This window comes from Pleurodeles waltl, chromosome 12 (assembly GCF_031143425.1).
Source record: "Pleurodeles waltl isolate 20211129_DDA chromosome 12, aPleWal1.hap1.20221129, whole genome shotgun sequence".
Lineage (NCBI taxonomy): Eukaryota > Metazoa > Chordata > Amphibia > Caudata > Salamandridae > Pleurodeles > Pleurodeles waltl.
This window is the reverse complement of record NC_090451.1, coordinates 39810635-40098992: the sequence shown is the minus strand read 5'-3', so window position 1 is coordinate 40098992 and position 288358 is coordinate 39810635. Positions and strand designations below refer to the sequence as shown.

The window sequence follows — 288358 nt, the reverse complement described above, 5'->3', positions numbered from 1 at the left end:
TAACAATCCATACCCTAACCATTTTGAAGTGAGGCAGTAGTAGCACTCGAGAAAAGGCTGATCTGAATGACGCACTGTTGGGAATGGTATGCAGTTAAAATGGAGTTCTGCTCCTGGTTAAAACAAAGTGATTGGGTACTGTGATTATGCAGGTGAGTAAAATTAGGTGGTATCTTAATAGGATAAGTAACTAGTTCTTTGACTGTACTTCAAGTTTGTATTGCTGACTTACATATGCTGTTTTTATCTGTACAATACACCACACCTGCTCCGGCACATTTTGTTGCCAGTATGTCTCTTCTAGAATGTGTTGCAAACTTCTGACCTACTGGTTCTAGTGGGTTGCTAGTGGCTTTGTACTGATCATTATGTGATAAGGGCTTACTTTCCTACAGAGGTATTGCTAATGATGTCTACTATACTGTTGAAGTAATAAAACTATCTAGCTAAATATGTTTTTGGACACCAGTTTTATTTGCAAATTCATTGCAATCACAGCGATTAACTGGGGATTATAGATAAAAAGCCTACCATACGGGGTGCTTTAGAAAAGTATATGAAAGGGTTAGTAGATGCTAACCATTCAGTTATGCGCTTATAAAAGTAAAATATGAAAGGTATGTTTTTAATTATTTACATCTCCAGTATCACACAGTGCAAAGTTGAAAAGGTTACCATTTATGGCTGCTAAGTGTAAGAGTACTGACCCACTCTTATGCTTAGTGCTCACAATTCCTGTGACTATTGACTCTATCTGATAAGAGCAAAAACATTTCACCCACATACTAAATTTTCAGGTATGTGAATTTCATTTAATAATGAGGTAAAAAATAAATCTTTTTTGTATGTCAGTTTGGTAAATAACGTATGAAATATAGTATTAGACTGAAAGAAGGTGAGTGTGAATAGTTTGTTATATTTATTAAGTAAGTAACATGGGCTTTCTGTAAGGTACAAAGGGCCAGATGTAGCAAAGTGTTTGCGCCTCGCAAATGGCGAAAATCGCCGTTTGCGAGGCGCAAAAGCCACTTTGCCATTCAGAAATGCATTTTGCGAGTCGGCTCCGACTCGCAAAATGCATTTCCGACTCGCAAATAGGAAGGGGTGTTCCCTTCCTATTTGCGACTCGCAGTGGGATGCAATTCCATTTGCGACCGCGTATGCGGTCGCAAATGGACTCGCAGTTACCATCCACTTCAAGTGGATGGTAACCCACTCGCAAATTGGAAGGGGTCCCCATGGGACCCCTTCCAGTTTGTGACTAGACCCCAAATTATTTTTTTCAGGGCAGGGAGTGGTCCAAGGGACCACTCCCTGCCCTGAAAAAAAAAACCGAAACTAAAGGTTTCGTTTTTTTTTTTTAAGTGCAGCTCGTTTTCCTGTTAGGAAAACGGGCTACACTTCAAAAAAAAAAAACTGCTTTATTGAAAAGCAGGTCGCGAACATGGAGGTCTGCTGACGACAGCAGGCCTCCATGTTAGCGAGTGCCTATACTCGCAATGGGGCCGCAATTTGCGACCCACCTCATGAATATTCATGAGGTGGGTCATTGCGACCCCATTGCGAGTCGCAGTCGGTGTCTGAGACACCGTACTGCATAGCAATTTGCGACTTGCAAATTGCGAGTCACAGGGACTCGCAATTTGCAAGTCGCAAATTGCCGACTTGCTACATCTGGCCCAAAGTACCTGTCTGAAAATATTAATCTACTATACATTGCCAAGGAATTATGTATACCAAATATTGTATTTTATTGCATGCTCTAACTGTTAGAAAGAAAGTCTGCACTAAGTGTTAAAGTGTGACTTCACAATGTATTACAAGATATGAAAGTTGTATAAGTCAGTATATGATGTGCTGCTTATAAAGAATGTATTGCTTAGAATCCTGGGATGTATTCTGTTTTAAAAGATTTTAGACCGTGATACAAGTACTAAAACAGACAGTCATGTGTGCCATATGTTGTAAAACATGTTCTGGTACCAGTAGAGGTGGACACCTACATTCAGTCAGATATAGGCTAGGATTGATGCCATGTTTTCTTCTAGGCAGAAAATTACTACTTTAATCATGGGTGAGGACCACTACTGCACAGCTTCTGTATCGTCTGTCATTTGTCAGTGGTGTTGACCTGAAAAGTCATTTGTTAAGTCTCAAACTCATGGTTTAGTGCAAATATGTTACTTCTCTCATATGCTGTACATATACCATCAAGCATGCTGCAATGTGTTTAACTTATTAAGAAACATAGTTTTCGATTTTAAAAGCTTATTTGAGCACTTTGAGACCTGTAACCAATCACTAGATAGACTATGCCACTCACAAAGAACTGACATTCATGTTGCCAAAGCATGTATGCGGTGCCTGAGCCAGTCAAATAGAAACATAGACACTTCTACATTCACTGACATACTCAGAAAACATTTAGATATGCACTCACATAGCTCTGTATTCTCTAACAAAGATACTGATGTATACCATAAGCCACTTACGTAGAGATTTACAGAGTCATACAGTTACTGAAACAGGCAGTCAGATACTGGCAGATGCACAAAAATATTTCATACTACTGCGACAGGTGGACACTCACATTCACTCAGAAATATAGGCAAGTACTCACATGACCTGTATGCGAGAAATGCTGCTTAAATCACAGATGAGGCCTTTTAGTCCAAACTTGGTCTGTCACTTGTCACTGGTGACTAACATTTGCCTTGTAAAACATCCTTCTGAACTCTCAAACTCATATTAAAGTGGACATATGTCATCTCTGTGAAATGTTGTAAGTATGCCATTAAGCATGGTACATTGTGCTTCAGTGGTTTGGAAACATACTTTTCAGTTTTACGGGGTTTGTTGAGCACTTTCACACCACTAAGCCAAGCACTACATACACTAGCCCAATTACCAAGGACCTGACATTCATGTTTCCAAAGAATGCATGCTGTGACTGAGGCAGTAAAACACAAAGACAGTTGTGCATTTAGTGACACTGAAAAAACAATTTAGATATGCAGCAATATCAAATGCAATCGGAGACAGAATTGCATAGTTCTGTATTCTCTACCAGAGGTACTCATGTTTATGATCAGCAGTTATGTAGAGATGTACAGAGTCCTACAAGTCATAAAAGAGGCAGTCACGTACTGGCAAATGCACTAAAATACCTGATAGCATTACTAGCAGTTTACACCTGTATTCACTCAGAAATATAGGCAAGTACTCACCTGATCTACTCCGGTATGCAGAGAAATGCTGCTGCTTCAATCCTAGATGGGGCCTATTAGTCCACACTTTCTCTGTCATTTGTCACTTGTGACTGAAATTGACTTGTAAAACCTCTTTCTGAACTCTCAAACTCACATTTAATTGGAAATACATCATCTCTTTGATATGTTGTAGGTATGCCATTAAGCATGGTGCATTGCACGTCCGTGATTTAGAAACATACTTTTCAGTTTTGCAAGGTTAGTTGAGCATGTTCTGACGCCTAAGCGAAGCACTACATACCCTATGGCAATCACCAAGGAACTGACATTGATGTTTCAAAGAATGCATGCTGTGACTCACACAGTAAAACAGAGACAGTTGTGCATTTAGTGACATCATCATCATCATCATCAAACAAACTTTATTCGACTTTCAACAAATCATAAAAGTATCACGTAAAACACATCAGTATATACAGACACAATAAATAAGTAAGAATAATAAAAATAAATAGTAAATGTAATAGTACACATCCTAAATTTATCCGTTTACAAATATTTAAAACCTTAATAAGTTTGGGCCTTGCAGTTAATCTTGAAGGTAAAAGGTCAGTGCGCCCATAGACTTCCTTGCGGCCAATACTGAACATAAAAAATTTGCCAAAATACCACACATTTCAATAGAAGATACAACCTGTGGGCTAAAATACGCATCACGACACTGGCGCAAGTGCAGCATTCTTAAAAAAGGCAATAAGAAACGTTTTCTGTGTTTGTCATACAATTTACAAAAAAGAACCACGTGCATCGTGGATTGGGGTGCCTTCGCATCACAGGGGCATACCCTTAAGGGTGTGCTCCAATCATTCATGTCGGGAAGGTTACTAAACAATGGAAAGTATCTAACCGTAATCTTGTAAGGACGAAGCGGTGTTGAGGATTTATCACGCTTGTTAGATAAGGCTGCATGACTTCCGTGGACAAGATTAGTTGGTTAGACATAACCCTAGTTTTTTTTTATTCAACTTCCCATTGCTGTTCTTCCAGGTACTGCAGTGTTTTAGCCCTCAGATCTTTCCTGGTTATTTTTTGCAATGATTCGGGGTTAGTATAGTAGTCTTTGCAGCCCATATTTCCAAAAAAGGTCATAATGTATCTCAACCAGGGAACTCTTAGCGAGAGTGTTAGCCTCACGCAATCGATTAGAATGGACTTATTTAATCCGGTACGCTCAGAGGTCCACACTTTGTGCTATAGTAATAATGGCTGTAGCTTTATCAAATCGAGTACAAAAGCAACCCCTAATTCCATGTGGCTAATATATGATGATGTGTCGTTTGGGACCATTAGTAGATATCTGAGGAAATCATTCTCCACTGTCTGAATCGAATTACAATTTGTATACCCCCAAATGCCTGCTCCATACATAGCAGCCTGGATGCATTTAGCTTTGTAGATTTTTACCATATTCGGGGGGGTAATCCCCCCTAGCCTTTTTGAAAAAATCTTCAGGGCCGCCGTTGTTTTGATGATCTGGGCTTTTTTTTGTTTTCACGCAGTGTGCCCAAGAGCCCTGTTTGTCGAACATTATGCCCAAATATGAAAAAGTATGAGCTGTCTCGTCTTTATCCTCATGGATAATAGTGTTGTAAGTCTTACTCAGTTTCCTGCCGCAGTTCATTATAAAAGTTTTGAAACGATTGACTGTAAGTCCCAAATCTGTCATAAAAATTATACAAGTGGTTACAAGTTTTTGGAGGGCTAACGGTGTGCTAGCCATGAGTACTGCATCGTCTGCGTAAAGCAGTGCAGGGACAGCACGGTTACCTATTTGGGGGAGGTCTTTACATTTGCTTATCAGATCACATTCTAAGTTGTTTATGTATAGTGAGAACAAGAGTGGGGCAAGCACACAACCTTGGCGCACCCCTCTATATATGCCAAATGGCCTAGTGCATTCCCCTCTCATCCCATACCTTACTCTTGCTCTACACCCTGTATACAAGTCCCCTATAAAGTGAACTATTGTTAATTCGACCCCCATGCTTATTAGAATGTCCCATAACTTATCATGTAATACGCAGTCAAATGCTGAGGATAGATCTATGAAGGGCAGGTACAAGTTACCCTCTCTAATCTTTGTATACTTCACCACTAGAATACTTAAATTCAGGCCCTGTTCCACTGTACCTATTCCTGTACGGAAGCCGTACTGCACTGGGGATAAGATGCAATTTCCTTCCGCCCATATTTAAGGTCTGTTTAGGATTATTCTCCCCGCTAGTTTGGCTGATGTATCAAGGAGGGAGATTGGCCTATAACAGGCTGGATTAAGGCGTCACCTTTTTTTATATATAGGTATAATAATAGAATCTCGCCACGTCGATGGGGGGCCTTGTGTACAGAAAGCCCTCAGTACCTGCGTCATTAGAGGGCCCCATAAGTGCGTGTTTGTTTTGTATAAATCTATTGGGATGCTGTTGGGGCCTGGCGCTTTCCCCGCTTTGCTTGTGTTTATGGCTTCTACTACCTCCTCTAGGCTAAACTGAGGTATTACAGCTAATCGTGGGCCTTCCTGGGATTCTTGGGCCTTTGGGGAGGCCGGGGGATCTGTACCACTAAGTTGACAGTATATTTAGGAAAAATACACAATCCAGTCCTCTTCCGAAATTGCAATTTCCATTCTTGGGATATCTCTATTCCCTAGAACTGGAGTATTTTTTATTTTCCAGAAGAGGATGTTATCCTTCGCAAAACTGGCTTTGTGTAAGTATTCCCACAACTTTCCTCTCAAGACAGATTTCCTCTTTTTTACAGCTGTCTTATATGCCTGTCTACAGATACGTATTCCAGTTAGACATCTTATTGGGGCGCTTAAAGCTTTTTTTAATCTTGTGTGTGATTTTGTGCAATTGTGATCAAACAGCTGCTTTCCCTTTTTTTTTTCCTGCCTTTCCCAACCTAGTAGTAAGGGCTTCTTTCACGCCTTGCGCTATCTGCAGGAAGGCACTTATGCATCTTCCTGGCGCCGGACCCTCACTAAGACAGTCTGCGAATGCTTGATTGTATTTGCATAGTAGGTGTTTCAGTAGAGCCTGAGGATCTATCTGTGACCACCTCCGTGTATATCCATTACCCGGGGCTAATGCAACATCATTGACCATCAGGACCCTATCATCTTTGGCCATTGTGACAGGAGTTGGTAAGAGTCCCAAGCTCTGAGGGAAATGATCGCTTATTGCAATGTCATAAGTAGTATGGTTAGAAAAGATATGTGCAAAGTGGATTGACATTAGAACATAATCAATCAACGTGTCAGCACCCCTTCCATTAAAAGTTGGTTTGAACAGTGGTTCTTTAGAATCTAATTCGTTTGCAAAAGACCGGTTGTATTTTTGGGCCACTGAATTCATCGCGTCTCCTTGGATGGTATGTGAAAAATGAGGCCTGGGACCAGTCTCTTCAGTGTCCCAACCACACACCTTTCCCGAGTGTTCTTTACGGAGGTGAACGTTAAAATCACCACCCATATAATAAATGTCTTGCGCCTATTGTTTGCACATATTTTCTCTAGGTCCTCTCCCAGCTCTGTTAGAATTTTAAGAGCTTCTCTTGGTGATGCATTATTATAAAAATTGATGACTACTAAATAGATATTCTGGTCCAAGTTACTCTATCATTTGGTAGTGTGGTCTAGTGATTTGCATTTTTAACTTCTGTAGCCGTAGTTTGTTAGAGATATATGTGCATAAGCCTCCTTTTGGCCTACCATGATTGGACTGTACAGCTGGTGTATGAAATGTCTTGTAACCGTTTATATGGACCGGATTTAATAACCAGGTCTCCTGGAGGCATATACAAGAAAAGTCTTAAACAAAGTTCACCCAAAGCTCGTTATTAATCTTATTGGTTAAACCAGCCACATTCCAGTAGAGTATAACTATTTCCCTATTCTGATGAGGTTGGAAGCACGCCTTCTCTGTGTTTGGTGCAAATATTCCACCATCTGTTGTATACATTTTTGTCAAGGGGGGGTCTCTCTGATTTAAGTGGGTCTCCACGAGGTTCCTATCGGGTACCACTGCATGCAATGTGTCTCCCCTGTTCATACTAGACCCTTCTATGTTTGCTTCTGGGGAGGGTTCATGGAAGGAATCTTTCTTATCCATGCTAAGTCAGTCCAGATCTTCTAGCGTTGTGAGAAGTTGAAATCTATTGGCAGAAAGAATGGGGTCCGGACTGATAGGAGCTTGTTTATTTACAAATTGTAAGTTCCTAAGGTTGTACCCCGAGGGTCTTTGATAGAAAAAACCCAAGGGTAGTAAGGAAATTCCTTGGTAGGTGGGTTGTCTAGCTCCTAGCTCGCGGATAATACTATCCACTAAGTCTGGGGTTTTGAATGAAAGGACCACACAGTCTCCTTCCAATGCTTTCTCCCCGCTTCCTATCCACTTAACTCTTCTGCCAATTTTTATATCGTCGAAGAGGAACCCCACCCTTCCAGCTCCCAAACGTGTTCCTATCCAATTTAAAGCCTTATTCCTCAATGCCGACCACGTTTCCCGCTGTTGGGCACCTATGGAAGGAACATTTGCCAAAACCACCACATATGGAATTGCCTCCGTGGGAAGGTGTAAGAGGTCGCTTGGAGTATATGTGGGCTTCAAGGATCTTATTCCAATATGTTGGCTCCCTCCTATATTTGGCTGGGACGGATTTGTCCAGGCTAATGATGAAATATTAGGTGCTATTGTGGCTGATTTGTAGCTAGTATTTGATGCTGGTGAGGATGGTTGTAATCTGGACGGAGGCTTTAAGGTCAAATGTGAATGACTGGTATTTGATGGTATTGGTGGTAGCTGTAATTTGGTCAAAATCAGTGGAGTCAGACGTGGATCATCAAACCTGCCTTGCAAGGTGAATTGAGTGTTACACTCAAGATTTGAAGACTGCAATGGTATGGTGAGGTCTTGTTTGATGTAGGCCCTCTAAGTGTAAGGACTTTATGATTCCTACACCTGCCTCGACCTTACCCTCCACCGCTTTTAAGCGCTCCATCAAAGAGTCCAGTGTGGCCCGATTGATAATTTCAAAGTGTTTATTAGGCTGTGAAGATTTGCAAGGAGGGTTCGTGTGGTATCTGCTGAGTTACTTGAGAATTTCTTTCATGGTGGTTTCTTTAGGGGCTGTCTAGCAAGTGTAGGTGCTGGATCTTTCTTAGAATTCTTTTTAAAGATTTTATCTGCCTTTTCTACCTCTGGCTTCCTTGGGCGTTTAGCTACAGGTGAGGGATCATCCGATATATGAATTAAATCTGAAATATTTTGAATGCATCCATTTGTGTGTCTTGCCTCTTTATTCTCTACCCCATTATCACACTGATTGGAATCATCAAGTGTCACCGTATTCGTTGGTGATTGAATAGTGTGTTCTTTGGGTATCAACATTTTTCCCTCTACGTTGGCAATTTGTTTGTCTATCATCCCTATTGCCCCTGAAATGTATTTTAATATGGATGTGCTATCTTTTAAATTTGGGGGGTGATTCAAAGTTGAATGCTTTCTTTTTCCCATGTTTTGTGTGACGTCACTCTAGATCCGATTTGAAGGGAAGAGGATGAATGAGATATACTGGTTGGTTGGGTTAGCAACACCAGGACGGCACCACCCCAATTAGATAAGTTAAATAGTTTGGCCAAAAAGTTAAATACGCAGTCAAGATCAATTATCACTATTTAACTATCTGCTCAGGATGTGCGATCAAATGACATATAAAAGAACGTTCTCACTTATTTATCCAGCGTACAGGTACTCCTGAGATGTTCCTGAGGTTAATGTTCCGCCGAAGCAAAGCGAGGGGTTCCTAAAAGTTTCAAAAAGCTGCCTTCTGGCCCAAAATGGCTATGTCTTCTCCACCCTCAAAGAGAAGATGAAAGGGGGGTCCCAGCCCAGCCTCCTCCTGGCGATGATGGGCAAAGGACGGGCTTTGTCCGGACGCCGCCCGCGCGCGTCCCACGGTGCGGGTGTGCTCCTTGCTGTTTATAGGAGCCTCCCGATACCAGCGGCAGACTCGTCCAACCAGCGCGACCCACGGTGCGGGCGCGTGTTACAGGTTCCGGTAGGGGCTCCTCCTAGCCCCCGGCAGCACAATAAAACAGGTCCCGCGATGCGGGAGTGCTCCTTGCTGTTTATAGGAGCCTCCCGATACCAGCAGCAGACTCGTCCACGCATTACTGGTTCTGGTATGGGCTCCTCCCAGCCCCCGGCAACACAAAAAAAAACAGGTCCGCGGTGTGGGAGTGCTCCTTGCTGTTTATAGGAGCCTCCCGATACCAGCAGCAGACTCGTCCAACCAGCACGACCCGCAGTGCGGGCGCACGATACAGGTTCCGGTAGGGGCTCCTCCCAGCCCCCGGCAGCCCAAAAAAACAGGTCCCCATTTAGTGACCTACTCAGAAACCCTTTACACATGCAGAAATTTCAAATGTATTTGGACACACACTCACATAGCCCTGTATTCTCTAACAGAGTGTAAGGAAATGCCTCCTTGGCATGGTTACCCCCTGACTTTTTGCCTTTGCTGATGCTAAGTTTTGATTTGAAAGTGTGCTGAGGCCTGCTAACCCCAACCTGTACTTTTGTTTCCACAATTGGCACACCCTGGCATCCAGGTAAGTCCCTTGTAACTGGTACCCCTGGTACCAAGGGCCCTGATGCTAGGGAAGGACTCTAAGGGCTGCAGAATGTCTTATGCCACCCTGGGGACCCCTCACTCAGCAGAGACACACTGCTTGCCAGCTTGTGTGTGCTAGTGGGGAGAAAACGACTAAGTCGACATGGCACTCCCCTCAGGGTGCCATGCCAACCTCACACTGCCTATGAAGTATAGATAAGTCACCCCTCTATCAGGCCTTACAGCCCTAAGGCAGGGTGCACTATACCATAGGTGAGGGCATAAGTGCATGAGCACTATGCCCCTACAGTGTCTTAGCAAAACCTTAGACATTGTAAGTGCAGGGTAGCCATAAGAGTATATGGTCTGGGAGTCTGTCAAACACGAACTCCACAGCACCATAATGGCTACACTGAAAACTGGGAAGTTTGGTATCAAACTTCTCAGCACAATAAATGCACACTGATGCCAGTGTACATTGTATTGTAACATACACCCCCAGAGGGCACCTTAGAGGTGCCCCCTGAAACCTTAACCGCCTACCCGTGTAGGCTGACTGGTTTTAGCAGCCTGCCACATACCAGACATGTTGCTGGCCACATGGGGAGAGTGCCTTTGTAACTCTGTGGCTAGTAACAAAGCCTGTACTGGATGGAGATGCTTATCACCTCCCCCTGCAGGAACTGTAACACCTGGCGGTGAGCCTCAAAGGCTCACCCCCTTTGTTACAGCACCCCAGGGCACTCCAGCTAGTGGAGTTGCCCGCCCCCCTCCGGCCACGGCACCACTTTTGGTGTCAAGGCCAGAGGAGATAATGAGAAAAACAAGGAGGAGTCACTGGCCAGTCAGGACAGCCCCTAAGGTGTCCTGAGCTGAGGTGACTCTAACTTTTAGAAATCCTCCATCTTGCAGATGAAGGATTCCCCCAATAGGATTAGGGATGTGCCCCCCTCCCCTCGGAGGAGGCACAAAGAGGGTGTAGCCGCCCTCAGGGCTAGTAGCCATTGGCTACTAACCCCCCAGACCTAAACACACCCCATAATTCAGTATTTAGGGGCTCCCCAGAACCTAGGAACTCAGATTCCTGCAACCTAAGAAGAAGAGGACTGCTGAGCTGAAAAACCCTGCAGAGAAAACGGAGACACCAACTGCTTTGGCCCCAGTTCTACCGGCCTGTCACCCCACTTCTAAAGACACTGCTCCAGCGACGCTTTCCACAGGGACCAGCGACCTCTGAAGCCTCAGAGGACTGCCCTGCATCTAGAAGGACCAAGAACTCCCAAGGACAGCGGCTCTGTTTACCAAAGACTGCAACTTTGCAACAAAGAAGCAACTTTGAAACAACACGCGTTTCCCGCCGGAAGTGTGAGACTTGGCACTCTGCACCCGACGCCCCCGGCTCGACTTGTGGAGAACAGTCACTTCAGGGAGGACTCCACAGCGACTGCGAGACCGTGAGTAGCCAGAGTTGACCCCCCTGAGCCCCCACAGCGACGCCTGCAGAGGGAATCCCGAGGCTCCCCCTGACCGCGACTGCCTGCTTCAAAGACCCGACACCTGGTAAAGGCACTGCATCCGCAGCCCCCAGGACCTGAAGGATCCGATCTCCAGTGCAGGAGTGACCCCCAGGTGGCCCTCTTTCTTGCCCAGGTGGTGGCTACCCCGAGGAGCCCCCCCTTGCCTGCCTGCATCGCTGAAGAGACCCCTTGGTCTCCCATTGATTTCTATTGAGAACCCGACGCTTGTTTGCACACTGCACTCGGCCGCCCCCGTGCCGCTGAGGGTGTACTTTCTGTGCTGACTTGTGTCCCCCCCCCCCCCCCCGGTGCCCTACAAAACCCCCCTGGTCTGCCCTCCGAAGACGCAGATACTTACCTGCTGGCAGACTGGAACCGGGGCACCCCCTTCTCCATTGAAGCCTATGTGTTTTGGGCACCACTTTGACCTCTGCACCTGACCGGCCCTGAGCTGCTGGTGTGGTAACTTTAGGGTTGCTCTGAACCCCCAACGGTGGGCTACCTTGGACACAAACTTGAACCCCGTAGGTGGTTTACTTACCTGCAAAAACTAACAAACACTTACCTCCCCCAGGAACTGTTGAAAATTGGACTGTGTCTAGTTTTAATATAGCTATATGTCATTTATGTGAAAACTGTATATGCTATTTTGCTAATTCAAAGTTCCTAAAGTACCTACTTGAAATACATTTCATTTGAAGTATTACTTGTAAATCTTGAACCTGTGGTTCTTAAAATAAACTAAGAAAATATATTTTTCTATACAAAAACCTATTGGCCTGGAATTGTCTCGGAGTGTGTTGCTCATTTATTGCCTGTGTGTGTACAACAAATGCTTAACACTACTCCTTTGATAAGCCTACTGCTCGACCACACTTCCACAAAATAGAGCATTAGAATTATCTCTTTCTGCCACTATCTTACCTCTAAGGGGAACCCTTGGATTCTGTGCATACTATTCCTTACTTTGAAATAGTGCATACAGAGCCAACTTCCTACACAGAGGTACTGACGTATATGATCAGATACTTGCACAGATGTTAACAGTCACGCAGGAACTAAAACAGTCACTTACATACCGGGAGATTCACTGAAATATCTTGTAGTGCTACTATAGCGGGACAGGTGTATTCACTCAAAATATAGACAAGTATTCACACAATCTACTCACGTATGCAGAGAAATACTTCTTTAATCACAGATGCGGCCTACTTGTGCACGGTTTTGCTGTGCTCTCTCACTAGTGAATGAAATTGGCCTGCAAAACCCCTTTCTAAACTGTTAATGTGTAGTTTAAATGCAAATATGTGTCCTCTGTGATATGTTGAAGGTATCCTAGTAAGCATGGTCCATTGAGGACCTCTGTGATATATTTCTGCATTACTGAAGCTGCTCTCTGAAAGTTTGTTTTGAGGAGAAACAGACAAATATAAAGTTCATAATTAATAGAATAATATCACTCTAGATATATAACTGAAATACAAATGTTTCTCTTTGTTTTCAGACATTAATGTGTTCTTAATGGTAGGCAGTTACAATGCCATTAAAAAAGTCAGAGAAGAAAGAAACAGAGATGACAATACTACCTAGTCACAACTGAGAAACAAAAGGGGCAAAATGAAAAAAAAGTACAGAAAGAAAGACGAGCTGCTTGTACGAGACCAAAGACATTTCTTAAAATAGTATGTGATCAACTTGAGAGCCACCAAAATGAAGTAGAAATGAAATGAAGTTTGACATCAGGTAAGAAAGGAGTAAAAGTACAAAATATTAGAAGTAAAAAAACCTACACCCTACCACAGAGTTTACCTAGAAGGCAACACAAGTTTAAGGAACGAAGCCTCAGAATGTTCCATAGTAGAGTAATCAACAATCTAATCAGAAGTATGAAGAAGTATAAAAAAAAAGGAGAGAAGATGTGAGACAAAAGGAACGTGTTGAGAGTATACTTGATAAGGCATTTACTCTGAAGAGGAAGCTAATTATTTTGATTTTGAATAGAATGAAAACACTCGAGAAAATATTATTGAATACGAGAAAAAAAGCCTGAAGAAAAGACTTATTTACAGAAAAACCTTTTGCAAAGTTTTTAGTGGGGAATGGAAACATACTTCTAGTACTGAAGCTTTCTTTAATGAAGAAAGCTACTTTCAAGAGAACAGACTAGTGCATGCAGTTCATGAATCTGGACGGTGTTGTGAGATAAAGGATGGTTCTCCTATTGAGAAAGAGGAATGGTACCTAGAAATGTAGAGCAAGTCATAGCTGAAGCAGTTCAGGGAAGGCGTACACAAGCCCCAGTGTATACGTGGAATCGTAGCAGTATTTGTAGTGTTTGACAGGAATCAATGGATATACTCAGACATTTTTTTATGAAGGTTCCCATGCAGAAGTCTTAAAAAGAAAGTTGTACTTTTGTAAAGATTAGATCCATGCAAAATAAGAAAAGATACAAATCTACAGGGACATTCACTGGCATGTTTATTGAAGAAAGTGTGCCAACGCATCTTTCATTATTTTAGAATGTTAGCTGTACACCAGTCACATATGTATACTCTAGTACAAGGAAATGCCTCTTTGGCATGGTTACCCCCTAACTTTTTGCCTTTGCTGATGCTAAGTTTTGATTGAAAGTGTGCTGGGACCCTGCTAACCAGGCCCCAGCACCAGTGTTCTTTCCCTAAACTGTACCTTTGCTTCCACAATTGGCACAGCCCTGGCACGCAGATAAGTCCCTTGTAACTGGTACCCCTGGTACCAAGGGCCCTGATGCCAGGGAAGGACTCTAAGGGCTGCAGCATGTCTTATGCCACCCTGGGGGACCCCTCACTCAGGACATGCACACTGCCTCACAGCTTGTGTGTGCTGGTGGGGAGAAAATGACTGTGTCGACATGGCACTCCCCTCAAAGTGCCATGTCAACCTCACACTGCCTGTGGCATAGGTAAGTCACCCCTCTAGCAGGCCTTACAGCCCTAAGTCAGGGTGCACTATACCACAGGTGAGGGCATAAGTGCATGAGCACTATGCCCCTATAGTGTCTAAGCAAAACCTTAGACATTGTAAGTGCAGGGTAGCCATAAGGGTATATGGTCTGGGAGTTTATCAGGCACAAACTCCACAGTTCCATAATGGCTACACTGAAAACTGGGAAGTTTGGTATCAAACTTCCTAGCACAATAAATGCACACTGATGCCAGTGTACATTTCATTGTGAAATACACCCCAGAGGGCATCTTAGAGATGCCCCCTGAATACCAATCTGACTTCTAGTGTGGGGATGACCAGTTTCTGCCAGCCTGCCACAACCAGACGAGTTGCTGGCCACATGGGGAGAGTGCCTTTGTCACTCTGTGGCCAGGAACAAAGCCTGCACTGAGTGGAGGTGCTTCACACCTCCCCCTGCAGGAATTGTAACACCTGGCGGTGACCCTCAAAGGCTCACCCCTTTTATTTCTGCGCCCCAGTGCATCCCAGCTAGTGGAGATGCCCGCCCCTCCAGTCACTGCCCCCATTTTTGGCAGCAAGGCTGGAGGAGATAATTAGGAAAACAAGGAATAGTCACCCACCAGACAGGACAACCCCTAAGGTGCCCTGAGCTGAGGTGACCCCTGCCTTGAGAAATCCTCCATCTTGAGTTTGGAGGATTCCCCCAATATGATTAAGGATGTGCCCCCCTCCCCACAGGAAGGAGGCACAAAGAGGGTGTAGCCACCCTCCAGGACAGTAGCCATTGGCTACTGCCCTCCGAGACTTAAACACACCCCTAAATTTAGTATTTAGGGGCACCCCGGAACCCACAAAATCAGATTCCTGCAACCAGAACTAAAGAAGGACTGCTGACCTACATGCCTGCAGAGACGATGGACGACGACAACTGCTTTGGCCCAGCCCTACCGGCCTGTCTCCTGAGTCGAAAACCTGCACCCAGCGACGCATCCAGTAGGGAGCAGCAACCTCTGAAGCCTCAGAGGACTGCCCTGACCCCAAGGACCAAGAAACTCCTGTGAGCAGCGGCTTTAAAGATCTCACTCTTCCCACCGGAAGCGTGAGACTTCACACTCTGCACCCAATGCCCCTAGCTCGAGATCCAGAGAACAAACACCACAGGAAGGACTCCCCGGCGACTGCAACCCCGTGAGTAGCCTGAGATGACCCCCTGGACCCCACAGGGATGCTTGCAGAGAGAATCCAGAGGCTCCCCCTGACCGTGACTGCCTGTAACAAGGGACCAGACGCCTGGACCGAGCACTGCAGCCACAGCCCCCAGGACCTGAAGGAACCAAACCTCAGTGTAGGAGTGACCCCCAGTCGACCCTCTGCCTAGCCCAGGTGGTGGCTGGCCCGAGAAGCCCCCGTGCCTGCCTGCACCGCTAGAGTGACCCCCGGTTCCCTTCCTTGTTTCCTATCTAAAACCCGATGCCTGCTTTGCACACTGCACCCTGCCGCCCCTGTGCTGCTGAGGGTGTGTTTTGTGTGCCTACTTGTGTTCCCCCCCCACCCCCCAGTGCTCTACAAAACCCCCCTGGTCTACCCCCCAGGACGTGGGTACTTACCTGCTGGCAGACTGGATCCGGAGAACCCCTGTTCTCCATAGGCGCCTATGTGTTTTGGGCACCTCTTTGACCTCTGCACCTGACCAGCCCTGAGCAGCTGGTGTTGTAACTTTGGGGTTGCCTTGAACCCCCAACGATGGGCTGCCTATGCCCCAGAACTGAGACTTTTAAGTGTCTTACTTACCTCACAATCTAACTTTTACTTACCTCCCCCAGGAACTGTTGATTTTTGCATTGTGTCCACTTTAAAAATAGCTTATTGCCATTTTAACAAAGACCGTATATGATATTGCTTTTATTCAAAGTTCCTAACTTATCTGTGTGGAGTACCTTGTGTTTTATGTATTTACTTCAAATCTTGAACTTGTGGTTCTAAAAATAAACTAAGAAAATATATTTTTCTATATAAAAACCTATTGGCCTGGAATAAGTCTTTGAGTGTATGTTCCTCATTTATTGCCTGTGTGTGTACAACAAATGCTTAACACTACCCTCTGATAAGCTTACTGCTCGACCACACTACCACAAAATAGAGCATTAGAATTATCTAATTTTGCCACTATCTTGCCTCTAAGGGGAACCCTTGGACTCAGTGCACACTATTTCTTACTTTGAAATAATATATACAGAGCCAGCTTCCTACATCTAGTTAGGAGGCTTCACCATGTGAAGAGTCATTCAGTATGTTTAGGGGAAATTAATAGAGTTCTCTTGTATGGAACAGTGGCAGAGTTAGAAAAGATTTGTGATTATGTGCAGTTCTGTTTCTGGACCTCAAGAGGAGTGCACAGAAAATGAAAAGTTGGAATGTGCAGCTGTGGCAGAACAGGAGATATCTATTACTGTTAATAACCTTCATGAACAAATTGAAAACTTTAAAACAGTCTGTTCAGGGACACCAGACTGTATTTGCATATGCTGTAGATACATTCACTAAAAAACTCAAACTTGGTATGTTACTGTGTCTTCAAAAACTGAAGAAGACAGCAGTGATAAATGGTGAGATTTTGCAGCTTATTTATTAGTAAAATAACGCTTTGATTATTGCAAACAACAAGTTATATGTAAGTACTGTTATAATAAATTAGAGGAGAATAAAATGCCAGCTAGAGCAGTGTATAACAAGTTAGTACTAGTTTCTATTCCACAAGAACTGCAAGACTTGTATGTTTTTTGAGTCTATACTTCTACAATGTGTACATCCATTCCAAGCAGTAGTCCGCAGGAGCCAAAGACAGGAAAGGTAAGCCCAACTGAGTTCCAGAAGGGGCTAAGTGGTAGAGTTGTTTATTTGCCATTAGATTTTAAGGAGAATGTTGAATCTGTAGGTGTGGAAAGAGATTTTGAAGATGGACTAGTCAATGGTGTACCTATTAAGAGTAAAAAGATATGGCAAGAGTTAGTAGATGTTAGTTAAGTGAAGAAAGCTACATTATATCTGGTACAAAGTAAATCTTACTATAAAAATGTAAATTCTCTTCAAGATATTTCACATGTAGATGATTCTACAGTATATTTCAGAAGCCAAATTGAGAAGATTGATCAAACAAGAACAGAAGAAATTTATGAACACTACAGTATTCATCCTTTACATTCTAAAGAGATTACTGGAGATGCTATCGAACTATTTCAAATGAAAAAAAAGCAAAAGGTGCTCCATTAAGTGTGTGGGAGAAAAGCTAAGGCGTTTTTTGTTTTCAAAATTGCTTTCCTACTGGAGTTGGTGATAGGTATGATGCCTGGGCTGTACAAATACCAGCAGCTAAGTACAGATCTACCAGACTTTATTCAGAGGACCCTAGATTTCATCAGAGTATTCCTTATATATTTCACCTAGTGTTTGAGAGCGACTTGTCTGGGTTATCCTACGCAGTAAATCACATTCTAAAAACAGGAGTCAACCCCCAGAATCTGACAGCAAGGGAATTTGTTGATAAAGTTCAAAGAAAAGATTAACACCTTGAATACATCATAATCAACTTGATGGCATGTCAACGTGATACAAATGAATATTGGTATTGAAGTCATTTTGAATTAAAATGCATGTTAAGGAATCTAGGACCACCTACATGTTTTGTGACACTCAGTTGTGCTGAATCCGCATGTGATGACATTCTTGATTTTTTTTTTTTTTTTTTTTTTTATGTGAAGCAAACTCGAACTAATAAGATATTCATTTGAAAACAGCAGGAGAACTCTGTTCATTGGATCTTTCAAATGTTTGCTGATAGTTTAACCACCAATTTCAAGCAATGATGGCTTTCAAATGTAGCAAAACTAATGCACGTTTTGGTGAAGTTACTGATTTCTTCTGGCACAAAGAGTACCAAGCTAGAGGTGCTCTGCACATTCATATGCTGTTATGGGTAAAAGATGCCCCAAAAGTTGGAACACACAGTGATGAGTCTATCTGGTCTTTCATAGAGCAGTATGTGACATGCACCATCCCAAATGAAAACTCTGAGAAGGGATTGAGACAACAAGTTCTACAATTTCAAAATCACAGGTGTGGCAAATATTGTTGTAAATACAAATCAAAAACAACATTTTATACACAATGTCGCTTTGGATTTCCACATCCTGTTATCTCAGAAGGAAGAGTGAATAGTTTTTTGTTTGCAGTGATAAACACCTTGACAAGAAAATCACCAAGAATACCTACAACATCAGAAGAACAGAAGCTTCAAAATATATAAATGACTATAACCCTGTTATTCTAAAGATAAGGAAAGCAAATATGGGCATAGAATTTGTTGCTGATAGTTCTATTGTTGTAGCTCCCTGTGTCACTTCTATATAACATAGGGAGAAAGACTGAAATGTGGGAAGAAATTTCAGCAGAAAAGAGTCTCACCCAAAAAAAATGTACAGTTTTAGCTTGAAAATGCTTTCACATAGGGACATTGGATCTTATGAATGCACGGATAGGTTGAGCTCGGCAAGTTTGTTCTCCAATTCTAGAGGAATTGTGTGGGTAATGCTAGGCCGTGCAAGCATAGAGTATTAAAGTCTTTCCCAGAAGCAGAGTATCTTGCAGAAGAGAGAGTAGAGACAGTCTGAAGACTAACAGGCTTTATACATACTACTCAAGAAGAATTGCCCATCTTTACACATATAGAACTAATGTCACAGAAAACACTGAAGAATGAAGATTTGCAGTTACTGGATGTGGTGGATGTCTGGTAAGACACAGCAAAGGAAATCTAATTAATCACAGGAAGCTGAGTTGGCAAACTCCAGTTAGAAAATAGTTTTTCTACTTGGTACTATTGCAACTGTTCAAACCATGGTGAGCTGAATTGGGTCTAATTGCACACTATGGCTGTTATGAAGGTTCATTCAAAGCTGCATAAGAAACCATTCAGTGCTCTATCTTTCCAACATACTTAGAGGTGTTGAAAGATGAGGTTGAACAAGAAGAAATTGTTGCGGTTGAAATAGCCAGGCGCAGTTCACAGAGCAGCCAGAGTTCTGCAACTGCAAGTCAAGATAACAGTTGTTCAAAATGACACAGCTATAGCAATGAACAAAGTGGAGATTGCAATGCAGCAAGCGAGAGAGCAAAATGTGGGTTTAGAACAGTTAGTGGAACAACTGGACAATGAACAGAGACGAAAATTCCAACAAAGTTTAAACAAAGTAGAACATGGATTTCTTCACAACAAAAAAGTATGTGGCTGTTCTGCATATCAACCAATATTACTGTATTTCAGTGGGCAAGCTGGTACTGGGAAACGTTTCCTATTGGAAGTTCTGGCCAGTTAGCCACAAAATAATACTGATAAAAATTTGTCATGTGTTGTAACAGCACCAACAGGATTAACTCTTAATAATATTAAAGGAATTACTCTTCATCAACTTTTATTGCTACCTGTTGAACATAACAATAAACTTGAGTATTAGACGTTATCTGGTGACACTTGCCATGAAGTATCCAGAGTATTGAAAAAGATTACTCTTCTTGTTGATGAAGTAAGCATGGTATCAAACATAATGCTTGCTTTCATACATTTAAGGATGCAGCAGATTTTAAGAACAAACTATGATGTACTTTTTGGAGGAAAACATCTAATGGTCATTGGTGACCTACTCAAACTTACCCCTTTAAAAGGACATCTAATTTTCACAACTCTTCTGCGTAATGAAAGAAGAAATTCTCTAGGAAGTATTGGGAACGTAAACATTTGGTTAAACTGAGTACAAAGAATTAGTAAAAACAAATATGTTGAGCATCTAATAGAGAATATGGAGACATGCTGAAAGACAGAGTAGGGGTAGAAAACACCGGAAACGTGCTTTAGAAAGTCACGTAATCAAGACTCTCTTCTCATTCACCATAAATGCAGCAGAACTAATGTTCAATTTCATCAAAGAACAGAAATCTGTAGTTTGTTTATTAGCAACACTTCAAGGGTGCTCAAACCTTAACGAAAAGTTACTTCAACTGGAGAAAGAAGACATTTTGGAAATTACAGCTATTGATAAAATGGAACATCAAGGAGTTACAATATTACTGTCCGATAAACTACACACCAAATTGGATTCTTTGGAAAATCAGTATCAAAAACAGCAGGACTAGAAAAGCCTTTCTATGTCTGTAAAAACTGTTATTTTACAACACAATTTAAATGGTGAGGAAGGCTTAGGGCAATGGGTAAAGTTGTTGGATTTCATTCATTTTCCAAATAGAGATGAGGTGGAAAACTTGGCTATAAAATTTGACCAGTTACACGATGTTAAGAGGATTGGCCGGTGTGTTGTACACTTCTTGCTTTTAAAAGTCTTGCACATTTGAAGCAACAGTTTCCTCTCTCTTTAGCTTATGCAGTAACAATCCATAAATTGCAAGGTTTAAGTCTAGATGCAGCTTTGGTTAACTTTGGAAGCCGTGTGTTCAAAGAAGGAACGGCACAGGTAGCATTGTCACGGATTAGAAGTTTTGCTTGTTTTTAATTGACTTTGATGAAAGCATGGTAAGTGCTAGCGTAAACTGTACGAGAGTATAATTGGTTAAGAAGTCTTTACGCTCCTCATCTAGGGCAGTATCCTATTTATGAGAAACGTATACTGTGTCCAAAGCGGAAGATTACAAAACAGTCCACAGACACTCAAGAAAGGACAAGGCATACCCTGCTAAGAAGAGACAACTGGAAAATGATAGTGAAATTGTTGCATACCAGTTAGAAAACAGTTCAGGTGTCAACTTCTATGCCAATGTCATTGTCAATGAACTATTCAATGTAATCCATGTAGTAAACCAAATTGAACAAAGGTCAGGTAAAAGAATGTGTTCAGATCTATATAATTTGGTGCAACATTTGATCAATGACAACTGTAACAGAGTCTACTTCTGGGATCCAAGATCTTTTAGATATATTACTGGTTCTATAATGTTTATTCTGAACACTCCTCAAGATTCACAGGAATTTATTATGGTGATGCTTGGAGTCTTGAAACAAGAAGAAGAAAATAATGTTGATCTTTTTGGACTCAGTTACAAATGGACCCATGAGTGTGAAGACTGCTCTTATACATCTGCCACTGACATCAACTGTGAACTGTTTCTTTACGTAATCTTACCGGATTGTAAAAGTGTGCCTTTAGACAAATATTTATAGAAATGCTTACCAAAACATGACCTGTCCAAACTGCAGATCAGACTATGCCTCTACAGTATTTCTGCAAAGAACAGGAAAACACCTTATTGCATGCTGCAGCGATGCAGAGCAGATGGTGCCAAATTGGAAACTGAAAATACAAACTTCAAAGCTGGGCAAATATCGTTTTCAGGAAGAACTTTTACAACTTTGGCAATCATCTTTCATGAAGGTGCTAATATAACCTCTGGACCCTTCACTGTGTATTTGAAAAGCAAAAGCGGAAGGACAGAATGCGATGACATCAACCTAAAATACAAACAAAAACTTCCCTTTAAGCTACCAAATTCATATCTTCCATTTCTCCAACCAAAGTTCTAATTAAAAATAATGATTAAAGAAGTGGGCACAGTGTTTCCTACATGTGCTTTATCTTTTATAGATATTTGGCCTATCAAGTGTAATGTCTTTAAAAAAAATATTCAAATCTCAAGAGACCTTTTAATATTCCAGAAAAAGTCAATTTAAGAAGTCAATACAACACAGACAAATTAAAGTCTGAAGCTGGAACGATATACCAATTACAGCAGCCTCAAGTTCAACCAATTACAATTCATTCTAAAGTAAAGTAAAAGTTTCCTTTTAGGTCTCCAACCAAACTTCTACCTTCTGAATAATGAAAATAGTACTTTGTATGTTTCTATGAACATGGATTATGGGCACTATAGACATAATTTGGCCTAACAGGGATGATGTTTTCAATTGGATCTGTAAAATGTACTGTAAAATACAGTACTCTATATTATTTTCAGATATTGTACCAGATATAGTGATGGAAGAAAAATGTTACCAGCCTGTTTAGATTACTGTATTAAGTAGATTCAAGGGAAGTAATTCATGAAATGTAGTGAGTGCAATGCACAGTATCACCTACTTGTAGTGCTCTACTGTGCAGCTTTGGGATTTTTCACAATCCATTGATTGTTTTTTTTCCCCCACTTTGCGAAGATGATGCTTTATGCAAACCATTGTTTAAGATGAAGGAGTAGAAAAGCTGAGTACAGTAAAACTATCAAAATGATATATGTACTACAGTAGAATGTATTCTTACAGTATAAGTCACGACTATTGTGATATTTTTCTATCTTTGAACATTAAATACTAGTACATCTTCATTTTCTTTTTCTTTTCTAGTACCAGATGCAGTTAAGCAATGTTTTGTGAACAGAGTTCTTCCAACATAGAGAGATTAATAAAACATCTGTATGGAGAGTGTTTATAAATATATAGTGCTCTTGCTATACTTTCCCATTAGTTTCCTCTCTCTGCATCGTAATACAGTATTGTGTGTAATATTAATAACTTTCTAATGCTCATACACTCACTAATGTATCAATTTAAATAAATATCTAATCCACCTCTCATGCACTCACTCATCCATACATGAAGTCATACACACAGTTAGTCGCCCATGTAGCATTTGTACACTCATTTACCTTTAAATGCAGTTATGAACTCAGTCATGCAAGTATAATTCATACATTTATTCACTCACCCATACACCACCCGTACACTCACTCAACCCTGAATGCACTCGTCCTCTCACCTATCCATACACTCAAGCAGTCACTCACTCATATGTGCACTCATGCACTAACTCACCGACACAGGCAGTCACTCATTCAATAAAGCCATTGATGCACCCACTTACTCATCCATAGATGAACTATACATTCAGTTAGTCCCCCATACATGCAGTCAAACACTCATTCAGTTACCCATACAAAACTCTTGCTTTCACTCAGCCATACATACACTTGAGTACTCTGCCAACTACCCATTACACACTCATGCAGTCACTCACCCATTCATCCAGTCATGCACTCAGTCGCTCACAAATACGTGCACTGATGCATTCACTCATTCATACATGCAATGATGCACTCACTCTTAAATGCACTAACTCGCCCATATAGCCAGTGATGAATCCACTTTCAGTGCAGCCATGGAGCCATTCATAGACCCACTCAGTCATCCATATATCCACTCATATCTTCACTTACCCATACATCCAAGTATACCCTAACTTACTTACCGATACATGTACTCTGTCACCTACACATACACTTATGCACTCAATCACTCATACGTGTACTCATGCACTCACCCATACATACTCATGTACAAACTCACTCATCCTCATGTGCACTAATGCACTCACTGACTCACCCGCACATGCACTCACAAAATCAGTAAATCGCTCATATGCCACTCATGCACTCTTCTATACACTACTCACACTCACTTCCCACACAGCACTCACACATTCACACACAAATACACGCAGTCACACTCACTCACCTATGCATGCACTCTCATTCAGCCATACATGCACTCATACACAGGGAGTCACTCATGCACCATTTGTACCGTCACTCACTCACCCATACACCATCCATACATTCACTCATGCATACAGCACTCGTGCACACTCACCTATACAGCACTCATGCACTTACTCACCCATATATGCACTCATTCTCTCACCCAGTCTCCCAAAACCCACTCACTCACCCATAGAAGCACTTACACTCAGAGACTCGATCATACACCACTCATGCACTCGCTCATCCGTATATGCACTCATACATACAGTTAGTCACCCATGCACCATTCGTACCATCACTCACCTACACAACATCCATCCATTCATTCTCTCATCCATACAGCACTTATTCATATATGCAGTCGTCCACTCAGTCTCCCAAAAACCACTCACACTCACTCACCCATACAAGCACTCATGCACCCAATCGACCATGCACCACGCATGCACTCGCTTACTCATCTATGCATACACATACACACAGTGAGTCACCCAAGCTCCAGCCATACCGCCACTCACAATCCATACATTCATTCACTTACACATACAGCACTCATGCACTGACTCAATCACCCATATACCTCTAATGCATTCACTCATCTGTACAAACACCCATGCACTCAGTAAATCACTAATGCGCCAGTTATGCACTCTCATTCACCCACAGACGCACACATGCATTCAGTTACCCATGCACCACGCATGCACTCACTATCCTTACATGCACTCATACACACAGTGAGTCACCCATGCACCATTTGTACCATCATTCACTCACCCATACACAATCCATACATTTATTCACTCATGAATACAGCACTCATGCAATGACTCACTCACCAGACACTCACTCTCTCACCCATGCAGCACTTATGCACTCACTCACCTGTATAGGCACTCATGCACTCACATATACACACATGCATGCATCTATGCACTTAGGGCCAGGTGTATCAAAGGGTTTTACCCATTCTGTGTCTATGGGAAAATGCTTTAGTACATATGGCCCCTAGTCTCTCACCCATAGACTCATATGTATACACACTCATAAATTGTATCTGTTTTTTTTAACAATTAAAGGCAGTTCTTAAAAGAACCCTTTTTCTTCTTTTTTTGTCGAACTGTTTGTTTCTTTTTTTAACAGTTTTTTCTTTCTTAAACTAAATGGCAATAGAAGGAACAAAAAACTAAAACAACACTCTTTATAGAAGGTGAGAAAAACAGCAGAGACTTTGAAAAATAAATCATATGATCAATACACCCACTGACCCACCCAGTTATACAGAAATAGTGACACTTGCACACCCATTCATACATCCATACAGCCACTCATACATTGAATTAGTGAGGCATACAGCTGCTGACACCTACTGACTTACTCATATAGGCACTCATTCAGCCACTTACCAATAGAGTTACTGAGTCACCCTCTCAGTTACTCAAATCTATACTAACACAAGTATTCAAGCTTATTCACATTCAATAAGACAAGCACATACTCTTGCATAAACCTCTCCTACACTGACTTGCTTGCTCATAGCGCCACTCACACACACATTCACGCACCCATACAGGCGCTCATCTACCCTATCACTCACCCACACAGACACTTCTGTAGGTGCTCACTCATTTAGCCACTCATGCACTCATTCACCATTTCCAGCCTCTGACACACCCACACACTCACTCGTACAGCCACTCATTCATCCTCTCATTTACAATTATAGCCACCCACTCACCAATACAGATACTCCCACAGCCACTCATTTACCATTACACCCACTAACACTCAGTCACTCACCCATAGAAAAATTCACCCAGTCACTCACTTATGTATACAGTCTCTCACATACTCAGTCATTCTTCTGTACACCACCCACACACCCACTGACTCACCAATACAGGCACTCCACAGCTTTTTACCTTAGAATATACATTTATCACTCAGTAATTTAAAAAACAAACCTCATATTCATCTGATGATGTCACCAGTGATGTAATTTGAGATGTCATCAATGATGTGATCAGTGATGTCGCTGAGCTTGTAATGCGTGAGGTAATACGCAGTGCATTATGGGGGTGTAAGTCCTAGTTAGCTTACGTAACTGTAACTGCTGTATTTCTATGGGTTTGTATGGGTAGATTAGGAACCTAGCTGTAACGTCCCTGTAACCTTTGTTTTTTCAGTGCATATATATATGCATATAAGAGTTTTAGATAGAGTGTATCTGAATACTTTTGTTGTTGCCAAATTTAAATTGATAGTTTACAGAGCTTGGATATTTGCTCATGCGGGGCGTGGGACACAAACAGTTCTCCGCAACTTATGCATAACTGATTCGGCTACATTATCAGCATAATATTTGGCTCTGTCCTCAGCTGGTCTTGTGAGCTGAAAGAAAAAGTAGGAGCTTGAATCAGTCATGAGATGCATCTTAATCAGGAACTGTTGACTGTTGTGTAATCCTGTGATCCTTTCCCGGCATTTCAGACCTCTCCTGATCTGCATCAGAAATAGTATATTCATTTTGCTGTGGAGGTTTGACAGCGTTGACCTACTTAAATCTCGTTAAATTCAAACTTTGTCAGACCTTTAAGTGATCTGCACAGAGCTTCCGTTCCAGATGTTTGCAGCGAAGTTCTCACTCTTATAACTAACTCCGCCATTGACAGACTGCTGCACATGGGTCTGTGTGTTTTTGTTGGTGATATCTTCTGTTCAGTTCTATAATCTTAAAACCAAAAAATATCCTGGCAATAATATCTGGAAAACAAAAACCCAAGACATAAAAACTAGGGAAGAACCGGTTTAATAGTAAATGTTATGGATGGTGGTTAAATTGAGGCTACGGTGTGACTGGGTAACGGATACGAAGGGCAGCAGAAAGCGCTATAGTTAAGGGGGGACAGCGGGGTAACCAAAACCCATAATTGAAAAGTAAAGTCAAGATTTTTAAGGAAAAGTTAAAGTAGCATTGAAATATAAACAATTTTTAGAAGATGGTTTACGGATCAGGAAACAGGTTGCGGTTTATATTCTATAAATTAAATAAATGCTCAGTTTACCTTGACCTCCCCTAAGTAAATGAAAAAATGTAATCACAAGACCATCTCTGAGATGAATCTCCAGGTGATAAATGCTATATAGAATATCATATTGACAATATTTCTGGGTTTTGGATGACTCACTGATCTGCAAACTGGGAGAAATTCCAAGTCTTTAAAAGCAAAGATTGACCGTATAGTTGTTGGCTCGCCTGCTCTGGGGCTAGAATTAGACTTCAAAGTCCTAAACCTCGACCCTGTATTATTCCAGCAGCCTTGCTGTGGGTGCTATCGACTTGATTGTTTGTTATTAGTTGTGTGCCACATTTCTAAATATATTAAGCTGTGTTGGTGCCGGGCTTGCACTGATTGTCAGTCTCACCCCATAAGATTGGAGTATTTTTCAGTTGTAATCATGCGGTGTCCTCAAATGCACTGATCCTCACTGGCAGACTTGGGGTACAGGAAGGATGAGTGAAGGTTAATGCATAGATTATGTATGTTCCCCATCTTTTGGTACTCATCTATTTACTTACTCAATGTTTTTTGTAATACAGCCTGTAACAGCTCTTTAGACCGCAAACCTGCATACATTATTATTATATCGGAGAGTGTCGGAGTTAAGAGTTGGAGACCTGAAACACAGAAATCACTGACTGTACTTTCATGATTTGTTCTGATTCTAGGTAAACTTTGGGTATGATCTCTAATGGAGCAGGGTCTCATGATCCTACTTAAATGTAAAAACAAAAATGCCTTGAAAATTAACATTCCCTTTTCCAGGTTTTGGTGCTTCCTAGATGTTAAATTATTCTCTGTCACTAAACTGGAAATTATTGCAAACATCAAATTACCAGTGTCTGGTCCTGTGGTCAGGTCAAGTGTATGTCAGCCCTCCGTGTGTCTTTCATGGAGGCCTGGGGTTCCCGGAGGAAGCAATAGGTGCAGTGAGCTAGCAGTATCACAGAGTACCGATGGGACTGGGTGGGGGGCAATGGGGAAAAGCCATCTTGCAAATAAAGACATTTAAGATGACCACGGCCTTAAAAACCTAAGGGACTGCCACAGTCTACAATGTTCTTAAATTCTGCGACTTTATTGGGATAAACCAGAATTTGTTCATCAGAAAGTGTCTTGCACTGAGACTTGAAGGTGCGCTTGATGACTGCTCAGGGCCAGTTACTGTTTTTTTTACGCCAAGGGGAAGGAGCTGATTTATTTGTTATGAGATTTTTGTATTGAGCAATCCACTCTTGAACACAGTTCTGTGTCTGTTCCATTATGCAGGCCTCTAACCCCACTTCCCACACCTCCATACTTTCTCATGTGGGTGCAGAGCAAAGATTTACAAGTCATAAACCCAACCTAGTACCAGTAGACCAGGGGCCAGATGTATCATGCATTTTTGCATTGGACTGTTTGTGATCGCAAAAATGCATTTTGGTATGTCTGAATTCCAATTTGTGATTTGGTAATTTGTTACCGAATCGCCAATTGTAATTGCGACTACATACCGATTCAGTGTTAGGAAGGGGCGTCTCTTCCTAATACCGAATCACAGCGGTATGTAGGAATCTTTTGTGACCGAAAAGCGGTTGCAAAACATTTGCATTTTACCGCCTACTTCAAGTAGGTGTTAACCCATTCGCAAACGGGAAGGGGTCCCTAATGGACCTCTTCCCCTGTGTGAATGCATGCAAAAACATTTCTTAAGAGCAGGCAGTTGTCCCATGGACTAATGCCTACTCTTAAAAAAATGAAAAGAAAACTTTTCATTTTTCTTTTTTAACTCATCCCCTTGTCCTTAAAGTAAAATGGGCTGCCTTTAAAAAAAAAAAGCAATGACAGACATGATCGTCTGCTGAGCCTAGCAGGCCACCATCCCTGTGATTGTAGCCATTCACAATGGATTGCAAATTACGACCTGCCTCATGAATATTAATAAGCTAGGTCGATTTGCGAGCTATTGGGAATCGCTAAATGAAACTCCTGAAGTTTCATACATTCAAATAGTGATTACCTAATTGCGATTTGCAATAATTCGCAATTAGGTAATCGCTAAGGTGCTTCCAATTGATGGCTTGGAGGGGCCAACACCATCCGAGGAATAGGATGCAGCAAATGCCCTACTTGTCTTTCACAGTGGCATGCCACAGCCTGCAGTAAACAACAGGCTCATCACACCTTATAAGGGCACTTTGGACCAAACTCGGATGCTTTCTCAGTAGGAATTTCTTTTTCCTTTGTGGATGGCGCAATAGTTTAACTACTATGCAGTTCAATCGGGACCTTTTCATCTAATAAGGCGTGGATATGAGATTCCCTTATCATGGGGCTTTTGGACATATCATGGGCATGAGAAGCATATCTTTTGTCACTGACGACATTCCATTTTTTAATTTAGCATTTAATACAAGCTGGAAATACATCATTGGAAGGACTCAAGTGACATAGTCAGAAGTCTTTGGTCTAACGGAAATATTTTCAGCCCTGAAGAAGAGACTGTGTCTCAAAACATGTGTTGTCTGTTTTGGCTGGTTTAGTCATTTACCATTCAGTTGATGAACATCATCATGTTTACCCTTTCGATTTGATGCTGATATAAAAATAAATGTAGTTTATTGATGATCGTGGACTGATTATTTTGAGGATCGAACTTACATCTTAGACCTTTAAGTCTAGCGCTCCCCCCCAGGGGCCTGGCACCCCCCTCCCTTGGGCAGGTATGGAAGGGGAATCGTTTCCCCTTCCACCCCCCCCCCCCGACTCCCTGTGGCGTCTGATGACATCAGCGCATGATCGCGCGCTGACCTCATCAGAGGCCGCCCCGGAGATCGGAGGAGAAATGCAAAACCATTTCTCCTCCGATCACGTGGAGGGGGCGAGAGAGGCATGAAAGGAGAGGAAAGGCCTTTCCTCTCCTTTCATGTTTCTCTGCATTTCTGCTGCGCATCGTGATGGGGGCAGATCGGCCTATTTTTAGTATTTTATTTATCTGCCCTCAAGGGAGGCAGAAACCACTAGACACCAGGGAATTTGTTTTGTTTTTTTGTGTGTGTCATAAGGAGAGCAACCCCTTGGGCAAGGGCCGCTCCCCAGGGGGGCAATTTATTTTTAGGCCATTTCTGCCCCCCCTGGGGGCAGATCAGCCTATTTTTGTAAGACCCATCTGCCCCCAAGTGGGGCAGAAAGCCCCCCAGAGACCAGGGAATATTTGTTTTCTAAAATAAGAGGGTGGGGGTATGGCCATACCCCCACCCCAAATAAATGGGGCCAAAGTTGTTCTGCCCACCAGTGGGCAGATGGTGCAATTACCCTGGATTCACTCTCCGGGAGGGGGGGGGCAGGAAGCACACTAGATGCCAGGGAATTTAAAAAAATGATATAAAATAGCGGGGTGGTGGCTACCAACCAGTATGGGCCTGGTTATGCCCCAACTGAAGTGTCTAACAGTATTTCAGCTCTCCCCCCACACACTAAAACATCTTATCCCATGGCAAGCAAGAGGACGTTAGATTATTTTGGGTTTTGGTTTTACATTTGGGCCATGAGAGCTTGGCTAACTCTCACAATAGTCCCACTTGGAATGGTGAGGGCTGCACTTTTTGGACTTTGGAACGCTGCCGTGTAGAAAAATCCACAAGACCTAGACACATCTGAAAACTAAACTTCTGGGTGATTCCAGGGTGGTGTGCTTCACATGCACCTGCACCATTTTCTTACCTACAATGCCCTGCAAACCTCCAACTTTTCTGGAAATCACACATTTTCCCCACATTTTTGTGATGGAACCTTCCGAAATCTGCAGGAATCCACAAAATTCCTACCACCCAGCATTGTCTCATCTATACCGATAAAAATTCTGTCCCACTTGTCAGCCTAGAATTTTTTTTTTTCAAACTGCCCTTTTTGGCCCACTTTGGTTACCCCTCATTGTCTGCATGTTTTTGGTTGTTCCCCGTCACAGGCACTTGGCCCACCTACACAAGTGAGGTATCGTTTTTACTGGGAGACTGAGAGGGAACGTTGGGTGGTAGGAAATGTGTCTCGGTGCGGTGATCCCACACAGAAATGTGGGAAAAATGTGATTTGTTTTTAGCTAAATTTGAGGTTTGCTGAGGATTCTGGGTAAGAAAACATTGAGGGATCCATGCAAGTCAGACCTCCCTGGACTCCCTCGGGTGTCTAGTTTTCAGAAATGTCTGGGTTTGGTAGGTTTCCCTACATGGCTGCTGAGCCCAGGACAAAAAACGCAGGTTAGCCCTGCCCCGCTCCCCCCGCAAAATACAGGTAGTTTTGTATTTGATCATTTTGATAGTGTTTTGGGGCATTTCCTTTTGTCTGCACTAGGCCTACCCACACAAGTGAGGTACCATTTTTATCAGGAGACTCAGGGGAACGCTGTTGCTCCTCTCAGATTTCAGAACTTTGTGTCACTGAACTGTGAGGAACAAGTGTTTTTTTTAGCCAAATTTTGAGGTTTGCAACAGATTCTGGGTAACAGAGCCTGGTGAGAGCCCCACAAGTAACCCCAACTTGGATTCCCCAAGGTGTCTAGTTTTCAAAAATGTGCAGGTTTGGTAGGTTTCCTTAGGTGCCGGCTGAGCTAGAGGCCAAAATCTACAGCTAGGCACTGCAAAAAACACATCCGATTTCAGTGTAAAAATGTGATGTGTCCATGTTGTGTTTCCTGTCGCGGGCATTAAGCCTACCCACACAAGTGAGGTACCATTTGTATTGGGAGACTTGGGGGAACACAGAATATCAAAACAAATGTTATTGCCCCTTGTCTTTCTCTACATTTTTTCCTTTCAAATGTAAGACATTATGTAAAAAAGAAGCCCATTTGAGAAATGCCCTGCAATTCACATGCTAGTATGGGCACCTTGGAATTCAGAGATGTGCAAATAACAACAGGAGTCCAGCAGACTTAACGGTATATTGCTTTAAAAAATCTGACATCACAGGAAAAAGTTACAGAGTAAAATGTTGAGAAAAATGGGTGTTTTTTTCACCTCAATTTCAATATTTTTTTATTTCAGCTGTTTTTTTCTGGAGGAAATCCTTGTAGGATCTACACAAATTACCCCTTGCTGAATTCAGAATTTTGTCTACGTTTCAGAAATGTTTAGCATTCAGGGATCCAGCATTGGTTTCACACTCATTTCTGTCACTAACTGGAAGGAGGCTGAAAGCACAAAAAATAGTAAAAATGGGGTATGTCCCGGTAAAATGCCAAAATTGTGTTGAAAAACGGGGTTTTCTGATTTAGGTTTGCCTGTTCCTGAAAGCTGGGAAGCTGGTGATTTTGGCACCGCAAACCCTTTGTTGATGCCATTTTCAGGGAAAAAACACAAGTCTTCTTCTGCAGTCCTTTTATTTTAAAAAAAAAGACATTTTCTCTGTATTTTGGATAATTTCTTGGTCTCTTTGGGGGAGCCCATAAAGTCTGGGTACCTCTGGAATCCCTAGGATGTTGGAGAAAAAAAGGACGCAAATTTGGTGTGGGTAGGTTATGTGGACAAAAGGTTATGAGGGCCTGAGCGCGAACTGCCCCAAATAGCCAAAAAAAGGCCTGGCACCTGAGGGGGAAAAAGGCCTGGCAGCGAAGGGGTTAACGTAATTGGGTGCATCAGGCTACAGGTGACAGCAGTAAGCAGAGGGTCTTGCTTGTCATCTAGGCATGTTAGCTGTTACTTCGAGAAATGGTATTAATAAATGCTATTATTTTGTGGAGTAGGACGTTACTCTAACTTCTTGTCATCTTATTTTAACCACAACGATTAAACATTACATTTGATTGGTCTTTATTTCGTTTGATAGGATAGCTAAAAAAAATTCTGTATATCCCTATGCTCTGCAAAATGTTAGTTTTTTTGTCAGAATGTCTTTTTACATTTCCTTTGTAAATGATTTAAACTTTTACTTTGTGTTTTTGTTTGTTGGTCTCACATCCAAGAATCTCCTTTCACTTGTTATGTTTGTTAAGCCATAAAAGATGCAGAGCAGTGATCTCCTTGTTTCTTTTGGTCGTCTAAAGGATCCTATTGTTGTGGGTATATTTGGGAATGTACATATGAATGCTCTGGGCTACCAATGGAACTTGGCATACTGCACCCGGAGCGCGGAACTCCCAAAAGGGAGCTATAGAGAGCAAAAGTAGGGAAATTTACCTTCCTCACTAACGTCTGTTCGAATGGAGCAAGTTTTAAATTTCAAACACTAAAATACAATATTTTGAGTCTCCTTCCTAAATCTGAAGTCTAGGCGTTCACGGTAACCAATAGTGGTTTCTCTGGTGATATAAGTGGCATGCCTGCCCTGTACTGTTTATCCAGTTGCACCTCTCCTGGCTGCCCTGCTTACATGGCTGTGATTGAAACGGCATCAGTAATATTACTGCAGTTGTTGGATTGGCACAGGGGTCTGTGAACGTGAGTGCCCCACTGCACCCTAATTATTGCTGTCTTTTACTGCCAGCCGAACATGAATAGGAGTCCCATTTTCCTCGCTTGCACTATGTCTTATGATTCCTATAATATTTCTCATACAGTTGCTTGCCAAAATGGGGGTTGTTGCAATTTATGTGCAAAAGTAATCCCCCATTCCTGCCGGCTTGCATCTCCTCCTGCCATTGTAGCGCTGTCAGCACAGTGAATGTCCAGGAGTAGTTCCACTCCTTTCTCGTGAAAGACATAGGAGGACCTAAAAGCCTTAATAATGGTACAAAATGTAATCACCAGAAATAAAACAAATTCTAGCATTCACGACAAAGGATTTTCAATTCTATTAAGGACACGGAGGCGAGAATTATGCTTCTCTTTCCATGATGGTAAACCATAAAGATGGCCCATATAAATACTCCTGCCACATATAACTCCTCCACTTTCTTTGCAATCCAAGGCAGTAACATTACAAAAAAAAACAACTTCTCAACAGAGTCTCAAACTCGACATGGGAACATAACCACTTCCCAACTTGAAGTCAGCAGAAAAACTGGTCTCCAACTGTTCCTGCTTACGCAAATAAGCAGTGCGCCAAGCACTCCAATGGCTCCCAGACATCAAGGGCATAACATCGATCATTCGAGACCCTCACAGGTGAGTGGTGCGCTTTAGAAATTCCTGATTGACTGATAGATTTGATCCTGTCCTAAAAGGAAAACAGGAAACAAAAAGCCGTAATCTGCACATTCTACCCTCTGTGTGTAGAATCAGAGAGGAAAAAAAAAAAAAACATACTTCTAAATATCAGGGAGGGTATGGTATGTAGCATATGAATGCATAACCATCATACATTAAAATTAAAACAAAACAGATTCACTCTTTTTTGTAACTGACTGGGTGGGATAATCCTCGCCTCCATGTCCTTAACAGAATTGAAAATTATTTGTTGCAAATGCTAGAAATGTTTTTATTCTATGTCAGGACCGGAGGCTCCGATTGTGCTAGTTGAAAGCTAATCGATCACAATTGAAGTCACATCTAGTTTTGGTTTATAATAAAAACTCTTAAAAGTAGACTCAGAGGACCAATCCGCAGCGTTTAAAATGTCCTCCAAATGAGAGCCTAAAGAAAATGATTTGGAAGCACAGCACCCCTTGCAGAAGGCACGAGAAATTTTGAAGTATCAATACCTGCCTCATTAAGCAGCCATTTCAGCCATCTAGGTAGCATAGCTGATGTTACTGGACGAAAAGGTTTTTCTAACGCAGTCAATAATTGACCCTGCATGTCAGTTTTAAACTCTGCTGTACTGATCTCATATGCCTTCAGACATTGGACTACACATAGTGTAGAATTACCTGGAAAGGCTGGATATGATACCACTCTGGAATTGCATTTGGTCCTTCTAGATATTAGAAAAGAAACTCCTTCTGGAAAAAATTGCCTAACTGCTATGTTTAAAGCCCTCGCATGCGAAACTCTCTTGCAAGAGATAAGACAGAGCAACATGGTCAACTTGGCTGAAAACTGTTTCAGAGACAGATATTTATTGCTTGGCCAAGAACCCAAAAATCTGAGAACTATGTTAACATACCATAAAACTGAATATTTTGGTTGAGGGGGATTGAACATCCAAATACCTCTAAGCAACTTGCAAACAATTGGTAACTGCCCCACCGGGTTCCCATCTATAAAGGAGTGGCCGGCTGCAAAGGCTGATCGGAAGTTCCTCACAGACCTTTAAGCCATTCCTGCCACAGCTAGTGAAAAAAGAAAATTCACTATCATATGGTAATCTGCTCTAATGGGATCCACACCCCATGAAGTGCACCAATCACACCAACGTCTCCATGCAGAAGGGTATCTCTTGTGGGTACCTGCTGACCATGCGACACTAATGAACTGTTGAGCTTCTCGCGAAAGGCCTGGGATATTCCAACTTTCCCCAAAACCAGCCAGGCTACCAAGGACAGCTGACCTGTCTTGATCAGTGGATGTGGAAAGCCCCCCAGATCTAACAAAAGGTTCCAATGCCATGGCAGAAGAACCAGGGGGGTACATGCTAGTTCTAACACATTCAGAAACCAAGGTTGTACTCGCCACAGCGGAGTCACTTGAATAATCTACGCTCCCTGCTACCTCATTTGAGCTATCACTCTGGGAATCATAAATGGAGGAAATCCATAATTTCAAAATGGGCTCCAATTTTGGAGAAACGCGTCCGTGGCCTGAGTTTCCGGATCTGGGTGCCAACTGAAGAAAACCAGAAGTTGACAGTTCAGGCGAGACGCAGAAAGGTCTATCTCACATGGTCCCTGTAGGAAAGTACCATCTTGCCTGGCATGTTACCCCCATTTTTCACTGTATATATGTTGTTTTAGTTGTATGTGTCACTGGGACCCTGGTAACCCAGGGCCCCAGTGCTCATAAGTGTGCCTGAATGTGTTACCTGTGTAGTGACTAACTGTCTCACTGAGGCTCTGCTAATCAGAACCTCAGTGGTTATGCTCTCTCATTTCTTTCCAAATTGTCACTAACAGGCTAGTGACCATTTTTACCAATTTACATTGGCTTACTGGAACACCCTTATAATTCCCTAGTATATGGTACTGAGGTACCCAGGGTATTGGGGTTCCAGGAGATCCCTATGGGCTGCAGCATTTCTTTTGCCACCCATAGGGAGCTCTGACAATTCTTACACAGGCCTGCCACTGCAGCCTGAGTGAAATAACGTCCACGTTATTTCACAGCCATTTTACACTGCACTTAAGTAACTTATAAGTCACCTATATGTCTAACCTTTACCTGGTAAAGGTTAGGTACAAAGTTACTTAGTGTGAGGGCACCCTGGCACTAGCCAAGGTGCCCCCACATTGTTCAGAGCCAATTCCCTGAACTTTGTGAGTGCGGGGACACCATTACACGCGTGCACTACATATAGGTCACTACCTATATGTAGCTTCACAATGGTAACTCCGAATATGGCCATGTAACATATCTATGATCATGGAATTACCCCCTCTATGCCATCCTGGCATAGTTGGCACAATCCCATGATCCCAGTGGTCTGTAGCACAGACCCTGGTACTGCCAAACTGCCCTTCATGGGGTTTCACTGCAGCTGCTGCCAACCCCTCAGACAGGCATCTGCCCTCCTGGGGTCCAGCCAGGCCTGGCCCAGGATGGCAGAACAAAGGACTTCCTCTGAGAGAGGGTGTTACACCCTCTCCCTTTGGAAAATGGTGTGAAGGCAGGGGAGGAGTAGCCTCCCCCAGCCTCTGGAAATGCTTTGTTGGGCACAGATGTGCCCAATTCTGCATAAGCCAGTCTACACCGGTTCAGGGGACCCCTTAGCCCTGCTCTGGCGCGAAACTGGACAAAGGAAAGGGGAGTGACCACTCCCCTGACCTGCACCTCCCCTGGGAGGTGTCCAGAGCTCCTCCAGTGTGCTCCAGACCTCTGCCATCTTGGAAACAGAGGTGCTGCTGGCACACTGGACTGCTCTAAGTGGCCAGTGCCACCAGGTGACGTCAGAGACTCCTTCTGATAGGCTCCTTCAGGTGTTAGTAGCCTATCCTCTCTCCTAGGTAGCCAAACCCTCTTTTCTGGCTATTTAGGGTCTCTGTCTCTGGGGAAACTTTAGATAACGAATGCAAGAGCTCATCCGAGTTCCTCTGCATCTCTCTCTTCACCTTCTGCCAAGGAATCGACTGCTGACCGCGCTGGAAGCCTGCAACACTGCAACAAAGTAGCAGAGACGACTACTGCAACTCTGTAACGCTGATCCTGCCGCCTTCTCGACTGTTTTCCTGGTGGTGCATGCTGTGGGGGTAGTCTGCCTCCTCTCTGCACTAGAAGCTCCGAAGAAATCTTCCGGTGGGTGGACGGAATCTTCCCCCTGCAACCGCAGGCACCAAAAAGCTGCATTACCGATCCCTTGGGTCTCCTCTCAGCACGACGAGCGAGGTCCCTCGAATCCAGCGACTCTGTCCAAGTGACCCCCACAGTCCAGTGACTCTTCAGTCCAAGTTTGGTGGAGGTAAGTCCTTGCCTCACCTCGCTGGGCTGCATTGCTGGGAACCGCGACTTTTGCAGCTACTCCGGCCCCTGTGCACTTCCGGCGGAAATCCTTTGTGCACAGCCAAGCCTGGGTCCACGGCACTCTAACCTGCATTGCACGACTTTCTAAGTTGGTCTCCTGCGACGTGGGACTCCTTTGTGCGACTTCGGGTGAGCACCGTTTCACGCATCCTCGTAGTGCCTGTTTCTGGCACTTCTCCGGGTGCTACCTGCTGCTGAGAGGGCTCCTTGTCTTGCTCGACGTCCCCTCTCTCTCCTGGTCCAATTTGCGACCTCCTGGTCCCTCCAGGGCCACAGCAGCGTCCAAAAACGCTAACCGCACGATTTGCAGCTAGCAAGGCTTGTTGGCGTTCTTTCGGCGGGAAAACACTTCTGCACGACTCTCCACGGCGAGAGGGATCCGTCCACCAAAGGGGAAGTCTCTAGCCCTTTTCGTTCCTGCAGAAACCTCAGCTTCTTCTGTCCAGTAGAAGCTTCTTTGCACCCGCAGCTGGCATTTCCTGGGCATTTGCCCATCTCCGACTTGCTTGTGACTTTTGGACTTGGTCCCCTTGTTCCACAGGTACCCTAGATTGGAAATCCACAGTTGTTGCATTGTTGGTTTGTGTCTTTCCTGCATTATTCCTCTAACACGACTTCTTTGTCCTTAGGGGAACTTTAGTGCACTTTGCACTCACTTTTCAGGGTCTTGGGGAGGGTTATTTTTCTAACTCTCACTATTTTCTAATAGTCCCAGCGACCCTCTACAAGGTCACATAGGTTTGGGGTCCATTCGTGGTTCGCATTCCACTTTTGGAGTATATGGTTTGTGTTGCCCCTATCCCTATGTTTCCCCATTGCATCCTATTGTAACTATGCATTGTTTGCACTGTTTTCTAAGACTATACTGCATATTTTTGCTATTGTGTATATATATCTTGTGTATATTTGCTATCCTCTCACTGAGGGTACACTCTAAGATACTTTGGCATATTGTCATAAAAATAAAGTACCTTTATTTTTAGTATAACTGTGTATTGTGTTTTCTTATGATATTGTGCATATGACACTAGGTGGTACTGTGGTAGCTTCACACGTCTCCTAGTTCAGCCTAAGCTGCTCTGCTAAGCTACCATTATCTATCAGCCTAAGCTGCTAGACACCCTATACACTAATAAGGGATAACTGGGCCTGGTGCAAGGTGCAAGTACCCCTTGAAGAAGTTGAGGCCATACCTGTTTGGCACTCACTTCATTGTTCAGACAGACCACAAACCTCTACTTTGGCTAAAACAAATGAAAGGTGAAAATCCTAAATTGTTGAGGTGGTCCATATCCCTACAGGGAATGGACTATACAGTGGAACATAGACCTGGGAGTAGCCACTCCAATGCAGATGGACTCTCCAGATATTTCCACTTAGACAATGAAGACTCATCAGGTCATGGCTAGTCTTATTGTCCTTCGTTTGGGGGGGGGGTTGTGTAGGAAAGTACCATCTTGCCTGGCATGTTACCCCCATTTTTCACTGTATATATGTTGTTTTAGTTGTATGTGTCACTGGGACCCTGGTAACCCAGGGCCCCAGTGATCATAAGTGTGCCTGAATGTGTTACCTGTGTAGTGACTAACTGTCTCACTGAGGCTCTGCTAATCAGAACCTCAGTGGTTATGCTCTCTCATTTCTTTCCAAATTGTCACTAACAGGCTAGTGACCATGTTTACCAATTTACATTGGCTTACTGGAACACCCTTATAATTCCCTAGTATATGGTACTGAGGTACCCAGGGTATTGGGGTTCCAGGAGATCCCTATGGGCTGCAGCATTTCTTTTGCCACCCATAGGGAGCTCTGACAATTCTTACACAGGCCTGCCACTGCAGCCTGAGTGAAATAACGTCCACGTTATTTCACAGCCATTTTACACTGCACTTAAGTAACTTATAAGTCACCTATATGTCTAACCTTTACCTGGTAAAGGTTAGGTACAAAGTTACTTAGTGTGAGGGCACCCTGGCACTAGCCAAGGTGCCCCCACATTGTTCAGAGCCAATTCCCTGAACTTTGTGAGTGCGGGGACACCATTACACGCGTGCACTACATATAGGTCACTACCTATATGTAGCTTCACAATGGTAACTCCGAATATGGCCATGTAACTTGTCTATGATCATGGAATTACCCCCTCTATGCCATCCTGGCATCGTTGGCACAATCCCATGATCCCAGTGGTCTGTAGCACAGACCCTGGTACTGCCAAACTGCCCTTCCTGGGGTTTCACTGCAGCTGCTGCTGCTGCCAACCCCTCAGACAGGCATCTGCCCTCCTGGGGCCCAGCCAGGCCTGGCCCAGGATGGCAGAACAAAGGACTTCCTCTGAGAGAGGGTGTTACACCCTCTCCCTTTGGAAAATGGTGTGAAGGCAGGGGAGGAGTAGCCTCCCCCAGCCTCTGGAAATGCTTTGTTGGGCACAGATGTGTCCAATTCTGCATAAGCCAGTCTACACCGGTTCAGGGGACCCCTTAGCCCTGCTCCGGCGCTAAACTGGACAAAGGAAAGGGGAGTGACCACTCCCCTGACCTGCACCTCCCCTGGGAGGTGTCCAGAGCTCCTCCAGTGTGCTCCAGACCTCTGCCATCTTGGAAACAGAGGTGCTGCTGGCACACTGGACTGCTCTGAGTGGCCAGTGCCACCAGGTGACGTCAGAGACTCCTTCTGATAGGCTCCTTCAGGTGTTAGTAGCCTATCCTCTCTCCTATGTAGCCAAACCCTCTTTTCTGGCTATTTAGGGTCTCTGTCTCTGGGGAAACTTTAGATAACGAATGCAAGAGCTCATCCGAGTTCCTCTGCATCTCTCTCTTCACCTTCTGCCAAGGAATCGACTGCTGACCGCGCTGGAAGCCTGCAACACTGCAACAAAGTAGCAGAGACGACTACTGCAACTCTGTAACGCTGATCCTGCCGCCTTCTCGACTGTTTTCCTGGTGGTGCATGCTGTGGGGGTAGTCAGCCTCCTCTCTGCACTAGAAGCTCCGAAGAAATCTCCCGTGGGTCGACGGAATCTTCCTCCTGCAACCGCAGGCACCAAAAAGCTGCATTACCGGTCCCTTGGGTCTCCTCTCAGCACGACGAGCGAGGTCCCTCGAATCCAGCGACTCTGTCCAAGTGACCCCCACAGTCCAGTGACTCTTCAGTCCAAGTTTGGTGGAGGTAAGTCCTTGCCTCACCTCGCTGGGCTGCATTGCTGGGAACTGCGACTTTTGCAGCTACTCCGGCCCCTGTGCACTTCCGGCGGAAATCCTTTGTGCACAGCCAAGCCTGGGTCCACGGCACTCTAACCTGCATTGCACGACTTTCTAAGTTGGTCTCCGGCGACGTGGGACTCCTTTGTGCGACTTCGGGTGAGCACCGTTTCACGCATCCTTGTAGTGCCTGTTTCTGGCACTTCTCCGGGTGCTACCTGCTGCTGAGAGGGCTCCTTGTCTTGCTCGACGTCCCCTCTCTCTCCTGGTCCAATTTGCGACCTCCTGGTCCCTCCAGGGCCACAGCAGCGTCCAAAAACGCTAACCGCACGATTTGCAGCTAGCAAGGCTTGTTGGCGTTCTTTCGGCGGGAAAACACTTCTGCACGACTCTCCACGGCGAGAGGGATCCGTCGACCAAAAGGGAAGTCTCTAGCCCTTTTCGTTCCTGCAGAAACCTCAGCTTCTTCTGTCCAGTAGAAGCTTCTTTGCACCCGCAGCTGGCATTTCCTGGGCATTTGCCCATCTCCGACTTGCTTGTGACTTTTGGACTTGGTCCCCTTGTTCCACAGGTACCCTAGATTGGAAATCCACAGTTGTTGCATTGTTGGTTTGTGTCTTTCCTGCATTATTCCTCTAACACGACTTCTTTGTCCTTAGGGGAACTTTAGTGCACTTTGCACTCACTTTTCAGGGTCTTGGGGAGGGTTATTTTTCTAACTCTCACTATTTTCTAATAGTCCCAGCGACCCTCTACAAGGTCACATAGGTTTGGGGTCCATTCGTGGTTCGCATTCCACTTTTGGAGTATATGGTTTGTGTTGCCCCTATCCCTATGTTTCCCCATTGCATCCTATTGTAACTATACATTGTTTGCACTGTTTTCTAAGACTATACTGCATATTTTTGCTATTGTGTATATATATCTTGTGTATATTTGCTATCCTCTCACTGAGGGTACACTCTAAGATACTTTGGCATATTGTCATAAAAATAAAGTACCTTTATTTTTAGTATAACTGTGTATTGTGTTTTCTTATGATATTGTGCATATGACACTAGGTGGTACTGTGGTAGCTTCACACGTCTCCTAGTTCAGCCTAAGCTGCTCTGCTAAGCTACCATTATCTATCAGCCTAAGCTACTAGACACCCTATACACTAATAAGGGATAACTGGGCCTGGTGCAAGGTGCAAGTACCCCTTGGTACTCACTACAAGCCATTCCAGCCTCCTACAGTCCCCATCTGCGAATCAGTGTGCGAAAGGCTTTTGAGTGCAGTTTCCAGTTCCTGAAATCCTGGAAATGACGAGATTGCCAATCCGCTATCACATTGCATTGACCTGGGTGGTATTCCGATGTCACCGAAATGCGCTTCTGCAGACAAAAATCCTCGGCTGTCTCTCTGAGCAGCTTGGACCTGGTCCCGCTCAGCTTGTTAACGTAGCGTACCACTGAAATATTGTCCATGCGGCGCAAAATGCAACAATTCACTTTCCTGGCTGAGAAACTCTGAATTGCAAACAAACCTGGCAACAGTTCCAGGCAGTTGATGTGGAGGTCAAGCTTCTTCAAGGACCATCGACCTCCTGTAGTGATTTGACCGCAGCGGGCTACCCAGCCCCAATGGCTGGCATCCAATGCTATAATCATCTCCGGAGAGGAGCCAAAAATGGCTCTGCCATTCCAGGCTTCCATGTGATCCAGCCACCAAGAGATCTCCATCTTGGCCTCTTTCGAGAGAAAGATCTTTTAAGAAAAAGAAAGACCCTTGTTCAGATGCTGAATTTTCAGGCATTGTAGGTCCCGATAATGCAGGGGTCCTGGGAAAATCGCCTGTATTGATGATGCCAGGAGACCTACTACTCGGGCTATTGACCTCAATGATGTGGTTGTCTTGGACAAAACCGATCTCAATTCTTTCTTGATGTTCTTCACCTTGCACAGCTGGGCTGAGAGAGTCTATTTGTAAACCCAGAAATTCTAGGTGTTGGGTCAGGGTCAAGACCGATTTCTGGTTGTTGACTATAAGTCCTAATATCTGAAGTAGAACAGTCGTATACAGTAGATGAGTTAAAGACCGCTGAGGGCACTGGGACATAATGATGTCGTCCAGGTAAATGATGAGATGAACCCCTCAGGACCTCAGAGACTCTACCCTTGGTTTCATCACTTTTGTGAAGCACCAAGGAGCGGAAGAAAGACCGAAGGGAAGGACCCTAAACTTGTAACACATGTTGTTATATAAAAACTGAAGGAAACGAGGATGTCGAGGGAATATAGGAATGGTCAGACAAGCATCCTTCAGGTCTAACCGCACCATCCAGTCTCCTTAAAAGGTGGATACCCTCCATCTTGAAATGATGGTAGAGTATCCAGTAATTGAAATCTCAAAGATTGAGGACTAATCGTGATCCTCCTCCTTTTTTTCGACTAGAAAGATTGAACTGATAAAACCTGTGGGTGTATAACAGACCTCTGTATGGCCTCTTTTTCAAGTAGCATCTGAATCTCTGAGTTTATGAAGCTCTGCTCGAGACGAGAAAAATACATTGTGTGAGAGAGTTGGGTTTGCACTGGCGTCGCTTAAAATACCAGTTTTAAACCTTGTACAGTCTCTAGAACCCATGGGTCCTGTGATATCTTGCGCCAGTTGTGAATAAACATTTGCTTTGACCCCTCCTCCACCTACCCCCCAAGAGAAACTTCTGATGAATGAAAAATTCATACCTGTGGCACTAGAATCTTGGAAGGAGCTCTGGTTGCCTCTAAATCGCCCTTTTCTGAAGCAGCCTCTGGTGTTGCGGGTCCTGGAAGGGTAGAAGGTGGTGTACTGATCCTGGTAGCCACCTCTACCTCTTTGATGATAGTCTCTTTAATAATTGTCTCTCTGTGGGCCTTGCTGGTATACGTGGCCAAACGCTTGCCCCCTAAAGCGTCTGGCCCTGATAAAAAAAAATGGACAGAGGACTTTTTTAATGGAACAATTGGCTTTGTCCAGGTTAGAATAAGTTACAACAAACTTCGATAACTCCTTCAAAAAGGAGACCTTGCGCCAAAGGGCCAGCCTCCGAGGAGGGTAAATCGGACTGTTTAGGGTCGAACTTCATTAATATGGATCTGCAGCATTCGCTAGAAATAGCGAAGTTCAAGTTACCCAACTGGCATATGGCACTTTGGGTCCACCTCAATAAAACTTCTGCATCAATAGATACTTGGGATTCTTTGGAGTGGAAAGCCATCTCCAAAATCCTTGTCATTGGGCCCAACATGTCCAATAGCTTGTCCTGACATGATTTCCATGCCCGGTCTAACCCCCTTCTTAGGGTCTTTGGTGAACTTCTTAAGGTGGGTACCAATGATGGGGTCCACCTCTGGGGTGTTTGTCACCCTGTTGGGTAGGTCAGGCCTGGGGCATTGCAACCTCAGTCGTGCCCGCACATCTTTGTCAAACTCCTGGCAGATATGGGAAGAAACGTAATCTGCCACCTCGTGTGGTGGAACCCAGGAAGTGGATCTGGGGTGTACGATATCCTCGCGTTCGAACATAAGAAACTTGGGCTGCTTACATGGTTCCAGATGTTGTGATTTCTTCTTCTGTCTACCGGACTCTGGGATTACCTTCTGATCCGAACTCTGTGAGGCATGTGGAGTCAGAATTATCTGACCCCGTGTCAGAACGGGAGGCAAAAGGTACCCTGTAAGCATGATCTGACATCAGAGATGCTGCCAACTTTTCAAAGGCCACTGCTTGAGGTCCTTTGGAGTGCATTGCCTTTTTGCCTGGTTCTTTTGGTGTATCAACAAGGGGAGGAGGGAGACCATATAGATGGTTTTTCAAGGGGACAAAGGCTTGCACGAGGGTGTCATTCATCGTCTGTCGCACTCCTGCATCCCGGGCATGGACCAGATATTGCTCAAAAGACCTTGAGGGGTCCTCCTCATAGAAATTACTGTCATCTACCTCCTTATATTTATCAGTCATTGTTAAAGGCTTTTCCACTGCTATCTAAGGAATATATGGAATCCCCAACTAGTTCCTTGGTTCAGGAAAAATTGAGGCCTCTGAGGAGTAGTCAGGGGGAGCACAGCAACAGAAATATAAACTTTCAATAAACCCCCAAGAAAAATGAGGCCAGCACAAAGTGCAAAAGCAAATAAAGAGTGGAGGGAAAAACCAAGCCCTGTACTAGCTCTGAGCAGTGCCTCTGCACATTTTTCAACCTTGCTGAACTCAGTCAAGTCAGGCGTCAACAGGAGTCACTGAGAGTCGTCTAGAGGCAAATGTGCACGTCCACGCGCTCTCTAGACGAGTCACTGCGATTGGGAGTTGGAACGCGCATGCTGCTCCTGAGCAAAGTAATGAAAAGAGGACGACACAATCAACGATCACGTCGTCCCAGCTTCGAAATTCCCTCTCCACATATAAAGAAGCGTAGGCAAATATTGCCTCACTTTGAGGGGTCATAGTGCCTCACACCGTTCCTGTTTTGCGCAACAGATACGCTGCACAAGCACAAAAACACAACACTGTAATGAATAAACACCTTATCGTATGTACAATGAAGAAAAACGAGAATGCACTTAACTGACTGTGGAGCAGCTAAGAAAGAGGAGGAGTTATATGTGGCAGGAGTATTTATATGGGCCATCTTGGAAAGAGAATCATAATCGAAACCTCCTTTCCTGACATAGAATTACAGTTAGACTGTTGGGTAGTAATGGAAAAGGAAATGTTGCTTATTGCTAGCTGCCGTAAGCAGCAAAGAAAGTGGGTGACAGATTGAAATGGTGCCATTGTACACAGGTCCGGACAGTGCATTGTTTGGTCTTATATGTTAAGGAAAATACTCATTGGAATAATTCGATTTCTAGCCTATTTCTTGACTGCTGTTGTGAACGCAGACATTTTACTAATAAATTATTCATGTATTATGACTATTGAATCTGCATATAATTTGACTTAACATAGAAAAAATGTGCGACCTGGAAAATGTGCCCAACAGAGTGACCGTCAATGATCACAAAGTGTCTTTACTAAATGCTTAATTAAAGTGATTTGATGTGCTCATGTTTAGGATTAATGTAGTAGTGTGCCATATTGATGATTACTTATTATGTATTTGCTTTATTAATTGCAGGCCTTACGTTAGCGAGGCTTGGGCCCAGTTGCCCAGTCTCATGTTAAACTGTACCGTTCAATATATTGCTGAGGAAATGCACGCTTGAAGAAATTAATACATGCATTGTTTTCACTGTGATGACCAAATGCTAGCAGAGATTTTTCCTTTCCCATGAGAACTGCTTGCTAGAATGTGCTGGACTAGTTATTGACACTTTGTATAGTTGTTTATGTGAAAAAGCCATGTTCCCTGGAGCTAACAATGAATACACTGACTGGAGAATAGAGAGATACAAAATTGTTACCTGACGAGTCTGACGGAGGGAAGAGGAGAAGAGGAGCCAATCATCAACATGTGAAAGATGCTCTAGTTATATCTTAGATTTATTTTCTTATTCTTATTGGACTAAATGTAAATGTACGATTCTTTGACCAATGGAAACATGCAAAGAGTTTTAGATGATTTTAATTTAGCCTGGTCGCACCGAGAGGGATGAGATTATTCCGATTTTCCTTCTCCAACGATGAGGTGTACTCGCTTTGATTCTTATAGTTAGAGAATTCTATCTTTAACTTTACTGCTTAGACTTTGATGCTGAATACTGATCCTTAGGCTGTGCTTTACAAATGGTTCGGATAGTTTAGTGTCCCCGATTCTGAAACATTTCCTTCCATAATCCGATGCTGACCGAACAGATGTCCAACTGATGAAGACGATCGCAGCTTGCTGATGCATATTGAGGAGAGGTATTAATCAAATGTTATTGTGTTTGATGTAATTTGTCTTTTGTTTCTAGGTACCAGCCGCTATTTTAATAGAGCCATAGCTAGATGTTTTCCAAATTTATGTTGACTAAATTGTTTTCGCATGAAGCCCAACATGCTAATGCTAATTAGAGAGTTAAGAAGGGAAGTCCTGAAATGCTAAAAGGTTGCAATTAACAACTAATTGATATTACTCAGTGGCTGAATGTAAATGTATGCTATTTCTATTGTGCAGTTGTTCTTGCTATTGATTTGTACTGTAACTCTAGAATGCGTAGTGTTCCATGCTCTGATTAAATTGAGATTCTTTAGAAGACCTGGTCAACCAGTGCTATTCTTATATGTGTATCAGATTGTGTTGAGATTGATTTACGTGATATTAGCATTGTTAATATAGGGAAATAAACAAATTAACTTTTACATAAAGGTGTGGTTATTCATGGCCAAAGGGGTTACAGTGTATATTAATTACTGATTCCAAAGAGTATCATTACTATTGATTGATATTGTTATTGATTTGTATTCAGATTGGGTCCTTCTGAATTAAGATAAGAAACCAAATAAGATCAGACACGCTCACAGAGATGGTAGCAGAGCATGATGGTTTGTCTCCCTAAGAGCCCATCATAAGGCCAAGTACATTGTTTGTCTCCTTAAGAGCCCATCATAAAGGTCCAGTAAATGGTTTGTCTCCTGAAAGCCCATCACTATAAGGTCAGTCATTTGCATTTGCCCTCTAGAGAAGGGAAGAGAATAGCATGGTTATGTCTCCTTAAGAGGTCACTACAAATGTTTTCCCTTGGAAAATAGCTGGTACCCAGAGATTGTGGTAGGGTAATGGTTAGTCCCCTAAAGAGGGAAAATAATTTGCAGATTGGGTAAGAGAAATTTGTGAAAGTTGAGATTTTAAGATTTTATGATACAAAGTGGAGAGAACATGTGTCCCTAAGAACTTAGAATGACTTTCCCAGAACCTTGGAGCTTGCCAATGATTGTTTGAAGATGTTCTCTGCATTCTAGTGACAGTGTGAATGGAATAGGTTGTGTGTTTGCACAGCTTATGCAAATCGCAGGTGAATTGTGATGTTTATGAGGATTTGGGAAGTTTGCTTACTCCAAATGAAGTTGTTGAAGGAATTTGCGTACTCCAAAGTGTGAGAGTAGGGAAGCCATTGTATTTCACATGTGTGTGGCGCTTTGTACCTAAAAATTGTCCACCTGGTTGTTGGTATACGGACCCTGCGTGGTCTAAGACCCCGGAGTATATTGAAAAGTGTATGAGACACTTGATTTGTGTTGTAATTTGTCTGGTTAGTAGGTCAATCTGGCGGGGACGACAAGTCAGTGTGTGTGTCGAAGTGAGAGAAATAATATTTCGTATGAGATTTGGCGAGTTCTATTTGCACCAGGACAGACCTAATAATCAGTTGAGAGTAAAATTTGCAGGTCGAATTTTGTTTGCAAATCAGGGGAACTGAGAAGGAAAGAGTAACTGCTAGAGCGAAAGGCTGTCAGTGAAAAATCTGTACGTTTTCTGAAGTGATTGTTACCCTACCTGTAGTAAATGGACAAATTGGGTTTTGATTTTGTTTAGTGCTCGCAATAATTTAGCATTTGTTTTGTGTGCGATTGAGTTTGAGGCAGGCTGCAAGACTTTGTTAGCCGCTGTATGTGCTAGTGTGACGTCATTGGAGCCACTCTGTGATAGGTCGGTTAGTGCGAAGGATCGCGCACCGATTGGTGGAGAATCGTGAAGCGCAATTGGTTGAGAAGGTTGGTGAAAAGAATTTTGGGATTAGAAGTAACTTCCTGATTTGATTGAAAGTAGAGTAAAATAACCGAAGATTAAACTTTTTCAAAGCTTTAAAGAGTGCCCTAGGGGGAGATATGTATATTCCAACGAGAGTAGGGGAAGTTACACCGCCAGAAGGTACACCCACATACATTGTATTTGAAGAGAAGGGTGCTGCGCCATGTCTTTGGCTGAAACAGTCGTGCAAAGTGACAGAGAAAGATGGGAGCTTAGCTTTTCCTGCCCATGGAACATTTAATTAAAGGAGCCTAGAGAATTTGAGGAGAATATTGTATGATTTGAAACCTCCAATACCAGCACAGTTCGAGGCATTAGCTGTTTAGGAACTGGTAGCCAGGCAACAACAGCAGATGAAATTTGAGAGAATAATTAGGAAGGCTAAGAAGATACTAGCAGAGGCTAGATGTGACAGTGATCACAAATGTTGGAGAACCAAGTCTTTACAGGGAATTAAGTTGTTTCCTGCAATTACTCAGGAGAATAAGAATAAAGATAGAAATAACACTAGAAAAAGGGATTCTTATCCTTCTGTTGACACGGAGTAGAGATCCACAGCAGCTAGGAAATCTTGTAGACATGATGAAGAGGCAGATGATGATGATTTCATTTTACAGTTATTGAGAAATCGTCCCCGCCATATGCAGCACATGAGAGAAGTTCAAACACCAGTGTAGACCCTACAGCCCTGATATCAGTAGAATCCACTCAGAACCAGATACAGGTTAGCCAAAAGTCTCCAGTTACTTTTACGATTCAATGGCCTATGCCGCAAATGGATATTCCAAGAATTTATCCTGATGTACTCATTGTAGATACTGCAACAATCTTGACAGTGCCAACAGGACAAGTTTATCAGAAAACAACACTGGTCCAGATAGAATCTACCCCAAATTTGATGTCCCAGATACAGTCACAGACAGTTCCGAGACACACCCCCGTAACAGGATCACAGACAGAAATGTTCACCTTGACAAGTCAGAATACAGGAATAGTGCACCCAAGAGACCTGAACGTCAGACCAAGCCGAGATGCAGTGTCAGTTCCAGTTACTATAGGTCCGGTCATACTGCTGTTTGCCCAGGGAAACGAGAACAGTGAGCAGAAGTCTCTGAATCTGAGTACAGAAAGAGAGAGATATAACGCGAATGCAAGAATGACAACTCCCATGAGACCGACATTTCACGGAACAGGCCTGTTAATGATTCAAGTCCTTTCCAGACTCCTCCAAATAATGAGGTGAGGTCATATGTAGGTCCAAATCCAAGCATGGTGACACCAGAAACCCTGAACCTGACATTACAGCAAGTGCCAGGTGTAAGTCACAATAATATTACGTTACAAGGTTTGACAGATCAACAATTAACTGAATGGTTAGAGAGGTTGAGTGCTACTCAGGGAGACCCTAGAGCGGGAAGTGCCATGAACCTGACCAGACTTAGACTAGAGGCAGAAGACTTAATTGATGGAACCATGGGGTTAGACAGGATTGACACATTCAAGGAAGACGAGTTGCGTTACCTATGCAAGCTGATTACTAACAAAGCAGGAATAGTGCATCAGAAATTAGCAGACTTAGCAGAGAAATATGACATAGAAATTGAGAAAACAAAGCACCTGAAGAGGAGCTACAGTTTAGATTTTGATTAAAAACATTTTGAGAACATGAGAATACCAGGAATGAAAATTCACCTTAGGGAATTAATCCAGAGCACTCAAATGTAGGGAGCATTAGACAAGTGGGAAGGCAGATGGGTGAAGAAAAGAGACAAGAAAAGTGATTCTATGAATCTTACTGCAAATGTGCAGCAGGTTGAGGACCCAGTGAAAATTCTACCCATGAGAGAGATTCCAGGAGGGAATTTTGTCCATGTTCCTTGGAGCAGAAGTGACATTCTGTCATTCACAAATGATTATCCCAGGTTGAGAGAGAAGCCATTGGAATGGTACCAACAGACTGATAGGTTTGTGAAACTCCCAAGATGCTTGTGGGAGGACTTGAACACCTTATTAGAGATATTAGTTCCAGCAGACTTATGGGTTGAATGCAAAAGGAGCACAGATTGGCCAACAAGAGAACCCCAGAGGGATCCAATCACAGGTGCACCATCCCCTGATGTAATGAAATATTACTTACTATAAGGTGATTGATTTTCTGAAAATGAGAATTTCGCCAAAGAATATCGACTGGAGGAGAATAAACAGGACAGCCCAAGAAGCAAAAGAGTCAATACATGCCTATTACGAGAGACTGTTGTAGGCGTTCAAATATTACAGTGGTACTGAAACGACTGACCCGAAAGACATGATTCATTTTGTGTTCAGGTTTGTTGAAGGATTGAGACATGAAATTAGCCAGATGATTAAGAGTAATTTGATTTGCTGGCAAACAAAGCCGACTGATGAGGTATTGCAGTATGCAAAGTACTGTAGCGACGAGATTGAGTTGAAGCAGTGAAAGGTGAAAGAAAAGGCAATGGTGTTGCTGATTAAAGCAGCACAGACAGGAATGCAGGGAAAGTTTCTGCAGCAGGGAAATGTGGTGTTTCAGAATTAGGCAAGAGGTAGAGGTCGTGGAGTAATGGGAAATGTGAACCATAGTCCTGATTTGAGTACTGTAGTGGTTCCGGATGATGTGCAAGGAATGAAGAGATTGTTGCCATGTCACGCTTGTGGAGGGCTCAGACATTGGAAGCAGGAGTGTCCGATGTTAGTACAGGAAGGTGTTGTTCAGCAAACAAGTGACCTCAATTCTTTTCAAAACATGAGAGGAACAAGAATGAGAGATAATCCAAATTTTCAAAGCAATGTGAATCAGATGCATGGTTTTCAGCCCATGCGACAGCTGCAAATGCCACGTTTGCAGATGCCCCAGTCACAGTCAATGCAACTGCAAGTTCAAATGGTACCTAGACAGCAAATTCAAATGCCTCAAGCCCCAATGGAGCAGCAGCACGTGATGCTTCCCCAGAAGCTCACAGGTCAAAGGTTTAATCAGGGTAATAACACACTGCACCAATTCCTGTTACACAGTGAGAATGGAATAAACTATGATTCGGTGAGTGAGAGTTTGGATGAAGCAGAATGTGTGATGGCTGCTTCCCTAGAGGTAAATCAGAAAGGTCCATATGTAAAGGGAAAAGTAATGAGTCACAAAGTTTCATTCTTGGTTGACACAGGAGCTACACGCTCTACAGTAGGAACTGCAGAAGTTCCAAATCTGACCCGCTCAAGGAAGACGATCCAGATTGTAGGAGTCGCAAATCAGTATTTGACCAACCCAATTATAGAACCAGTTCAAGTTAAAATTGGCAACTTTAAAGGATTATGCAAATTTGTAGTTTGTGACTCGAGTCCAGTATCCTTAACTGGGAAGAGACTTGTGTAAAACGAGATGCTTGATTACTCGCGCAAATGACGGAACTGAAATTCAGACAAACAGTGATGATGATGATGTACCAACCCTAGAAACAGATTGTGAGACAATAAATGAGGAGTACCCTTTGATTATCTTCTTTTCAGTTTTCACAGTGAGAGATCTTCCTTCCGATTTACAGGAAACAGTTAAAATGGAAGTGTGGGAGTTCATGGGAAAAGACAATGGTCTAATAAAAGGGGTTGAGCCAGTTAAGGTCCCAGTCAAGCCAAACGCGATTTTTCCCCAGATTCCTCAGTATCATATGACGCAGGACATCATTGAAGGGATTGCATCCATAATTGCAGAATTTGTAAACCAAGAAGTTTTGAAAGAAGTGTTGAGCAGCCCATGTAATTCACTGATAATGGGATTGTGAAAGACCTGTGGGAAATTTCAAATTGTTCAGGATTTGAGGAAGTGAATGATATTGTAATCAAATGTTGCCCTGTAGTGCCAAATCCAGCAGGGATCTTGTTTCAGATCCCATGCGATGCTAAATGGTTTACCGTAATAGACCTGTCACAAGCATTCTTTTCAGTTCCTCTTCATGAGGATAGTCAATTTCTCTTGTTTCAAAATGTTAGATCGAGTCTACTGTTGGTGTAGAATTCCTCAAGGGTTTTCAGAGTCACCTTTATTTTCAACCAGATCTTGAAAAAGAACTAGGAGTCTTTGGAAATTCCTTTCCAATTGACATTGGTACAGTACGTTGATGATTTGGTAGTTGCATCAAAGACGAGAGAAGGATGCAAGTGTGATAATATTGCTTTACTGAATCATTTAGGGAAGAATGGTCATAAAGTGTCCCCAGTGAAATTACAGTACTGTCAGAATGAAGTGAAGTATTTGGGTCACATAATTGAGAAAAGAGTTAGAAAAATATCCAGAGAAAGGGTCACAGCCATATTGCAAATGAATCCCCCAGCCACACAGAGGAATGTCAGGATGTTTTTGGGAATGGTGAGCTATTGTTGCCAGTGGATTCCCTACTTTTAAGTCATTTCGAAGCCATTGCAGAAGCTGACTCACAAAGAAGTTACTGATCCCTTAGTGTTAGATCAAGCCTATATCAAAGCATTTTCTGAATTGAGAGAGTCTGTGCAAAGCCTCAGCTTTGGGAATGCCTGATTACACAAAACCCTTCACGTTATGTTGTCATGAGTGTGATGCATGTTCATTGTCTTCACCCAAGTCCATGGTGGTGTAAACCACCCAGTAGCATATTTTTCAGCTACTTTGGATGCAGTTGCAGCAGCTTTACCAGGCTGTTTATGCTCAGTAGCTGTGGTTGGGTTGAGCCTCACTCAGAGTGAGAGCATTGTGATGGGACACCCTCTAAGAGTACTGGTCCCTCACTCCATTGACGTTTTACTCACCAGAACCAAAACACAGTACCTCACAAGTGCTAGATTCACTTGTTATGAGACGCAAATTCTGGGGTCCCCAAATGTGTCATTGAAAAGGTGTACAGTGCTTAACCCAGCAACCTTACTCCTAAAAGAGAATGTTGAAATTGATAAATTGGAAGAAGTTTAATATGATTGTCTCGAAGTAGCTGATTTATGCACAAAACCGAGACCTGACATTAGAGATACCCAATTGGAAGAAAATGACCAAATTATTTTTGCTGATGGTTCCTGTTTAAGAGATAACACAGGAATACTGAGAGAAGGATATGCTGTGTGCATAATTTCTGGGATACTTGAAGCGTCTTGGCTTCAAGGAGTATATTTTGCACAAGTGGCAGAACTGGTAGCCCTTACTAGAGCATGCCATGTTTCTGCACAGCTCAAAGTTACCACGTATACAGACAGCCAGTATGGATTTGGAAAAGTCCATAATTTTGGCCAACTGTGGTCACAGAGAGGTTTCCTGACCTCTTCTGGTTCACCAGTCAGAAATGGTGAGAGAATTCATGAATTGTTACAGGCCATTCAAATGCCCAAAAAGATTGCTGTGGTAAAACACAGTGTACACCTGAAATCACAAGATTTTGTGTCAATGGAAAATGGATATGTGGATCAAGTCGCAAGGTTTTGCGCATTGGACTGTATATCGTTCAAAGATAAATGGGAACTGTAATCTGATGAGGACGAGATGTACCCAGGTTATGCCTTACATGTAGATACCCTAGAAGAATTGAAAGCATTGCAGGATAATGTTGACAGGGAAGAAAAAAAGACGTGGATTAAATTGAAATCTGTCCAACATGAGGATGGACTGTAGGTTACAGAAGAGGGACAGTTGGTGTTGCCAAATAGTTTGTTGGCTCAGATGGTGAGATATTATCATGATCAAGCACATCCTGGGAGGGATGCTATGATCCAAGTGTTCAAACAAAATTGGTTCAATACAGATGCCTGTATGCAGAGGATTGAGATACGTGTTGGTGATTGTCTGCATCTTTAGTCATTGGATTGAAGCTTACCCTACACGAAGAAATGACAGCCTTAAAGTAGCAAAGTTACAGCTTAGGGAACTGATACCACAATTTGGGTTTCCGGTCTCTTTAGAATCCGATAGAAGATTTTTTTCTTAGCCCGACTGCACAGAGGGAAGAGAGCTCATTTTTCCTAATCCTTTGCTGAAAAGCCATTTCGATCATTCTCATCTTCCGTGCTCATTCCTATTTGATTCTGCTAGTTAGAGAATTCCATCTTTAACTCTATTGCTTAAACTTCTGATGCTGAATGCTGATCTTTAGACTTTGCTTTACAAATGGTTCGGATAGCTTAGAGTCCCAGGTTTTTAACCATTTACTTCCATGATCCGAGTCTGATGCTGACCGAACAGATGTCCAATTGACAAAGACAGTCACAGCTTGGTGACCCTTACTCAGGAGAGGTATTAATCAAATGTTATTGTGTTTGATGTAATTTGTCTTTTGTCCCTAGATACCAATCGCTATTTTGTTAGATAGTAAGATGTTTTTCCAAATTTGTGTTGACTAAAAAGATTTTCCCATGAAGCCCAACATGCTAATGCTAATTGGAGGGTTAGAAAGGGAAGTCCTGAAATGCTAACAGATTGCTATTGATAAATAATTGATATTACTCAGTTGCTGAATCTAAATGTATGCTATTTCTATTGTGCAGTTGTTCTTGCTGTTGATTTGTACTGTAACTCTAGAATGCGTAGTGTTCCATGCTTTGATTAAATTGAGATTCTTTAGAAGACCTGGCTATTCTTATATGTGTATCAGATTGTGTTGAGCTTGATTTACGTGACATTAGCATTGTTAATATAGGGAAATAAACAACATAACTTTTACATAAAGGTGTGGTTATTCTTGGCCAAAGGGGTCATGGTGTGTACTAATTAATGACTCCAAAGATTACCGTTACTATTGATTGATATTGTTATTGATTTGTATTGAGATTGGGTCCTATGGTGGGAATACCTCTAAGCGCAGTCAAAAGGTCCATCTAACCTCTATCGCGCCCCCTTATAAATTAATATAAGAAACCAAACAGGGTCAGGCGAGCTCACATTGTTGACGTCATATTGGTTTTGTCTGCCCATGTCTCAGCAAGTGTGGCACCTGTGCAGAAGAATGTTTTATACCTACCCTTTTGAACTCAAACAGGTGACACTTGAGCAGTCTTTGATTGACCTGCAGTCCGTCTTCTTAGCCCATGACTCTGCACTAAGTCCGTCCTCGCTGCCCATGTCTCGTCAGGCGACACCCTCCCTGTGTAGCCGCTGCGGACCTCAGTCCGTCCTCTCTGTCGATGTCTGGTCAGGCTGCGCCTCCCATGCCCGCAGTCCGTCTTCTCTGGCGGCGCCCTGAGACGCGCAGTCCCTCCTCTCTGTCGCTGGTGGCCCTGGGGTAGCGGTTGCAGTTTGCGCGAGCGCCGGAGCAGCGGCGCGAGCGCAGCCAGTGAGGGAGGGAGGCGGGAGCCCAAAGTCCCAGGAGTGCGCCCCGCCCCGTCAGCCCTGCGCAGCGCCGGAGCCCGAGCAGCCGCCGCCGCCGCTGACAGGAGCTCCCGGCTGAGAAGCGCCCGTGAGTGCCGCTGTCACTGGGTCTGCTCGGTGGGGGGTGCGGGGGCCGGGCGGGGCTGTCACCGGGGCGGGAGGGACGAGACCCGGGGCTGACAGACCCTCCGGCGAAGTGAAGGGGAGAAGAGATAGGACCGCCCTTCCCGGAGGAATGAAACCCGTTACAGGAGTGACAGGACCACTGCCCAGGCGTGACAGGACAACTTCACAGGCGTGACAAGGCCCCTTCCGAGGCATGACGGGACTCGTTCACAGGACCTCTCTCAATGCGTGACAGGAGCCATTCTCAGTACTGACAGGACTTCTCAGGAGTGACAGTGCCCCTTCCAAGGCGTGACAGACCCCTCTCCCAAGGCGTGACAGACCCCTCTCCCACGGCGTGACGGACCCCTCTCCCAAGGCGTGACGGACCCCTCTCCCAAGGCGTGACGGACCCCTCTCCCACGGCGTGACGGACCCCTCTCCCACTGCGTGACGGACCCCTCTCCCAAGGCGTGACGGACCCCTCTCCCAAGGCGTGACGGACCCCTCTCCCACGGCGTGACGGACCCCTCTCCCACGGCGTGACGGACCCCTCTCCCACGGTGTGACGGACCCCTCTCCCACGGCGTGACGGACCCCTCTCCCAAGGCGTGACAGACCCCTCTCCCACTGCGTGACAGACCCCTCTCCCACTGCGTGACAGACCCCTTTCCCACTGCGTGACAGACCCCTCTCCCACTGCGTGACAGACCCCTCTCCCACGGCGTGACAGACCCCTCTCCCACGGCGTGACGGACCCCTCTCCCACGGCGTGACGGACCCCTCTCCCAAGGCGTGACGGACCCCTCTCCCAAGGCGTGACGGACCCCTCTCCCACTGCGTGACAGACCCCTCTCCCACTGCGTGACAGACCCCTCTCCCACTGCGTGACAGACCCCTCTCCCACTGCGTGACAGACCCCTCTCCCACGGCGTGACAGACCCCTCTCCCACGGCGTGACAGACCCCTCTCCCACGGCGTGACAGACCCCTCTCCCACGGCGTGACAGACCCCTCTCCCACGGCGTGACAGACCCCTCTCCCACGGCGTGACAGACCCCTCTCCCACGGCGTGACAGACCCCTCTCCCAAGGCGTGACAGACCCCTCTCCCACGGCGTGACAGACCCCTCTCCCACGGCGTGACAGACCCCTCTCCCACGGCGTGACAGACCCCTCTCCCACGGCGTGACAGACCCCTCTCCCACGGCGTGACGGACCCCTCTCCCACGGCGTGACGGACCCCTCTCCCACTGCGTGACGGACCCCTCTCCCACTGCGTGACGGACCCCTCTCCCAAGGCGTGACGGACCCCTCTCCCAAGGCGTGACGGACCCCTCTCCCACTGCGTGACGGACCCCTCTCCCACTGCGTGACGGACCCCTCTCCCACTGCGTGACGGACCCCTCTCCCACTGCGTGACGGACCCCTCTCCCACTGCGTGACGGACCCCTCTCCCACTGCGTGACGGACCCCTCTCCCACTGCGTGACGGACCCCTCTCCCACTGCGTGACGGACCCCTCTCCGTGACAGACCCCTCTCCCAAGGCGTGACAGACCCCTCTCCCAAGGCGTGACAGACCCCTCTCCCAAGGCGTGACGGACCCCTCTCCCACGGCGTGACAGACCCCTCTCCCAAGGCGTGACAGACCCCTCTCCCACTGCGTGACGGACCCCTCTCCCACTGCGTGACGGACCCCTCTCCCACGGCGTGACGGACCCCTCTCCCACTGCGTGACAGACCCCTCTCCCACTGCGTGACAGACCCCTCTCCCAAGGCGTGACAGACCCCTCTCCCACGGCGTGACGGACCCCTCTCCCACGGCGTGACGGACCCCTCTCCCACGGCGTGACAGACCCCTCTCCCAAGGCGTGACAGACCCCTCTCCCACTGCGTGACAGACCCCTCTCCCACTGCGTGACAGACCCCTCTCCCACTGCGTGACAGACCCCTCTCCCACTGCGTGACAGACCCCTCTCCCACTGCGTGACGGACCCCTCTCCCACTGCGTGACGGACCCCTCTCCCACGGCGTGACGGACCCCTCTCCCACGGCGTGACGGACCCCTCTCCCAAGGCGTGACGGACCCCTCTCCCAAGGCGTGACGGACCCCTCTCCCACTGCGTGACGGACCCCTCTCCCACTGCGTGACGGACCCCTCTCCCACGGCGTGACGGACCCCTCTCCCACGGCGTGACGGACCCCTCTCCCACGGCGTGACGGACCCCTCTCCCACGGCGTGACGGACCCCTCTCCCACGGCGTGACGGACCCCTCTCCCACGGCGTGACGGACCCCTCTCCCACGGCGTGACGGACCCCTCTCCCACGGCGTGACGGACCCCTCTCCCACGGCGTGACGGACCCCTCTCCCACGGCGTGACGGACCCCTCTCCCACGGCGTGACGGACCCCTCTCCCACGGCGTGACGGACCCCTCTCCCACGGCGTGACGGACCCCTCTCCCACTGCGTGACGGACCCCTCTCCCACTGCGTGACGGACCCCTCTCCCACTGCGTGACGGACCCCTCTCCCACTGCGTGACGGACCCCTCTCCCACTGCGTGACGGACCCCACTGCGTGACGGACCCCTCTCCGTGACAGACCCCTCTCCGTGACAGACCCCTCTCCGTGACAGACCCCTCTCCCAAGGCGTGACAGACCCCTCTCCCAAGGCGTGACAGACCCCTCTCCCAAGGCGTGACAGACCCCTCTCCCAAGGCGTGACAGACCCCTCTCCCAAGGCGTGACAGACCCCTCTCCCAAGAAGGCGTGACAGACCCCTCTCCCAAGGCGTGACAGACCCCTCTCCCAAGGCGTGACAGACCCCTCTCCCAAGGCGTGACAGGACCACTGCCCAGGCGTGACAGGACCCCTTCACCGAAGTGACTGTGCCACCTTTTCCAGAAATGACAAGGCCCCTTCCAAGGTGTGACAGGGCCCCTTCCAAGGCGTGACAGCCCCTCTCCCAAGGCTTGACAGCACCCCTTCACAGGAGTGACCGGATCCCTTCCCAGTAATGACACTGCCCCCTCCCCGCGGCTCACGGAACATGAGGCAAAGTGACAAGGGAGGGTAAGAAGAATGAGCCCCAGCCCCGACTCCCAAGAAGGAATAAGACCCCTTTCCAGGAGTGTCAGGACCCCCAGGTAGAGAGACCAGATGCATCCCCAGTTCAACCAAGACCCTCTGACCATGTAGACAGAAGTGCGACTATAGAGTGGCAAGATGCCAAAGGAGTGATGCCACCCCCTGCAGACGAGTGACGAGTCCCCTTCAGACTAGCGACAGGATCCCTTCATGAGGAATGACGGGGCCCCTCCAGAAGTAATATTGCTCCTTTGAGGCAATAGGGTGGAGAAGAGTTGAGTGGCAGGACCCCTGCCCAATACTGACAGGACCCTCTGAGGATGTGGACCGAAGTGTTCCCTGAATAACTCGCCTACCCCACCCCCAATAGGAGTGACATGACCCTGCAGTGGTGACATGACCTCTGCTAGTCTGAGGCGGGGGGGGGGGGATGTAGTCAGGGAGCAACTTTGCCCCACGGGAGTAAATGTAATTCTTTTAAGGCTGAGGAGAGGGGGATGCGCCTCCAGCGGGGACATGACTCTTCTCAGGTGAAGAGACACGGCCGCTGCTGAGGCTGCAGTGAGAGGGCCATCAGCAGTGGTGGGACTCCTGTGAGGCTGTTGGGGAGAAGTCCCCCTCGCTTCCCTGGTGTAACAGGGAAGCCTCCACCACCCCATTGCACCGGAGCGGTTTGGAATTATTTGAATTTGTATAGTAATCAGGAGTGATAGCCCGCAGTTCATAGGAGTAGAGGACGAGGTGCATTCCTTCCCTCTGCCTGCCTGCCTGCTCTATGTACACGTTGTACCGCAGCCTTGAGAATAATGTGATCTCGCATGCCCTACGGAAAGAATGTCAACATAACTCGCTTATATGCTCAGCACTCGGTTCCTGGATCGTTGTTCTGCAGCGATCGCTGTGATGGTGAGCGGAGCCTGCGCCCCAAGAAGTGACGGTGCCCACCCCATTGTTATGAGAGCTCCCACTAGGTGCGGCGCCTGCCAGCAGTAGTCACGCCGTGCCACCACGGTGCCAGCCTTTCGGCACCAGGAGAAGCTGCGCATCTGAGTAGTGACCCTGCCGTGGTTCGTGGCAGCTCTCTGCATCCCAACTATGGGATCCCCTCGATCTCACAGTGAGTGCAGCCTCTGATCCCTCAAGAGGCCGACAGCTCGTCCCACAGGCCAACAGCTTCCTTACTGCAGAGTGCCAATCCAAGTACCCACGGGTGACAGGCCACACGAGTGTGGACAGCCCCCCCCTTCCTTTGCGTAGCTGCCATAAGAATTATAGGGCTCTGTTGTGTCTAGCGGAAGTATTCTTTTTGTTTCTGAATCTTGGGTGTTATACTTGGCTACCTTCATACTTTCAGATTTTACTTTCTGCTCCTCCTGTGGTTTATATTGTTCTTTTTAGTTTCCGACTCCACGCGGCGTTCTAAATATTCAATCAACATAATTATTCTAATAGGACATGCCACCACTCTCTTCACCAATTCCCCAACCTAGCCTCTCAGCTTTAAAAGCCCCCCCTGTTGTATTTTCATGGGAAGGTTGATTTAATGAGTAGAATGTACATGAGCTTTCCAAATGGAGCTCGAAGGGAATCAGTTGAAGCTGTCGCACCGTGGAGTTCAGCTGTATGTGACTTTCCTTTTCACAGTAAACTTACTTTTAAAACCATCACACGCCGTGCATAGATTCTTTCACTGACGACGAGGAAGGGACACCCTTGGATAACTGTATTTACTGGAGACATGAGGGACGACGTAAGCATCGTCAAACAGTGGACACCTTATACGTTCTGGGTCTTCATTGAAACCATCTGTGTAGTTTCAGAAAGGAAAAAAAAAGAGGAAGTGAAATACCCCCACCCCCCTCCCTTTTTCTTTGAGGAACTATGAAGATGGTTTCACTGAAGACTCCAAATGTCTAAGGTGGACACTGTTTAAAGGTGCTTACATTGCCCCTCACGTCTCCAGTAAATATAGTTATCCAAGGCTGCCCCTTCCTCTCGTGTTCGCAGTCACAATTCACCTGCTTCAAATAAAATCCCTGTTTGTCTTGCCAAGGTATCTTGAAGGATTATCCCAATCCCTTCATTAATTGGTTTCCAGGACTGACTTCTATAGATGTTTCAGGACTTTGTTCATGATGTGCAAAGGAGGAAACGTCTCATAGAAAGTGACATCAAGAATGATGTGACATATTGTATCCTATCCTTTGAAATATGCGACATTAACAGCTTTTCGTGATCTCCCGATTAATATTTAATCTTTCTTTTGAAATAACTAAATAGCAGGGGTGTTTCAAGGCTGGAGTCGAACAGACGTTTTCAGTAGAACTTGCATAGAGGCATCTCTGAGTGTTAAAAACTGAAACCTTAAGTAACTGTGATACTAGGTTACTGTAGTGCAAAGTTAGCAGGACTAGGCATGAGGGTTGTGTAAACAGTAGCTAGACGGATCTTTAATTCACATGCTACTCTGGGTAATGGGGTCCCTGCACCAGAGAGTGCAAAACAGTTTTGCAGCAGCTTTGTTAGGTTGTGGCAGTATTAATGATGAAAGATTAAACGTCATATGTAACAACATTTTGCTTAACCTTACTAGAACAGCAGTAGGGAATCCACTGCTGTGTGTCATTGATTTCCAAGGAATAGGACAATATAGATTAGACTCCGTTCATCAAAGTTATTTGTTCTTTTTGCTTCCAGGGGCAATTTGGGGTGTGGAGAAAGTTTGACGTGATTATTAATATTACAGTTTTTCTGCTTAAAGTGTTGGACTGTGACATTGTTGCAGCCCCTCTCCTCTCCCCAAACATGAAAGATCTCCTATCTGATTGCAATCTTACAGTATGGATTGTGTACTTTAAAGAGATGGATGTAGCTGGTTTGATCCTATTCTGTCATTGGTTCTGGCTCAGTTAGAGAGAGTTACACAGTTAGCATAGTGCTTTGTCTTATTTGTAAAATCTGGACCTAAAGGAATGAACGAGGTGTGAAAGAGGGATTAGGTAAATGATAAAAACAAAGTATGCATTATGGGGATCTTCGGGGAACCCCCCTGCCCACCCCGCAGGTGTAAATGAACACGGATAGGTCTGTTAGTATCTGAGGAAGAAGCAATTTAAATCCCTTTTGGTAAATAGAATGTCCTAAACATGTTTTTTCACTTTAGATCGTTTTGGTCCCGGTGAGAGTCAGCATATCAGACTGCTGTAAATTAGGTGAACCACCTGTGCTGTGTGGTGGCTCACACTACTCATTTAGAGTATTATGCGGAACTCTAAATGTAAGGTCAATTCTGTTTCTTTTCAATACATTTTGTTTTTTTTGAATATATTTTTATTGTTTTAATATGTAGCAAATAAGCATAAAAAGAAGATATAGATACAGGTGATCAAGTTACATGGCAAGTTATGACACGTTCTGCGCAGCCCTCAGCAATCAGAGCAGGTACCTCCAGATAGAGCTGCCCAGTGGTGCCCGTGTACTCACGATCAGGGGTTGGGGCGCGCTGGTTTGGTAGGGCGGGGCACAGGGAGAACGTTTATCTGATCGACCCTGAGAAATTAAAAATCTATTACTAGGGGAAATATAGGGGAGAGCTCAGGTCGAGGGGTGGGGTGCTCAGCCGGCGAACGCCACGGGCAGAGGGGGGGGCACGCAAGGGGGGGAGGAGGATCAGATCCGCTTTTTATTTTTTATTTTTACTATTATTGTTCATTATTATTGTGTGTTCCTTTGACAGAAGTGTGTTGAGCTTTCCATGGGCCCATGTGGTTCTGTGTGCTTTGAGACGCATCCTTGTTGTGTTTATGTTAATGTGAGGTAGTGTTAACGGGTTTGTAGTGTAGAGTCTCGGGGATTGCCGTTATGTAGGATATTCATGGTGGGCGTTCGTCGTCTTTGTTTTCTATGGTTATTACAAAGGAGTTCCATGTGGTTAAGCCTTTAACTGGAATCCCCCTGGCCAATAGGAGCTGCAGCGTGTCTGCCTCCGCCTTGGCCCAACGCAGCAGTTCAGAACGCCACAGATCTATCCCAGGGGCGGCCGGGGCCTTCCAATGCATGGCTATGAGGCACCTGTACATCACCAGTGCCAGAGCTATACATCTCAGTGAATGTTTCCGGTTTTTAAGACTCAGAGCTATCCCCAGTAAGCACAGTTCGGGTGTGGGGGAGAGCGTGATGGCTGTCCACTCAGACAGCAAGGTTATTATGTCGTTCCATGTTGTGTGAACCCGGGGACAGTCCCAAGTCATGTGATAGAAATTGGCGTCAGGAACAGAGCATCTGGGGGCACACCTGAGTTGACTGAGGGAACATACGCGTAATACGATATGGGGATAGGTATGTTTGGTGTAAATAATTAAACTGGGTATAGCGGAAACGTGGGTTGCGCGATACCTCTTTTATCATGTTCACGGCTTGGTTCCATTTGTGTTGTGAGAGTGGTGCAGTCAGCACGTTGTCCCATCTGTTTTTTGCTTGTTCTTGTCTGTGTTCTTGGTGGGTTGCTAGGATCGTGTATGTTCTGGATACAGTTAGTGGAGTGTCTATGCTGCCCAGCATGTCGTGGAGGGTGGGCGCAATGATGGGTTCTGAATTGCCGCAGTTCCACCAAGAGCGTATTATCTGCCTTACTGCTCCAAATTTTATGAAACCACCCTGTCCCAAGCCATACTTTTCGGCAAGAGCATTGAATGTTGGGAGGTGCCCTTCACTATATATGTCACCGATTGTGCGTATGCCTTTATCAATCCATCCATCTAGCCCCACCCTAGCAGCTATATTGGCGAGTTTTGGATTAGCTAGTAGTGGAATTTTGGGGGAGTACGGTGGTTTTTGGGCGCCGGCTAGGACGTAGCGGCCCCATATCCAGTGCGCGTTTTTCAATAGTATATTGCGTGGGTGTTTGGGGTGCTCGCGATTCATCAGGTATTGTAGTAGTCCCGGGTTACCCATTGTGGAGAGAATCAATTGTGATTCTGCGCTATCAGGGCACCCAAGCCAGGTGGATGTCCACTGTATTTGGGCGGCTGCGTAGTATAGTTCAAGTCTGGGTGCTCCCAGTCCTCCCACGTTCAATGGTTGGTATATTTTAGTTAGTGCTACTCGACGCTGGCCGGTGCCCCAATTTAAGGCTGTTAATAGGCTATTCAGTGGTTTGAAGAAGGATGCTGGTAAAATCAGTGGGAGGGCCATAAAGTAGTATAGTAGCCGGGGGAGGATTATCATTTTTGCTATTGCCACTCTGCCCAGGGGCGAGAGCGGGAGCGAGCACCAAAAGGGCAGGGAGCCTCTGATGGATCTGATTGCTTGACCTAGGTTGCCCTCCCTGAGGTCGCGTGTGTCGTGGTATATATTTATGCCTAAGTATTTGAAAGTATTACTGCACCACTTCAGATCGCCCAAGCTGGGAGGCGTCCTGAGTGCTACAGGGACTGGGCGCATAGGGAATATAGACGACTTTGTCCAATTCACCTTTAAACCGGCTAGTGCGCCGAATTCACTCAATAGTACCAATAGGTCCGGCAGAGTTTCATTGTGATTACGAAGGAAAATAAGGGCATCGTCAGCATATAAAGATACTATGCGGTATGTGTGATCGTCGCGGATGCCCCATAAAGGGGCAACCGCTCGTAATCGAGCTGCTAGTGGTTCGATAGCAAGTGCGAACAGGAGTGGTGACAGTGGACATCCCTGTCTGGTTCCCCTTTCTATGTTGAATGGTTGGGAGATCATGTCGCCAGTTTTGACTCGTGCGATGGGGTTAGCGTAAAGCACCCCCACCCAGTCTGTGTATATCCGTCCGAATCCCATGCGTCGAAGTGTGTACATCAGGAAGGGCCATCCCAACGTGTTGAAAGCTTTTTCTATGTCTAGTGACACGGCAACACAGTGGTAATCGCCCTCTGGAGAGTTTGCCATTAGGCGCAGTAAGTTTCGGATGTTGCTGAAGGTGCTGCGACCTGGTATGAAGCCGGATTGGTCTTGGTGGACCAGATATGTCATATATGGGAGTAATCGATTGGCTAACAGTTTTCCTAATAATTTGCAGTCTGTGTTAAGTAACGAAAGTGGTCTGTATGAGGGTACATCTAGTGGATCACGGCCCGTTTTTGGGAGTACCGCTATTAGGGCCTCCCGGCAAGTGTCAGGCAGTTGGCCGCGCTTCAGATAGCATAGCGAGATATGGAGTTAATGTTTGAGAACGTGCTATAATATTCTAGGGGTAACCCATCGCTGCCGGGAACCTTGCCTTGTGATAGTTGTTGTAAGGCCTGTTGTATTTCCATAATGTCTATTGGCCTGTCTAGGTCAGCTGTTTGCGGGGCGGTCAGGCAGGTCAGTGTGATATCATTAAAAAACTCATTCAGTGATTCTGTGGGAGGTGGTGGGTGAGCTTTGTATAGTGTACTATAATACTCTCTGAAGGCGAAGTTTATATCAACTTGCGTGTTTACTATTAGTCCTGTGTCGAGGCGGATGGCCCCTATAGGAGAACTCCTTGGTTCGGAACGCGTGAGCCATGACAGAAGTTTGCTTGACCTATCTCCCTCCGCAAGCGTACGCGCCATGTGGTGTTTGAAATCGAAGAGCCTTAATCGCTTATCCGTTTCATGCCATTGTGCGCGTGTTCCGGTGAGCTCAGCTTGGGTAATTGTGCCACAGGCAAATTTACATTCCGAGGAGTGGACTTCATCCTCGAGCTTGCGGAGCTCACATACCAATGTTTGGCGTACCCCTACCGTTGTTGATATGCAAGCACCACTTATAACTGCTTTGTGGGCGTCCCATTCATTTGCTCTTGTGTTCGTTGATCCGTCATTGTGAGTGAAATAGGAGGAGATGTGTGTGGCTAGTTCGTTTCTGAATGACGGGTCCTGTATTAACTGTGTTTGTAGGCGCCAAGTTGGAATACAAGCGCGTGGCCTGCCCCACTTGATATGTGCGATAAGTGGGGAATGATCTGAAATTACTCTGGCAGTGTATTCAGAGCTTGTGATTCTGTGTATCAAGTCTTGTGTAGTGAGAATGAGATCTATGCGAGTGTGTAGAAGATGTAGTGGGGAGTAGTAGGAGTATGTCCTGTCTTGAGGGTGTAAATGTCTCCAAGAGTCTATCAAGCGGTGATCCGACATCCATAGTCGCAGAATTTGAGAGTTTTTAGCTACCGGGGTGGCTGCTATGGGGGTGTGTGATCTATCTGTGGGACGCAGTTCATATCCCCACCCCAGATGCATGCTGAGAGTGAGTCGTTTGCTATATGCGATATCGTTCTTTGTAGGAAGTCGCCCTGACCAGCATTCGGGACATATAGTCCGTTAATCCTCAACATCTCTCCGTCGAGATGGCCTACTAGTTGTATGTACCTGCCATCTGTGTCTGTTACACTGCGTTGTACCACATAGGGAACCCCTGGAGCTACCCAGATCAAAACCCCCCTAGCGAAGGATGAATTGCCAGAGCCATAGACTTGTGCTGCCCAAAATTTCGCCAACCGCGGGATCTCATCTGAGGGGATATGTGTTTCTTGAAGAATGGCTATGTGGATGCGATGTCTTTTTAGATGTGCATGAGTTCTGTTGCGCTTGTTTATTCCCGCCATGCCTTTTACATTCCAAGTCATTATATTGTATATTGGTTCCTTATTCATTATGTTAATTTGAGGTTTAACGTGTCAGCGTAGTGATCCCGTGATCCGATCCCCAGTGTTGTCTATGTAACGCTGTCAGAACGGCGCGTGCAGCCCTCCCCCCTCCCCCCCCCCCCCTCGTCCCACACCGGCACGGAGGCCACCCCAGCCCTGAAAAGGGGAGATGAGGTGGAGTGGGAAAAATAGAGAGGGAAAACAAAATACAACACTAAAGGATATTTCGGGTAAGGCCCGATTTGAAACAAAGTGGCACAACCGGTGCCTAAACAGCAGTCCAGGAGGTTAAGTTCCATACGGGTATGAGGTTGATGGGGAGCGTGGGTTAATTGAGGTTGGACCTCCAGTGGCCCACCTCCAGGATAGTTCTTTCCCTGTGTGCGTTAAGTTGTGGTCGCGTCTCGCGGTGGCAGTCCAGCGAGGAGCCGGAGGGGCGGAAGCAGCTCCGGCCACAGTCCAGGGCGGCTGCGCTGCTCCATTCGTGGCTACGTGGGAAGGGGGGTCCAGCCCCCCCCTCGCATGTCATCTGGAGAGAGCGCGGTTCCAGCTCGTGTAGAAACATTAGAGTTCGTCAGCCGAGTGTGGGGTGAAGACGGGGCCGGCCAGGAGAGGGGAGAGGGACGGGCTGGATCCCCCCCGGGAGAGCCATTATCAGTGTTGTCCGCCTCGCTTCTGGTGTCGGTTTGGAAACGGGTGAATGTGCTAGTTTCCTTTAAGCTTTGTGCTTGATCAGCTTCCATCTGTGATTTTGTTGGTCGAGATATTGTTTTGGGTTTCTTTTTCTTTCTAGATTTGGGGGTGACCCATTCTTCAGATGGTTCTTTTCCCTTGGGCGAGTCGACCAGGCCCTTTGCGTGAATCCATGTCCATGCGTCCTCCGGAGTGGGGAACATGAGTGTTTTATCGTTGGTGTCTATACGCAGGCGGGCTGGAAACACAAGTGAGTAGATGATGTTATGTTCCCGCAGCAGTTGTTTTATCTTGACGTATGCCGCTCTTTTACGTTGCACTTCCATTGTGTAGTCTGGGTAAGCGGAGATCGTGCTGTTTTCCAAGATGATTGGATTAGCGTTTCTGAAGTGCTGGAGGACGGAATCTCTTTCCCTGTGGTTAAGGAATCTGGCTATCAGTGGGCGTGGCAGTGCTCCGGGTCGGGGGGGTTTGCCCGGTATTCTATGGGCTCTTTCTATTACGGGGGCTTTGGCGGTGTCCTGTAAGTCCATAATGTTTTTCAGCCAATTCTCAATGAAATCTTCGGCTATAGATAGTTCCAGGCGCTCCGGGATACCAACAAATCTGATGTTATTGCGTCTGGAGCGCCCTTCTGCTTCTTCAGTCCTGCGGTGCAGCTGCGCCAGTTCCCTTTCCATTTGTTGGATTTTGTTTTTCATGTCTGCTATCTCTGGTTGGACCGTTTTTAACGTTGATTCCGTGTTGTGCACTCTGTCTGTCAGTTTGCGGTGATCGTCGCGGAGTAGCAAGACCTCCAGTGCCGCTGCGTCTATTTTCCCTTCCAGTGAGGTCTTGGTCTCCATTATTTCTTGCATGATTTTGTCGAACTGTTGGGAATGTGTTCGTAGAGTTTCGCTCAGTTGGAGCAGTGTTGCAGCTTGCGTGTCAGGGTGTACGGTGTCATGAAGGGATTCCCCTCCAGTGGGGGGTCCCGGTTTGGGGAGCTTTGGCTTGACCATGGTGCCCTCTTTTTGGGCGGGATAAGTAAAGTTAGGTAGGATCCAGAGCGGAGTTCCAGGAGGAATAAGCCAGACAACTCATGCGTGATATGGAGATGCAGCGTTCGGTGCTTCTGTTGTGTGGTACAATGAGTAGTAGCGCGAAGTTTGGTACTGTTGTGGAGCCAGATGTTGTCTGAGATTGTGTTATTAGTGTGGGCTTAGTTATTTGTCTTTTTTTTTTCCCCCCTTTGCCTCACCTGCGCAATCCGCAATGTCCTCACTGGTGCAGCCCCTGCAGCAGCAGCCTCCGCTTGTTGGAGAACAAAGGTATTATCGTGCGCCAATGGTGTTTATTTTAGTCAAGTACTTACTACTTAAGGAATTTAATTTTTCTGGTATCTAATTAGAATTTTTTTTTTCCCCTTTTTCGACTTTGCTCCTTTTTTTTTTTTTTTTTTTTGTCCTTTTTGTGTTTTTCTTTGTTTTGGGTTTCTCCAAAGTGATTTTTATGGCTAGTCCTGGCGCACACACAGGCTCCTTCTCAAGATTATATATGCTCGTTCCTTATTGCTATCCCAGGCCGTGGACAGGCCCTCTTGTTTTTCTCGGTGTGGGGGGAGGGGCAGTCACTTCAGGTAGGCCATATTTTCCGGCCTGGTCGTAGTGGCCCCAAAGAGCAAAGTTCGGGCTGCCCCGGTCCGCTTGGGGCACGCCGCAGAGTCTCTGGGGGCCCGGGCCCCCCACAGACGGCTCTGCCCAGCTCAGGGCCACCCCAGGGGCGAGCGGCCCCGACCGGGTAGAGCCGGGTCCGTGCGCGGCCCCGGCCCGATCTTCCGGGGGCACCAGGGCCCGCGCGCCGCCCCGCGAGAAGACAGTCAGGCCGGCGGGTCGCTGCTTCACGCTCGGGGGTCGGCCCGTCCGCCCCTCGCGCTCCGGGCCGGGATCGCCCCAGTCGACCGCGACCGGGGCAGAGGGCGTCGGAAGCAATCAGCTCAATCAGGAAGGCAGCGCGCAGCCCCCGTGGGCCCCGTCAGGCATCAGGGCGGCAGCGGCGGCAGCAGACGCCCCACGGACCACGGGTGGCGCTCTCCTCACCTCCTCCGGTGCGGCCGCTCTTCGGCGCCGGGAGCCTCGCGCCCATCCCGCTCCGCACCCCGTATCAGGGACGCCGCCGATCCAGGGCATTCACGTGCTGGGCTTCCCCTAGAAAACAGGGGGGAGCCTCCTTGAGGTGTCGCGCATCAGGGGTCAGGATATCTGATTATTCGGTGGGCCGAGAGCGGAGCTCCTGAATTAGGCGTCCGCTCCGGCCGCAATCTTGGCCACGCCCACTCTTTTCAATACATTCACAACAAAATTACGGGAGTCCTATGTCTGAAATAATTGTGTGTGCAGTTGTGGCTTACTTAGTTTGAGTTGCCTGTACCAAAGCCACAACTAATTTTCTGAAATCCATCGCTAAACCCCGATAAAAATAAACACACAAGCCGAAATCCTGAGGAAAGCGTCCCACTCCTACACTGCATGAAGGCAATAGCACATAATACCACCACTCGTGATGTACATGCATAGAATGAAGAAGAAACAAATGCAAGCACATCATCCGGTATTTCAGCAATCTAATTTTGCAATTGTCATTAAATCGTTCTAGGACTAAGATGTACAAAAAACTAGGATTTATGTGTCAAAATGTGCAAAGGGAGCTTTTGCACATTTGTAAGGGTTTAGGCAGGTGATGTGTATTATGTACTTGCATGCTTTGCATATGAGAATCCATCTCGTGGTTGTATAATATACATTCTGATATTTGCTTAGGCTGTTTGGAAAAAGGCATAAATTGTCCTCATAGCCAATTTTCAATATTGAAAGCTGTCGGTTGATCACTGATGTTTGAAATTAAAGTTATGTACAAAATGTCAGACTTATATCTTAGTTGAGAACCAGCTTGCATTTAGTGCCACACCGATCCGTACATATTATAGTAAGTTAATTGATATGTTTACTGAAAGCAATGTTTGTTGCGTTTTTCAACCCGGCATATTCTAGTTATAGGTATCTATGAAAGTACCTAACTTTGGCCCAGAGTGATATTCAGACTGTTAGGCAATAAACAATTTGAAAGGAGGTACTCTTGTGACGGGATTAGTATTTTGTTCGTTTATTGGAGTCCTTAAAAAAGATTATTACTGAAACTAATCTCCAACATCCTGTTTCTACCTAAGAAGAATCACAGAATAAATACTGGATTTGTAGTGATTTAACCATGTACATTAATATTTAGTACATATTTCGAAAATTCTAAGTTGTACATTTTCTCTAGTTCACTGCAGAGTATTTCGCAGTCTCTGTATTGTCAGTGTATAGAAATATGACATTTTGTGGGTACACTATGGGGGTCATTCCAACCCTGGCGGTCAATGACCGCCGGGTTGGAGGACCGCGGGAGCACCGCCGACAGGCCGGCGGTGCTCCCAAGGGCATTCCGACCGCGGCGGTAAAGCCGTGGTTGGACCGGCAACACTGGCGGCCTCCCGCCAGTGTACCGCCGCCCTTTGGAATCCTCCAAGGCGGCGCAGCTAGCTGCGCCGCCGAGGGGATTCCGACCCCCCCCTACCGCCATCCAGTTCCCGGCGGTCCGCCCGCCGGGAACCGGATGGCGGTAGGGGGGGTCGCGGGGCCCCTGGGGGCCCCTGCAGTGCCCATGCCACTGGCATGGGCACTGCAGGGGCCCCCGTAAGAGGGCCCCTACAAGTATTTCACTGTCTGCTTGGCAGACAGTGAAATACGCGAGGGGTGCAACAGCACCCGTCGCACCTTCCCACTCCGCCGGCTCGATTACGAGCCGGCATCCTCGTGGGAAGGGAGTTTTTCCCTGGGCTGGCGGGCGGTCTTTTGGCGACCGCCCGCCAGCCCAGGGAAAAACTTAGAATACCCTCTGCGGTCTTTCGACCGCGGAGCGGTATTTCGGAGGGGGGAAGTCTGGCGGGCGGCCTCTGCCGCCCGCCAGACTTGGAATGACCCCCTATGTGTTTATTAGCCCCGAGCACGCTGAATACTTTTTATGGTAAATATGTGAGAGTAATCTAACACAGTTCAAGAGAATTCAGCCAAAGGGTCAGGTTGATGGTGTTTTAAAACATTTTTATTGATTTTGAGTTGGAATTATAGATCACTTTTATAATAAGGGGATTCAATTACTCTTACACATTTAGCGAAATCAGCCATTACTTCTAACCCAGAAGGTTCCAATATCTGTGAAGCACGAGTTGAGGTTATTACTAAGTTTACGTTCATTCCCTCCCTGCTTTCTTTCCTCCCTAGAGTGTACATAGATGTAACATTCCATGATTGCTTAGACAAGGCCATAGTGCAGAACGCAATACGTAGTAATCACACAGCTGTAGCTGTCCTATATACATGAACTCAGTTGTTTCTGTATGTAGAGTACATTTTGTGGAGAATTTGACCTTAAAGAGTTACAAGTTAACAACAGGTTCAGTGCTCTACGCCTCGGGGGTAAACCCTGTGTTGAGGTCCCTCCATTAAATGATTCAAAAAAGGATTCCAGACTGATTCAGCCTTTATTATGTGACATGCCTTTGGTTAATTTCTCCATCACCATAAGCGTCCAAAGTTGGACATATCATTGGTTAGTGTCGGAGGGGGTCTTTCTTTTTTAAGACCACTGTAATGGTGGTCTTGACTGCCCACAAACAATTCCATATAATCACTTTGTCTGCATAAGTTAGATGTTGTAAGTCTGCTGAACTCATCCTATACAAAATTAAGGATAGTTTTCGCAGGCCAGGGTACCCCAATATACTGTGAATCTCAGACTGTACCTTCCAGCAGAAAGTCTAGATTCATGGGCATGACCAGCAGACATGAAGAATGTTGCCAATCTCACCACACTCCCTCCAGCATAACGAGCTTACCACAGGGTAGCACTTATGAAGTTTGCCAGGTACATGTGCCAGTCGTTCAGCAACTTACATTGCGCTTCTTTCCCTAGCACACTCTGGGATACTTAGTTTAAGCTAAGCCTACTTTTAACTGGTCGCCAGGTTCATTCGACATGGATCAATATTTGATGCTTATGACTGCATTGTCTAAGATGCATTTTGGCTACTAAGTGGAAAAATAACCTTCCTTCAGTGTGTGGCAGTAGGTGTGTGTTTTTAGATCAGTTTCTTTGATTTCTTTGCTTTCAAGTGAAGCATAATTTTAGATTTGTTGTTATAAACCGAAACCTATGGGATGTTACTTAACATAAATATTATTATGGATGAATGTTAGGCAGTTGTGCTGTTGCCTTTCTGATGGATACAACTACCTGTGGATTCCTCACCTAATGAATACTCCCATGGCGCCAGCATTCAATGGAAATCTTCTTACTAGTCTCTGCACGTCGACGAGGACGTCACTCTAGCCCACGCGACGCCGCCTGACGTCATACAGGCAATAAGAGGTCCTCGACGACGTGCGGACGTCAGTTCCCTTTTTTCCGTGCATTCGAAACGGTTATCTTCGAGGGAGCAACTGTTACTTTTGTGGTTACAGTGTATTTTGCTGCGTAGTCTTTCGCTGTGGTAATAATGTCGCAGAGAAAGTCTGGATTCAAGCCTTGTCGTGAGTGTGGAGGCAAGATGTCGGTGACGGATCCTCATTCCGATTGCCTTTGGTGTTTGAGCTCCGACCACGACGTCTCGACTTGTGATTCATGCCAGCACATGAATCCAAAGGCCCTCAAGGAACGTGAGGCGAAGCTGTTTATGGCGAAATCGAAGGAGAAGCATCACAAGAAGTCTTCTTCTCCAAGACATCGGCGTCATCGAGACTCCCGGCGCCGTAGAGAATCTCGGCGTCATTCGAAGGAGACTCGTTCCAGGTCTTCGGATCGGCGCCGAAGGACATGGGAGATCAGTCCCACGGTTACGCTGCATCCTTCGACGCCGTTGCCCTCTCCGGCGTCTCCAACTTCACCTGGACAGGCGTCGGTGATTGAGGTATTGGAGCCTCAGGTGTTTTCTCCGGCGTTGCAGACGTCGAGACCGGCGTCGGGGTCGCCTCCGAGACAGGCACCCCAGTATCCGGCTTTTCCCACCCCTGGAGCCGATAGTTCCGCATTCTTGAATGCGATGTATGCCATCTTCCAACAGATGGCTCCAGGGGGTGCTCCGGCTGGGCCTTTGGCCTTTTCGTTGGGTGATCCTGCGCCTCTTCGGCCGGCACCCTTTATGCCCTTTCTCCCTTTTGGGAACGTGGGCTCGGCGCCAGTGTCTGCGCCGGTGGCCGCTCCGGTGGCTTCAGAGGGATTGGCCCCGGGGATTTCCATCCCGTCGACGTCGGGATTTCGGCCTGTGACTCCGGTGGGTCCATCTGCTTCGACTGCTCTTTCGTCGGCGCCGAAGTTACCTGTGGCGCCGGACGCGGCGTCGGTGGCTTCTGAAGATCGGCGCCGATCTTCGACTTCGGCGGAGGCATTGTCGACTCCGCGTATTGAACAACGGCTTCATTCGAGGAGACGTGCTCTCCGTGTATTAGAGGAGCAGGAGTACCAACGAGCCCTGGAGGAAGGAGAGCTAGAGGACTCGGGTGATGGGCTGCGTGGTCTGGAGTCGGCCAGTGGGCTGGACACTTCCCCTGAGTGGGATCTTTCGTCCCCGGGAGAATACACTGAGGAGGCTGCTTCCTTTCATGCAGTGGTACGGAAGGCAGCTAGTTTTTTGGACCTGCCTTTGCCGGTGGTGGAGGCTAAACAAAACCTTCTAACAGAGGTGCTACATCCGGCCTCGGCTGCGGCGGAGTCTCTTTTGCCATTTAATGACGCTCTGCTGGATCCGGTGTTAGAGGTGTGGAAGAGGCCGGCATCTTCCCCAGCAGTTCACAGAGCCGTGGCCAGGAGGTATCGGGCGGCTCCGACTGACCCTGGTTTTCTGTCTAGGCACCCTGCGCCGGAGAGCTTGGTGGTGCAGGCCTCCTGTTCATCCAAGTCAGCGCCTGGTTCTTTCCCGACGGTGCCTGGGGACAGAGATTCAAAGAAACTAGAGGCGCAGTCCAAGAAGATTTTTTCGTCCTGCAGTCTGGCGTTGAAGGCCACCAACGCAACCTGTATCCTGGGGAGGTATATTCATGCTCTGATGGATGACATTTCCTCATCATTTACAGAGCTTCCCCAGGGTCTTTTGGATGTTGTTTCAAATGCCCAGGCTGCTGCGACCCAGATTATCCAGACGGGACTGGATACGACCGACTCGGTAGCCAGAGCAATGGGCACAACTGTGGTGGCAAGGAGACAGGCCTGGTTCCGTAACTCGGGCTTTTCTGCGGATGTACAGTCCACATTGTTGGATCTCCCGTTTGATGGGGACAAACTGTTTGGAGCCAAGGCTGATTCGGCCCTGGAACGTTTTAAGGAGAGCAGGGCCACGGCTAAGTCGTTAGGGCTCCAAGCTCCTTCTTCCACGGCCTCTTCCAGATTTTTCAGGAGGTTTCGTGGATTTGGGCGTGGCTCTTCCTCCTCTTCCTTTCGGGGAAGATATCAGCAACCTGCCTCTTCCCATCCCTATAGATCTTTTAAGGGGAGAGGTAGGGTCCGCACCAGAGGAGCCTCTCAGCAGCACTCTGCCTCTTCCTCATCCTCTGGCGGGGTGCAGCAGGGGAAGCAGCCTTAGGCTCCCACCATTTCCCACTCACTCCTCTCCTGTAGGGGGAAGATTACAGCATTTTCTCACCAAATGGAAGACTGTTACAACGGACACTTGGGTTCTCAGTATTGTGGGAAAAGGCTACACCCTTCCCTTTCGGGAGTTCCCGCCCCTCATCCCGCCCCGCCCTTCTTATTGTTCAGAAGAACACCTCCTGTTGCTAGAACAGGAGGTACAAGCCCTCCTTTCAAAGGGCGCGGTGGAGTTGGTCCCAGAGCAGGAAAGGGGTCGAGGATGTTACTCAAGGTATTTCCTGATTCCCAAGAAGGATGGTCGTTTGAGACCAATCCTGGACCTGAGGATCTTGAATTGGTTCCTCAAGCAGGAAAAGTTCAAGATGCTGACCCTAGCACAGGTGCTTTTGGCGTTGAACAAGGAAGACTGGATGGTGTCTGTCGACTTGCAGGATGCTTACTTTCATACCCCAATACTCAAGTCACACAGGAAGTATCTCCGGTTTGTGGTGGGATCGCAGCACTATCAGTTTGCGGTCCTTCCGTTTGGTCTTACTTCAGCACCTCGAGTCTTCACGAAGGTGATGTCGGTGGTTGCGGCAGAACTCAGAAGGAAGGGGATAGCAGTATTCCCTTACTTGGACGACTGGTTGATCAAAGCCAAGTCCCCGGAGCTTGTGTCGCATCATCTGCAGTCAACAACCCAGTTGTTGTTCGACCTGGGTTTTTCGGTGAACGAGCCCAAATCTCACCTAGAGCCCTCTCAGCGCCTCCTGTTCATAGGGGCAGTACTGGATACAACATTGGGTCGGGCCTTTCCTCCGCCTCAGCGGATTCAAGATATTCAGGATTTGGTTCCAATGTTTCGAAATGGAGCGGTAGTTCCAGTCCTCAAGGTCCTTCGTCTGCTCGGTCTGTTTGCCTCCTGCATTCTGTTGGTCACGCATGCTCGCTGGCACATGAGGGCTCTTCAGTGGTGCCTCCGAAGGCAGTGGTCTCAACACAAAGGGGATCTAGAGGGTACTGTCAAGATCTCCAGAGATGTTGCTGTGGATTTGAAGTGGTGGATTGCAAGCAACAATCTTTCACAAGGAAAGCCGTTCCAGCAGTCGCCACCAGTGGCCACAGTCATAACGGATGCTTCCACTCTAGGGTGGGGAGCTCATCTGGGGAATCTGGAGATCAAAGGTCTTTGGTCTCCAGAGGAACAGATGTTTCACATCAATCTGTTAGAGTTACGGGCTGTACGTCTGGCTCTCAAGGCCTTCCTCCCTTCCCTTCGTGGTCAGTCGGTACAGGTCCTAACGGACAATACTACCACGATGTGGTACATAAACAAGCAGGGAGGAGTGGGGTCGTACCTTCTCTGCAGAGAAGCTCTTTGACTATGGTCCTGGGCAAAGGACCATCAGATTTGCTTGATAGCAAACCATCTGGCCGGAGTCTTGAACGTGCGTGCGGACAGTCTCAGTCGCCAATTCTCGGCAGACCACGAGTGGCGTCTCCATCCAGATCAAGTCCGTTTAATCTTCCAGAGGTGGGGGTTTCCTCGGGTAGATCTGTTTGCCACTCGAGAGAACGCGCATTGTCCCTTATTCTGCAGCCTCCAGTATCCGATGCAGGGAGCGTTGGGGGACGCGTTTCAAATAACCTGGTGCGGCCAGTTGCTTTACGTGTTTCCTCCCATACCCTTGATTTCTCGAGTATTGAGGAAGATTCGCCAGGACCGGGCTCTAGTCATCCTAATAGCTCCGGATTGGCCAAGGAGGGTATGGTACTCCGACCTTCTCCAACTCTCAATGTGCCCTCCGCTCCGTCTCCCTTTCAGGGCAGACCTCCTCTCGCAGTCGCAGGGGCAGGTTCTACACCCCAACCTCCAGAGTCTGCACCTACATGCCTGGAGATTGAACGGGGCAACCTGAGTTCCTTCTCTCTCCCGCCTGAGGTAGTGGATGTTATATTAGCGGCCAGGCGACACTCCACTAAATCTATCTACGCTAATAGATGGTCTAAATTTGTTGCGTGGTGTGGAGAGAGGCAGATTGATCCTTTGCATGCTCATCTATCGGACGTTTTGTCTTTTGCTCTGTCTCTAGCGCAGAAAGGTTGTGCAGTGGCTACCATTAAGGGTTATTTATCGGCCTTGTCAGCCTTCATATGTCTTCCAGACCAACCATCTTTATTTAAATCCCCTATTGTTATCAGATTCTTGAAAGGTCTTCTAAATAAATATCCTCCAAAGCCATTCGTTATGCCGCAATGGGATTTGTCCTTGGTCCTGACTTTCCTTATGGGGTCCCCTTTTGAACCTATGCATACTTGCCCCTTAAGGTATTTGGTTTTAAAAACAGTCTTCCTGATAGCTATAACATCAGCAAGGAGAGTGAGTGAGTTGCAGGCCTTATCAGTAAAGCCCCCTTATACAACTTTTTATGGGGATAAGGTGGTGTTGAGGACCAAGGCTGCTTTCCTCCCGAAGGTTGTTTCACCTTTCCATTTGGCTCAGGCAATTACTTTGTCCACGTTCTATCCTCCGCCTCATCCTTCCAAAGAGGAAGAAAGACTGCACCGTCTGGACCCAAAGAGGGCGTTGAGCTTCTTTATTGATAGAACAAAGGATTTCAGGCTGGAGGATCAGCTGTTTATTGGATACGTGGGCAAGAGGAGAGGAAAGGCAGTCCACAAGAGAACACTATCCAGGTGGGTTGTTCTTTGCATTAAAATCTGTTACTCTTTGGCAAAGAAGGATCCTCCTGAGGGCATTAGAGCTCATTCCACCAGAGCTAAGTCGGCCACTTCGGCCTTGGCCAGAGGTGTTCCTGTGGTCGACATCTGCAAGGCCGCAACTTGGTCGTCCCTTCACACTTTTGCAAAACATTACTGTTTGGATTCTGAGGTTAGAAGGGACGGCCATTTTGCACGGTCAGTGCTGCAGGATTTCTTGGTTTGACCATTTAGGCACACACCGCCGGGCGTGGTACTGCTTTGGGACTCTATTCATTAGGTGAGGAATCCACAGGTAGTTGTATCCATCAGAAGAACGAGTTACTTACCTTCGGTAACGACTTTTCTGGTGGATACATTAGCTACCTGTGGATTCCTCACGGTCCCACCCGCCTCCCCGTTGCCTTTCTGGTCTTACCAAGTAATCCTTGAGTACGCTCCTCTTGGTCTTTGAGGGTGCAATAGATGTTGTATATATTATATTTATATATATGTATATATGTATATATCTTTGTGTATATACTTGATGTGTATATATATATTTTAAAAAGAGAGAGTTATATATATATATATAAAAGATTTACAGTTATTCATGCAATGTTGTGTATTTTTACAATGTAATGGGATGTTGCCTTGCTCTTTCATTGCATTGCCTGGTTGTTCTCATGCACGTAAAAAATGATTGGTACTGACGTCCGCACGTCGTCGAGGACCTCTTATTGCCTGTATGACGTCAGGCGGCGTCGCGTGGGCTAGAGTGACGTCCTCGTCGACGTGCAGAGACTAGTAAGAAGATTTCCGTCGAATGCTGGCGCCATGGGAGTATTCATTAGGTGAGGAATCCACAGGTAGCTAATGTATCCACCAGAAAAGTCGTTACCGAAGGTAAGTAACTCGTTCTTCAGCACAATTCATTTGACAGTGTCTCATAAACCTGGCCACATAAATTCTAAAAAACAGGTGTATGGATTTTTGAATCCTTCATATTAAAAAACATTCCATTTTACGTTAGATGAACATTTGCAAGATCTGCAACCCAATTTTATCAACTTCGGGTTAAGCATGTTTTACATCCTCCACCCCAGTCTGTACATTTTGTTTCTAACAGCTCAGAGGTGCAGTGGTCAGCCTTTGTGAGTGACCCATGCGGTGATCATGCCAGAAATATTGTTCAGTCTCTACTTGGAACTTCACTAGATTATCTTCAGGAACTCTGGGATACTGTATCACCAATATGTGGGTGCCACCCAGCGTATTTCAAGTTTTCTCTATTACAATGGACATGTTTTTGTTCTCGAACACCTTGGAAAACACCCACAGATGGATATCTATTCATCACTTGAACCTCAAACTCTCAAAAACAGAGTTTCTGGCATCCTCCGGAAAAAAAATCAATCTCTCTGTTCAGTCATGGATTGAATCCTGTTTTTTCCTGAATTGTAAACCATCTGTCATTGATGATAACAAATCCCCTGGCTTAATTCTCAGTAACTATCTTAACTTTTAAGGGCAGCTCTCTGCTTTAAGCAAGAATCTGGGGTACCTGCTTAGGCTGGTCTTACATATCAGACAGGTCATTCCAGGTCAAGAATTAAAAATGTTAATTTCTTTTGCGTGTTCTTTCTAGATTGGAATATGGTATTTTGCTACTCGCTGATCTATCAAAAGCTCCTCTGCCCACCCCCAATTCTTTGGTCCCGGCTTCGATTTCCAGATGCTCATACTCAACTGTTCCTTGCGTTCTACTTCCTTTATTAATATTAAACCCTCCTTTGCATGCCATGGACCTGTGTAGCACTGTGAGAACTGGTCTTGGTCACTGCTCATTCTTTTCCTGCATGTTAGACTGTTGTACTGCTAAATGTGACCTTGTCTTCAGGGTCTGTCACTCCTTGCTTCAGCTAGAATACATCTCTGAAGGAGACTAGTTTCTTTCCCTTTGGTGGGACTGTATAACTGAACTGGCCGGGTGAAGTGGTTGTTGAAGTAGTGTTATGTAGTTGTTGGACATTCTTCTGATCTTGAGTCCTCCGGAAGTCACTATATACTTTAGCAGCCATCTAGCTTCTCCTTGTTCTGTATGTAGGCGTGGCCCCCGTCTTGAGGATTCCCTTCCTGCTGGAGCTACAGTGTTAAGGTGAGTCCCCATATGTGGGGTGTCCTGAAGGGGCGTGGGATAGACATAGCTGTGTGAAAGCTGCACCTCACTGATGAGTCCTGGGTAGGCCCAAACTGGGTGGGAGTGTTTGTGTGTCCCCGCAGAGGGTGCATCTCCTACTGATGTGGGCTGGATTGCCCCTTTTGTGCAATCCATCCCAAGTGGTTGTTGTCTGGTGGTGCTCCGCAGCAGACTTCTCCAGTGAGTAGCTTGTACTGGTACCTCGCCAGATTTCTGTGAGTAGCTCGCCTGTGTGCAGCCCAGATTACTATATTAGAAGCTTTTGCTTGGTTGAATCAGATATATGTACCAAAATTGAAAAGTGAGTAGTCAAGACGAAAATCATTGTCAAAAATTGTTGAATTTACAAAATATATTTAAATCTGATAATCTAGTGATAAATCATTTGGTACTGAGAGGTATTACTCATATTCCCTTGGTGCCAGGGGCATTGCATCTGTGCTGTTATGTATTAACCATGGTACGTTTTAGCCACTTTGAGGCCTTCCAAACGGATAAATCCTTCTTTACATTAACCCTGCCTGAGGTACTGAAGTGATGAATGCTGACAAAACAGCACGGAGTGGCCGCTTATTTAATTTTGTCTGATATGGCCACCAGTACAACATTAGTTGCGTTAGTAGGTCGAGGTTATTCTCATTGAAAATAAGTAGCTCTTGTTACAGCAAAGATTGGAGGCCCCTGCTCGCAGCATCTAAGGCCATCTGACAAGTGAGGAATGGACGTGCTTAGGCGCTCCCCAGTGGTTCGGACTGATAAAGATGCCCATCCTTCGGAGCGCACTCTCTCTCCTACAGTATCGGAGAAGCAGATTTGGGAACGGGTTCCTTCTCTTCACGTCCGGAGCTCTTCGTCTCAGCTCGATAGTTGGAAAGCCTCAAGCCCTGACCCCGGGGTTCACCAGAGACGGGTCAGTGCGCACATAGTGTGCGAGGTGAGGGCTGCTGCAGTCGGGACCTCCGGTCTAACCTGTTAGGAATGTGCTAATGCCCTGCTGGTCCATGTGACGGTTGAGCGCATGGCCTTGATGAGAGGACCTGTGCTCTCTAGTTAATATTCCACCCCCTGCTTTCTGTCCTCCGCCCGGGGCTGTGCACAGGAGCGCACAGCTCGCCTCCCAGTGGCGCCGAGAACCAAGGTGACCACGGGTCTGTGTGCAGACCCGCCTGCCACGGCGCGCTCCCAAGCGGCTGCAAGGCACAAGGGAGAGGCAATGTAGGAAGTGACACTATAGGATCTGCTTCTGTCATAGTCCAAAAATGCTAACTTTCCAGAGCGATGCAAACTGGCTTTCTTGGTGTTTGATCCATGTACTTAGGAGCATCTTCTTCATCCAAGAGCCACGTTCTCTTTTTAGCCTCCTGTAACATTCCCGACCTTGGATCCCTCTTGTTTCAACGCCTGCGTTGTCCTTTTGTCTCAACCTCTGCCTCCTACCTTGTGCCTTCTCTCCTCAGTACTGTAAAGAGTCTTCGCGTGGACTTAACACTAAACTGGCAACCGCCGTGCTGGGAAGAGGGGCTTCTTGTGGAAGTAAAAGCTTTCTATGATTGTTTCAATAAAACGAACTTCAGGGCCCACTCCGAGTTAAAAGCCAGAATGTTCCAAGTTGCACATTGCGCAGTACTTCCATCATCATCGTAGGACGCCTCCTTCTGTACCGCGGTGGCTGGACGCCTGGGTCAAGAGTCCAACTCTCCGCATAGTAATGGCCTTATCCGGGGGAGCAGGCCCCAGGCGCGCCCAGCCAAAAAACGTGCACTCACTGGGGACTGTGTCTCGGAGAGGGGCGGAGGACACGGAAAGATCTCTGTAAAGAGAAGCGTGCTGCATTGAGGCCGAATGACAGAGCATCTGGGGCCTCTAAAAATAAACTTGTAACGAACTGTTTACACTCTGTGCTACAACCAGTAGCGGACAAACCTCAGTTAAAAAGAACAACAAATTAAGGAAATGATCGATCTTTTAGAATATGCGAAAGTTAATGACCTTCATGTTTTAAATCCTTTCTTCTTCTGAGTTAATACTTAAAGTCGTGAACCAGTTTATGGTACACAATCCCGTGTAACTTTCACGTCTGCATTCAGGACGCACCAGAACTGCCGTTGTTTGAAGACGCTGACATTTCAAAAATGTGTGAATGACGATGATTCTCTGACATCCTGTTATCCCCCCCAACACAAAAAACGACCCTTTTTCATCTGTATCTTAAATGAGAGCCAGACCTTGTTGAATTTGCGCACTTGGTTGTTTATAGTGGGCAATAACTTTTCCTTGGTGTGGCTGTTCCACATCTTTCCGCACAACATATTGATCATGGGTATCGTCTAAAGTTTCCAACGTTGGGTTATTGCGTGATCAATACCTCCATAGGTGTAGTCAAAGAGTGTATGTTGTTAATGTTCGATTGCAAAGAGCTTCATCTGGGAGTGGAGTGAAGGTAGATCAGCTGTTGCTCTAATGGTTGGCAAAGTCTCTTTCCAGGACATTTGTATGTGGGAACCGGATCACCTGGCATGCAGTGAGGTGCATCTCTTCCCACATAACTGAACCGCCAGACATATAGCCTACAGTTTAGTGGGAGACAGGTACAATCTAGTGATTAGTTTGTAGCCATTTGTTTTTATTCTTTAAGCAGAGGGAAGTTGTAGCTGCCCTCGTTCATATTTTCCACAGTGTCTAGGTAGCTCGATTCCTAGGTTCCTTGCCAAGTGTTTTGCATATTTGTGCTTATTTGTGGGACACAGACCTTTTAATATGGTGATACAGCCAACTAATACCCTTTCGCTTGTATTTGTTTGTGAACATGGCCTCTATCTGTGTTGTCTCTGTTTTCCATGGTATTTACCTCCCATCTGTTCACCCAGTGTGGTAGTTCATCTGTATATTCCTCTTTTTGCTTCAGGCTCAAGTTGTCTCTAATTTCATCTCTTGTAACAAGTACTTCCCCAGTATATGTCACCTGCTGACGGTTCCACCTACTCAGTCAGTCAATCAGTCAGTCGTGTTTAGAGCGCGCGCTACTCACCTGTAGGGTCTGAAGGCACTGTGGGGTGTGTCCTCAGGGTTCAGTTGAAGAGCCAGGTTTTGAGGTCCTTCCTGAATTGAGATAGCAATGGCGACTGTCTGAGGTGGAGAGGTAAGGTGTCCCAACATTTTGCCACAAGGTAGGTGAACGATCTTCCTCCAGCCGAGGACGTCTTTATGCGGGGTATGGTGGCGAGCAACTGCTGGGAGGAGCGGAGAGGTTTGGCACAGGAGTACCAGGTGATGCTGTGGTTGAGGTAGCTGGGTCTGAGGTTGTGGAGGGCCTTGTGGGTTTGTAGGAGGAGTTTGAAATTGATCCTCTTCTCAACTGGGAGCCAGTGGAGGCCTCTCAGGTGTGCTGTTATGTGTTCTCAGCGGGGGATGTTCAGGTCGAGTCTGTCGGCGGCGTTCTGGATTTGTTGCCGCTTGCTCAGGTTCTTCTTGGTGGTACTGGCATAGAGGACCTACTGAAACCCAGGTGTAGGATTTGTCATGAATTTGTGTAGTATGTTACTGGTGTCATTGGAGAAGGATATGATGTAATAATGCCTTCCTTCCTTTCTACAGACTGCCAATCTCCTGGCAAATCACTGTGGTTTGTAATAACAAGTGGGCATTAGGCTTGGCTCTATAGGGGAGCCATGGCAGGGACTGAAGATGGATTCGGCAGAATCCCTGCTTCACTTGGACAGGTGCTTTGCTTACAGGATTGTGGTTCCAGCGTGGAGCCAGTCTCCTCTGGGTTGCTTGACTGTAGGTTTGGATATTGAGTAGACCCAGTTTCCCCTTCCTTGTGATTCGATCTAGATCAGTTTTCGTGACTCTAGGGGTTCTGGCTCACCCTTGAAAACTCAGTAGCGTTTCTTTTTAATTTTCCATCATACTCTTGCCCTGCTTTTGAGCATTTCAAATTGCTTTCAAGAACTGTAACCTACACCATGTAGATGTAGCAGTCTCTGGGGGAGGGGTCATATCTAGCAAGAGAACATCTTTGGCTGATTCCAAGGAATTTGGCTTCTTGGGTTAGCGTTTTTAGTTATGCAGTCATTTAATTAAGTCTAAAAGGAATCAAAGCTTGCAAACCATCTGTTACTCAGTAGTTAGTGCCTGTGCAGCAATACACGTATTCAAGATGTTCTCCGTACTTTTCGGTAAAGCCGGTGTGCTGTTAACATGTCACTGTCATTCTTGTTCAAAAACATTTTGAACCAGATTAGTTTTGACCTTTTGCCCGTGAATGTGTTCCGCCTCTTGGTTGTGACATGACTCTGGGGTGTGTCCACCTGCATCCTTTATCTCATCATTGAACTTTCTTTCATGAAATACTCACTGCTTGGCAGATTATACGATTTAGTAGGTAAAAGTTCAAGCGAGAATCTGTTCTGGTCTTCTCTCACATTATATACACCACCGCAGTCCAGTTATGAATTAAAGAAATAGTCTTACTGTAATAGGAACTCCTACTTACAGAGCGTTATATGTGGGCGTTCCCTGCATTTCAATAATGGGGTGTTATAAAAATACCCTCTGCCCCTTGAAATAAACTAAATAGGATCTGATTTTTATGTAACGCCTGTTTAGAGTTCATAATGTGTGCTGGTGCTTTCGAAGTTACTTTTTGGTGTTGCTTTTTTAAAACTGATATGCTTTTCTCTTTTTAGTGGTAAAGAAATAGTTGATACACTGGGTATTTAAAATAACGAGCCTCCAGATCCGTGGTAAAGTATGGCATTGTTGTGGCATGACCGGCTTGTTGTACTTTTCTTGAGGCTGTTTTTTCTTATCTCAGTATTAAAGAAGAGCAGAACCAGCCTGTCAACAATTGTTACTGTAAGAGCTAGAAGCATGAAGAATTATGTAAATGTTCAACAGGCTCTTACCACAGTAGTGGTTAAATCTTATTTTTTAATCTATTAGTTTGTCCTGTTCGGGACCAGGCACCATTTAGTGGTGTGTTGACGATTTGTCCTGTCTAGTCGTACAGCTTGTTGTTGGAATGTTGAACATTAAAAGCAGATTTTGAGAGCTCCTATCTCCGGAACAGTTTAGAGGTGTATCCTCATATGTTAAGACTAATGAGACCAGCCTTGGTGGAAGCTGATTCATGGACGTGTGACAGGAGGCACTTGTGTGGATCCACAGGATGGTTTTACTAATCAACAAAACAAAAATCTCCACCTTTCCACTTGGGTAACTTTCTAGGCCAAAACCTGTCCGCCATGTTGCTGTTAGAGTGGAGTGCTCATATTACCAGCCTTCCTCTGGTTTGCTGACACTTCCTGTAGGTTTGCCATGTGAAGGGGTGACCACAGAGTTACATTTGGCACAGTTGCTGGGATTCTTTCCATTGGTTAGGACAGTTGGCATTGTTGGCTAATTTCTTGCAGTAATGTGTCTCTTACTACCTTCCCTCTCTGTTTGGTCTTTTACCCATCTCAGTATGATCTCCCTGTGATGGTTTGGCATATACTTCACCCTCTTCAATTCTTATGTATTGCTGACCCATTTCCGTGTTCATCATAACCACCACCTTGCAGATCACAACATGCTAAATTTCTCTAAGTTGTATACTTTACATGATCCTGAGTGATATCCCAGAGGATAATATACATGTATTAAGAGAAGGAGTGCTGAAACAGATTTTTGTGGTACATCACTTAAAAACTGCCACCAAGTGAATTGTGTTAACTGCCATCTTGCTCAGGAGTACTATTTTTTTTAACTAAATGTTTTTTATTTTTCTTCTTTTGTTGCCCTATGTTTCGGAACTTCTAATAAGTTTAATTTGTTATGTTGTCACTCTCTTGACCGTCATTTGTAGAATATTTATCTTGTGTGTAATAGGTTTTGGTTTAAAAAAAAAAAGTTGCCAACAAATCTCTCAGACCAAAACAACCGAGCACTATCCACATGATCAGCGGGTCGCTAGTGTCCTATTTTAGAAATGTAGAGTATGGCGGAGGGGTTACTCCGTCACAGAGTATCGGATACCCCGTCCGCCATGTTACAAGTACCATGGGCTGTAATGGAATTGTAAAACTTCGGGCGGGATGTCGCTCACGTTTGTGACTGAGTAACCCCCTACGCCACACTCTACATCAGGCCCAATATTTCCTAAATATCCCCATACCGTTGGTTTATTTCACTATTACCAGGGCTTGGTAAGAAAATTTGTAGAATATTTCATCTTTTTGAGTTTCTGTACCAGACTCAGTAGGCGTACTTTCAGGGTCCAGTCTTGCTGTGGAATATTGTCACTGCGGTAGTTTCTGAACCTATTGCTACCCGTTTCAGATACCCACCTTGCCCTACCTAGTAAAAGATTTAGGTGCAATGCTTGCCGTTGACAGAAAATTAGTCCCTGCACGTTGGTTATGGCCCATTTGTAAGTTTCTAGCTGATGCTTCGTAAAGCATCTGCTTTGTTAGCCTGCACTGAGAGCTCGGACACAGTGAGTTCCAGTGTGTGGGTCAGTGACAGGTGGCCTGACAGTTCTCTCAGAGGGGTACTCCATCTTTGCCCTCCCTGTTTTTCTCTGGTAATCCATCTGTACAATGTTGTCCTTTTTGTATCCGCACAGCATTGTCCGGTAGGACTGGATAAAAATGCTTTTATGGTAATATGAGCAGCCCTTAGTTCTGGCTTGTTTTTGAGATTTTGCCGCTCCATTTGGAAATCCCTTACACTAAATGGGTATCTGGCCACTCCACTCTAGGTGGAGTGCTTCTGGCACTGATTTGAGAATGGAGTGGTTGCGTAAATTAAACCCTTTTCGTCATGTCCTTCCTGAGAAGGTTGCAGTACTTCTGCTTAGAGCGCCAATGTATCTCTTTGCCTCGGAGACAACTGACTCAGTTGGGTCCTCGCAGCATGCTTGCAGAGATCTGTGACCATGATTACAAAAAAAAGGCACCAGGTAGATGAGATCGGATACGCCTTTGGGTACAGCTTCGTGTTATGATCTTTATATTGCTCAAAACAGTGGTTCCCAAACTGTGGTCTGGGGACCTCTGGGGGTCTGCAAAGCCTTCTCAGGGGGTCCGCGACTGCCTAGAAACTTTAAAATATATATATATATTAACAGATTAGGTCCCCAGCTTTCAGTAATGACTCAGTGGGGGGTTCCCGGATTCCAGTTATGATTCAGTAAGGGTCCTTGGGTTCCAGTAATGATAAAGTGGGGGTCCTCAGAAGACAAATGGTTGGGAACCACTGACTTATAACATAATCGCCTTTCCTGTGAATCTTATGCAGTGTTGAAACTGCTGCGTGGAGACCTTGCTTGGTTTATGTTGGGTTTTCCTTATGGCACATCCTGTGCTTGCATTGGAATGTGTGAGGATGTTTCTTCTTGAACGCTGGCAGTTTCTGTGTTCCGGCTTTTACTGCCGGCCGTACTCTTATATGCACTTAAGCCTGACCTGCTTATACCTTACCTGCGTTCTGGCATCTTCTCAGTTGACACTTCTGAAGGGGCAGAAGAACTTTGTCTGGCTCGTTAGTCTTTAACATCCAGTCTTCCATCTGAGGTTAGTTGCATATCCCTTGCCTTCTGAGATGGGGTTCTAGTACCGCCAGTCACTTGGGATCATACTGGGTAGATCTGAGGCCAGAGTAGTATCGCCTTGTTTTTTTTCTCTCTGAACCTTAGATACGTTCTATAAACGTGCACTGTGGGGATGTACAAAATAAACCTTTTGGATTTGCTGCAAAATCTGATGAGTTACCAGCTTTCTACATAGTGTTTTTTCACTGACACATTCGTTTATTTTTGGGGCAACAGAAGACGGACCTGTATTCCTGTCATAGATATTCTTTTAACTTCAGAAAATAACACTAAGAGGTGCCTTTTTATTCGTGTGAGAACAGAGTGCTCCTTTGGGGGCATCGAAACAGACATATTCCTGGATGAGAAGCTACTCAGTGTTCCCGAATAGCAACGAAGAGCTTAACTCTAGTGTTGGAGTTTGTAGCTGTGGCTTCATTGGTGTGATTCTCACCCTTTTATCATTATGAAAAGGTCTCCCCCCGGTGCTTGTCAGTTCTTTGTCTCGGTGCTGGCATCTTGGTGTTCCATTACACTCACAGTTGTCACAACTTCATGTTTTTTGAAACACTGCCAAGTCAAGAGCTTATTTTCAGTTCTGTGCTTCCGTGCTGTGCATGCCTCTCTGAAGTGGGTGTGTTTCATCATAAGGTTATTTGAGGACTCTTGAAAGTTGGATTCCATTCTCGCTTTGCAACTCGTGCAGTATTTTTTCGCAACAAAACCTAGCATGCAATATTTAGAAAAATATGTTTGATCAATGTTTTCATTAGCCCACCACCACTTTTCACTTGCATCTCCGAATAAGTGCCTAGCCATCAGAAAACTGGAAATGCCTATTGCTTCCAATCACACTAAAGCTTAACCGCACCAATATTTCGAGACTTTAAAACATTAAGCGGTGTACTTTGTCTATCCCGTTAAAACTTTGTGCAGCAGTAATACAAGCTCTTTAAATGTTAGCTCACACGAATGCCAAGCTAAACAAATGCTTTGTCGTCATATAATATCCAATTCATGCTATATCCCACAAAACACAGTTGTGTCCCTGTGACATTCCTAGTCCTAGTGAAACATTGCTTAACTTCGCGGCAGGTGGTATCAGATAACAGTCAGGTAGAGCACAGCAGACACTACGGCGTATGTCCTATTTCCCTCCATATTACTTGGCAGTGCAGGCGAAGAAATCTGAGACCAACATCCTCCCTCTTTATCTGGTTACCTCGATGCTTCTGAAGCCCGACATTATGGATGATGTTAAAAGTGAAGACTTTTCCTGGATGACAGAGAATGATCTTTGTTTTTGGTTAGGATTTCAGGGATCTTGATGCCAGTCACTGCTGCTGAGAGGGAGGTAGGCTGAACACTGACAATTCAAAAAGGTGCCTTAAGATTTCCTGCTGCTCCTAACAGACAGCAACCATTGTAGTGCAGCACTATTGTTAAGCAAAGAGTTTATTGTAACTTTCAGGCAAGATCAAAACTCCTTCATCACTGGTGCCTCTTGAGTTGAGCAACAATGAAACCTTCCGCAGAACTGGTTCAGTAATATTTATTTTGTATTTATAAGGTAGTATAATGCTAGAACTAAGTCTCTAGAACATGGAAGTGCTTCACGACACGAAAAACAGCAAAATAACAAAAACAGTCCTGTTAGACAGGCTCGTTTGGCATAGCCAACACAGCCACATTGTTGTGGGGGAAAACATCCAACATGGTGAGGATTTGGGACCTTCCCACCCGGAAATTAGCATCTGTCAAAAAGCAGTGTCTGTATACACTGCTCTTGGGTGCTGCTGGAATGATCAGAGTGCTACTAATTTTGTTGGTAGTTGCCAAATGCTTTTTGTAGTCTGCGTTTAGATTACTGACATGTTTTCGGTCAGTCATTAGATTATCTGATTTTTCTTAGAGCTATGTTTTTGCCTATTTAATTGCTGTATTTCTGCATGTATGACAGTGGGTGACGTGTCAGTTCTTGCCCATTGCGCGCTGGCTTCGGATGGATTCAGTGCCTCACATGAACCAGACGCTCTGACGGCCTCTCCCTTGCAACAAACAGCAGTTGGCCCTGTAGTTATTTTTCAAATATCTCTCTTTTTCGGCGAGGTTACATAGCTACTTTTTAAGCGATTTAAAGGGAATTTACCTTCTTAGTTCATGTACCTAGCCACCCACCCGTTTGTCGTGCCCATCATGCATGACTACTCACTAGCCGGAGTCTTTTGGGCGTATCAGTGTGTGCATACATAATTATTTGTCATGCATGAATATGTATTTGTTATATGTAAGCTCAGTTTGAAAACATAACTTCTTAAATTATTGCAGTAGTGCCAAACCTGTCGTTCCTCGACCACGAAATAGCCATAGCTATGAAATCAAGACTTTACACAGTCAACTGTGTACAGTGCTCTGGTCTGTGTTTTCGACCACATTATTGATAGAGTGGAGTCTCTGCTCAAGGTATTCTCTCAATGTAGTTTAAAAAAATGAGCCCTTGGGAACATCATCGGCGGTTTTCAGAGTAGGCCGGGATTACTGGGCCCAAACTGTGGCAAGTGGCGCCATTTAACACTGGTGTCCTAGGGCTTAGCATTAGTGCGCAGTGCGAACCTGATCATCAAGTGCACCCTTTTAGCATTTCACCCTCAGGGTAGCGTGTCTAGCAGTCACAGTGCTCAGAGGCGGCAGTGGGGATTGAATCTTGGAACTCAATGAAACATCTGATCCCAAGTAATAAGTCATTGTACCGCCCGGAAATGTCGTTTTTACAAGAAAAGTACTTTAGTAGTAACACTCAACATAATTACTCTGCTTTGAAAATTGGCAGTTCACTTCCTAGACCATACTTAACCATGGTGGTGCAGGGGTGTGGAATTCTGTAAAATATCTACTTGGCCAAGGGTTAGGATGATTTAGAAATCTGCTTGTAGTGTTAAAACAAAATAAAAAAAACATTTGCCCCTTTTGGTGCTATCCAGTGAGTTGCCATAATAAAGCAGCGTTCATATAACTTCTAAGCTCTGATAACCCTCTCAAATTACGCCAGTGTTCATAATATTTCAGGGTTTAGACTCTAGCAAGGCTATGATTTTTCCACTTGTCTGTAATTATGCTTACTACAGATGCTCAAATTAAATGGGAAGGGGTAGTTCCGGGGTTGGAATGCCGTGCAAATCTGGACATAATTACAACTTTACATGTTCACAAGTATTCACCAAGTCATCTCCAACCTCATTTCACAATGGAAAAGGTCGAAAATGTACTCTTTACTGAGGTAGCAGCAGAATATTTTTTCATGGTGGCAAAGGGGGTGTGTAGGTAAAGTGAATGTGCAGTTGATCAGCAGATTTGTGCATGAGCAAATATGCAGATGTATATTCTCGCAAGTGAAAATGGAAATCTCAAACGTTTGCTAGGTGTATGGTTTGCAGACCTACTTTTTTCGAGTCTTGTGAATTCCTTAAAGTCCTTTATCTGAGCTAATGCTAAGATATAAATCCGCAGGTGCATTTTTTGACTTTATTTTATAATTTGGCCCGTATTATTTGTTCATGCTATGCTGTTATGTGTATTTGTAAAGTGCACTATCACATGCAAGGTGTGCATGCCTACTTCTGTCTAGGAAAGGTTGGTTAATTGAAAAGCCAAGTCTTCTGGTTCTTGTGAAATTCAAGAAGAGAGGCGACAGCTCTGATGTGGAGTGGAAGGCCGCTCCACGCTTTATATTCGATGTAAGCGAACTCCCATCCCCCTTATCTTGTTCTGTCTTTGCATGCGATGTGTGCAAATAGGAGTTTTGCGGAGCATGAAGAGTCTGGGTGATTGGAAGGAGATGAGACTGTTCAGGTAGGTGGGGCCTAAGTTGTGAAATGTATTGAATATGTATATGAGGAGTCTGAAATGTTTGTATGTTGGAGGCCAGTGAGCTCTGTGTGATGCAATGTGAGTTCTGTGTGGGAGGCTGAGGATTAGTCTAGCTGCTGAGTTCTGCATGGTTGTTAGTGTTTTGGTAAGTTACTTGGTGATCCCGGCACAGACGTGTGCCTGTAGTCCAATTTGCTGGTCTCTAGGACGAGTGACATTTTTTCTGGAGTTACTTGGAAGTCCTTTGAAGATCTTCCGTATCATCGCAAGTGTGTGGAAGCAGGATGCAGTGACAGAATTGACTTGTGTGATCATGTCCAGTCCAGTTTGCTGACAATAATGATTCTGAGGTTCCTGGCGTGGGTGCTGTGTGTGGGTCCGAGTTCGACTGGCCACTAGTTGGAGTCCCATGGCGGGGTATTGTTTCCAAAGATCATTACTTCTGGCTGGACGGTGTTGAGCTTGAGACAGTTGACCTGCATCCAGTTAGAGACTTCAGTCATGCAGCTGGTGAACTTGTTTCTTGTGTTGTGGCTCTTGTCTGTGACAGAGAGTATGGGCTTAGTGTAGTTGATGTAGGAGAGCTTGGTGATGGGTGCACGAATGACATTAGCTAGAGGGATATTGTATGCACAAAGAGGGTGGGGCTGAGCAATGAACCTTGAGGCACACCTCAGCTGAGAGGATGCACTGTAGTTGACTTTGAAATATGACTGAATCGTTGGTAAACAACCCTGTGAAGACTGAAGCAACCATGGCTTTATGTGGCGATGCCGATGAACACAGCAAGAGCAAGGAGAAAGTTTCCTGACTCAGCCATACTTGCTGGATCTAGCCACCAAAGCATTTGCCATTTGAGGCAAGTCTGGATGTTTCTATATTTTTAAATCAATATTACGTTTATTTCATTGTTTGTGAAACTTTGGCATGCAACAGTAGATTTTGTAGCTTTCCTTTAATTAATCTGTCAGCTTACAAAATGAGAACTGTAGACAACAGAGGTGTGGGAGAACACTCTTTAATTAAAATTTTGTAATTGTAGACATTTCCAGATAAACAGGAAAGGGTATCACCCTGTAGTGAACAGATTTAACAAGTATATTATGGCTCCCAGTATCCACCCCAAAAAATATCTTAAGAATCACTTTTGGCAAAACTGTTGTCTCTTCTGTTGCCAACTTTGGGAAAAGTTGGCCCACTTTTTTGCTCTTCCTCGGCATAACCTTTGTTTGCAGTCACAATACCTGTCTGTATTCATACATTCAAATAATAATCCAGTCGTACGTAAGATTTATTAATATGTTTACCCTCAGGCATTTATTCACACACATCCAAATACCTTGTGCTCTCACTGTTCTTCAAAGCCCAACAACCCTCTCATAAAATAGCAGTGTGAGCACATTCCTACCCCAAATTCGTATTCCCAGCATATCAGTGATGAATAGTTGTTTTTTTGTCATCTTGTATCTCAAACGTATTGTGAAACAAATCACCTTGTGTGTTACCATCCAAGGCATTGCATTTATAAATCTTTGCAACACGCAATAAAACTACCCTTCGTTCCAGGCGCAAACTCTTGATCCTGGTTCATATCCAAATCAATAAAACTTTAGACAATTATCTGACCGCAAAAAAAAAAAATCACAGCAGATATATTTCTACGTATTTTTCTCCCTTTATCCTTGCCCATGTAAGCACACTATTCGAGTAGAATGCACTAATAGTTGCTTTAACGACCTATTTTTATGTGTCTGGCAGACTGTGGTGTGATGTCCTTTCCTTAACGTGATGCCAGTGTGATCGGAAATATGTCTTGTTTGTAAAAGTGCTGAACTCTTCTGATCCTTCAGTGGAGGTGTGTGGCCATGGTTCGTGTGCGCAGAGAGGTGGGTGCATTGTAACTGCTGAGTGACCAGGAGATGTTTTTCTAGGTAGAGCCAGGTAGGAGTGATGGCAGAAGTCTGTGACTGACTGGTTGGAGCAAAGGCTCAGCCAATCAAGCGGGCATTAAATGGCCAGAGCCTGAATGCAGCGGAGAGATTGTATTTCCCCAGATCATAGAGGGAGAGAGCTCCCAACACCTACCAGGGTAAAGGGCACGAAGAAGAGAGCGGACTTTGATTTGAAAGAGTGACTGAGGCACAGACATACACTTGGAGCCGAAGCATGGATGGCGCCGGTTGAAGGGCTGTTACAAAGTTTGCACGTTGAGCCTAGAGGATGCAAATAATTACTTCTCAAAGCTGGAGGTCCTGCCAGAAATGAAGACCTACAGCTTTCCGTAGGATCATGAACATTCTGTTATCACTGTTATATCATTAATTACATTTCAGACAGGCATGATTGAATCTATCGGATGACCCATCTACGAGTAGGGGAATAGTAACTTTAATAAAACTCTGGGCTTCGTACTCCGGGGGTAAACGGCTGTGAAAGTTCTTCATGGCATGGTTGTATGTTGGTAGAAGGACTGCGAGTGACGTTGGGGAGAAGGTCGAAGTTATCAGTCACTTGGATGTAAGGAGCCAGGGAGTAAGGTAGAGAGAGTGCTGCGTAACCGCATGGACCTAGACCCAGAGATTTCAGCTGAGGCGCTTCCTCCAGGTGGGACAAGGCAACAAAGAAGGAGGTAACCTCACCATCGAGCTCATTCTTCGCCCTCACCTCTGTGTGTGATCTGTGGCACTTTCTCACACTGTGTGCATATTTGCTCACCATTGCACCGACATTCACCAGCATGTGCTGTGACTGCAACAGGCAGGGCTAACCAGAGCCATGTAATGTAAGAAAACTGAAAAATGACACATCTGTTTCACAATTCATACTAAGTAAATGTTAGAATAACGAATGCACATTTTAAAAATAGTATCATTGCCTGTAGTCCCTGAGAGGGGGGCGGAGGTTGTCCTTTTATTTAGAGTCGCATTGAAGTTGTCCACATTGGAGCAGAGTTCGGACACGTGTTCAGAGTTGGCTTGACCGGTGGGAGTTTTAGGTGCCCAAAATAACGCCAAACTTCCTCGAGGTCTTGCCCTGATCCCCCGCCTGGGACGTGCGTTTCAGGTTTCTCTGCTGCCCCTCCTGTGAGTGAAGTCCACGTTCGCCCTTCAGGCCCCTTCATGTGTTTAAGGTCTTAGCTGCTGCAGTTTCCCTTCGCTTCCAGTCGGCGCCGCGGTCTGTAAGCGCGGTTCTGAGCTCGGGCTCGCAGCACCTTGACGCAGCTGCCCTTGTCCAGTGTCCGTCCTCTGTATACGGATCACCGCTTGCGAACCATGTAGGGGGAGTCCATTGAAGTAGAAACAAACAGTTCATGGTAGCAGCGCAGTGAAACCCACAGGACAGGCCCTAACTGTGTCTCTTTCCCTTCCCAGCAGCCGCTTCTCGCCCCCTTTGGCGCCCGCGCCTGGGATGGATAATGGTGTGAAGGAGAGGAAAGTGGCTTTAACCAAGAATGAGGCGCAGCCGGCCCTGCCCGCAGCCGCGCAGCCCCAGGTAAGGCCTTCACGTCCAAGTGCTCTGGCACGGTTTGCTTTCTGCTGCTCTTGTTGGGGGAGGGACCGTGGAGACCAGCCTTTCACCTACAGGACTCGCAAAAGTGCACTTGCTCTATGGACTTTAACCTTACTTGAAGGACCACTCGCTGCGGCTACCTGTTTGTCAAGTTACGTTCTCAGGCAGCTGACCAAACACACTCCTCTTCTGTACGCTCACGTTTGTTTAAGAGCTCACATCGAAAAGGGTGTCGCGTTTAATGTGTTACATGAAATCACATGCAGACATAGCTCCTGTGCGTCGAAGCATTACTGTACGATTTTGTTTCGTTTTATTGAAAGGTTGCAAGCCGCCCTTGGGCGCTTATCGTGCATGGACTTGTAGATGGCAGGATATTTGTCTGGTTACTAGCACCTTAAAAGTACAGGCCGTGCTGAACCTGACACTGGAAGAGGTTAGAGAAGCCTCTGTAGGGAGAATAAAAACAAGGGCACAGATTCACCAATGGACTGATCTCCAGGCACTGCCAGTGTTGACTGGGCAGCTCTGGTGAGGGAATTTACAGAAAGCTTCCAGAATTTCCAGTTAGCAGATCTGTTCTTTCTCTAGCAGCGATCCATGGGACTTGTATCATTACATATATTGGCAGGCCAGCATAGAAACAGCACTTAGATGCCTAACGTTAACCTTCAGGCAGGAGGAGGCTGTGCTTAGGAGGGAGAACTCGAGATTTCAGGAGTCTTACGTCTCAGTAAACCAAAAATGATGGCATTTCAAATCGGTTCAAAATGTAAACCTCATTTAATCCTGTTCCACTTGGGACATTGCTAGTATTTCTGCATGTATCCATGTAGCAAACATGTTTTTCAGAAAAAAATGTCTAGATTATGTAAGAATAGCTTATTTAATGGAATGCCCTCAAATACATGAGCAATGACACGAACCATTTGCTTTACTAACAATCTGCCATAATTTTACAACAAACAATCAGTACATCAGCCAAGTACCTCACTTACTGCGGGAACGGCAGCAGCGCTTGCTGTATACTACTTGTGTTGTCTAAATGCTCTTCTTCTGATTGGGGAAGGTCATTACAGGCAAAGATAGGAAAATGCTTTCTGCGCGTTACTGTTGAGTCATGTTTTTTCACCCTTCAGGTAATTGACATTTCTGATGGACACCTCTACCTGCAGATTTCTCACCTGTTGAGTATCACTACTGTTTCTACATGCTGCTGGATGCAGATCCGGAGCTTCATGCCTTGATTTATTTGTCACTTCACTGTTATTTTCTTGTTAAAAACATGTCGGTGCAGTGTGTGACTCATTCAGGTGGTAGTGCAGCAGCATGAGCCCCAAGGCCATAAAAGAACCCAAGACAAAACTCTTTATTACCCACACTGGATGTCTGGTTCGCCGACGTTCACGTTGTGTTTCAAGGTCGCCCTCCAGAACGCATTTGTCTCCTTCCTCTAAATCCTCTCAGATGAAACGAAGGAGCCCAGAGGGCATTCTTCTGTATTCCAGTCAAGGTTCAAAGGTAAGTGTCCTCATCCCACTCCACCCCCGAAGGAGTCCTCCTCGGAGCTGAAGCTTCTGGATAGAACTGTCCCAAAGTCTGTCTCCCACAGCGCTAGCTCCAGGGCCCTTGGGAGTCCCCCTGTGATGACACATTTTATGGTGCTGGCACTTGATTATGCAGAATATTCTGCACTAGGGGCTGATCTCTTTTTGTCTTAGAGATGATTAAGGCACTCAGGTGTGCGTTGGTCCCCTCTAGTGCGCCTCTGGGCCCCATTGGGCTGTTCAGGGCTCAGTTCGTGGGTGCCAGCAGTGTGTTCAACTCCGGCACTGGCGATCCATCTGTAGTCAAGAAGAGCGGCGCAGAGAAAAGGTGCCGAGAGGAACGTGCCTCCTCACATCAGTGCTGCTGGCCGATGGTGCAGGATTTATTTGGATCTGACTCCGATACACTACAAATGCAGGAAAGGGTCCAACGTGACACCCATTACAGCAGCCAAGCAGCAGTTTTGCTGCCAGTACCTTCCTCCAACGCTGTGGACTACTTAGCATTGCATAATGCAAGTGGACTTGGCACTTCACCTAACCTAGACATGAAACGAAGTGGCTTCTTTTCATGTCCTTCTTAGGAAGGTGTTTGCATATGTTAAAATTCCTTCTTTCTTCTGTGGACTCAAAATGTAATAGTCTCACACGGGTCCTGCAGCCTGTCTTTTCTGTGCAACCACCACTGCATTTTAATATAAAGGACCTAGTAAGAGATGCAACTCCAGTAGTGAACCTCATGGTGGCCAGGAGATACAGCCTGGCACAGGTTGAGCCACTGGTCTTGAAAGTGCACCATTCCATGAAAAGTCTTGTCACCCTGTAATAAACAAATCCTGGTAGCTTTCTCTGTCCACCTTCCTGACAGGGAATCTAAAAGGTAGGGAGACCGTGAAGAAAAGGGTCTCTTTGTTGGGTAACCTGGATCTTTACTCCCTTAATGCAGCCTGTCACCTGTGGATATCTATCTGTGTTCTCTCGGACACGGCAGCTATGATTGTGCCAAATTTGTCAGCTTGCCTTAGGGAGCACTTCATTTTGGTCCATGACGGCCAAGGCGTATCAAAACACATCATTAGATATGGGCTGGATACTCCAGATTTAGTGTCTGAGAACATGGGATCCTCAGTAGCCTTATGCAGACATGCCTGTCTTAGGTGGATGGGTATCTCAGCAGATGTCCATTTCACGTTGATGGACATGTCCTTCAATGGAGCCCATCTTTTCTGAGACAAAGCAGATGCTGTTTTGGAAAAGTTCAAAACTGGGAGGGCTGCGTCCCAGTCTTTGGGCCGCCAGTCACCTATGAGGGATTCCAGACAGAACATTTTTTGAGGCTTCTCGAAAAGATTCAGGCACTCATTACAACCCTGGCGGTTGGTGTTAAAGTGGCGGTAATACCGCCAACAGGCCAGCGGTAATTACCGCCAAATTATGACCATGGCGGTGTTATCTCCGATAGTCAGCCAGTGTACCACACGACCGCCAGGGTGGAAACAGCAGCCACCATGGCGGTAGCCGCCTACAGTCAGACGGAAGTCAGTGTTCAGCCCACCATATTATGACATACCAAACCGCCACCTTTTCCGGTGCGATACCAGCGACATCAAAAGCCTGGAGGAAACGCTGCACAGAAGTGAAAGGACTCACCATTGGAGACACAGGGAAGAACCATGCCACCATGAAGCCCGAGCTGCATGTCTTCCCCATGATTTTCTACGTGCTGCTCCACCACAAACACCAACAAAGACGATGACGGTGAGTACAGACTCCTAGCACACGAGGGAGGGAGGTAAGAGAGAGTGACACACACATGCACCGCCCCCCCTAAAAACACCATACACACATTCAGCTGCATTACAAAAACATTTGTACCCCGTACCTCGAATGAATAATGCAAGGACAAAACGATTTTGAGAAAGTGAATGTAATGAGAGAAACCCATCAAGATAAATAAGTGAGGCAAGACAAGAGATATGTACACAAAAAGGGACACAGCCCAGTCCACAATGTATGTAGTCCACATGGCCACAGGCCAAAGTCCAAGGACACACATGGCACTGTGCTCTTGGTCCAATGGAGTCTGGGGTAGGCGGGTGTCTTACCCACTGGTTCTGGAGGGGGCATTGTGCCCTGTGCTCTTGATCGTGTGGGGTAGGTAGGTGTCTTACCCACTGGTTCTGGAGGGGACATCGTGCCCTGTGCTCTTAATCCTGGGGAGTCCAAGGTCACAGTCACTCAGGTGGGTGTCGTAGCCACTGGATTTGCAGGGGGCAGGCCGCACAGTAGCCCATGGAGGCAGGATTATATACCGGCGGTGACGGCAGCTCACTGGAGGTGGTGGTGCTGCTGCTGGTGGGGGTAGGCTCCTGGCCATCCCCTGCAATCTTGGATGGCTGCTCACTGGAGGTGGTGGTGCTGCTGGTGGGGGGAGTTTCCTGCCCATCCCCTCCAACCTCGGACGGCTGCTCACTGGAGGCGGAGCTGCTGGTGGGGGTAGGCTCCTGCCCATCCCCTCCAACCTCGGATAGCTGCTCACTGGAGGTGGTGGTGATGCTGGTGGGGGAGGCTCCTGCCCATCCCCTGCAATCTCAGACAACTGCACAACCATGGTTGGTGGTGGGGACTCCATCACAGTTCCTGCCCCAGGCCCCTTGCTCTTCCTGCCTGCTGGTGCAGGTTCCTTTGTCTTCTTGGCAGCAGCTTGGGCAGGCTCCTTTCCCTTCTTGGCAGCAGCTTGGGCAGGCTCCTTTCCCTTCTTGGCAGCAGCTTGGGCAGGCTCCTTTCCCTTCTTGGCAGCAGCTTGGGCAGGCTCCTTTCCCTTCTTGGCAGCAGCTTGGGCAGGCTCTTTTCCCTTCTTGGCAGCAGCTTGGGCAGGCTCCTTTCCCTTCTTGGCAGCAGCTTGGGCAGGCTCCTTTCCCTTCTTGGCAGCAGCTTGGGCAGGCTCCTTTCCCTTCTTGGCAGCAGCTTGGGCAGGCTCCTTTCCCTTCCCTTCTTGGCAGCAGCTTGGGCAGGCTCCTTTCCCTTCCCTTCTTGGCAGCAGCTTGGGCAGGCTCCTTTCCCTTCCCTTCTTGGCAGCAGCTTGGGCAGGCTCCTTTCCCTTCCCTTCTTGGCAGCAGCTTGGGCAGGCTCCTTTCCCTTCCCTTCTTGGCAGCAGCTTGGGCAGGCTCCTTTCCCTTCCCTTTCTGGCAGCAGCTTGGGCAGGCTCCTTTCCCTTCCCTTTCTGGCAGCAGCTTGGGCAGGCTCCTTTCCCTTCCCTTTCTGGCAGCAGCTTGGGCAGGCTCCTTTCCCTTCCCTTTTTGGCAGCAGCTTGGGCAGGCTCCTTTCCCTTCCCTTTTTGGCAGCAGCTTGGGCAGGCTCCTTTCCCTTCCCTTTTTGGCAGCAGCTTGGGCAGGCTCCTTTCCCTTCCCTTTTTGGCAGCAGCTTGGGCAGGCTCCTTTCCCTTCCCTTTTTGGCAGCAGCTTGGGCAGGCTCCTTTCCCTTCCCTTCTTGGCAGCAGCTTGGGCAGGCTCCCTTCCCCTGAGGCTGCTGTATGCAGGAACTTTCACCCTCAGGACATGTGCCCTGGCTCCTTATCAACCACGAGTGGGTGTGGTGACGACTGGGCCCGTGGACTGGGTGGCTGAGGTGCTTGGCTGGTTTCTTCCCACCCTGGCCAGACGTGCAGGATTGTGAGTGGGGAAGTGGGAAGGGGAGAGGGGGGAAGGAGTAGGGAAGAGGTCAATGGTGGATAGGAACAGTTTTTTAGGGACATTGGGGCAGGAAGAGGGAGAAAGTTTGGGAGTGGAGGAAGAGGAAGTGGTTGTTGGAGGTGTCTGATGATTTTGGGTGCTGGTGCATGGGCTGGATGCTGTTGTGAGGTGGATGGCTGTTGGGTGTCTGAGTGCTTGCGTTTGTGTACCTTGGGGGGGGAGGGCAGACACGGGGGGGTGGAGGACACTGGGGATGTGTACATGGCTGTTGTGGAGGTGTCTGCCAGTGAGGTGTGTTCTCTGCTTGGTTTGGTGTTGATGCTGGTAGTGGATGATGATGTAGTGCATGCAGGTGTGAGTGTGGACAGAACTGGGAAGGAGGTGGAGGAGGCGGCGGAGTGGGAGACAGTGGAAATAGTGGATGTTGGTATGTCTGCGTTTGGATGGTGTTTGTGCGAGTGCCTGTGCTATGAAGTGTGGTGCTTGTGTTTATCTTTACCACTTTTGTGTGTTGACCTGTGTGCATGCTCGTCTGCCTGTGTGCTTGCGATGGGTTGGGGTTGAGGAGAATGGGACTGGGAAGTGGAAATTGGAGGGGGGACGGTTGAAACGGGGACAATGGCTGCCATCAGAGAGGAGGCCAGAGCCTGGATCGATTTCTTTTGGACCTCCAATTCAGTGTGAATGCCCTCCAGGAATGCATCTGGGCTGCCAGCACCTGCATGGCATTCACAATGGTTGACTGTCCTACAGAGATGAATCTCAGGAGGTCAATAGCCTCCTCACTCAGGGCCGCAGGCCTCACTGGGTTAGGGCCTGAGGTGCCTGGGGCGAATGAGATGCCCACCCTCCTGGGTGAGCAGGCACAGGCAACTCAATGAGGGGCTACTGGGAGGGCGGTGCTGGTATGGAGGGTGGCGGCTGTAGCTGGGGTATTCACAGAGGTGTCCGCCACGACCAGGGAGCTTCCATTGGAGTAGGTATCTGTTTCAGAACTGTCCCCTCCAGTCCCCGCCATGGTGCTCCCCTTGCCCTCTGTCCCACTGGTACCTTCAGCGTCAGTGGACTCTGCCTCCTGGGTCCTGTGGGATGCAGCTCCCTCCGTCGCCGGTGCCTCTGCTCCTCCACCAGATGATGCTAATGCACATAAGGACAGGATGACAAAACAAAAAGGAGGGGGAGGGGAGACAAAGGATACCATCGGTCAATGGCTGCACCAACACCACTGTTGGCATACACATCACCTTGACATACAAGGAACAGTCCTATGCAATATGCCATTGCACTACCAGAGAAATAGTTAGCCACCAAGGTATGGAGAGGGGCACACACCACCAAATGCAGCTCACCAGGGACCCACGCTGCCCTGACCAGTAGTGGATGCATACAAGCTAGGTAGCAGGATTATCTCCTCAGAACCCTAGCCACCAGGGGACCTACGCTGCAATGTCTGGCCTGGCCTAGGGGCACCCACTGACACACATCCCCCACCCGGATACCACCCTACTATGCGTAAGTTGTAATGATGGCCACTGTACTCACCCCCTTGTGGCTGCTGTGATGCCCTCAAGTGCCCATCCAGCTCAGGATAGTCCACCGCCAGTTTGTGGGCCATCGGGGGGAGGGGGGTGAGGGTTCGACGGCACCCCTTCCTCATTGGGAGGCCATCCCCAGCTAGGCCTTCGCCTTCTTCTGTGCCCAGCGTCTCAGGTCCTCCCACCATTTCACAGTGGGTGCTCCGCCTGCCATAGACCCCCAGGGTCTGCACGTCCTTGGCGATGGCATGCCATATATCCTTCTTTTGATGGGCACTGACCTGCAGAGGAAATACACACAGGAAAATAGTATTAGTCAAACAGTCCTGCCTGTTACACTTATGGCCCACCAGACCCCTTCACATCACCATTTACACACACATGGCCCAGCACACAACCAATACGCTGCCAAGAGGACATCCACCCACCCGGTACCCGAGGCCTTCATACACCACTCCATGCATTCATGCCACATGCATCGTGCCCTCAGTGTACTCACCTGTTGGTCTGGAGGCCCATACAGCAGTCCGTAGTGGGGTAGGACCCCATCCACCAGTCTCTCCAACTCAGCCAAAGTGAAGGCAGGAGCCCTTTCCCCAGTCACACGGGCCATGGTAGGTTCCAGACACTAGTCACAGCAGCACATGCAGTCTAGGTCCACTCCTGTGGATGATCAGGTAGCAAGTGGGGAATCAGATAGAAAATGGCGGTCATGTCCTTGGTGGTGCATACAGTCACAGTCGGCGTAGCTCACCATTGGCTACCGTACCCCATAGGGCCCAATGTTAGCTACTGAGGAGTGCACGGCGGTTCACGACCACCTCCCGCAGCGGCGCACAACGTCAGCGGAATTACCTCACTTCCACCTGTCCCTCCTCACAGGACAGGCGGATGCCATTTCAAGGGGGGGGGGGGGCGCAGGCCCTGGATATTTGCTGCGTCACTGATGAAATTTGAACATACCATACAAATCACACTTACCCATTACAAGTTAACAGCATGCAAAGTTCTGTTATAGCCCCATTGTTCAGTTTGTGACCGGCTCCTCACTCTTTTGCCCCATAGATTGCTACAGCTGCAGATGAACAGGAGATGTACAGACCCCTGGTGGACTTGGCAACAATGGAGGACAGGGACATCATCCTCGCCTATAGACTTGACAGGGCCACAGTCACAGAGCTGTGTGCCCAATTGGAGCCTGACCTGATATCTGCTATCTGTCACCCCACTGGGATCCCCCCTCTTCCAAGTGACAGTGGGCTTGGCAGCAGGAATGTTACAGCTAATGTTCTCAATAGTGCTGACCAGAGTGTTGTCGGCCCTGATTACACACATGTGCAGCTACATTGTTTTCCCCCAGGTTGAAGATTTGGCCACAGTGAAGGCCGTGTTCTATGCAATGGGACATATCCCCAACATAATTGGGGCGATTGATGGAACACATATTGAATTTGTCTCCCCGTCAAAATGAACAGGTGTTCAGGAATCGTAAGAGTTTCCACTCTATGAATGTACAGATGGTGTGCTTGGCAGACCAGTACATCTTCCACCTCAATGCTAAGTATCCAGGGTTGGTGCATGATGCCTTTGTCCTGAGGAATAGCAGCATCCCAAATGTGATGGCCCAACTACAGAGGCATAGGGTGTGGCTAATAGGTGAGCCCTGGCTCCCACCCAGTTTATGTTTGTGTATGGTGTGGGCCATATAGAATAGAGTGTGGCCAAATGTTGTCCCCCAGTATTGCAGGTGACTCTGGTTACTCCAACCTCTCTTGGCTGCTGAACCCTGTGAGGAATGCCAGGACAAGGGCAGAAGAACATTATAATGAGGCACATGGGCAAACAGGAAGGATAATAGAAAGGACCTTTTGCCTCCTGATGGACAGGTTCAGGTGCCTTCATCCAACAGGTGGATCCCTGTGCTACTCACCCAAGAAGGTCTGCCAGATAATAGTGGCATGCTACATGTTGCACAACCTTGCCATGAGACACTATGTGCCTTTTCTGCAGGAGGAGGAGGCTGGAGATGCCCGTGTGGCAGCAGTGGACCTTGTGGACAGTGAGGAGGAGGAGGCAGAGGATGAGGATGACGATAACAGAAATTCAGTGATCAGACAATACTTCCAATGACACACAGGTAGGACAGTGTTACTTCACATTTCAATGACATTTGTTTGCATTTCTGTGGCACTGACATTTCCCACTTCTATGCCCACTTACTGTTCCCTCTGCGAATTCATTTTGCAGATGTTGGTGACCTCACATACACTCCTGGTGTGATCACAGCAGCCAGCTACAGGTCATTAATCTATGCTCATTTTCTGTACAGTTGAATTGCAATGTTTGTACCTGTTTCAATGAATACATAGTTGAAAATATGACTTACTCCAAACTTCTTTTCTTTGTCTTTTTCCAAGGGTTTTTATTGAAGTGATAAAATATAGAGGGGTAGGTGCAATGGGCTGGGGTGATGATGGAGGAAAGTCCGGTGTATTGTTCCAGTCTTTTTGTAGCACAGGTGCATTGTCCAAGGGGACATAGGAAGGGGAGCAATGGCAGTTCAAGGTGGACAGGGTGAGACACAAGGGTGACAATCAGGAGAGTCTCATTCCCTGGTGGGGTCTTGGCAAGTGTCTCTGGCTTCTGTCTGCTTAGCAGGGAACGTTTGCGGTTGGTTCACCATTCTGCAGGGGGAGGGGTGCTGGTGGCCTGTTGGTCCTGTGGCCTGGCCTCCTGGCCACTAGCAGCAGCAGAGGTGGATGGCTGTTCAGATGACTGGCTAGTGGCAGGGGCCTGCTGTTGTGTGACTGCCTCCCTTGCACATCTGCGATCGAGGGCCAGGAAACGCCACTAGACACCAGGTATTTCACTTGGGGGGGTCAGGAGGGGGGCAGCCCCCCTCAGAAAACGCCCCCCCCTCCCCCTCCTCGGCCATATTTTTTAATTTCAATGCTGGGGCGATCGCGCCACCCCCAGGGGCTAATCTTAAAAAAAAAAAAAAATTGACAGGGGATCGCCCATGGGCAAGGCGACCCCCTGTGGGGACGATCTTTTTTTTTTTTTTTTTTTTTTGGTAGTTGTAGGGTTTCCCTGGGGGCCATTTTGTCAGGTGTCAGGGGTTGCTTTACTCATTCCTGGTTGGCTTGGACGGTAGTTGACCAGTCCAAAGCTGTAGTACTGTGCCTGGAGTGGTAAATGGCTTTTGTCATTTTACAGCTTGGCGAGGATGACACTATGCTTAAAAATTTTGTTGTACAAATGGCAAAAGACTTTGTCATTATCTAGCTCGGCGTGGATAGCACTGTGCTTATCCTATGCTTAAAAACTTTGCTAGATAAGCAGACATTTGAGGTGAGCAAATCTAGAGTGTCGTTGGTGTTGCAGGGTGCTCCTTACTAGAGCTGCTCTCCACCTAAATTTGGGAACTTCCCAGAGTTCTCCTTTGTTTATTTGCATAATTTATGCGTCACTCTAACCCTGAAAGGGCCTTGTTTTGGCATGTGTAGCTGCAGATACACATGCTGTGCATTATTCTGCCATCTAGTGTTGGGCTCGGAGTGTTACAAGTTGTTTTTCTTCGAAGAAGTCTTTTCGAGTCTCGGGACCGAGTGACTCCTCCCTTTTGGCTCCATTGCGCATGGGCGTCGACTCCATCTTAGATTGTTATCTTTCCGCCATCGGGTTCGGACGTGTTCCTCTTCGCTCCGTATTTCGAATCGGGAAAGTTAGCTAAAGTATCGAAAAATTCAACAGTATTGTTATCGCTCGGTTCCGGGTTAGTGTTAGTGTATCGGCACCGACATCAAGACCGCTTCGGCAGCCCTTCGGGGCTTCCACTCTTCACCGAGGCCTGGTCAGCCCGACCACACCCGTTGTCCCAGACTAATGGACCGGACCCCCTTCCGTTTCTGTCCTAAGTGTCACGCAAAGTATCCTTATACAGACCAGCACCGGGTCTGTAATCTGTGTTTGTCACCCGAACACGGAGAGGATACTTGTGAAGCTTGCCGAGGTTTAGATCCAAGAAGACCTTGAGAGATCAACGAGCAAGAAGACTGCAAATGGCGTTGAAACCGAAAGAACAGCTCGATGTCGAGGAGGAGGAAAGAATCTCCATTCAAGAGACGGACTCCGATGAATCCGACAGTGGACGACCCTCGACGCTGCAACAAACCGTGAATAAACCTGCCCCGTCCCAAACTCAGGGTCACACCAACAAAATTAAGGCCATGGGGACACCACCGCCAGCAGGCCATGGCTTAACCCACCGAAAGGAAAGTGACCAGACATCGGCACCGAAAAAGGCCAGAGAGTTGCCGAAGACTTCCGACTCCAGTCGAGATTCCGGCACCGAAAGATTTCGACACCGAGTGATCGAATCCAACAAACCCTGTAAAAGCTCTTTGGAACCGAAAAAGACTGACATCAGAAACTTCGGTACCGAAAAAAGCGGCCTCGGAGCCAAAAAGAAGCTCATACACTGAGGAGCAAGGGCTTTCCATGCAACTCAAGGAAAGACATAGATTTGAGCAAGAGTTGGATATGGAAGAACCTGACCAAAGACAACAGAGGTTACATATCCAAAAAGATACTGGCAAGATTCAGACTTTACCTCCACTCAAATCTAAAAGAAAACTTGCATTTCAAGAAACCAATGCAGCCAAAGGCCAAAGTGGTTGGAGACAAGTCACTAACACCACAGGTCTCACCACAACCATCCCCACTGCACTCACCACAACTTACACCAGTGGGAACACCAATAATGCAGTCATCCACACATACTGGGATGACCCAAGATGATGCTAATGCATGGGATTTATATGATCCACCAATATCGGATAACAGCCCAGAATGTTATCCAACCAAGCCGTCACCACCAGAAGACAGTCCTGCATATACGCAGGTACTAGCCAGGGCAGCTACGTTCCACAACGTAGCAATCCACACTGAGCCAGTGGAGGATGACTTCCTTTTTAACACTCTGGCATCCACCCACGCATCCTATCAAAGCCTGCCAATGCTACCGGGCATGCTCAAGTACGCACAACAGGTCTTCCAAGAGCCTGTAAAAGGAAGAGGTATCACGCCTAGGGTCGAAAAGAAATACAAACCACCCCCAACAGACCCAGTGTTTATAACGCAGCAGCTCACACCGGACTCAGTGGTTGTAGGAGCAGCAAGGAAAAGAGCAAACTCTCAATCGTCAGGGGATGCTCCACCACCTGACAAAGAAAGTCAGAAATTCGACTCAGCAGGCAAGCGAGTGGCATCACAGGCAGCAAATCAATGGCGAATTGCAAACTCGCAAGCCCTACTTGCACGCTACGACAGGGCACACTGGGACGAGATGCAAGACATCATACAGCACTTGCCCAAGGAACACCAAAAACGTGCCCAGCAAGTAGTTGAAGAGGGACATGCCATATCGAACAATCAGATAAGGTCCGCATTAGACTCTGCAGATACAGCAGCACGGACTGTCAACACGGCTGTAACCATTCGCAGGCAGGCATGGCTGCGGAGTTCTGGATTCAAACCAGAAATTCAACAGGCGGTATTAAATATGCCGTTTAACCAACAACAGTTGTTTGGGGTGGAAGTAGATACTGCCATTGAAAAAATGAAAAAAGACCCGTACACGGCCAAAGCCATGGGTGCACTCTATTCCCCACAATTCAGAGGCACCTTTAGGAAACCACAATTTAGAGGGGGGTTTCGGCAACAAACATCTGAACCTTCCACCTCCCAAACAAAGCCCACCTATCAATCACAATACAAAAGGGGGTGGGGTTTGTGGTTCCTATAGAGGACAATTCCAAAGAGGAAGGGGAAAATTCGAGCCCGCCAAACCAAGCCATAGCAAGCAGTGACTTCATTGTCACAACACCCCAACACTTGTCACCAGTGGGGGGGATGCTAACCAAATACTACCACAATTGGACACATATTACCACAGACACATGGGTCCTATCAATTATCCAACATGGTTATTGCATAGAATTCACAACATTCCCTCCAGATGTGCCACCAAAAACGCACAGGCTGTCTCCACAACACTTAGACCTATTACATATAGAGGTCCAAGCACTGCTACAAAAACAAGCAATAGAGCTCGTACCCAATCACCAAAAAGGAACAGGCGTTTACTCACTATATTTCCTCATTCCAAAAAAGGACAAAACGTTAAGGCCTATCTTAGATCTCAGAACACTGAATCTCTTCATCAAATCAGATCACTTCCACATGGTAACACTTCAAGACGTAGTTCCCTTACTAAAAAAGGGAGAGTACATGACAACACTGGATCTCAAGGATGCGTATTTCCACATACCCATCCATCCTTCGCACAGGAAATACCTAAGGTTTGTAATTCAAGGCAAACATTATCAATTCAAGGTGCTACCGTTCGGGATAACAACAGCCCCCAGAGTATTCACAAAATGGCTAGCAGTAGTAGCAGCAGCTCACATAAGGAGACAGCACATGCACGTATTCCCATATTTGGACGACTGGCTAATAAAAGCCAACACTCAACAACAATGTCAATTTCACATGCAATACGTCATAGAAACTCTACACAAACTAGGGTTTTCTATAAATTACCAAAAATCACATCTGCAACCATCCCAACTACAACAGTAGTTGGGAGCAACACTCAACACACAAAGAGCAATTGCCACCCCAAGTCCACAAAGAGTTCAATCGTTCAAAAATGTAAGATCAAACATACAACCAAACCAACACTGCACGGTAAGGTTTGTAATGAAACTACTAGGCATGATGTCCTCATGCATAGCTATTGTCCCAAACGCAAGACTACACATGCTGCCCTTCCAACAGTGCCTAGCAAAACAATGAACGCAAGCACAGGGTCAACTCCAAGATCTAGTGTTGATAGACCGCCAAACACACTCTTCGCTTCACTGGTGGAACCCTATACATTTAAACAAAGGGCGGCCTTTTCAAGACCCAGTGCCTCATGCCATTATCACAACAGATGCCTCCATGGTTGGGTGGGGAGCACACCTCCACTATCACATCATACAAGGTCAATGGGACAATCAACAACGAATACTTCACTTAAATCACTTGGAACTGCTAGCGGTATTTCTAGCATTAAAAGCGTTTCAACCACTGATAGCTCACAAACACATTCTTGTCAAGACAGACAATATGACAACAATGAATTATCTAAACAAACGGGGGGGGCACTCGTCACAGCTGTGTCTCTTATCAAAAAGAATTTGGCATTGGGCAATTCACAACAACATTTGCCTGATAGCACAATACATACCAGACATTCAAAATCAGTTAGCCGACAATCTCAGTCGAGATCAACCGCAAACTCATGAATGGGAAATACATCCCCAGATCCTACAGGATCACTTCTACCACTGGGGGACACCAAACATAGACCTATTTGCAACAAAAGAAAACGTAAAATGCCAAAACTTCGCGTCCAGGTATCCATACCCTCAGTCCAAGGACAATGCTCTATGGATCTGCTGGTCAGGGATATTTGCTTACACTTTTCCCCCTCTCCCGCTCATTCCTTATCTGGTCAACAAACTGAGTCAAAACAAACTCAAACTAATACTTATAGCACCAACGTGGGCTCGCCAACCGTGGTACACAACACTGTTGGACTTATCAGTAGTACTCCACATAAAATTACCAAACAGACCAGATCTGTTGACACAACACAAACAACAGATCAGACACCCGAATCCAGCATCGCTCAACCTAGAAATCTGGCTCCTGAAGTCTTAGAATTCAGATATTTAAACCTTTCACAAGAATGTATGGAGGTCATTAAACAAGCGAGAAAACCCACAACAAGACATTGTTACGCAAACAAATGGAAAAGATTTGTTTGCTACTGTCAGGCTAATCAAATTATGCCACTAGAAGCCTCCGCACAAAACATTGTAAGTTATTTACTACACTTACAAAAGTCTAATCTTGCTTTCTCTTCCATTAAAATCCATCTCACTGCAATATCTGCCTATCTGCAGATTAAACATACAACATCGCTTTTTAGAATCCCAGTTATTAAGGCCTTTATGGAAGGACTAAAAAGAATCACACCCCCAAGGACACCACCAGTACCTTCGTGGAACCTTAATATTGTATTAACACGACTCATGGGCCCACCATTCGAACCCATGCATTCTTGTCAGATCCAATTTCTAACTTGGAAAGTAGCCTTTCTAATAGCCATCTCATCACTTCGAAGAGTGAGTGAAATACAAGCATTTACTATTCAAGAACCCTTTATACAAATACATAAAGTGGTTCTCCGTACAAATCCAAAATTCTTACCAAAGGTCATATCACCATTCCATCTAAACCAGACTGTGGAACTCCCAGTCTTCTTTCCACAACCAGACTCAGTAGCTGAAAGGGCCTTGCATACATTAGACATAAAAAGAGCACTAATGTATTACATTGACAGAACAAAACAATTTCGTAAAACAAAACAATTGTTCGTAGCTTTCCAAAAACCTCATGCAGGTAACCCTATATCCAAACAAGACATTGCCAGATGGATAGTTAAATGCATTCAAACCGGTTACCTTAAAGCAAAAAGAGAATTACCCATTACACCAAGAGCACATTCCACTAGAAAGCAAGGTGCCACAATGGCTTTTCTTGGAAATATACCAATGACACAGATTTGTAAGGCAGCCACCTGGTCTACGCCTCATACATTTACTAATCATTACTGTGTAGACGTGTTAGCAACACAACAAGCCACAGTAGGACAGGCTGTATTAAGACCATTATTTCAGACAACTTCAACTCCTACAGGCTAACCACCGCTTTTGGGGAGATTACTGCTTTGTAGTCTATTCACAGCATGTGTATCTGCAGCTACACATGCCATCAAACGGAAAATGTCACTTACCCAGTGTACATCTGTTCGTGGCATGGGACGCTGCAGATTCACATGCGCCCTCCTACCTTCCCGGGAGCCTGTAGCCGTTTCTAGTTGCATGAAAATTGGAAATATGTAAATATTACTTTTATACACACTATGTACATACATTACTACTCCATTGCATGGGCACCTCTAGTATACTCGCAACTCCTACCTCACCCTTTGCGGGGAAAACAATCTAAGATGGAGTCGACGCCCATGCGCAATGGAGCCGAAAGGGAGGAGTCACTCGGTCCCGTGACTCGAAAAGACTTCTTCGAAGAAAAACAACTTGTAACACTCCGAGCCCAACACCAGATGGCAGGATAATGCACAGCATGTGAATCTGCAGCGTCCCATGCCACAAACAAATGTACACTGGGTAAGTGACATTTTCGATATATATAGATTTATATATAGCTATATCAATCCATGTAGATAGATATATGTATCTACATGGGTATATATAATTTTTATATATATATATCATCACTTTTGTCAGTGCATGTGTGGTTTTCCTGGGGGCTGCAATCGAAATATATATATATATGTATTTGCCACCAGTTGTCTTGCAGTTGCAGCTTGCGTCTTCAAAGCAGTGCACATACTTCAACTGACGCATTTCAACTGTAGCTTTTAGGCAACAATAAAAAAGTCAAGTAAATCTTATGATTATGTTTCTGCTACAAAAGGATTAGACTTTTGTCTAGTGGCAGTTTTAGTGCCATAAAGAAGCGCCGAAGGGTTTATATGACTACTGCAAAGAGCAAATCTGTATTTTATGTAAATAGCTGAGTACATTAGTAAAGTCAGCCACTACCTGCTCTATAATACAAATGAAATGTATGTGCGGGATGGGGAGTGGCTATGGAGAGATGAAGAGCACGTTTGCTGGGTGGGAATGAGGGAATCTGAGGAGGAGGACATGGGAGTGGGAGCACCAATAATGATTGTTGGACTGGGCGCAGGAGGTGCTAAAGACTGACGAATGGTATGTGACAAGGTGTTTGAGTGTCTTGAAAGAACGTGCTGATTGAGGGAAGAAGCGCAGGTAAGGTGGCCTCTACTGTTGCACGTATCACACACACACACACCAGCAATTTTGTGACTGTCTATGTAGTCTGGTGTTTTAGAGCAACAGTTTAGCCAATAGCAGAGATGGCATCTTGATGGATGACTGCTGCTGACGTCACTCGGGATATAGAGGACAGCTCTGACATAGGATCAGATACTGAGACAGCATCTGAGGGATAGGACAATGGAGCAGACTCTGGGAGTGATTTTTCAGTTGTAGGAGTCCCATTGGATAACTCCTTCCAGTAAATTTTGAGGGAGGTGATGAGGGCAGTCCTGTTGTCCCTTCGCAAGCACAGTCTGTGCAACAGGGCAATAGTGGGTTAGCCTAGCCCAGAGAGCAGGTGAATGCGGGGGCAAGCACAGAGAGGGTGCTCTCTTGGGAGCTCCCCAATTTAGTTCAGCCCCAAATTCCACTGCCCAAATTGTATTGTGGAGACATCAAAATTATCTATCACAAAACAAACTGGTTTTGTAAGGCAGGCACCTGTGTTTTTGGTCCTGGGTTCGGCGGCTGTATAGGGAAACATACTAAACCCAAACATTTCTGGAAACTAGACATCCGGGGGAGTCCACAGTGGTGTGACTTGTGTGGATTCCCCAAAGTTTTCTTGCCCAGAATACCCTGCAAAGCTGAAATGTGGAATAAAAACTCTATTTTTCTTCCATTTCTGTCACACAAACTACAGGAATATGCTACGATCCACAAAATTCCTACCACCCAGTGATTCCTCACGTGTCCTGATAAAAACACTACCCCACTTGAGTGCCTATACCTAGTGCCTGCGTAAGGAATGGATCACCCCAGGGTCAAAAGTTGCCTCATGTAAGTACCAACATTGACCGTTGTGTGATTTATCGCTGTCGCGGGCACTAGGCCTACCCACACAAGTGAGGTACCATCTTTATCGGGAGACTTGGGGGAACGCTGGGTGGAAGGAAATTTGTGGCTCCTCTCAGATTACAGAACTTTCTGTCACCGAAATGTGAGGAAAAAGTGTTTGTTTTTTTGGCCACATTTTGAGGTTTGCAAAGGATTCTGAGTAACGGAACCTGATCAGAGCTCCACAAGTCACCCCATCTTGGATTCCCATAGGTGTCTAGTTTTCAAAACTGTGCAGGTTTGCTAGGTTTCCCTAGGTGCCGGCTGAGGTAGAGGCCAAAATCCACAGCTAGGCACTTTGCAAAAAACAGCTGTTTTCTTTGTGAAAATGTGATGTGTCCACGTTGTGTTTTGGGGCATTTCCTGTCGCGGGCTTTAGGCCTACCCACACAAGTGAGGTATCATTTTTATCGGGAGGCTTGGAGGAACGCTGGGTGGAAGGAAATTTGTGGCTCCTCTCAGATTCCAGACCTTTCCGTCACCGAAATGTGAGGAAAAAGTGTTTTTTTGGCCACATTTTGAGGTTTGCAAAGGATTCTGGGTAACAGAACCTGATCAGAGCCCCACAAGTCAGCCCATCCTGGATTCCCCTAGGTGCCTAGTTTTCAAAAATGTGCAGGTTTGGTAGGTTTCCCTAGGTGCCGGCTGAGCTAGAGGCCAAAATCCACAGCTAGGCACTTTGCAAAAAACACATCAGATTTCAAAGTAAAAATGTGATGTGTCCATGTTGCCTTTCCTGTCGTGAGCATTAGGCCTACCCACGCAAGTGAGGTACCATTTTTATCGGGAGACTTGTGAGAACACAGAATAGCACAACAAGTGTTATTGCCCCTTGTCTTTCTCTACATTTTTTCCTTCCAAATGTAAGACAGTGTGTAAAAAAGACATCTATTTGAGAAATGGCCTGTAATGCACATGCTAGTATGGGCACCCTGGAATTCAGAGATGGGCAAATAACCACTGCCGCTCAATACCTTATCATATGTCCATTTTAGAAATACAAAGGTTTTCTTGATACCTATTTTTCACTCTTTATATTTCAGCAAATGATTTGCTGTAAACCCGGTATAGAATGAAAACCCATTGCAAGGTGCAGGTCATTTATTGGCTCTGGGTACCTAGGGATCGTGATGAACCTACAAGCCCTACATATCCCTGCAACCAGAAGAGTCCAGCACACGTAACAGTATATTGCTTTAAAACATCTGACATTGCAGGAAAAAGTTAGAGTAAAACGCTGAGAAAAATGGCTGTTTTTTTCAGCTCAATTTCAATATTTTTTTTTCAGCTGTTATTTTCTGTAGGAAAACCTTGTAGGATCTACACAAATGACCCCTTGCTGAATTCAGAATTTTGTCTACTTTTCAGAAATACTTAGCTTTCAAAAGTACCAAAAATTGTAAAAATGAAGTATGTCTCAGTAAAATGCCAAAATTGTGTTGAAAAATGTGGTTTTCTGATTCAACTCTGCCTGTTCCTGAAAGCTGGGAAGATGGTGATTTCAGCACCGCAAACCCTTTGTTGATGCCATTTTCAGGGTAAACACCACAAGCCTTCGGCAGCCCTTTTTTCCCATTTAAAAAAAAAAAAAAAAAATTTTATAATTTTAGGTGTAGTTTGGATAATTTCTTGGTCTCCTCCAGGGGAACCGAGAAACTCTGGGCACCTTTAGAATCCCTAGGATGTTGGGGAAAAAAGACGCAAATTTGGCGTTGATAGGTTATGTGGACAAAAAGTTATGAAGGCCTAAGCCCGAACTACCCCAAATAGCCAAAAAAGGGCTCAGCATGGGGAGGGGGGGGGAGGCCCAGCAGCTAAGAGGTTAAAGAACATGATGTGATCTTATCACTGCCTAAACAGGACTCTCAGTTTTTAACTCCATTGCTTACTTTGCATATTGACTGCTATTTTCCCAATATAGGGCCTGCCCTCGGCCTGTTGACAAGTACCTAATCAATGGACATTGTTATGAACTTGGTGACAAGTCTCTAAACTGCTACTTCCCAAAGTTGGTTTACTATCTATTGAATCTCCTTTTATTGAGTTGTGCAAGAAGACATAAAGTATTTTAACATTGATATATGAGGAAAATAGAAATTGTGTTTTAACATTCGCTGACAAATGCTGTTTCTATCATTTATCGAACTATCCCATACCATCTTGCCCTCACACATCTTAACCAGAAGCAATATGGCATTTTGACTATTCGTATGTAAGGTGCAAGGAATTTGTGTTTTATGCATTGTCGCCTATTTTGCACAATTGATAATAACTTCTTTTTTATTTTTTTGCAAGTGCCATTACAATGGGTTTAATTAATCATGCAAATAAAGTATTACTTACTGAGAGCCAAATACCCTTCGGCAGACCTCAATCAAGTGCTTAACTTCTGTCTATCCACAGAGCATAAACGAGAGATCCTGTTTCACCTGCTTCGCTTTCTGCTCTAAAAAGACTGTGCTACCATTGAGCTTAATGCTTAGCTTCCCACTCCATGGTGCAGCAGCAGCATGGGGATGATACCCTTGAAATATTTGTTGACCAGAACGTTGAGTCCAAGCCTCAGCTAGGCACTTAAGCTGCTGAATCTCCGGCCCTCTACACCGAGGCCAGCTCCTGCTCTGACTCAGAGGCTAATGATCCCTATGGACAGAGGAGGAAGACTGTTGCCGTTAGTACGACCTCACTTCTTCTCTATCTTCTCTGCACCAAACAGAACCCGAGCACCACCCTTGATAGGGTTGGGCGTCTAGCCTAGAAGCCAAACATCAGGCTTCTGGTGTACCACTGCCTGAAGGCCACCGTTGGTACCGACAACACACTTTGGACCCTGTGCCAAAGCAGATCCTAAAGCGACACCTTTTTTCATCAACAGTACCTTTGGCACGGGCATTGAAGACGCCCTCGAGGCCATCTTCACCCCGAAGCTGTCGGTGCCGAAACCCAGCTCGGCACTCGCACCTCAGTGACTACCTGCAGTGCTAAAAACCACCTTGGCACCTGTGGTGCGGAATCCACCTTCAACATCAAAGCCCTCTTGGCCCTTTGATTCAAGCAGGAACAACCGATCCTCCAAGGTGAACTCTATGCTAGGCAAAAGTGCATCATGACCCACCTCCAAACTGATCGGATCTTTACATAGCTGCCCCTGAAGCCAAATGACGCTTTCTCCCAAGGGGAAACTGAATTTTGAGTAAGCCCTCAAGCTGGCAGTGGAGTCACAGACAAAATTTAATATGTGCCATGAAAGGGGCACCAGTCTCCTGTCACCTCTGCCATGCCCACCACTGCCTCATTTCTTACCTCCTTCTCTTGTGGCTTCATCCCCACCTCTTCTCTCCCCTGCTCCATACCTTCCACTTGCTGACCCTGTTCCTCTTTCACCACAGGCATTTCTACACTGTGGTATTGGGGGGTGGGAGGTACTGTAGGGCAGCAGTTCAGGTTCCTCTTATGATCCTTATGATGCACCTTTCGACCCACAACCACATGAAGACCTGTTGGATGATTGATATAGAACCACCTGGGGACACCGACCCTCACCTTTTCCCACAAAACCATCCCCACCAGACCACACCACCTTTTACTACGAGGTTCTCCACAGAGAATCCACTTACCATAAAGTAGAAATGCATAAAACACAGGAGGATAAAGACTTCTTGCTGGAGACACTCTCCTCCACTAAGCAATCCATGCAGTACCTTCTGATGTTAAAGGGGATGCTAAAACACATTCCTGACATCTTTAAAGAGCTGGTTTAGGCCAGGATTACCACTCTGAGTGGATAAAAATATAATGTATCTCTATCGGTCTGTGCATATAACAGAAGACAAGGAGAGCACAAAGATAGACGCGGCAGGTAAATGTGTCGCTGCTCAAACTGACGCATTGCCAACTCTGTCGGTCTATGACCGGGCTAACTGGTACACGGTGGAGGAGCTCCTCCAGCATCTACCCGACCAATACAAAAAGTGAGGTGAAGACCTTGTTGCAGTGGGGAAGCTAATATCGAACACTACTATGAGCTGTGCCGTTGATGCTGCAGATAATGCGGCAGATGGAATCAATTGGAGTGCCCTTAATCACTGCCACGCCGGGCTGCCTGTTTCACACTGCAAGCAGAGACCACATACCTTGAACGGTCAAATCCTCCAAATGCATCCTTAGCCAGTAAGTGAAGTGTCTGTTGTGATGGTCACCTGCTGCAGTGGGTCGAGAAAGGGCCGACCCTGCAACATGTTCTTGATATTCTATCACCGCAGAGAGCAAGGAGTGCGGCCCCTGACCAACACTAGATCCTCTCATTGACCCTCCGTTTGTGACCACTGTGCAGGAAGGCACTCCTGCAATGGGTGCATGTGTAACCTGGCATAGGGGAACTATGGCAGTACTAGTGACCACCATGCAGCGGATGCGCATGACGTTCCTGACCGTTATCTGGTGATATGGCTGAAAAGGGGGAGCAACAATTGAAAAGATTGAACCGGTGCCGGTGAGAACTGCTTTACAGTTTTGGCACAGCTTTTGCATTTACAGCTACACATACGATGAACAGAAAATGTTACTTAAAAGCATCTGTTCATGGCATGTTGTGTTGTAGAGTCACACGTGTCCCCCATCCTTCCCGGAAGTCTTTTGCTTATTGGAGATGCTTTTCTTTTTCTTCATTTTTTGCTTGGGTATGTCTATGCTCCATTTCCATTCTAAGCAGCAGTGCAGAAAAACCATCCCTACAATGAAGATGATGCCCATGCACATTTCCAACAATAGGTGGAGTCATACCTCATGACTCAAAGATTTTTTCGAAGAAAATTAAGTTGCACACCTCCAAGCCCATTACTAGATGGCAGGAGTATGCACAGCATGTGAATCTATAGTAACATTTTCCGTATCGTTTTCACAAACATTTAATGTGTGCATTGTTAATCAGTGCTTTCTTTTTTCCAGGTTTCCAAAGACGGCAAACATGTGCTTAATTCTCTGATGTCTGGAGCATTTGCTGGTGCTGTTGCAAAGACTGCTGTTGCACCACTGGACCGAACAAAAATCATATTTCAAGGTAAGCAATACAAATGCGCGGAAGGTTATTTCAGCGCAACACTGTGGGTTTAAAGTAAAATATTGAGATGTCATTCTTAATGTTATTTGTATTGAATGCACATCATGTAAGGTTTCCAGTTCCACCACGACAAAAAATATTGATATACGCATATATAGATTTTACTTCCAAGTTATCCCCCACCCCATTTCACACCTTACTTCCTAACTCTTACGAGTATTTTGCCACTCTGTGACAATAATTTTTAATTTGCTCAGAACTTTCTCAAAAGTTCAAGGTGAGGCCACGCATTCCTTTTGACGGCCCTTTCACCTTTGGAGATACAGCCATTCTAATGCAGTCCCCGATACATTGGCTCAGTGTGTTTAAAGATACGTTTCAATTTCGTGATTTTGAGGATTCATTTTCCAATTTTGAGAGAATGAGAAGTTTTCTCCCATTTCCGTTACCTAGACCACCTTTGCTCTTTTCTAGGTTATGCAGTCACCGTGGTGTTAAGGTACTAAAATGAATCAGTAGAACTTTACACAGAAACTCTTTAAACAGCAAAATATAGGCTATTTATGAACAAAAATGTGGGTGGACACATCCAGAAGTGGTCAAAACCATGATGCATCTAGAGATTATGGAGAGGGAAATGTAACTGGTATGGAATTTGTTACATAATTTACTTGTTAAAGAATTGGAATGTTGAATTAAACAAATAGAAGTTTTTACAGCTCTGTTTATAGGGAATGTAACTGGTATAATTAAAAAAAATATTCTCAGCATACTGTATTCAACAATTAGTCGAAAATTAAACCATTCTAATTAGTTAAAGGGTTTAGTTATCTTTAAATACAAAAAGGTTATAAAGTCTGACGTAGAAGGCATTAGAGCGAATTCCACAATCTCAGTGGCACTTTTGCTTCCGTTATTAGACGCTTTCATTGACTGAAGTCTGAGGCAACATAGATGGACACCTGTGCAGGACCTGAAGACGTCCCTATGTGAATTCAGTCTGCCAGATTGGCAGCGCACTTCAGCAACGTTTTTAGTGCTGTGGTGTCTGCATCTAGCTGCCTCTTTGTGTTTGATGTGGTCATGTTTTTAACAAGATGCACATTCATAAATCATGTTATGAAGTAAGTAAGCTGGTTATTCACCCGTAGTCATGGATCCTAGCCTTGTGGTGTGGGCTATGTAATGCACATTCAGTCTCTTCATTTAAGGGTCCATGCATATCACCCATTTTCAAAATTTGAAATATGTGGAAATTCATGTGAACTGTTCCACAGGAACCACTTTGACCAATGGTTTAGCTCAATCGCAAATAAAGCACATGTATTTGCAGTGCAATAGTCTCACATTTTCTTGAGTTAGAGCTATTGGCATTGTAAATTCAGAACTGGACTTTCCTTGCCACATAAATTGGTCAACCCTGTCTCATAGGGCTCCTAAGCTTATTTTAGGAGCCAGATGTAAACAAGGACGGCACTGGAATAAAGCCAAAACAAATGTCAGCGACATGGGAGGGGATGGGATGACAGAATGCTGCAATAAATCACAGTCAGCTGCCAGCCTCAAGCACCCACAGTGAAGGGGGAGCACCAAAGAAATGACAAAAATAGTCTGTCACAGCATCAGACAAAGAAACCAGATTGGAATAATACAGTAGTTGGTCACTGCTCTGAAACAGAAAATGGAGGGAGAAAAAGTCAAAACTGACCACTACAGATCAATAATTTTTAAAGGACAGTGCAACCAACAATTTAAATTGCTTTAAGCCATAAGAAGTATAATTAAAAGTATACTCGAGGTGAGGTCGAACGCTCTACCTAAAAATGGGGTTGTTTATCTGTTACGCTAATGAGAACTATCCTAAACATTTTTATATGCACATAACAGCGAAGATGTAGCGTTCTTGTATGACCGATTAAAAGCGAGTTACCCTGTATAGAAAATACAATTTGCAAATTAGTTTTAACTAGCATGTTAGTTTTTCATGTCTTTTCTGCAGCTCTGTTGTTGCAGTTTCTTTCCCACTATTAAAGTTCCGATTAATGCAGGCTAACACGCAGGTTTTTTAAATTGGCCTTTTATTTTTAAAATACACATCTGTGTCATTTGAAGCCATACTCTGAGGTCTGAGGATTACTTGGTCCATTTTCTGAAAAGCCTAACTATTTCCTCCCTTATACTAGGGATGTTGCCTTGGATGGTTAACTGTATGGTATTCTACTCCTCTCTTTTACAGTGCACCGTTTTTTTTGTATCAGTGCCTCGTATTAAAGATTTTTTCTCTGTAGTTTTGCAGTGAAGCGCATAAAGTCCTTTTTGGCAATATTACATAATTGTTGAACTAGCCTTAAGATTGTGTAGGATTTGAGTTTGCTGTAGTTTGATGGCGGCATGTTAGACGATTTAATTCATTCGTCTTGATATAACGTTATTTAACTGAGGAGGCCTGAAAGGTGCAGGCTTTTGCAGTATATGCTCCACTTTCCACAGATGAGTTTTATATATCAGGTTACAGAAATATCTTGCTTTTGGTTTTTGTGGTCTTTATCCCATTGTACACCGCTACTACCAGTATAAACTTTTTTTTTATCAAAAGATCTTATAAAACACTGTTTTATTTTGGTTTTGAACTAACTAGTGACTCGCCGTAAGCCATGAGATCCTTTCAAGAAAGCAAACTTGCTTTTTTGTCTCTTTTGCATGTACTTTCTGATACGAACCTGCACAGTTCTATACAGAAGGATGTTGCCATTTATGTTTAAACGCCTGTTGTACCAGAAACCTGTGGTCAGCCACTGTGTTTCATGTGTGTCTCTGCGCTCGCGCTGCCTTCGTACTTAAATTTAGCAAAATCAGTTTCATTCTTTGTTTCATTGCTTGGTTCTTAAGGGTCATTCATTGTACCAAATTCAGACATCGAGTGGCCTGTTTCAGAAGAACAGCGTCTGTCATTAGCAGCAAAAGCTCAGAATGGTTTATGATCTAGTTCTGCAACACTTCAAGTGACACAGTGACCACAGTTGTTGTTATTGTCATTCCCTTGTTTGAGCAGCAGTTGGTCAGAGATTAGGGTGGATCACTCATCATGATTAATGATTTTGGCAAACCCAGTTAAACTGATGCGTTACTGAATGATCTGCCTGCAAATGAGTCACTGTTAACACAGTGGAAACAAAAAGTCCTACTGCACATTAATGCCCATCACTATCAGCGGAGGTGTTCGAGGCTAGCCTGCGGTTGTGCCAGATTGTGATTCTGTTAATTACTGTTGTTTAGATGAATTGTATGTGCATATTGGTGTCTGGCGTGCTCAGGCCCTCTGGGACCCTGTGGGGCAGCCTGCTGCAGAGTTACTGAGATGGCTAAACGCAAAGCACAGTTTTCGGTGACATTTGACAGACACGGGGCAGAGGTCTGTTTGGCAGCTTCTTGTGACTTCAGCATGTTGTCTTTAGGAAAGTGCTTTGCTTGAGAAGGATAATGTAGATTCACTTCTCCAGTTCACCGCTCAGGCAGCTGCGGTGGAACAACTACTATCAATACATTCTCTTACATTTTGAGTATAACTACATATATTGATCACTACTTCTTTTGCTTCATAATTGATACTGATTCCCCCTGGTTGTGAAGTTTCGTAATTGCAGCTGATAAAATGTGATTTCACTTCTAAAGATTTCTGATTTGTTGTAATATGACGTTCGATTCTGTTTTGTAATTTTTGGAACTGTTTCTGTTCCGTGGTGTGGAAGACACACTCAGTTACGTTGTGTCCCAGTCCTAACCTTTTGTTTTTGTTTATTTTCTTGATCTCTTCTTCCAGTGTCTTCAAACAGATTTTCTGCCAAGGTGAGGCAATGACATATAACACCTGCTGAGAAAGAAACTATTTGCTTTAATAGGAAAGCTGTTGATCCGCTTCTGACGTTTGATTGACACTAACGGAAGTAGTTTTTACACTTGTGAAAATGCTGTGCCTAACATCCTTACTTCACTGCCACAATCAATGGTGTCATGCAGCAGGATTCAGCCTGGGACAACCCTCAGAATATCAGCTCCATCTTGATCAAAGAGTGGTTTTGCGTCTTGTCAAGTCAGTAATCCAGCTCCAAATATTACAGTTCAGTTGTGGGGTCTCTCCAAAGAGGTATCAGCAAATTGATCACACAGTATGTGTTTGCTTCTAGATGTCTTGGTAAAATGTAGAATATTAGTGAAGAAAATATTTGGCTGTGGTCCACTGCACATTGTCAAACTAAAGATTGTGAAAGATATCAGTTTTTCACAAATCATTGTAAGCAGCCAGGAACATAACAATTTTTCAAACAGTAAAGAAATACCAAGTCGTTTTTGAGTGAAGACATACTGTAATCAATGACTTGATTTATTTATGACTTGACAACACCTTAGCTAATTTTTAAAGGGATTTATCTTGAAGTGCTTCAATATACCCTGATATTCTGACTATTTGATTTGTGATTGCTAACCCTTTCTAATACTTGATTAGCTGCTCGTCATTTACTTTCTGTGGGAAAATCGGAGTGTGGCATGGGTGGTTTAACACATTCCTGTTTAGGTTTTGGTTTTCAGCCGTGTCGCGCTTGAAGGTACACTTTATTTTCACTCATACCATCCTTTGGATCCCCTGTGCAGGTTAAAAAACTGTCAATATTTTCGTTGTTCATTCGTTTCTTTGTTATTTTAATTTTGTTTCCCATGTAGGAAGCCTATCGGCTGATCTACCATACATATCTCAAAGATGGGTTCTTCAGCCTCTGGCGAGGGAACTCAGCCACCATGGTCCGGGTGATCCCCTATGCTGCCATCCAGTTCTGTGCACATGAACAGTATAAACAACTTCTGGGGAGCTACTATGGCTTTCAAGGAAAGTAAGAACTTTTGTTTAATACAATACATTGAATGTAGATGCACCGCTTCTAGAACAGTGAAAAGGCAGGCAAGTGTACTTCTGTTTGTAAGTCCTCTTTCGAAATACTGACTCTTTGAACAACACAAGTGAAAGATGCCCTGACTTGCTCCTGTCTTAATACAAAGGCCATTGCTAACAGTTTTAGTAAACAAGGAAAACACTTTTTGGTGTATGCCTGAAGCAGATGCCCCACCTCCCCACCTTTCTTGTTACTTGGGATGTAATTGTAAGAACCCACCTAGCCAGCATTCATAGCACATTTATTGGAGGAAGGTCAAGTTTACGCTCAGATTTTTTGATTAAAAGAATGCTAGTTTAAACAACGTGTAATTGATTTTCATAGTGTATTCTTTTTAAATCACTCAAGGAATCTTTACCTACCAAGCAAACATTTCTCAAACAGTACACCCGACTGTACATTTCAATTTGATCAGGATTCAGGGCACATAAATCCTGCATAAGACAGATGAACAATCGCCTATTTAGTGACGTCCGTCTTCTAGAGTCACCTCACTCTGCATACTCGTCTTTTCCCCATCACAGAGACACACACTCTCTCCGTCGCCCACTCTCGCACTCACTTTATTTTGGCTCTGTCTCTTTTTGCTGCCATAATTCGTTATCTCTCTCCCTAATAAATAAATATACATATGTTCGGTGGCATGTGTAGCTGCAGATACACGTGCTGTGCATTATCCTGCCATCTAGTGTTGGGCTCGGAGTGTTACAAGTTGTTTTTCTTCGAAGAAGTCTTTTAGATTCACGGGACCGAGTGACTTCTCCCTTTCGGCTCCATTGCGCATGGGCGTAGACTCCATCTTAGATTGTTTTCTTTCCGCCATCGGGTTCGGATGTGTTCCTCTTCGCTCCGTATTTCGAATCGGGAAAGTTAGCAAAAGTATTGAAAATTCGACGGTATTGTTATCGCTCGGTACTGGGTTAGTGTTGGTGAATCGGCACCGACATCAAGACCGCTTCGGCGGCCCTTTGGGGCTTCCACTCTTCACCGAGGCCTGGTCGGCCCGACCACACCCGTCGTCCCGACCACACCCGTCGTCCCAGACTAATGGACCGGACCCCCTTCCGTTTCTGTCCTAAGTGTCACGCAAAGTATCTTTATACAGACCAGCTACTGGTCTGTAATATGTGTTTATCACCCGAACACAGAGAGGATACTTGCGAAGCTTGCCGAACGTTCTGATCAAAAAAGACCTTGAGGGATCGACGCACAAGAAGACTACAATTGGCGTCGAAACCGAAAGAATAGCTCGACGTCGGAGAGAATGAAAGCATCTCCATCCAAGAGACGGACTCGGATGAATCCGAAGGTGAACGACCCTCGACGGTGCAACGAACCGCGAGTAAACCTGCCACGTCCAAAACACAGGGTCACACCAAAACATTTAAGGCCATGGGGACGCCACCGCCAGCAGGCCATGGCTTAACCCACCGAAAGGAAGGTGACCAAACATCAGCACCGAAAAAGGCCAAAGAATTGCCAAAGACTTCCCACTCCGGTCGAGAATCCGGCACCAAACGATTTCGACACCGAGAGTTTGAATCGACCAAACCACGGAAAATCTCCTCGGAACCAAAAAAGACTGTAACAACAGAAACCTTGGTGCCGAAAAAAGCGGCCTCGGAGCCGAAAAGAAGCTCTTTTACAGAAGAGCAAGAACTTTCCAGCCAACTCAAGGAAAGACATTGATTTGAGCAAGAATTAGGTATGGAAGAACCTGACCATACACAATGGAGGTTACACATTCAAAAAGAGACTGGCAAGATACAAACTTTACCTCCACTCAAATCAAAAAGGAAACTTGCATTTCAGGAGATAGAAATGCAACCTAAGGCAAAAGTGGTTAGAGACAAATCTCCACAACCAATGTTCTCACCACAACCGTCCCCACCTCACTCACCACAATTGTTACCAGTGGGAACGCCTATAATGCAGTCACCCACACATACTGGGATGACACAGGACGATGCTGATGCATGGGACTTATATGATCCACCCGTATCGGATAACAGTCCAGAACGTTATCCAACAAAGCCGTCACCACCAGAAGACAGTACTGCATATACGCAGGTACTATCCAGGGCAGCTACGTTCCACAACGTAGCAATGCACACAGAACCAGTGGAGGATGATTTCCTTTTTAACACTCTGGCATCCACCCACGCTTCCTATCAGAGTCTGCCGATGCTCCTGGGCATGCTCAAGCACGCGCAACAGGTCTTCCAGGAGACTGTAAAGGGAAGAGCTATCACGCCTAGAGTTGAGAAAAAGTACAAACCTCCCCCAACAGATCCTGTGTTCATAACACAGCAACTCACACCGGACTCAGTGGTTGTAGCGGCGGCAAAGAAAAGAGCAAACTCAATCGTCAGGAGACGCTCCACCACCTGACAAAGAAAGTAGAAAATTTGACGCAGCGGGCAAGCGAATGGCAGCACAAGCAGCCAATCAATGGCGAATAGCAAATTCACAAGCCCTACTTGCACGCTACGACAGGGCACACTGGGACGAGATGCAAAACATCATATGGCACTTGCCCAAAGAACACCCAAAATGTGCCCAGCAAGTAGAGGAAGAGGGACAGGCCATATCTAATAACCAGATAAGGTCCGCAATAGACTCGGCAGACACCGCAGCACGGACTGTCAACACGGCTGTGACCATTCGCAGACATGCATGGCTGAGAAATTCTGGATTCAAGCCAGAGATCCAACAAGCGGTGTTAAATATGCCGTTTAATCAACAACAGTTGTTTGGGCCGGAAGTCGATACAGCCTTTGAAAAAATGAAAAAAGACACGGACACGGCCAAAGCCATGGGCGCGCTCTATTCCCCACAAGTCAGAGGCACCTTTAGAAAAACACAATTCAGAGGAGGTTTTCGGCAACAAACATCTGAGCCTTCCACCTCTCAAACCAGACCCACCTATCAGACACAATACCAAAGGGGAGGGTTTCGTGGTTCCTATAGAGGACAATTACCAAGAGGAAGGGGAAAATTCCAAACAACCAAACCAAGCAGTGACTTCAATGTCGCAACACCCCAACACTTGTCACCAGTGGGGGGGAGGCTAACCACATACTACCAAAACTGGACACACATTACCACAGACGCATGGGTCCTATCAATTATCCAACATGGCTATTGCATAGAATTCACGAGATTCCCGCCAGATGTGTCACCCAAAAAGCACAGACTGTCCCAACAACACTTAGACCTAGTACAAATAGAGGTCCAAGCACTACTACAAAAACAAGCAATAGAGCACGTACCCAATCATCAAAAAGGAACAGGCGTCTACTCACTATATTTCCTGATTCCAGAAAAGGACAAAACGTTAAGACCTATCTTAGATCTCAGAACACTGAATCTCTTCATCAAATCAGACCACTTCCACATGGTAACACTTCAAGATGTAGTTCCCTCATTAAAAAAGGAGGAATACATGACAACATTGGATCTCAAGGATGCGTATTTCCACATACCCATCCATCCTTCTCACAGAAAATACTTAAGGTTTGTAATGCACGGCATACACTATCAATTCAAAGTGCTACTGTTCGGAATAACAACAGCCCCAAGGGTATTCACAAAATGCCTAGCAGTAGTAGCTGCTTACATAAGGAGACAGCATATGCACGTATTCCCATATTTAGACGACTGGCTAATAAAAAGCAACACTCAACAACAGTGTCTTCTTCACACGCAATATGTCATAGAAACTCTACACAAACTGGGGTTCTCTATAAATTACCAGAAATCACATCTGCAACCACCCCAAATACAACAATATTTGGGAGCAACACTCAACATACAAAGGGCAATTGCCACTCCAAGTCCACAAAGAGTCCAATCGTTCCAAAATGTAAGATCAAGCATACAGCCAAACCAACACTTCACGGTAAGGTTTGTAATGAAACTACTAGGCATGATGTCCTCATGCATAGCCATTGTCCCAAATGCAAGATTACACATGCAGCCCTTCCAACAGTGCCTAGCAAAACAATGGACACAAGCGCAGGGTCAACTTCAAGATCTAGTGTTGATAGACCGCCAAACACACTCCTCGCTTCAATGGTGGAACCCTATAAATTTAAACAAAGGGCGGCCATTCCAAGACCCAGTGCCTCAAGCTGTTATCACAACAGATGCTTCATTGGTGGGGTGGGGAGCCCACCTCAACAATCACAGCATACAGGGTCAATGGGACAATCAACAAAAACAACTTCACATAAATCACTTGGAACTGCTAGCGGTTTTTCTAGCATTAAAAGCGTTTCAACCACTAGTAGCCCACAAACACATTCTTGTCAAGACAGACAACATGACAACAATGTACTATCTCAACAAACAAGGGGGGGCACACTCGTCACAACTGTGTCTATTAGCACAAAAGACTTGGCATTGGGCAATTCACAACCACATTCGCATAATAGCACAATACATACCAGGCATTCAGAATCAGTTAGCCGACAATCTGTCGAGATCACCAGCAAACTCACGAATGGGAAATACATCCCCAGATCCTACAGGATCACTTCCACCGCTGGGGAACACCAAACATAAACCTATTCGCAACAGAAGAAAACGCAAAATGCCAAAACTTCGCGACCAGGTACCCACACCCTCAGTCCAAGGGCAATGCACTATGGATCAGTTGGTCAGGGATATTTGCTTACGCTTTTCCCCCTCTCCCACTCATTCCATATCTGGTCAACAAACTGAGTCAAAACAAACTCAAACTAATACTCATAGCACCAACATGGGCTCGCCAACCGTGGTACACAACACTGTTGGACTTATCAGTAGTACCCCACATCAAACTACCAAACAGACCAGATCTGTTAACACAAACAACAGATCAGACACCCGAATCCAGCATCGCTCAATCTAGCAATCTGGCTCCTGAAGTCTTAGAATTCTGACATTTAAATCTTACACAAGAGTGTATGGAGGTCATTAAACAAGCAAGAAAACCTACAGCAAGACATTGTTACGCAAACAAGTGGAAAAGATTTGTTTGCTACTGCCACACTAATCAAATTCAACCACTACATGCCTCCACAAAGGACATTGTCAGCTATTTAATACACTTACAAAAGTCTAATCTAGCATTCTCTTCCATTAAAATCCATCTCTCTGCAATATCTGCCTATCTGCAGATTACACATACAACATCACTTTTTAGAATCCCAGTCATTAAAGCATTTATGGAGGGACTAAAAAGAATCATACCTCCAAGGACACTACCAGTACCTTCGTGGAACCTTAATATTGTATTAACACAACTCATGGGCCCAGCATTCGAACCCATGCATTCTTGTCAAATGCAATATCTGACTTGGAAAGTAGCCTTTCTAATAGCTATCACATCACTTAGAAGAGTGAGTGAAATAGAAGCACTTACTATTCAAGAAACCTTTATACAAATACATAAACATAAAGTGGTTCTCTGTACCAATCCAAAATTCTTACCAAAGGTCATATCACCATTCCACCTAAACCAAACTGTGGAACTCCCAGTCTTCTTTCCTCAACCAGACTCAGTAGCTGAAAGGGCATTGCATACATTAGACATAAAAAGAGCACTAATGTATTACATTGACAGAACAAAACTATTTTGTAAAACAAAACAATTGTTTGTAGCTTTCCAAAAACCTCTTGCAGGTAATCCTATATCCAAACAAGGCATTGCCAGATGGATAGTTAAATGTATTCAAACTTGCTATATTAAAGCAAAAAGCGAATTACCTATCACACCAAGAGCACATTCCACTAGAAAGAAAGGCGTCACAATGGCATTTCTTGGAAGTATACCTATGACAGAAATTTGGAAGGCAGCCACCTGGTCTATGCCTCATACATTTACTAAGCATTACTGTGTAGATGTGTTAGCAACACAACAAGCCACAGTAAGACAGGATGTATTAAGAACATTATTTCAGACAACTTCAACTCCTACAGGCTAAACCACCGCTTTTTGGGGAGAGTACTGCTTGATAGTCTATGCACAGCATGTGTATCTGCAGCTACACATGCCACCGAACGGAAAATGTCACTTACCCAGTGTACATCTGTTCGTGGCATGGGACCCTGCAGATTTACATGCGCCCTCCCACCTCCCCGGGAGCCTGTAGCTGTTTTTAGTTGCATGAAAATTGTAAATAAATATTATTTAAATAGACATTAGGTACATACATTACTACTCCATTGCATGGGCACCTCTAGTATACTCACAACTCCTACCTCACCCTCTGCGGGGAAAACAATCTAAGATGGAGTAGACGCCCATGCGCAATGGAGCCGAAAGGGAGGAGTCACTCGGTCCCGTGACTCGAAAAGACTTCTTCGAAGAAAAACAACTTGTAACACTCCGAGCCCAACACTAGATGGCAGGATAATGCACAGCATGTTACTCTGCAGCGTCTCCTGCCACGAACAGATGTACACTGGGTAAGTGACATTTTCTATATATATATATATATATATATATATATATATATATATGTTCGATGGCATATGTTGCTGCAGATACACATGTTTAGCACAGTCCGCTGCCTGGTGTTGGGCTCGGAGTATTACAAGTTGTTTTTCTTCGAAGAAGTCTTTTTTGGTCACGGGACCGAAGGACTCCTCCTTCTTCGGCTCCATTGCGCATGGGCGTCGACTCCATCTTAGATTGTTTTTTTCCGCTGTCGGGTTCGGACGTATTCCTTTTCGCTCCGTGTTTCGGTTCGGAAAGTTAGTCAGAATCTCGGAAGAAAGCGTCGGTATTGTTCCGTTCGGTATCGGGATAGTTAGGTACATCGACACCGATCATCGGAAGACTTTGGGGTAGTTTCGATCCCCCATCGGGGCCTGGTCGGCCCGACCGCGTGCGACATCGAAGCCGATGGAACGGACCCCGTTTCGTTTCTGCCCAAAATGTCACAGTAAGTATCCTTACACAGATCAGCACTTGGTCTGTAACTTGTGCTTGTCCCCCGAGCACAAGGAGGATACCTGTGAAGCCTGTCGAGCCTTCCGGTCCAGAAAAACACTCCGGGACCAACGAGCCAGGCGTCAACAAATGGCGTCCACGTCGACAAAACAACGTTTCGACGAGGAAGAGGAAACATTCTCGGTTCCGGAATCAGAATCCGGAGACTCCGACGTCGAACAACAGCAACAAACTGTGAGTAAGACGTCGAAAAGTAAATCCATCGACAAACCGAAAGCCCAGGGGACGCCACTGCCAACAGGCCATGGCTCGACCCATAAAACAGGCGACCCGTCGAAGGCGCCGAAAAAGGGCACGCCCATAGCGAAGACACCCGACTCCGGTCGAGGGACCGCCATGGAGCAACCTCGGAGCCGAGAAAGCGGCTCCGAGAGACAAAAACAAGATACCGGCACCGAAAAACATCGGCACCGAGAATCCATGCCGAAAGGAACAAAAATTCAGTCGGTGCCGAAACCGAAAAAAGATTCTCTCTCGGCGCCGAAAAATACCACACCTTCATCCTACTCAGAGGAACAAGGAATAAGTGGCCAAATGCACAGATTTGGACAAGAGCTCCAAAGTGTAGAATCGGACTACACACAAAAGAGACTGTACAACCAGCAAGACACAGGGAAGATATCAACCCTTCCCCCAATAATGAGGAAAAGAAGGATCGGACTTCCAAAGGATGACGCACAACCACAAGCCAAAGTGGTTAAAAAAGTCACGCCTCCGCCCTCTCCACCACAGGCATCGCCGGCACAAACACCGCCACAAATGCACTCACCAGCGCAAACTACCATAAGTCATGACGATCAGGATCAAGACGCTTGGGACCTGTATGACACCCCAGTGCCGGACAATGATCCCGAGTCATACCCCACAAAGCCGTCACCGCCAGAGGACAGTACCTCATACTCGCAACTGGTGGCTAGGGCAGCAGAATTCCACAATGTCCAACTGCATTCCGATCCTATAGAGGATGATTTTTTATTTAACACCCTCTCGGCTACACACAGCCAATATCAATGTCTCCCAATGCTACCAGGGATGTTACGGCACGCAAAACAAATTTTTGAAGAGCCCGTAAAATCAAGAGCCATCACCCCAAGGGTGGATAAGAAATACAAACCACCACCCACAGACCCAGTGTTTATTACTTCGCAGTTACCACCTGACTCCGTGGTAGTAGGGGCAGCTCGCAAGAGAGCAAATTCACATACATCTGGCGACGCCCCACCTCCGGACAAAGAAAGCCGAAAATTTGATGCGGCAGGAAAAAGAGTAGCATCACAGGCAGCCAACCAGTGGCGCATCGCAAATTCACAAGCGCTGCTGGCCAGATATGACCGCGCACACTGGGACGAGATGCAACTTCTCGTAGACCATCTTCCCCAGGAATACCAAAAAAGGGCGCAGCAAATAGTGGAAGAGGGACAAACGATCTCAAACAATCAAATCCGCTCTTCACTAGACGCAGCCGATACTGCAGCAAGAACAGTCAACACTGCTGTCACCATAAGGAGACACGCTTGGCTACGCACTTCAGGCTTCAAACCTGAAATCCAGCAGGCTGTCCTTAATATGCCCTTCAACGAGAAACAACTTTTTGGCTCTGAAGTGGACACAGCCATTGAAAAACTTAAAAAGGACACAGACACGGCCAAAGCCATGGGCGCACTCTACTCCCCGCAGAGCAGAGGCTCTTTTAGAAAAACACCATTTAGAGGGGGGTTTCGTGGCCAACCCACAGACACCACCAGCCAACAAACAAGAACCACACCATATCAGGGTTCATTCCAAAGGGGAGGTTTCAGGGGATATAGAGGGGGTCAATTCCCAAGGAGTAGGGGAAGATTACAAACTCCAAAAACACCTCCACCTAAACAGTGACTTTCAAGTCACACAGCCCCTTCACTCAACACCAGTGGGGGGAAGACTAAGCCAATTCTACCAATCTTGGCAACAGATTACAACAGACAATTGGGTATTAGCAATAATCCAACATGGATATTGCATAAAATTCCACACATTCCCACCAAACATCCCTCCAAAAACACGCAAAATGTCACCACAACATTTAGAACTTTTAGGACTAGAAGTTCAAGCACTACTGCAAAAGGATGCAATAGAGCTAGTACCAGTACAACAGAAAAACACAGGAGTTTACTCCCTGTACTTTCTAATTCCAAAAAAAGACAAAACATTAAGACCAATATTAGATCTCAGGACACTAAATACCTACATCATATCAGACCACTTCCACATGGTCACACTACAAGACATCATTCCACTGCTCAAACAGTAGGATTACATGACCACATTAGACCTAAAAGATGCGTACTTTCATATACCGATACACCCTTCTCACAGAAAGTACCTAAGGTTCGTATTCAAAGGAATACATTACCAATTCAAAGTCTTACCATTCGGAATAACAACTGCACCAAGAGTGTTCACAAAATGTCTAGCAGTAGTAGCAGCACATATCAGAAGACAACAGATACACGTGTTTCCCTACCTGGACGATTGGCTAATCAAGACCAATACAGTAAAGAAGTGCACAAACGACACCACATATGTCATACAAACCCTTCACAAACTGGGTTTCTCCATCAACTATACAAAATCACACCTCGAACCGTGTCAGACACAACAATATCTAGGAGCAACCATCAACACATCAAAAGGAATTGCCACTCCAAGTCCACAAAGAGTGCAAGCATTCCACAAAGTAATAAGTGCTATGTTTCCAAACCAAAAAATACAAGCAAAATTGGTGCTAAAACTCCTAGGCATGATGTCATCATGCATAGCCATTGTCCCAAACGCAAGACTACACATGCGCCCCTTACAACAGTGCCTAGCATCACAATGGTCACAGGCACAGGGTCAACTTCAAGATCTGGTGTTGGTAGACCGCCAAACATACCTCTCGCTTCTATGGTGGAACAGCAACAATTTAAACAAAGGGCGGACATTTCAGGACCCAGTGCCTCAATACGTTATAACAACAGATGCTTCCATGACAGGGTGGGGAGCACACCTCAATCACCACAGCATTCAAGGACAATGGGATGTACACCAAACAAAATTTCATATCAATTACCTAGAACTGTTAGCAGTATTTCTAGCGTTAAAAGCCTTTCAACCCATAATAACACACAAATACATTCTTGTCAAAACAGACAACATGACAACAATGTATTATTTAAACAAACAAGGAGGAACACACTCAACACAATTGTGCCTCCTAACACAAAAAATATGGCAGTGGGCGATTCACAACAACATTCGCCTAATAGCACAATTTATTCCAGGGATCCAAAACCAACTAGCAGACAACCTTTCGCGAGACCACCAACAAGTCCACGAATGGGAAATTCACCCCCAAATTCTGAACAAATACTTTCAAATTTGGGGAACACCCCAGATAGATTTGTTCGCAACAAAACAAAACGCAAAATGCCAAAATTTCGCATCCAGGTACCCACACCGCGAATCACAAGGCAATGCTCTATGGATGAGTTGGTCAGGGATATTTGCATACGCTTTTCCCCTCTCCCTCTTCTTCCATATCTAGTAAACAAGTTGAGTCAAAACCAACTCAAACTCATACTAATAGCACCCACATGGGCAAGACAACCTTGGTACACAACTCTACTAGACTTTTCACTAGTACCGCATGTCAAACTACCCAACAGACCAGATCTGTTAACACAACACAAACAACAGATCAGGCATCCAAACCCAGCATCATTGAATCTAGCAATTTGGCTCCTGAAATCCTAGAATTCGGACACTTAGACCTCACACAAGAATGTATGGAGGTCATAAAACAAGCTAGAAAAGCTTCCACTAGACACTGCTATGCATCTAAGTGGAAAAGATTTGTTTGCTACTGCCATACCAATCAAATCCAACCATTGCATGCCTCTACAAAGGACATAGTGGGATACTTACTACATTTGCAAAAAGCAAACCTCGCTTTTTCATCTATAAAAATACACCTCGCAGCAATATCTGCTTACCTACAAACTACTCATTCATCGTCTCTATTTAGAATACCAGTTATTAAAGCATTCATGGAAGGACTAAAAAGAATTATACCACCAAGAACACCACCAGTTCCTTCATGGAACCTTAACATCGTCTTAACAAGACTCATGGGTCCACCTTTCGAACCCATGCATTCCTGTGAAATGCAATATCTAACGTGGAAAGTCGCATTTCTCATTGCAATCACATCCCTCAGAAGGGTAAGTGAAATACAGGCATTTACCATACAAGAACCATTTATTCAAATACACAAAAATAAAATAGTTCTAAGAACAAATCCAAAATTTCTACCAAAAGTCATCTCACCATTCCATTTAAATCAAACAGTCGAATTACCAGTGTTCTTCCCACAGCCAGATTCCGTGGCTGAAAGGGCACTACATACATTAGACATCAAAAGAGCAATAATGTACTACATTGACAGAACAAAGCTAATCAGGAAAACAAAACAACTGTTCATAGCTTTTCAAAAACCACACATAGGAAATCCAATCTCTAAACAAGGCATTGCTAGATGGATAGTCAGATGTATTCAAACATGCTATCTTAAAGCCAAGAGAGAATTGCCTATTACACCAAAGGCACACTCAACCAGAAAGAAAGGTGCTACAATGGCCTTTCTAGGAAACATTCCTATGAGCGAAATATGTAAGGCTGCAACCTGGTCTACGCCTCATACATTTACTAAACACTACTGTGTAGACGTACTAAATGCACAACAAGCTACAGTGGGCCAAGCTGTACTAAGAACATTATTCCAAACTACTTCAACTCCTACAGGCTAAACCACCGCTTTTAGGGGAGGTAACTGCTTTATAATCTATGCTAAACATGTGTATCTGCAGCAACATATGCCATCGAACTGAAAATGTCACTTACCCAGTGTACATCTGTTTGTGGCATTAGTCGCTGCAGATTCACATGTGCCCTCCCGCCTCCCCGGGAAGCCTGTAGCCGTTTAGAAGTAAATCTTAAATCTTAAACATTTGTACATTTGTAAATAATTATTATAAACCTTTTATGTACATACGTATTCACTCCATTGCATGGGCACTATTTATAGCAAACAACTCCATCCTCACCCTCTGCGGGGAAAACAATCTAAGATGGAGTCGACGCCCATGCGCAATGGAGCCGAAGAAGGAGGAGTCCTTCGGTCCCGTGACCAAAAAAGACTTCTTCGAAGAAAAACAACTTGTAATACTCCGAGCCCAACACCAGGCAGCGGACTGTGCTAAACATGTGAATCTGCAGCGACTAATGCCACGAACAGATGTACACTGGGTAAGTGACATTTTCAATATCTATTGTGTCAGCCTTCTGGAAAGTCATATTACACAAGGGAGAGTAATTGGGAGCAAGGAGAGAACCAAACCGTACTCTACTCCCATAAGAACACAATCACAAAAAGGGAGTACGGGTTAGTTGTAATGTGGGTAGGTCATTAATGTACTAATTATGACGCTAAGCCACTCAAAAAACCTCGACTAGAGGTGTAAATTATGTACGCTGTGTGGTGGTGTGAGGTCTGCGGGGTGTAGGGGAAGGGAAGTTTCCTTTACGGACTAGGTGGTCTCACACACTATGTAGTGTCATGCTTCATCATATGACCACCTAGCCCCACCCAGGTAGGACAGTGCCACCTGGGAGGACTCAACCTCACTGTTAAAAGAACAGGAGGGAGTGCGTAAATTGGACTTAATTCTGGAAAGTAGGGATCCAGCTATACTAGGGGAATAAAAACACCTACTCAGGTACCCGGGTAACTTTTAATAGGGGTCCTGTGCGGTGTGGTTAAAAGGAATGGGGGACCAGTGCGAGAACAATGACTCACAAGGTCACCTAACTAAAAGGAGTAGCCGACATGTTTCTGCCCTTATGGTTGAGCTATGGAGAGTCTCTGGGCATTCATCAGGGCATTGGATCCCTGTAGTAATTACTACTTGACCGCTACACAAATACGTGAAAGAGGAAGGGCCTACCTTAACCAAGATAATATCTGGGGAGGACCTAAAGAAAATGGGATGAAAAACAGACCAAAAACAATGTGAAAGATAAAACACTGCAAACCACTCCACACGTGACATAATTCATACAGGCTGCAGGGGTGCTGCTTGCAAATATAAATACAGTAGTGTCAAGGTTATATCTTTCACATTGTTTTTGGTCTGTTTTTCATCGCACTGGTCCCCCATTCCTTTTAACCACACCGCACAGGACCCCTATTAAAAGTTACCCGGGTACCTGAGTAGGTGTTTTTATTCCCCTAGTATAGCTGGATCCCTACTTTCCAGAATTAAGTCCAATTTACGCACTCCCTCCTGTTCTTTTAACAGTGAGGTTGAGTCCGCCCAGGTGGCACTGTCCTACCTGGGTGGGGCTAGGTGGTCATATGATGAAGCATGACACTACATAGTGTGAGAGACCACCTAGTGCGTAAAGGAAACTTCCCTTCCCCTACACCCCGCAGACCTCACACCACCACACAGCGTACATAATTTACACCTCTAGTCGAGGTTTTTTGAGTGGCTTAGCGTCATAATTAGTACATTAATGACCTACCCACATTACAACTAACCCGTACTCCCTTTTTGTGATTGTAGCCTTCTGGAAAGTGCCTGTTACTTCGCTGCATTCCAGCATGAAACATGATTGCATTGTCTGTAAACGTACTAATTTATAGACAGTTTGTTGTGTGGAAATGTGGATTGCTGCAATAACGTGAACATGAAAACTGCTCTTATTTCATTCAGGTATTGATAGTTCTTAGCTCAGAAGAATCAACAAAAACCCATGTAGAGCTAACCTTATCACTCTTGGCTGTATGTTGTTTACTTAGTATAGTGACTTGATGGAAGCGGCATCTTTGTGTGAAGCGATAATGTAGCAGAGTCCTGCTCCATCCTGGTGCCATGACCTCTTGGAGACCAGGGGAACTCGCACATTACACTGCCCATTTTTGTTTGCTTTGACCCAACTGAAATTGTGGCCCTGCTAGCTAGAGGCTTTGGCCAAATGTGTAGGGAGACAGACACTCTTTACGGGCCCCATTAGGAGCCAAAGATAGTGGATGACAATGTCCCTGGAGTATTGGTATTTTTGACATTCATTCAGCAACACATCTTAAGTTGAAATGGCAGCCATTTCCCTAAAGTGGGAAGGTGTCTCATATGCTTAGCAGGTGGGCTTGGCACAACTGTCAGGGTTTTGGTGAATAATCAGCACACATTTTAAACTGAAGAGAGAAATGACAGTGGACAGAACGAACAATAAATTTGATTTAAAAAAAAAAAAAAAAACTGTGAGATCGACTGGGCTCTTGAAAGTTCAAAGTGAACTGGAAATTTAATTAGTTAAGAAATAGGCGACGTTTGTATGGTGATGGTGTTGAGTTTTTTTTTTTGCAATGCGCTGGTTTACAACTCTCTGATCTAAAAAAAAAAAAAAAAGTGTCTGCATTGTTTATTGCAAAGTAAGCTTCTTTCATCCCATCTTTCTTGGAAACATCATGAGATGTTTTGGTCATCGATAGGGTAAAATGTTAGTGAGAAACCTACCAAGTGGAATGGCATATCTGGTGGAACAAGCAAAATAATATACTGCAGTCCCTGATTCACGTTTTTCGGCTTATAAGTATCTGACATAATGCCTGCTTTTCCTACAGAAGTGTCTTGGCAGAGGGCCGCAAAAACATTATTTATTTTTTGCTTTCTATAGGTTTGATAACAGAAATTATTGTTGCTTCACCTCTTCAACACCCTCATGGTCTGGCAAAGGTTTACTATGGCTTATATTACTTTGTTCAGCTCTGTGCATTAGGACTGCCTTCATGCTCCTCCTCACTGAAAAAGTGTGGGGAGGCAGGCGGGAGAACAGTTTTGCGAGATCTTTCCTCTGGGCACAGGGACTGAACAGTCTTTACTTTTTTCCAGTCCTGTTGATCTCTTCAACTATACAAGACCTGAATAGAGATGTGCTTTTGAAAGATATGTTGGATGTTCTCAATTGTGCCTCTGGCTTAAGACCTGAAAGCCTGTTCTGGGAGAGCTTGCTCAAGGGCACGCCAAGTGATAACTGCCTGGCTGCTGAATCAGCAAAATCTTTTAAGGGATTGTAGGACTTTTCACTTTGGGAACCTATTCCATGCATTCACCCATTACTCCAGTGAGTTATAGTTATCCAGTATTAGATCTTTCATAGATTTACATGCTTGAATCATCCGTCGTGAAACTGGATGTCCCACAGTAGTCAAAGTGAGCAGCATATTGTTAAACATACGCAAAATACCTTTAACATGGTGACAACATGAGATCGAACACTCGGCCACTCAGCAAAGCACAGCATTAAACTCTCCTCACCCAGGCTGCAATAGCTCAGATTCCTACCACACGTGTGAATGGCGTCTCCTTATGCTCTGCTCAGTCAGTCACATAGGTGACTATTTCTCTTAAGGTTTTAAAAAGGATTAACGACTTAGTAAGTTTTTAAAATAAACCAGACCAAATCTGAAGCTTTCAAGAAAGGGCTTATTAGATCGTGGGGAACTCGGGGGAAAAGAGGCTTCACTCTGAAGGGACACACAGGAAATGCACATATTGCCTACATTCAACTTATAAGGCAAAAGGCTGTAAAATGTGTAGAGCATTCTGTACAAAAGAAAGAGAAGCAAGACAGTTGTTATAGCTCCTGAAGTCGAACGCTGAAGATTTCCAGGCCTCTGGGGAAGATGGTGAAAGCGCTTCTAAATCTCTGGAAAACTCTCCTAAAAGAGTGCATTCTTACTTTGTGTGTACTTCAAAGGCACAACCTGAAGGAGATACACATAAAGAAAGCCTTTAAAAATCCACAAGAAAAGGAAGCCCTTCCTCATATGTAACGATTCCAGTTGGAAAATTTTGTTACCTTGTCACAGAACCTTATCTGCACCTCCGAGTCCTAATAAGTAGAAGCTGGCTCCTGAGTCATCAAAACACTCTTCACATTTCCCAGCGACGACAACTTGATCTGCATCACTGTCGATGAAGAAGAAACTGTTTGTCTTTGTTGATGGAGCTAATATCTCCTTCACTTGTAACACTGTTGACTGGAACACTGCCTAAGAAGACGAAGGGTAACTTGGGAAGAGGCTATCGTTAGAGGGTAAGGGAACACCTTAAATCCTTTTCCTCATATCCTTGTCAGTAGTCAAATTCTATATATCATTCAATGGCATCTGTAGTATTGTCCTTAGATGAACACACAGAGAAAGACTATGACTAGAGTTCCTGAGCGTCACCTGCAAACTCCTTAAGCATCTGCTTTACAAGTTTCTCTATATCCATCAGCGTGTGTGGCAATGGCACCCTGAATTGTAGACCTCATGGTACAGAACCACTCTTTGCCAACCCATTTGATACTGACCAACTCTGAGGCAAAAGAAATTCAAAAATGTATCCTATTCATTGCTCAGTATCAGTGACCCCCCTCAGCCTTGTAACACAGCACCGAAGATGTTGGTGATAGAGTACCAGATGGTGCTGAGGGGAGACCAAAGATGTAGCCTTCAAAATTCAACTTATTAAATTGACCCAACTGCCTAGGGGGAGAAAAACATGAGAGCTGCACATAAGCCAGCAGAGGCAGGGAAGCGTCCTCCTTTGGTGCTTTTGTAGGAAGGAAATCTCTTCTACTGTTCCACTTGTTAGTGACCTGGTTTGGTAAGAGTCTGTCTATACCTGGCCGTCGGAAGCATCCTCTGCCTTTTCACGAAGGCTTTGATGTCCTATTTAAGCAGTGTTTGCACACAGACACTGCACATGCCAATGTAAAACTGTCAAAATGTATACCTTTCTCAAAAATGGCAGATGACATGAACAAATCAGTACCGGATCTGTTTTTTTGTGTGTGTATGTATGTATATATATATATATTTTTTTTTTTAGACAGATACATCACAAAAGAGCAAACCACGTCATGTAGAGGTTAAAGAACCCCACTGACCAAAACACTATAAAGAGATACATAAATGAAGGCTAGTGTCCATCTTATATGCTGTTGCCCAAATTCATGAGAACCCTACAGAAAAGGGCATAATAATCACCTGCTATATCTATAAAAACACATTCCACATTGACCCAAATTGGTTATCACTCTAAGGATAGGTCTACTCTTCCTGCCACAGTGTGCTGTTGGCGTTTCGGAGCTCCATAATTAGAGAATAACCGTCCTCAGAACCAGTATTTCAGAATAATGTAGGGGAATTTTCCTTAGATATTCAGAATTTTATGGAAAGGAATGATCACATAATAATTATAACAGTCCTAAACCGGAGTTTCACCACATTATGTTAAATCACACCACACAATAGAAGTGATTAAAATATTCTTAAGTCTAAAATTCACCACTGTTTATAATGGCCAAATCCTGCTAGAATTCCTTCAGATCAAGAGAACCCTAGGTCTTTTAGCAACATAAAATGAGTGGTGCGTATGAATACAGCTACATAACTGTTGTGGTCTGGTGGCGACATTCTAAGGGCATGAAGTGATCCTTGCCTGAAATTATCCCATTGCACTGTGAATGGTTCTTGGAAGGATCTATCCCTCGGAGATATTCCAACCCAGTGTACGAGCCAAACCCTGAACACACACACTTCTCAGCCCCATTTCCAGCTGCAAGGACGCAACTGGGATCGCAGGGCTAACTGATGTGATGTTTCTTAATAATTGTCCTTCATTACATTTAAGAATTTGGCCACCTCAGTTGTCTCTAGGCTGTATAGTAGAGTAGCTGGAATTTTTTCTCGATATGCTTCTAAGAGATAGGGGAAATATCTTCTGCCTGTAAGCCCTGTAAAGAGCACCCAACCCTTTGGCCTGGGCCCACGCTTTTTTATTATTCCCTATATTGGGCCTAGCACTAAGGGTGCTGCCCAATACCTCCCTAAAAAGAATAGGTATTTACAATTTCTAGTTTTTGGGAGCCCACGGACCAGGAGAAGTTAGCGTATTTGGGTATTTTCCTACCATGAAAGCACGTGATTTTGGTTTTGGAGCTGTTAATCTTTAAATGATGGATAGCTGCAAATTGTTGCAGTGCCTTCAGGCGACTGTTTAGGCCTTTGGGAGTAAGGTCTAAGACTATTATATCATCTGCGTATAACAGGTAGGTTATCTCGTTATCACCAATTGATGGAGTTGTACCCTCACCCCGAGAAAAATGACCTGGGAGATCCGAAATATATAGCGGGAAGAGAATCGGGGCTAAAAGACATCCTTGCTTTACGCCATTTTCGGTTATTATTTCTGCATAAAGGCCCAGCTCACCCCCTTATAGCACTCCCCACCATGTGGCGTATGAAGAGCAAGTATCAGATCTAGTAAAGTACGAGGCATTCCCAGCCTTACCTGCATCCTCCACAGCAAGGAACAATTTACTTTGTCGAAGACTGTGGAGAAGTCTGTAAACGCTGCATAAGTGACTCCCCCTCTCGCCCCTGCATGCTTCTCATTAATCAGATGAACGGCCTCTGTTATCACTTGTTCCATGATTTTTCTGGAACCCGGTTTGTTCCATGGGGATTGTTATCTTCTGCCCATTGGTTTATTGGAGTCAGGAGACATTTTGCAAACACTTTACCCACTGCATCCAGTAAGGCTACCAGTGAGACAGCACTTGTACTCCCTCGTTGCTATCGCCTGTATAGTTCATTCACATACATTATATATGTTTTACTGCATCTTTTTATGAGATATTTTGATGGTTTCTTCTAGAGTGCTGACACCCTTGCCAAGGTTTCTGGCTGGATCTCTTGCCGGTACAACAGCTACTATGTTAACATATCCATTGGACATGGTACGGGCTCGTATGGCGGTCACACCAAAGGAAATGTAAGTCAGAACAGACAGCTGGTATGTTCAGGTCAACCTAAAATTTTGTTTTTCTGTGTCACTTTGAGAAATTAGTTTGCAATAGTGGTACGTTTTAAACCATAGCCTGTACCAGTGGAAGAAGGCAAGAAAAAAATATGTTGGCAGTTCTTTTCAAACCACAGCTGCCCATGAACTTTCTAGAATTAAGAGGCTAAATAAAATCCTTTAATTAAAAAAAAAAAAATGGGCAGGAGTTCACAGCAGTTGATCAGATTGAATGTGAATGATGTCTTCAAAGATGAAATACACCTATATCAATGCCGGCTCGTTCTCGAGGAATACCCTTCTTCCTCTTTGTTTGTTGCCTAAAGTAAATTAATGTTGAGTTTATTTGCTTGACTTGGTCCTCTGCTGTATTTTTGTGACTGCTTGTTTTTCTTTAGTATTATTATTTGAAAGGAAAGACTTTTAAGGTGCAGTTCTAAAAACCATTTGCATTTGTTTTGTAACATATGATTGAATCAAATTTTCTCACACTGTTTGACAGGTATAGTAACATCATTCACGTATTTATCCGGATTTCTAGAGAAGAAGGCTTAAAGACCCTTTATAGGGGCTTTTTTCCCACCATATTAGGAGTAATTCCATATGCTGGACTGAGTTTTTTTACGTATGAAACACTGAAGAAGTTGCATTCAGGCAAGTACCCATGTAACCGTGTTTGTGTGTACCCAATATATTTCCAGTGATAAAATATCTTGTTTCCAATTATGCAAATCTAGAAGTTGCAATTATTATATAAAGTGAACTGCTAGTGTACATTTCTTGCATTGTAATAATGTGATTTACACTCTAACCTTATATGGAGCCTTAGGGAAGGGAAACTGATAATTTCACAGCTATTTAAATGAACACTATCTTTATGTTCGCTCACTGATCTGCCAATTAAACAAATGCAGTCTTCCAGCCCTGGATTCCTTATCCCAGACATTATAGATAAGCAGGTTAACGTAAAGGACATTTCTTTTCCCAGTTGTGTTGTTCACCATTGAGATTCCACTGTGTTTTGCCTTTCGGTGCAATGTCTAAGTGCTCCCACTGGCTGTGGGTGTAGGGCACCCGGCATAGATTTCTACATGCATGTTACCACTAGTAAGCTATTTGTAAGGCCAAGTGTCAGGAGAGGGATTAGTTCAGTTTGGTCGTGAGACAGGGTGTAGAGGGACAATTGTGACCAATACGTGTACTTTTAGATTCCTCACCTATAGAACAATCCCAGATGCCAGACTGGATCCGGAAAATTCAAAGCTTGCATGTCACTGGTAGGGGACGCTGGCTTCATATTGATGCTGGAAGTAGCCCCAGGTGACGTATGTGATGCCATATAGCACCTGCCACGGTGCAACAATGTCAGTTCAGTTTATTTTGCGGCTTCAACATAGGTCCAGAGCTATGCTTTCTCTGAGGGGTTTCCTCACAGAAGAATTACCAAAGTGCAATACCATGTCCTCCTCCCCCCCCGCCAAACCTCCAAAAAAACCTCCAGCTTTTAATTTAAATTCTGTTGGAATTATGAGGAACGGATGTCCATAACATACCCCCATGCTGTTTGTCTTTGAGTTGTGACCACGGACCCCGACATGTGCTTCCTGTCAAAATATGCACTCCAAGGACATGAAAGAGCCAGAAGCAGAGTGTAGGAAGTTGGCTCTGGATATTCTATTTCAAAGTGAGAAATAGTGTGCACAGAGTCCAAGGGTTCCCCTTAGAGGTAAGAGTAGATCATTCTAATGCTCTATTTTGTGGTAGTGTGGTCGAGCAGTAGGCTTATCAGAGGGTAGTGTTAAGCATTTGTTGTACACACACAGGCAATAAATGAGGAACACACACTCACTTACTCCAGGCCAATAGGTTTTTATATTGAAAAATATATTTTCTTTGTTTATTTTAAGAACCACAGGTTCAAGATTTACAGTTAATACTTTAAATGTAAGGTACTTCACTTAGATACTTTAGGTACTTTGAATGAAAATAATATCATGTACAGTCTTTGTAAAAATGGCAGTAAGCTATTTTCAAAGTGGACACAGTGCAAAAATCAACAGTTCCTGGGGGAGGTAAGTAAAGTTTAGTTTTGAAGGTAAGTAAAACACTTACAAATCTCAAGTTTGGGGCATAGGCACCCACCGTTGGGGGTTCAAGGCACCCGCAAAGTTACCACACCAGCAGTTCAGGGCTGGTCAGCTGCAGAGGTCAAAGAGGTGCCCAAAACACATAGGCGCCTATAGGGAACAAGGGTGCTCCGGTTCCAGTCTGCCAGCAGGTAAGTACTTGCGTCCTCGGGGGGCAGAACAGGGGGTTTTGTAGAGCACCGGGGGGGACACAAGAAGGCACACAAAGTACACCCTCAGCGGCACAGGGGTGGCCGGGTGCAGTGAGAAAGCAGGCTTCGGGTTTTAGATTGAAAACAATGGAGGGACCCAGGGGTCCCTCTAGCGTTGCAGGCAGGCACAAGGGGGGGCTTCTCGGGACAGCCACCACTTGGGCTAGGCAGAGGGTCAGCTGGGGGTCACTCCTGCGTCGAAGTTCGGTTCCTTCAGGTCCTTGGGGCTGCGGGTGCAGTGTTGGTTCCAGACGTTGGGTCCCTTGTTACAGGCAGTCGCAGTCTGGTGGGAGCCTCTGGATTCTCTCTGCAGGCGTCGCTGGGGGGTTCAGGGGGGTCGTCTCTGGATACTCACGGGCTTGCAGTCGCCGGGGAGTCCTCCCTGAGGTGTTTGTTCTCTGGATCTCGAGCTGGGGGCGTCGGGTGCAGAGTATGAAGTCCCACGCTTCCGGCGGGAAATGTGCAGTCTTTGAAAGTTACTTCTTTGTTGCAAAGAAGTTGCAGGTTTTGAACAGGGCCGCTGTTCACGGGAGTTCCTTGGTCCTTTAGTCCAGGGCAGTCCTCTGAGGCTTCAGAGGTCGCTGGTCCCTGTCGGATGCGTCGCTGGAGCAGGTTTTCGAAGTTGGAGACAGGCCGGTAGGGCTGGGGCCAAATCAGTTGTCGTTTTCCTCCTTCTCTGCTGGCTTGTAGGTCAGCAGTCCTTCTTTCTTCAGGTTGCAGGAATCTGGTTTCCTGGGATCTGGGGAGCCCCTAAATACTGAATTTAGGGGTGTGTTTAGGTCTGGGAGGGCAGTGGCCAATGGCTACTGTCCTTGAGGGTGGCTACACCCTCTTTGTGCCTCCTCCCTGTGGGGAGGGGGGCACATCCCTAATCCTATTGGGGGAATCTTCCAAACTGAAGATGAAGGATTTCTCAAGGTAGGGGCCACCTCAGCTCAGGACACCTTAGGGGCTGTCCTGACTGGTGGGTGACTCCTCCTTGTTTTTCTCATTATCTCCTCCAGCCTTGCTGCCAAAGGTGGAGGCAGTGGCCAGAGGGGCGGGCATCTCCACTAGCTGGTATGCCCTGGGGCACTGTAACAAAAGGGGTGAGCCTTTGAGGCTCACCGCCAGGTGTTACAGTTCCTGCAGGGGGAGGTGAGAAGCACCTCCACCCAGTACAGGCTTTGTTCCTGGCCACAGAGTGACAAAGGCACTCTCCCCATGTGGCCAGCAACATGTCTGGTGTGTGGCAGGCTGGCAGGAACTGGTCAGCCTACACTAGAAGTCGGGTAAGTATTCAGGGGGTATCTCTAAGATGCCCTCTGAGTGTATTTTTACAATACATTGCACACTGGCATCAGTGTGCATTTATTGTGCTGAGAAGATTGATACCAAAATTCCCAGTTTTCAGTGTAGCCATTATGGTGCTGTGGAGTTCGTGTTTGACAAACTCCCAGACCATATACTCTTATCGCTTCCCTGCACTTGTCTAAGGTTTTGCCTAGACACTATAGGGACATATGCCCTCACCTGTGGTATAGTGCACCCTGCCTTAGGGCTGTAAGGCCTGCTAAAGGGGTGACTTACCTATGCCACAGGCAGTGTGAGGTTGGCATGGCACTCTGAGGGGAGGGCCATGACGACTTAGTCATTTTCTCCCCACCAGCACACACAAGCTGTGAAGCAGTGTGCATGTGCTGAGTGAGGGGTCCCTAGGGTGGCTTAAGACATGCTGCAGCCCTTAGAGACCTTCCCTGGCATCAGGGCCCTTGGTACCAGGTGTACCAGTTACAAGGGACTTACCTGAATGCCAGGGTTGTGCCAGTTGTGGAGACAAAGGTACAGTAACACTGGTGCTGGGGCCTGGTTAGCAGGGTCCCAGCACACTTTCAAATCATAATTCAAAGTTAGGGGGGTAACCATGCCAAGGAGGCATGTCCTTACACAAGCCTTCCCCCCCCCCCCCCCCTCCCCTCCAAACGAAAGAGGATGAGACTAACTTTTCCCAAGAGAGTCTTCATTTTCTAAGTGGAAGAACCTGGAAAGGCCATCTGCATTGGCATGGGCAGTCCCAGGTCTGTGTTCCACTACAAAGTCCATTCCCTGTAGGGATATGGACCACCTCAACAGTTTAGGGTTTTCTCCTTTCATTTGCATGAGCCATCTGAGAGGTCTGTGGTCAGTTTGAACTACAAAGTGAGTACCAAAAAGGTATGGTCTCAACTTCTTCAGGGACCAGACCATAGCAAAGGCCTCCCTCTCAATGGCACTCCAACGCTGCTCCCTGGGAAGTAACCTCCTGCTAATAAAAGCAACAGGCTGGTCAAGGCCATCATCATTTGTTTGGGAAAGGACTGCTCCTGTCCCATGTCCAGAGGCATCTGTCTGCACTATGAACTGCTTAGAGTAATCTGGAGTTTTCAAAACCGGTGCTGTGCACATTGCTTGCTTCAGGGTGTCAAAGGCCTTTTGACAGTCCAAGGTCCAGTTACCTTTCTTGGGCATTTTCCTGGAGATAGGTTCTGTGAAGGGGGTCACTATAGATCCATAATCCTTCACAAACCTTCTATAGTAACCAGTCAAGCCAAGGAATGCCCTGACTTGAGTCTGGGTTTTTGGAGCTACCCAGTCCAGAATAGTCTGGATCTTGGGTTGGAGTGGCTGAACTTCGCCACCACCTACAAGGTGTCCCAAGTAAACCACAGTACCCTGCCCTATCTGACATTTAGATGCCTTGACAGAGGGGCCTGCTGCTTGCAGGGCCTGCAAAACCTTCTTCAGGTGGACCAAGTGATCCTGCCAGCTGGAGCTAAAGACAGCAATATCATCAAGGTAATCTGCACTAAAGGACTCCAAGCCAGCAAGGACTTGATTCACCAACCTTTGGAAGGTAGCAGGGGCATTCTTTAAGCCAAAGTGCATCACAGTAAACTAGTAGCGCCCATCAGGTGTAGAGAATTCGGTTTTCTCTTTTGCTCCTGGTGCCATTCTTATTTGCTAGTACCCTGCTGTCAAGTCAAAGGTACTCGGGTATTTGGCAGCACCCAATTGATCAGTCGGCTAATCTGCCCTTGGAATGGGGTGAGCATCTGTCTTGGTGACAGAATTAAGCCCTCTGTAGTCCACACAGAACCTCATCTCTCTCTTGCCATCTTTTGTGTGAGGTTTGGGGACCAAGACCACTGGGCTAGCCCAGGGTCTGTCAGAGTGCTCAATCACTCCCAACTCCAGCATCTTGTGGACTTCCACTTTGATGCTTTCCTTAACTTGGTCAAACTGTCTGAATATTTTGTTTTTGACAGGCATGCTGTCTCCTGTGTCCACATCATGGGTACACAGGTGTGTCTGACCAGGGGTTAGGGAAACGAGCTCAGCAAACTGCTGGAGGACTTGCCTGCAGTCAGCTTGCTGTTGGCCAGAGAGGGTGTCTGAGTAGATCACTCCATCTAATGTGCCATCTTTAGGGTCAGTGGAGAGGAGATCAGGGAGAGGTTCACTATCTGCTTCCTGGTCCTCATCTGTAACTATCAACATGTCTACATCTGCCCTGTCATGGAAGAGTTTTAGGTGCTTAACATGGATCACCCTCTTGGGGGCCTGCTAGTGCCTAGGTCCACCAGGTAGGTGACCTCACTCTTCTTCTCTAGCACTGGGTAAGGGCCACTCCATTTGTCCTGAAGTGCGCTGGGAGCCATAGGCTTCAGAACCCAGATTGTCTGCCCTGGCTGAAACTTAACAATAGCAGCCTTTTGGTCATACCACATCTTCTGAAGTTGTTGGCTGGCCTCAAGGTTTTTACTAGCCTTTTCCATGTACTCTGCCATCCTGGAACGTAAGCCTAGTACATAGTCCACCACATGTTGTTTAGGCTCATGGAGAGATCTCTCCCAGCCTTCTTTCACAAGAGCTAGTGGTCCCCTAAAAGGATGGCCAAACAGAAGTTCAAAGGGGGAAAACCCTACTCCCTTCTGAGGCACCTCTCTGTAGGTGAAAAGCAGGCATGGCAAGAGGACATCCCATGTCCTTTTGAGTTTTTCAGGGAGCCCAATGATCATGCCCTTCAATGTCTTGTTAAATCTCTCAACAAGACCATTGGTTTGTGGATGGTATGGTGTGGTGAATTTATAAGTCACCCCACACTCATTCCACATGTGTTTTAGGTAAGCTGACATGAAGTTGCTACCTCTGTCAGAAACCACCTCCTTAGGAAATCCCACTCTGGTAAAAATACCAATGAGTGCTTTGGCTACTGCAGGTGCAGTAGTGGACCTAAGGGGAATTGCTTCAGGGTACCTAGTAGAATGATCCACTACTACTAGGATATACTGATTCCCTGAGGCTGTGGGAGGTTCAGGTGGACCCACTATATCTACTCCCACTCTTTCAAAGGGGACCCTTACCACTGGAAGTGGAATGAGGGGGGCCTTTGGATGGCCACCTGTCTTACCACTGGCTTCACAGGAGGCACAAAACTCCTTCACTTTCTGGGACATATTGGGCCAGAAGAAATGGTTGACTAACCTCTCCCAAGTCTTGGTTTGTCCCAATTGCCCAGCAAGTGGAATGTCATGGGCTAAGGTCAGAATTAACTCCCTAAACTCCTGAGGCACCACCACTCTCCTAGTGGCACCAGGTTTGGGATCTCTTGCCTCAATGTAAAGGAGTCCATCTTCCCAATAGACCTGGTGTGCTCCACTGACATTTCCTTTTTCTTGGTCAGCAGCTTGCTGCCTTAGGCCTTCAAGAGAGGGACACCTTCCTTGCCCCTTGCACAGCTGTTCCCTTGAGGGTCCCCCTGGGCCCAGGAGCTCAACCTGATAAGGTTCTAACTTTATAGGCTCAGTTCCCTCAGTGGATAGAACTTCTTCCTTAGAAGAGAGGTTCTGTTTATTTTTCTGTGCTGAAGCTGGTTCCCCAGTTTTCTTTCCTTTTCTCTTTGAGGGTTGGGCCATTATTCCAGACTCCAACACCTCTTTTTCACCCTGAGCTCTGCACTGACTGTGCCCTAGTCTTGACACACATCAGTTCAGGGATACCCAGCATGGGTTTTGAGTTCTACCTCCGCCCATGCTGAGGACTCCAGATCATTTACAAGCAGACATTCAACTGGTATAGCATAAGAGACTACCACCTGTTTCAGGCCAGTGACCCCTCCCCATTCTAAAGTTACCATAGCCATGGGATGTACCTTAGTCTGATTGTCAGCATTGGTGACTGGATAAGTTTGTCCAGTCAGGTATTGTCCTGGGGGAACCAGTTTGTCTGTTACCATAGTGACACTGGCAACTATATCCCTCAGGGCCTCTACTCTAGTCCCATTAATAAAGAGCTGCTGCCTGTATTTTTGCATGTTAGGCGGGCAGGCAGCTAGTGTGGCTAAGTCCACCCCACCCTCAGAGACTAATGTAGCTTCAGTGTGAACCCTGACTTGCTCTGGGTGCACTGTTGATCCCACCTGGAGACTGGCTATTCCAGTGCTAACTGGAGTAGTAGTTGAAGTGGAACCTTTCTTGGGAGAGACCTTGTCTACAGTTTGATGTCCATGCTGACTACAGCTGCGACACCAGGCCTTTTTGGGATCAAAGTTTTTACCCTTGTACCCAAATGAGGATTGTGAAGAGGCTTTGGACCCACCCTCCGGTTCAGGTTTTTGGGGCCCTGTTGAAGACTCTTTACTTTTTCCTTTGGATGTCTCAACACTCTTCCCCTGGGGAGGCTTTGTGACCCCTTTCTTTTGGTCACCCCCTGTGGAAGTCTTGGTCACCCTTGTCTTGACCCAGTGGTCTGCCTTCTTTCCCAATTTTTGGGGAGAAATTGAACCTAGGTCTACCAGATGCTGATGCAGTTTATCATTGAAACAATTACTTCAAAGGCGTTCCTTCATAAACAAATTATACAGCCCTTCATAATCATTTACACCACTGCCATTAATCCAACCACCAAGTGTTTTGACTGAGAAGTCAACAAAATCAACCCAGGTCTGGCTTGAGGATTTTTGAGCCCCCCTGAACCTAATCCTGTACTCCTCAGCTGAGAATCAAAAGCCCTCAACCAGGGTAGCCTTCATGAGGTCATAGGATTTTGCATCTTTTCCAGAGAGTGTGAGGAGTCTATCCCTGCACTTTCCAGTGAACATTTCCCTAAGGAGAGCACCCCAGTGAGATCTGTTTACTTTTCTGGTTGCACAAGCCCTCTCAAAAGCTGTGAACCATTTGGTGATGTCATCACCATCTTCATATTTAGTTACAATCCCTTTGGTGATTTTTAGCATGTCAGTGTTCTCTCTGACCCTATTTAAGTTGCTGCCACCAATGATGGGAGCTAAACCCATCTCTTGTCTTTCCCTCTCTATGGCTAGGAGCTGTCTCTCCAAAGCCAATCTTTTGGCCATCCTGGCTAACAGGAGGTCATCTTCATTGAGGCAGCCCTCAATGCTTCCAAAGCTGCTGGACTCCCCTGTGGGAGAAGCAGCATCTCTGACTATTAATTGTGGAGTCCGGGTTTGAGGGGCCCTGGTCTCCCTAACTAGGACAGGCGGGAGGGAGTTTTCCTCCAGGTCACTATTTTCTTCCTCTGTAAGGTTGTCTTCAGAGTGGTGGTCTCTAGCAAACTCTGCCAAAAGCTCCTGGAGCTGTACTTTGTTAGGGTTTGATCCAGTTTTTATATTTTTTATTTTACAGAGAGTCCTTAACTCTGACATCCTAAGATGCAGGTAAGGGATGAGGTTGAGTTCCACCACCATCTCTTCTGTGCTAGACATTATTTCTCTAAAAGTTGGGATACTTTTTAAGAATCTAAAACTATCTTTAGAACTTAATCCAAACTTTTACAAAACTTTTAAACTCTAAAAGAAATGCTAACAGGGACTTACACATGTCACGACTTACCCGTTGCTTGAACCTGGAGTCCTCTGAACGAGTGGCGAGGTTCTTGTTCCTAAATGTTCAGCCTTGGCCCAGGTAGGGGCGACTCTTTCTGGTAGCCACGGTGCTGCAGGTGATAGGAACGCCAAGGGCAGTCCGTGTCCTTCAGAAGTAGTGCCAGAGGGGAAAAAAAAAACTAAAAAGGGGTAAAAAACTCAAAAATAAATTTTCCTGAAACAGGAGCAAAAATCACAAAGGAAACATAAGATCAAAAATGAACAGGAAAACACTGGAACAGAAGTGTCACCAGTATCTGACTCAAGGAAGAATGAGCGAAGACACCATCCCAAACAGAAAGTGTTGCAGCGCAAGGAGGGAAAGAATCACAGCCCTTAAATATCCCAAAACAGGAAGCGACCAACAGTAAGTGCAAGGACACCATCTTAGATAGGGAAAAACACATAGAAAATAATGGACAAGGAGCCATAGAGAGTAGGGAACCAAAGCATACTGGGAAGAGAGGGGAATAATGGGAAAGAAGGAAAGACATAAAGGGAAGCACAATTGAGGGCGACAGAAAGAAAGAAAGAACAAATATAGCAGGTGAGTGGGGGAGAGATTATATATGCCAGAAAGCGTGCCGCGCTAGAAAGAAACGAGGCCCCATGCCCAATTTGGGGCCTCGGATGCTGCAAGAAAGGCTGGGGGTGCGGTGTGCCTCAGCGTCGCGCGCCGCGGCCTGAGCAGAGTGTTCGGCTCGCGTCGTGCGCCGCGATGCGACAGCACAAGGCCCTAGCAGGACTTTTACAAATTTTGAAAAATATCTAAAATTTCAAAAATCAGTTTCTAATGAAATTTTTGGAATTTAGTCGTGTGATCAGGTATTGGCTGAGTCTCCCAGCAAATGCAAAGTCTTAGACCCCACTGCTGATCCACCAATGTATGAAGTTGGCTCTGTATATACTATTTCAAAGTGAGAAATAGTGTGCACAGAGTCCAAGGGTTCCCCTTAGAGGTAAGATAGTGGCAAAAGTAGATAATTCTAATGCTCTATTTTGTGGTAGTGTGGTCAAGCAGTAGGCTTATCAGAGGGTAGTGTTGAGCATTTGTTGTACACACACAGGCAATAAATGAGGAACACACACTCAAATACTTACTCCAGGCCAAGAGGTTTTTATATTGAAAAATATATTTTCTTAGTTTATTTTAAGAACTACAGGTTCAAGATTTACAGTTAATACTTTAAATGTAAGGTACTTCACTTAGATCCTTTAGGTACTTTGAATGAAAATAATATCATGTACAGTCTTTGTAAAAATGGCAGTAAGCTATTTTCAAAGTGGACACAGTGCAAAAATCAACAGTTCCTGGGGGAGGTAAGTAAAGTTTAGTTTTGAAGGTAAGTAAAACACTTACAAATCTCAAGTTTGGGGCATAGGCACCCACCGTTGGGGGTTCAAGGCACCCGCAAAGTTACCACACCAGCAGTTCAGGGCTGGTCAGCTGCAGAGGTCAAAGAGGTGCCCAAAACACATAGGCGCCTATAGGGAACAAGGGTGCTCCGGTTCCAGTCTGCCAGCAGGTAAGTACTTGCGTCCTCGGGGGGCAGAACAGGGGGTTTTGTAGAGCACCGGGGGACACACAAGAAGGCACACAAAGTACACCCTCAGCGGCACAGGGGTGGCCGGGTGCAGTGAGAAAGCAGGCTTCGGGTTTTAGATTGAAAACAATGGAGGGACCCAGGGGTCCCTCTAGCGTTGCAGGCAGGCACAAGGGGGGGCTTCTCGGGACAGCCACCACTTGGGCTAGGCAGAGGGTCAGCTGGGGGTCACTCCTGCGTCGAAGTTCGGTTCCTTCAGGTCCTTGGGGCTGCGGGTGCAGTGTTGGTTCCAGACGTTGGGTCCCTTGTTACAGGCAGTCGCAGTCTGGTGGGAGCCTCTGGATTCTCTCTGCAGGCGTCGCTGGGGGGTTCAGGGGGGTCGTCTCTGGATACTCACGGGCTTGCAGTCGCCGGGGAGTCCTCCCTGTGGTGTTTGTTCTCTGGATCTCGAGCTGGGGGCGTCGGGTGCAGAGTATGAAGTCCCACGCTTCCGGCGGGAAATGTGCAGTCTTTGAAAGTTACTTCTTTGTTGCAAAGAAGTTGCAGGTTTTGAACAGGGCCGCTGTTCACGGGAGTTCCTTGGTCCTTTAGTCCAGGGCAGTCCTCTGAGGCTTCAGAGGTCGCTGGTCCCTGTCGGATGCGGACCCTCTGATGAGCCTACTGCTCGACCACACTACCACAAAATAGACCATTAGTATTCTCTAATTTTGCCACTATCAACCTCTAAGGGGAACCCTTGGACTCTGTGCACACTATCTCTCACTTTGAGATAGTATATACAGAGCCAACGTCCTACAAAGAGGAATATAGAATAAGACTCCATGACATTTTTGGAACAGGCTTAGACTCCCCGACTCTGTACCCTTATGGGGATATTAGAAAGGAGACTCAGGAATTTCAAAGTCCCTCTTCTGACAGTAGTCTGCACACATCTCCAGAGGTTGCTAAAGACATTCCCTACTAGTCCAGCATGCCTGAAGTTGTCTCTCTTCATAAACGTATGCATATTGTTGCTGGTAACTTGCTATGGTAAGTTAGTGTAGTGCTTTTAACACTTGTAAGCTTCCTGTATGAGGCTGTGCACGGATGTGACATAATGTTTTTGACTGAGAAAGTAGCTTTCTTCATAGCTATCACTTCTGGCAGTAGGATTAGTGAAATCCGAGCACTGTCAGTAAATGAAATTTTTACGTTTCTTTAGTACTATGGACTTGCCCTCCCCTCCAATGTAAAGCCGTGTAAGAATTGCCAGAATTTGTTCAGTAAACCTGTGTCTCCTGCAGAACAAGCTTACCATTTGTTTGGTATCATTCAGATGGTACATTGAAAATATTAAAATTACCAGGACGGCAAGATTGCTTTTGGGCTTGTATAGCAAGTGCAGCGCTAAGAAACGTTTTAGCATAAGTCATTCGATTTCATGAAAGATTAAGTGCATCTGACTGTGTACCTAACAAGGAATAGGTGGCTTACATGCCATCAAAGAGCCTCATTTACCTAAGGCCAGGCACTTATGATGGTGCTTTTACATAATGTTACTCTTATTGAAATAAAGCATCTACTTTGGTATCTGTACACACTTTTTGTGTTTGTTATTTTGATTTGAATGCTAGAGGTGATTCTGAGGTAGGTGATCAATCTCTTAGGATTCCTGTTGTCTGATCTAACCTTCCAATACCCACCTCAGAGTTGAATCTGTAGTGTCCCTTGCTCCAGGAGGAATAGCCACTTACCTGTTGCAGTAGTTCTCTAGCCATGAAGGTTTGATGACATGATAGTTTGGCAACATGATTATGCATGGAAACTAGGATGAAAGTAAAATTGATATTTGGTGGTTGATATATTCCCCAAAGCAAGATCCACTAAGAGTAGAAACACCTTAAAGACACTGACATCCGTTTCGGAGATACTGCAGTTTTCGATGTGATATTTTTTTTGATTCACATTTTAGTTAGATTTTTGAAAAAATTAAATTGTCTAAAAGACATATTTGTGTGAAAAATGTTTTTCTGAGGTCCAGAATGTTATTCGGTAACGATACTAAGATTATGAATCTGGGGACAGCCTCTTTCCAGATAAATATCCTTCTCCAGTATTGGATCTTTCATAGATTCACATGCTTGAATCATCCCGGTCGACGAGGTGGGAGTCTCACGGTAACTTCAAATACATATAGCAGTAAGTGTGATACACTAGGCCTTAATGGCCCAGATAGGCACTTTTATAGCCTATCCATGTTCTTTTGTAAAAAGGAACCAAACTTGAGCTACAGCCAATCAGGCGTCAGCACCCTCTAGAATACTCCCAACAGAGGCTGATTCCCTCAGATTTTCTACTGCACGTCGTTTGAAGGGAGTTTATTCTTCTGACAGGATTATTTTCTCTCAGAGAACCCAGCTTTGCAGTGGACAATATGTCCCAACAGACTAAGAAAGGTCTTTTCAGAGACTGGCAGTTGTGGGAAGAAAAGAATGCATAGTGATTATTCCCACAAGAAATGCATCTACTGCCTGCATCCAGATCACAAGGTGAAAGACTGTAAGATCTGACGCACCTTCAGTAACAAAACCCTTAAGGACCGTGAGGGTAGGCTTTTGTTGTGGCTACAAAAGCAGAAAGCCATGGAAAATCTATCTTCGGATGAGAGTGAAGCCTCATATCACACTTCTCACTCCTTAAAAAGACCTGGAGAGAAAGGAAAACTGCCTACAGAGCCTCCAAGAAAGGTAGCTAAAAAGACAAAATATACCTATGTAGAGAAACATAAGCGCCAGGAAAGTGCTACCTTGGGATCAGAGACCCACTTAAGACCCTCAAAAAAGGTTCGCTCAGAGCCTACTACACCTGTGGGGAAAAAAGGCACCCCCAAGAAGTGCCTCTCTGTCCCTGTCGCTGGAAAAGGATCCAGTAAGATTCTCCTCAGATGCTGCCAAAAAAGGCCCGTCGACAACGACCATGTCGACGGTCACTGCGTCAACGGTAACCTCGACGTTTACTACAGCGGTATCCCCGATGATCGTTACGTCGTCGCCGCTTTCATCAACGACAGGATCTATAAGAAGGCTTGTTGGTCCATCCGTCGACGGTGGCACTCCTGTCTACGAGACACATGGGGACGAGGATGAAGAAGGCACCATCGACGAGTATACCAGCGATGACGGCGCCGTCGACGAGAGAACCGTAGACGGGGAAGAACCGTCGATGAAAACTCCACCGGCGAGGACATCGTCTTCCGCAGAACCGTCAACGAGGATATTAGAGGTTTCGTCGGCGCAACCGTCGATGACGGCACCATCTTCAGGAGATTTCATGGTGCAACAGGACTCAACAAGATTCCTCCATCTTTCTTTTATCGTCATGGGGGAAAAAACATCACCAATTCTTCTGAGGCATACCTCCCCAAGCAAGGTATTGCCATACCCTCCTCAGCATCTCCTAGATAATGACGACGACATTTATTCTCAGGAGGAGGGAATGTTTGGTGCAGCCAGTATTCCGTCGCAACTACATGTAAAATGCTAGGACCTGGATGAGGAGGATGAAGAGCAGGAACAGCTCGTCGGCTGCACTCCAAGAGGATCCATCATACCCCACAGTGGAGACGGAGGCTTCCTTTCCCATGCCTAGATCGTTAGTGTCAGACCTCCAGGGTATGTTGAAGGATTATTATCGAAGGTTTCCACCATCGATGCCGGCGACTCCATCCAGGCCCTACAACCTGCAGATGCCTCTGCAAACCTCTGTGACCATTCACCAGTGAACACCACACAGAAGCATCCCGTTTGTTCACCAACCACAGGATGATCATTTCTCTTCCAGGGGATCCTCATCAATAGTCCTAAACATTGAATATTCCCGCCCTCGTGCGGGGACCCCGGAGCATTCATAAAATACACACTCGTATAAGTATGAAAATATACACGAAGAATATATAGCATTTTTAGTAGACAATTTTCATACCAAACCCATATATACACGTGCACAACAGCAATGCAGACTATAATGATTAACAGGCTAAAATGTTTTATTTCTATGGAGTTTTTTTTTTTTTTTTAAACACTCCCTTTCAAATTTACAAGAAGAAAAGACTTTCCAAAGCCCCATAGCTGGGCCCAGGGAAAGAAGCAGTAGCAACACCAGTGAAAAAAGAGAAAAAACTACATTGAAAACAATGGAGCATTATTAGCCAATAGGCTGCATGCAGGTTAACAGAGCAGAATCAAAATAAATTGGCACCGTGCCTTTAAGACCCTGAGCACCTCTAGTATCCCACCATGCCTCAGGGGTGAAGGAGAGGTGACAGTTGGTTCACACTTAGGTCAGTTCTTTTTTCCGCCTTCTTCTGAGAGGATCCTGGAGCATTGAGCTCTCCATTTTTTCACAGAAAAATATTTAAAAACAGCATTTTTTCTACCTTCACTCGACGTTTTACACCTTTGTCTGAGTCAAGGGATTTTTTCCTGACTGGAAAATGCCTTCTCTTTTTGTGAAGTGCTCTTCCTGTGGGAAGAAGAAGGCCTAGTCTGATCCACACTCTCTCTGTATAGTGTGTTTACCTCAGAGCCACTGCCCTGACACCTGCAGACACTGCAAGAACATGTCAAAAAGGACTCTGAAGGACTGAGAGAAAATCAGGCTTCATGGTCTTCATGAGAGGCAAAAGACATCGTCCTCTTCACTTCCCAGGCAGCCAACAAGCCATTCTCAGGAGAGACAAGCTAGATCGACGTCAGCTGGTAGGAAGGTGCCTGTCTGTTCCCCGTCTGTCATCGCTGCCACCGTCGCATCGTCACAGATCGCCGTCAGCAGCGACCCGACCGACGTCGATTGATACGACGTCGAAGGTACATAGCCATCATAAAGGCAGATCTCCGTCGACGGCAACCCACCGATCGACGTCGAGCCAGCACCGCCGTGCTCATTCACCGTTGAAGGCCTCACATCCCTCGACGCCACGGAAGACGACGGCGAGATCACCTCAACGGCGAGAACAGAGACCTCCGTCAGCGGCTCATCACTCGACGGCGAGGCACACGATGTCGAGCAGGTCACGTTCAAGGGACCACTTAGAGACCTGAGCAGCCCACGGTACTCCTTTCGACGTCGGTACATCTTTCGACGTCGACACAGGTGCAGCCTATCTCGCAAGGAGAAGAGCGTTGGTTACCACCGGCTGATAAGAACATCACTCCGAGTCCAGTGGTCTCCATAAGGAGTGGATCGTCGAGGCGGTCGAGAGCAGCATCGTCTGGGCACATCTTGCCCATAAACCTATTGCCAAGGTGGTTGGAGAGTCTTAATAAAACACCTGCTTCTCCAGACTCTCAATACTCCCGAATGTACTCACCGTCGGATTCTCTTCCGAGGACACCATCGCCGACAGCGCATACAGAACGGGCTCGTTCTGCGTCTCGCCAGTCTGCCACTAGACCTCGGCGCACTACAACAAGATCTAGAAGCAGGTCATGCTCCCAGAGAAGATCAAGATCAAGATCGCGCTGTCACAGGAGGTCTCCTTCTTGGTCCACATCGTCGGGGTCTTCAGTAAGAGGGTACTCCCCAACTCTAACGGATTCTCCACCAGCTAGAGATTCCCCGGTGGACGACATAACAACTTTCAACGAGGTGCTTCTCAGGGGGGCACAAAAGCTGAATATTGAGGGTCCCAGAGCCTTCAACCTCCTCGTCGGTAATCTTTGAAACCTTCCAACACAGGGCGGTTTCAAAGAAATTGTTACCGCTGGTGCCTGGTCTTCTACAACCAACCATGGACACTTTTTTAGCACCAGCAAACCTCCGTTCAGCTCCCGCTAGGATCTTAAAGAAATACAAGGCACCTGATCAAGATCCTTTGTTTCTCAGGGCTGATCCACCACCAGGCTCAGTCATATTGGCCGCAGCCCGTAAAACACATTCAGTGGCGTCATCCTCTACGGTTCCACCGGACAAGGAGAGTAGACACCTGGACTCTCTGGGTAGGAAGATGTGTGGCACGGCGGCTTCAGTGATGGTCTCCAGCACCTCCGCACTCCTAGACAGATACGATCGTTCACTCTGGGACTCACTGAGCAGGTTTGCAGAAAAGCTGCCTAGAGAGGACAGACAGGATTTTCAGGAGATCCTTCAGGAGGGAAGTCTGGTGTCCAATCAGACCATCAGTGCGGCAGCAGAGGGTGCAGACTTGGCAGCACATGGTTACACGCATGGGGTCTGTGCGAGACGATCTTCCTGGCTAAGACTCACAGGATTAAAACAGGAAGCGCAGCAGCGTATCTTGAAGCTTCCGTTTAACGGAAACTCGCTATTTGGGACCCACACGGATGAGGAGATGGCGCGTATGAAGGCGGAGGTTGACACCATGAGGGCAGTGGGCCTCGAGAGGGGGAAAGACTTCAGGCGAAGGTACAGGCCTTACGTGCGGCGCCCGTTTCAACAGAGGGTTTAAACCCCTCATTGGTCTCAGAAACCACAACAGAAACAAGGGCGTCCCCTCTTCCAGTCTCGTAAAGCCACAAGAGACCGAGGTTCGAGCAGACCTCAGGAGTCTACCCCCAAAGCCCCCGCAAAACAATGAGGATTCGCTTCCCTTAACACCGTACACCACTCCGGTTGGGGGAAGTATCACAGCGTTCATTCACGAGTGGCATGGCATAACAAAAGACAACTGGGTGCTGAACATTGTAGAGAGTGGATACTCTCTTCTTTTCCGCCAACCTCCTCCTCACTTGCCACCAACCAAATCCAGTCCTGCTCACATGAGCTTATTACGCAAAGAGGTTCGTGCCCTGTTACAGAAAAAAGCAATAGAAAAGGTTCCAGTCGCACAAAGAGGAAAGGGGGTGTACTCCCGCTATTTTCTAGTAGCAAAGAAGGGTCGGGAAGGAGTTTTCAGACCGATTCTAGATTTGAGGCTGCTGAACAAATACATAAAGAAACAAAAGTTCAGGATGCTGGCTCTCCACCAGATTTTCCCTCAACTGCATCGAGGAGACTGGATGTGCTCCATAGATCTGCAGGATGCGTATTTTCATATCCCGATCATTCCCAAACATCGGAAATTCCTCCGATTTGTGATAGCCTCCCAACACTATCAGTTCAGGGTGCTATCTTCGGCCTAAAATCTGCCCCTCGCGCATTCTCCAAATGTGTAGCAACGGTAGCAGCACATTTAAGGAAGCAGAAAATCTTGATTTATCCATACCTAGACGACTGGCTACTGAAAGCCTCCTCTCCGGAACAGGCGAAAAACCATCTGGACATTGTGCTCAGTGTTTTCCGATCTCTAGGTCTACAGGTCAACTTCCTAAAGTCCACCCTCATCCCAACACAAACCCTCCACTACCTGGGAGCAATACTGAATACAGAGATCGAAAGAGTGTATCCTTCGGAGGACCGACTGTTATCAATAAAGAGGAAGTGTCAAGACCTTCTGGGTTCCCCCGCGCCTACGGCCCGTCAGGTGACATCTCTGTTGGGCTCCATGGCCTCTTGCATTTTCATTGTCCCGAACGCCAGATTGCATATGAGGCCTCTCCAAGAGGCTCTGGAGGAAAACTGGAATCAACACAGATGCCACTGGGAGGACAGAATGCTTCTTCCGGTAGGAGCACAACAATCATTACGATGGGGGATGCACAGACATCACCTGTCAGTGGGAGTTCCTTTTCTTCAGCCAATCGTGTCCGACACTCTGGTAACGGATGCGTCGCTTCAGGGCTGGGGAGCTCATCTGGGTTCTCTTCAAGCTCAGGGCCTGTGGTCCAACAAAGAAAGGGCGTACCATATCAACCTGCTGGAGCTCAGAGCGGTTCATCTGGCTCTCAAGTCATTTGCTCCATCGAATCGAATCAGGGAAAATCTCTCCTCGTACAAATGGACAACACGATGACAATGTATTATCTGAACAAGCAAGGAGGGACGAGATCCCTTCCCCTGTCTCGGGAATCTCAGGCCATTTGGCATTGGCTCATAGCGAGGGGAATGTCTGACAGCAATTCACCTCCCAGGACGGCAAAACGTGGAGGAGGACTTCCTAAGCAGAACCCTCGAGGACGCCCACGATTGGGTTCTTCACGACGAGGTCGTCGAAGACATCTTCGTGCAATGGGGTCGGCCTCAGTTAGATCTCTTTGCCGATGAGGTAAACAAGAAATGCCCAGACTTCGCGTCCAGGTTCTACCGTCCAGGGTCTCGAGGGAATGCTCTGTTGATCGACTGGTCAGGGATATTTCTCTACGCCTTTCCACTGATTCCCCTCATACCAGCTGTGATAAACAAACTCTACAGATCCAGCACCAGAATGATTCTCATAGCTCCGCAATGGCCTCGTCAGTTCTGGTACACGGATCTCCTCAACCTATCAGAACAGCTGCACAAGAGGCTGCCGTGCAGACCGGATCTCCTTTGCAGGCTGGAAGGCAGGATACTTCACCTCAACCTTCCCTCTCTGAGCTTGACGGCATGGCTCCTGAATTCCTGCAGTATGGGCATCTAGGCCTCTCGCAGGAATGCATGAACATCTTAAAGGAGTCCAGACGGCCTGCCACGAGGCGCTCTTATGCGTTCAAGTGGAAGAGATTCTACATATGGTGTCATCAGCAGGGTCAGAATCCTATTCTGGCTCCGGAGGAGGTCATATTGTCTTACTTGCTCCATCTGGCGAAATCGGGTCTGCAAGTGTCATCTATTAAGGTACATTTACCTGCCATTACAGCCTATCGTAAGTCACCTTCTCAGGAATCCTTTTTTACAAGACCAGTAATCAAGGATTTCTTAGAAGGTTTGAAGAAGGCTTTTCCACCCATTCGAAAACCCTCGCCTCCATGGGAACTAAATATAGTATTATCTAGACTCACGGGCCCTCCTTTCGAACCGATCCACAAAGCTTCTTTACATCACCTTACGTGGAAGACAGCTTTTCTCGAGGAGGGTCAGTGATATTCAGGCTTTGTCCTCCAAGGAACCGTACACGGTTTTCCATGAAAATAGAGTGGTTCTACGAACTCATCCTTCATTCTTACCGAAGGTGGTGTCAGATTTTCACATTAATCAGACTATTTCACTACCAACATTTTTCCCCAATCCGGATACTCCGGCGGAGAAAGCTTTGCACTCTCTGGATTTGAAGAGAGTACTAAAATTTTACTTGGATAAGACAAAATTGATTAGACGATCTCACCACCTATTTGTAAAATACGGTCATATGAGAACAGGCGATGCAGCCTCTAAACGAACCATATCTAGATGGATACTTTCATGTATTGTTACTGCATATCAATTGGCTAACAGTTATTGGCTAGGCCTAAGGCTCATTCGACAAGAGGAAAAGCGGCTACTGCTGCCCTCCTTAATAATGTTCCAATCTCTGAAATTTGTAAGGCTGCTACATGGAAGTCTGTACACATATTTACTAGGCATTACTGTTTTGACTCAGATGCCAGAGCAGACGCTCAAGTTGGGCAAGCGTCTCTGAGAAATTTGTTTGCATAGTGTATGTCTCTTCCTGCACTTCTATTAGACAGTCCGCAGAGATAAGGGATGGGCTTGCTAATCTATTCAATGTTTATGACTATTGAGGATCCCCTGGAAGAGAAGGATAAGTTACTTACCTGTAAATCCTAGTTCTCTTCTAGGGGTATCCTCATCAGTCATAAACAACCCACCCTCCTCACCGGACGCAAGTCTCCTAGAAGTGCAGGACAGACTCTCTCTACTCTACCTAACTGTGAACCAACTGTCCCCTCTCCTTCACCCCTGAGGCATGGTGGGATACTGGAGGTGCTCAGGGTCTTAAAGGGACGGTGCCAAATTTTTGTAATTCTGCTCTGTTAACCTGCATGCAGCCTATTGGCTAATAATGCTCCATTGTTTTCAATGTAGTCTTTTCTCTTTTTTTCACTGGTGTTGCTACTGCTTCTTTCCCTGGGCCCAGCTATGGGGCTTTGGAAAGTCTTTTCTTCTTGTAAATTTGAAATTGAGTGTTTTTAAAAAATAAAAAAAAACTCAATAGAAATAAAGCATTTTAGCCTGTTAATCATTATAGTCTGCATTGCTGTTGTACACATGTATATATGGGTTTGGTATGAAAATTGTCTACTAAAAATGCAATATATTTTTCGTGTATATTTTCATACTTATACATGTGTGTATTTTATGTATGCTCCGGGGTCCCCGCACGAGAGCAGGAATATTCAATGTTTCTGACTTTGATGAGGATACCCCTGGAAGAGAACTAGGATTTACAGGTAAGTAACTTATCCATCTCTACAGATGATGGGAGGGAAGAAGGTGAGATAACAGAAGCAGCTCCTAGCGAGTGGGATGAATACCTCATTCCTACACCGTCACCACCTCCAGCAGGGCCAGTTGATTCATCCCCGGAGGACATAGAGGGCTTCCATAATTTGATGGAAAGGGTGGCCAAAAGATTTGACTTACCCATTATCTCCCAGGAAACTGATTGATTGTTTCTTATACGACTTTAAATAGGCTGCAAAGAGGTTGGTTAGGGCTATTCCAATAGTGGTTTTTTTATGGCAGGAGGGGTTGAAGGCAGTGACAAATCCAGCAACAATGCCTTCCCAGATGCGGCAGCTGGAAAAGAAGTATAAAGCCTCTGATAACACTCCGGACTGCTTAGTGTCCCAACCGGATTCTGTAATATCTCAGTCAGTGCAACATCGCTCAAAGAACCCTTCAGCACCACTCACATCTCCTCCAGACAGGGATGGACGGCGTTTGGACAATATTGGGAAGAAAGTTTCTTCAGTGGCGGCGATCACAGTGAAAGAGGCTAACTCGTCAGCCATCTTGGGCAGGTATGATCGCCAGATGTGGGCAGACATGTCTGCTTATTTAGACCTCTTGCCTGAGGATGCCAAGTTGAAGGCAAAGAAGGTGTTACAGGAGGGTGAGCGGATTTCAGCTGAGACCACTGATTGCGCAATCGACATTTCCCTGACGGGTTTACGGCAGCTAGTAGGGGCAGCGGTCATGCGTAGACAAGGGTGGCTGAAGTCTACTTCCTTCCGCCCGAAGGTTCAGAACAGAATTCTGGACATGGCCTTTGATGGGGGAGATCCTCTTTTGGGAAACAAGTGGATGACATGCTGCAGGCCATCAAGACCGATACGGACACATCGAAATCCCTTGGTACATTACAGTTCAGGAAACAGCCTTTTCGAGGTGCGAGGGGTAGAGGAAGTTACTCCTTTCGGGTGGTTTCCAACAGTATAGACCGCAGTACCAGTCCTCTCCGGCAGGACCCCGACAACAATACACGCAGCAACAGCAGCATTATCGGTTGCCACCCACCACTGCTTATAGACATCCCGCAAAGGGAAGATCCGTTGCTCGTGGAAGAGATACGGGCAGAAAGCAATGACCAGGCAGTCATACCAGCTTCCAACACTACCCGGGGCTCGAGAATTGGGGGTCGCATCACTTTTCACTTCCTTCGATGGTCAGGTATAACATTCGACAGGTGGGTGCTGGATATAGTTGCCAAGGGGCATATTCTGGAGTTCGTTCAGAGACCACCAAATATCCCTCCGTCAGGTCAGCCGCCTCCACGATTAAAGCAACTCCTCAAGGAAGTGTATGTGATGCTGCGCAAGGGGGCAATTGAAACTGGTCCCAACTCATCTCAGGAACAGGGGATTCTATTCACGCTTCTTTCTGGTAAAGACGCCTTCAGGAGACTGGCGCCCCATTCTGGACTTAAGAACATTAAACAAGTTCCTGAAGAAGCAGTCATTCAGGATGGTAATGCTGCAGGACATGTTGCGCCGCTTGAATCCCGGAGATCACATGACATCCCTAGACCTTCAGGATGCAGATTTTCACATCCCAATACATCAAAACCATTGCAAATTCCTCAGGTTCAGGGTAGCTGGTATGCATCTGCAGTTTCGTATCCTTCCCTTTGGTTTGAAATCGGCCCCCAGAATTTTTACAAAGATGTTAGCTCCAGTAGCAGCACACCTACGCCAGCTGGGCATGCAGGTTTTGCCCTATCTCGACGACTGGGTCATCAAGGCATCCTCAAGAGCTCAGGTGGTACACCACACTACTGCCTGCCTCCAGTTGTTTCAGGATCTCGTACTTACCATCAGTTATCAAAAATCACACATTCGCCCCACGCAGAAACTGAATTTCTTGGGACCGATACTGGATACTGGCCGAAACCAGGCTTACCTGTCTCAGGAAAGGAAGCAAAAGCTGTCCAGCTTGGCTCACAAGCTTTCAACAAAAAGGTTTGTTTCAGTTCAAACTTACAAATCATTAATGGGAATGATCTCGTCATGCATTCGGCTGATCCCAAATTGCAGACTACGTATGCGACCCTTACAGGAGCAATTGGATGCTCAGTGGCTTCTGGTGCAGGGTTCCTTCGAGGACCAAATTCAGATCACACCAGCAGTGCGGGCTGCCATGTCTTGGTGGGTGACACCGGCCAACTTGTCCAACGGTCTCACTTTTCTTCCTCAAGTACCTCGCTACAAAGTGACAACGGATGCGTCCCTCGAGGGTTGGGGTGCCCACCTTCAAGATTTGCGAATAAGCGGGTCCTGGACTAGAAAGGACAAGCAACTCCACATAAACCAGCTAGAGCTCATGGCAATAGATTTGGCTCTGAAAGCTTTCTTGCTAAGACTTCAAAACTCAGATCTTTTGATCAGGACAGACAATACCACAAGCGTGTTTTATCTAAGCAAGCAAGGTGGCACAAGGTCTTTTCAGCTCTCACGACAAGCTCAGAACATCTGGAAATGTGCCATAGCAAACAACATTTCTCTGAGGGCGGAGCACGTCCCAGGGCAGACCAACATCCTGGCAGACACTCTCAGCAGGACGGTTATCCCGTATCACAAGTGGGAGCTAGACCAGGAGGTTCTCGACCAACTCTTCTGAGCATGGAGCAGACCAAATCTCAATCTGTTTGCCACATATGAGAACAAGAAATGCCCCTATTATGCAAGCTGGCTTCCCCAAAAAAGGTTCCGGGGGAATGCGTTTTTGATGAGATGGTCAGGGGTCTTTGCCTACGCTTTTCCTCCGATCCCACTGATACCAAAGGTCATCAGCAAGATGAAGACAGGAGGATGTCGCCTTCTGCTAATGGCATCCAGGTGGCCCAGACAGGTGTGGTTCACAGAACTCCTCATGTTCTCGTAACAGCCACATGTGCTACTCAGACGGACGCCAACCCTTTTGACCATGCACCAGGGCCAGGTCAGGCATCCGGATCCGTCATCTCTACACTTGTCGGCCTGGCTCCTGAATTCAATTAATACGCCACTTTAGACATCTCATCAGAATGTAGGGCAATCCTAGCCAAGCCCAAGGCGGACACCACCAATAAGACTTACAGACTGAAATAAAAGCGTTTTTGCGTGTGGTGTGCTGCGGAAGGAATCCATCATATTCTGGTGCAAGTACTTCCGTATTTGTTGTACTTGGCAAAATCTGGACTCTCGTATTCCTCCGAGTGCACGTGGCAGCAATTTCAAGGTACCGCCGATCTCCAAACACTGCCTCGTTCTGTTCGACCAGTATTGTGAAACCATTTCTTAAGGATCTTTTTCGAGCTTTTCCACCGGTGCGTAAACCACCACCGTTATGGTCCTTAAACGTGATATTGGGACAACTCATGAAACCCCCTTTTGAGCCAATCCACAGGGTGGAGCTGAAATTCATCTCATGGAAAAACAGCGTTGTTGCTGGCTCTTACTTAAGTCAAAAGAGTAAGTGACATACAGGCCTTCACCTTTGAAGAGCCCTTTCTGCAATTCACCACTACTGGCGTAATTCTTAGGACGAATCCTAAATATATTCCGAAGGTAACCTCAAGATTCCATTTGAATGAACCAGTCATTTTGAAAACCTTTTTTCCTAACCCACAGATGGTGGCAGAGAAAACGTTGCAATCTTTGGATATTAAGAGGTGTTTGAAATTCTACCTTCAAAGGACGCAGAACATCCGCAAGTCAAACCAGTTACCTGTAGCCTTTGGGGATGGGAGGAAAGGCTCCCCAGTGTCTAAACAGACTATTGTGAGGTGGATTGGCCTAGCAATCCAATTCTGTCATGCTCAAGCCGGTGAACCGCTCCACAACAAGGTTAGAGCCCACTCTACAAGGGTGGTAGCCACTTCTGATGGATACAACTACCTGTGGATTCCTCACCTGATGAATACTCCCATGGCGCCAGCATTTGACGGAAATCTTCTTACTAGTCTCTGCACGTCGACGAGGACGTCACTCTAGCCCACGCGACGCCGTCTGACGTCATACAGGCAATAAGAAGTCCTCGCCGACGTGCCGATGACAGTTCCCTTTTTTCCGTGCATTCGAAACGGTTATCTTCGAGGGAGTTACTGTTACCTTCGTGGTTACAGTGTATTGTCTGCTGCGTAGTCTTCTCTGCGGTAACAATGTCTCAGAGGAAGTCGGGTTTCAAGCCCTGTCGAGAGTGTGGGGGCAAGATGTCAGTTACAGATCCTCACTCCGACTGTCTATGGTGTTTGAGCTCCGACCACGACGTCTCGACTTGCGATTCATGTCAACACATGAATCCGAAGGCCCTCAAAGAGCGCGAGGCCAAGTTATTCATGGCAAAGTCAAAGAAGAAGGAGAAACATCATAAGAAGTCTTCTTCGCCAAGGTCTCACCGGCGTCATCGAGACTCCCGGCGCCGTAGAGACTCACGACGTCACTCCAGCAAGGAGTCTCATTCGAGGTCACCTTCGGCTCGGCGTCGGAGGACTTGGGAGGTCAGCCCCACGGTCACGCCGCATCCATCGACGCCGTTGCCCTCTCCGGCGTCACCGACTTCACCTGGTCAGGCGTCAGTGATTGAGGTGGTGCAGCCTCTTGTGTTTTCTCCGGCGTCGCAGACGTCGAGGCCGGCGTCGGGGTCGCCCTCGATCCAGGCACCCCAGTATCCGGCTTTTCCCACTCCTGGAGCCGATAGTACCGCGTTTCTTAATGCGATGTATACCATCTTTCAGCAGATGGCTCCAGGAGCTGCTCCGGCTGGTCCTTCGGGGCCCTTGGCCTTTTCGTTGGGTGATCCTGCGCCTCTTCGGCCGGCACCCTTTATGCCCTTTCTCCCTTTTGGGAATGTGGGCTCGGCGCCGGTGCCGGCGTCGGTTGCCCCTCCGTCGAAGTCAGGATTTTGCCCTGTGACTCCGGTTGGTCCATCGGCTCCAAGACCTCGTCCTCCGGCTCCTGCCTCGGCGCCGAAGCTGCCTGTGGCGCCGGACGCGGCGTCAGATGCTTCTGGAGATCGGCGCCGTTCTTCGACGTCGGCGGAGGCCATGTCGACTCCGCGTATCGAGGAGAGACTTCATTCGAGGAGGCGTGCTCTCCGTCTTTTAGAAGAGCAAGAGTACCAGCGAGTCCTAGAGGAGGGAGAGATTGAGGACTCTGGAGACGGACTGCATGGTCTGGATACAGCCAGTGGGCTGGACACTTCCCCTGAGTGGGACCTTTCATCTCCAGGGGAATATACGGAGGAGGCTGCTTCCTTTCATGCTGTGGTGAGGAAGGCAGCGAGCTTTTTGGACCTGCCTTTGCCGGTGGCAGAGGCAAAGCAGAATTTGCTGACAGAGGTATTGCATCCGGCCTCTGCTGCAGCTGAGCCTCTCTTGCCATTTAATGAGGCTTTGCTGGATCCGGTGTTGGAGGTGTGGAAGAAGCCGGTGTCTTCCTCGGCCGTTCATAGGGCTGTGGCCAGGAGGTATCGAGCTGCACCATCTGACCCTGGCTTTCTCTCTAGACACCCTACGCCGGAGAGCTTGGTGGTGCAAGCCTCCTGTTCCTCAAAGTCAGCGCCTGGTTCCTTCCCGACGGTGCCTGGAGACAGAGACTCCAAGAAACTGGATGCGCAGTCCAAGAAAATATTTTCGTCATGCAGTTTGGCGTTGAAGGCCACCAACGCCACGTGCATTCTGGGGAGGTACATCCATGCGCTGATGGATGATATTTTGTCTTCATTCACGGAGCTTCCCCAGGGTCTTTTGGATGTGGTCTCGGACGCCCAGGCTGCCGCGACCCAGATTATCCAGTCTGGGCTGGACACGACCGACTCGGTGGCCAGGGCGATGGGCACGGCTGTGGTGGCAAGAAGACAGGCCTGGCTCCGAAACTCAGGGTTCTCTGCGGATGTGCAGTCGACCCTGCTGGACCTCCCGTTTGATGGGGACAGACTGTTTGGAGCCAAGGCAGATTCAGCCTTGGAACGATTTAAGGAGAGCAGAGCCACAGCCAAATCGTTAGGACTGCAAGCTCCTTCTTCCTCTGCCTCTTCTAGAATTTTCAGGAGGTTTCGGGGATTTGGGCGTGGCTCTTATTCCTCTTCCTTTCGGGGGAGGTTCCAGCAACCCGCCTCTTCCCTCCCCTATAGGTCATTTAGAGGGAGGGGGAGGGGTGGGGTCCGTACCAGAGGAGCCTCTCAACAGCACTCTGCCTCTTCCTCGTCCTCTGGAGGGGTGCAGCAGGGGAAGCAGCCTTAGGCTTCCACCGTTTCCCACTCACTCCTCTCCTGTAGGGGGAAGATTACAGCGTTTTCTCCACAAGTGGAAGTCTATCACAACGGACACTTGGGTTCTCGGCATTGTGGGAAAAGGCTACGCCCTTCCCTTTCGGGAGTTCCCGCCCCTCATCCCGCCCCGCCCATCTTATTGTTCAGAAGAACACCTCCTGTTGCTAGAACAGGAGGTTCAAGTCCTCCTTTCAAAGGGCGCGGTAGAGTTGGTCCCAGAGCAGGAAAAGGGTCGAGGTTGTTACTCAAGATACTTCCTGATTCCCAAAAAGGATGGTCAGTTGAGACCAATCCTGGATCTGAGGATCTTGAATTGGTTCCTCAAACAGGAAAAGTTCAAGATGCTGACCCTAGCACAGGTGCTTTTGGCGTTGAACAAGGAAGATTGGATGGTGTCTGTCGACTTGCAGGATGCTTACTTTCATATCCCGATACTCAAGTCGCACAGGAAGTATCTCCGGTTTGTGGTAGGGTCGCAGCACTATCAGTTTGCGGTCCTCCCGTTTGGTCTTACTTCAGCACCTCGAGTCTTCACAAAGGTGATGTCAGTGGTTGCGGCGGAGCTCAGAAGGAAGGGGATAGCAGTATTCCCTTACTTGGACGACTGGTTGATCAAAGCCAAGTCCCCGGAGCTTGTGTCGCATCATCTGCAGTCAACAACCCAGTTGTTGTTCGACCTGGGCTTTTCGGTGAACGTGCCCAAATCTCACCTGGAGCCCTCTCAGCGCCTCCTGTTCATAGGGGCAGTACTGGATACAACATTGAGTCGAGCCTTTCCTCCGCCTCAGCGGATTCAAGATATTCAGGAATTGGTTCCAATGTTTCGAAATGGAGCGGTAGTTCCAGTCCTCAAGGTCCTTCGTCTGCTCGGTCTGTTCGCCTCCTGCATTCTGTTGGTCACGCATGCTCGCTGGCACATGAGGGCTCTTCAGTGGTGCCTCCGAAGGCAGTGGTCTCAACACAAGGGAGATTTAGAAGGTACTGTCAAGATCTCCAGAGATGCTGCTGTGGAATTGAAGTGGTGGATTGCGGGCAACAATCTTTCACAGGGGAAGCCGTTCGCGCAGTCGCCACCAGTGGCCACGGTAATAACGGATGCCTCCACCCTAGGATGGGGAGCTCATCTGGGGGATCTGGAGATCAAAGGGCTTTGGTCTCCAGAGGAACAGGTGTTTCATATCAATCTGTTGGAGTTACGGGCTGTACGTTTGGCTCTCAAGGCCTTCCTCCCATCCCTTCGTGGTCAGTCGGTACAGGTCCTGACGGACAATACTACCACGATGTGGTACATAAACAAACAGGGAGGAGTAGGGTCGTACCTTCTCTGCAGAGAAGCTCTTCGGCTATGGTCCTGGGCAAAGGACCATCAGATTTGCTTGGTGGCAAATCATCTGGCCGGGGTCTTGAATGTACGTGCGGACAGTCTCAGTCGCCAATTCTCGGCAGACCACGAGTGGCGTCTCCATCCAGATCAAGTCTGTTTAATCTTCCAGATGTGGGGGTTTCCTCGGATAGATCTGTTTGCCACTCGGGAGAACGCGCATTGCCCGTTATTCTGCAGCCTCCAGTATCCGATGCAGGGAGCGTTGGGGGACGCGTTTCAGATAACCTGGTGCGACCAGTTGCTTTACGCGTTTCCCCCCATACCCTTGATTCCTCGAGTGTTGAGGAAAATTCGCCAAGACCGGGCCCAAGTCATCTTAATAGCTCCGGATTGGCCAAGGAGGGTATGGTACTCCGACCTTCTCCAACTCTCACTGTGCCCTCCGCTCCGTCTCCCTCTCAGGGCAGACCTCCTCTCGCAGTCGCAGGGGCAGGTTTTACACCCCAACCTCCAGAGTCTGCACCTACATGCTTGGAGATTGAACGGGGCAACCTGAGTTCCTTCTCTCTCCCGCCTGATGTAGTGGATGTTATCTTAGCGGCCAGGCGACACTCCACTAAATCTATCTACGCTAATAGGTGGTCTAAATTTGTTATGTGGTGTGGAGAGAGACAGATTGATCCCTTACATGCTCATCTGTCACATGTTTTGTCTTTTGCACTGTCTCTAGCGCAGAAAGGTTGTGCAGTAGCTACCATTAAGGGTTATTTGTCGGCCTTGTCAGCCTTCATTTGTCTTCCAGACCAACCATCGTTATTTAAATCCCCTATTGTTCTCAGATTCTTGAAAGGTCTTCTGAATCAATATCCTCCAAAACCATTCGTTATGCCTCAATGGGATTTGTCCTTGGTCCTGACTTTCCTTATGGGGTCCCCTTTTGAGCCTATGCATTCTTGCCCCTTAAGGTATTTGGTTATTAAAACAGTATTCCTGGTAGCTATAACATCTGCAAGGAGAGTGAGTGAGTTGCAGGCCTTATCGGTTAAACCCCCTTATATAATGTTTTATGGGGATAAGGTGGTGTTGAGGACCAAGGCTGCTTTCCTTCTGAAGGTTGTTTCACCCTTCCATTTGGCTCAGACAATCACTTTGTCCACGTTTTATCCTCCGCCTCATCCTTCAAAGGAGGAAGAAAGACTACATCGCCTGGACCCAAAAAGGGCGTTGAGCTTCTATATCGACAGAATGAAGGATATCAGGCTGGAGGATCAGCTGTTTGTCGGATACGTGGGCAAGAGGAGAGGAAAGGCAGTCCACAAGAGAACACTCTCCAGGTGGGTTGTTCTTTGCATTAAAATCTGTTACTCTTTGGCAAAGAAGGATCCGCCTGAGGGCATTAGAGCTCACTCCACCAGAGCTAAGTCGGCCTCTTCGGCCTTGGCCAGGGGTGTTCCTGTGGTTGACATCTGCAAGGCCGCAACTTGGTCGTCCCTTCACACTTTTGTGAAACATTACTGTTTGGACTCTGAGGTCAGAAGGGACGGTCATTTTGCACGGTCAGTGCTGCAGGATTTCTTGGTTTGACCATTTAGGCACCCACCGCCGGGCGTGGTACTGCTTTGGGACTCTATTCATCAGGTGAGGAATCCACAGGTAGTTGTATCCATCAGAAGAACGAGTTACTTACCTTCGGTAACGACTTTTCTGGTGGATACATTAGCTACCTGTGGATTCCTCACGGTCCCACCCGCCTCCCCGTTGCCTTTTTGGTCTCTCCAAGCAATCCTTAAGTGTGCTCCTTTTGGTCTTCAAAGTTGCAATACATTTTGCATGTATGATATTTGTATATATGTGTATATTTATATATAAATCTATATATATATTGGGTATATACATGATTCGTATGTATAAATATATTTATTTGTTTAAAAAAAAAAAAAAAAAGGTTATATTAAATCTACAGCTATTTTATTGCAATGTTGTGTGATTTACAATATTAAGAGATGTTGCTTTGCTCTTTCATTGCATTGGGTTATTATTATTATTCTCATGCACGTAAAAAATGTTGGTACTGTCATCGGCACGTCGGCGAGGACTTCTTATTGCCTGTATGACGTCAGACGGCGTCGCGTGGGCTAGAGTGACGTCCTCGTCGACGTGCAGAGACTAGTAAGAAGATTTCCGTCAAATGCTGGCGCCATGGGAGTATTCATCAGGTGAGGAATCCACAGGTAGCTAATGTATCCACCAGAAAAGTCGTTACCGAAGGTAAGTAACTCGTTCGTCGGCATCGCTCTTCGCAGGAATGCCCTTACAGCACATCTGTAGAGCGGCCACATGGTCCAGCCAACATACTTTCACAAGACACTACTGTCTCGAAGAGACGAATAACATGGACTCAGCGGTGGGGCAAGCAGTCCTGAGGCATCTATTCCATTAAGGTGAGCCTCTCTGGTCATCCCACCTTCCACGAAAAGGGTATGTGACCTACGTTTCCTTAATCTGGTAAAGGTTAATTTTTCTGCTTATAATGATTATTGTAGTTATTATTGTGTAGTTAGCTTAGTAGTTATCATGATGTTTACGATTATGATTATTGTGCTTATTGTTATCTTCCTGCGAAGTTTGGCATATTTCTAGGGAATAATGGCTAGGAGTAGGCTTACTTCTATTATTGTTGTTATTAGTATTGTTATTATTGTTAAAATACAACTAGTACCTAGTTAGGCAATACTACCGCTTGCTACTCTAATTCAAGCATGTGAATCTATGAAAGATTCAATACTGGAGAAGAAAATTACTTACATGTAACTGTGGTTCTCCAGTATTGGTATCTTTCATAGATTCACATGCAACCCACCCTCCTCCCATCAGAGGCTCCTCTTATAGATGAACTTTTTGCTTCACACTTGTACTAGAAAATCTGAGGGAATCAACCTATTTCTGATGGATACAACTACCTGTGGATTCCTCACCTCATGAATACTCCCATGGCGCCAGCATTCTACGGAAATCTTCTTACTAGTCTCTGCACGTCGACGAGGACGTCACTGTCTCGCACGCGACGCCGTCTGACGTCATACAGGCAATAAGAGGTCCTCGACGACGTGCGGACGTCAGTTCCCTTTTTTCCGTGCATTCGAAACGGTTATCTTCGAGGGAGCAACTGTTACTCTTGCGGTTACAGTGTATATCTTGCTGCGTACTCTTTCTCTGTGGAAATAATGTCGCAGAGAAAGTCTGGATTTAAGCCTTGTCGTGAGTGTGGAGGCAAGATGTCGGTGACGGATCCTCATTCCGATTGCCTTTGGTGTTTGAGCTCCGACCACGACGTCTCGACTTGTGATTCGTGTCAGCACATGAATCCGAAGGCCATTAAAGAACGCGAGGCGAAGCTGTTTATGGCCAAGTCAAAGGAGAAGCATCACAAGAAAAAGTCTTCTCCAAGACATCGGCGTCATCGAGACTCCCGGCGCCGTAGAGAATCTCGGCGTCATTCAAGGGAGGCTCGTTCCAGGTCTCCGGATCGGCGCCGGAGGACATGGGAGGTCAGCCCCACGGTGACGCCGCATCCTTCGACGCCGTTGCTCTCTCCGACGTCTCCAACTTCGCCTGGACAGGCGTCGGTGATTGAGGTATTGGAGCCTCAGGTGTTTTCTCCGGCGCAGACGCCGAGGCCGGCGTCGGGGTCGCCTCCGAGTCAGGCACCCCAGTATCCGGCTTTTCCCACCCCTGGAGCCGATAGTTCCGCATTCTTGAATGCGATGTATGCCATCTTCCAACAGATGGCTCCAGGGGGTGCTCCGGCTGGGCCTTTGGCCTTTTCTTTGGGTGATCCTGCGCCTCTTCGGCCGGCACCCTTTATGCCCTTTCTCCCGTTTGGGAACGTGGGCTCGGCGCCAGTGTCGGCGCCGGTGGCCGCTCCGATGGCTTCGGAGGGATTGGCCCCAGGGATTTCCATCCCGTCGACGTCGAGATTTCGGCCTGTGACTCCGGTGGGTCCATCCGTTTCATCTGCTCTTCAGTCGGCGCCGAAGTTACCTGTGGCGCCGGATGCGGCGTCTGTGGCTTCGGAAGATCGGCGCCGATCTCAGACTTCGGCGGAGGTGTTGTCGACTCCGCGGATTGAGCAACGACTGCATTCAAGGAGGTGTGCTCTCCGGGTACTAGAGGAGCAGGAGTACCAACGAGCCCTAGAGGAAGGAGAACTAGAGGACTCGGGTGATGGGCTGCGTGGACTGGAGTCGGCCAGTGGGCTGGACACTTCCCCTGAGTGGGACCTTTCGTCCCCGGGGGAATATACCGAGGAAGCTGCTTCCTTTCATACAGTGGTACGGAAGGCAGCTAGTTTTTTGGACCTGCCTTTGCCGGTGGTGGAGGCGAAACAAAACCTTTTGACAGAGGTGTTGCATCCGGCCTCAGCCGCGGCGGAGCCTCTATTACCTTTTAATGACGCTCTGCTGGATCCGGTTTTAGAGGTGTGGAAGAAGCCGGCATCTTCCCCAGCAGTTCACAGAGCCGTGGCCAGGAGGTATCGGACAGCTCCAACTGATCCTGGTTTCCTATCTAGGCACCCTACGCCGGAGAGCTTGGTTGTGCAGGCCTCCTGTTCGTCCAAATCAGCGCCTGGTTCTTTCCCGACGGTGCCTGGGGACAGAGACTCAAAAAAGCTAGAGGCGCAGTCGAAGAAGATTTTTTCGTCCTGCAGTCTGGCGTTAAAAGCCACTAATGCGACCTGTATCCTGGGAGGTATATTCATGCTCTGATGGATGACATCTCCTCTTCGTTTACAGAGCTTCCCCAGGGTCTTTTGGATCTTGTCTCTGATGCCCAGGCTGCTGCGACCCAAATTATCCAGACGGGACTGGATACCACCGACTCGGTAGCCAGAGCAATGGGCACAACTGTGGTGGAAAGGAGACAGGCCTGGCTACGTAACTCGGGCTTTTCGGCAGATGTACAGTCCACATTGTTGGATCTCCCGTTTGATGGGGACAAACTGTTTGGGGCTAAGGCTGATTCGGCCTTGGAACGTTTTAAGGAGAGCAGGGCCACGGCTAAGTCGTTGGGACTCCAAGCTCCTTCTTCCACGGCCTCTTCCAGATTCTTCAGGAGGTTTCGTGGATTTGGGCGTGGCTCTTCCTCCTCTTCCTTTCGGGGAAGATATCAGCAACCTGCCTCTTCCCACCCCTATAGATCTTTTAGGGGGAGGGGTAGGGTCCGCACCAGGGGAGCCTCTCAGCAGCACTCTGCCTCTTCCTCATCCTCTGGCGGGGTGCAGCAGGGGAAGCAGCCTTAGGCTTCCACCATTTCCCACTCACTCCTCTCCTGTAGGGGGAAGATTACAGCATTTTCTCACTAAATGGGAGACTGTTACGTCGGACACTTGGGTTCTCAGTGTTGTGGGAAAAGGCTACACCCTTCCCTTTCGGGAGTTTCCGCCCCTCATCCCGCCCCGCCCTTCGTATTGTTCACAAGAACACCTCCTGTTGCTAGAACAGGAGGTGGAAGTCCTCCTTTTAAAGGGCGCGGTGGAGTTGGTCCCGGAGCAGGAAAGGGGTCAAGGAGTTTACTCAAGGTATTTCCTGATTCCCAAGAAGGATGGTCGTTTGAGACCAATTCTGGACCTGAGGATCTTGAATTGGTTCCTCAAGCAGGAAAAGTTCAAGATGCTGACCCTAGCACAGGTGCTTTTGGCGTTGAACATGGAAGACTGGATGGTGTCTGTCGACTTGCAGGATGCTTACTTTCATATCCCGATACTCAAGTCACACAGGAAGTATCTCCGGTTTGTGGTGGGATCGCAACACTACCAGTTTGCGGTCCTTCCGTTTGGTCTTACTTCAGCACCTCGAGTCTTCACGAAGGTGATGTCGGTGGTTGCGGCAGAGCTCAGAAGGAAGGGGATAGCAGTATTCCCTTACTTGGACGATTGGTTGATCAAAGCCAAGTCCCCGGAGCTTGTGTTGCGTCATCTGCAGTCAACAACCCAGTTGTTGTTCGACCTGGGCTTTTCGGTGAACGAGCCCAAATCTCACCTGGAGCCCTCTCAGCGCCTCCTGTTCATAGGGGCAGTACTGGATACGACATTGGGTCGGGCCTTTCCTCCGCCTCAGCGGATTCAAGATATTCAGGATTTGGTTCCAATGTTTCGAAACGGAGCGGTAGTTCCAGTCCTCAAGGTCCTTCGTCTGCTCGGTCTTTTTGCCTCCTGCATTCTGTTGGTCACGCATGCTCGCTGGCACATGAGGGCTCTTCAGTGGTGCCTCCGAAGGCAGTGGTCTCAATACAGAGGGGATCTAGAGGGTACTGTCAAGATCTCCAGAGATGCTGCTGTGGATTTGAAGTGGTGGATTGCAAGCAACAATCTTTCACAAGGAAAACCGTTCCAGCAGTCGCCACCAGTGGCCACAGTCCTAACGGATGCTTCCACTCTAGGGTGGGGAGCTCATCTGGGGGATCTGGAGATCAAAGGTCTTTGGTCTCCAGAGGAACAGATTTTTCACATCAATCTGTTAGAGTTACGGGCTGTACGTCTGGCTCTCAAGGCCTTCCTCCCTTCCCTTCGTGGTCAGTCGGTACAGGTCCTAACGGACAATACTACCACGATGTGGTACATAAACAAGCAGGGAGGAGTGGGGTCGTACCTTCTCTGCAGAGAAGCTCTTCGACTATGGTCCTGGGCAAAGGACCATCGGATTTGCTTGATAGCAAACCATCTGGCCGGAGTCTTGAACGTGCGTGCGGACAGTCTCAGTCGCCACTTCTCGGCAGACCACGAGTGGCGTCTCCATCCAGATCAAGTCCGTTTAATCTTCCAGAAGTGGGGGTTTCCTCGGGTAGATCTGTTCGCCACTCGAGAGAACGCGCATTGTCCGTTGTTCTGCAGCCTTCAGTATCCGATGCAGGAAGCATTGGGGGACGCGTTTCAAATGACCTGGTGCGGCCAGTTGCTTTACGCGTTTCCTCCCATACCCTTGATTCCTCGAGTATTGAGGAAGATTCGCCAAGACCGGGCTCTAGTAATCGTAATAGCTCCGGATTGGCCAAGGAGGGTGTGGTACTCCGACCTTCTCCAACTCTCAACGTGCCCGCCGCTCCGTCTCCCTTTCAGGGCAGACCTCCTCTCGCAGTCGCAGGGGCAGGTTCTACACCCCAACCTCCAGAGTCTGCACCTACATGCCTGGAGATTGAACGGGGCAACCTGAGTTCCTTCTCTCTCCCGCCTGAGGTAGTGGATGTTATATTAGCGGCCAGGCGACACTCCACTAAATCTATCTACGCTAATAGGTGGTCTAAATTTGTTGCGTGGTGTGGAGAGAGGCAGATTGATCCTTTACAAGCTCATCTATCGGACGTTTTGTCTTTTGCTCTATCTCTGGCGCAGAAAGGTTGTGCAGTGGCTACCATTAAAGGTTATTTATCGGCCTTGTCAGCCTTCATATGTCTTCCAGACCAACCATCTTTATTTAAATCCCCTATTGTTATCAGATTCTTGAAAGGTCTTCTAAATCAATATCCTCCAAAGCCATTCGTTATGCCACAATGGGATTTGTCCTTAGTCCTGACTTTCCTTATGGGGTCCCCTTTTGAACCTATGCATTCTTGCCCCTTAAGGTATTTGTTTTTAAAAACAGTCTTCCTGATAGCTATAACATCAGCAAGGAGAGTGAGTGAGTTGCAGGCCATTTTGCACGGTCAGTGCTGCAGGATTTCTTGGTTTGACCATTTAGGCACCCACCGCCGGGCGTGGTACTGCTTTGGGACTCTATTCATGAGGTGAGGAATCCACAGGTAGTTGTATCCATCAGAAGAACGAGTTACTTACCTTCGGTAACGACTTTTCTGGTGGATACATTAGCTACCTGTGTATTCCTCACGGTCCCACCCGCCTCCCCGTTGCCTTTATGGTCTTGCCAAGTAATCCTTGAGTGCGCTCCTCTTGATCTTTGAGGGTGCAATAGATGTATATATATAATATATTTATATATATATATGGGTATATGTGTATATATTTTTATGTATATACTTGGTGTGTGTATATATTTTTAAAAGAAAGAGTTTTATATATATATATATATATATATATATATATATATATATATATATATATATGTACATAAAAAAGATTTACAGTTATTCATACAATGTGGTGTATTTTTACAATATAATGGATGTTGCTTTGTTCTTTCATTGCATTGCCTGGTTGTTCTCATGCACGTAAAAAATGATTGGTACTGACGTCCGCACGTCGTCGAGGACCTCTTATTGCCTGTATGACGTCAGACGGCGTCGCGTGCGAGACAGTGACGTCCTCGTCGACGTGCAGAGACTAGTAAGAAGATTTCCGTAGAATGCTGGCGCCATGGGAGTATTCATGAGGTGAGGAATCCACAGGTAGCTAATGTATCCGCCAGAAAAGTCGTTACCGAAGGTAAGTAACTCGTTCGTTGGGAGTATTCTAGAGGTTGCTGATGCCTGATTGGCTGTAGCTGAAGTTTGGTTCCTTTTTACAAAAGAACATGGATAGGCTATAAAAATGCCTATTTGGGCCATTAAGGCCTAGTGTACCACACTTACTTACTGCTATATGTATTTGAAGTTACTGTGAGACTCCCACCTCGACGAGGGGGATGATTCAAGCATGTGAATCTATGAAAGATACCAATACTGGAGAACTACAGTTACAGGTAAGTAAGTAATTTTCTTACTGTTGCAATTCATATATAATGAATCAGTGGGTCTGTCAGGCTATTTTCTAGGGCTTCTATTTCGCTGGAAAGACAATAGATGGTATGTTTGTCTCCATGACTCTTACCTTGATAGGAAGAATAAGTGAGATCACAGTGAAAAGTACAGAGGCTTTATGTGGTGCTGAGTGTTTTCAGTCTAGACCCATATTAAACTATACCTTTGAGTGTTAATATTTAGTTCAAATTCTGCACGCTCTTCTTACAAAATACGTACATCACATCATTTAAAAATCAAATGGAGGCATCATAAGCCAAGAAATTGAATTCTCTACTAAAGAGCCATGACAGTCATGTAATGTTCGTGTAACACAGCAGATGTATTGAAAATGTATGTTCTTCTGAAAGAAGACAAGAAAAAGTTATCTTTTCTGGTTTTCAAATCTGAGGGGGTCACATTCCGTAACTAGTGCTTTAACCAATTAAGCAAGTCTCCAGGGATAGGACACTTGTTTGTAGTCATTTTTATGTTATTAGTGATGTTTTAAAAATTGGTTAAGAAGGATAGATCTGGCTAAGTTGATCAATTTTGTTATTTTTGGCCAGATCGCAGTGGCAGAAGACATCCCAACCCAGTTGAACGCCTCCTATTTGGAGCTTGTGCTGGACTAATTGGACAGTCTGCCTCCTATCCACTCGATGTAGTCCGACGACGAATGCAGACTGCAGGGGTTACTGGACACACTTATGGAACCATTGTGGGTACTATGAAGGAGATCGTCAGAGAAGAAGGAATAGTTCGTGGTCTGTACAAAGGACTAAGCATGAACTGGGTCAAAGGTCCCTTGGCGGTGGGCATAAGTTTCATGACTTTTGATCTTACACAGATTCTTCTTCGCAAATTACAGCAACAAAATGGAATTGAAAGGTAGTATGTTTTGCCCCAATGAAGCTTTTAAAAGACACCAGTGTGTTTTTGGAAGCCGCTAGTATTGTTCTGTTGTCTGAGCTATGCACAACTTCCTACATTTTGTCGTGGAAAAATTGAGTTTGCTTTTCTCTGCACAAATCCTACATGGCTCGCCTGACAAACCGTCTGCTGTAGCTGAGAACATTGCCACCAGGTGACCACTATTCTGTGGATTATCCTTCAGTGGTTGTGTAGAGAATGTACCATGTATCTTTAAATCTCTATGTGTGATATAGAAGTTTGTCTGCCAGCAAACTGCTAAGGAAAGATCATAACCTGCTTGGTGATCTACATATAGATAGTGAAGTCACATAGAGCTGTTGTATCTCCATTTAACCTGAAAGTGCAGTAGAATCGTAAGACGTGCAGTGGTACAAAGCATTGTGTTTCCGCTGGAGTTTATTTTCACATTGTTGCACACTGTGAGCAGTATGACCCTTGTGCGCTCCGTATGGTGTTTGCCTCTCACAGCAGATGATTTAAATGGAGTGTTTGAGGTACACCACTGAGTATCTTGTTCATTTGAAGCCAACTCACTGTTGAGGGACATAAATTGTTTTTATATCTATAAAAGTATTTCAACATTGACTGAATTGTTTAGGCGTCTCTAATGATAGTTATTTGATAAATAATTCGTCCAGTCCACTCAACAATGGCAAATTCCCTGAACATCTGGATTATTGCAATCTTTGCTGATGTTGTTCTGCTATAGTTAAGTATTCGACGTACTAACTTACTGCAAGCTGATTTATAAGGGAGCCATGCATTAATTTAATTGTAAATACGTTTGTGGGAATGAGTACTTTTAATTTTTTGGGGTTTCATATCCTGGAGAAAATGTCATGTGCATATAAAGTTTTTTCTTTAAGGAGCATGTCAAAAAATTTACTTTCATGAAATGTACAACAATATTTTTGACAGCGTTTTTTACAACAAAATTATCCCGTGTTTCCCATGTTTCCCATGTAAGGTATTACATAGGATAAATAATTTGATTGGGGTTAATTCATCTTTTCTAAACTATAAATTGTCTCACTGATGTCCTAGTAATATGAAATAGTAAGTTTAAGTAATCAGGCAGGGAGGCCGTGGATGTGGCATCTAAAATATTTCCGTAAAACACCTCCGACGACCCTCTGCCTGTTTATTTTGTTGTGAATCGTTCTGGCCATGCCCTATAATAAGTCGTATGTAACATCTTCATACTTATTTGTTCGCTGGTACTTGCATCTTGTTTCAGGATTTGTCAACAATAGAAATATTTTGTCCAGTTAATATTTTGAATTTATTTGCAAATGTAGGGAAACGCTGTAAAAGCATTTCAGGTAATAGGCCAAGAGGTCATGTTTAACACGTTTGTAGTCCTTGTCCTACTGGCTAGCATTGATGAATTTGGTGACATTGAATGCCTCGTTTGGAAAGGGGAGTTCACACACTGGCAAGTCTGGGAGCTATATCTGAATCCATCTTTTTTTAAGCTTGTATGTATGTATGTTTTGTCTGCAGAAATATTTGTATGACCATGCTTTGGAGAAAGGGTAAGATTGTTTTCTTTTGATAATTATGCATTGCTACCTTCCTAAAAAGTCCTTTTTACGGTATTCCTTAGTACGCGGTTTTGTTCAAATTCGATACCTAACCAAATACTTACCTATGTGATATGATCTCTTGTACATGCTTTCTCAACCCTGGCTGGTACATTTGAGAGCAAAATGATGTAAGACAGCATTGTAAAATGAAAATGAGGTAGCAGTAGTTCCCTATTGTTTTTAACATTTACATTATTCAAATGAGATGTTCGTGCATATTATGGAGGAGCATTTGCTTTCCTTTTCACAATGTTTCTTTAGAGCGTGCAGCTTTTTCATTTACATACAGAAATACTAGACGTAACCAAATTTGATTTAGTAGGGGCCGTTACCCTGAAATCCACGGGAACTTTTTTGGCTTAATAAGATGGCTTATTAGTGCCTAAATTCTGATCTTATTTGATTAAGTTCCGACCAGCTCTAATACTATACCACCATATAGTTAATTTGATAGGTTCTAAGCGAGTCTTGGTGGGAATATTGGTATTTAAAATATATGTTTTCCCAGCGGTGTGTACAATTGGTGTTTGCTTAGTAGAGCACCTTTGGAATTAAACCATCTTCTAGCTAGGTAATTTATTGATGGTGTTTGTTACACCTAGGCCGTATGCACCCACATATAACATTGGCTTTATTTTGTATACTAGAATGCAAACATGTTTCGCATTTTAAACACAAACAACTATGAATACACGTTTTTGTGGATTTGTTTAACAAATACCTATTAATTTCACTCAGAGTAAAAACTCACATGTTTACATTTTCTCTTCTTAAATCCAAAACACTCAAAACGTCTCAAGGTGTCTTTAGTTGGTTTTCTGTTTTTCATTTAGCGTTAAAACTGCCTACAAATTTTAGTGAGAAATACAGTGGTATCGACTGTATGCTCTTTCCTGCGGCTTTTTTGTACACTGAAGGACAAGCTCCACAACAGTATTTATCGTGACATATTGAAAGCACACGCAAGCATGCATGGTATTTACACAAACCATGTTCACCATCACAATTAAATCTTGATGACACTAGATTTTATAACAGTTTCTTTTCATTTTTTAATGACTTGTCATTTATCTGTAAATGGTACAACAAATAATGCACATCTGTGGGTATTGCAGTTTTTGTTGATGAGAAATAGGTTTTCTTACAGTAAACCAAATAGAAACTTAATACAAGTCTTTGTTTGAAGACTTAATTTTATTTACTTGAACCGCTTTTTAATTTGTTTTAATAAATGTGGTGTATGTTCTTCACAATCCATGCTATGGTACTGCTTTGTGAATAGCTTTGGTGTGCGAGTTTATTTGGTGGTCCCTGTGCTGGGATGGCTCACCGGTTCCCATCAGTAGTAACGTGCCACTTCTGCTTTGTCCTCAAGCAGCTACCGCACATAACCTGCATGGTTCCTCATTTCACAGTATGTTTGGCACAATATCTACTCTCACTTTTTTTATCTGCAACTTTACAGTACTTTTCATGGTTGAGAGTCTAGGGTCTAAAATTTCCAAGACTGTGTTTAACTCTCCAAGACCATGTATTAATGTAAGATGCTGCTGGGTCACTTCATGTTGGAAATACAGCAGTAGAGTCCTCTAAATCGTGGGCATCTTGGTGAACGCAAACACTTTCTTGGTTGTAGCATCAAAGTACCTTAAAAATACATACATTTTACATGTTCTGTTTCAACATGTTTTGACGAAGACCACACAAGTTTTGCAGTGCCCTCATCAAAAATGTTTACTTGGTAGACCAAGTATTCTTTTTCCTATCATAAGATTACCTGTCCATCTCGAGACTTTCTAATGCACTGGAAGTAGTACTGTATGAAATGCAGCTTGCCTGCGTCAGTCAGTGGTTCATATTAGATTTTAACCATCTTAACCTGTATGCTCCCTAGTTAATTACTTTTAGTGTTGTTTGTTACTTCACTTTGCCACTGATTTCTGAAACAATTGTTTTGTACAACTTGCTTCTGTAAATTAGAGATGTACAGTTGCCATGAAGAATGAATTCCAGATGCCTTGCATACATATGTTACCTTAAAACAACTCAACTCAGCCACCAAATATTTATTGTAAGCAGCGAGTCTACAGATAGAACAAAGATGATCTTATAGTTGCAGAACTGAACTCCCCCCTCTGTTGTCCTTGTCAACCATTGCTGAGAGACTCATTATTCATTTTTCAGCCACTGACACAGCTTCCATCACAGTACCATTGTTTTGTATTCCCATGTCCATTAATAGCTTTCTGATATCATTAGAAGGATCAAGTTTTCAGCTCCTTTGTCGTTTGTCTTTTTCTCTAGAATTCTGGGCACCAATGTTCCTTTCAAATGCCTAATGTCTTACCCCTAACGTTGGCACACATCATGTTATAATGACACTTGGTGCTATGCAAAGACCCATATTTCCTCCAGTTGCACAGCGGGAAGCCAGTCTCACCACTGCGTATTTTGTGTGTAAAGAGACTACTCATATTGTAAGTGACCTGCACTTGTGTGTTCTGAAAAGTCAGTGTTGACGTGATTCACTATTCCATTCGGCATACCCGCTACTCTTATATTTCACAAACAGGATGTTGTCACATTAGGAAAATGCTTAATGTTGGTGTGGGTTCAGGTTTGCTGATGTTTTCATGTATTTTAGGCTTGGTTTCTACTTCTGCATGTATTCCATTCAATAGGCTAATACATTCGTAGTAGTGACAAGTAGACCATACATTGCTTTTAGAGTTACACCCCCTATTTAGTACATTGCGTAATGGTCTGTAGAACTTTATTTGGAAATTATTCCTTTGAATAAAGTGAGGGTGGCAAACAACTTTTTGTGCATAGCTATCAGTCACAGGTTTTCAATAAATATGAAGAACTGTCAGTGCTCAACAAGAGACAAAACTCTTATGGCTGAAAATGTTACACTGCATTTGAATAAAATGCATCATCAGTGTAGTAAGTGGACTATGGGACTGATCTAGTTGAATAATTACCTTTCTTGGAATTTAAACTGGCAAGCTGTGCCCTCACTGGGGTCAAAGATTCCAGCCAGCTCATTAATGGAACATTAAGTATTTGCCCAAGAAGATGATTACAAGTGGTTTGGTCACTTAATTGTAGAAAATGTGATGCATTGTTCTATAATGTTTTTAAGCATTGTAAAACTGACCTGATGGTGTAGTTGATAGTAATTAAAACTATAGATACCACCAATTAATTAGAGCGCCAATTTGTGTGTTAAATATTATTTGTAAGACATAGCAGAAGCCAGCAATAACATTTTTTTAGATTGAATTTGTTTCATAGGAGGTGATTGCACTAATGATTATATTGTCTGTTGTGGAAGCCAGGGTTTAATTCTCAACTTCCAGAGAAACCAAACTGTACGATCCAAGGGAATTGGTTTATGAATTCCTGTGCTGTTAGATCACTTAATCTTCTCAGTTGGAGGTACTTCTAAAGTTTCAACATTAAGCTTTACTTTAACAAATTTCTGTTTACAAGAAAGTATACCCATGCTCAGTTTCCCATTAGGCACTATTGACCCCATTGGGCAAGTGATTATCTCTCCCAGCCTGTGTCTGTGTTAGATTGTGCAGGCTGGTGGGAAGGATGCCAGAAGCATTTCGTTTTAAACACATCTGGAGCTGGTCCAAGAAAAAGTAGTGAACTGACAGAAGTAGACGGTTCTTGGGGAAAAAAAAAAGAGTACTTTGCAAATACTGGGGATATTTACTCAATGCATTGATTTTGTGGCGATGGTTCTAGGGTGGCGGTGGGTGCGGCTATCCTCCTGATGAGCGGGACGTGGGCTGCGGAACAGAGTGGAATCTAGTGCTGCTTGCAGTTCGCCTGTCAGCACTAACTGGAAGTCCTCCTTTGAAACAGATAGCTTTTCCAGGGCTCTATTCTTCATAGACCCTTAAATAATAAGTAACTCAGTATAGTTGTGTTGACTAGCGTTTGTAGTGTATCATCTTGAACGTCGACAAGACAGCGTTCTGCTGTATGTTGAAGACTCAGCTCTGCTTTCTCCTCAGGCACTACAAACATTTCCAGTTAAGCACTAATAGAGTGGGGCATACTTACGAAAGTGTTTTTGGGAAGTGTATAGAATTTGTACACTTTGAATTAGGGAAGTTTCTGGTTACATAATACACATTCAGACTGACCCCGAGCAAATTCTAGGGTATGCTGTGTCTGTTCCCTCCTTCTGAAGGTCCAGCGATGATGTGAATAATGTAAATAATCGATCTACAGGAACTACACTACTCTCAAAATATACATAATTACTTTTTGTATCCTCAGCACAAATCTTTTATGTGACGTTGAGACTTTGCAAACTCAATCTTTTTCTATATTGATGTTATAGTAACTCACATGTTGGTTTGTCTTGACAAATATAAAACAATTGCACTAACTATTGTTTCTAATGGATACTTCCACCTGCAGGTTTTTCACCTGTTGATTAATCCCAGGTGACAGATCAGATCCAGAAAACTTTAAAGGTGTATGACACAGATAGGGGGCAGCAGTTTCTTATCAACACTAGAAGTAATGTTCGACAACGTAACTACAGCCATATAGCACACTCCTAGGCATCACAACATTAATTACCTTTTTTGGACGCCTTCAGCGTGGGTCTGGTGCTCCATCTCTGAGGGTTTGTGTGAACATTGTTCTAATTTTATTAAGGAAGTGGTAGTGCTATGTCTTCCATACAGCATTCAGGCTTAAATCCTTGTAGGGACTGTGGGGGTTAGATGTCCATCACTTAACAGCCCCCCCCCCCCAATCCCCAGTCCCTGCACTCTGTCTTTGGTGTTTGAGGTCAGACCAGATCTTGTGAGTCTCGCCTCAGCATGATTCCAAAGACAATTAAGGACCCAAAAGACCACATTTTTCATTGGTTGGACCTGCGACTGAGCGGGTCTGATGACTCTCTAGGGCCTGCAGAAGGTCACCTTCCTCCTACTCCTCTAGTAAAAGGAGAAAACATAGGAAGCACAAGAAATATTCCAAAGGTAAGCCTCCTAGACAGCCTCTTACTCGCAGAGACACCACTTTGCCATTGGCCCTGTGATTGACTCTGAGGCCACTGATGCTGCCTCCCCACTGGCTCCACCAACCCCAGGCCCCACTTTGCAGATGCCGCTTTAGGATCCCCCTGTAGCAGAACCAGTACCACAGAACAAATCCAGAAGAGAGGCCCAAAGACCATTAGAGAAAGAGGAGTATTGCTGTGAAGACATGTCCTATGGCCAAACGATACATGAGTTCTACGGCTCCGACTCCGATCCCTTAACTAATATGGGATTGGGGGAAACCTCTGTTCAGCTGGCTGGATATGCCGGCATCTACTTGCAGATTCATCACTGTTCCCAACACTCCTCCCCGTCACATGGCTGTAAGTACAGGGATAGATTAATAGGTTTCAATTACTGGTTTGACACTGCACTTTATGTAATCAATATTCCTCCAACTATCTGCCTCTAAGCCTTGTAAAAAATGGATGGAAACTGATGTTGTGCCAGGGTAGGCACTATATGGCCTCAGTGACATCATGCAAAGTCGATATGAAACCGGTGCTATCTACCGGTGTCATAGAGCTTTGAAGTTTTCCACATCCAGTCTGATGTCTGGAATTATTCAGCAGGTGAGGAACCTGCAAGTAGACAGAATATCCACCTGAAAGATTGTTACCAAAGGTATATAGCTTTTACTTCTACAGTAGTACCTTTGCGTTGACCCTATGCAATGGATCTGGTCTTAGTTTATATATAGAGTGTTCTTTTATGATAATGTAGTGACCCATATCCATTTCCTAATTTAAAAGGTAAGTTTGACAATCAACAAAAAATAAGCAGGCAGCATACTGATGTATCATTTACTTTGAAAACTAAAACCTGAATCACCAGTTGACGAAGGCTTCTCTTTGAATATAAGTATATATACCTTACTCCGCATTTACATGTAAATTACTCATGAATGTCCTAGAATAGGACTTATGTGAGAAAGCTTTGTGGGTTATGATGAGGGTTATTGTACAATAATTTTGACAGCACTGAGTTTTCAGAGATCTACTGGTATCACAGCTAACAAATGAAGAAAAACAGGCCCCTAGAGACCACCTCTTCTAACAATGAAGAGGACTGTTCATAAGCATATTGCAACATATGTGGATCTATAATTGTGCTGAAAATGTGTTGTTGCATACAGGGTCTGTTTATCCTCTGTGTAGATGGAACAATGCCCTTTTAACCAACTTTTTAGCCTTTCCATTTGTACAGTGAAGACAATGTTGATTTCTTGTGGTAGTTAGTGATGAGATACTCTCTTGTGTTTCCCATAGTGAGTCAAGGGGTTGAATACTTCAAAAGGATTCCCTGCACTGACGTAGTACTCATCAGGGGGCGCTCTTTTGGTTTCCGGGTTGTATATTGCAGACATTGTGAATCATGGGGAAACAGATGTCCTTGGTCTGCCTTTGAGATTTTTTTGTATTTCTCTAAAAATGTGAAAAATACACAAACATGTTTTTATCACCCTAGCACATATGTTTGATCTATAATTAAACCTTTATAAACAGTTTTGTAGCGGAATATCATTTACAGTATTGTATATTATAAGCTTGGTGTTTCATCCACCTGTAAGCTGCAGATGGGTGTAGATGCTTTTAATTCAAAGGAACAGAGTACACACTAATCACAAGCTTTCCTTACATTATTTGTCGATTAGAAAGTGGTAGCCTGTTTGGGATCAAGGCTATTCAAAATTATTATAGAACTCCGTCGTCTCTTTTTCACTCTACTGATTGAAGAGAATTTGAATAAAGTATAGATAATGGCAAGTAATTTCTTTGCATTCTCTTGCCAAATGTGTATTTCTCTGATATAGGCCCCCATTATAACAATGGCGATAAAAACTGCCTACCGCTGCGGTGACGGCCGCCAAAATACCCTCACCGCTGCTACCATCCGACTGCCTTATTATGATCACTGCTGAACTTCCGCCACAAGAATGGTGGAAATCCGGCAGTGATCATACTGGCGGACAGTGGTAAACTGGTGCTGCTACCACCAGCACCGCCACGCCAGTTGATCGTGGCCATCCGTATCATGACCTGTGATATGGCCTGGCAGTGTCCTGCTGGCAGGGTGCTGCCGGCGATAGCAGCGCCCCTTCCTGTTCCCTGCCGGACCTCCTCGACCAAGGTAAGTCAGGTTTCCGACAGGGGTGGGGGGTGGGAGGGTGGGGGGGTGTTGTGTGTGTGCATGTCTGAATGTGTGCATGAATGTGTGAGTTTGTGTGTGAATGCGTCTGTGTGTTGTATACGTGTGAGTGAATGCGTGTAAGAATGGTGAAGTGAGTGCGTGTCTGCATGTCAGTGTGATCGTTGTAAGAATGTGTGCGAGCATATCTGGAAGTATGCTTGTGTATGCCAGTGTGTGATTGGGTGTATGCGTGGTGCGTGTCTGCAGGTGTGTGCGTGTATGGGAGGTGGGGGGGGTGAGTGTGAGAATCAGAGGGGGTGGGGGTGTGTGAAAGGATTGGAGTGGGTGGGGGGGGGGAGTTTGGAAGGAGGGGATGTGGGGGGGTGTCGGGTATCTGCTGGGAGTGTGGGGGAGCCACCTACCTGTGACAGGGAGGGAGTTCCCTGTCACCGGTAGGGCCTACCGCCATGAAAACCATGGTGGTAGGCAGGCTCATAATGCCGCTGGTGGTACTATGCCCGCCTCCGGGCAGGAGATTGACATCTCCGGCCCGGCGGCTAATACTGCCATGGCGGTATGAGTGGAGAAGTGGTGGGTTGGCTGCAGCCAACCCGCCGTTCTCATAATGTGGCGGTATGTACCGCCAGCCTGTTGGCGGTTCTACCGCCACATTTCCACTCACCGCCAGGGTCATAATGACCCCCCATAGTGTGGTACTGAAAATGCCCAAATATATACATTTCACAATCCCTGTTTGATAATGAAGGGCAGCAAGACCAACGTGGGTGGCATCCAGAGAATCAGCATCTGCCTGATAGTCTTTAACCAAGGTCTGAACTGATTTCTAAGCACAGCTGGCCTCTAAATATCGGAAATTGCAACGTATCCCTTGAGGTCATATACATTCACTTGTAGAATGTGCGTGCAGTAGCCCTGTTACTTTTGGTAACTGTCCACCTAGCTCTGGTCTATTTAGAAGAATCTAGACCAGTTTTAAGATCCCCATTATTGCCACAAACGTTTTAGATATGTGTGTAATTCTTTTCCATTCTGTACATAATATTTGCCCCCCCCTTTTTTTTTTTTAAATTAAGGATATTGAGAACCGTCCGTCGTGCTGGAGTAATACTTTTGGTAACGGTGTCTGCTCTTAAAATGATTGAGTTTAAGTGAAAATCCAAAATTACTTTAGACAGGAAAGAAGGGTGTGTACACAAGGGCAGCTTAGTACAATGCAACACGGTTTAAGGTTCCTCTGTGCATAGAGCTTGAAACTTTCCTACTCTCCTAGCCATTGTAATAGCTAGGAGAGCTAATAAGTATACTAATGTTTACGGGTCTGGTAAACTTTCTGTACAATTGATAAAAGCCATATCTTCTTTAATTTAGCCAAATCACATACAAAGCAGTACTGTATTTGTATGGGAAGTTCTTAGGTTCACTTGCTTACCCAGGAACCATATGCAAAACACCCTTCACTTGAAGGTGTAGAGCAGGGATACTCAAAGTACAGCCCGGGGCGGCATAAGGCGCTCTTGACCTTTAATTGCGGCCCCTTGGTTAACGGCAGCACTGGGCTGCTGTTCACTCGACAGAACGGGAACATTCAGAAAACAGTGAAATGCACAGAATTTATTTACACGTTAATTAAAGTAACAGGAAAGCAGCAAAGATGGTGTCCTAGCCAACTTATCTTTAGGAACACATTTATTTTGAAAGACATCTTGCACTCTCTCTGCAAACATTTAAAAAGTATGTTTTATTAACATGCATGAGCCTTTTGATCTTAGTAGATCAGGTTATATCACTGCATTGAGAGATGTTTATTAGCAGTGTTAGTTTTCAAACAGGATCTTGGAAACATTCATGCCGCCCCCATTCGGAAAACAATTGCATTATTAAACAGAGGCAAGTCTTTTGTCAGGTGCACCTTGTGTGTAGTCTTGGTTGTTATATAACTGGAACAACAGTATAGTTTATTAAATAAAACACAAGAAAAGGTGTTGTACAGTGCATATCCTGAACTTATGTATTTCAAGGGCTTTCATATGTAATATGAATCAAAAGGAGACAGAATGAAATTAAGCAATTGCCTAGGATCACACAATTTGGTCAAGTGGGAAGCCAGGATAGATACCACATTTGCAATCCAGCCATTAGATGAGTCTCTCTTTTCCTCTCCTGTTTCACATGAGAAGTTTATACTTTGACTTTAATTCTTTTTTTTTTTTTTTTAAGGAATCTTTTTATTGAAAATAAACGATACTCAGAATTCAATGCATGGTTTGCAACATACAGGATATGGTCAATACAATCAAATAACCCAGTGGCCCTAACGGGTACAACAAAGTAAGATGACCTAGGTACCTAGAACTTCCCACAATGCGGCTCAACCTTTGTAGGCGGTCAGCATCCCCTTCCATGAGATCCCTCCTCCGTGACCCCCCTTTCTCGGTTAGCATTCTGTATTTCTGTATGACTACCATTGCTACCATACTTTCTCATAACTCTTCGGGCAACCACTGCTCTGGTAAACGACCTGTTCTGCCAGCTGCCATTGACTTTAATTCTTGCGGCATGAGAATAGAGTGGTGGCGGGAGACAGAAATCACGCAAAGGCTCAGTTTGTTGTCCTCATCTGCTTCGCGTCCCCCTATTCCCACCTTTCATCACCCGACCCCTTCCCTGCTGGCATAGGTGCGGCCCTCTAACATGCCACAGAGAGTACTTTGTGGCCCCGAGGAAATGTTTGTGAGTACCCGTGGTGTAGAGAGATATTTAAAAAAACTGAAAAAAACAAAACTTTATTGACAAGCTTTAAAGTTACTGAAAAGACGATTGTCACTTAACTCCCACTCACGTTCTTCCAGGGGTTCCCGAATGTTTTATACCTTTGAGTCTTGTAGATCCTGGAGACTCAACCTGCAAAGCTTGATAACCCTCAATAAAGACCAGTGCCAAGTTGAGTGGCACGTAAGAGGGCCATGGATCTGATCTCCCCCTTTCTCTATTTTTTGAATTGATATCCTTAAGTGACGTTGCCTCTGAAGCAGAATTTTATTGGTTAGCGGAGTGCCCACGATTCAAGCTAATTGATGTGATATCTGTTGTGAACAGGCTACTTCCAAAAAATGGAAAGGCGACCCAAGTGCCACACCTCCATCTGTGAATTGATTCTTTCTTACACCAGCCTGGTTTGGAGAAGGTTTCCAAAATAACCATGGCGCATGTTCATCCTTTTGCATGTCCACGCTAGAGAATTAGGGAATAATTTTTCATTGGTGTACTTGATCACATTCTTTGGTCTCTAAAGCTTTTGGTGCCCCAAACGTTACTGAAGAGACTACAGATCTGGTATTGCAGACTATGAAAATGCACAAGGCCATGGATCCTAGACTAGAGGAGACCTGCCTGACTATGGGTCAGGGGGGTTGTCCTCCGATGTTGATGCTCTGATGGAAAGACTTGAAATCTGTGCATCCAGTCTCTTCACTAATTATTAAATGACTTCAAGACATTGGAGAACTGATTTGTTTGCTTTCACCAAATCATGCTGTCTGCCCCATTTTTCATCATTTGGAATATTATTTAATTAAAAAAGGGGAACACTGTAAATTGAAGATGCAGAATTTTCTGTTGGGTTTAAGGGGACGACAATGTGCTCTTAGCTCAGATGATATACTTAAGCAAAGCTCACAACAGTAATGACAAACTGACAGATCTGATGAGTCTTTACTAACACTGATCAACTAATAAGGCTTTCCATTAATATCTCTTGTAAAGCTTCTCTGTTCTCCCAAAGAAGGTGTTCTGTTAATGTTTCCTTTGAATCCCTAAGGGATCTATTGTAGTGTCTTAACTGGTGAGGAACTAGCTGCTGTTTTAGAAGTGTTGGCAAACTGTCCCCTAGTGACGACCCGTTCCAGCTTTCTTTCTCCAGAGTAACATTTGAGTCCTTCTTTGCAGCAGAGAACACTAATGAAACTTACGGAAAGAATAAGCAAGAAGAAACAAAGAAAGGAGCACCTTCTAGAGGGGACTGTATTTTTACCTTTGTTCTTCTTTACTGGTTAAAGTGCGAAATAAGTCCGGTGAATGTACTTTGTACGTTCCACAGGACTAGAAAGTATATTATCAGTCTTTTCTAAGAGTCTCAAAGGTGAAAGAGGTTTTAAACACTTTCAGAACAACTTAATTATTTAGCTGCTCTGTAACTGTTGAAGGAAATTAGACATCTACTGGGCACATCAACACATCAGTTGGAACAAGTTCTTTGATATGTAGTGAGCAAAAGTAATTGACATAACTTCTCAAGTGCAGGAGGCTTTTCTGATTGCATCTTATGAATAAGATGGGGGGGTGTCCCTTAAGTTTTATTATCTTTTGGGCAGTCATGACTTTAAAGCACTGAGTTGTACATCTCTTCTCTTGAGGAGTTTCTCTTCTTGTGGCACCTCCAAGGGTGGAGATGTCTGTCGCCTCTAGGTGTGTTGGATGAGGCAGATAGAGCTGCTGTTGAAGTAAATACTGGGGCATCTACTGGTGGTTGCACTGTTTCTGAAGCAGCCTGCACTTAGGGCTGCTGGACTTCACCAAGGCGCCTTCCAGAGTTGCAGTAGGTTCAGGCTCCTTAGCCCAGCGCTTTTAAAGCTCTGGAGAATGGTATAAAGGTCTGGTCCTTCCGGCTTAACACTTGAATTGGAGCTATGACCGTTGTGTGCCAAGATCATCAGCATAGCTGTATAGGTCCCTCAGGACATGGACATCGAACACGATTCCAAAAATCTAGACATAAAGTGCTTCAATGTTTACCAATGAATTGATGGTAAAACTGTGGTTAGTCTAGATGCCACAAAGGAAGTGGGTGCTGGCGGGGTCAAACCTTATTGCACCTAGGATAGAAAACATTGAAAGAACCATGTTCCTTTGCTCTGCTATCTGTGGGTCCAGAAGGGAATTGGCCATGCATTCTTTGTTTCGCTTAATTTTTGAAATAATGTACTTTTTTTTTGTAAACGTGTTGCCAGGATTCTGTGTGCTTACAGATATTCCACATTTAGTGGAAGTCAATGAATTAATTGGAGAACTATAAAATGATTTTATTTTTTTGTGATTGTGTTCACTTATGGATACACATTTTAGTAGGCATGCACTTAAGTACGAGATCATGCTGAATCTGAGACAGTGATTTCTAAAAAGCAATATACACCATTGGCCATGACACTCCCATACCTTGAGCACCATAGATATTGTGCTGATGCAATACTTTATTTTATTCTCCAAGTATCTTCATTCTGACTCAGTGACATATCACAGAGTTTAAGAATGGGCTAATAGAGCCCACTCATTCACAGCGCTTAACTACAGACACATCTACATGCCTCTCAGGAAAGTTAAGTAGAGAGTGTTGACCTGAAGGTAATGGCTCTGTGGAGAGGTGAGCAAGTGGAGTAACCAGCCCTGGGGCTATTAGTGGCCAAGTGGCTACACCCTGAGTACGCCCTCTTTTTAGACTTTTTACATTTTATAGGGGCCCTGTTATCCTTCAACCAACGCGGTCAATACCAATAATTGGGGTGAAAAATACATACAGCCTTATAACCTTTTTAGATAAGCGTATTTTCTAGCTGCTAGCTCCTAAAATGCTCAGAATGACAAATGGTGTAAACGGGTAATATTACAATGATGTGACAGTGCTGTAAACTAAGCATCCATGTGTTACCTTATAGTTTTTACTATGTGGCTGGTTTCCTACGAATTTGTGCAAAGTTGTGTAAAAGCACAGTGTAGCTAGTGTGAACTGATTGCGTTGAAATTCTGTTTCACCCATTGCTGTTTTCTTCACCCATCTACTAATTTCAAACTGGAAACTGAATAGACATGCTTTATTCTCAAAAAGATCTGCAAATGCTATACAAGGTTTTGAAAATGTGGCCTTCATAATTTGATAAATTTTCGTTTAAATGGCGACCCGTCATTGTAAAATTTCAGAAACTCCTCTGTGTCATCTGTATTTCATGATAAGATGCATTATTGCTCCATTTCTGTATCCTCCGATTATAACGCACAATCTGTAATGTAACTTTGAAAAGCTATTTGATTTCCTCCGTCTGTGTTGTCAGTATTGGCTAAAGTTAAATTTTGGAGCAGTAAATGTTTTTTGTCCTGATGTTTGTATATTTTAAAGGATATTTGTGCCAAGAGTATTTCTATTTAATAAAACGTTTAAACATTGAATTCCCTTATTGTGTCTTTAACTAAATTAAATATGCTCGGCAAGATTTAGGGCTGAAATGCTGCTCTCTTCAATATTTGTATGAAATCTTTTTGTTCACAGAGAATTTGGGACTACTGTTGTTTCGATATCCATATCTTAGCATAGAATCCTCCAACCAATGTAGTGCTGTAAATTAGTGTCCACATCTTTAATCTTTGTGGGTTAAAGAGAACCATATAGCTATCTTTGTTATTTAATGGGGAAAACTAGTTGCTCACAGCGCAAGTCTCCAGAAATTATGTGTACTGGTGTTTGGGACATTAATTGTGAAACTGTGCCCTGGTTTACAGCAATACACAGTACAGTTTGATTTCCTTGATACAGTGGATCAGTGAACCGATATAACACAAGGCTCATCTTCCATTATTCGATCACGCTATTCCCAGGTCTTCCAAAACAGGTTAGTTGTTCTACTGAGTTATTTTTTCATTTCTTAATAGGAGAGAATGGATTAGAATTGCGTAAATTGTTTACCGCTCAAGGGCTTAGTCCTTGTAGCATCTGGAGTGCTCTACAGCCACTCAGATGGTCCATCAGAGTACTGGAACTGGCCACATCCCAGCTTCATGATGGAGGGTATTGCTCAAGAAGTACATCCATCTTCTTAAGGCTTCTGTACTCATCATGACTGTTTTGTCAAGAATTAATGGACTGGCCGCCTTCATGCTCACAATCTATGGAGTGCGTGGAGGAATCCCTAAATTCAAATTCCTAAATTTAGAATCCGATTCAAAGAACCTCCGAGATAGAGCTGGAATTTTTCTGGCTCTCATTTAATCTCCTGACTAGTACTTCAAGCAGCGATGAAGCACAGGGTTTCAAGCGATCCAATCAGCTTGTTTTTGTTCATGCAATAGTTCAGAGAGGTTCTACTTTGTACTGTTTTTTTCAGTTCAATAAAATGTTGACATTTTTCGCTGAACAGATATTTTGCCTGTTGTAGTGCTCCACAAGTGCTTTTAAGTGCATTATAAATCTCACGATTTTGATGCCAGGCTTGCTACTAGATGCAGAGAGAGAGAGGGGGAGAGAGAGAGATAGAGAGAGAGATATTAATATTAAATACTAGCCACTGGCCTTGTGTTATTTTTTTAGGGTGGGAAGCTAGTGTATTCCAAGGCCTTTTGCATAGCTCACCAACATTTACATGTTTTTCTGTTGACCATTGCAGACTAGAAAGGTCCTGTGGTCCTACCTTGTTGGTTTGCCATGTTTTTGGTTGGTATTTTGTTATCATGGGGCCATTTTGAATTTCTACAATTCCTGTTATTTGTTACTTGTGTCACTGGTTCATGCCCCCCAAACATGACATTTAGGAGTGCTGGTATTGCAGGGATCTGAGCCTGTGGCCAGACCCTTAAAACTAAATGCTTGGATTTTCTTATTCGTTGTCAGTATCCTGCTTTTTTTGAAAAATTGTGTTTTCTGATGCTGTGCCTTCTGTGGAATGAATTACCGCTGCCCAGCATATCTTTCTGAGTTTGGTGACTAGATTAGCGCTCTCCTTTCGCATAGAGTTCTCTTATAGAACAATTGCTTTCGTTTTGAGGTAGACACATTCCCACCCCACAAGCTTTAAGGGTTTAAATGTGGGGTACAAGGCACCAGAAAATAAACTATTTGCGATTACTGGTAAGCTCCCTCTTCAGGAGTTGTTACAGCTGCCTTGGAGAAGGGTAGGGCCCACCTCCCCACCTTCCTTTAGATATGCATTGTTCAGTTTGGACGTGAAAGGCTTCATCTGTCCACATAGCACTGTTTTTCTGGTGTGTTTTCGCAGATCATTGCCTTGGGTGCATTGCTTTGCTGATTTAAGAGACTAGTAATCTGCAGTTAAAAGTATTCATCAGAAGAACACGTTACTTACATAGGGTAAAAATGTTTCTGTTAGGTACTGCCTTTAGCTTCATAGTCCTTACCTACCCATCCTCCTCACGGTTCTGAGAAATATTGTGTTTTAATAAGGTTCCAAGTGAGTTTTATGCACTGTATTGGTGTGATCTTCCTTCTCTCGTGTTTGCCATCAAGTGTTTGGAAAGAATTGACAGGAACTAACATCACAGCTGGTGCCATATATGGGGCTGTGATGTCGCATTCTATAGGCAATTCAGCAAGTTGGAGCCAAGGTGCTACCTGCTGGTGCATGAGAGCTGATACCGGCCTCTGGATCCAGTCCGGTGCCTGGGGAGTTGAAGTGCGAAGGAATCTGCAGCTCGATGGATTCTACACAAGAAACATCGTAACCGAAGGTAAGTGACTTATATGTTTGCACCTACTAAATAATCTTGTACGTAAACACTTGCAGCGCTATATAAAATAGAAAGAAATGTCTTTGATTATTTAAAAAAAAAACATAAAAGAGCAAAACACAGTATTCATTTGATAAAAACAATTTAAAAATAAGTTTAAAAAAACTACATTTGCACGCCACCGTAAAGCACTTTTTAAAAAAGCCCCAACAGCTGACCTTACAGCAGACTCGGAAAACATACACAGATAGTAAAAAGCCGGTCTGCATTGCTGGAACCCAAACGTTTTTTAAGAAGAGGTAACAGATGTCTGCGTCTAAAAGGTGCATCAATGTTTGTGAAGAAGAATTAGCACAGGGCCATACCAAAATACAGGTTGAATCAAACTGACCTAAGGGAAAGCAAAGATCACACCTACTAGAACCCAGCCTGAACCTAGTCAAAAGTGTCCTCTCCTAGACGTTGTCAGCTTGAAAGAGATAAGGTTCAATACCCTGACAATTCTTATACATTATATAAGAGCTCACAGAGGGCTTACTAAGTTCCATCACCTCTCTTGCCGCAGAGGCTAATCTCAGGATTTCTTTCCTGACCCAACTAGCCTCTCCTTTGTGCAGCAAATGTGGGGATGTAAACCTCTCTGGTCTGCCCAGCCAATCTGCAGTGGCCTTGATATAACTTATCCAAGGGATGTTGTTGCCCAGATCATGACAGGCAGTCAGAAATCACCTCCCTGTTAAATGTGGTTTGTATGTTTCCCAAACAGCCACATTAATAAAGGTACAAGCTTAATACGGTAGCCCACAAAACCCTGAATAAGTTCTTCATGTAGAAAGAACTGTGGGCTACCCGGTCCGACCCAAAGCAATAATCTACAAAACCTATTTTCCTCCTACTGAAAATTGAGGCAATCCTGAAACACCCATATGGAGCCCCTAAAGGTTAAATTAGGGAGACATTGGAGCTTGAGCACCTCCAGTAATGGCTGACTTAGTTTATTTCCCACTATAGAGTCTAGCTCAAAAACGGCCCCCACCGAAGCATTAAAGCAGGAGAATCTCTTACTCCAGTATTGGAACTTTCATAGATTCACATGCTTGAATCATTCCCCGTCGTCGAGATGGGAGTCCCCGGTATAATTTACACAAGTAATGTCAGGATATATTAACAGAGAAAAAAGGCCTTAGGCCTCTTCAATTTAACAGTCTATCAGAGTCATTTTGTGAAAAGGACCAAACCTGAGCCTCCACCAATCAGGCGAAAGCACCCTTCAGAACCCTCCTGAGAGAAGCTCCAGCACCTCAGATTTTATACTGCACGTTGTGCTAGGGAGTCTCCTCAGAGCTCTGCTGTCTTCACACCTTTATTCAACTATTTTCTCTCAGAGAAATTGATTTAACTTGATTTGTCAGCTATTTTCCAACTATGTCTGTCAAGGAGAAGAAGGGTCTCTTCAGAGACTGCAAGACTTGTGGAAAGAAAAGACTTAATTCTGAAGACCCTCACCAAGACTGCGTTTACTGCCTGTACCCAGATCATTCAGCTAAAGACTGTAAGATTTGCCGTACTTTTTCATCTAAAACTTTAAAAGACAGGGAAGGCAGATTATTAATATGGCTGCAGAAACTAAAACATAGGAAGGATCCAGTTTCTGATTCTGAGAGTGAGGAATCATCAACATCTAAGAGATCATCAAAAAGGGCGCGATCACGCTCTAGATCTCCCTCACAACTCTCAAGAAAAGCCGTCAAAAAGACTACTTCAGGGTCTTATAAGGGTCGCAGCCCATCTTCTTCCCCAAAGAAAGTTTCCAGTAAAGAGGGGAAAAGCCATTCTTCCAGTTCTGAGAGGCACAGGAAGTCTTCATCTGTTCCACCATCTGTACGTTTCAAGAAACCATCCTATGTGACTGGAAAAACGGCTTCGTCGACGGTACCGTCGGTGAGTGCCTTTCCGGTGACGACATCTACTTCGGGGTTTACACCGTCGACGGCTCCACCGGCGACATCGTTGACGAGAACAAGTACCCCACCGTCGACGAGTACTGCAGCGACGACATCACCGTCGACGGCCGTCTATACATCGTTGACGGCGCTGATGTCAGTGTCAGCCCTACCGTTGTCGACGACTTCGTCGACGGTAGACTCGTCGGTGAGACTTTCTTCTATCAAAATCACTGTGCATCCAGCGTTGACGACACCGTCAATGACAAAGTCTATTTATACGTCGATGACGAGGGGAAAACATCTGAAAAGTGTGGAAAAGCTGACGCCAATCCATACATCACCTAGTAAAGTGTCCTCCCTGGTGCCAGTACATCTTTTGGAGGGAGACGAAGATTCAGATGACGAGGGGCCATTTGGAACAGCCCACAGTCCATCCCAACTGAATGTAAAGTACCAGGAAGAAGAGGACTATGAAGAGGTTTATGACCCCCAGCTTTACTCAGATCAACAACAATACCAACAGGGAGCATTTATTCCTTCCTCCCTGCTAACTGACCTCAGAGCGATGTTAGTTGATTACAACAGAAGGTTTCCTCCTCAAGGAGAACAACCTCCTCCATCGCCTATTTCTGGTGTTTCTACTCTGCACCAGAGGCCAACGTCCTTACATCTCACAAATGTGGCCACTCCGGACATGACAATTCCTCAGGACACCGACATCTCAGAAGGGGATCAGGAAGAGGGGGAGCTCATGGACACTCCCTCAGAGTGGGACGAATACATTATCCCTGCTCCTCCTTCTCAATCGAAGGTGGAATCCCCATCAGAAGACATTGGAGGATTTCACAATCTTCTAGAGAGAGCAGCCAAGCGTTTTGCCTTACCATTACCTACTAAGCAAACAGACTGTTTCCTGTACGATTTTAAAGAGCCCTTTCAAAAGTCTGTGCGCTCTATCCCGATGGTAAACTACCTGTGGGAAGAGGGCCTTAAGGTCATGAATAATCCAGCTACAGTTACGGCAGTGCTGCCGCATCTGGATAAAAAATACAAAGCACCTGACGATGCACCAACATGCTTAACGGGACATCCTCCTCCGGATTCAGTGGTAGCTCAGGCAGCTCAAAGAAGATCGAAGAATCCTTCTGCCCCGCTTTCCGCACCCCCAGACAAGGAGGGTAGACAGCTAGATAACATAGGGAAAAGGTTTTCTTCTATGGCTAGCCTAGTAGTTAGAGCTGCCAACTCTTTGGCTATTCTGGCTAGGTTCCACAGACAGCTTTGGGCGGAAATTGCGCCTTATATTACTCAACTGCCGGAAGATGCGAGATCAGAGGCAAATAAGACGGTTCAAGAAGGTCAACGCACGTCTGCAGAGCTTATAGACTGTGCAATGGATATAGCGACCACTGCTTTTAGACAACTCGCAGGTGCAGCTGTGCTAAGGAGGCAAGGCTGGCTAAAGCCACCTCGTTTCGCCCAGAAGTTCAAAATAAAATCTTGGACTTACCTTTTGATGGCCAGGCGCTATTTGGGAAACATGTCGATGAAGCCCTACAATCCATCAAAACGGACACGGCAAGGTCATTAGGGACCCTGCAATATCGAAGTTGGTCCTTTCGTCCTAGAGGGCGTGGCCAACCCTCATACAGAGGGGGATATCAGCAACACAGGTATTCCGCCTATCCATCCTCTTCACAGCAATATCGTCCATACTACTCGCAAAGGCAGCCGCCGCAACCAGCCTATAGTAGACCTGGCGGACGTGTACGTTCAACCCATCCGGCCAAAGATTAGGCTCGTAGAACCTCATGCTTTCAAGGCTCCGGCTACGTCCAGTCCTCCTCCTGTCACTCTAGGCGGGAGGATATCTTTATTCCTCAATCAATGGCAAGCCATTACGTCAGACAAGTGGGTCCTACAATTAGTGAAACAGGGCCATACTTTAGAATTTATCCAGATACCTCCCTCCAACCCCCCGCAGGACTCCTTCAAGATACCCTCAACAACTCAAAAAGGATATCGATAAGATGCTTCTCAAGGGAGCTATAGAGAAGGTGCCTCGGGCTCAACGAGGAACAGGATTTTATTCCAGGTTCTTCCTCATTTGGAAAAAGTGGAAGGATTGGAGGCTGATCCTCGATTTAAGGGAACTAAATGTCTACCTAAAAAAGCAATCGTTCCGAATGATCAGCTTGCAAGACGTCCTTCTGCGTCTCAATCAGGGAGATTTTATGTCTTCACTAGACCTGAAGACGCATACTTCCACATACCCATCCACCCTGCCAACAGAAAATACATGAGATTCACCGTAGCTGGGAGCCATTATCAATACCGTGTCCTTCCTTTCGGACTGAAATCAGCCCCAAGAATATTTACCAAATGTCTAGCACCAGTCGCAGCCTTTCTCAGAAGGAGAAAGCACCAAGTTTTTCCATACTTAGACGATTGGTTGATAAAGGCAAAGACTTACGCAGGAGCGCAAAAGTCAACAAAAAAGTGCGTTTCCTTACTAACCAATCTCGGATTCACAGTCAACTGGGAGAAGTCCAACCCTCTACCAGCACGCAATATTACATTTCTAGGAGCAAGACTGAACACAGAATCCGCCATGGCATGTCCCACGTTAGAGAGGCAACAAAGATTACTGACTCTAGTAAGTTCCATACAGAGAAGAGGAAAGGTTACTGTCCGTCTGTTCAAGTCGCTGTTGGGCATGATGTCTTCATGCATACCTCTGGTCCCTCTGCGTCGGCTAAAGATGCGCCCCTTACAAGAGCAACTAAATCGTCAATGGCTCCAAGTATCAGGCACTTTCGAGGACCAGATACAAATAACTCCGATAATGCTCAGAACTCTGAGATGGTGGTCTCAAAGGCATCATCTATCAATCGGCCTTTCGTTTCTACAGCAACCAGATCCCGTGGACCATAACAACGGATGCCTCACTGGAAGGCTGGGGAGCTGTGTTACAGGATCTGCAAATAAGTGGCAAATGGCCACCGCATCTGGCATCAATGCATATCAATTGGCTGGAGCTCATGGCAGTATACCTGGCTTTACAAGCGTTTCTCCCCAAGATCTCAGGATCGCAAGTGGTAATAAGAACGGACAACACCACTACAATGCACTATCTCAACAAACAAGGAGGCACAAGATCTCTCACTCTCTCCAGGGAAGCCCAAGCAATCTGGAACTGGGCCTCGCAGCAAAACATCACACTATCAGCGGTGCACTTACCTGGAATAAACAACGAGACAGCAGATGCACTCAGCAGGCAGAAATCGGTCTGCCACGAGTGGGAGTTAGACCAGACAGTACTGAACCATATTTTTTCCCTGTGGGGAACACCAACGGTAGACCTCTTTGCGAACAAAGACAACGCCAAATGCCGGTTCTTCGCAAGTTGGCATCACCAGAAGGGATCTCGGGGGAATGCGTTTTTGATAGTCTGGTCAGACATCTTTGCTTACGCCTTTCCTCCCATTCCGTTGATCCCAAGGGTCCTCACGAAGATGAAAACAGAGCCGTGCACTCTGATACTGATAGCTCCGTACTGGCCGCGTCAACATTGGTTCGCTGAACTTCTCCTTCTGTCAAACAAACCTCATATTCCGCTGGAGCCATCACCTCAATTGCTGACAATGAACAACGGCCAGGTTTGGCACCCCGATCCGCAGTCGATGCGTTTATCAGTATGGCTCCTCACCACAGAGAGTTCGCGCCTTTGAATATCCCGCAGGACTGCAGGGATATTTTGTCAAAAGCCAGAGCGGATAGCACTAACAAGACGTATCAGTGTAAATGGAAAATATTCTGTGCCTGGTGTCATCAGCGACAGATTGACCCACTAGTCTCACCACCAGAGGAAATATTACTGTATCTGTTGCAGCTAGCTCAATCTGGCCTAGCACACTCGTCCATTAAAGTTCACTTAGCAGCTATAGCTGCATACAGACGTTCAGATGACACACCCTCACTCTTCTCGGCTGATTAAGAGATTTTTTAAGGGGCTTTTCAGAGTTCACCCTCCTTTCAGACCACCACCTCCTTCGTGGAATCTGAATATTGTCTTAGCACAACTGATGAAGCATCCGTTTGAGCCGATCCATCGTGCTTCCCTCAAGTTCTTGTCATGGAAGGTTGCCTTATTGGTAGCTCTTACATCAGCTAGGCAGGTCAGCGAGGTGCAAGCGCTTTCCATCCAAGAGCCATTCCTACAGCTTAAACACGACAGACTGCTAATGCGCACTAACCCGCATTTTATTCCAAAGGTTCTGTCAGACTTTCACATAAACGAACCTTTAGTCTTCAAATCCTTTTTTCCTCATCCATCTACTCCGGTTGAGAGGGCATTACACTCCTTAGACGTTAAAAGATGTGTTCAATTTTATTTGGACAGGACTAAGTCTTTTCGACGCTCTAATGTTATTTGTAGCATACAGTGCTCCTAGGAGAGGGTACCCACTATCCAAGCAGAGTATCTCCAGATGGATCGCCTCAGCCATTCGCTTCTGCCATCAAGCAGCGGGCAAACCTTTGCAATCACCTGTGCATGCTCATTCTACGAGAGCAGTCTCATCCTCAGCGGCACTGTTCGCCGGAGTACCACTACAAGACATTTGTAGGGCAGCAACATGGAAGAGCTGTCATACTTTCACGAAGCACTACTGCTTGGAATCTCAGGGAGAGGTAGCAGTAGGCCAGGTGGTTCTCGGGAATCTCTTCAGGTGAAGGTGAGCCATCTTTTCTACATCCCTCCATCCTAGAACAGGTATGCACATTGTTTATATTCCTAAAAAAAAAAAAAAGAAACAGAAAGGTATACAAAGATAGTAGAACATTATGACAAACATAAGTGGTCGGGTTTGAAGAGAACACTCATGTTACAGTAGTGTCTTATAATAATTTTTTACTGTGTCTCTTGGTATTTCGTCATGTATGTGTACATGTATATATATTTGTAGGTATATATATATATATATATATATATATATATATATAGGTGTATACTTATATAGTTGCATATATATATGCAGGATGATAGTAAGGATTTGTGTGTCAAAGTGTTTTTCCAATAAAGATGTTGTCATATTACAATGTGCATAGCTACTGCTCTCTACTCTGATTCAAGCATGTGAATCTATGAAAGTTCCAATACTGGAGTAAGAAAATAAGTTACTTACCTGTAACTGTAGTTCTCCAGTATTGGAATCTTTCATAGATTCACATGCGGCCCACCCGCCTCCCAGGAGAAGCTCACTTCACCTCTTTCTTTCCCTGTTTAATATATTCTACGCACTTGTGCTTGGAAAATCTGAGGTGCAGGAGCTTCTCTCAGGAGGGTTCTGAAGGGTGCTGTCACCTGATTGGTGGAGGCTCAGGTTTGGTCATTTTCACAAAATTACTCTGATAGACTGTTAAATTGAAGAGGCCTAAGGCCTTTTTTCTCCGTTAATATATCCTGACATTACTTGTTTAAATTATACCGGGGACTCCCATCTCGACGACGGGGAATGATTCAAGCATGTGAATCTATGAAAGATTCCAATACTGGAGAACTACAGTTACAGGTAAGTAACTTATTTTCTTATAAATAGAGGGTAACCACCTGCCGCTAGAATCAAAAGTTATCCCTAGATATGAAAACTCCTTCCCCTGGATGATCGGCTGCCCCTTTATCACCATTGGCCCAGCATATCCTATTGGCTTACCACACAAATATGTAATGCATTTTTGATATGTTAACCTCCAGGTGGAGGTCATTCATAAACTTGACAAAGTCACTAATAAGACCCCTTAAACTGTTGGGTGTCCGGGATAGCAAAACGGAGTCATCAGCATATAAAAGACACGGGTCTTGCTTACCCCTAACTAATAGAGAATCAATGCCCTGGGAAACCAGAAAGAGTGCAAACCATTAATATATAAAAGGAACAAAATTGGGGCCAATACACATCTTTGTCTCACCCCCCCTTTGAAGATAAAAGGAGTCGGTGCATTCACCCTCCAATCCATACCTCACCAATGCATTAACCTTCTCATGCAAAACTGTTTAAAAAAAAATCAATGACCAAGTGAGGCAGACCCAGCCCCGCCAATATACGCTAGGGTTTGAAGTGATTAACCCGCTCAAAGCCACTACTACTATCCAGAAATGCCAAATCTGGGGTTGCATGTTTAACAACTGTATATTTACCAATGATTAGATTTAAGTGTAAACATTGCTCTTGGGTTCCTAGGCCCTCTCGGAACCCATATTGTGCAAGACTAAGTATATCGTTATCTTGGGCCCATCTTTCGATTCTGTTGAGGATGTCTCAACCTAAAATCTTAACGACTGAGTCCAATACCAATAAAGATATCGGTCTGTAGCATCTATGATCCTTTCTGTCACCTTTTTTACAAACAGGAACGAGACAGGTTTATTGCCAAAAGGCAAGTATTCCCTCAAAAGCAGCAGCATTGAGGTCTTTAGTAATGATGGAGGCCCACAGAGGGATATTCTCTTTACACAGATCCATCAGTACCCCCATCCGGGACCAGGAGCTTTCCTTCAAGGCTTGCCGCAGTCTCGAACTCTTCTAAACAAAAATAAAAATGTATATCTAATGTCTAGTGGCAAGCTAGGGACATGACCACTTTCATCCTTCCTTGAATTATTTTTATAGGAGTAAATATCACTTAAATGATCATACCAGCAATCAGGTGGAATATTGGACCCCAAACCATCAGAGGATGCTACTCAAGGATTCCCTTTATTGACAACGTTCCAAAAATCGGAGTCCTTTTTATATTTACAGGGACGAGCATCACACTCGTGGGGAGGCCCTGAACCCGCTCTCCTTCCCAGCAGCAGCCGCGGCAGGGGACACGCCACCCACCAGCACGTAAGTGCCAGGAGATGCTTATAGACAGTGTCTTCTCCCTGCACTGTGGGACGTGCACCACACTCGCGGGGGAGGCCCTGAATAGCAGCAGTAATGGCAGGGGACACGCCGCCCACCAGCATGGAAGCACCAGGAGGTGCTTATAGTCAGCGTCTTCTCCCCGCGGCACTGGACACGCACCACATTCGCGGGGGATGCCCTCAATCCGCCCTCCCTCCCAGCAGCAGTCAAGGCAGGGGACGCGCCACCCACCAGCAGAGAAGCGCCAGGAGGTGCTTATAGTTTGTGCCTTCTCCCCGCGGGACGTGCATCACACTTGCGGGGGAGGCCCTGAGCCTGCCTGCCTGCCTGCCCTCCCAGCAGCAGTCGCGGCAGGGGACGCACCACCATCCAGCACTGAAGCGCCAGGAGGTGCTTATAGTCCGCATCTTCTTGCGGCGCTGGACGCACACCACACTCCCCGGGGCGGCCCTGAACCCACCCTCCCTCCCAGAAGCAGTCAAGGCAGGGGACACACTGCCCACCAGTACGGAAGCATCGGGAGGTGCTTATAGTCAGCGTCTTCTCCCGGCGGTGTGGGACACGCCCGGACGTGTGCCCAAGCCAAGAGTGGGTCCGTCTGCGCCCGGAGGAGGCTGGGCTGGGCTACCCCCCTAAGATCTGCTGCCATTATAAAAGATAAAGCAGGGTTTGAACTATTTGACTTGAAGAGGGAGTAGATCGTTAAGCTGGGTATTGAAATACCTTCCCCTACAGCGTTATCTGGGCACCATACCGATACATTGGTAAGTTATTTCACCACTGGGCATAAGGGAATAACATCACAACTTGAGGCCTAGCGTGGGCATAGGTGCACCCACGTAACTCCACTTAGATAACTTGACTGATACAAGAGCTTAAGGATGGGCAAGGAAAAGCACCCATACACAAAAACTACACCTCCTCTCAAAGAACTGGCATCGATATTAAAGTACATTTGAGGTGCAATGGGGGCCATAGCAAAGCAGATTTTAAGCGTAGAAGAAAGACTATTGTCACACGGGGGCCCTACAGCGTCCCCAGCAATGCGGAATAGCCCCTCTAATCTCGACCTTGACTATCTGATCGAGGTAATAGAGCAATATTAGTGATGAAGCCTGAAATGGATGTATTCAACATATTAGCAAGGCCATACTAGCCGCTGACTATTCTCCTCCTCCACCTAAACGCACAAGAAAGCCTTGGTTATCCCAAGCGGACAATTATCAAACATAACAAAAGCCCACCCTGGTAGCAAAGGTTAAATAAGCATCCTACCTGACGGGCAGATGCTTACTAAACCTACTTCAAGGAAATCTTCCCAGGAACCAACCAAAAATACATTAAAATTACATGTAAGTATTCAAGATACAATTAAAGCCTTAGAACTTACAGTTAAACTGTCTCTTGATACCCTATCAAAGCGCTTAACCCAGGTAGGGAGCAAGGTGGTGACTATCCTTGACTTACTAAAGACCCAATCGGCTGACTTATACTCTACAACCACCTAATCTAATGGAACAATCAACCTAAATTCATGTTCTACAGTCGATTTGCAACCCTTATCAACTGCAGGTTTAGTAAAGCAACCCTGTATTAAGAAGCCCTTAAATGAGGAAAGCACATGTAGGTGCAGTGATGTGTGTTTTGACCACTGACTTAGTGTTGCACCACTTTGCACCTGGCTTAGCTGTCCACCGTCACATTAGTGGTCACCAATTACAGACTCCATTTTGTATTCAGCGTGGCCTTAGCTTCACTGCCACGTTAAAAGCTGCAAGTGATTTTCCATGTTGTACAATGTGCATTCAGTCTTTTTTTCGTACTTTTTCCCACCAAGGGCTTTGGCTGCTAAGAATGTACTCAGGCGGCAGGGAACGGCCTTGTTTTGGGTTGGCACCTTGGGATTGTGGCCACATCCCGACGTGTTCTTTTCAAAGCTAGCCAAAAGCAATCAGCATTTTTTAAATAACTAAATTCCTGCAGGGAGAGGGAAGTCTGGAATTTTCCTCTCTTGTTTGTTTAAAGTATAAGAGGCTGAGACCAGATGGACCAGGGACAGAGCAAATCTCAGGCGCATCCAGGACGCTGGAATGTGTCACCTTTCCCATGAGGATAATTGATCTCTCTCTCCTCAATCGATTCTGGGATCTGGCGATTTGGTGCTGATAGGAGAGAGATGAAGGAGGTTTGCCCTTGCCTGATGGTGATGCATACTTTTTAATTCATTATTTGGTTTGCATTATAATATAGATACATATATTTGCTGTGTATATTGCAGTGGAGAATCATTTGTACATTATTGCTGTGACCATTTTTAAACGTGTGCTTTAAACATGCTATTCTCCTTTTAGGAACTGAAGTAATTTCGATGCAGGAAACCAGGAAACAGTAATCCGTATTTATTGAAGAATAATTCTAAGAAAAGGAAACTCCAGCCACTCCTGCTCTGCTCCTTCACCAACTGTCAGCCCAACATTCCAAGCAGTCCCATTGATGGAGCAGGGGCGGCCGGAAGAAACCAAGTAACATGTTACAAATAAACAAAGAGCAAAACAATGAAATACAATTACACAAGTAATATGATACATTTTAAATACATGAGTTATTTTTTCCTTACTTATTCTTAACACAATACCACACCACCTTCCTCTTCCAGAAAAGTAAATATATACCCATCTACATTACTTGACTTTGACAATTCTATTGAGATTCCACACACGACCATCATCCAATTTAACAGCACCACTGTAAACTTCAATAACCTTAAAAACTCTACTAAAGTGAGATTGCCCTCCTGTAATTTTCCCAGGTAACTTGACCTTTACGAAATCACCCACCCCAATATGTAACTCTTTTACAGATTTCCTCAAATCATACACTTGTTTTCTTTTCTCCCGACAAGACAAATGTTTGCCCCTTGCTGAATCCCTCCTACCTTCATAATTGAGTTGTTCCTTAGTATAAACTTTAACCCACAGAGGATACACCATAGTATGTGGTATACGTTTCTTGAACATGACAAAAGGGGATCGGCCCGTGCTAGTGTGTGGCGTGAACCTATATTCCTCAACCTTCTTTTTAATCATGAATTCCCAATCACACCCTAATTGATTTGCCAACTGAATGGTCTCCTTTAATGTCCTGTTGAAACGTTCCACCATCCCATTTGTCTCAGGATGGTACAAGGCACTCTTTCTATGCAGAATCCCTCTTTTACTCAAAAACTCACGCATAAGTTTAGATGTGAATTGAACCCCATTATCAGTCAAAATGGACCTGGGATTACCTTCTTTACTAAAAACATCTGTGAGAAATTCTACCACATTCAAAAAGGACACTTCTGAAGAGATCATGATCTCTGGCCACCTAGAAAGCTCATCCATAAGAACTACAACAAATTTTGAATGTGATTTATAGTTCAATGGTCCTAAGATAACAATAGATACTGAGTCCCACACTTCGTTAGGAGCTTTCTTGAGTATCATAGGTTGAGTTCTAACTTTCAACGACTTATCTGCAACATTACACTCCACACAATCACGTACTTTTCTTTCAATATTTAAGTCCATACCCGGCCACCAGTATACTCCTCTCAGTCTTTCTTTAGTTTTACAAATCCCATGATGACCTCTATGGGCAAAATCCATGATGCGCTCACGCAAGTTACACGGGGGAATTAACCTTTCTCCTCTCAATACTATCCCATTCTGAATGGACAATTCATGCCAAATTTGACTATAATTCTCACTCATATTCTCATTTTTATTTAAGGCCCCTCCATCCAAAAGTAAATCTCTGACACAGGAAAGATTTACATCATCCTTCATTCCTTGTAACCATTCATCCTCTGTAACACACCCGTCAGTGACAGCACATACCTTAACATCCTCGTCAACCCACCAGGAATCATCAGTCATAACCATCCCAATCAACATTCTTCATTCTAGATAAACAGTCCGCTGCTTTGTTTTCACACCCCGGAACATACCTCACATCAAAATGGTAATCCAACAATCCACTTACAAATGCGACCCGAAACATTATCCAACCCCTTTTCCTCAAAGATCTCACGTAGAGGTTTGTGATCAGTGCATACTTCAAACTTGACTCCCCAAAGAAATTGTTTACATTTTCTTACAGCCCAGAAAATTGCTAAAGCCTCTTTTTCGATAGTCGAATGTTTACACTCCGCCCCACGTAAACTACGAGACGCAAATGCAATAGTATTGATTTTGTCCTCATTAAACTGTCTTAAAACACATCCTAATCCTTTCTCAGATGCATCCGTGGTAATTGAGCAAGGTAGATCTGGTTGAAAACTATTAAGAGATTGAGCTGAAGACAAACCCATCTTTAAATCTTCAAATTCTCTCTGACACTCCGAGTCCCAGTTAAATTCAGATCGGTTCTTAAGTAAACTCCTAATAGCACAAGTTCTTTTAGCCAAATCAGGAATGAACTTAGCATAAAATTCCACCATACCCAAAAAAGACTGTACATCAGATTTACTTTCAGGTGCTGCTAGCTTTATAATGGCATGAACTAACTCCTCTTTAGGCTTTACTCCTTCCGCAGAAATCATCTGACCAAGATAGGAGATTTCTGTTCTAAAAAACTTACACTTCTCTTTTTTTAAAGTTATCCCCTTGTGTCGGAAAATGTTAAGCACACTCCTGACAGATGTTCTATGCTGTTCAAGAGTATCTGAAAAAACAAGATCATCGTCCTGAAAAAATTTCACAAAAGGCAAATCACCTAGTAACCCATTCATCAGTCTTTGAAAGACGGATGCCGCCGAACATAATCCAAACGGCATCCTGTTGAATTTAAAAACACCAAAAGGAGTGATAAATGAAGTCAACAATTTAGATTATTCGCACAGTGAAACCTGATGATAAGCTGAGCTGAGATCCAAAGTAGTGAAGAAACGGGCATTGCCCAAAGAACTTATCATTTCTGTAATGTTAGGTAAGGGAAATCTGTCCTCAACTACTTCTTTATTCAAATTTCGCAAGTCTATGCATAGCCAAATATCTCCGTTGGCTTTAGAAGCAACTACAATTGGGGCCACCCATTCTGCAGCTTCCACCTTCTCAATAATATTTTCCAATTCTAATCTCTGAAGTTCCACCTTAACTTTGTCTCTTAAACTAAAAGGTATGTTCCTAACCTTACATGCTATAGGAATAGCTTCTTTTTTCAACACAATGTGGTGCTTGTATCCTTTTACACACCCAATCTTATCGGAAAAAACTTCAGGAAATTCATTCATAAGATCATCACTACCAGAGCAGACCTTTTGAACCTGGACTTGTGGAACTGCATTAGGGTTCAATACAATATTAAGTAATTTCTGATGGGGCCAACCCAAAACAGCATTCCCTAATATGGGAACATAAATCTTCCCTTCAATGGTATTCCCTTTGAACATGATCTTAGCTTCAAAATATCCTCTCAACTCAATAGGTTTTCCCCCATAACTAAAAGGCAAAACATCTGGAGGTTGAAGAGTAACCTTGTTCTCAAAATGTTTTAAAAAGTCTGACTCTGAAATCAGAGTCAATTTTGCACCTGAATCCATCATCATGGAAACCTTGACCCCATTAACATCAACCACATCAATAGGATATTCACATCGTACCTTAGCAATACAGTTTACATCATTTACAACTTGTAAAATGAATGATCTTTCTTCATAATTATCATCACTGCCCCCATCACCAACTTCATTCAACTTCACCACCCCTTTGTCTCCAGACTTACAACACTTAGCAAAGTGCCCTTTTTTACCACATTTTTTACATAACACCTTAAAGGCTGGGCAATCTTTGCTATTGGCTAAGTGTGATGATGAATTACATCTATAACATAACAGTTTAGTTTTCGATGGACCAGGGTGTTTTTCAGTTGGCAACCTTGCCTCAACAATCTGAACAGTCTTTAACGTATTCTTGGATTTTCTTAAATCTTCCACGCAGAGTTCTGAATGTTCAATTTGTTTTGCGACCATTAAAACCTCTTCCAAATTTGGATCACCTTTGGACCACAAGGCCTCTCTTATCTTGTCGCTTCTGCACTCCAACATAAATTGGTCTCTAATACGTTCCTCTACAGTGTCGCCAAACTTACACTGGGCCGCCAATTTGCGAAGATTTGTTACGAAATCTTCTACTGTCTCAGTTTCACCCTGTTTACATTTTCCAAAGTAAAATCTCTGTAATATAATTGACACTTTTGGTAAAAAGTGCCTATCTAATCTGAGTAATGTTAACTCAAACTCATTCAAGTTTGTATCCCCTTCTCCACCATCTGACGGATTGATAACAGGTAAATTCTCCAAAATCTCTTGTCCTTCTGCCCCAAGACAGTGTTGAAGAACAGAAGTCTTCTGGTCTGCAGACAAATTACTTCCACAAACACGAATGTATGTTAGAAAGACCTTCTTCCACTTACTCCATGGTATAGATGGTTCACCAGGCAAAGGCAAAAAAAATGGAGGTGGTGCAATGTTCTGCATGCTTCCTTCTTCCTCGTCGCCAAAATTGAAGTAATTTCGATGCAGGAAACAGTAATCCGTATTTATTGAAGAATAATTCTAAATGAAGAAAAGGAAACTCCAACCACTCCTGCTCTGCTCCTTCACCAACTGTCAGCCCAACATTCCAAGCAGTCCCATTGATGGAGCAGGGGCGGCCGGAAGAAACCAAGTAACATGTTACAAATAAACAAAGAGCAAAACAATGAAATACAATTACACAAGTAATATGATACATTTTAAATACATGAAAGTTATTTTTTCCTTACTTATTCTTAACACAATACCACAGGAACTTTGCGTAGTAAAATAATAAATGTCTTCTTTGGATTAAGAAGGGCATTCCAGAGATTTTTGTCCGTGCATGAGTGTTTCAGCTTGGTCATTAGTGAAAAGCAAAACAGTAGGGCACTCCAGCCCATGGTAGAGCATAAAAGCCAGATTAACCCTAGAAGGGAAAACACGTTTCACTCACCCTCTGATAAGCCAATCCTCCCAAGTGACATCTTACATCTTCCTCCTGCTGTGACTCCTTATGTAGTTATCGTGGCCAACATCCCGACTGTACCCATTCACAACCGGGAATCATGGGCTGCATTGAGGACTAAATCTCTAAACTGGATAGGATCCCGAATGGAACCTGACATGGTCCGTCCCCTTTTTTAAGATATAAAGATGGTTAGGAGAGTCAAATGGGTAGGTAGGAGCTGGAAATCATTAATGGGAGACAATGTGGTATTCTCCTTTAAATCTCCAAGATTGGTAGAAGGAATCCTAAAAAGATTAAGTGCATGACAAGTATCTTCCCAGGACATTTCATTATTACCACTAGGTTACTGCTACCGAGAAAATAGAGGGCAAAATCAATCTAGAACCCGGTCATAATCATCAGGAGAAATAAGTGAGTGCAATAATGTCATATCTACTCACAGTAGATTTTAAGTCCTCTCACCTCTCGAAGAACTGGACTGACTGAGCAGTGGTCTCCCTGGGGCTAGTAGAGGGGTTGCATCTGTGGAAACCACATATGATCGGCATTACGTTAGATCTGGAGAGCAAGAACAGGGAGAAGCCAATCATTCTTCCATCATACATCCCTTCCCTGTGCTCACCGATGCTAAAATGGCTATTACTGATATACTTGGAGTGGGGGCTGTAAGATCAGATTTAGACCTCTTGTTCTGGAACGTGGCAGGACTTTGCAAGAAGATCAATAACACAGAATGGGTGGACTTTATAGGAGCATATTGTTGCCTGTGCCTCCAGGAAGCCTGGCTTACGAACCCCATACACATAAATGGATACAGGACATACCATATTCCTTCTAGATATGGGAGGCCAAGAGGTGGTCTTTGCACATATATCTCAAAACAACTTGTACTTACAAAAGTGACCATGCCAATTTCTAATCAGTGCTATCAAATGATTGTATGCAACCTGCAAAGTTCGATCCAGCTAGTGATTATAAACTTTTACAACAATGTCTCCTTGTGTGATGCCCCAAGTATAATTAGGCAAATGCAAGGCGACTTAGGAAAAGTGTGTGACAATTCGAGGAGAGAGACTTTCATTTTATGGGGCGGTGATTTTAATATACACCTATGTATGGAACCTTAGGAAAAAATCTGTGGCATTATCGAAGGGGTAATGGGGCTCAAGCGCACTTTATACATAATCACTATGGGAACATCTTGAACAATATTATGCATAGGTTTGACCTGTCTCTCTCAAATGAAATTTGTGTCAGTAAATCGCAATTCAAACCCACCTATAATAGCAGAGGTGCATGCACTATAATTTATTTTATACTAAAACAATCATTTCTCCCAAAGCTTGCGCAACCAACAGACTCATGACCTAGTACTTAGTGATCATTACCCTCACAAAATACAGCTTACCCTATCCTTAGGTAAACTGCTGCATAAGGAAACCCCAGAACTGCTTAACAAAGTAGAACTGGCATCAAGAAATGGGTATTCCTTACGCTGGTCCCAGATCGAATCACAAGGCTTTATAAAGCAGTTAATTAGCAAAGCCTTCGGGGTCTGCCTTGAGGATGATGTACACCCACAAGAACGAATTAACGCCTACATCTCAATTATATGCGGCATTAAAAAGGTGTCTCAGCATTAGTGAGGGAATGTTGGGATCCCGGAAATAAATAGGTTGGTTTGATTCGGCATGCACTAAGGCTCACAAAAATCTTAAGAATGCCCTAAATAAGACACATAAATGTAAGAATGAGATTCGTACACTTAGACAGGAGTGCAAGAATGCAGTTAAAAACCGGAAGGAATGTATAAAAGAAGAGGCCTGAAATACTCTTCACGAAGCAAGTCTCAAAAATGACATTGTAACATTCTGGAAGGTAGTAAACACTGCATTGTTTGGGGGCAACGGAAGCTCCTAGAATACAGGTTGCCATCACGGAAGAGGAATGGATTGCCCATTTTTCATATATATGTAGCTCCAAAATAGAACAGGACCAAGGCGTTCCGTTATCGGACGTAGTCACTTAAAAAGACAATTCCCTCACTATTACACCTCCGTTTAGGATAAAAGAAGTCATTGGTGCTATTAATGCGAGGAACGGTGGGAAAGCACAAGGCCCAGACGGTGTCCCAGTGGACATGTACAAGTCCAACACTGAACTTTGTGGCCCCTTATTGACCCTGGTCCTGAGGGCATGCTGTTCCTTGGGTTTCATCTCCACCTGGGCAGAGTCCATCATTGTGGCAATATTTTAAAAGGGCGACCGCCATAACCATGCCTGTTAAAGGCCTATTCCGCTTCTTGATTCCTCAGCAAAAATAGCTGGATGGATTATTTTGAACAGACTACAGGATTGGGCAGAAACAAACAAAATTCTGTCGGATTTGCAATATGGCTTTTGCCCAGGGATAGGAACGGTGGAACAGGGCCTAAATTTAAACATCCTAATCAGGAAATACACCAAGATTAGGAAAGGACTTTTTTATATGGCCTTTGTAGATCTGTCCTCTGCCTTTGATTGTGTTGTCCACAGCAAATTATGGTCTATCTAGAAAGATCTGGGGTTAGATGCAACAATAATACCATTTATAAGGGAGTTATATTCTGGATGTAGAGCAAAGGTCGGGTTTGGAGCCCAAGTGGAGTGTACCACATCGTCTAATATAAATAGAGGGGTACAACAAGGTTGCGTACTAGAACCGTTCCCATTTTCTTTATATATAAACAATCTTGATTCGGCGCTAGTCGATAAATGTAAGGATCTACCCCAAATTGGTCACTGGGCGATCCCAGCCCTTTTGTATGCCGATGATGCTGTTCTCATGGAACAAACTCAGCCCTACAGCGCCTTCTGGCAACTTTTGTTAACTTTATTTCAGATCTAGATCTTAGAGTTAATCGTTCCAAAACATACCTAATGAAGTGTGGCACCAAGACAGCTAAGAGCTGTCCCACTACAATAAACGGAGAGAAAATCAATGTTACAGCAACATTCACGTACCTGGGAATTCTGAAAGCTCCTTGTCGCAATGCATTAGCACTAGGAAATTGCAACTTATTAAAACCAATACGGCCATGAATTTTTTTTCTAAGTGAATAGGTACAATTACCCCAAAAGACATGCTAAAGATTTATAGTGGTAAATGTGTTCCTACTGCCAGGTATTGGGCGGGGAAACGGGGACACACTAAATGTAACACGCTGCAAACAGTGGAAAATGATTTCCTAAATTCCCTCCTAGCCGTCCCAAAAACCATTTCATCATTCGTGAGTCACTCAGAACTGGGGCCCACGTACATTACAGATTTAATAAGGGTACGACCAGTACTGTTATGGCATAAAGTCTGGTCATCGGAGAAAGCGGGCCTAAATCAAGCCATATTAAAAGACTGTCTAGACCTAAGCTGTTCGCTGAGAATCCCCTGGTTGATGTACATTAAGAATTTTTTTAAGGAAATGGGCCACCCGGACTACTACAAGACACCAGAAATAATGGAAGCACCAAGTAGGAAAGATCTGAGAATGGAATGCCTCACTTATCTGGCGGATCACAGGTGGTCCACAGAAGCACAAAAAAGTGTCCTAAGGAACCAATTGATGCAGACTGGGGATTGCATGGAGCCTTACTTAATGTATGTTATGAACCCTAGACATCGGTTTGTTCTCACTCGTCTAAGACTGGATAAGTTTCATCGCCTGGTTAGTTTCCCTACAGTGAATGATTGGAGCGCCACCTTACAGAACTGTCCTTGTGATTTAACCTCAATACAAAGTACAATTGATGTAGTTTTATTTTGTAAATTGTACATTAGACAGAGAAAGTGATTTGTAATACCATTTTTAAGATCTTTGCACATACGACAATGACGTCCAGCTTATTTGTTTCTTTCAACTCTTCCAACAATTGAAATTTGTTATGGCCTCGCAAACTATCTGTTTGATACTGAAAGCCAGAAAGTGTTTTTAGATAATTGTGTATGCACTGTACTTTTAAATTCTGCAATGGCCAACATTCAAGTTTTAGCTGCTCTGCATAATTAGATACCAGGTTGGCAGAAACAGATTACGCTTTTTTTTCTCCTCATGATTTTTATTTAACAAAGGCACTTTATGACTGTGATTACATTGAACGATGAACAATGCTTTTTCTTTTTTTATTGAAACATTCTTTGTATATAGGCATCTCACTGGTATCAAATTGCTATTTATTGACGTGTGGTTTCTATGGTCGTATTTACTAACCATTCTATGCTCATTTCAAAATTGTTGTATATGTTTTAATGTACTTTTATGGTTGCTGAATGCAACCGAATAAAGTGATTACTACTACAGGCCTGTATCAGGTTCTCCCAAGTCTCCCTCTTGTTTTCCTTTCTTTAATGGCTTGTGTATAATCATGCCTGGCGGCTGCCACTAACCACTTGTCTCCTGGTTCCTGACTAAGGGCCATGCCCAACTTCTTATTCATAGCCCTGCAAGTGCTATATAACTACCTTGGATATAAATTATTTATGGGTTTCTCAGAGTGGTTAATCAAGTCCCTTACAGAACTGTGCAAAGTGTCAAACGCAGTTAAAATTTTAGGCAGCAAAAAAATGATCCGCCAATAAAATATCCATAATTGGGTACAATTAGGTCTTATCAAAGAGGACAAGGGGGATGGGATATATGCCCTGTGCCAGCTAACCCTAAGCGCCCTATGTTTATAAACTAGACCCTTTGGCCCAACAAACCCACTTAGTGAATGTAAGCAGGAATATCCATGACCATCCAAATAGGATTATGATCACTATTCTTCGTAATTCACCAATCTTTTCAATTATATTGATTGATCCCAAGCTGGAAACACCATCATAAACTCCCCCCGTCCAACATAAATGGATCAAATAAAGTTGAACAGGCACCTAGTTTGGCATTAAAGTCCCCACCTACAATGGCTTAAAAATCATTGAACATGTGGAGTGATCTCTTCTTAAGGGTATCCATGGCAGAGTGTAGGACATCAATCTGGCATCCTAACTCACAAACTGCATTGTAAAAATTGACTACAAAAAAAGTTGTGTTTATCAGAAAGGATTACCCACACAATTAACATTCCCTGGTGCTTGCAATTCACTTCAATAGCCATAGCAACTTTGGAAAATTCTTGTTAGGGTCACCAAACCGCCCTTAGCTCTCCGCCCAGCAACTTCAGTAGCAGAAACAGAAAAGCTAACAAAACTATTGCAAATCGTAACCCGCAATATCCACGTTTCCTGCAACATAACTATATCAAAGCTGGAAATAAACTGATCCAGACCACATCAGCAAGTTTTGATTGATATCCTTCAATATTGCAGCACACAAGACGGAAAGTAGGAGTAACTGTTATTATTGATTTGGGGAAATCTGCCCTAACTACATATTTATGATCTTTAACATTCAAGGGACTATGCACACCTAACTTTAGAAAAGTGTCCTTAGATACCAGGTTGGCAGAAACTGGTCTTTCAAGAACAGAAGGCCTATCTCCTGCAGGGGGCGCTATTGATGTTGCCTGGTTTGTCATTAATTCCTCCAAGCCTGATAGGGATGCAAACCTGTTATTGATCATAATTGGAGACCTGCCCCTAAACCCCGGGCTTGGCCTCCCACCTTGAGGTCTTGTCAGGGGGAGCAACAGACCTGACTACAAATGCCTGTTAAAAAAAAAAAAAAAAACTAGTGGGAGCAAACTGATGCCATTAGCCAGCTGGGCGGAGGAGGGAATCAGACGTCGGGCCCGCCCAGGACATGGACAGTTAATGACCACACAGTCCCTTTTTAGCTGCTTGGTAGGGGGCTGACCCAGCCAAATAAAATGCCACTATATTATCTTAAATAAAAATCTGAGTGGTGAGTTGCCCAGTAGCAACCCTTATTCTTGAGCTGGGCCTTAGACCCCTCAAGGAAAGGTGGCAAATAAGGCCTGTTATCTGTATAATGCTTCTTTTGGCCAGAGTCTGGTGATCCCAGGGGGGCTGGGACCACTTGAGGCCCCCCTTGGGGGGGGGGCGTCCCCCAGTTTGAAGACCTCAGGCCTACAGACTAGGGTGGGTGGCAAACAAGCTTTGTCTTTCAGGACTATCGACTGAATACGGGTAAATCCAAAAAGTAATAAAATCCACTTCGGGCGGGCACGTCACGCATTGCGGGAAAGCCAAAGTAGTTTAAAGCTATGCGCCTCTAGGCGCTTTGAGAAGGGGGCGGGAGATCTGCCTCAAAGCAGGGGGGAGCCTGCAGTAAATGGGTCGCGGGCTTTGCCCGAGTTTTAACGAATTTTAACAATGAGGAAAGACGCTGAGGAGTAATAAACATGCCTTCTAGGGGTGCTGCATTGCACCCACTAATCAGAGCATTTGTAGTTATACCGCTTGCTCAGAGGTTGCAAGGGGTGGATGGAGGAGAACATAGGGGCGGTCCTTGATGCAGCCCAGGAGCGGCCTTTGCCGCCTCCGCACCCCGAGTTTGTGAGCCAAGACCCCCAGAAGGGTTGGCATAAGGAAGACTGGAGGCAGGAGATTTGGGAGTCTCTCACGTGGTCATTAAGCACACATCACACAGACTGCAAGGCCGTGCCTCCATGTGGACACTAGGTGGCGCTGTCGGATTTCACTCCAGGGCTCTTTCTTGCACAAGAGGGTGGTTTCTGAACCCGTCTAGTAGGTGCCGCTGGGCTTCTGGTAAAACATTTGGCAGACTTTCCATAGAGGGCTGCGTGTGGCAGATAATTACATCTATACCTATTTTTCACCCGTTACACCGAGAGACACTAGACGGCACCGAAGTCAGAGGCGGAGGGGTTAGGGGTGGTTTATTAATTGGCAAGCACCGCACAGTATCTTATAAAGTTAATGGCTGTTAATTGTATTTATATAGCGCTTACTATATAGCGCTTACTACCCCAGAAAAGGCGTCGAAGTGCTTTTGTGTAAGTAGCACGCTACTTCGGAACCCAAGATGAATTAGTGGTGGATTAGTATAGGGAAATATGAGTACAGTTTTAGTATTATTCTGAGTTAATTTGAGCAGAGGATATGTGAGTTTGTTACTTGGATTGACGAGTAATGTAGGGATAGAGGACGGAAGGATCCAGAAGTGTTAACTGGGAGTTTATAGTAATCGGATGAGGCTCGGGATGAGTAAAGGTGGGATGGAGGAGGGAAGAGTCTGTGGAAAGTATTAGGGAGATCATAGTAGCAGGAGGGGTTTTGGATGAGTCAGAGGTGAGATAAATGAGGGAGAATTTATTAGGGTTGTTTGGGAGATTATGGTAGTAAAGTGAGGTTTGGGGTGAGCTAGATGCGGTAGAGGAGGGAAGAACTCATGCAGGGTTATGACACAGGAAACAGTATCACATTCTATATTTCATGACAGCTTTAAGAATAGTCGTCCCCTATTCAGAAAAACAAATTCTTCCTAGAGTTAAGGTTGAAGATAAAAAGCCACAATAATTAACACGTTTCCGTCTGACAAGATTCTGTTTGTGAATTCCTGGCAGGTGTAAATGAGGAACGTTTGGCCGTAAATATATTTTTACGACCAAAAGTACCTTTATGACCAAGACTTAATATTTACCTGTTTTTTGAGGCAGTCGTTATCCTAGTGAGAAACTGCGCAAAGCTCCAGGCTCCTTTCACCAGGCACCATTAGAGGAACCACCAGTGTGTTCAGCCACGGGACACTAACACTTGCATTTATAAGAGGTGAAAGCGTATTGAAAACTTTTCCTGTCTGACTGAGACCTGGGAACAGGGAATCCAAGGCCCTGGCACAGCTTAGCTGTGGCCAAGAAACACAGAAAAGGGCTCTGGGATAAGAAAACAGACGATGCTGTGAGAAGCAGAGACTACCACAGGCACTGGAAGACATAGGTACGAGGGCATGGGGACACTGACTGAAATGAAGACCGTATGATAGGACCAGGGCTTTAAGTGGGCCGGGTCCTGCCGGTGCGGAGACGAGTCCCTATTGGGCTCTCCATTTTTGCCCTCCCCCTGAGAAACAATCTTAACTCGACAGCAGTACCACACTGTGCTGCCCTTGATGGCGCTTCAAAGAGACTTGTTATAGTTCTTTCACAGTCTCATTTCAGAACTGAAGCAGTTTAAATATTTCGTACAAAGAGGCCATTATCGTTGCTTATTTATCTTAAGCAGCTAACAACCATTGACAAAGCCAATAGTACTGGTTTGTTGCAGGTGTAATGTTACTTGTATTATATATCTGGATGAAATGAAGGAACGAAGCAGCAAAATACCAGTTGGGCAGCGCATGATGCTAAAAACAGATTTTTAGCTTAAGTGTTTTTAAGCTACGTTCTTAATTACACTGGCCACACCCCTTTGAGAGAGACCCCAGTTTTTTATCATTGCACTTAAAGCCATGGATAGAATCCAATCAAGGACCCCAATAGAGGCAGACACACACATTGCTTATGGGTAACCTGGGGAAGCCCCTGGGACTAGGAGACAAAGGCACCGAAACTGGTAGACATGGGCTTGGAGTAAGAAGACACAGACAAGGGCAGAATGACACTGGCAAATAGATAACGGCTTAGGGAAATGCAGACAGTAACACGGAGACATAGTCTTGGGATAGGAAGATGCAGACAAGGGCATAGAGACACCGGTGCATGGATAATGGCTTAGGGAAATGCAGACAGTAACACGGAGACATAGACTTGGGATAGGAAGACGCAGACAAGGGCATAGAGACACCGGTGCATGGGTAATGGCTTAGGGAAATGCAGACAGTGACGTGGACTTGGCATAGGAAGACGGAGACAAGGGCATAGAGACACTGGTGCATGGGTAATGGCTTAGGGAAGGCCAGGCAACAATGGCAGACTGGGAATTCAGCTGCATGGAAAGTGGCAATGATGCATGGAGAGACTGTTCTCATAAAGCAGACTTGTTGAGAGGCAAATGTCATTTCAAATCTCACAATTTTGATCAGGGTGAACAAAGGATGCGGCTTCTAAAAAGGAAAAAAATATAGCATACTTTCTTGAAGCTTCTCTAGGCAAGGGCTATGCCACAAACAGATACGCACTGACAGAAGTAAGCTGTACTTGAGGCATGCTGTAAATTTCTCTGCACGTGTACCTGTACACACCTCAGAGTAGCATGTTTCTTGTCCCCAAAGCAGTGCCTTCCAGTGGGATTGTAGCATCCTAATGCAATCCATTTTAGGACCAGATTCCAATGGAAAGCTCTGCCTTGAAGCGGCACAGTCCACATAAAATGAATATCAAGCATTGGCCAAGCCAATAGGTCTTGTTTGCGTTTTTGTGTCATGACCAGGGGCGGCTCCTCCATTAGGGTGGAGGAGCGTTGCCCCCCGCCAGAAGCAGCAGCTGCAAACCTTTTACCAAAAAACAACAATAAACTGTGTATATTATATATTTTTTGGGGGGTTAAAAGGGGTGGGACCACAGGCTGTGATGAGCACTGAGGGGGAGTGCACAGCACTCCCCCTCCTTGCGCATGTATATTTGGCCGGCTGTCTCGTGCGCAGTGGGCTCTCTCAAGCCCAGCAACACAGTTGGCGGTGATAGAGGAGTTTAAAAAAAAAAAACATTTTTAATTAAATTTGTATTATCTCCCCCCCCCCCTCCTAAAAGCTGCACCACCCATTCCGCTTGCAGCGACTGGTCATTGCTAAGACATCTAAAATGCCTCTTCAATAAAAACACGGAAATACTTTCCACATACTCCACATACTAATCTTTGATGATAAGAATTTATTGTGTGGTGATTCAGCACACATCTGAGTTGTGAAATACTTCCTCAAATCAAATCAAATCAAATCAAATCATTAACATTTATAAAGCGCGCTACTCACCCGTGCGGGTCTCAAGGCACTAGGGGGGAGGGGGGGGGTTACTGCTGCTCGAAAAGCCAGGTCTTGAGGAGTCTCCGGAATGCGGAGTGGTCCTGGGTGGTCCTGAGGCTGGTGGGGAGGGTGTTCCAGGTCTTGGCTGCCTCGTGAGTTACAGTGCAAGCACTCCACGTGAGGTGGAATGATACACCAAACAGCCAGTAGCATAAGGTGAGAGGGTGAGACTCCTCTACGTAGAGCCAAAGGCCATTATATGCACGTCATTACGAGTGGCCCAGTTTACCACGACATATGTGTGGTAACCCCTGTCAGCAGACACATTGCGATTAGGCGTTTGGCCGCTAATTATGCACTCCCACAATTTTTTCCTGATACATTTCAGCATATCACACCTTCTGAAGTTCATCAGGAGAAAAATTTCCGATAATTACCGGGACGTGCCTTTTTGTGCGTCAAGAACCAAAATCTGTATTTCAGTCCCCATTTTCGTGAACACATTTAATTGGGAGTTATTTATTGGACAGAAAACATTATGATTGATCAGAGTTAGATTTTAGCTGGCCTGATACGTATCGGCCCAAACACCAGGCTCCTGCTAATGAGGGCTGAAGTAAATTTTAAAATATTGGTAACAACAGGCATTGCTTGCTGAGCCGGCAAGCCAGTACTAAAAGCCATTTTTACTGCTGCTTGGATAGAACTGCTGAGGTCTTTGGCCCATTGAATATAAGAACACTAGGGGGAGCTATTTCTACATCTAGATTCTGTTTAAAGGTTTTGCTTATGTTTACGGATGGTCACCGAACGTTTTTATGTGATGCTCGGTGGAAAATACAACCTCTAGAACAACAAGCATTGGCGAAGTCAATCGGTCGTGTGCTAGTTGTCAAACTTATTGCTTCATCTATGCTTGTTTTTTTGTTATAGGTGTTGAAAAACTTTGTAGAGGGAGGTGCTTCCACTCTCAATATAAAAAAAAAAGCCACTGACTAAAAGCTAAACTAGTGCCTAGTCCCTGGCATTAAAGTGAACTTTTGTGAGGATGTGTGCACTGTGAAGGTGCAGAACGCTGTCCCTCACAGTGAAGGAAGCCAGTGGGCTGACCCATCGCATCTTTCTGTGTGTTGTGGGCAGAAAAAAATGTGAATGACACCTCAGCTGGCCCATCAGTAATGAGTACTGGCTGACAGACCATATACGTATTTTATATCCCGTTTTGATAAAATCATAAAGTTTTAACACCAGACTTAGAGAATTGATTTTCATGTCCACCAGTAATACGCAGGAGTTTCTGTAAGTGGGATAGCTCACATGCTTTGTGAGGTGAGGCGCCCACCACAACACACACCTCATTGTATTGTCGACCAGCACCTCCGAAGACTCGTTTTGTTTCCTGGTTTGCTGTTGTGTGATCGTTCCGTGTTGCATTGTGTGGTTCTTCTCGACTGTTGTCAATTTAAGAAGTTGTGGGGAGACTGGGGTGGGCCTTGTGGAGGTCGCTGCTGTATATTGTGGTTTCAGAGCTCAAATAAATGTTGCCCCTTGTGGAAGCGGTCTGTTTGCCTCCTCGTCGAGGCCTGGTCACAAGGGGGTCGGTGATGCTGGCCACATGTCCGGCCGCCGCCTCCCCACCCCGCCGCACACTCCTAGATTTATATATGTGACGCGGCCCAATTATATGTCGTGTGAATGTTTCCCCGTCCGTTTTCCGCGCACTCCATTAGTCAATGTCGCAGCCCCTGAAGGTCACGTCTGGGGAGCCCCCCAGGGGGAAGGTGTCTGCATCCCTAACCAGGGAACCGCCACCCTCCCTAGCAACCGCCAGCATCCCTGCCCGCCGCCCCAGCCGGCATCAAACATGCGCATAATTGGGGCAAACGAGGCACCGATGTGTGCTTTGGGGAAACCGTGATGGGGAAAGCTCTAATTTGCTTTATTTAGATTTTAAACCGTTCTGGGTTTGGTGGCAGGGAAATCCCTCTTGCAGATCTGAGCGCACAATTAAACATCCCAGAAATAAGAGATATTTTGCACGTGCGCTCGGTGTTCAGTGCAATTTCTGGTACCCGAGAGGCTGGTGGCAGGCCCTCTGCAAGATATCTAGCACAGCACACATTCCGAAGGCCTTTCTACAACAGGGATCTCCCTGCACAGAGCTGCATCCTGGGGGCCTGGTGTGACCACCCCCAGGTCTGTCCCAGTGATCGGGGGAGGGGTGGGGGTTGCAGGCCTCAGGGTCCTCACCACCAGCTCAGCAGAGCGGTGGGAGAATCCCCATTAAAGGGGAGCCCATCTGCGCCTTGTCTCGCAGGGTGTATATTTCATTTTGAAAAGCCAGACGAAGGGCCACGCCGGAGACCCTCATTTGTATTTCTGGCTAGTGGTGGCGGCGGCGGCGGCCCCCATGATAGGGTTCAGTCCTGCGTGAGGATGGAGGGAGGTGTCTGGCTTGTGCCACGTGGGGTTTGTAGGAGGACAATCTACAAATCTTGTAGGTGCAAAATGTGTCACAAGGGTCTGGCAGGAAAGTAAGGCCCCCACGCGCACTGTTAGTGGACACTTCACCAGAAGGGGCTTTTAGGCACATCACACATAGCTGCGGCCATACGTGATGCACAACAGTAGACTTGTGGCCACACACTGCACCGCAAAGTGTTGTATGTGCACAATGTACCATGGCAGCCGTGCGCCGCCTCCGCGCACCACAACAGCTTTGTTCATGCAGACTTCACCCATGTGAGATCCGACATGCGTGCCCACACTGTACATACACCAGCCTTGTCTGACAGAATTGTTCGTTCTAGCGCCTTGAACGAAGACCATGCACTTCAAGGGCCTTCAATACATTACAAGAGAGGGTTTTTTTTATGCAGGGCTGACCTAGTTCTAAGGTGCTCCCTACTAGAGATCTGGCGGGAAGGAGTAGAGGTAACTGGGTGAGTGCCAACAGGGCCACCACACAATTGCATAAAATGTGGCTTCTCTTAAACTCAGTCTGCCGTCTAGTTCTATGGCATGAAGCCTGCTGCCTATTCCATTGGTGCAATCTATTTCACTTGCATGCAGTGTGTTGCCGTTTTCGGTAGCAGGCATCACACTGGCTTGCAGTGCGCAGTGCCCTGTTTTTGCAAGGCCTCGCGATGCGCCTGTTTCAGCAATGTCTCGCTATTTCATTCCCTCTATGACACTGCATATCCCTGTCCCCGGCGCCTGCCTCAACGTTGATCCTGGATCTAATCTCCACAGAAGGGCTTCCCTTCACCCTCGCAGGTCCCCACCAGCCCCCACGTCCATTCTCATTTAGAGCGGAAATTCAAGGATGTGGCTGATAATTCGGAATCCGGAAGCCTATCAGATATCTTCCCGCCTCTGCGTCCCATCAACATTTAATATGAGACATGAACCAATCCGCACATCACATTCTTATCAGCCTATCATTTTTGTCCAGGCATATTTGTTTCATTTTATCTAGTCCTTGGAAGCTGAAGTGTCTGGGTGCGAAGCCAGGGTTTTTATACGACGTGCCCTTCAAATTTATCCTGAATTCCTTCATGTTGACGGAAGCAACCACCGACACAGGGGCTGCCATGAATCTTGAATTACTGATTCTTCCTATCCCACCGGTCATCGCACACATATCGAGTTACCTTGTTTTCTCTCTCTGCGTTCAGATTGACACTTCTCCAGTTCATCAGAGCGCTCGGGTGGATGGAGATGACTTATTTTTGAGAAGCCTCAACCCACAAGCTTCACCACACAGAGGAACCAGCAATAGAACTGTGTGCGGACCTTGAGCCAGCTCCGGTGAGGAGACTTCCCTAGCCTAAAATGCTGCTTCATCACCGCTTCACAACTATGGGCCTCAATTGCAACTTTTTGGTGCAGGGCACTGCAACGAGGGTTCTTGCTTCACTGCCCTGCACCAAAAGGAAGGGGCATGGATGCGCCACAGTACCGAAATATGGAGCATTCCTGTCCTTTCTGCCTGCCCACGTGCACAAATTGGCACCCAGCACCAAAGCAGGCTCCCTGGCACGACGGTGCAAGGGTCTCTATGTTGTTGGCACAATTGCTTTTGTGGAGGAAGGGGCACCTGCCTGCACGAAAACTATCAATGGAGGCGTTTTCCTCTTTCTATGTGTGCTAGAGAATGCAGCACGCATTTAATCCATTTTTTTTTTATTTTTTTTTGCTTGCCACCCCCAGTTTGGGCCCAGCCATATGCAAATCAGTCTTGACCCTGTTCTCCCCTGGGAGCAGTCCAGGTCCTCCCTGGACTGGAAACAAGCATCCTGGGACCGGTTTCAGGGTATCACCCCATATAAGCCAGGCTAGCTTCAATCCAGTGGTGCAGTGAGCAAGGAACCCTCGTCTGGGCATACCCTTCCCACTCAGGGCGACAAAAGCAAAAAGAACAGATGATGGACTGAATGCTGAATGATGCAAACATTTACCCCCAGGCACAAAGATCTAGGTTTAATCCAACATTTTTTGTCCACCACGCCACCCCAATTTGGACCCAATCATATGCAAATCAGTCTTGTTTCTGGTCCAGGGAGGACCTGGCTGCGTCCAAACTGGGTAGAGCGGTGGGCAGAAAACACACTAAATTTAACCCAGATCTTTGTGACTGGGGGGTGAATGTTTGCATTGTTCAGCATTCCGTCCATCATCTTTTCTTTTTGCATCAATTCTTTGTGCGGCATTCCCATCTCTGGATCTTGGCCTGGAAGTCTCATTCAAGTCTGGCCCAGAAGCAACAAAAAATATTTTGTAATTGTCAGGCCATGTGGCACTGTGCCCATTTAGACAAAACACCTAGTCTGTTGTTACATAATCATTTAACACAAGTTTATTAAAAGACCAAAAACAACCACACTGAAGTGCCAGTACCATAAAACCAGAAAAGGCTGGGATTTAATGTACACATATCAGAGAATTTGGCAGATGTTTGAGTACACACGCATTAAATAAAGAAGGCTGGGTGCTCACGCTTCCTTTCACTTGCATAATAATGATTTCAGTGTCACAGTAAAACCTCCTGCAAGGATATAGAGGATACAAAGAGAAGTGGGGGAGCCCCTATGATAAATTGAGGCTTCCATGAAGGCACAACACACGGCACACCCGCGGTGCAAGGGCTCATGCCACAGTAAGAGGTAGTAGACACATTCAGCACACTCTAGATAAAGCCTTGTGGGTAAATTAAATGTTACTTCATAACCAGCCGACATGTAAAATTCATGCAGAACACGAGGCGGGTGGTATGGTTTGGCACAAAGAACCATGGCCAAGTGGGTGTGGGAGATCAGAACCAGGGTGCACAGGAATAGAAATGTTGTGCTTCCTCAGGGGGGTCTTTGTTCCTGTGCCAGCTCAAGGCACAATGCCCACTTGCCAATCCAGATCCTACTATTGTTGAGATAAGCACCAAGCAGTGGGCTACAGCCACAGCTCAATAAACCGAGTTATGGGTGTTGAAAGTGATGTACCTTTTATAAGATCAGATGGTTGTCAGAATGAGTATCATTCAACCTAAGGCTTGTCCAACATCAACGCCAAAGTTACAAGCACATCTTTAGGACACTATGAAACATGCCTGCCCCATAGCAGCTTCTTCTCTGAGTCTGGGCAGCAGCGGCGCTCTGCCAGATCCCACGTACTCCTCGCAGGTCTCACCGGCAAACCTAAACCATGACCTTACAGACGGAGGGGGCACCGCATTCCGCTTTTAAGATGATAAACCTGGAAAGGCCTATACTGGTCTGTAAAGCTCCACAGACCATGCCAATCTTCACTGAGACCTACCTCTCCCATTCCTGTGCAGGGTCAGAAACTGAGGCATGTTCCTCCAGGGTGGGAAGAGCTGTCTTCAAGCTACCACAGGGCGCAACAAAGTGTCAGCGCGAGTAAAGGGTGCACGGATCGGACTTCTTGGTGACCAGGATATCAAATGCTACATATCGAGCGGCCTTCACCACCACAGTCAATCCGGGGATAAACAGACCATAACAGGCACAGGGTATCAAGACCCATCTCCCTATGCGGCTGCTGCACGGTCAGTCTGCTCTCCTGTGGGTTGGGGTAGCCAGTGGGATAGGGGTTTACCTAGAGCACCATCTACGCCAAGTCCTTGCTGTGAATGGGAATAGATCGGAAGACCGTGGCGTTGCAAGAGTGGAACAGGTAACTGGCTGTTCAGCCTAAAATGAGTGGAGGGAGCCTCATTGTGCAAAGGAGGCACACAACTGATCTCAGTTGCTCAACCTCATGGTGCAGATGTTTCTACAAGTTGTATTCACACCAGCATGATGCGTGCTTGACTGCACAACATTCACACCAGGAAACTAAAAAAAAAAAAAAAAAAACACACAAATGCTGGTGTGTTGCAACGTTGACTCAGATATACGTTGCCAGATCCAAACCACAAAGTAGTTGATCGATTGATTACAGCCCCCGGATATCGATCCAGGGGCGCGGCTGGTACTTAGGGTACAGATGAAAACTTCTGTAGAGAGCAGTGACTGGAGTGCACAAGGTGACTCAATGCTCTTCAGCGAATGAGGGGTGGAGAGAAGCCACAAAGAGAGTTTAAAGCTGCATATAATCATTCCCCCTGTTACCTGGAGTTATTGATTCAGAGGTGGAGGACAGCCGAAGTCTGAGGATGGAGAGATGGTCAGCAGTGCACGCGAATCACAAATGTCCACAATATGAGCTTATCCTGCAGTTTGGGTGCCTTTCTTTCGGCTGTGACAGACCTTTATCTTGGCTTAGTTAATAAGCACTGGCAAAGGCAAATCACTTTTTTTTTTCTTTCAGTCTAAAGCCAGACCTAATGGCTTTGGCAGAGGTTTCAGTTGCATGGAATTTTGAGCTCAACAGCAGCTCAACAGCAGCTCAACAGCAGCTCATAGCAGAAGCAGGCGAGCTCGTGATAGGCAGCGAATCCTTTCAGCGGCTGCACAGCAGAATGCGTGAGAGATGTCAAAGGGCCGTTCCTCTAATTAAGGCAAGCTTTAGAAATTAATAATTGAATATGGCAAAGTGATGATTGAGTGTACTGTTACGATGCAAAATAGTCTGTCATGCATCCAAATGGGAGCATTTTCTAAGAGGCGGTAGTATACATACTAAGGCAATGGCATCACCGTGAGACTAAAACAGTTCAATAGGCTGATTCAAGATGTGACTGACAAGGTCTCAAGCCAATGATTAGAAGAAGGATGTTCTAAAGCCTGCTCTTATTGTATACAATGGACAGGCCTAAAAAATGTAGAGTCAAAAAGAGGGAGGGGGTCATTTTTCTATTGAAATACACTTGGTAGAACCTATTAAAGGGGAGCAAAGAAGAAAAGCATTAATACTCCAGATTAAATTTTTTTTTTTACTCCTGAGTTGGAAGGCAGGCAGAGATTCAAAAGCCTGTGAACATGGAAGCTCGCCACACAGTGGGGGAGAGGATAAAACTGGGTCCCACTACCCACGCCACGACTTTCAACACCTTTCATTTATCTATATCTCTGGTTCAGTGAAAGATCACCTAGACACAAGCAAATTCTTTGTGTGCACCAATATAGCCTTCAACTGAACCAGTCAAGGAATGGAGGGTTCTGGGAAGAGGTCACGGTTTCGGTTGACTGCCGGCTGCAGAGACTGGAAGAGGTCACACAGACGAACCATGACCTCTCGTGCCAAGGGTGGAGTACGTGTCCATTTGGCTTTCAACAACCAACTCTCCCCAGACCATTGCGTCCAAGGGCTAGGAGACCCTTCGGGAACAGAGGTGGGTCAGCGTTAGGGGTGCAGCTGCAAGATTTGTTGTACAGTTTCTTCGGAACTACTTATCACTATATTTCATTCATTCTATAAATGAGTGTTGGATCGTCTTGCAGGTGAAAGGGGTCCTGGAGCTAAAGCTGATGCTAAACATCTTTGGTAACAAAATAATCTGATATGGTCTATTTCTTAACTGAATGAATTCACGCTGGTTACTTCTCGGTCACGTCCACCTGGGTAAGGCCCAAGGATCTCTGGGACTGAACCGCAACGGCATATTAGAAACCCAGAGCCTGGTGTGGGGCCTCCAACTTTGCACAGCGGCTAGACCTCTGTAGTAGTGCTACATTTATGGAGACGTCACCATTTAGGAATCATCATTTTGGTTTTCTGAGGTGCTCAAGTGGATTTTGCAGTCTAGACCCTGAAAATTACCCAACACAGTACTTGGGTTCCACGTGCATGGCTACTAAGGCAGACTAGTCTGGAGCAGTGCTTGGGCCGGGTGAACACCAGAAAACCTAAAGATGCCATGTTGGGTGGGTACAGCCCAGCAGAGAGGTTGGGTAGACAACATGTGGTTCTCAGGACACTCTGGAGGAGAACTGACCTGCGGCAGGAACTTGAGATTGTGCAGCTGGTATAGTGGTTGTACGGGGGTGCGGAAAATATAAAACTAAAATCACTCTTCCATGTTTACTCAGAGACAAATTTATCAATGCAATTTGTCCCTACTGGACTCAACCCTCTTTTTAAACTCCTAAAAACTGGCAAAAGAGGGGTGCTCCTGGTGTTCAAGATCCACGGTGGCATGTCACAGTCAGGGGCGCTGGCGGTACTCATCAGGCGGCAGGCTGACTGCACGGATACCGCCAAAGCTGTTTCTGTCTCCTAACTTTTCTTCTGAAGTTAAGTCGCCACCAGGTACTGGTGGAAGTAGAGGCCAAACAAACTCGTGACAATCTGGCAAGCGGCCACCCACCACGTGAGGAAAGCAAAGAGACCCCGGTAAAAGAGCGGCGTGAAAACAGCGCGTATGGCACCAAGGAGGCTTGTGATGTGTGCCACCGTGGCTTCAATGTTCTCTTCCTCTTCTTCGTCCGATGAAGTAATGGGTGAAACCGGGAGGGCATCCAAAGCTGGCGAGACACCAGGGGGTTCAGGGAACAATCCCCAGGAATAGTCACCTGCCAGGTATACAAAAATAAGAAACATTAAAACTTTACATGCAATAGAGATAGCAAAATGGAGGGTTTTACCAGTAAATGTAAGGAAACTTTTCGCATGGAAATTCAGCACAACTTTATCAGAGCACTTAACTGTTAACAACACACTCCAACAAACCATTATTGGTACACCTCAGTGTATCATTAGCAGGACACCATTATCTAAACAAAAAAGTAAATTTAGGATAGCTGTGCACCCATCACCACACATAAAGCTTGATCCTAATAAAAAGTTATCCAGGAAAAGGTAATAGCGAAACTCTGGTACATAACAAGGATTGGTTTTCAAAACAACTCAGGCAAGAAGGAGTTTTTCTCAACAGCATCAAGTTTTGATGATTTGAAATGCACCTAAAAAATGTATTATTCTGTGTTATTTCAACTTTACAATACGAGGGAGCTAATTACCTAGTTAATTTGGTCTAACTTTTTTTAATGCAATTAGAAAGGTACACTTCACCAACCATGTACGACTAGAGACGGCTGCAGGATATTACAGTAAAATGTATGCGTGCCAACATTTTCAAGATGTGGGTTTCCATATATTGTTTTAGAACTTTTTTTGGGGGGATTAAATGAGAAATTAACCTAATTGCAAACTTGTATTTTTCTTTGTTGCTGTTTTGTTAACAGCGCTTATGTTAACTGGGAGGAGGTGGAAAGGTTCTACAGTAAGGCAAATGATGAAAGGAACATTTTTTGCATTCACGCCTCGTACTGGGAGGAGGTACCGCGCAAATCGGACATACTTACAGATATTGTACCTAGGGAGGACTTTCAGCCTCCTTTGAAAGGTAGAGCTTTTTTTTCTTATTTTCCTTTAAAAAGTGGTCCTTGCTGTAACTTGGGTTCATAAATCTCCCTTTTTGTTCATGAATGTCCGTTTTAGTCCATTTTATGCAGTATTCAATATTCCAAAAATAAATACAGGTTTAAGCCTCCAAGTGACCAATTTTTTACCTTTGTAATATAACCACTTGTTTATTATGGACATTTGCATGACAATTTGAGATCCTTGGTCTCATCCCGGTTTTTTTCCTAACTCCAATTATGGTTACGAAAACCATTTTAGCTAATGGGGGAAGGGGAAGCCACTTTACTTCCATTTATTATATTTGTATGTTCACCAGACATTTAACATGGTGGCATTAAGTTAGTGGAAGGAATCACAGGGAACTTATTAACTTATCAGAAATCTCGCAGACATATACTTAGGCTGTTATTCTGCTTGTACGCCGGTTCTACGCTTCATCTCTTCTTGGATACCAAACGGAATACACCAGGAGAGCTCACAAGTAAGGTCCCTCCCCCCGATAGCTTTGATTTATTAAAATCCCTAAAGAGCTTCTAACATCAACTCAACGAAACGGTCCTAAACCAAGAGGAGGCTTTCTGTCGGTATAGTGCCGCGAAGGACTGCTGTTGGGCATTTCCTCCTTGAAGTGCAAACAACAGCTTTCTTACAAGCTCTTGGAGGGTTCGCAGGGCAAAGGAGGTTTGTAAGAACTATGGTATCGACTACATGGATATTTCCATTTCCACTCAGTTATTTACCCAGCTCTTCGAGCCTGGCAAGACCGTGGCATCAAAAAGTTGGCCTAGTTAGTGAAATGTAATTGTAGTCCATGGAAGCCTGCAAGAATGTTATACAACCTTCCTCTAGTTTTCTTTTAAGGGTCTAGCTGTGATATCACTATATAAGTGTAATAAGAAAATGATGGTTACTCTACTTTAATAAATGATTACGGTGGCACTGTAATTTCACTATGCTAACTGCCTGAACCAACAGAAAGGCAGGTCACGGGACACAACTGCATCTTCCACGTAAGCAGGTAAACTGAAGCCCTCCCATGTTCTAGGATGCTGCTGGGATTATTGAAAGAGGGACACAGGGTCGATGAAACACACGAGGTAATGATGGGACTCCTGGTCTCAGCAGAAGAACTCCAGGGGCTCTGAAATGAAAATGTTTCTCACCCAAAGTCTTGAGGACAAAAGTGGCATGCAGCATGAGGATGATGGGCGCCAGGTACTGCACGGCAATCACCGTCAGGTAGCAAAAGATGCGAGAGACCTACAAGGGAGGATGGACACCGGTTGAGAAAAAAATAAGAAATAGGAAACTCAGTATTTGTCAAACAATACTTGTGAAGTTTAACAACTGCACAGCTAGAGCATTAAACAGAGTAGAGATCTCTACATAACAGCAAGTGCTAATGGAACGCAGGAAGATGTCTATGCAGGTGCCTAGTGGCGGATAGCGCTCAACCCTTAATGGCATCAGAGACGCTGACCGTAGCGGGCCATGTGAGCATCTCTGAAAATACTGCAAGAAACTGGTGGCAAAACATAGAGCCCTGGGCCCTCACAGGCCCATCAGCACGCTGTCCAATGCCGCACTCCTGGTTTGGAAAGTTAGAAGGGGCAGGTTAGCAATGGCCTTAAAGAAGTATTTGCTTTTGCAAGTTTATCTGCGGGATTTGGAATGCAGGGTATGAGGAAAACGTGTTGTTTGCATAGAGAATGAACTCTGCCTGGCTGGGGATCTCACTGTGGTCCGACTGAATACAAACATTCCAGGGTTGAAGGCGGAAGTAGATTCAGGAAGTGTTGGGAATAAGGAGAAATTATAAACCTGTTTATAAGCCTGTTGTAGCCAAATGCACACTCAACCAACAATTCAACCGGCCACCATCAGGACCTTGCAGAAGGACAAAACCCTCCCAAAACTTTGAAATAAAGCACGGAAAACTGAGTGTGACTGAACATTTGAACCACAAACCTGTTACAGAAAAAACACATTTTTAACAAGATCATTAAAAGCTGGGAGGCCTGGGCATAGAAGACAGAGGAATAGAGAGCTAAAGAAGAGAGCTATGGGTGCTAGCCATTCTGCAACCACGGTGGCTGCATCCCCCTTTAATGGCCTAGGAAGACCATCTTCAATACATTGCTGCCCATAAATCGCAACCAGGGTAAAGTCTGTAATAGAGAAGCAGTGGAAAGTCACTACCCGCTGTCGTAATCAAAGGAGCTGCAGCACGGAAGGCTCGGAGATACTTGTTACAGCCAAGATATGGAGCTAAACTTCCCTGGTGTTTCACACTCTTCTACAAGTGTAGAATGCATAACATTAACCAATGGTCTTGAAGTCCATCTTTAGGTAGGACAGGCTTCTCTGGAGGGGACTGACTGTAACTCGGCCATTACGGTTGGCCACTTTGCAGGTATCTATACATCTCTCCGGTGGTGCCGTTCTGGATCACGTCTCAGCAGCAAATTCTCATCCAAACTATCAGTCACTTATTTAAGCATCAGCGTTTGCGCTCCAGGTATGTGTTTATGGTGGTACCCGCTGACCCCCTCTCGTGTTGTAGCCTCCATCACGTTACCTTGCGTTGTATCTCAATGGTGGTAATGCGCCCGGCCTCCCTTTTCATCTGTTCCACCCAGCGATCGGCCAGGCACAGGTACGCCTGCATGTGGTAGCGCGTCATGGCCAGGCGGAGAAGGCAGAGCACTACAATGATCCACAGGCGCATGGAGTTATAGCTGGCGTCGGACATGCTGGTAACAGAGAAGGATACACATTTACAGACGCGAATAAGGAACAATGTCATTAAACAAGTCAACGGAAGATCCGTGTAGTAGCCCAAGGTCTTCGAGGAGGAGGTATCCGAGTTAGGTGTAACAGGGACACATTCACGCCACATTCAACAGATATCCATAAGGCAAATTTACATCCATAAATCGACAGAATTCCTTTATGCAGTCATCGGTTCCCATGAAAATCTGCCCCAGGTCCAGCACCGCGAGGAACTACGCCGTTTTCACTCGCTCGGACCATTACCTGTTCAGTAATTTCATCTGAACGTGTAATCCCCTCAGTAACAGAAAGAGAAGTTAGATGTAATCACTGGAAGGGAATGAATGGCATATAATAAATCGTACTTTAGTCTAGCACACAATCTCTTCACCCTGCTTGAAGATTCTGGTGATACATTCTCCCCTCCCACAACCCCTAGGTCAGTGGTTCACAACCTGTGGTCCAGGGACCCATGGGGGTCCGCAAAGCCTCCTAAGGCGCTTCGCGACTGCCTAGAAAACTAAATAATCTTAACAGATTAGGTCCACAGCTTTCAATAATGACTCAGCAGGGAGGTGGGAAGTCCCTGGATTTCAATAGTGATTCAGTGGGGGATCCCGGGGTTCCAATAATGCAATAATGATAAAGTGGGGGACCACAGAAGTCAAAAGGATGGGAATCACTGCCCTGGGTAGCACACACGTTGAAAACTTAATTTCTCACTCTTTCATCTAGGCTTATCAGTTATTTATAATGTTTATGTGAACACGCTCAATGTATCTAGCAGGCAGCCAGCATTTTTATCAATCGTGCTCAAGCAGTCCACTCTTTCAAAAATGTTTTTCAGTTGTGTGGCATCTGTAACACATGGGAATTTGGTCCACTGAGTTTGGTCCAAACTGAATTTGGTCCAATGTGGTTGGATGTGAAAATCCAACCACAGGACTAGGAGTCTCTTTCAGAGGGATCGGATTTAGGTTAAGTCATAAATTCTAAATTTACTGAGTAAATTTCATCCACTCCCTACATGTGTAAAAAGCACACACAGACTGGGAGGCCCATCACACAGAGTCTGTGATTACCTTCTACAAATGAACAAGAGGAAAGGAATTAGTGGTATTTTAATCATTATAAAGATTGAGAAGAAATGCTTTCACAGCGTAAACTGATTCCCCATCAATAACACCAGCAGTGCTGCCTTTAATGCTACAAGTAGTAGTAACTACCTAACACACAAGAATACCTGCAATAAATCAAAACATTTATTGGTGCTTCTTTCCCCAAACATACTCACAGTACTATAATGGAGTACAAACACTGCAACTCCTGATAGTAATTCTAACTGTATTACTTCTTGCAGTAGTACATAACACATAGCAACTACTATAAGCATTTTCACTACTGCTAGTGGTATCAGTACGCCTGCCCTGCTTGTACAAGAAGGCTCAAAATACTGCTACTACTGGAAATTCCACTAGGACTAATTTCCTTGTCACTGCTACTACTGTTGGTCTGACTACGGGTACCACAAAGCAGTGTCAAAACAGTAACTATGTTTCCAATGGTGTTACATCCACTAGTATCCGCTACTACTTCCGCACTACAAGTTCCACGGCTGGTGATAGGTGTATCCCAGGCGCAGCGTGGCATAGCTGCACTTCAGCGGTGAGGCTCAAGAAGGCTGAAAACAGTTTGGGGTTGCTTTGTTCCTATTTAGGGGAGGGGGCTGTCCTGCATTTGGGAGTGGAAGTTCCTATTGGATGAGAAGGTAGGCTAATTTGCATATGTCTGGTCTCTGTCTGGAGTGGTATGCTGTGCGAAGAAACAATACACTCCGCGGCAGACCTAAGTAACCACCGGTAGCCGAGATGACTTCAAGCAAGCCACCATTCACCTTTTTTTGTAAACCGCGAGTAGCAAACACCGATATTACTACTGGTGGCACTTCTCATGCTCCTGCTTCTACTTTTAGCACTAGTATTTTTAGTACTATCACTACATCTACAACTAGAAGTCAACAATAGAAAGAACAGTTCATCAATCATTGCTGTATTGCTCTCTGTAAACTTTGTTTTAATTCCATGACTCCATGTAAAGTGTAGCTAATGAGTTTGAAATCTAGGAGTTGACCCAGTATTGAGTGATTACATCAGGTGAGGAACCACAAGTTTCTCTGAACTCCAATTATAAGTTTAAAATGTTTTTGCTTTGCGAGCTTTCCAGTTTTTTCCCCATTTGCTGAAAGTGAGATTTTTGCAGTTGTACTGAGACCTCCATGGGGCGCTCAGATGTCTAGCCTTCAGAAAATGGCCACCAGCGCCCCTTAAATACAAGCAACATTACAAAGCTCCTTAAGTAAGCAGGTATTTCCCTCATAAAGCATTTTGACTTTTTATCAGTTCAAAGAACAGAAAGCGTATAAATTCACCAACATTCCAGGACTATTGAAAGTGGCCTCCCAGACTCCCTCCCACCCAGTCCCTTATGTCCACAGGGTTGGCCATTTTAACAACTCTGCCTCACTCAATAACCTCCTATTTGCTGTGGAGGCGCTATGGCCATGTGGACAAACTAGGTAAAGTAAGTTGTTCTCAAGAGCCTAGTTTACTTCAACTTAGCCCACTGTCTTCCAGCCCTCGAGGCAAGGCATTTCCACAGACAGCAAAGAGCAAGCTAGGTGTAGGCTACTTACAACTAATGTCTGTGTCAATAGGGAGATATTCTGGGCTTTGATCAAACTAGCAAATTCTCAAGTACTTACAGTTCGACTGACTCTTTCCCCATCGGAGCACGGAGAAGAAAATCTCTGGTAATTGGCTTTATCCACATCACCACCACAATGATGGGAGGTAGAAAGCTGGCATGAAGCAGGAGTCTGAAATAAAAAAAAAAGAAATTATATATGGATTAGCAGAACTAAAATGCAACTTTATTGGAGTTTTGATCAGAAGAACATGTAGGGCGGTGGGTGTTCCTGGTCAGTGCCTGAAAAGGCAAGCAGAATCAAGAAAAGTAAAGGCCCGCAGGGACCATACCAGGGATTGTAGTTTAAGTACGTACATAGGACAGGAAGAACTTTGTGATGTTCGCATCTTCATGTGATGGTTGTATTTTGTTCAATCATTACAATGGAGCAAAGTCTTAAATTTCCCTTTAAATCGAGATACTTACTACTTACTCGATCCAGACCTTAATGGTTGGGATTATCTCCAACCACCAATTATTGAGTACCTCTGAATATACTTTCCATTAGGAAGATGGGATGAACCAAACCCTAGTAAGTGGTGAAGTTCCTTGGGGTAAATTCAGAATTTGAATATTAAGTGACCCAAGTTAGTCTGAGGTTAGGAGAGTGATGGGTAGCGCCACATCCTCCCGCTCTGACACATCATAGTAAAGTAATAATAAAACAGGCTACAAAGTGTTTTTTTTCTTCCAGGCAGCACAACATTGTGCTGGGTTCTTTCTCCCTCTTCTTCACAACCACTGCCCTCTGACATCCTCTCCACCTTTAATCACAGGGTCTTGAAGGTACATATTTATGAAACTGAGATGTCCTGCAACCTGAGATCTCCCACCAGCAGCACTTAGGCCCGCTAGACTGAAATACAACTAAAGCATTAGGTCAGCGGTGGTCCCTGAAAGTTGATGGTGTGAAATGAGGGCTCTCTAAAAGGAAGGGAGGAGTGTGGTTTCTAAGACGGAGTCCAGATCTTCTCTACGCTTTAGGTCACATGAATCCTCAGGCCACCAGGGAGATGAAAAACCCATGCTAGAGAGAGAGTGGTGAAATGGGGGGGTGCTGCAAACATTGAGGTAATACTGCTAGGGAGACAAACACTTATCCCAGTGGGGAAGTTTCGCTAGCGGAGGAGGCAGCATCAATATTTTGCATGGAATGGCACGGTCTTCTCCACTGTTTTGTGGCACACAAGGCGCCATGGATCAGGCAAAAAGGAGCCCATCTAAGAAGACATCCTTCCATAGATGAAAGCTAGAATACAAGCTATTTGATGACAACTATCAAATCACCACTTTGGGACTATAAGACACATTTCTTATATAGAAGCGGCTACTCACTGAAGCATCGGGCGGTCGGCTGCCAATTTCAGAGCATCCAGGTGAGTCTGAGCCAGACGCAGGCCCGGGAAAGTCAGACATGCACCGAGGAAGGAGCAGATCGCCACCAGCGTCAGCTTGAAGGTTAGGTTGGTGAAAGGGATTCTGTGTAGAGAAAAATATACCCCCAGTCAATAGAAAGAGATTTATGACTCAAGCAAGACATTTAACCAGACCAAAGCAGAAGTGCTGTGTGACATCTAATTCTAGCTATTCTGTAGATTATATGGATACTTACGACCACTCCCAGCCCTGGCGCTTCAGAAACACTTCTAGGTTCTCGGAGACAGCTGCAAAACCTACAGAGAAGACGGTGCAGGTGAAGGGCGGTTCTGGAGAGCTGTGTGTGGTATCAGAGACAGACTCTGTGCATTCTCAGGGAACAGCTGCAATCGGGTGTATTCTATCGACACACATGACAACAGAGACATCCCAAGCCACACAATGTTTTGTTGTGTGAATGTGCCAGTCCTTGTATTTTACAATTTAGATGCAATTATGTGAGGTCAGTCGGTTGATTTCTAGCATATAACTTTCGGGTGCAATTTAGACCCGGGAGTTGATGGAGGACCCTTAACATTTCTGGAGCAGGTTAAAAATTTGGATGAACGTGACAATGAAGTCTTTTGATGGAGGAAAACTTCTCTTATCGATTTCCCACTGATTACCAAACATACAGCATCCTACCTTGGGCTCCTAAAGCTCTTGCCCTGGAGCTGTCCAACTGCAAGTTAAATGTGGCTGTGAAAATTAAATGTGCCAGAGCTCCATTTAAAAGATACTAGTAATTTACTACTAGCTGTAACTGAGAAATACAACTGGGAGTAAGATACACAGGTATGGACAGGATACTGTGGCAATACCAGGAGCATATTTTTTGTCACTGGATTTCTGTCATGTCTCTTTAATTTCCACTTTTGTTTTTGGACAGTGACATTTAATTAGTGTCAAAAAATAAATACATCTGTGTAAGTTGCCTAAAGGCAAAACATGTGCTCCCTTTGTGGGATTTACCACAGACGAGGCCTTACCACAAAGTAAATCAATCACTACTAAAGGCATATTTTCTTCTGAAACACACACACAGGCAGCTGTACAGAAATGCTTTTACACACACATGACGAGTATGTATTTTTTTTGGGTTGGACCACTGTATAGAGAAATAAAAATCTCACTGTAATTAACTCAGAAAAACAAAAAAAAAACAGTAGTTTAAAAAAAAAGGGACAAGTACCACATGAAGGGTAATAAAAAAAAATAAAAAAAACAGATACCAAATAGTGCATGCATAAAAAAATAAGCAAATGCAGGAACTTGGATGTAGGAGTACGGTGCATGGTAAAAAGAAATACACAAAGTGTATAGAAAATCAGAAAGGGTGAAAGGAAAACTAGAGTTACGGAAAAAGGTTACCTCAACAGATGACCCTCCTCCTACACTGCGACCCGTCATCTCCGCTCCACCGACCTCCCAACCGTCCCACGCATCCGCAGAACTACAACCGGCGGTAGATCATTCTCGCACCTCGCCACCAAAATGTGTAACACTCTTCCCACCCACCTGCGCCAGACCAAAGAACTCCTTACTTTCAGGAAACTTCTCCAGACCTGGCTGTTTGTGCCGTAGCAGCACCCCCCCCCCCCCCCCCAATTTCAGCACCTTGAGACCCTCACGGGCGAGTAGTGCGCTTAACAAGATCCTGATTGGTTTGAAGGTTAAAGGAACAAGGAGGGAAGGAGTCTCCTTCCACAAAAGAATTAAATAAAAATGCAAGATAAACCTCAAAATTCATTAAAAAATAATTTTAAAAACACACACACACAAACTAACAAACTCATCCCCTAGAACATCAACCGATACCCCAGTATGACTCACCTGAGTCCAACCCAAACTCCAGATAATCTTCTCGAATGATGAGCACGATCATGGAGAGCAGAAGGAAGAACAGTGCGAATGTGAGGCACACGGAGCGCTCCCCGCCCTCCTCGGACCGGAAGTACTGCTGCATCATCGTGAACAGCACCTTACTGGAAGAGGCGCGTCAAGGAAGCACCCACCCGTTGGAAGAGAGACAGCAATGTACCTTCTTAAGCACAGAAATGTTACCCCTTACACTATTGATCATAGGATGCACATGAATCCATTACCAAAGAATTTAACTATACTACACAGTAACCCAAAGAGGAGGAGAGTACTTTCTAACATAGTTCATTCATATTTTTGCAACATTCACATATTGTTCTAATTTTTGAGAGCCCACGTGAGGAACTAGAAGAAAAATGAAACACAATACAGAGGCCCAAGCAGTGATGCCACGCGTTCCCACAGCACCCCAACAATGTGTGAAATACTTAAAAAATATATATATATATATATATATGGCCACTTGGTATCCTTCAGGACATTTAGGTAAGATCTGAACTAACAAAAGTTGACTTTCTATATGTTTATTATGACATCACAATAGAGCCTCATTATTATAGTGGAATTACTGAAGCATCACAACAAAGACAAGACAAACAGATTCATTATGGAACAGAACTAGGAATAAAGAGGACGCCCGTCAGGTGATGGTAACCCGTTATATGATGTGGCACAACCACATGAATTGTCGATTTCGGAGCTGATGGAACTAGCTTTGAGCCTTGTCATCGGCTCAATCTCCTGCGATTCTGGGCAAATCATTTGATCTCTCCGTGCCTACAATTCAGCGCCTTGAGACCCTCACGGGTGAATTTCCATGCTTTCCAAATGCTGGGTTTATTTATTTATAATTCAAATATACAAATAATAACCATACAAACAGGGACTCAGGCAGCACAATTAAACAAAGACATTTTGTCTTGATTCAGAGCTCAAAGACTCAATGTTTCAATTCATTAAGAGAATAAATAAGGCAGAGCTTCATCAGGGCCGTGTAACTAACTTGTGCACGTAAAACAGTTCCCCATAATTTAAAAAAACAGGTGAATAGGGAGTCTATCAAGATTCCCAAGTGATAAAGCACCTTCTAGCTTCTCCCCTACTATGCATGTTGACTCTTAGTTAACGCTCTTCCAATTATTCTCATCACCCATTTCAACATCATGTTTGCTGCTTGCTCTGCAGATTCTGACTAAACTTCAATAACAAAAACAATGTTCATAAGTAATTGTGAAGAAGAAAAGAGGTGCATGGCTTTCGCCACCATTTAAAACCGAGGGCCTTCCACCAATGCTTTAATCCCTCCGATGGTCTTATGTCAAAGGCATCCTAGCAAGGACTTCGCTAGGCTCAGATTCATTGGTCTACTTGAAAGGTTTTTGATTGAACATTAGAACTGGTTATAGAAATGAACCTGGTCGAGAAGTTACAACAAGAACCAAAGAGGAAATGCCTAGTCAGTAGCTCATATATTTTGTTTGTGGTGACAAAATGGATTTGCATCCAGTTAATTCCAGACTATAATGGCACAGCTACAAAAAAGCCTCACCAAACCTGCAAACCACCACATTTTTTATAGCGGCAAATTAGCTGCCTCTCCAATCTGGAATAGTTCATTTGGCGGCCCGCTGCCACAGGGCAGGGGGTGTACAGTGGCACAACCCACTCTCAATTAAGGGGCCCATTACCACTGATTTCTCCTTCTCAAGACTACCATGTGTGGGACGTGGCAGCTCAAAGCATGAACAGAGAAGAATTGTCCCAACCAAGCAGGGAGAAAACCCCTCCGCAACAGGAGCTTTTCTTCTTATTTTTCAGACCCATACCCAGCTATTACTGACAAACAAGAATGACAAGCTGGCTGCAACCACATGATGATTGCCCAGGCATGCAGCTTTCCCAAAAGTGCATCCGAATGCACCTTCAGCAAAACAAATTGCAGCTGAGACGCCAGGATCTCTGAACTGGGCTGACGGTTCTGCGCTGGGGTGAGCAGCAGTTCAGGATCACCACCAACCCAATGGGAAAATGTGCAGGGCTTGGCATTTATCTGGCTCCCCCCAGATACATTTCAGCAGGTTTGTCCTACCAAGATGTAATAGGGGGTGTGGTAAACTTCATACCACTTGTAAGTGTGATCCCTGGCGCATGCTTGAGCAGGGATCACTATTACCCAGCTCACTTGTAATCAAGGCCTGTGCTGTGTAAGCGGATGAAAATTAAACAAGCACTGACAATTCATGCCCCAGAAGCTGTTTTTGCTCAACGCTCGACACAAATCCAAACCATACATGCCAACACTCCAGATTTAGAATGGAGACACCCAATTTCTTAGGCAAACAAAATACTGATTTCAGCTTTCCCCCACTTAAACCTTACTCTACACCATGCAACTTTATGGAGAAAGGAAAGTTCCTCAATCATTTTCTCTAAATCTCTACATTAACGCTTCCTTAATTTTGCCAAGTGCGTAACACCATGGTCTTGAAAATGTTAAGGCTCCACGCTTAATAAGTAATAGGAACATACTAGTTTGTTTATAATAGAAGATCAATCCTGAGTTTCAGAATAAAGGTGAGATGGCCAGTGTTACTTTTTTACATTTTGAAGTTGTTGCTCAGTTACCTCAAGGCCTTCCGACACAGAGCGACTAATGGCTAAGCCATGTCCTCCCCAATGCTAGTCTTGCTCTCTCATCAAGCCTTGGCGGTCCTTGGTTGGGAACCACACAGTGTGGTGGTTCTCCACGTGGAACACTGCTCGAAAAATACAAAACAAATCACAGCGGGTGAACTACGACACACAAATCACCACAACATAGCCAAAAGCACCACACACCACAACACAGGGACGATACAAGCAATGACGGCAGACCCAGGAAGGACATGATTACAGAACTCCACAAGCCAACATGGATGGAATACAAATTCTACAAATCACCAGAGAAGACATAGTAACAACATAAATCACCACAAAAGATTTATGAACAACAGAATTAGCCACACACAATCAAAAAGAACTAGGAACACTACAAATGATCACCAGAAACCACCAGAGAAGACCATCTACCAATACAAACCACCACAATTGATTTAAGACTCACATAAATGATACATCACCGCAGATGGACTAAGAAAACCACAGATCACCCCAGGAAAGAAACAGAAGATGTCACTGTACTTATTGTGGGTATCTAAGCCCAGGACACGGACAAGGCTTCGGGGGCTGCAGTAGGCAGTTACTACAGTTTCCCGTCACAGTTATGTTCTGAGGAGACTCTTGAAAGCACAATCTCCAAAAAGAAGGCCAAGGATACACGGAGAAGACGACTGTGAGCAGGCACCATAAAACACCAATGTTGACCTCTTTCTGGGAATCCACCAGGCAGTAATAGCCCTCCGTGAACAGGTACACGATGGTCGAGTACACTGCAAAGTCCACGAACCACTGGTACTCCAGGAAGTAGCGAAGCACTGTAAATGGAGGAGACGGACAGCACAAGAGTAAGTGTGGTATCTTGTGCATGTAGTGAAGTGTGTGAGCGATACACACTCTGGGCCTGATTCTAACTTTGGAGGACGGTGTTAAACCGTCCCAAAAGTGGCGGATATACCACCTACCGTATTACAAGTCCATTATATCCTATGGAACTCGTAATACGGTAGGTGGTATATCCGCCACTTTTGGGACGGTTTAACACCGTCCTCCAAAGTTAGAATCAGGCCCTCTGTCTTCAAGCTCTTATTTTGGGCTTTTTATCTCTAGGTTTTGCCCTCTTCATTCAGTGTAGAGAATTGGAAGACCATCCCTGTCTGTCCGCTATAGAACCCTTGGACACACAACCCGCCTTTGAACGATAAACATATCCCATTACTGTAACTCTGGTGTTGACCCTCTCCTACAGAGAGCAATACTTGCATATCCATTGCAAAAGTGTGAGTGCTGCAAGGTAAGGTGTGAGACCCTCAATACAGTACAGTCCCAGCCAAGACCTGGTACAATTACCAAGCGCATCCATAGTGGTGATCGGCTTGGTCTCCAGGTGGAGGTCGATGTCCTTGGGTACGGACAGCGGCTTATCGTCCGAATCTCCATTCTGCCTCCTGTAGAAGAGAAAAAGACCTGGATGCTCAATGGATACCAAAGACATGCACGTTTGAGGAACACAAAACAAAAAGCAGAGCTAGGCAGCGTTACAACTAGCCCGTGGACTAAAGCAATTCTGAAGTCAGCACTATATAGATGTTTAGAATTATATAAAAATAAAATCATTACAGAGACATAACCATTTCTGTCCATATTGTGAGTCTGCGAATCATTCCTCCAAAGGCACAGGTAAAAACATACTTATTTGTATATTTTTCACACTTGTTGTATAAAGTGCAAGACTGGTTCTCTTTTAACCCTTCAGGTTCGGGTGGTCGACGATGTCTTCCTCCTTTCTGATTTGTAGCCTTCAGATCTGGAAAGAACCCTCTGGGCGCCGGCATCCGACAAGACCAAGGGCTATAAAAAAACAAGCAGTCCTTGCAATTCTGCATCTACATTAAGGCCCATATTTATACTTTTTAGCGCCGCATTTGGTCACTTTTGACTCAAAAGCGGCGCAAACGTACAAACTATAATTGTATTTTGTAAGTTTGCGCCGCTTTTGCATAAAAAAATGACGCAAATGCGGTGCTAAAAAAGTATAAATATGAGCCTAAGAGTGAAGTGTCCTCATCACTCGGGACGTCTCCTCTACTTTCCCACTCATTAGTTGCCCGCCTTGCACTGCTGGAGACCCTGGTGTTGACGCCCGGGCACCAGGACAAGGGGGGCGGATCAGCGAAGTCATGGGAGTAGAAGTGCTGGAGGGAGAAGTCCGAGTGAGCACAAGCGGAAGCTTTGCTGGTAAAGCTGTAGTTTATCGTAGAAGGGAGGCGGGTGGGGGTGAAGGGTGAGAGAGAGAGCACAGCCAGGGTCTGAGGTGAGCAGGAAGGGTTTAGGGCAAGAGTGCAGCGCTGATGAAGTTGGGGTTGAATTTGTGGTGCGTGACAGGGTTGACGCATATGGCTGGCCTCGGGCTACTGCAAGGGTGCCCCCTACTAATCCAGACAAACTTCAAACTGCCAACCGCAAGCTCTTAGGTCCTGATTAGCAAGGGATTACTCTCTCTACTTCATTCATAACTGTTTTAAACGGCAGCATTTTACCACAGCCCCGTGGTCCACATGGTATCTTTCATGCCTGTTTTATGTCACAGATTATGAGCTTGTATTATGATGGCCTTCTGTATAATTTAAGATTTCAATATCTATTGTGTCACACAAAGTCACATACTTGATAAAGATTTTCTCACAAAAGTCATGGGGTTAAGGGTACTAGATGCTCAGTGGGACGAGTCCCATTTAACTAAGGTTACCATTTTATATTTCTTGCAGCCCTGATGAAGTCTTTGAGAATATTTGTCTCATAGGACGAAACACGTGTTGGCTGTTGTTGGATTGTGAATATTGGTTTCCAATGGATTTTGCATCTCAAGATTAAATTGAACTTTTGCCTATTATCCCGGTCCGACTTATATTTGATAGTTTATCAAGTCTTGATACATATGGAGGACTGAACTTTATTCATGAGTGCCCTGACATCTGTATGTCGCCACATACTGTTGTAAGCATCATGTCTTCCAGCGTAGAGACCCCTTTTTTTAATTTCAGTTTGAAGACATGCGTTATTGAACATGTAATAAGGGATGAACTGGTGTTTCATCAAATGCACGTTTCTGACATGCTTTTATTCAGTTAATGTATCATGAATATGTCTGATAAGCAAGATGAATCAAAAGCACATTCAGTGACTATTTAGCTTAGAAATGATTCCAGGAAAGACATAAATCTTTTGACCGTTTCCCTCCATAATTCTATTATTTCAATCACTTGCTTTTAGGATTCTTTCTTTTAGTTTTAGGTTCTTAAAAGCATACGGGACAGGCTCCATTTCAGTTATAGTTTCCATTTTGGTTAGCCTGTTCAGCTTGTTTACCTTTCTCCCCGAGTCCATCATGGGTAATGGGGTCGCCATCTCAGACCATGGAGGCGGTCCTTTTTTGTCAAATTATGCAGAATCATGAATATATGTCTGCCTGTGACACAGATGTCATCTGTGCCTATCTTACCAAAAACTATGAAAGTGTCAAGTCATTCAGGTATGTGGACCAACAAACCTCCCCCATCCTGTGCGACCTCAGTCTGGGACAGGTGCCTTTTTCAAGGTCATATAAATACTATGACCCAATTAATGTAGCGTATCTTGATGAATCTTTACCTTATTAGTACACCCACGGATGTATATGATTATGTCAGAACATTCCCAAGGTGACATTGCAAATTCCATCTTAGATAAGATGCAATATATAAGGGTTACCACTTAGTTAGGAAAGAAACTTCACCCAGGTCGCAGATGCAGATCCAGATGAGCACGGCACCACATTCCATCTCGACTGAAGAAGCCCCCAGCAAGACTTCCTGAGGGTCTGCAAAGCATTTCATTTTGCCTTTCCAAACTTATGGCAGGATTGTGTTCTCTTGTAGACCCAATCTCCTACCTCTTGGTCTTGTGTTCAAAATAGCGGACATCCTGAATCCTGTGCGGAGGTGTGGCGGGAAGCCCGACTTTTCCCCGGGAGTCCGCAGTGGAGCCGGGAACGGGTTCCGGCGACCGCGGCTGGTGCGAGCAGTATTGCGGCTGCCCCGGCCTGTGGCCTGTGGTCCGTGTCGCGGCCCAGGGCCTGGCGAGAGCCGGTGAGGCAGGGGGGCAGAGCCGGTGCCCCTCGGCCCTGTGGCTGCCAACGGAAGACCTAGCTTGGAGCAGTGAGCAGGTACATGCCAGGGGTGGGGCTTGGATCTGCCGGTGGCGTGCCCGGGCTGGAGTGCTGGCGCCACCCCGAGAGGTTGCCAGTTGGTGGTTTCTGGCATCGGGGGCATCCCTTGGGGCTGTAGACTGCGGCCGTGCTGTGGCCTGGGGCCAGGGCGGGGACCCCGGTGGCGACGGGGCCCTTGCCCCCCCCGAAGGTGAGGAGGCCGTCTGGACTGCGGCTGGGGACCTGCGCCATGGCCCGGGAAAGGAGGAGCGGCCAGAGAGGCGGCAGAGGACCAGTTCCGCCCTGAGGCTGATGGTGGTGGGGGTGACGGACGGCGACTGGTGCTCTGGAGGTGAAGGCTGGCCTGGGGGGGCCCCCGGATGTGATGGACTACAGGGGCTGAAGATGCCGTGGGGGAGGCCCTGGCGGACTGTTGATAGTAGACCAGCAGACCCGGGCTTGCCTTCGTTCCTAATTCCCACCGTGGAGTGCAATGTTGGGGGGTCCTGGAGGCCCCCTTCATGTTGGAGTTGGTAGAAGAAACTGGTGGCGTTCCCTCGGCCCTGGGTCCATACGCGCCCTGGGGAAGGACAAAACAACCAAGCAGCCTTCAGCGTCGCAGCAGCGCATTGACCAATTTGCCAGACAGGCTGCCCCGCGAGCGGTAGGAGAACAAAGGCCCAAGGCCCCAGCGGCGGATGGGGTGAATACAATCCTTCAGGCCATCCAATCTTCGCAGATGATTGTTGAAACCAAGGTCGGTGAGGTGAGAGAAGATGTGGGCTTGCTGCGTGTAGGAAGTTGGCTCTGTATGTACTATTTCAAAGTAAGAAATAGCATGTACAGAGTCCAAGGGTTCCCCTTAGAGGTAAGATAGTGGCAAAAAGAGATAATTCTAATGCTCTATTTTGTGGTAGTGTGGTCGAGCAGTAGGCTTATCAGAGGGTAGTGTTAAGCATTTGTTGTACACACACAGGCAATAACTGAGGAACACACACTCAGAGACAATTCCAGGCCAATAGGTTTTTGTATAGAAAAATATATTTTCTTAGTTTATTTTAAGAACCACAGGTTCAAGATTTACAAACAATACTTTAAATGGAAGGTATTTCACTTAGGAACTTTGAATTAGCAAAATAGCATATACAGTTTTCACATAAATTACATATACCTATTTTAAAACTAGACACTGCAATTTTCAACAGTTCCTGGGGGAGGTAAGTGTTTGTTAGTTTTTGCAGGTACGTAAACCACCTACGGGGTTCAAAGTTGGGTCCAAGGTAGCCCACTGTTGGGGGTTCAGGGCAACCCCAAAGTTACCACACCAGCAGCTCTGGGCCGGTCAGGTGCAGAGGTCAAAGTGGTGCCCAAAACGCTTAGGCTTCAATGGAGAAGGGGGTGCCCCGGTTCCAGTCTGCCAGCAGGTAAGTACCCGCATCTTCGGAAGGCAGACAAGGGAGGTTTTGTAGGGCACCGGGGGGGACACAAGTCAGCACAAAAAGTACACCCTCAGCGGCACGGGGGCGGCCGGGTGCAGTGTGCAAACAGGCGTCGGGTTCGCAATAGGTTTCAATGGGAGACCAAGGGGTCTCTTCAGCGATGCAGGCAGGCAAAGGGGGGGGGGGCTCCTCGGGGTAGCCACCACCTGGGCAAGGGAGAGGGCCACCTGGGGGTCGCTCCTGCACTGGAGGTCAGATCCTTCAGGTCCTGGGGGCTGCGGATGCAGAGTCTTTACCAGGTGTTGGGTCTTCGAAGCAGGCAGTTGCGGTCAGGGGGAGCCTCGGGATTCCCTCTGCAGGCGTCGCTGTGGGGGCTCAGGGGGGCCACCTCTGGCTACTCACGGTCTCGTAGTCGCCGGGGAGTCCTCCCTGTGGTGTTTGTTCTCCAAACACCACAGTCGAGCCGGGGGGCAGAGTGCAAAGTCTCACGCTTCCGGCGGGAAACGTGTGTTGTTTCAAAGTTGCTTCTTTGTTGCAAAGTTGCAGTCTTTGTGGAACAGAGCCGCTGTCCTCTGGAGTTCTTGGTCCTTCTAGATGCAGGGCAGTCCTCTGAGGCTTCAGAGGTCGCTGGTCCCTGTGGAACGCGTTGCTGGAGCAGTGTCTTTAGAAGTGGGGAGACAGGCCGGTAGAGCTGGGGCCAAAGCAGTTGGTGTCTCTGTCTTCTCTGCAGGTTTTTCAGCTCAGCAGTCCTTCTTCGTCTTAGGTTGCAGGAATCTATCTTGCTGTGTTCTGGGAGCCCCTAAATACTCAATTTAGGGGTGTGTTTAGGTCTGGGGGGTTAGTAGCCAATGGCTACACCTTCTTTGTGCCTCCTCCCTGAGGGGAGGGGGCACATTTCTATCCCTATTGGGGGAATCCCTCCATCTGCAAGATGGAGGATTTCTAAAAGTCAGAGTCACCTCAGCTCAGGACACCTTAGGGGCTGTCCTGACTGGCCAGTGACTCCTCCTTGTTTTTCTCATTATCTCCTCTGGCCTTGCTGCCAAAAGTGGGGCCGTGGCCCGGAGGGGGCAGGCAACTTCACTAGCTGGAGTGCCCTGGGGCGCTGTAACAAAGGGGGTGAGCCTTTGAGGCTCACCGCCAGGTGTTACAGTTCCTGCAGGGGGAGGTGAGAAGCACCTCCACCCAGTACAGTCTTTGTTACTAGCCACAGAGTGACAAAGGCACTCTCCCCATGTGGCCAGCAACATGTCTGGTGTGTGGCAGGCTGCTAAAACTAGTCAGCCTACACTGGTAGTCGGTTAAGGTTTCAGGGGGCACCTCTAAGATGCCCTCTGGGGTGTATGTTACAATAAAATGTACACTGGCATCAGTGTGCATTTATTGTGCTGAGAAGTTTGATACCAAACTTCACAGTTTTCAGTGTAGCCATTATGGTGCTGTGGAGTTCGTGCCTGACAGACTCCCAGACCATATACTCTTATGGCTACCCTGCACTTACAATGTCTAAGGTTTTGCTTAGACACTGTAGGGGCATAGTGCTCATGCACTTATGCCCTCACCTATGGTATAGTCCACCCTGCCTTAGGGCTGTAAGGCCTGCTAGAGGGGTGACTTATCTATACCTGTAGGCAGTGTGAGGTTGGCATGGCACCCTGAGGGGAGTGCCATGTCGACTTAGTCTTTTTATCCCCACTAGCACACACAAGCTGGCAAGCAGTGTGTCTGTGCCGAGTGAGGTGTCCCCAGGGTGGCATAAGATATGCTGCAGCCCTTAGAGACCTTCCCTGGCATCGGGCCCTTGGTACCAGGGGTACCAGTTACAAGGGACTTACCTGGATGCCAGGGTGTGCCAATTGTGGAAACAAAAGTACAGGTTAGGGAAAGAACACTGGTGCTGGGGCCTGATTAGCAGGCCTCAGCACACTTTCAAATCATAACTTGGCATCAGCAAAGGCAAAAAGTCAGGGGGTAACCATGCCAAGGAGGCATTTCCTTACACTGCGTCAAAACCTCTGGAAGGCAGTGGGACGCATCAAAGAGGTTGAGGACCAGGTTTCCCAGGCTGAAGAGGAGATTGCAGAACTCAAAATTAAAGTTGCCCAGCTGCAGACACGCACGGGCGAGTTACACCATAGGGCGGAGGATGCCAAAAATCGCTCCAGGCGCAACAACCTGCGATTCATGGGATTCCCAGAGGGGGTAGAGGCGAACTCAGCAGTTGACTTTCTGGAGCATTGGATTCGGAAGTGGGTCCTGGGACAGCGGTTGTCCCCCGGATTAGTCATTGAGCGTGCCCACAGGGCTCTGGTGCCCCGGCTGCCGCCTGGGGGGGCCTCAGCGGCCGATGATCGCAGGTTTTCTTAGCTTCAGAGACTGGGATGCTGTTCTTCGGGAGGCCAGGGCCCAGCCGGACCTCCGCTGGGATAACCACAGGATCCTGGTGTTCCCAGACTACACCAGGGAAGTGCAGGCCAGACGGTGCTCGTACGAAGGAGTCAAGCAGAAGCTGTGGGCACTGCAGTTGACATACATGCTCCTCTTTCCCACGCGCCTTAAGGTTTTGATGGCGGAGAAATCCTTCTTCTTTGACTCACTGGAGGCGGCGTGGGAGTGGCTCACAGAGGAACACCGTGTGAACCGGGTGAGTTCCCCTGTCCGGGGGGGGGTGGTCATCTGACGTCTGGGTCAGTTGGCTCCCCAGGGGCGCGGAGGAGCCGCAGGGGTACCCGGTCCCGTCGGAAGCGAAGGAGTGGCCTCCAAAGTGGTTCGTTGGAAGACGCACAGTCGGACCTGACTCCCTCCGGTGGAGAGACTGCACCAGATGGCCTGGTGGAAAAGCGATCGGCTCCGGATGTTCGGGGGGGGAGGGGGGGGGGGGGGAGTGCTTGAGCCAATCTCCCTTGCTCTCCTGAAGCTGACCTGTATACTCTCTGTATACTTGGGGGGGCTGAATGGGCGCCCCACCCATCGGGGCTGGGGCGGCAGATGACCGCACCACTTACCTTTGACACAACATCGGAGGCTGGCCGGGCGGGCTGCCCGGGGACGTGGGGGTGCCACGGACACACCCGGTCCCGTCGAAGGAGATGTGGCCCTCGTGGGGACTCAGCGGAAGATGTTTAACTGGACCCCGGCTCCCTCCGGAGGAGAGACCGCGCTGGGTGGCCCTGAGGGGAAGAGGACGACCTGAGATGTTGAGGGGGAGCGCCGGAGCCAATCTCCCTTGCTGTCCTGATTCTCATCCTTTGTACTATGTACACTTGGGAGAGTGTGGGCGAATGCCCCCTCCCGGAGACGAGGCGAAGGACGGCAGTTGGCCAAATTGCAGACCTCTGACCTAAATGGAGGGGTCCACAACTCCACAACTACTGTAGACACTTTGTACCTACTGTGTGGGGCGACAGATGCTTCTGGGGTGGAAGTATGGGGTGTGGGGCAGTTGGGGGAGTTCAGGGGTTGTTTAGCTGTTTTTTGCTATGGTTGACTCAATGTTTTTCTTTTCAGGATGGGCTTGACAGGTCACAATGGAAATGGCGGGTGGGTACTCGGGGTACACGGTCCTTGATCTCGTGCTTATGGCCAAATCTGCTAAGCAGGTGTTATCCTGGAATGTAAATGGGCTCCTCGATAAAATCAAAACTGTCAGCGGTGTTTTGCACCCTCCGTCGCTTTGCTCCGTCTGTGGTCCTGTTGCAAGAGACACATCTGCTTGGTGCTAGATGCCCCATGCTGCTGAGGGGAGGGTACGATAGGTTCTATCATGCGGGCTTTTCCAGAGGCTGAAGAGGGACGGCCATTTAACTGCACCCTTCATTGCCCATGGTGTTGACTACCTCTCATTCGGATCCGCAGGGCCGGTATGTGTTGATCTCTGGGCTGGTGGGAGGGTACCCCATCAATATCGTTAGTGTTTATGCCCCTCCCGGGGCGCTGCAGAGTTTCCTGACGACTCTTAGGAGTGTGGTGCCGGGACTTCCCCCCGGGGCTGACTGTCTTGGGGGGGAGACTTCAATTCTGTACTGAATCCAGAGGGCGTCATGGGGCCTTTGTCTTCGGCTCGAGCGGCCAGGGTGTCGGGCTGCTTAATTGGGTGGAGGGCCTTGGGCTCTGTGATGTCAGGCGGATATGACATCCCCGGTTGCAGCGGTACACCCACACGTCGGCAGTGCACCATACCGACACCAGGATAGATCTCTTTCTTGTTCCGGGCCTCGACGTACCCCGGGTCTCCGGGGTGGAACTACTCCCACACGGGGTCTCGGATCATGCGCCGCTCTTGTTTCGGTTGGATGATGCTGATCGGGTCGGCGCCCAGTGTGGCAGCTCATCCCCTGGTTTCTTCAAGATAGTGAATATGCCCAGCCCGTAGGTGACTGCTTGTCAGAATATTTCTCTATTAACCTTGGCTCGGTGTCATCCCCGGATACGCTCTGGGCTGCCTGTAAGGCCACCCTTCGGGGGCACGCCAGGCACCTTCTTTGTGTATGGGAGCGGGTGCGCAGTCAGGCAGTGTCAGTGTTGGAGGCCCGGGCGTTGCGCTTGGAAGGCCGCCTTGCTGAGGCTGAAAGTGAAGCTATTGTGAGACAGATTATCCTGACTCAGCAAGAGATTAAAAACGTTACTCTCAAGACGGCGAAGCACATGTGGCAGGCCTCAGTCGCCTGGGTTTATGGGTGGGGAGGCAAAAATGGTAAGCTTCTACACTGGCTAGCGACTGGCCTGATGGCGGGAAGAATTGTTCCGGAAATCATTGACGAAAGTTCCCGGCTGAGTTCTATAGTAAGTTCCAGGATGTGCTTGCCCCTCATTTACTAGCCATGTTTGAGGAGGCAGAGAGGACGGGGGGGGGGGGGTCCCATCAGGACTCAATCAGGCAACTACTGTAGTAATTCGTAAAACGAAGCCCCCTTCGCGGAGTTGCGCGGAGTACCATCTCATCTCACTCCTTAACACAGAGATTAAGATTTTCTCCACGTTTCTGGCTGCCAGGCTGAGAAAAGCGTTGACCTCGCTAATACATCCAGACTAGTGTGGCTTCATGCCGAATAGGAGTACGAGGCATTGTATCAGACGATTGCATATAGCTCTGGCTAACAGGGCTGAATTGGCCCCTCCACTGGCACTCCTTCTCGTGGATTTCGAGAAGGTGTTTGATACGGTGGATTGGTCTTATCTCCGTGGGCTGCTGGAGAAGGCCGGGTTTGGACCGCGATTCCGGGCATTGGTGATACTCACCCCACGGCCCGAGTGCAGGTGAATGGAGTGGTGTCGGATCCGTTTCCCATCCGGAGAGGGACTCGTCAGGGTTGCCCTCTCTCCCCGCTTTTATTCGCGCTAGCGATGGAGTTGCTGGCAAGGCTGATAAGGGAGGATCCTTTGATTGATGGGTGGGCTTGGCCCGCTGGGCAAGAGGACCGCATAGCATTGTATGCAGACGACGTGCTCGTGTTCTTGGCAAATCCAGCTAGAAGCGGGCCTCAGGTGTTGCAGCTTTTAGGCCTGTTTGCAGAGGCATCAGGTCTGGTAGTAAACCCTGGTAAGTCTCTTCTGGTCCCACTGAGTCTGACCAGGGACAGCTATGATTGGCAGCATGATATCCCCCTTTGCCAAAATAGTTTCCGGTACCTTGGAGTACACGTAGCACTCTTACCTGAACTAGCTTGGTCCCTTAATGTGGCACCCTTGACTAAGAGAGTTAAAGAGGACCTCCAGCCCTGGCGGTCGCTACCCCTCAATATTCTGGGCCGAATTGCATTGTATAAAATGATGGTGCTCCCTCAGCTCTTCTATATGCTTCAAAACTTCCTACACCATATTCCTACGAGGTGGTTTAATGAGATGGAGGCGCGGCAGTTCCTCTGGCACAGGTCGTGCCCCCGGCTGGCGCTCCGTACCTGTCAGGGAGATGTCTACGAAGGGGGATTGGGGTTGTCCAACCTACGCCTTTACTACTTGGCGATGCACCTTCTGGTCATTCACGACTGGTTGGGAGTGGGCTGATCGGACCCTGCGTACCAGTTAGAACTCTCAAAGATGGGCCTCCCTGGCCTGTTGGGGATGTTGTATGGTGACCCCCTGCCGCGTAACGTTCCGGAGGTGACTTGGGTGGTGTTGGCGGGGTGGAGGGACGCGCTGCAGACGACGGGTCGGTGGCGCCTTCTCACCCAGCAGACACCGCTGTGGCGGGGTCTGTGGTTCGGGGAGGTCTCAGCACTTCAGGGATTCCACAAATGGGACTTCATAGGTATCTTTCAGTAGGGGGATGTTTGGGCTGGCTCCCACATGAGGTCGCTTCAGGAGCTTTAGGAGCAATCTGAGCTTAATAAATCCCAATTTCACAAATACCTGCAGCTCAGGCATGCATTACGGAGGCACATTCAGGCGAGGACAGATCTTCCGGAATTCAGCCCCATAAAGGCCAAGGTTATGGTGTGGTCCTGTCCTCAGATAGCCAGTTACTGGAGAGCAGTGCTCAGTGAGATCTCAGGAGTTATACAAATGGAGGTCGAGGTCGCCCCGTTGCCAGTTCTTCTGGGGGTACTTGATGGGGTGGGTCCCAGCAGAGCACTCCGGTCATTTGTGGGGGTGGCCTGCCTGGTGGCCAAGAGAGACATTGCAGCGAACTGGAAGGCGAAGACCGCCCGGCGATTACCAAGTGGCGTTGTGGGGTGGACTGGTGTGCTCGGCAGGAGAAACTGGTCTATTAAGCATGAGGGCGCCCAGCCAAGCATACAAAGGTGTGGGGGAGCAGGGACGGGGCAAGGAATCTAGAGCCAGATGTACCAAAGGATTTTACCCATTCTGTGTCTATGGGAAAATGCTTTAGTGCATATGGCCCCTAGTCTTATCACAGGGGGAGATGTGTAATCCAGCGAGTGGGGCGGTGGCTCCACTGTGTGTTTCAGCCTGTTCTGCCTTGGACCTACCTGATGTGCTATTGTAATTGTGCCAACTCTACCAGTGACCTGTTGGGTTTTGTTTGTACTGTTCTATATAAAACTAATTTAAAAAAAAAAAAAAAAAAAAAAAAAAAAAAATCGGAAAAAAAATGCATTGTTAGGACAGATGGGTATGGCAACCAAGACAATTCACTTCTTCGGTCATCTGCAAGAACGCACTCACCTGTCTTTTTTGGGCCTTTGCTTTGGCTTGCCGGCCAGCAGACGCAGTTCATCATCTGTGGGATGCTTGAAGCGGAATAAACTACCAGGAGGAATAAAGATATTTGTTCATATTTTTTTTTTTTTTTTACTCCAACTACATTAAGTTAAAATTGTGGAAACTAATGTTACAATAAAAAAGTATCTGCAGCCCCATAGTAAAACTATATATTTAAAAAACCTAAAAGTACAGTGATTCAAAGTAGCTTGTCCACGTATTTCACCCAGTACACTAATATTTTAGAGCGGGGTGTACAACTTTGCATGGAAGCCAGATTATGGCCATATTTTTGTGACAGCCAGATGCTTTACAAACAGTTCCCATTAATATGTTTATGAGAATGTATTCCTTGTGCATATTTTGAAAATCTGGCGTGGATTCACCCTCATAGACCAAGTTTGGGCACCCAGTCTTTGGCAGGAGATGAATAGCAACAAGAGGGACAGTCTGCAAGTTAGCAGACGGTACTCACCTTCCGTTGCAGAGGAGCCAGCGTGCAAAGGAGCAGTGGGGAGACATTCTCTGCATCAGGCTGGCCATCACCAGGCTGACCACCAGCTGCACCCCCATCACGGCCTGTGAAGGAAACACAACACAATCTCAATATGGCCGCCATGGAGGTCACATGTTAAACACTTAAGATAGGATAACCTCAATATGGCTGCCACTGAGGTCAGAGGCTAAACACTTGAGATAGGATAACCTCAATATGGCTGCCACAGAGGTCAGAGGCTAAACAACAGAGATAGGATAACCTCAATATGGCTGCCATGGTGGTCAAAGGCTAAACACTGGAGATAGGATAACCTCAATATGGTCGCCATAGAGGCCAGCAAAAGTTAAACAGCCTGAAGTACTTAAGATAGCTTTACTGATGCCAAATACGCTTAAAATGTACAAAATAACCACAAATCTTGCTGCAGGCCAGAACTTTTGAAGCCACCTGCACAGAAGCATTCTGGATTGGGTCCATTAAAACATTTCATCAGTAATTCTTCACTTTGTCTGACAGAACTCAGCGGATTGTCCAAGTTATCTAGGTCTACGACAAAACACGCCCCACTTCCTTCCACACTCCTCAGACCAGAGAATAGAGCTGGAGACTACAACCATATCACACATTCAATAACTAGCTCGACATCAGTCATTGAATCTACCACCTGAATCTGGTCCTTAGCACCAAGAGGCCATAAAGCGATATAGTGGCAAACAAATGTTCACCTTTCAAAGCGGATCTGAATGTTGCAACCATATGCATAGCTGCCAAGTTTCCCAGGTCTATGTGTGATGCACTGCTGAATTCTGGGACTTCTTGTTCAGTTTTATAATGGAATAAAACAAGACTACAAGTCCCAGAATTCAAACAAAAAACTTGGACTGGAGCAGCTCATCACGCATGGACCTAGGAAAGTTGGTAGGGCTGCATATATATATTCAGAACCTAAGGTTGCTTCATCTAGGTTGAAGGTCCCTCTGAGACCCAATACTTCACCCACAACATCACCCAGGTGACATGCCCAAAATACCCTGTGTGCTAGCTCCCTAACTGTATGTAACCACATAAAAGCATAGATAACTTACCTATGCAATAGCTCTACGGGTACTAGAAATTCCGCTACTCAAAGGAACGAGTCAACTACATACTTCTGCAGAGCGCTATCCCACCACGTGTTACCCTCCTAAATTATCAAAAAAATACTGTGCTCCCACTTCTACAATACGTAAGCGTCTAGAGGCGATTTAGTTTGCAGTGCAGCACTCCACGGGTCAACGCATATGTGTCGGTGACCCTAAATATCTATAAACAAAAAATGCGGAGGGACACGTGGACAGAATGTTCTGGTCCTAGGGGGACACAAAGTGCAAGCAGGTCCACCCTTCGCCATGAAACGAAATGTTCCCATTTGAGGCGCCTCTCAGCAGGATATTGGGGTGAGCTGGACAGACAGCTAAATTAGGACGTCCCAGAATAACTATATATTTCTCAGTACGAAGCAAACTTTAAGGTAACGTTCCCCATATGGAACAAGGGGCAAGGCCTGGTGTAAGGAAATGCCTCCTTGGCATGGTTACCCCCCTGACTTTTTGCCTTTGCTGATGCTATGTTTTGAATTGAAAGTGTGCTGAGGCCTGCTAACCAGGCCCCAGCACCAGTGTTCTTTCCCTAACCTGTACTTTTGATTCCACAATTGGCACACCCTGGCATCCAGATAAGTCCCTTGTAACTGGTACCTCTGGTACCAAGGGCCCTGATGCCAGGGAAGGTCTCTAAGGGCTGCAGCATGTATTATGCCACCCTAAGAGAACCCTCACTCAGCACAGACACACTGCTTACCAGCTTGTGTGTGCTAGTGAGAACAAAATGAGTAAGTCGACATGGCACTCCGCTCAGGGTGCCATGCCAGCCTCTCACTGCCTATGCAGTATAGGTAAGACACCCCTCTAGCAGGCCTTACAGCCCTAAGGCAGGGTGCACTATACCCTAGGTGAGGGTACCAGTGCATGAGCACTGTGCCCCTACAGTGTCTAAGCAAAACCTTAGACATTGTAAGTGCAGGGTAGCCATAAGAGTATATGGTCTGGGAGTCTGTTTTACACGAACTCCACAGCACCATAATGGCTACACTGAAAACTGGGAAGTTTGGTATCAAACTTCTCAGCACAATAAATGCACACTGATGCCAGTGTACATTTTATTGTAAAATACACCACAGAGGGCACCTTAGAGGTGCCCCCTGAAACTTAACCGACTATCTGTGTAGGCTGACTGGTTCCAGCAGCCTGCCACACTAGAGACATGTTGCTGGCCCCATGGGGAGAGTGCCTTTGTCACTCTGAGGCCAGTAACAAAGCCTGCACTGGGTGGAGATGCTAACACCTCCCCCAGGCAGGAGCTGTAACACCTGGCGGTGAGCCTCAAAGGCTCACCCCTTTGTCACAGCCCAGCAGGGCACTACAGCTTAGTGGAGTTGCCCGCCCCCTCCGGCCCAGCCCCCACTTTTGGCGGCAAGGCTGGAGGGAACAAAGAAAGCAACAAGGAGGAGTCACTAGCCAGTCAGGACAGCCCCTAAGGTGTCCTGAGCTGAGGTGACTCTAACTTTTAGAAATCCTCCATCTTGCAGATGGAGGATTCCCCCAATAGGATTAGGGATGTGACCCCCTCCCCTTGGGAGGAGGCACAAAGAGGGTGTACCCACCCTCAGGGCTAGTAGCCATTGGCTACTAACCCCCCAGACCTAAACACGCCCTTAAATTTAGTATTTAAGGGCTCTCCCTGAACCTAGAAACTAGATTCCTGCAACAACAAGAAGAAGGACTGCCTAGCTGAAAACCCCTGCAGAGGAAGACCAGAAGACAACAACTGTCTTGGCTCCAGAAACTCACCGGCCTGTCTCCTGCCTTCCAAAGAACTCTGCTCCAGCGACGCCTTCCAAAGGGACCAGTGACCTCTGAATCCTCTGAGGACTGCCCTGCTTCGACGACGACAAGAAACTCCCGAGGACAGCGGACCTGCTCCAAAAAGACTGCAACTTTATCCAAAGGAGCAGCTTTAAAGAACCCTGCAATCTCCCCGCAAGAAGCGTGAGACTTGCAACACTGCACCCGGCGACCCCGACTCGGCTGGTGGAGAACCAACACCTCAGGGAGGACCCCCGGACTACTCTACGACTGTGAGTACCAAAACCTGTCCCCCCTGAGCCCCCACAGCGCCGCCTGCAGAGGGAATCCCGAGGCTTCCCCTGACCGCGACTCTCTGAAACCTAAGTCCTGACGCCTGGAAAAGACCCTGCACCCGCAGCCCCAGGACCTGAAGGACCGGACTTTCACTGCAGAAGTGACCCCCAGGAGTCCCTCTCCCTTGCCCAAGTGGAGGTTTCCCCGAGGAAGCCCCCCCTTTCCTGCCTGCAGCGCTGAAGAGATCCCTTGATCTCTCATTGACTTCCATTGCGAACCCGACGCTTGTTCTAACACTGCACCCGGCCGCCCCCGCGCCGCTGAGGGTGAAATTTCTGTGTGGGCTTGTGTCCCCCCCGGTGCCCTACAAAACCCCCCTGGTCTGCCCTCCGAAGACGCGGGTACTTACCTGCTGGCAGACTGGAACCGGGGCACCCCCTTCTCTCCATTGAAACCTATGCGTTTTGGGCACCACTTTGAACTCTGCACCTGACCGGCCCTGAGCTGCTGGTGTGGTAACTTTGGGGTTGCTCTGAACCCCCAACGGTGGGCTACCTTGGACCAAGAACTGAACCCTGTAAGTGTCTTACTTACCTGGTAAAACTAACAAAAACTTACCTCCCCCAGGAACTGTGAAAATTGCACTGTGTCCACTTTTAAAATAGCTATTTGTGAATAACTTGAAAAGTATACATGCAATTGAAATGATTCAAAGTTCCTAATGTACTTACCTGCAATACCTTTCAAACAAGATATTACATGTTAAATTTGGAACCTGTGGTTCTTAAAATAAACTAAGAAAAGATATTTTTCTATACAAAACCTATTGGCTGGATTTATCTCTGAGTGTGTGTACCTCATTTATTGTCTATGTGTATGTACAACAAATGCTTAACACTACTCCTTGGATAAGCCTACTGCTCGACCACACTACCACAAAATAGAGCATTAGTATTATCTCTTTTTACCACTATTTTACCTCTAAGGGGAACCCTTGGACTCTGTGCATGCTATTCCTTACTTTGAAATAGCACATACAGAGCCAACTTCCTACACCTGGTGTCCCCGGAAGCAGATGTGAGCTGAGTTGTGAAGTTCTCATCTCAGCCCCAGAGTCGCTTTGCTGCATTTCTAGCTACACCCTTGACATATTGTTTAATCGTGGACACAGATATACAGTTCACCCCTGACAAACCTTTTTAACTGGGACTTGCAGTTTTGCAAACAGTCAGTTTTCAAACTAACAGGAGAGAAAGGACATCCTGGAACCTCCCCGAAGAGGCCAAAACAAATAATGATGAAATTAACTGGCGGGCGGCGTTACTACAAAGATCCTATAATCACATATTTAAGTGTAAATATAGTTCCGAGTTCCATTTATTCTTTTCATAGGGGTGCCTACTTCCGTCCAGGTCATGGGTACATTGTTTCCAGTTGTTGTCTGTCGTTTAATTACACGTGCATTCTGGGAGCTGTAGTTCTGGTTTGCTTCCACTAAACCAGTTGGACTAGGACACCTGATAAGTACGATTTGGGACAGAAAGTCTCTGAACTGAAAGTATGGTGTCCTGGCACACGACGTGAGGTGGCAGATGTGACCCATCTGCCTCACCCCCCCCGTCATCAGATGGGCAATAAATTATGCTGAGGAGACAAGAGGGCAGGCAGACCGCAGAACCGGGAGTACATTTATTGTCAATAAGCTAGAACATGTACATGTCCCAACAGTGGCGCGTGCGCGATTTTAAGCGTTTCACATGCAAAGGATGGTAACATGCATAAAAGGGAAAAAAACAACTAAAAAAAGCACTGAAGTTGAGTTTTATGGCGGACAGGAACCTCCATGCCCTTTGACCTCGTGTAACTGGAGTAACGATCCTTCAACTGCAGGGTTCTGCCCTGAATTTAAGAGCTTTCTTTTTTGCGGTCGTATCTAATTTAGAAAATATAAATAAATAAAAACTACACAGGTGTAATCCTTGCATGCAAGTGCACTATCCTGAATTCTGCCACAATGAAACAGGCACCACCCCTATTTCTGCATGGAGAACTCAAGGTAGAATCACAGATCTGTCGCAGATACAGGAGAAGTGCGGCACTGCAGCAACACTGCATGGGGCTTACACAATACTGATTCCTGCGAGGGGCATTTCTTGCAACAATGTACACATCCCACACTGGGCGGTTACATTGTGTGTCCACGAACTGCAAAAATATGGAAACATTATGACAATCTGCTCCTGCAGCCGGGCAGGGATGGGCGAGGCCTAGTGCGCTCCGCGGAGTAGGCCGCGCGCAGTTGATGGAGGATGCTCTCAGAGGCGATAAGCATCAAGCGGTGTAAGCATGCTCGCGACTGACGGGTACGAGGCGCTCAGTCCTCTCCCCAGTGCTCCCACTCCAACGTTTCATACCCAACAAAGATCGTACGGATTATCCAGGCAAGCGGAGCTGTCAGGCACAAATGGGCACCAACCGTCTGGAATACCAAGCACGGCCTTCCACCGGAGGGTTGCCATTATAACACACGCCTCCTGCGGGCCATTACTCTTGTCTGGTAACAGAGAGGGCCGGAGATATCTTCAGAATGGATTACCCACGAAATACAGGCTACAAACTGATATTTGTAATCACCCCTAAAGTCAGTCATCCTGACTCTATAGCTGAGGTGCGCTCATTACTTCTCGGAGACTCAGGCCTCGTGCGACTGGCGGGAAGAGAGGCCAGGCTGGTGGATGGGATTCTGTTGTCCAGTTTTCAGAACTCTACAGAGCAATGTTTAATCAGTTTATAATCCTATATAAATGCATTATGGCATTGCAACACATTTTCTGGCAGATAACAGCAAGCCTGGCTCGCTTCAGATGTCATGATTATCACTATGGTGCACAGCGCACAAAGACGGGAGCAGTGATTTAGAAATCTGTAAAGTGTTCAATAAATACAGTAGGAAAATCCCTTTCCTGGTTCTCGTCACAGACAGATGCCTGCTGAGATTTCTAATGTTAGATCTAACTGCAATTTTGCACCAAATTCTTTAAAAAAACAATGCAACATATATTTGAGGCCATTAGCTCACACACAAATCAGTATCATTTTAATAAAGTTTTGGAGTGTTTAGCATAAAATCTCAATTAAACTATATATTTAGCCCTCATTTGGTTACTTAATTCAGTTTAACTTCCAGCTTTAATTAGGCTTCCAGGTGACTTCCTATCACAATGGACACTATGCTCAGGGCCGCTGGAATTATGGGGCAGAAGAGGGCCAAATTATGCGGCGCGGTTGAGCAAATTATGCAGCAAACAAAAAAAAAAAAAGGTAAATTATGTGGCACAATGCAGCACATTTTGTAATAGTATTACTTCTTATATTATGCACCTCATTATTACCAACTTCACAGCCAAATGCAACACTAAATAACAAATAAGTGACCAGTCCAGCTTCGCAAGGGGCCTTCGACCATGTGACAACACGTGTTGCTGCATTTTTTGTAACTTTTGCACCGTTTGAGCTAGAAATAGTTTTTTGGGTTACAATAAACAGATTATGCGACAGATGATGGACTATGTGGCAAATCGCTAATTATGTGAAAATGACAGCGGCCACACGATTGCATAATTCCAGTAGCCGTGAATATGCTCCATTACATGTCTTTTCTTTTAAAATCACTGTTTTCCGGTATCACCTCAATTGTGTCACCTAGAGTGACCCCATGACTACAACTCCCGGAATTCATTAGGTTTTCAGACACCCCAGGCCTGGAGCACACGGTCCTTAATGACATGGACTCATGTAGTAAGCTTATTCTTTACATTATGGGGTAAACCCTCAAGCTCTTGGTTCCTTGGGTGGCAAAACTCTTTCTACCAGACAGACCTGTGCGTGGAGCCCTAAGGGCCAATTCCATCTACTCTGGTACAGCTGCCCTCCTGCGCATGTGCCCAATTTACACTGCACGAGTCAGCCTTGTGTGCTAAAACTGCACATAAGTAAACACAAGTATTTACTGCTTTACTCCAGAAGGCCTAGAAGCCCCTACTGACCTTAGCCACTTGCAATTAAAAATACCTGAAGTGTGCAGGTTCCCTCCCCTGTGTGCAGCTGGCTCTGTGGCATGGCACTTGGTGCAAGGCATGCCTGGAGGTACTGAGAGCAAAGGGCATTCCTGGTTTGCTGCCCTGAGCTCCGTCCTTAGGGCTGCACTTTCTTCAATTCAAAATTACTACTTTTCACCTCTTCCTTAAAATACATGGGGAATTTATAACTTTCCCAAAAATATTCCAGTTAGAATAGTAAATAAACCTTCTGAAATATTTAGGGGAAAGTTGCCATTTCCCCAAATATTCTAGGACTGGAGTTAAAACAGGACATTTAGCCTTCCAATGTCCACCATGCCCACTGATGCCCTGAGGGTGCAGTTCAGGGCAAGAAACACTAACGAGTGGGCAAGAGGGTCTGGGTGCAGGGCATGGCTTGTGGCCAACGTCAAAGATGTCTGTGCAGACTCAAAGGTTCCTGGGCTCTGGCTTCTGCGGCACGGGACATGGCCAGAAATCATGACTTCCACACAGCGGAATGTCCTCTGCAGCAGCTTCTGGGGAAATGGGTTTGGGGTGGTGCAGGGCGAGGCTGGAGGCTCTGAGGGCACAGAGGCCAGGCACATTGCATGGGTATCTTGGCCCTGTACCCACAGAATGGCTGTGCACAATGGATGCTTGTTCTTCATTTAGTCAGAGGCAAAAGTGTTTTGCTCCTAAAGGCTGAAAAACATAACTTAAAATAAGTTTGTTAGTGGGATTTATTTTTATTTTTACTTGGACGATAAATAGTTTTAAAAAAGAATCAAAACTCTTGTGGGAACTTTGAGGTAGTAATTCCACACCGCACAGATGGTAGTTGTGTGGTTCAGGGCCGGACAGGGAACTGGAGGCAGCCCTAGCACATCTTGTCAGACTAGCAGCCATACTCCATGTAGCGGGTGAAGCTCAGCACCGCAAAGTGGGGGTTGGGGGCTTTCTGCACCCAAGAAATGTTTGAAAATATTGCAAATATGGTGTGTTTTACAACACATTTCTCATTAGCGAATCATGTCCAATCCTTGAGTAGATCGATGAAGATTGGAGAAAAGGCTACATGGGTCAATGAATGAATGACCAGTTGGGCAGTGAGGAGTGGACGGGTAAACTGATTCAATAATGGATGACAGTGAACAAAAAAAGAAACACAAGTTCAGGTAAGTGAGCAGAGACACAATCCACTGACCAAAACTAGGTGCTCAGTTTTTCATTTTAGCTTCTGCATTAAAACATCACCCTCCCCAAACACTGTTACCACTAATCCTTGTTATGCATGCATAGCCTCTATGTGTTTAACAGTGTGCACTGATTTAGTGCCTCGGAGAATTAAACACAAACCGTTAAGCTTTGATCTAAAATCGGAGATTTATAAGATAACCGTGCTGCGGCTGAATTGCACAAAAACCTTGCATCAATCTCGGCTTCCACTAAATCACATTGTGTGATTCTAGGAAATTATTTTTTCACAGTGCCTCCTGTTCCTTCATCATGACATGACAGCATCTTGAAATACATCCTTTCGGGGTGTGTGCTGCATAAAGGAAAATGCTGTGTTACTCCATCTGTGGAACACCCTAGGCTGCCAACAGGGGACGGAAGGCAGCTTTTCTCTGGGTTCACCAGCAGTATCTTTGTCAGGGTGAAGGTGGGACATGCATGTTTCCTAGTTCCTGATCAGAATCTTTCACTTGTACTAACTTCAGGAACAACTGCAACTAGGCCCAATGGTGAAATGCTGAAAACTGATGCAAAGATCACATTATAAAGACATACACTGTTTTTATTTATGAAGAGTATTTATCATGTATGTACTGGACTCTCAGAGGCAAGCAGCAGCACCCCCCCCCATCCTCCCTCCACCACCGAAGCCCTGAAGGTCAGTGCTGATGGGCGGAATCGCCCAAACGCAAAAACAACGTGTTCTGAAGCCGGCTTTAAAACCATTTGTTTTGCATTGTTCATTTATAACACGGCTGGCCTGTCCCCAGCACCAAAACCGGACCCCACCTGCACTGAAAATGGCCCCCACCCCGCCAGTCCAGGCCTGATGTACTCAGCAGTAATCACTCAACGTGGAATTACAAGTAATCACTCATGAAACTCCCACGGTTTTATGGACACGAGGGGGACATCGAGGTAACTGCACCGATGTCCGCATCTTATCTTGTAACACTGGGACTTTTTGTTGCGACAGATTCCTCCAGGTCCAGGCTTAGTTATTATGCTGAAATACCATATGCTTCCTAAAACTTAGTTCTACCTCATATTTCTTATGATGTGAGCCTAAGGCAATTAAAATGCAGTTTAACATTTTCAAACTATTTTCAAGCTCAACCCTTTTTTCTCCAAACTTTGCATTTCCCCATCTTTAAAATTTTAAACTTTTGGTATTTCCAGCCACCTAATTCCAACTTCGACCTGAGTAACTGATGACCGCACTTGTCGCTCATCTTAACTCGCAGACTGAGAACCAGGGGTTCAAATTCGGACAATATAATTGACAGCAGTTTTTCCTCTTTTCGTGTTTAAACTGGTGCAGCCATTACTGAATGGCCAATTTTTACCGCACATTTTTTTCCAGAATAAAGGAAGAAAAGCGTAGGAAAGTAAAGAGATTTGCACAGGAGCACACAGCGTAATTAGGACCCTGATTAGCAGTCTCCTGTAATGGGGGGAGGGTGGCAATTACCGAAGTCAGCAGAAATTGATACCCTGGGGCACTGCTTAATATGAGCCGGTGGTTTCTGGTGCTGGGCACCAGCGCTTAATTTATCAGCACCGGCACATATGACTGTCTGCCACATGGTGGCAATGTTTGCTTTCAAGATGAACTCAGCAATAGTGGTTTATTCACTCGATCTACATTAAAAGACACTAATACCTGCCGCTGAATCCATTCTTACAGATTTGGAGGCCTGGAATAGTATGACTTGTCACACTCGTAGATGTGTGGTGGTCAGCAGTTGTGTTGGTTGTGTCACTGGCAGCGCTGGCAGGCGCAATGGGTGGTGCGGCCTCTGACGAGGTCCCTCACACTTATATTTTTTAATTAAGCACTGCCCCAGGGTATTTACGTAGTGCGAATAATACCTCATATTCGGAGTTTGAGACGGGAAAGTGGGGGGGAAGGTCTTTGCAGAATTGTTGTTTACGGCACCAAATTTAACATATGTTGAATTATTTTCAGCATCTTTACCCTAGATCAAAATTTGGCAGGTCTGACCTGCTGAACATGTCAGGGGAAAATCGTAGCAGGGCAATAATGGCTGCAAAACTCTGTCTTCAGCTCCACTTTCAAACTCCTGCTAGCGCATGGATCACAATGTTAGTCAGGAGTCAGCAGTAATCTCTTGGCACCACACTCTTGCTCAAGTCACCCCGAAAGGTACTGATCCACCAGGCGCACTGTGGTTCGGTCTGGATGAATGTGGTGGCACCAGCTATTCACATTGATTCACAAGGGCCACATATGCACTTTAGCCTGTCTCGATAGTATGAAAAATATGGCAGCTCTTGTAAAAAAATAATAAAAAAAAACAGTTTAAAGTTATTTTGCGCTAAGTGAACACATTAAAATTAAAAAAAAAAAAAAGTAGAACGCCAAGCACCTAGCACATATGCGCCATCAATATTAAATATTTATGTAGCTCGTCACATTAATTCACCCAGTGCTTAGTAGTAGTTATCATGAAACAACTTAGTGGCAATCATTTGTGTCACCTTGAAAGAACAAAAGGCCGTGCAGCCTCTGCCTGTACAAATAGGCGGCTACCACAATTACTCAACCCTCTAAGCTATCTTATCGGCAACTTAAGTGCACCCAAGAATCAAGGCATCCCTTCTTGATTTCTGAGCCATAGCAATGTAAGCTGAATTAGACCTCTGGTCAGAAGAAATCAACAAAAAAGTCTTGTGTTCCTTTTAATCCCCTGCTAGTCAGGGACACCTAGAGTGTTACTGACAGAGGCAGGTGGGGAGAACGCATGTGCACCGTGCTCTGATTATAGGCCTAGCCGCCAAGTGGCTGGCGGACCCATGTCATGCGTAATCTCTTCAGCCACATTGTAGCCAACACCGCTTGGTATATTTGCATTTTTAAGGCTAAACTTAGAAAGTTGAAATCGAACTGCTAGGCCCAGAATGCGATACAAAGTGGTTTAGGAAACCAGGATTGGTTGAAGATTTCACATTTGACATGGAGCCTCTGAGCAGGTTTACAAAGAATGAACCACAAAATGCACTTTTTCCTTTCACGGAGTGTAGTGGAAGTAGGGTTGCCTGTAAACAACAACAAGGTGATGTGGTCCAGCTGCCCACAATTAGGAATTTCTGCACCTTTTGGTTGTGAACAAGGGCAAATGACTGAGCGGAATGGTTAGATTTCTTATGGACAACTAAAAGAAACGACCCAGCTGTTACAAAGTTATTACATTTTTGGTTGCTGACACTACAAATACAGCAATAATTTCAAGACATCATAATTCAGGAAGTAATGTAATTCCTGTGATGTACAGAACAACAGCCAAACAGGCCAGAAAAAAAACAAAAACAAAATATTGGCATACATGAAAAAATAAACTATAAAATGCAATGCATATTTTGGTCCAATTGTGTGAAACTTAAGAAATATGATGTAAATTATTGAGCTAATGACCATGGGTTATTGTGAATATCTCTGGCAGCATTTCCGTCGATGTTTAACTCTCCCATGGAATCAGAAAAGCGGAACACTCATGTTCAAGTCGATAAACCCAACCTAATACGCCTAAAACGAACAATCAGACAACTGATGCTCGCTCGCATGTCTCTGAACCAGTTATTAGGCAATCCTAGATAGGTCTCGGCATCATTGAGGTTTGCCACAGAGGTAGGGTTGCCATCCGTATCTATGTCTTCATTATGCCATGTTTCTCTTTAACTGATATCATTTGACAACCTGGTGCATTCTGGGATTTGTAGTCCAGTTTTGCTCACTGTGGATTAACACACCTGATACCAATGATTTGTTACAGAAAAGTCCAGGAATTGGAAGAAAGTCCTTATCACACCTTGAAGCAACATATCAACCTTACACTAAGGTGCAGTCATCTAATGGCACTATTTTATTTAACACTATAGGAGTAACGAGTTCAGGATTTCCATCGTCCAGATTCTCGGGGATGGCAGGGGAACACAGCAGGCCTGACCATGGGTATGCCCAGACGTAGGTCCCTAGCCCAATCTGACTATGTCTAACAAGGCCGAAACAGTGTGGGGTTGCTGTGATCGCTTCTGGAGGGGGCCTTTGCATAATGCATCTACAGCATCACAGTGGGCAGAAAACAATGGGTCGGAATGGTACTTACAGCCAATGCCAGTGGGTTAGACAAATTGCAAGCATTCTCCCATCACCTTCTCTGTGTTTGAGCCTTGCATACAAGAGGCAGCAAGGACACGAAAGGGCCTTGCAAAACATTATTGACAGATTTGGACTGAACCAACCAACTTGTTTCACTTCAGACACTGTATTACCATCAGATAAGCAGAAATTCCAAACAATCAGATGAAAAGCAGGGACTGAGAAAAAGTATCAGTAGGTGGAAAGCTGCCCCGTGCCTGGTGGGAGAATGGCACTCACTCCTGTTTATGTATCTTTGTTTTCATTCCAGAATCTATAACATTAATTTTCTCATAAATGTGTAACTAAAAATATCAGAACGGAACGTAAACTCAAGACCTGCACTGCATACTCGCAGCAGACATGCAACATGAGAGTTCCAGTTGATTTTATGGCCAAGAACAAATCCTCCTTTTTACTATGGCTGGCAACAAATTATGTTATAAAGCCTAAAACGTCTGAAAATTCAACAGTTTTTGGAATAATAGGGGCCAGTTACCCCATGACAACACCGAACATGTGCCCACTTATCCCCAGATGTCCCCTCTCCCTCGTGCAAGGTGTATATGTTGCAATTAAGGAGGGATGAGGTTTTGTTTTTATAGTTTGCCTTCCCTGGTAAATGTTAAAACGTTTGAATGTCTGCACCTTAATATCCACTATACAGCTGTTCTCAGCGACTTAAGTAAAACGACCTGATACAGGGCACACAGGAGACACAACCACGTCTTGGCACCTACACAGCTATTCCTACCATCACAATACACAGAATGCAGAGGGAAATAACAGGACGGGGGGGAGGGGGGGGGGGGAGACCTGTCAAAAGACAAATTGAGAGCTCTCAGATATTACTCGTGCACCGTTAACAACTGACACATGGTCACAAAATCCCAACTCATCAGTTACAAGATTAATGTTTCATTTGATGGCAACTGGGAGATTTTTAAGGTGATAACTCCTGTTAACATTACTGCAGAAGTCTAAATTACAAACCATACATTTTGGTACTCATTCCACTTTTTTGAAAGTCTGAATAGATCTATGAAGACATTTTTATAATTAAAAAGCTTGCAGGTAAAAAAAACGGAAGTCAACATTTAGGTAAAGTGACAGATGATCCTTTTCAATTTTTCAAATTGAAAACTAAGTCATACTTTGCAATCCACTCCTGTTTGCATGGAAGGAATCTTGGAAGCAGGGCAGAGAACACAATATCGTGCTCGCGCTCTTAAAAAATGAAAATTGATCAATAATACCCAGCACTCTGTCTTGGCACAATCAAGTGTGAACCAACACAATGCATCCAATGAACAGTAACGTCAAATTCTATATAGAATGAGTGTATCCCATCCAAATAGGAAAGTATTGGCCTCAAAAAGCCCTCGCCTCCAATGACATCATGATGGGCCGCAATTTAGATAAGCACATAATCCTTTAGTGAGGAATTCGCTATCCAAACATAGTTTTGCTTGTAGCCAAAGCCGACACGTTTCGTTCACTGTGAACTTCTTCAGGATTTTTTGAAGTTGATATAATGAGTGAAATTGCATCCCTTCATAAGCTACATCCTTGTCATATCATGTGCATATGGTGTCACTGGGCCTTGCAGTAGTGAAGTGCACTTGTCCTTTTACGGATTCAGGCGCCTCTCCTCAATAGCCATGCTCTCCATGTCTGACCTTGTTACATGACAGCCATAGTGGCATGTGCTGTGTTTTAAAACATCTTTTTATCTTCCTGAGCTATTGTGTGACTCCTAAAAACAAAGACTTGTGCAAGGAAAGCCCAGGGCTGGAAACAAAACTGTGCATACCAATGACATGCAAACATCAGGCAGGCCCACAGAAAGCACAGCAGCTACTGGAGTGTACAGGGGCCAGATCTCGGTACAGACAGTGCAGATGAGCTTTGAGAAAAGCATTCAAGGGAAGAGCAAGTGCCCTCAGCTACTCTGCTAACCTTTTCGACGCTATCTACCAGGGTGAGATATTTGAAATGCAGAGGTTTTTTTTTTTTTAGTTTCCCTTGCATGTCCTAGATTTTAAAACCCCCAAAATGGAGCAGTATTAATAATGAGTTGGCAGAGCTGGGAGACTGATTGCACGTGGGTGGGTATAAGGTGCCCTCACCCCTCAGGGACAGCTCACCACCCCTTCCACCCTCTTACAGCAATCGCAGCTCAGTAAACACAAAAGACAGACTCGCGCTGTCCTGCCCAGCACCGGCAGGACCATATGGACGCATCACTCACCATTTTGAGAGATTTCCCTTTTTTTTCTTACTAAAGAGCGTATTAACCGGGAGAGGGGCAGGGACCCGGCGACTCTGCCATGCGTGCACTGCCCGGAGGAGAGCGAACAGCTGCAGGGGGCGCCTGTCGGGAAGGGCCTTTAAGGGAATGGTAACAGAAGAAGGACGGGTGAGGCGAAAGGAGCGGCCATCTTGGAATGGTGCCGGCATTCGGCTCCTTGTGTTGCACAGAGGCCCAAAGCATCTGAAAAAGGTGGAGATCTCATAAAACCAATAGTAAAATATGCATAAGGGTTTGCTATTCTTGAATCTTGAAATACTCATCTCCATTTAAAAAAAATGTTTTAATCCTAATACAAAGTAATTTTTCTTCGTGTAAATGAGTTAAACACGTGTCACAACCTTCCTTTAGAAATTTTGTCATTGGTAATATATTTTTCGTCCATACAGCGCCGTGGTTTGCTTTAAAGTGCGCCTCTCCGTAAAAGATGTGCTGAAAAGGCGGGACATCTATGGAAGAGAAGCTCTTTCCCATATGGAACGCAGCCATTTTAGACTTTCTTCCATTTCGATGGTTACGTGACGCGACATCAGATAGGTCAGGGCAGACGGTTCCCGAGGAAACAGCTGGCGGAAGCTGAGCGCGGAGCCTGCTGGGATTTGTAGTTTTAAAGCGTCCACCTCCTTTTGGATCTACGAAGTGTGGGCAGAACAGCGTTGCTCTATATACACCAAAAGATTAAAGTCTGTCTATGACGCCTGTAGGACAGGGTGAAAAGATTTTGAGAAGCAAAAACCGGGACATGTCAGACATAAAAGTAGGACTAAAGCCTTTAGCCTTACTTCTACATCTGGCTTGTCTCGTTTTCACGGGCGAGCGCAAAGCGCTCCATTCCGTGTTGTGATCTCTCTTTAGGCTTCAAACCATGCCAATGTCTTTCATTGGTTCGTGGGCTTGCTTTTTAAAATCTGCTTGCTTTCGTTAGTGGAAGGCATGCATATGTCATGCCTTTTCCGGTGGTTAGCCCTCCTTGAGCGCAGCGATCAAGTACTGAAAACATACGAGGCCCGCTGTATTCCGTCCGGTTTGTGGACTACTTTTTCTCTTTTTTCGCAGCGTGATCTCGCTTGGCAGAAGTCGAGCGCTTTGCATGATATCGACCCTGTTACATAGTTAATTGCACTTTTGCCGGTTACGTAGCTAATTGTAGTTTTGCCGATAGGTTTCACTACGAGTGATCTGTTATTTCCGTTTGTGTGTCTGCTTTGCACTGATGGCGGCCGTCAGCTCGCTTATGTGAAACTTTTACTTTTCAGTTTATATGGCAAGAAAAATCCAGTTAGTTATGTTAAACTGTTTTATTTTCATTTTCAATTTATGTGGCAAGAAAAGTCCAGTTAGGAGTTTACAATGCTAATTGCTCGAGCTCAAGCAAATGCGAGACCGTTTACATTGCAAATGCTTGTAAATATGTATATGTGTGTGTGCGCTACGGCTGTAAATCTTGTAAATGTGTGCATATATATATATATATATATATATATATACACATACATTTACAGGTGCATATATATACACATACCTTTACAAGATCATGTTTTATCAATGGCGGGATTTACACCCTTCGCCACCCTTTGCCCCCTGCCCAATCCTCTCCACTCCTCTTGTGCTGTCTGTCCGAAGCAGACACTTAGATTATTTCAGACTTTAGCAGAGGTTGTGGAAAGGAACGCATACCTTTAGTATCTCCTTTGCAGGATGACCTGACCTTTCTCCCAAAAAACTGGCCATTTATTTAAAATTAACAAAAACGTCGGGACACCGGGATAGTCCACCACAAACCTGGACTGCCCAGGGAAATCTGGGACCTCTGGCTGCCCTACTGTAGGTAAGGGGGCAGATGGGTCCCGTGCCTAATGTACATTTCTCCCCCCCCACTCTATGGGCCCCAACCAATAAAGCTGTTAAATGTCACCTCTGCCAGAAGCCAACACAGAAATAAAATAGGTATTGCACCTTTCTGAGCATGCCATGCCATGTGTAATTACCTTTCACTGCATAGCAACAATAGTTTGTGGCAATACACAAGCTTGAATGCTTACTTAAACTGTTTAACTATGAGTTTGTGTATGTATGTGACTCTTATTATATTATAATTCTATAGATATATGCACATACAAATACATCAAGCATATATACAGACAGATAAGTGCATGCACACACAATCTCTTCACAATTGCAGGGCACCCTTGCCAGTCTTATTCTGCGGCTGATTGCGTGCCCTCCCTAAAAATGTCTTCTAGAGAGGACACTGCAACTGCTATGGGTTACCTTATCATTCGTGACAGCATCATATCTAAGTGTTGTTTCTGTTTTGATACTGTAAGTATGGGTTAAAAAAACAATCACTGTGAAGTGCTTTTGAAGCCATGACTGTTTGAAGGTGGGGAGAGGATTTGGCGTAATGGGCAGAGCTGCCAGCTTTGGAGCTGGGGAACGCGGCTACAGTCTCGGCGTCGGCTCAACCTCTTGTGATTCTGGGCAAATCACTTAATCTCCCTGTGCCTACCAAAAACAAATATGTCCTTGTGTAATGTAACTGGTGCTTACGTAAAGTGCTCCAATACCTTCGGGTCGAGTTTGCACTATATAAAACTGCAAAAAAGAATCTATGGCTTTCGGATAAATTACATTGGAACAACAGGCCATCCACTCTTTTGGGACAGGGAAGGTTTTTGTGAAGTATCACATGGAATTATTTGTTATTTTTTTTATAATGAGCTTTATTGAGTTTTCAAAGGATGTAAGCAATAACAGTGCCACATATCAAAGTCATTTTACAGGCAGTATGAATACCCCAAGAATAAGATAAGACAAACATGTCCAACATCCCCCCACCCAGCTCTTGCACAACTCTTCCCAGTCAGTAGAATGCACATCAGTACAAAAAGACTATATAGCCAATGACATTACTGTATTATGATCCATCGTAGAACTGGTCTGGATCGTTCAGACATGATCGTCTTCCTTGGGGTTCATTAGGGGGCATCCTCCTAGGAGAGTCTTTCAAATCAGCTAGCTCGGCGGCCCATGCTCTTAAATCATCTTCCAGTTTTTCATCTTGTGGACATGTTTCATCCGGATTTCCTCTGATGTTGCCCATTTGGAGATGTCTCTTAGCCTGTTCACATATTTAGGGGGTTCAGCACTCAACCATTTTATTGCTATTTGGTGTTTTGCTAATGTTAAGCCCAGCAGAACAAATTTCCTACTACGTTTTTTAAGGGAGGGAATCAGACCCAGTAACACCTGATGTATGTCTAGTTGTATCTGCCAACCTGTAGCCCTGTTCAGAGTTTCTAATACCGTCTGCCAGTAGGGAGGGAGGACCGTGAACCACCAAACCACATGTATAAAGTCTGCCATCAGGCTTCGACATCAGGGGCATTTATTGGACTGTGCAGGGTAAATAGCATGTAAGATTTTTGGGGAACTTTATGTTTGGTGAATAAAGTTATATTGAATTAGTTTAAACCTAGCATTAGAGCTCACAGTGTGAACCCTCTCATGTATACATATCCAGACCTTCCCTGTCACTGGTTCAGGTAGTATGTCTGCCCCTCTAGTCTGGATTGGGAGGGGCAACTCAGAGAGGTCACTGCGTAGTGCACTATAGAGATGTAAAATCAAGTGTTGGGCCCGCCATCCCCAACTGTGTTATTAGAGTTTTGGAACCTGGCAGGGCGTCCAGGAAGGTAGGCCATATCTTGTGCCATGGCAGAAATGTTTGCATATTGCAGATATTGTCCCCTGCCAAGGATAAAGGACTCCACGTGGTATGTCATGGGATGAATCGTCCTCCAGGTTATAGATCCCGCAGCGTATTACATCCCTCATCTTTCCATCTCTGAACTGACATGGACTCCGCTATCTTCCGAAAAGGCTGCAGAACCCGTAGCAGCAGATCCAGAAGTATCACATGGAATTACGTGTCCAGATTTCAGACTTGTAGAACTGGCCTGGATTAGCCGCCTTTGCAAGTTCCTCAAGTCACACATTTGCAATACTCCAAGACCAAAAAACAGACCCAGGCTGGCAATTTTTCGCACCAGGTATTCCCTGAGGTGGAGAGGGCTGGAGGCATTTGGATGCTGGTACTGAAAGCCCAGGGCACCTGCTGGTGCCTCTGTTACTTTCTTCAGCTCCTGCTAACTGAGAGTGAAAAAGTGGAGAGAGATCAGAGCGAGAGAGAAGACAGAACCAGGAGGGAATATGGATGTCTCAAAATAGAAAGATGGATCAAATGGAGGCAGAGGGAGGGCTGGTTTGAGTATCTTTTAAAAGGGCTGTTTTTGGTTTTCAGACAAGACCTGCCAGAAAGGATTCAAAGTTACAAAATGTCATAAATGATGACCCCCATAAATTCACACCATTTGTCATGGAAGTCAGAATAGAGATATTGACAATGTGGCTTTTGGTCCAGGTGACAATAAAATGCTTACATTGTGCTGCAGTGCTTACTAATGGCAGATTGTGCATGACAACAGTGACAGATAACAAAAGCAGCTGGCTAATGTGTTACCATACAACACAGCTGAAGCCCAGAGTTACACTCTGTAACTTACCTGTACCTAGTATCAGTCTAAGCATCAAACTTTTAGAGACATTTCAGTGGACCTGTAATGTCTCAGACTGGTTTAACAGCTTGCGTTTCACCTGTAGATCCACATTATACAAGTGATGGAAGTTTGTGTGCGGATTCTGTTTTTGCGGTGTGCTTATTTACTTATCATCTCTGCGATTGTTGTATCTACATACTACTCTGTGACGACTCAGAGTGAAAAGCTGCAGTTAGGAGGCAAACACACTCTAAGATTGTTATCGCACTCAAATATTTACATGTGCTTTAAAAAAACTGAAAAACATTGACAGAGTGTTTGAAAGTGACCTCAAGAGAATGCCCTTTACCACAGAATGCTGTACTTGTGTTGTGGTTTTCTGAAAGCTACATTTTCTTTGTTAAGGAACAGCTTGTATTTCTTAAATGAAACTGCCAGACAGGATGCCACCAACATCCTTACCACAGAGTTGTCTGTTGGTTGTCTGTCACGGAATTAGATCCCAGCAGGATACCTGCTTAAGTCTCTGGCTTATGTAGATGTTGTGCCATCCTCCTAAAGAAAGGGGAAGACATCCTGATAGAGATGTGTAGTTTTTTTAGGTCGAGCGCACAAGCGCTCTGACGTGATGTAATCTATCTGTGGGCTTTCAACCACACCCACTGCACGCCCATCACTTTCACTCGTTCGTAGGCTTGCCTTTCAAAAATCCTTTGTTATCATTGGTAAATGCTTTACGTTTGTTCCTCCTTGGGGCAGGTTTGGTACCGCCTAATTGCATGATTGCCGGTACGTTTGACTGCGAGAAAACTTATTTTACCTTTTGTGTCCCTCCTTCGCACTCACCGAGGCAGTGCCACTTTGAATCAGCTAGCTTATGTCAACTGTTTTACTTTTAATTTTCAATGTATGTGGCATGAAAAGTCCAGTTAGGAATTCACAACGCTTATAGATCTAACTCAATCAATCAATCAAAAATCAAAAATGTATTACGCGCTACTCACCTGGAAGGGTCACATGGCGCTGTGGGGGGGGGGGGGGGTTGGGGGAATGCCATACTGCTCAAAAAGCCATGTTTTTAGGAGCTTTCTGAAAGTCACGCTGGAGTTTCTGCTGAAGCTTGGCTGTGGTACCTGCGTAGAGGGCGTTTCTGTAGTCTAATCTGCTGCTGATGAGTGCCTGGGTGACGGTTTTTCTGGTTTCTATGGGAATCCGTTTGAAGGTCTTCCATAGCATGCGAAGGGTGTTGAAACAGGCGGATGATATTGTGTTGATTTGCTGAGTCATGGAGGGAGATGAGTCTAGGATGATGCCCGAGGTTGCGTGCGTGCGTGGGTGGAGGGTGTTGGGGGTGATCCGAGGGCAGTGGGCCACCAGGAGTCGTCCCATACCGTCTTGTTGGGGCTGAAGATGATGATCTCTGTTTTGTTGGAGTTGAGTTTGAGGTGGATTGCTGTCATCCATTTGGCGGTGTCGAGGAGTCCGGCGTGGAGGTTTGTCTTGACGGTGGAAGGGTTCCTGGTGAGGGAGATGACGAGCTGGGTGTTGTCTGCATACGAGATGATGGTGATTCCGTGGGGGCGGAGGATGTTGGTGAGCGGGGCCATGTAAATGTTGAAGAGTGTAGGGCTGAGGGAGGGCCCTTGGGGGACACCGCAGATGATCTTGGTTGCTGGGGACTGGAAGGGTGGGAGGCGGACTTTCTGGGTTCTTTCGGCGAGGAAGGAGGTGAGCCAGTCTAGGGCCTTATGCCGGATTCCTGCGTCGGAAAGGCGTGCGCGGAGGATTTGTGGCAAACAGTGTCGAAGGCTGCGGAGAGGTCCAGGAGGATGAGAGCGATGGTCTCGCCGTTGTCGACTCTGGTTCTGATGTCGTCGGTGCAGGCGATGAGGGCGGTCTCAGTGCTGTGGTTCTTGCGAGCACATGCAAGGCCCATTGCATTGCAAATGCTTGTTTTGCTAAAGAATTGGGAGACATCATAACACGGACTCACAAGGGTCCTGCAGGACAGAGTCCTCTCACATCCTCAGCAAGGACACTCAACGCCACTTCCTGTTTGTGGACAGGAAGAGGGAGGAAGCAAGTGGAACAAGGAGCACTTGACTGCAGGATAAAGCTGAGGCAGCATGGGTGAAGACAAGCTCCCCTAGAAGTAAAGGGACAAATTTGGTTGGGGTTCCGACAAAAAAGGATAGGTGTAGCACACATACCGGGCTCTTTGTCTTCTGCCCAGACACCCAGCTCCACACCTACCTCATTTGCCAGTACAAGATGGCAGCCAGATTCTTAGGTCCTGGCGCTCAAGCCTGGGATTGCATGGACTTGAAGGCAGTGAGCTGTCTCGCTCTACCCTCCTGCTCCTCACTGGCTCGCACATGGTACAGCAACAGTCAATTGGCTGGTAGGGTCCCTCTCAGTTCCAGACAACCTGTGTTAATGTGCGCTGGAGTTTATTTGCATCTTTCACTGCTTCTGGAGGACAGCAATCACAATGCCCTTCACTGGCATCTTAAAAGTGGTAGGTAGGATGGACAAAACGGTAAGTGGCTAACCTGCTCCAAAAGTAGTAAATTGATAAGGTTGGCAAGTATTAGGCCCATACATGAGTAATTGTGCCAGTCCATGTTTTTCTTTGCATTCTGGGACTTGTAGTTTTTTTTAAATCCCATTATGAAACCAGGAATTAAATCACAGAATAGAAAGAATGAAACTTGATGGTAGCAGCTGGTGACACATGGACCTAGGCAACCTGACAGCTATGCCTTAGGAACAAACACAGCCAATTTTAACTAATTTTATTTCTGAGCTTATAGCAGTAAGTGACCAAGACTGATTTTCCACATAGGTTTGTTTGAAAGGGGGTGGAGGATCTCCCACATGAAAAAACTGAAAAGTGTATTTCACTTGATTAACTTTATTTGAAGATTCTGTAGCGCTGTACATTCCACCCTACAGAGACCTCGGAGCACTCTGCGATGTAGGTACATATGTGAGAGGAATAAGTAAACGGAACAAAGGAAATGAAACAGTTTCTTTCAGAAAATGACTTCAGAGCTGTTCTATTCTCTTGGATAGTAGTAACGCTTTGCTCCGTGGTCTCCGAGACTCCACACTGACATGCCTTAAGGGAATACTTCACACCACCACAGCACAGCTCATCCAGGGCCTGAAGAAATATGATCACATCACCCCCATCCTGAAGGAACTCCCCAGGCTCCCCTTACCAACCCACCCTATATTAACAACCAGCTTCATAATTTTCAAAGCTATCCCAACCACCACCACCCTCGCTTATCTTGCAGAGAAGCTCACCACCTTAAGTGGATCATGGCACACTGGCAGCCAGGACAACATCAGACTGCTGACTATGAAGAATAAAAAATGCTAAATATAAAATGCTTGTCTCTGCTGCCTTTATGGCAAGGTTTGTGCTATGGAAATAACATATACATACATACAACAAATTATATGTATAAAAAAACCTGAAGGAGTTAATACCAGACAGTCAAGCTGCAAGGATGGAGGATCCCTGGGTGGACCTGCTCATCCCAATGTGACCATAAATAGTGACAAAGCCACTAGTCAGAGCAACGAGTGGGATGCTGTGATTCTGGTGGTGGTAAGCCTGGTCTCAGACGTCTGACTAGGCCAGAGCCGGTATATTGAAGTAGATGATTCAGTTGTGAGGGTTGGACTGGCCATATGGCAGGGTGAAGAGATGTGCCTTCAAGATTCTCCTGTGTCTGAGACAGACATTTCGCAATCTTTGTTGCAATTGAAGAGTCCCTCAGGTTAGGTTCCTCTGCACTGAAGGCGCAAAGTCTAAATATCTTATATTAGGATGGTTAAGTCCCCAGAAGATACTGCATGGCAGATCTGAGCAGATCCCTCAAGTTTTGAGAGTTAGCATGTGCAGATCTCAAGTTAGCATCTCCAGTCCAGTTTTTTGTGCACTTTGGGACTTGTATTCATTAATTTGTGATGGAATGAACTGGAATGTCAGTAGAAGAATACAAAGCAAAATCCTGGACAGGGGAGCTTATCGGGCGTGAATCGGGGATCCCTCAGAGCTCTGCCTGAGAGTTCTCGCTGGAGAGTAGGACGAACAGTTTGGTAAGTTAATTCAGTGAGAGGCCGTGAGAGCAGCACCTTGTGTATGGAGGAAAGGATTTAAAGGTTAATCTTTCTCATACAGGGAGCCAGTGAAGTCTGTGCCATCTGCTGTGGTCCTGCCCTTTCAAGCCAGGCAGTGGGAAGCTGCTTTGCTCTGGGCTCTTGGGAGTCTGAAGAGTAATTTATTGGAGGGACCAGGTTGGAGGCTGTTGCAGAAGTCTGGGCTGAGAATGACCATGGTAAGGATGAGGGCGCTTTTTAGGGTGCTTTGAAGCAATAGCAAAATACTTCTGAACACCTATACTTAATGCAAAGGTATTTTTGAGACCACATTTATTTGACGGTAGCTCGATGCCAAAGAGAATCAGGAGAGGAAAAAACAAGCAAAATTGGGACCGAAAGACACAATACTCTGTCCAGGAGTAAACTGGAATCAAATGGCATTTTCTCCATAGCCCTTCAAAGGGCGTCCAGAAAGCCACATGCCAGCAACAGGATCTGCTATAAACTAACTGCAACTGGTCATGTGGAATACCAACCAGAGGGAGATGGATGTAATGAGTTCTGGGTACTTGGAAAACATTTGCACCAATCTTTACACTGACCTCTGGTATTGTATTGCATTACAATCGCATTTATATAGCGCTTACTATCCCTGACGAGACGCTTTACCGCTTTATGGTGGGTAGCACCCTGCTTCGGAACCCAAGGCTAGTGGTTAATCCACTGGTTATTTATTGATGTTTAGAGGGATTAGTCATGCGTTGTCAAGAAAAAAAAAAAATTCATTTACTTCGGTTTCCTAATACTGTGGTATTTATATAGCGCCTACTCGCCCTATATGTTAGCTGCAGCGTATTAAAATGCGCTATTTTATTCACTGAGGTAACTTGGGGGCGGGTGACACGGGGGTCCAGTGAGGCCAGCCTCCTCTCCCTTTCCATGGACGGCAGGGAGACCCCCCACTCCTCCTCCCCAAGTGGGGGCAGGCCCTCCAGTGAAGGACACATTCCCTAATAGGCCCCTCCCCAGGGACCTGGCCGGGCCATCCTCGGTCTAGCGGCCCAGACAGCCTGGCCTGACCCCTGGCCACGGAGGTGCTAACCGTCTTGTTCAAGTGTGACCCCCTCCCGGCTCCCCCACCGCCATTAGCATTTCTCTGGATGTGGGTTTAGTGTCATGGAAGAGGCCGCAAGACTCTCAGCCGCTCCTCTTCTCACAAGAAAGCCGCTAGCAGAGGGTGGATGAAAGGCGGAGCCCTTTGTGCTCATCTGAGAGAAAATACATGCATTTGGCACTATCTGGGGGCCGCCATCTTGGGGGATGGGGTGCAGCTGGGACAGTGTGTCTGCTCCAGGCCAGGGACAGGGCCGGGGAGATTTTCCCACACTCTGGTACCCGCACCCCCCACACACAGCTGCCTCCTTGCATCGGGCGTCTGGGGGCTTTTGATGGTGCTAATGAATAGAGGCCTGCATTTAGATGAGGGTTAATGCCGCCCGAAGGGGGTGTCTAGCCGCTTTAATGTAAATATGTGGGTTCGTCTTGTCTCCACCCTGTCTGAAATTGGATTTTTTTGTATTCTTGGCCGATTGTGGGGCGTGGAAATGAGCAGAGAGGGCTTCGGACAAACCTGGAGACATCAGCACACACAGATGAGAGACCTCACAGGGGCTGGGGGGCTGGGACGGAGTCAGCCCAGGGGCCACGGCGGCCCTAGCAGACTCTCACAGGCCAAAGCCTGCTGGGGAAGGCGCCTCTTTTCCTGAACCGAACAGTTTAGAGGGCCCGGGAACATTTTATGTTATATTTACTAATGGTTTGACTGAGCGTTGCCTTATAAATATGATTCTACCCGGTGCCATACCGGGATTTACCCAAACTCACAGAAGGAAGGGGGTAGCTACATACCTCGTTCAAAATGCGTGTTTACTTACTCGTGAACCTAGGAAGTTTGTCTACTGAAACCAGCTAGTAACACCCCCAACCAATCATAAATGTGTTTCCCTAAATCCAACTAAAGAAATGTTTATCTACCCATGCTTGCACGAAGTGTCACCCCGCCCCCACCCCAACTTCTACTAAAGAGATGGAATCGGATCTTTGTCGGGACATATGTTGTGAAGACTGTGGACTTGGGGCTGCCTGGGATGTGGGGATGTGTCTGTGAGATGGTTTAAGACACATGCTTGAGAGATTGGTCCTAAGCACAGCATGTCTGTAGAAGTCGACCACTCACGTTGTTTAGTTGGAGAGACCTGCAAAGGCTCCCCGTCAACAAGAGAATCACCTTCAAACTCCTCACCCAGGCTCACAGAGCATTGCACAACACCGGACCAGAATACCTCAACAGACGGGTCTCCTTCTACACCCTGACCCGGCATCCCTGCTCCGCCGACCTCACCCTCGCAACCATCCCACGTATCCACAGAACTACTACTGGTGTAGATCATTCTCGCACCTCGCCGTCAAAATGTGAAACACTCTTCCCACCCACCTGCGCCAGACCAGAGACCTCCTTACCTTCTGTAAACTTCTCTAGACCTGGCTGTTCGAGCAGAAGCAGCAACCCTCCCCTTCCCCCCTTGAGACCCTCACGGTGAATAGTGTGCTTTACACATTCCTGATTGATTGAGTTGTACAACCGAAGGTGGAAGCACACGGTGTGAAGCACAAGTGTGTACCGACTTCTAACTCCAGAGGTGTGCACTTGTCTAAACTCAGGAGGTTCAGGATGGGCCGCAACGTACATGTCCATCAGAGCACAAACCGAAGCCGAGGTGAACATCGAGGTCAGTATTGAATCAACCCCTGAAGAAGGAGCATCTCCAACCTGCCTGGCCACCAACAGGGAGCAGCCACCTTCCAGCTCCGGTAAGGAGGCCCAGGGATAGGCGGGGAAGGGGCCCCTATGCCTTGTGTAGTTACTGTTTCTGGGAAACACCCAGCCTCGGTATTCAGTAACCGCAGCAGTCTTAGAACAGTTGTCAGAAGGCTCCCAGGAAATATGTTGGGCCCCCTATTTATTATTTCATGTCCAGCAACACAACTTTGATCAAACAGGGCGCCGCCTAGATACCTGTACCACCGCCCCCACCGGACCCCCAGCCCTGCAGACTGTGAATGAATCCAACAGGGAGGCCTGTAAAACTGACCCCCCCCGTGCCCCCGGGGCCTGTGTTACGCCCTCTGACTGCTGAAGTAATAAAGCATCACTCCAGCTTCCCTGGCACATACAGCAGGGATTGTTTCTCAGGTGTCGTTTTCGCCGCCGACCGCCAGAGGGCAGACTCTCCCAACAGGTGACGAAGTTTACCCAAAAGTTCCGCCGGTGGCTGGTGCCCACAGGCAGAGCTGGCACCAGGGCTGGCACACGACATGATCAGGGCAGGGGGCGGTGTGAGGGTGAACCTGCCATGGCACGCTTCAGTGCACCCGTCCCCCCCACCTCGGCTACTTTTTCGTTAATTGTGTGAGTAGTGGTTTCCTGACCCTGAATTGCCAACAATCCGTTCATTGCGCGTTTTATTCCCAAACCAACACACTTTGCATGCTGGGACTTTTAGGCTCATAATTATAATGCAAAATGTGAACTTCAGGCTTGGACTAGTAAATTGGTTTTGAGTAAACAGCTGGGCACGATAAAAATGCTGTGGGATTTTTTTTTTTGGGGGGGGGGCTTGGGAATCTGTGCGCCTTTCATTCGTGCATTTTCCAATGGCTAAAATATCAAATTTGTTACATTCAAAATTAAATTTTAGACTTGGCACGGGTGAAGCCAATGCAGCTGGCGGTTCGAGGCCCGGTTTGCAGCTATAATTCGTGCCTGTAAAACAAAAAATAACTTGGACAGAGCGAGTATGATAATATTCGGGCCCTTCCCCTGTTTCCAACCCTGGCAGATTAAGAGGCCGTGGCACAGGGAGATAAAGGGATTTGCCAAGGGTTACACAATTTCGTCAAGTGGGGAAGCCGGGATTAGCCGGACTCCCAGGCTCCTCTCGGTTTCACAGCCTCCCGGGTTATTTCATTTTAGGGTTCAGTTCTGGCTGGATGACATTCACCCCGCTGTCCCCTTGCCTTTGAGGGGTGTCGGTGAATGTTGTAGGGGGGAGGTGGGGCTGGTGGACATCCATCTTCCCTGTTTTGTGGTGTCTGAAATGAGATTCCGCAGCGTCTGCGAGGCGCACAGCTTCCCAGGTTGGATATATATGGGTCCAGGTGGGCGACAGAAAAGCTGCACAATTTGAAAAACTTTTTTTGGATATGAATGAAAAATAGAAGTTTAGGATGTGGGTTCAGATTACAATATCATCCCACGTGCACAACGCTGTCAATGTATGTACACAATCTCATGTGGGCATTCGTCAACGATCATGGCAATATTCGTGTGTACACAAGAGAACCATCCGTGCTCACTAATACCAGCATTCTCACAAAATCACACCAACATGTATACACAATTATACCAATATTCGCACACAATCACACACAATGCCAATGTCAATATGCAATTATATGGGCGTTCCCACAATAATGACAACAGTCATGGAATTATACTAATCTACACCCACGATGCCACATTCATATGTAATGATGACAACATTTGTACAAACCTTATCAACATTTGTGCACAATCATGTCAACATTTTTACACAACAATATCAACATTTGTACACAATCTTCTCAACATTTGTACACAATCATGTCAACATTTGTACACAACAATATCAACATTTGTACACAATATTGTCAACATTTGTACACAATCTTCTCAACATTTGTACACAACCATATCAACATTCGTACACAATATTGTCAACATTTGTACACAATCATGTCAACATTTGCACACAACATGCTAGCATCCTTGTCCAAGAGCGCACCATTTGTACGCCATCGTCCCAGCATTCGCACACAAGTATACCAACGTTCACATAACAATTCCACATTCATGCACAATGATATTGAAATTCACACAATAATACCAGCATTCAAATAACTATCCCAAAATTCACACACAACACAATCATCTCACATACACAACGATATCAATGTTTATATTTAAACACAGCGAAAATAGTCTCTGTACACAACAATAACATCCATACAATGTGATTCAACAACTGCACACTATCACACCGACGTGCTGATCCACCACACCAAGACTCGAACATAATCCTGACAACATTCGTCTATAATTATGCGAAAATCTGTAGAGAATACCCCCCTTTGTGCACGATGATACCAGCACGTGTACACAATGATCGCAACAGTGGTTGACACATACACTAACATTTGTACACAATTATACAACATTTATACACAGAAAATGACACCAACATTCATTTACAATCACATCAACATTCCTATAAAATCATCTTAATATTTGTACACCTCGTTACCCATCATACTGACGTGTACACAGCGGTACTCATATCCATGCACAATCCCACCAAAATTACAACAAAAGTGAATTTATATCTGTACACTGTTAAAATACCATTCCCGCACAGTGAGGCACACGTGTAGTGAATTCACGGAGTATTGCACAAACATTGCACACTCCTATTCACATGTGTGCACAGTCACACAAGCATCATACAGTACGATACCAACATTCAAAAACAATCTTTTCGTACATACCGACAATTACATCAGCATCCGTCTACGCCGCACAGACAAACACACAATCGTATCACATTTCACACAACTGGAACGCAAAAATGCAAAATGTATTTTTTTAATAGACTCAGGCATGTACATGTGTGTGTACATGTGTGTGATATCTGTGTAGCACAGACCCGGCCTGGTGTACTTAAGAGGACACTTGGATGACTGATGCACCGTGGGTCTCAGAAGCCCGGCTGACATCATCAAACAAAGCAACGCCTATTGGTGGTTGGAGATGCAGACCTGGGAAAAGAGATCTGTTCCTCTCTCTACTGGATGGTCCTTTAAATTCACCCTGGTAGAAGGGCAACCGAATCCATCCCCATCAGTGTGTTACAAACTGTCATGCAATGTAACACGCTTTTACAGGCGTTTCAATGCAGTAGCTGCCAGCAGTGCTTAATTTGTAAATAAAAAGGTGCCGGTGCCCAAAGCCCTCCTGTTAAACACGCGGCTGCCGCAATTAAATGTGTGAACACGGAATACTGAGGTGCCTTAATCCTGAAGCCATCTCGGGCCTCTTCAATCAATTGACAGCAACTCCCTGCCCCTTCAGCTCACTCTTGCAGCTTCCTGCTTTCTCCATTTCTGACGCTTTTTCGTTTTTCCCTTCATCCTTCTTTCCCATATGTGTGGTTTGCCCGCAGTAAATGCTTGAGGCAGAAGAATAAGCGCCGGCCCTCAAAAATAAGTGCCGGTGCTCAGCACCGGAAACAGCAGCACAAATTAAGCTCTGGCTGCCAGTAACAGGAACTGAAGATAGAGGGGCTCTGGCTGGAGTACGGCTGGGTCTTTACTGCGCCAGGAAGAGCGTAAACTCGGGGTGGCCCTAGAACTCGGGTTCGTAGGCACCTTAATCTAGTCGAGGTGTTTATCGATGAAAAGATCCCTGCTGCCCTTTTGTGTTTCGCCTCTTATTATCTGTACTAAAGGGCCCGATCTTATCCCAAACAGAGGCCATCTCTTGTAGTGTCACGGAGAAGTTCACTGCTCTAGAGTTTTTTTTGAATGAATGAATGACTGACACTTGTAAAGCGCACAGCTACTCTACAGAGTGTCCCAGCTCTGAGGTACTTACAGAGATCGGCGCAAGGGCCTCACACTAACTTCTAAACAGGTTGCTTTTCAATTATTTTTTAAAGAAATATTTGGCGGAGAGGGACCTTAAGCCTGAAGGAAGCTGATTCCATAACCTGGCAGCAACCATTGAAAGAAGAGCCTCCCAGGCGAGGCCTTTCAAAGCAGGAACCACCACAAGGCCTGCATTACTAGACCGGAGTGGGCGCACCAGAATCTATTCCATCACCCTCCTATTAACAAAGCCTGGCCCCTTGTTGTGAAAGGCTTGGTGAACCATAATTAGAGATTTAAAAATGATACATGTCCTCACTGGCAGCCAACGCAGTTTTCCATGAAATGAGGAAACCGCTGCAGATTTAGGGCCTGATTACAACTTTGGAGGAGGTGTTAATCCGTCCCAAAAGTGACGGTAAAGTGACGGATATACCACCAGCCGTATTACGAGTCCATTATATCCTATGGAACTCGTAATACGGCTGGTGGTATATCCGTCACATTTGGGACGGATTAACACCTCCTCCAAAGTTGTAATCAGGCCCTTAGGCAATTTCAATAATAGGCGGGCAGCCAGATTTAGCATCACTTGTAGTCGATTGGTTAGATGAGCTGGCGCGCCCAAATAAGCGGCTTTTGGCACAGTCGATCCTCGAAATGGTCAGTGCC

At 45.7% G+C, this 288358-nt stretch overlaps 2 protein-coding genes across 5 annotated transcripts; one reads left to right on the top strand and one right to left on the bottom strand.

Moving 5' to 3' along the window:
- Positions 1-55636: 55636 nt before the first annotated feature.
- Positions 55637-184479, top strand: SLC25A42 (solute carrier family 25 member 42). Of its 4 annotated transcripts, none has more exons than XM_069215818.1 (8): positions 55637-55846; positions 94644-94764; positions 117381-117492; positions 121313-121338; positions 122212-122378; positions 141231-141347; positions 141877-142028; positions 179323-184479. In XM_069215818.1, exons 2-8 carry the CDS (start codon positions 94681-94683, stop codon positions 179646-179648), a joined length of 984 nt encoding a protein of 327 aa, XP_069071919.1. In that variant the 5' UTR covers positions 55637-55846; positions 94644-94680; the 3' UTR covers positions 179649-184479. The 4 variants fall into 4 exon arrangements, with proteins under 4 accessions (XP_069071919.1, XP_069071920.1, XP_069071921.1 ...); XM_069215819.1 differs by having other exon boundaries at positions 55738-55846; positions 94647-94764; XM_069215820.1 differs by lacking the exon at positions 55637-55846 and adding an exon at positions 94469-94546.
- Positions 184480-231295: 46816 nt separating this feature from the next.
- TMEM161A (transmembrane protein 161A) lies at positions 231296-272325 on the bottom strand. The gene is made up of 12 exons (XM_069216488.1): positions 272211-272325; positions 257301-257404; positions 256790-256870; positions 245390-245487; positions 244701-244857; positions 241337-241488; positions 239700-239760; positions 239423-239566; positions 238104-238217; positions 235149-235323; positions 233734-233830; positions 231296-231717 (listed from the first exon to the last, which is right to left on the bottom strand). The coding sequence occupies exons 1-12, from the start codon at positions 272211-272213 to the stop codon at positions 231440-231442; spliced, it is 1464 nt and encodes a 487-aa protein (XP_069072589.1). The 5' UTR covers positions 272214-272325; the 3' UTR covers positions 231296-231439.
- Between the last annotated feature and the right edge of the window lie 16033 nt (positions 272326-288358).

Excerpts from the sequence above, each read along its gene's own strand:
- SLC25A42 (XM_069215818.1), top strand. The coding sequence starts at position 94,681 with ATGGATAATGGTGTGAAGGAGAGGAAAGTGGCTTTAACCAAGAATGAG. Across the intron at positions 117,493-121,312 it reads AACAAAAATCATATTTCAAG|TGTCTTCAAACAGATTTTCT; the intron begins GTAAGCAATACA and ends CTCTTCTTCCAG. Across the intron at positions 121,339-122,211 it reads CAAACAGATTTTCTGCCAAG|GAAGCCTATCGGCTGATCTA; the intron begins GTGAGGCAATGA and ends TTTCCCATGTAG.
- TMEM161A (XM_069216488.1), bottom strand. Across the intron at positions 235,324-238,103 it reads GGGAAAGAGTCAGTCGAACT|CATGTCCGACGCCAGCTATA; the intron begins GTAAGTACTTGA and ends CTCTGTTACCAG. Across the intron at positions 233,831-235,148 it reads CCATTGAGATACAACGCAAG|GTCTCTCGCATCTTTTGCTA; the intron begins GTAACGTGATGG and ends CCTCCCTTGTAG.